The sequence below is a fragment of the Rhamphochromis longiceps genome, linkage group LG3 (genome assembly GCF_057381845.1).
Source record: "Rhamphochromis longiceps isolate RC_006_pf linkage group LG3, R_longiceps_female_GT1.1, whole genome shotgun sequence".
Taxonomy (NCBI): Eukaryota; Metazoa; Chordata; class Actinopteri; order Cichliformes; family Cichlidae; genus Rhamphochromis; species Rhamphochromis longiceps.
Genome location: NC_140559.1, coordinates 35,814,141 through 36,024,272, shown reverse-complemented (window position 1 = coordinate 36,024,272; position 210,132 = coordinate 35,814,141). Strand labels below are relative to the sequence as shown.

The window sequence follows — 210,132 nt, the reverse complement described above, 5'->3', positions numbered from 1 at the left end:
ATTGTGCAAACGTCTTGGGCGACCCCCTATTTCTTATATTTTACTAGGAAAATGTGTGTGAAAGTTGATATTTGGTATGACCACCTTTATTCTTTAGCTCAGCCTGAACTCTTAGGCAATCATTGTTGTAATTTCTTGAAGCAGTCTTCATGAATAGTACTCCAGGCTTCTTCAAGGACATTCAAAACTCTTTGGATGTTGGCTGCCTTTTGTTCTGTTCTTCGTCAAGATGATCCCACAGCCCTTAAGTAATGTCGAAGTCCGAGCTCTTGGGAGGCCAAACCAGGACTGATAGCATTCCATTGTGTATTTTTCTATTCAGGTATGCTTTTACTCCATTAACAGTGTTTTTGAGATCATTGTCATGCTACAAAAATGAAGGTGTTGCCAATCAGATGTTTTCCAGATGGTATTGCACCGATTTTCATTCCAGTTCTTGTGTAATTCGTCATACCTCAGCCTTTTCTCCCTGTTTCCCTTCCGGCTTTTTTACAGCCACCCTTCCAGTGAGACCATTTCTGATGAGAGTTCAGCAAACAGCAGATGGGTCTACTGGAGGGCCAGATGCTTCTCAGCTCAAGAAATGGTTTTCTGTTATGTGTAAATGATTAATAGTTCAGTGTTAACCAAAAGAAAAATCTGAAAAAACATTCCTCCAGACTGAAAATGACCCTATTTTTTGGACAAAAAGCTCCACTTAAAATACTTCAATTTTCTCAAAAATCGACCGTGCGCCTCATGTATGAATTCTGATTGTGCTTACTGACCTTGAACTGATTTTACATGGTACACCAAGATCAGAAATTTGTCAAAAAATGTTTTAGTACGACTTTGGTAAGCTACGAAGCTGCACCACTTGATGGACTGTTGGAGTATTACGGATACTGTAGTCAGGAGCCTCCCAGGTGTAACAATCAAGTTTAACATCCAGGCATCCATGAAAACAGAATTTATGAAATTTAACAGAGTTAGAAGTTAGAAGAAAGTCTGGCTGCTTGGAAGTAAGATATAAAGAATTAGGGACAAGAGATGGCTCAAGACTTTTGTACAATGTTGTACAATGAAATACACTGGTGGGGAAATTATGCCCAAAAGCTCCATACAAATATTTAATATAACTGCTTTTTTATTGTTTTTATTTATCTGTTTCTTACCTTCTTTTTTATGTACCTGTTAGGCATGTTAGATATCACATACTATGTGACTGATACCAAAATGTATTTGGCATGTTTGTTTGTTTTATGAGAAAAGAGACTTTTAAAATTGTAACCTTAGAATCTAACCTTATATAACATAAGCCACTTCAATACCCAAGTTTTGTGCTGTGCTGGTTTGAATTGAATCTTATGTAATGCATTTTTCTTTGACATTATGGAGTAATTTTCGTTGCCGTTTTCTAAACCACTGAGCCAGTGAAGCGGCTTGAAAAAGAAGAACAGCAGGAAGCAGCAGAGATGTGGAGCAGGCCAGAATTGCACGGATATCTTCCTGTCAAACTCGATAGGACTTTCTTTGGGTTCATTTCTGTGTTATGTCAGAGAGAGATAATAACCAGCAGCATTGTTTCTCTGAACCAATGAACCAAACACACATCCACCAATCCAAATAAGATCAGTGTGTGTGTGTATTTGTGTGTGCTGCTTTAGGACTGTATGGGCCACAAGTACCATGTCAGCACATCACAGAAGGCGGCTCGTTCTTAAGCAGAATATTTATTTATTTATTAAAATTACTTAGTTGATGAGAAGTTATGCTGTGCATGCCCATCTTATCCTCTGGGGATGGCTTTAGGGTATCTAATTTCTGACTGCCCCACCTTTAAGGAAAAAAAGACAACACCAACATTCCTTCCTCTTTCATCTTAGATGCAGGAAATGCCGATGATGCCCTGTGATGTGAATCAACAGAGCAGTGGAGCTTAACTAAGGAAGGTCTCCGTTCAAAATTGCCGCGTAAATTTAAAGTTACCAAAGATGTGGTTCTTCTGGAGTCAGTATTCAGTTATTCTTTCCAAAGCTCTTGGGACCCAAATCTGCATGGACCCTTTTCTAGCTGTTTTTGGGCTTCCAGTCAACACTGGTCTAACCGACCCTACACACTTCAAAATATTAGCCTTTACATCACTTTTGGCTAGACGTTGCATCTTACTCCTTTGGAAATCTTCAAAGCCACCTTCAGTTTCTTTTTGGTTTAGAGATGTGATGTCATCTCTTAAATTGCAAAAGATAGGCCTTGTGGCGAAGGGCAAATACAGAGAATTTTATTCTATCTGGGGCCCCTTCGTGGACTATTGCAAGTCATTAAACGCTCTACCAGCTGATTAATATCATGTCTCTTCCCCCCCCCCCCCCCTTTTTTTTTTTTTTTTTTTTTTCTCTTTCCCCCCTTTTGGGGTTTGTGTTTGTTTTGGGTTTCTTATTAGGTTTTGTTTTGTTTGTTTACTTAAGCGTGTGTGTAGGTGTGCCTGTGTGTGTGTTATTGTGTCTGTTCATGTAAGAAAAACTAAAAAATATGTGAGGGGAACAGATTGTGTTGTCATTGTAAACTACTGTACACTTGTCTCTCAATAAAAATATTAAAAAAAAAACAAAAAAAAAACACTTGCTCTCCAAGCAAAAAAAAAAAAAAAAAAAAAAAAAAAAAAAAAAAAAGCTCTTTGGAGGCTCTTAAAGTTGGTAACATCTGCTGCCTATACATGGGTTCAAATGGCTGATGGACATTTTAGGCAAACTGCTGACAGGCGGATGATGAAGCTGTTCCCTGTTGATGCCCCTCATCTTCTCTGCATGCCACATGAGTAAGGTAACCAGGATGGTTCTGTACAGACCACCAGGGTGAAGCAAGGACAGCCACGGTGACACAAAACACTTGAGGGAAACCGCATTAACATCTGAGCTTCATGTTCAATTTACATTGTCTCTGGCTTTGCTTAACGTCCTGCTGATGTTTGAAAGACTATTAGCATAAACCAGAACCATTCAACTCAAGCCGACTTTAGACATTTTTCTTTTCCTGAATCTGAGGAAACCGACATGAAATCAGTCACTCCTAACTCAAGAGGTTTGCTTTATGTGTGTTTTAGTGGGCACAGTAGAAAACTTACCAGACAAAAGAAACCGGTTAAATAACAAAGACGGCTGGTTCATAAAGACGCATAACGAGTAGTGTAAATTCCCCCTGAGACTGTGTGGACAAAGGGACAGTGTGTGCATCCTGGTAAATGAAAGGAAAGCTCAGTTTCATTACCCTGCAGAAGGGCTAAGAATGTGTGTAATTTCAGCATGCTTGGACAGCATGTAGATCCATCAGTGATAACTGGCTCCAAGACTAATAAAGACCTAATCTGAAACTAAGGAAAGCACGTGTTTGACCAGAAGAATGCATTTCAAAGTCAAACATAGACATAAATTATTGCATTGTTGGTGTAGAGTTTCAAGATTGAGCATGAGATTTCACCTGGTGAGGCTACAACCGAACTGAAGCAGGTGGAGGTGGTTTTCATTTTATAATAATAATTGGGACTTAATGATCCTTGATTACCAAGCAGTTCCTGGCTACCTGTCTGACGAGTATTATACTTTCTGTATCCATGAGTCCACTAGAGTCTGCATAGAGCCATGCCATGTAAATTTCATTATCAGATGGTGAACAGAGGATCCGTGCAGCTTTAGGCCTACCTGCTTAACCCTGACCCTGCCCTTTTTTTTTAAACAGACTCATCTGTGGAGAATTTACATTAGAAGCAGACTTCAAAGAAGTATAACAGAAGCAACTACATGTCTGTCGGGTCTCCACCTGTCTGTGTCCAAAACTGAGTATAATTGAACCAATAGTAATACCTAAGTTGTACCAGGAATGTAGAAATTGTAGAAACACTTTGTTTTTGTGCCAATTTTAACCAACAAACTGCTTTTGCCAGTACAGTAACAGGCATACAAGCAGCTCCACAGACCAGACAGACGTTTTGATTAATGGAGACATTGGTCATATTAAACACTTAAATGACTTTTTCTCTGACCTGCTGTGTTTGCATAGGAGTGTTAACAAAAGACCTATTGGTTTTTCTAACCTGCCCCCATCCATAGAGTACCACCCTTCCTGACACACACACAAGCACTGTGCAGTCACCTACTTACTGTTATCTTCATATCAGCATTCTCCTCATACTGGACCCGCTTTCCCTCCATCTTCTCTCTCACACACACACACACACACACACACACACACACACACACACACACACACACACACACACACACACACACACACACACACACACACACACACACACACACACACACACACACATCCATCATAACACTGCAGCATATCAGCAGCGCTGCCGTTCTCTCCATGTCGCCTGTATTATTGCCCAACATACACTCTGTTTTCCTAAGAGCCAGCCAGGAAATGAGTTTTATAAAGCTGGAAAGCAGACATGCACAAACTTATACATGCACACAGACACACACAGAAAATCCCAAACATCCTGAAGAGACTAAGTGGGGCCAGACAAGCGTTCAACCTGACACACACACACACACTTTTTTTGGAAGAACAATACTACTGCTTCAACCCCGCTGCCCTGACTACCGGCCATTGGAAATGGGAATTTCAGAATCAGTGGGAGTGGTGCTATCAGAATACCTTACAGGGCACCTAAACAATGCAGTTATTCCTGCAGCGGAGCAACAAACATTATTAGGCCTTTGATAAGGCCTTTAAAGCAGCCCTCCTTGGCACACAAAGGGTTTGTCACAGGAAGCTGCAGGAAACTACCCACAGAGAATGAGAAAATAAAAAGGTGTGTGCATCAGAGAAAGTGCTTTTTCACACAGAGATTATGTGTTTGATATTTTTATAACTATGAGAACAAACTATATAATCTCACAGGACACTTCATTAGTTACACCTTATTGGTATCAGGTTGGACCGCCTTTTGCCTTCAGAGGTGCTTTCATTAGTCGTGGCTTATTTCAGGAAACATTCCTCTGAGATTTTTTTCCATGTTGGTATGACAGCATCACAGTTGCTGCAGATTTGTCGGCTCCACATCCACGAGGTGAATCCCCTGTTTCTCCACATCCCAAAGTTGCTCTATTGGACGGAGATCTGGTGACTGCGGAGGCCATCTGATTACAGTTTAAGAAAGCAGTTTGAGATGATTTGATCTTTGTGACATGGTGTGTTATCCTGCTGGAAGCAGCCACCATAAGATGTCACGCTGTGGTCATAAAGGGATGGACATGGTCATCTACATTACTCAGCTAAGCTTAAATGATGCTCAGTTCATACTAACAGGCCCAAAGTGTGCCAAGATAATATCGCCCACACAGTATCATCTTGAAACTTTAATCCAAGGCAGGATGGATCCAAATGTTCATGTTGTTTACACCAAATTCCGACCCTACCATCCAAACGTTGCAGCAGGAACAGACAAGGCAACATTTTTCCAATTTTCCATTTTCCAAATTTTGATGAGCCTTTGTGTCACGCCCAACCAGCTGCGGCACACGGCCACCCCTCCCTCAGCCTGGTCCTACTGGAGGTTTCTTCCTGTTAAAATGAATTTTTCCTTCCCACTGTTGCCAAATGCTTGCTCATAGGGGTTGTTTGATTGTTGGGTTTTTCTCTGTATTATTGCAGGGTCTCTACCTTAGAATATAAAGTGCCCTGGGGGCTCAAAGTAGTCTCGCTAGTCTCATCTGACCTCTAAAATCAACAATCAACATTTTCACCCAGAGAACTTCCACTCACTGGATATTTTCTCTGTTTCAGATCATTCTCTGTAAACGTTTGAGATGGCTGAGTGGGAAAATCCCAGCAGATCACCAGTTTGTGAAATATTCAGACCAACAGGTTTGGCACGAACAACCATGCTATCTTGGCTGTGCAAACTTTGCATTGATGAGAGTGTTAAGGGCAACTGAAACAAGAAAGCTTGAGCTCAACCAAAAACAACCAGCTTAGTGTCTTGATGTGTGCTCAATCATCCGGGTAAGGAAATCCTAAAAAGTTGATGAGACTGTAGAAGTCACCTGAATGAGTGATGAAACATTTCTCCCACTGAGAACATCCAAATGAACAGATTTCTGCTTCTTGGGAACCAACTTAGAGACATTAAAATGCTCTGTAACATTTACTTCCTGATAAGGAAGTTGTCAATAGGTAGGTGTCAAACTATTTATGCTCCATGAAGCTGATTTTTTTAAAGAAGCTTTTGAGGAGGACAGGGAGCACCTCAGAATTATGAGCCTGTATGATAATATTTTCAACACAAAAGCATGCCTTACACCTTTAACCCCGGGTTGTGCTGGCAGCTTGTGCAAGTGCTACCATAAAAGTGTGTTATTTTACTGATATTTATGTGCTGAATTAGTCTCTTGCAGCAATGCACGGATCAGATATTTTGTAGCCTCTAGGCTTCTGCTCATAGTTTATCTAATGGAACAGCTGGGTTGAGGTGGCACGAGCCGGCACCTCTTTGTTTTAAAAGCTCGCGGGGAGCAGACTTCTGATCAAAAACACAGGTTAAAGAGGTGAAAAAAAGCTTGATTGAATCCAGAGAAGTGGGAAATGGAAAAGAAATCCTATACGGCCAACACGTACTCTGGAAGTGATCTAAATGTACTGGTGGAACGAGTTTCTGTTCTCTCAGGTAGTTTTACTGAACCCTACACACATAACGTACAGGAATCCTGATCACTGAGGGGCTTGGGTCACGCCATCGTGTGATGACCTCCGTGACAAAGCCAGAACATAGACCTGTGGTTGCAATCATGTTGGTTTTTATCCAGCATGTTGTTCCAGTGTTAAACAGTGTGTCGTAATTTTCCTCTCTGGACACTGGAAGCTAAATTGAGGTCACTGAAAGCAGCAGAGCCAATTTTTGTCCCCAGGCTAAAATATTTTCCATTTTGTGCAAAAATCTAGCCCTTTGTGTAACTTCATGAAACTCACGCCAGACTTTTAACATACTCAACTACAGCTATTCTTCTTCTGTATTTTATTCTGAATCCCAGAGTGTCAGTATTACTTTTTGTTCTACCAACTTAAAGACTGATGTTACCATTATCAAAGCATGAAAACTCATGTCATGTCAACTTCGAGTGCATTCTTTGAAGATGTAGCAAACTCTTTCAGTCTCATTTATTTATAATTCAATATTTCCATCCATCTATTTATTCTCTTCTGCTTATCCTTATCAGGGTTGTGGGGGGCTGGAGAGGCGGGGTACACCCTGGACAGGTCGCCAGTCTGTCGCAGGACTAACATTTACACCAGGGGTGGGCAACTCCAGGCCTCGAGGGCCATTCTGGCATAATTTTGCCTGGATATTTGACTAGTCTTCTTGGCAGAATTGGTAGAGTTCATTTAAATTACTTGTTGTTCTGTTCAGCTTTTTAAGCTTTTAAGAACAAGCGTTACTGAAACTTTAACAATGGCTCCATGTTATCTAAATGTTTGTCGTTACAGTGAGCCAGCATACATACCAGTGCTGTGACATGGAAGAGTTTAAATGGAAAACATCTGTTGTCGAAATCTGTGCTTTTCAAAAAAATTGAAAAACAAAACCAACAGGGAAATGGCTAAAATTCCTCACTTGAGGCTGGCACCAAAGCAATTTAGTCCCCATAGACTGTCATGTTTAAATGCCCAAGTTTACAGCATCAAAAAACATTTTTACAGCATGGAGGAAGAAAACGTTTAAGCCTCTGTGGTTAGTCTCACCCTGCATAACTTCTGTGCAGCGGGCAAAATATTTAAGATCCATCCGTGTGCGCATTGGAAGGGCTTACAGTTAGAAGCATGGCTGATTTTACTGACAGGTATCTTGACAGAGTCTGCCAAGCCTCACCTTTGCTAATGTGAGTCACTCACCAGTCCTGCAGACCTTCCAAGAAGTTTCTTGTTGAAGTTCAGCTAAAGTGAGAAAAAAATCTATTATTTCATTATGTTGCTGTGCACAAATTATTAGAGTCTTCACTCTAGTTCAAATATAACATCTGGCTCCAACAAAACAACATGGCAACAACCATAACGGTGAAACTTGGGCTTCACAATGTGAATTTATGGTGGCTATGTCCACGGGTTAAAGCCCGTTTCTGTGATGCGTTCATGGTGCAGATGCTAAGTTACTTTCGCAGTAACTTTAAGTATCTAGCTAGCTAAATGAATTTGAAAGATTGTTTTCAAAAGAACTATGCAAGTGACAGGTGCCAGACTAGAAATTGAAATATAACTATCATCATTCAGTTTGTTAAATCAGATACTGAAGCTTTACATGATGGTGAAGTTTATAGAGATCCATATGTTGGACTGATAACAACTGGTGGCGATGTTACATCAAGGATAGCAGACATTAATGTAGACATGCATTTAAGTCAGAAATGTTGGATTTACTCAAATATGCTTGCTAGTATAGCATCCAGGGACTAGAGAATCAGCCTTACAACTTTGGAAAAATCTGCCTATGGGCTTATATATTGTCAAATTCAGTAGAGTAAATCCCCAAAGAGCTGGAGCACAGGTCAGCTGATCATAGACTCACACATTTCTATTATTTCAGAGTAATTAGTTTCCTCCTCCCTCACCACTACATCCAGTGTTAGGGTTCCACCACTTGCCAAATCCCACTTCAACCACTGGTTACATTTTCTTGCTCTGTTCATTCAAACAGGCCTAGCAGACATTAAAATAACCTGAAACATGTCAATCATCTACTGTGACAGAATTCTCATCAGGAAAAACTTTATTTTGAAGATGATTAGAAAGGGAATTTCAGAATTACTACATCTGTGCAAAGCACAACGTAATACCTTACGTTTTAGGAAGACAGCACATGCACTGCTTGCTTTATTACTGTAAAATGAGCAGACTGATGACTTTAGCTCGACACAAATGGACTAAATGAGGTTTAAATCAATCTGCCAAATGCTGATGAGTGACCAGTCCTGCCAAGAGTTCCTCATGTCTAAAAATGTGCTTTCGGTGCTTGTTTTTATAAACAGTTACAAGACAGAAATATGGCACAGCTTAATTCTTTTGCATCCTATAAATCTGCAGGTTTAGCTGAATGTTTGGCCGGGGATCAGGATGACATGTTGGCTGTAACATTTTAAATACTGTGACCAGAAAAATACAAGCATCTGCACACTGTAACGCAATCCAGGCCAACACCGTAATAAATATTATACCGTTAGAGAGACGTTGATTTAGCTTTATGGCGATGGTTGTATTAAATTATAGTGCAGCCTGTGCTTTCCATGCCTTCACATTGATTTTGCCTGGTTGAAACAAGCAGCACCGTGTATCAACATGAAAACTGGATGGAAATCGTGTTTAAAATACATCTGTTTGCACTTTTTCTCTACGGAGGGTGTGCCTGCTAAACTCTTAGTAGGCCTCATATGTGAGAAGTGCTGTATTTTACTAAAACAGGTCTCACTGGCGCAGTATTTGTTTCTTACTTTATTTTTTTGATGTGAAGCGGAAATGTTGCAGAATAGATTTGATCAAGATTATGAGCCCATTGAGGTTTTCCACCATAAGCATCTTCAGTTTATTTAGTGCAGGAAATATTGTAATTTATTAAATATATTTGTCATCTCATTGCTCCTCTCTGCTTATTACTCACTGCTGTAGCATCTGTTCGAAAATTATTTCAGACTGTTCTGAAGTTTTCCCAGATTTCAGTTCCACAAACAACCAATGAGCTTTATTTGTGCCACAATCCATCACGCCTGCCACTCAGTTAATGAACAATGCCACTGTGACCAATCCACTCGACCGTGGCACCGCGCTGCCCTTAGCTATTTCTCTTTACAAACATTTTTCATGCTGTAATAATCATACTTTTTGCAATGTGGCTTAAAATCTATGCAATACTTTTTTCTTTGTTTTGCATTGGATATTTTTTCTTGATGTTTTTTCCAGTCTTTTCAATAATGTGAGCCAGATTTACATTGCAGTAACCCCAAGTCAAGTTTATTTTCATACCATACACCATTGTACAGAAACTCTACATGCTCCCCCCACACTTCGCCTGCTCCCGGTCTGGATGTTATTTAGCCTTTCCAAAACACTCTGCAGATGTGTTTTAGTAACCTGAAGTCTCGTGATATTTGATGGATGAGTAGTGGCTACGTGGCTTTTTAACAGCAGTCCCATGTAGTCATATCTATAAAAAAAAAATTTGTTTGTTTTGACTTAGATCATAGAGTAAGACCAAGACCTTATAATATTGACCTTATAATATTATAAAGAGAAACCTCTTAAACAAGCATCTGGCTGTGGAGGACCAAAGCTGCCGAAATTATAATTATACATATACACATATATATATACACATATATATATATATATATATATATACATATATATATACATACATACATATATATATATATATATATATATATATATATATATATATATACATATATATATATATACACATATACACATACATATGTATATATATATATATATATATATATATATATATATATATATATATATATATATATATATATATATATATATATATATATATATATATATATGTATATGTATATATATATATACATACACATATGTATATATATATATATATATATATATATATATATATATATATATATATATATATATATATATATATATATATATATATATATATATATATATAAATAAAAATACTATAAGGATACAAAATGGAAACAAAAACCAAAGAAAAAAAAGGAAAACTATAGATAGACATTAATTAGTGTATGAACAAAGATAAAAATATATATATTTTTAAACTATATATAACCTATGTATTAATTTTTCGGTTTAAAAAAAGAAAGTAAATCGAAAATATTGGTAGATTTACATAAGTTAAAATAGATATATTAATTCTGCTATATAGTACTGTGGAAAAGTCTTGAGCCAACCATAATTTCTTTATATTTTGTTTGGAAAATAGGAAATAGGTACATTAATTAATTGAAATATGTGCAAACGTACATGGAAATATAGTATGAGGCAAAAATAGTTTATATTTTCCTTTGTACATTTCTAGCAATAATTGGTATGACCACCTTTATTCCTTAACATAGCCTGAACTCCTTTAAACTTTTAGCCTTCTTGTAATGTTTTTTAAGCAGTCTTTAGGGATAGTTGTCCAGGCTTCTTTAAGGACATTCAACCTGCGTGCCACATTTCGCAGCCATATAGTGGCCTTCATTTTATGTTAACCCGCTGGCTGGCAGTCTAAGCTAGAAGCGTGCAACAACTACCAATATATTTACAATGACTCTCTAAAGCAAAAGTCAAAACATACAGCTCTGCTGTCACTTCTGACAAAAGTGAAGACAGAAAACTAAACAGCAGTGGCGTTTGTAGGGTTACTGAAGTTGGACTAGCTAATGATGTGCTAGCGTGGTGGCTAACTACACAGCTATGGTTAGCATAATATAAACACAGTGACGCTAGAGGATGAACGCTAACTTTTTTCCACTCAATAAAAGTTAATGTGAGGTTCCCTGATCGCATGGCACGATGCTGTAAACGGACCGGAGAACAACTGAGATAATCCATCCACAATGTGAGGTTAGTCATTAATATACTGCTGCATGGGCTGGGCTGTAGTTACACGATAAGGTTTTAACAACTGAGCTTTAAAATGATTAGCGGTAATAAAAACCGAGAGCGGCCGACAGTGATCACTGACTGTTTTTACAGACAGAACAAAATATAAAGCATTAAAACATGTTAAAAACACAACAGTCTTAATAAACGCAGAGTAGTTTGGACCTGGAAGCAGGTTTCATCAAGTCATCACTTAAAGATTGGATATCCTACCTGCTGTGAATGTTTTAATGCACTACAGTTGTTATTATTACACTTGTCACATCCTGTTTATGACAGTTAAAATAAATAACATTCATATAAGAAATAAAATTGTCTCATGTAAACTGTATGTGGTGGTAAATATACTACTGTGAGTGTTAGGGCGGTACTTCAAGAGCCAAATATTTTGTGAGATGGTACTCACTGTGAAAAGTTTGAGAACCGCTCCGCTAAAGAAAGCAAAATCCTCCGGACAGCACCTCTAAACATCTTAACGTTGTATAATTATTACTTTCTTAAAGGTAGGACTCATGTGCTGACTTTTTCAAAGGGTAGGAGAGCAACCTAAGCTAGGCAGGAGGTCACTTTAGCTATGAATTTACAGTACATGCTTCTTGTTCGACCCCCATCCTCAAAGACTACACACAGTGGTATCCATTGCTAAAATATCTTGGCCTTAGCTTGTTTCTCATGAGAGGTCAGTTTGTGAGTTACACATCTTTTAGCAGGCAACTGTGGGAAACTCCACCTGATAACAGGTGGAGTTTCCCAGGTGTGCCTTGCAGGGCAGCACTGTGGTGCAGATTGGATTGCATACACATAGACACTTAAATCACAAAGGCAGTGATTGATCATAAATATTTGCTTACTTTGTACAGCCCTCAGGAAAACAAACAAGTCATCTTTGCATGCTTCCTTTGTTCCTTCTGCACTGATGAACACAGACCCAGACAGGTAAGGCATAAAAACAGAGAGAGAGAGAGATCTGACACTTTAGGGTGTAGGATGACAACTCAGTTTGGCCTATTACCACATCAAGATGTTTTTGCTGCTTTGTAATGTGCACAGACACAATGGTGAGCCTGGGAACTGGATGACTGATATGACACAAAGAGCAGTAAATGAGGCAAGGAAGCTTATCTTAGAGGAAAGTAACAGAACACAGGAAAGAAAAAGTCAGAGTTATTACGGAAAAAAAGTAGGAAGGAAAGACAATATAAAAGTATAAAGTATAACCTGTGTGTGCGAATGTGTACGTGAGCGTTTTTCAGGTGTGAGAGTGTAGAAGTCATGAGCAGGCAGGTAACCCGAGCCCCATGTGAAGGCTCAGCCGCAGGAACTGAACTCAAGAATACACTGAGTCATTTCTAGCTGGCTACAATACACTCACATTCCCCAACACACACACACACATACACACACAGATGCTAAACACTCATGTGCAAAAAGTGAATCCATATGCAGACGCCTACGCACGCATAAACAAATGCTTCCCCTCCATCTTCATGCCTCTGACTTCCTTCTCACAGAGATTATGTGGCCACAAACGAGCTCTGACTCAACTTCAAAGACGCTGAGTCAAGAGTGACCACATGACACCTTTGACACCCGAGGGCCAACGAGGTCATCTAAGCAAGTGGCGCCTAAAGTGGACGGTGACCTCTGGGGGCAGAGGCATCATACATAACAATGTCAGTAAAGTCACGCCTGCAGGTAATTATACCTTTTCGAGTCAAAGGTGGAGTTATTTGCTTAAGTACCCACGACGGCGTTATTTTGTTTAAATACAAACTGTTGCCTAGCAGTTAAAGTGTTTGCTCGCTTAAGCTTTGGCATGCACTTTTCCAGTGTGTAAGGAAAAACATGTAAAAGAACTCTAAATATAAATATTAGACAGAGTAAGAAAGTGACCAAGATTATTAGCTCTCAGTCTTACGACAGTTTAAAACAGGGATGTCAAACATAAGGCTCAGGAATGAGAAATGGCCTGACAAATCTGTTGAAACGGCAGTTCTTAAAATCTGACATTAAGACTTAATCTCAGGGATTAAATGTGTAGTTAAACAACGTTACGCTAACAGAAAGATGATCTTTACTCATCCAGCCCATTTCATAGCAAAGTTGCCCGAGTATGACCCTCGAAGTAAAATGAGATCAGCATCACTCGTATAAAAGATGGATGTAGTCACTGTGACCTCACCCACTGGTGGAAAAACAGTGATCGCAGGCATTTTAATTGTGATTGCCTGGAGACAGGTTGCCTCCCACCCTTAGAACTGAAGAAGCTTCTCGGATGAGAGGTGAAACATCTTCAAGCAACTCAAAGAAGTCCAGACGCTTTTCTTACCAAGCTCCTTAGACTACGATGACCTGGATGACTGAGAACCTTCACAGACATACTCCCACCAGGTGACCTATAAAATTGTCTTGCGATCAAAAGTGGCGGTCCAGAGGTTGAGGGCGTCACGAGGCAACTCCTAATTTTTCCTTGTAACAAGGAGGATGGTGTGCATTTCTTACTCTAGTATGACCGAACCATTGGCGAAGTCTCGTAACGAGTCCTCAGGTTGACCATTTTTTAAAAATGGATGTGACGAGGATCTAAGTGAGATGGATGTAATCTCACTGGATAACAACCTGTGGTTGACAGATTTGCTGGATAAGGCCTTTTTTTTTACCTTATCAGCGCTGCTCTCTTGTCACAGAGTTTCAGATTTGGCCAAGTATTATGCCCTTTCTGATGAAACACCAGTCTTACTTTCACACTCTATCAATGACCAAAATGAACAAAATTTACTTAGTTTTTAGATATCAAATAAGACAAGTGACTAAGAACACTTTAATTATTACTTTATGTACTTAGCAATCAAGCCAGAAGCCAGTTTTCCCGTAGGCTTCTGTAAGAAACACGTGTTTTTAAAATTACAGACATCGCCCCCTGCTGACCATTAAAAAGAAGGTGGCGTTGCTGTAGCTCCTGCAGGGGTCATATCCTCGCCCTCTTTTCCTGCGCACTCTACTGACCTGTCATAAAAATAAAGGTTAAATGCCTCAGTACATATTATGAAGGACTGAAATCACCAAATAAACACAGAACTTGGTTTTTAAAAAAGTATTTACAGTACTGTGCAAAAGTTTTTGGCAGGTGAGGAAAAAAAGATGCTGTAAACAAAGAATCCTTTGAAAAATGGAAGTGATAATCATTTATTCTCGTCATTCAACAAAATGCAGTGAAAGAACAAAAGTGAAATCTGAATCAATTCAGTATTTGGTGTGACCAGCCTTTGCCTTTAAAGCAGCATCAATCCTTCCAGGTACACTTGCACACAGTTTTTGAAGGAACTTGGCTGGTAGGTTGTCCCAAACATCTTGGAGAACTAACCACAGATCTTCTGTCTCTTCATGTAATCCCAGACACACTCCATGATGCTGAGATCAGGGCTCTGTGGGGGCCATACCGTCACTTCCAGTACTTCTTGTTCTTCTTTACACTGACAATAGTTCTTAATGACTTTGTCTGTATGTTTGGGGTCATTATCCTGCTGCAGAATACATTTGGGGCCAATAAACAATCTTTTATATTTCTGAAAGCATTCTTTGTTTTTCTTTGTTTACAGCATTTTTTTCTCACCTCCCTAAAACTTTTGCACAGTACTATATTTTATCTTCCATCATATTTTTTAATCAATTACTGCTTGATTTATAATTACTGATTGCATTAGTTATATTTGCATTTTTCAATCAATTGCCAGCAGTGAAACCAAAGTGGCACCGCACCCATGCAATTTTAAATCACTGTTCTCCAGGACCTATGTGAGTATTTTCAGGAGAAATTTCTACATTTCTCTTTCAAATCTATGAGGTTGTGTCTGGACTGATTGTAAATAGTTAATGCACATTTCCATTTAAAGTAAAAATGCTTAGATGTTTAAAATGTGCATGTCAATAGAGTTTCAACAGATGTGGTATTTTCAGTGATTTATTGCTGTTTATCACCATAGTATCAAAACTTGATTTAGTTCTAAATTGATGGCAGACTGAATCCATCTTATTGTCATTTTAGCACCAAAGTCACTTTGAAGACAATACGAATGAAGGTGTTGCAGACCTGGTCTCAAGCTTCAGCGCTTGTGATGTCAAAGAAAACATGATCGCATGTTCATTGCACACGGCCGCAGTAATTCGCTCTTTTGCCTACTGGGACCTCATCAAATCGTTGGCAGTTTTGGTCCTCCACAGTTATGACTGAGTGAGATGTATGTCAGTCAGTTTCTATTTGTGACCAAAGAAAGCACAGCCAGGATGGAGTATTCTTAAAAAAAAGTCAGGCACTTTGTTAATAGTACAGTAAAAACGATCAATTTATCTTAAACCATTGTCTAGCCTGTTGCACAAGCTTTTCTGTCCGCCGATCAATAACCAGCCAGTCTCCTGAAGTTATCATATTTTGGGTCTTGTGCCGACACCATAGACCTCTCCCTACCCACTTCACATCATTTATAAGACAGGAGAAGTTGAAAGTGCTTCCACGTGATGTGAAATGTGGCTCAAATGAATAAATATTGATTTAAATTAATGCGGCTTTCCTACTCAGTTACCATCCAACACTATATATGCCTCCAACATCAATCATCCACACCAGCTTATATATGCAGAGGTAAACCAAGCTACAACCATGTATTAGCCAAAATCCTTTAGAAAGGTAATGCATAATTACTCTAAGGGACTCGTGTATTGTCCAAAATGAGTCACTTTTTGCATCTAAGCCATGAAATAATCAGTAACGAGGTCTCCGTGCTTAGAATTAAAGTCTACAGTTCATTTTCTGGTCATTAAATGCCCGTTTCTCTGGTGTGATCCCCTGTATGTGTCTATTCTGCACTATTTTGCAGGCAAATCGAAGCTCATTATCAGTGACCAGCATGTTAAATTAACTGAAATGGTAGGAGCTTCGAACCTGCCGTCTCTCTGGCACCAGCTCATAAAAAGAAATCAAAAAGCAAGCAAGCAGCAAGTTTCTCTTACAGCTCAATTGGAAACAGATGCATCGATACAGATCCGTCCAAATACTGGCAGGGGATGTACCATGCCAGAGTCAGGTGGGACGTGACGTAGATGAACGCTGGTGCTTTTATGTTTCAATCAGGCTGATTTTAGAGTTTAAATCACCATCATCATCATCATCATGGCGATGATCTTGCTTAGGGTAATGATGTTTAAAAGGAAATGGTCAATCACAATCAATAAAGCTGCTGCAGCAGTGGGCCAACCAAAATACAGTGGTAATGAGACACTCATCTCATCCCTGTATATAACAAAAGCATTCATTTAACTAGTTTTAAACACTTATATAAATGTGCTGAGAGCGATTCGATGAGCTGCAGACTCTGATATACACGGAGTGATAAAGGGATCTCAGAGCTCACCACTCCCTGCAGTTATGCTGCTCATAAAACTGGACAGTGATGAGTAAATCATCCTCCCAGATCCTTCTGGTGGATGCAGGTGAGAGCAGGAGAAGCATTCTGTAGGTTACAGCTGTACATTCATCACGGGCATGAAAATCATGGTAATTTTGGGCATTTAAAGATTGATTTGAACTGTTCTTTTTCATTGCCTTTAACAAACAAGAATTGGGTGCAAAAGCTTGAAGTTTTTTTGGATTTTCTATGATCCACACAGCATCAAAAGACTGCATCTTTGTCTCGACTGAGAAAACGTTTCTCCAGAAAGCATTTGGCTTCTCCATGTGGGCAGCTGCAAATTTCAGTCAAGCTGGAAGGTGCCGATTCTCTGTGGACAGCGATGCTGGCGTTCCAGCCTTGAGGGTGTCTCCGGAGATCTTCCTATTTTATGTAAATCTACCTTTCTCCAGCTTAGATCGTCCCGAGTTCCTTGGACTTTTCCACTGTTCTGAATGTTGGTCAGTGACTGCTGTCAAACAAATCCCTTTCATGCTGACAAAGAACTGTCAGTTGTATGTTAAGTTCATTGAAGTGACCATTGCTAAGATTTGGCTCTATATAAATACAACTGAATTTTAATAGGCATTGTCATAGTTAAACACACACTTTAGAACCTGTATCTATATGCATGTACATTTGTACGATCCTGTGTGGACTGGAAAAAATCCCAAATGAATTCTAAGATGTTCACCCAGTGTGTTTTTTTTTTTTAACATTACATTTTTATGCATCTCTGTCTTTGTATTTCTGGAGGCTCAATAAACATCGCTAGCTCACAGGGTTCGTTCCATTTTAAAGTCCCATTAAGTCAACATAACGTACAGGATTTCTAGCAGGTGCTTGTTCCCAGGACACATGATGGTTTCTCTAAACTTTCACCATTACTTTATGTTTTTACTGGCTGCAGAGAGCAGCCTGTGAGAAAAAAGAAAATCAATTCACCATCTAAACAAAGCGCTCAGAGAGGAGGTGAAACTTTACGAGTCCCGGGCCGCCAACATTTACAGGGTAGCACATGAAGTTCAAACTGACCTGCTGAATTTCTAAAGAGTTAAAAATAGCCCAGAATAATATTATTCTCTGGATGGTGATATAACGTCTGAGATAATATGAGCTGCTTCCCCCTCTCCATTCAGACTCGTATGGAGGACCAAAGCTGCCAAAAATTCAAAACAAAGAAAGAAATGAATGAACCTGTAATTAATGTAATATGCCATGAGACACTTGAAATAAACACCAGTTAGCTCATAAAATGGTTTCTGTTAGCCGTTGTTTCCTTTCTATAATTTTGTGCTAAGCAAAATAAAAAAGAATAAGTTTGGAGAAATAAACTGGGTTGGGGGAAATCCGTACTATGACTGGTACGTAGCAGCCAGCCTGCTAATCAAATATACTCGATTAACTGATCAGCAATAAGGGGCATTCAGCCATGTGTTAACACAAAGCAGCGATCTTCTTAGGAGTGAACATTCAGCAAACTCACTCCTGAGATCCTTCACTGTGAAATGCTCTGAGAAAATGTAAAAGAACAAAGAGCCAGACTCCACAGGCCTCAGTTAGTTCATGATTGTCAAATTAGAAAATGCCTGAACAAATATGACTTGTTTGGAAAGGTTGGCAGGAGAAATAATAAATCTGAATAAACCACAACACTTCTGGAACAATGTGATTTGGCCAGATGAGACGTTTGTGGAGTGGAGACGTTTAACCGTAATGAACGGCAACAGGTTTGGCAAAAACGAAACACAGCACATCAGCCGCCAGGCACGCTGGTGGAGGGCTGGTGATTTGGCCTCATTTCGCAGAACCTGTCAAATGTGAGACCGCCTGTCTGACAGCTGAAGCTTGGTTGAAATCAGGTCATCCGACAGGACGATGATCCCAGTCACAGCAGCAAATCTACAACAGAATGGCTGAAAAAGGAAAGGATCAAGGTGCTGCAATGGTCATGTCCAAGTCCAGACCTGGTTAAAATGCTGATAAACAAACCCAAAACAAAACCCTAAAATAAAGAAGAGAGGGCCATGGGATGCATTTAGTCCTGTGAGAACATTTTATAAATTAACACAATTATTTTAAAATGTTGAGGTGGGTTTAATGGCATACAGATTCATTTACGGAGTAATATACTTTGACATCACCGTTAATGCCTAAATTCAGCTTCAAACCTGATTAAACTAAAATTTGAACAATTATCATTTTCCGTTCATTTGAAAATTGTTTGCGTGGTTAGTCATCGGAAGAATTGTGCCTACATGACGTCTTTGAATAGAACAAAGATTCACCTCACTATTGCCTGACAGAAGAAAAAAAAAATCTTATATTTCAGAGGACCAGAGCAGCAGCTGTTTCTCATTTTTGATCAAGATTCTTTGATTAGCTGCAGCTGACATTTTCCACTGGATCAGTTTCAGTTTGGCTTTTTAGGAAAAACTGAGGAAAAAAAAAGTAAATTCAGAGAACTAAAATTCGTGTTCTGATCACCGACGAAAACAAAAACACGTTTCAGTGAGAGATTTGCTCGAATCGGAGCTTAAAAAATATATAAATAAATGAAATAAAGATCAGGTGAGTACGAAATGCAAACAAGACATCAGTCGAAGTGATGAGGAGCTAAAACAAAGAAGACAAAACACAACTTTAATCAGGGGAATAATTTAGTAGAGTGAACAATTTTACATTTACATAAATTAATTCACATCATGATTTTCTTTTAACCCTTCCACAACAGCCTGGAAATGCTCCTCACCTTCTATAAGGAATGACATGGTTTCCGATGACTATATACGCTGTTAACATAACAAAACTGTCTGCATGGCAGGACAGCGCTGCATAGTTCTCAGGCTGGAGCTGTATCACAAAACTCAAACATACGACGAAAAAGAAAAGAAAAAGAAAAGATGTTTCTAGTGGGTTCCCAGGCTGACGTGAAAGTCTTTGTGGAGTGTACGCTTGCTTGTGTGTGTGTGTGTGTGTGTGTGTGTGTGTGTGTGTGTGTGTGTGTGTGTGTGTGTGTGTGTGTGTGTGTGTGTGTGTGTAGTCAATCCTGTTCTCACACTCCTGGATCCTTCACCCTCACGGCTACAGGAAACCTCACAGAGGGAGGGAGGTGTCTGCACATCCATCAGCCCAGCTCAAAGTGCTCTGTCTGGGCTCGCTGTGATGGCCCGGAGGCAGGCACGGAGCTCCCAAAACAGCTCTTCATCTTCCCCAATGTCTTCATTTTCTCCTCCTCCACCCAGTCTCCTCTTGTCAGCACCTATAACAGAGGATTAGCTGTTCCTGCCTCCCCCCCCTTCCTCCCAGGTGTGAGAATCGAGATGGCAAACAGAGGAGAGAGAAGTGGCCTTTGGGGTTCTCTGAAGGTTTCCTCACTGGTTTGAAAATGAGGAAGGAAATGAGAACAGAAAATGTTGGAAGGTGCAGATGTGAAATATTCCATCGACTTACTTCTGTCCTACTTCCCTCATGATATCGGGTCCAGCACTGTCAGTAAAAGGACGAGTCACTGTTTCTGACAGCTTGTTGTTTTCTTGAAATTTTTTCAGTGGTGTGTGTCGTCATTCGAAGAGCCAAAGTTGCCTTCAAGTTACACAGAAAATAAATTCCATTGTTCTCTGGTCAGCTGTGCAAATGAAGCTCAAGCTTCCTTGGCTCTCTCTCGCCAAAGAGGTAAAGGTGCATTTCATGTAAGTCTACAAGCTGGTGTACCCCCCCCCCCCTTCACCCCACTCTACAGAGGGGCGATTTGGTGGGCGAGGATGAAGAGGAAGGACGGAGAAGATCAGTTGAAGAGGATGGAGTCCGGGTCCCTGTTGGCCATCTGCGCCATGTGTTTAAGTATGTCCTTTTTGGTGATGATTCCCAGCAGCCTCCTGAAAACAGAGACAGAAAAGCAGAACAAAATCAGAATCAGAATCAGAATACTTTATTGATCCCTGGGGGAAATTATTTTTTGTTACAGTGCTCCATTTTAAACCAACATTAAGACAAGACAGACAATACGCTAACTAAGAATAGTACAATATATACATATACATACATACATACATACATACATAAGTCACTTATAAATAAATATTTGGAAAAGAAACATGTGTAGTTGTAGCAGTAACCAGTGTGTTAAGTGGATGCGTTGTACAGGGAGATGGCCACAGGCAGGAATGATTTCCTGTGTCGTTCAGTGGTGCTTTTCGGTAATCTCAGTCTCTCACTGAACGAGCTCCTGTGACTGACCAACATGTCATGGAGTGGGTGGGAGGTGTTATCCAACATTGTCTTTATCTTGGACAGCATCCGCCTCTCCGACACCACCTTGAGGGAGTCCAGCTCCATCCCCACAACATTGCTGGCCTTACGGATCAGTTTATTAAGTCTGTTGGCATCTGCGACCCTCAGCCTGCTGTGGATGACTTCAAGTCATTCTTTGATCACCTCGTCATGGAAAACCAGAGAGAGTGACAGAAAGCAGAAACCTTCGCTTAGGCCTGGCCCTCTATCTCGGCACAGTTGATTCAGTTTTATTAAACGGAGCCAGGGCAACTGGCAGAGCACAGCAACATGAAAACACAGAGCAAACAAGTGACTGATCAACAACACGACTCTGCTAACACAAATCTAATTTCCAGTGGTGCTGGTGGTGGGTTGGGGGGGGGGGGGGGGGGGGTCAGAGAAATGGAAGCCGTCCACGACATCCGGCGATTAATTGCGCAACGCTCCGAGGACATTTAATCTGCTGCATATTAGCGACAGATGATTTTCAACAGATGGCATAAGCCATTCCTCTTCTTACAAATTAAACGTTGAGGTGTCCTCACATGCCAGTCACCATCTGCATCTGAAAGGAGCGAACCACCATCAGCTCACGACGCTCGCTCAATTAAAACCGTTGCAGGAAATTGCTGTTTTTGTATGCACGCTGTGATCTGTGATGACGTGAGGCAGCAACGCCCTGAGGAGTCAGAGAAATGGGCTGAACTGGCTGCAAATGGCTCGATGAAAACTAGATTTCTTGGGGCCACACTATGAGAATCTCCACTCACAGCTCGCCCGACTCCTTAGATGTGGCTTCGTCGCCTCCCCCAGCATGAAAATCAGATTAAAGAGTCGCTATTTTGACACATGTTAGTGGTCTGTATGGAGCCCTGAAGCTTAAACTCTTTCCCCCATAAAGACAACATCTGACAACCTCCCCAGTATTCTTAATGAGGTTGTGGATACAAGCGGCAGAAATCATCGTCCTTGGGAAGGTGTCTGCGGTGAGAAGCTCAGTCATTTGGCAGGAATTCAAGTACAGCTGGTAGAGGGATGCAGATGAGGTGGTTTGGGCATCTGACTGGGATGCGTCCTACACCTCAGCAGGGCCTGGACATGCTGGAGAAGATCCCTCAACTGACTAAGGGATAGCTTATGCACCCCTCCAGGACAATCTGGAAATCTCTGCTTTAACTGGCGCCCCTATGACCCACACCCCAATAAGCACCGAAATCACTGTTTACAATATATTATATTTTTTTGTTTATCTGTAATATCCTTGATGCTTTAAGCCTACATTTTACTGTGTTATGGAAAAGACATGCAGAGCTGGAGATCTGACAGCCAAGTAGTTGTTTAGTTTAGTTGTAGTCCGTGCAGTCTCAAAATTCAGACGTCTACAAGAACCCTGAATTACTGTTTTTTGGACTAAAGCATAACAATATTCATCATTACATTCAGATTTTTATCCTGAGTCCCTACTACAGCAGCATTGTAAGATTCTCAGTTCAAATAAAGCCTAAGCTTTGGTGCACAACCTCAGCTTACCCTTACTGAAAGAGGCTGTTTTAGCTCTTCGCCCTTTAAGCCACCTTTTGTCTGATTGGCTGTCCCTAGCAAACAGAAGTATTCCAGAGCAGGTGGGTGGGGCTTCTGTGAGATCACTATACCAACATCATGCAGAGGTAAAAATAGAAAAACATTTGATGGAGACGTTGTGTTTAAAGGGGCTTGAAGCCTGATCTTCTAGCTCCCAGGGATTATTTCTAAATACACTGACCTCATCATTAACATTCACAACTGCAGCTGTATGTGAATTATATCATATTATATTTTTTAGATGAAATATAAATATTTAACAAACAGATAATATTGAAAAGCTTAACAGGTCCACTTTAATGTAAACAACTTCATCCTCTGACCAAAACAAAAAAGCCCAACACAAGCAGCTTTTACATCTTTCTTCCACCCACACAAACATCCCAGCGCTGCTTCTTTAAACATCTGTTCAGAGAAACACATGTGACAGGACTGTCTTTCATTCATAAATGCTCACGTGAAGATGTGAATTTGACAAATGAGAACAAGATCAAAGAAATCTGAGCACAAAAAGAAAAAAAAAAAAAAAATGAAAACAAGGCAAAACCAAGTCTAACGAAAACATTGTGGCAGTGAGGATGTTGTTGTTTTGGCTTGTTTTGCAAAATAAACTTAAGCTGACACATGAAAAACAAAAGCAGATCGAGGTTTTGTTTTTTGTTTTTTTAAATTTCAACACAACAAATACCGAGTCAACCAAAAATGACTTCCACCTAACTAGGCAACCTTGAACTAAACATAGCCTGGGAAAATCCCTTTGTTGCAGGTGAGAGCGATAAAATTAACATCTCGTAGGACCGCAGACACCAGAGTTTGCACTTCATACAGCCTCAAGGTCTGTTTTCTGTGTGCAAACCTTTTTTGTTCCCAGACAATGAGTGATTCATTTCATTTAAAACCTCATCCTGCCCAACCAAGCAGAGCAGACTACAGCTTTCTTTAACCAGTTTCAGTCCTTTCTCCTTCTCACCCCTTTTATGTACCTCTAGTTCCCTCATGTTCCTCTAAGTCCCTGTTTAGCCCAACCCAGAAAAGAAAGAAATTCTACTTTGGGCCCATCTGAGGCCAATGTGTCCTTCAGGAGTCTATGCTTGACAAAGTTACCCACAGGCGGCGAGTCAATCTTAAACCGATCTTTTATAATAAGCTGTTGTGCTGAAGAGCAGCAGCTACATGCCTGAGGGGTTTTTGTTGACAGTTGCTGATTTTCATCTCTTCTGCTCTCAAACTTGGTTTGAATTATTGCTCCACACGTCAGACTCAAGTGGCAGCAGGAAGAAACAGTAAAAAAGGGGGTTTTACACAGGAAGGATAAATTGGTTATACACACTGACAAACAGTGACACTACAAGTATAACGATGTGTTCGGATCAAACCCAAAACAAAGTTTTTGTGTGGTTAGTTATACAGAAAGTACATGCGAAGAATCAAATGGATGCTATGTGAGTAAGAGGTGAATAAGCATCCAAAAATAGTGCAAAAGAAATTGTGTCTCGGGCTGTGTTGTGAAACCTGAGGTTTATTTTTCCTCCCATGCTGCTTAAAATCCCTTGAAAGCACACACCATAACCTAGTGTGTAACTTCATTTAAATGTAAACACAACTCCAATTCCAAGAAAGTATGTATTTACAAATGCACTGCCATCTACTGCATGCTGGTGAACTTGCAGAGTAACACAGACCCACTATACAAAGGTTTAGATGCTGTCGGTGCTGTTGACCCCCCCAAAACAGTTCAGCTTCAGGTGCCACAAACCAGTGGGTGAAGTTACAGTGACATTATCCATCTTAGAAATGACCCATCTTTTGAGACATTTTCAGCTGTTTGACAATCTAGGGTACAAGGTAAGTAAGATGTCACCAAATTTAAACCTATTCATCATGGGCATGAATGCCATGGTAATTTGGGGCTTTGAATTATTTCTTTGAACTTTTATTTTTCCAGGGTGGACTGAATGTACAGCATACACCTTTAATGACTTTAAAAAACGTTGGGTCTTGTTCCAGACCCCGTCAAACTGTTACCTTACCCTCAGATGACAGAAAATAGGTTAAATATTTTGAAACAACCCAGGAACCACCAAAGCTCCAGCCTGCCATGTACTGGAAATTTGACATGAAATTAGAGACAAAGATTGAGGTATTTTGCCACAAAGACGAGAGGTATGTTTGGAGGAGTAAAGGTGAGGCTTTCAAACCTAAAAACAGTGCACCACCTGTCAAGCATGGTGGTGGTAGCATCATGTTCTGGGCTGTTTAATGGCAGCAGCAATAGCACGAAGTGGCTGGAATAATAATGGGGGAGGAATACTGCCAAATTCTTCAACTTCACCTCAAAGCAACAGCTAGATGTTGGACATGGTTGTTCTAACAGTAAATGATCCCAAACACATATCAAAACAGGTGAACATTATACTTCTGGAATGGCCTTTCCTAATCCCTGTCCACATCGATATTGAAAGTGCATTTAATAGCTGAGACCGTGGCAGGAAACCAATTTAAATGAACATTATACCAACTCTACCAAGAAGATTGGTCACATATCCAGTCAGAATTATTGTGGAAGCTTGTTGACAGATAACAAAAGCACCTGGTGGAGGTGCAACTTGCTAAAGGGCATCAACTATATATACTTTTGACCCCGTGTGGATTAGAGAAAATACAAAATACATTCAAATTTGAGCACCCAGTTCTTGTTTTTTAAAGTCATTACAGATGTGACTTGATCCACACTAAAGTAAAAAGTACCTTGAGCGCTTATTTACAATAAATACTAGATCACGAGGTCTAAAAAGACTTGCTTCAAACAGCCTCTTGCACATCAGCTAACTCACGGGGGTTGCAATGACAAATTCTGAGAAGTCCTCTTTAACCTCATTTGCCAACTCGACTGTATTTCAGCTCGTGCTAAGTTGTAACATCAAATTTTATTGTCCCCCAGGTAGCGAAAAAAACATTTTTTTTAAAGTAGCTCAAAGGTCACTTTGCTGATGATTTTAAGGGAAAGAATTTACGCTTGTCTCCATGTTTTTACTGATTTATAGGTAACACTTTGGATCATTTTAAGCCTTTATATTAAAAAAAAACAAAACGCGAATACGGCAGAGAAATAACAGGAACATTGTAGCTCGCTGCATCTTAACCTCTGAGCTGCATGAGATCCTCACCCTCAGAATTTAATTTGAGCAAATACAGTGAATACGTTGCCTGAATTAGTTGGGCTGAGCCAGCCTTCTCTGCTTCAGTGATCCAAACTGATAAACTTGGCATAATTCTTCCCCTGGCAAACCCACATTTCTTTCATATTCTTACATTTATTTTCCTTCCCTCTCACATTTCATATCTTCATTCTTTTTCTACGCCGCTTTTTGATTCGCTCTTTGCAACATTAGGTGGCTCTGTGCCTTGATGGCAGCTCAGGCCAAGGCTAAACACTCGGTCTTCCACAAAAGGAGCGTTACTGTAGAAAACTTGATACAGTGTGCCAAGAGGACAAAGTGAGAAACCACAAGCTGCATGATTACGTGTGTTTGTTTAACCGCCTTTGTTATATACACCGCATGTACTGTAAATTCATAATATACACAGTCCCACTCCTAAAATCCCATGTTTGAACATGTCAGACCTCGATCTAAACAACCGTGCGCGCACGAGAGACGGACCGAAAGAAGAAAAATGAACCCAACTCTGATTAAGTTTATTGTTCTTCTGTTGCTGAATGTAATTCTGCAGACCAACACTATAGTTTTCCATTATGAAGACAGATGTAAGGCCCGACAGACAAAAGAACAGTGTGTTGTTCAGCTAAGTTGGCCTCAGTGGGGCTGGAGGAGGTGTGGTTGATAGTGATGATTTTAGAACAGAGTAAAGTTTTTGCTAAATATCCCTGAGAGCTCACATTTCAAATGAATGACCAAACAGTAGGGCTGAACGATATATCGCATTTGCGATAATATCGCGACATGATCAAGTGCAATTTTCTAACCGCAAAGGCTGCGATTATACTCTGGACATGTCCAAATTCATGGGCTGCATTCTCCTGAGGCCGCATTTGTAGACCGATTACGTCACAGCGACGCGCCGAAGGCTGTCCAAATTACTACCATATCCCAGAATTCATAGCGCGGCCCAGCCAAACTCCAGTTTCCAGCAATGGCGGCCGCTACTAAGTTTTAAAATTACTCATACTAATCTTTCTGGGTCACAAAATAAACTTTTAACATATTTTCAGGCGAGAAAGTAGCTGTGTAAACATCAAATATCTGCTCGGTTTATCAAGATATCCCATATTTGCAAAAGTGCTTCGACGTTTTCAGAGGCGTCTGCTACCCACCAGCTCGACAGCTAGCCGGGAGCTCGAGGGTTACTGATGCGGCCGAGAACGGCACAACTCCCGGCACATCATTTTCAGATCACCGCGGAGTTTCGCTGCTCGGGTTAAACGTAATATATAAGTCACTTAGACAACCTAAAAATGTTATTGTTGGGCTTTTTTCAGTGTTTTGTTTGTTCGTGAGTAAATCGGTTTGGCTGAGATTAAAGTTATTAGATTAGATAAAATAAAACTTTATTAATCCCCCGGGTGGGTTCCTCCTTGGTTTTCACACAGCTGACTAAACGTCAAACAGAAAACTTATTAAACAGAAGTATGAGACAGTCGAGAATTTACACCAGTGTCTGGTTATATTTTAGATAGCAAGAAGCAGACGGCCGAGTTTATTAAACTCCACCGAGACAGCGGTGACGCTAATCAGAACTAGACCGTCCAATTTCACGCCTTTAAACTTTAAAGGCGTGTTTGTGTGTGTGTTTATACAATTGCTATTATGTTTGCACTTTATGTGTAATGTTACTGACTGCAGAGATCAGTAAGATGTGTGTATTTTTTATTTATTAGTTTTATTTATTTAATATTATTTTTTAATTGAATGACTGTCTAGTAGTTCACAGATGTCGAAAAACTGAGTGTGGTAAAGCCACTGATTTTGTTTATGTATATTTCTGCAATCTGCACATTGTACTGACTTTCATTTTAATGTTTACACCAGGGTTCCTTGTCAGCACTTTATGCTCAGATGTTTGTAAGCTAAAAATAAACTATTGTGTATGTTCAAATATACTGTTGTGATTGAAGAAGTTAAATAAAAATGTCAGTCATCAATTCATGCATCACCTCATGTCATCATAACAGAGGTCTGTCTTCCAGGAAAGAACAGTTTAAAATTAATGTAATATAGTATTGGCCATACTATATGATGTATTGCTTGTCTTTGTTTAATAATACAGAAGACAAAGACCTTAAAAAATAATCGCATATCGCATCGCAATCGCAATATTGGGGCAAAAAATCGCAATTAGATTATTTTCCATAATCGTTCAGCCCTACCAAACAGCAGCTTTAGTCCAATTTCTGCGTCGACTTCGTAGCGGCCGAACTGATGCCAGGTTTTCTACAGCTGAGGCCAAGTTTGATTTAAGCTCTTTAAAACATTTTAATGATGCATCTGAACAAAACTAACTAAAAGAGAAGAAAAAGACATCACTTACTCAGGATTACAGGCGCTGGTTGTTTTGTTTGTGGTTAGATCAGAATCAATCAGAATCAGAATACTTTATTGATCCCTGGGGGAAATTATTTTTTGTTACAGTGCTCCATTTTAAACCAACATTAAGACAAGACAGACAATACGCTAACTAAGAATAGTACAATATATACATATATATACATACATACATACATAAGTCACTTATAAATAAATATTTGGAAAAGAAACATGTGTAGCTGTAGCAGCAAACAGTGTGTTAAGTGGATGCGTTGTACAGGGAGATGGCCACAGGCAGGAATGATTTCCTGTGTCGTTCAGTGGTGCTTTTCAGTAATCTCAGTCTCTCACTGAACGAGCTCCTGTGACTGACCAACATGTCATGGAGTGGGTGGGAGGTGTTATCCAACATTGTCTTTATCTTGGACAGCATCCGCCTCTCCGACACCACCTTGAGGGAGTCCAGCTCCATCCCCACAACATTGCTGGCCTTACGGATCAGTTTATTAAGTCTGTTGGCATCTGCGACCCTCAGCCTGCCTCAGATTATAGCGCTCATCAAATATTAAAGCGAATGCAGATCTGAAATGCACGGAGCTAATCCAAGCTGCTGATGCTGTCGTGTTGGAATTGCAACTGCCTGTGAGTAATTGCAAAGTCTGGGAGAGTTCAGAGGGCAGTTAATAAAATCCTTCATCGCATCTCTAATTCTGCAGTCACACTAGGGAAAACAGTGGTTGAATATATTGCAACCATGTGCAATGAACTTGCGATGAAATGGTCGCTTCAAAGGCAGGAACCAAGTCCGGGGCCGCTCACAGTAAGTTGCCATCTTCAAAGTGACAATAAGACGATGCAATCCCAATAAGACCGAGTCAGTCTGCTGCGAGTTTCTTATCAGTTTGCACTTAAATGGATTCAAGCTATAATCTGTTTGTGATAATGCGGCTCTTAACTGTGACAAATCGGTGAAAATCCCAAATCTGTTGCTGTCTAGATACCCAGAAAATCATACTAAGTACTTGCATAAATCCAGCCAAAACCTCACAGACCTGAAACAGCAATTCATCCTAAACATAGACGAAGTTGTTGGAGGACGGTGATTTACTCCGAAATGACAGACAACTCAGCAACCTTCTCTTACATGACCAGCATACAACCAGCTGGCAACCAGTTGAGTCAACTTGCAGACAAATTGCGCTCATCAGTGTAGACCAAGTGTTGCAACCAATCTCTCTGCATTTATAAATCCCTCTGTTAACATGCAAAACTTGGTCAATTTATCAGAGTTATTCCAGCTGCGGCTCCGTTTTTTCTTAGTCACGAAGACGTCACCGTCCCATTTTCACTCTGGTGACCAAGTCACTGGCTTTCACCACCACGATGCAGCATGTGCACAAACAGATTTTGTAGGAATTTTTTGGATGCATGTTGTTCTCTGGGATTTACTTTTAAGAACATGTTCGTAACGACTTACGTAGTTAAATAAAGGTTATCTTGAACTGATGCACCTTGTTGTAGTACAATTTGGTACTACGTGAAAGTACAGCCTAGCCCTAGTGCAGCTGATATCTCTTTGGTACGATACTCAGTTGTCTTGGACATGAAGTCACTTATTTCTTCACATTTTGTCGATGGTTTTAGTTTTTGTTATTTTTCGTATAAACATTTTTTTTTTTTTTTTTTTTTAAATGGCAGAACGGTGGTTACGGTTTCCCCTGTGTTGGTTCTTACTGCATACTCTGTACATGTTAGGTTTATTGGTGAAAGAGGAAACATGTTAGAAAGTTAAAAAATATATATACACATCATCTGCTAAGTTTCCCAATCATACTACAAAAGCCTTGATCACTGCGGGACTACTTTGAAGACGCAGATTTTAAAAAGTGTCACGAGCTACAAAAGAAAATCTTCAATGCGTCCAAATTGATAGCGTGCCATCATCATAATTCCTCCGCTTCCCTGTGTGTTGCTTTTGCAAATATCAAATACCACGTAGGCTTTGTAGCTCTATCCATGACATGTTTTCCATTACGGAGACGTGCATACCAAAGCCCCAAAAGCCATTATATCAGCAGATGTACAAAACACAAAGTCCTCACTGAAGTTCATGGTATGGAGTCAGTGACAGTTCAGAGTTTAAGGCAGAAAAACACCTTGAGAATTTCCACTGTTGTTCCTCACTGCCACACACTCCATTAACCTTCTGTCTCCCCCTCCCTGACTCCTGCGCTCACCTTGATGCATGACCTGACAGAAGAATGACCCCGAGCTCTCCTACACATTCATCTGTCACTCCTTTCATTCCTCCACAAGCGCAATTTCCTCAACATATCTCAGTTTAATGTCTACGGGAGTGGGAGTGTGGTCATTTTGTGTATCTTTGTTAATATTGCTTGAAACTAGAGGGCTTCGCTCATACAATAAGTCATTTTGGAGACTAAATCCAGCGCAGGTTTGCCCTTTGGACACTAAATACTTGATATAAAAACATTAATTACAAAATCAAGTATATGCATGTGTGTGTGTGTTTCTTCTTACCCATTATGTGTGACCAGACACTGGCGTAGCCCCAGTTTTCTGAAAATATCCACAGTGATGTCCATAGGGGTGTGATCAGTAACTGTAAAGGGGCTCAGGTCCATGATGCACCTCAGCCGGAGGGGAGGCGGTGCGTCGGGAGGAAGCAACGGTGTGTGCTCAGTGAAGACCACTTGGGAGGCACTGACGATGCCATCCTGACGTTTGCGGGCATTGTCTGAAAGGAGCAAAGTGGGATTTGTGGAAACCAAATTGCTTTGCATACAAAAAAAACAAAAAACAAAAAAAACAACCCTGTGACTAGATCTTTGTTTACACACGAGCATAATTCATACCTATTGATATGAGCAGATCTCTCCTGAGTACAAATCCCACAAGCCTTTGGGACTCCGAAGAGACAACCACAGGGAAGCCACTAAAGTGCGTGCTCTCCACCAATGACTGCGCATAAACCAAGAAACGAATGTTATTTCTATTATCTCTATTAGGATTCCAAATCTCTTCCCAAGAAACATAGGTGTAATATGTGCAGTCGTACCTCCACCTCCCCCACAGTCATGCCCTCCTGCGTGAGCACAGCCAGCGCGGGGTCCATCCTCCTCGGCCTCATCACGTCCACCGCCAGGCTGCTGTGTTCAAACTCTTCTTTTGGCTCCAGGAACGGGTATCCATTCAGCCTGATGTGAGCCTGCGAAACATCAAGAACATGCAGGTTTTACGTCTCCATTTTTAAAAGGAGGGGGGAAAAAACCTAAACAATAAAACACATGAATCCTAATAAAGACAAAAAGAGCGCAAACTCGCTCTTATTGTACAGCAAAGGGTTGGAGGGGACAGACACTTTTCATTAACGTTTGCAGACACGTCACCTCGTAAATTCCCTCTCTTCCGAAAGCATCTGCCACCCATTTGCTGGTCATGGTTGCAGCCATGAGGGGAACAATGTACTCCAGACCGCCAGTCAGCTCAAACATGATGACTACCAGAGATACTGTCATTCGAGTCACTCCACCTGGAGGCAGATATGAGAATGGAAAAGGTTAGACCACAGGCGAGCAAGATTAATAGGCGATTTAATTCCCGTCTGACTCATTTTATCTTCATCTGCAGGCAAAAAGAAAAAGAGCAATTAGAGAACAGAGGGCACATAAGGTGAGCATATAACAGAGACCGCGCTGCTGTTCATCGAGTTTACAGAGGCATTTAGTGGCACATCTATTTCTCTACCCGAGAGCTCAGACCATTCATCTCCTCTCTGTATGACACTGTTGCCACTAACATCAGCTGGTAAAGTCTGAATCCAATTATCATCATCTTCGACCTCAGATGTGGCCAGAAAGCCAAGGCTACGTTTTCAACTCTGTGCTTTTCTTCAAAACAACTGCCACAAAACAGCTGCATGTCAAAGACTTTATTACGAGTGTTGTATAACCTTTTTTTCCCCTTTCAGAGGATTAAAAACTTTTCTTCCTGTTTTTTTCTACACATTTAAATTATTAACTGATGATTTTTTTGTGATTATGTACCACAAAAATCTAACAAGATTAATTTCATCACTTCAAGAGGTTTTTCCAAAAAACAAGTAAGATTAGTAATCGAGCTGCAGTCAGGGTGGCGCGCGCACTGTTAGCTAATCCAGATGGCTGCCTCACCTTCCAGTGGCGTGAACGCGTCTGAAGTGGGACTACCTCCTGCTGTTTGTGCTAAACGTGAGAAAGGATTACTGCAGCACGCGTCCTGACCTGATTCTCCTCATGTGAAATGTACATAACATCCAGCTGTTACAACAACAGAATGAGTCTCACACGTGTAGAAATTCTGTTTCTTTCCAGCCACTCATGCTGTATATGTAGAAACTATATAACACACAAGTAGTAACCATAGAACCAAAACACAGAACAATAGAGAATCCAAATTTTCAGAGCAGTACTTGGGAATGGTGAGAAGGAAGAACTCCCTTTTCACTCTTTATGTTTTGAAAGCCTACTAGGAAAGACCCTAGAAGCTCTCCTCTGAACCCTCCTAAGACCCAAACTCTTTCATGGCATGCATTTTTAATTTCTCTTTGCTATTTGGGCTGATTGGGACCTGATGAATGTAAAAACAAAGAATTACCAGATTTTTATTTATTTATTTTTTTTAACCTGCTTTTTGTTTCTGAGAAAAGTAAGATCCACATGAGAGGACATTCATTTTAAATTTCAATAGAACAGTGGCGGTATAATGTCCTTCTAAGTGGATATCAGGCCCTTGTAGAGCGAAATTTAGTATTTTGGTCTAGACAGCCCAAATTGCGACGTCCACATATGTGGACTCCAGGTCCTAGGAGGTTAAAGGTTTCTGCCATATTTCAGGCCTGACTAAAGAATAAATGACTGGATTTGCATCAGATATTAGTAAAGGTGGTTTGTGATTATGCAACCCCCCCCCCCCGGGAAAAATCTGTAAAAGTCGCCAAACCACGTCTTTATTTATACGCACTGAGGTGTCAAACATCGTCATTGAGGGTACAGGGAAAGTCATCAAATATTGTTTGAGGGAAAAAGTTAACAGGAAGAAAACTCGAGGAGGAGCATTTTCTATCTAGACACGAGTATTTGGCAGTGTGTTATTACTGTGTAATAACTGAAAGTAGCTACCCTTGTTTTAGTTTTGGCTCTACGAGCCATCTCTATTTGCATTGCTGTACCAGATCATCAGGAATGTATTTAGTGCCAGCATGTATTTTGCCAGCAAAATAAGTAAACGTATAGAGATCCAAGTACTGGCGTATGCTGGGTTTGAATGTTTGCAGCTCAAACAGCTCCACGGAGCAGCTACGATGGCACAATCCCATAATGGTGACTTGTGAACAAGAATAACAGCAGCACATGAGAGTCTGAGGCGGTCAAGAGTGGAGACTCCTGTGTGTAAATGCTGTTGCCCTGTGTTGTGAAAGAGACTTTGAGGAAAATGCAAAGAGACAAACCACAGTGTAGTAAAGGGAATGAAATCTCTGGCTTTCTTAAATCAGATGAGATCTCTTTCACTGCCAGATATTTTATTTATGAGCACTATCATAAAGTGTAGTGTGTGCATATATTACAGAGACATATTTCAGAAACAAGAAACCTCTCTTTAAACTCTGTCCCAGATCTATAAAACACGCGGCTCGCTACCCTCAAACTTTCTTCTTGTGCGAAGAATTAAACATCTGTTTTTAGACTAGACACCTCTCTGTGAAGAGAACGATAACCCATCAGCATCATTTTTCTGTGCTATGTTTAGTTAGACAAAAGAGAAGGGAAAGGGAAAACAATGATAACTGTATCATCATCATCAAGCGTTAAAACAATTTACTGCACATGAAAAGTAATGGCTAATATCAGAAACCTGAAGTGTGTACGACATGTGACATCTATGAACTGAAGAGAAAACTGATTTAATAAACAGCTATAAATCTGTGGTGTATTAAACACCAGATGATGTGTAGTAAACAATCGCTCTGTAAAGCTTTTTCTGTATTTAAATAGGTACTTTTATCTCAATAAAACAAGGTTAAATGTGCCAATGCAGCATTTTTGAACCAGTTTTATTCGAAAATCTTTTTCTAAAAGAATAAATAAGGGAAGTGGCAGATTTTGAATTGAAGAAATTTTTGGATTTGCTTCAGAAAAAAAAGATAATCAGTCATCAGTGTTGAAACACTGATATTTTGTTGACCTGTAGGGTCTCGTTTCACCAGTGCAGGGTTGAGCTACCACTGATGACCAAATGTTTATAACAGTGACTAAAAAGCATTATTACTATTAAAGGCCATGTGCTGAGCTGGCGTGATTCATAAGTATCTGATAGATTCCAGTTTGTTGTAAGCAAGGAGCCTTCCCCGCACACAAATGTTGGCCACGGAGTCCCACAAGGGGCCGATATTTTTTGCGCTACACAAGCCACAAACTTGACTCTGTTCTTCTGGATGGAGCTTTTTCAGCAGGAGAAATGTTTAATTACTCATCCAAGTGAAGTTTGGCCAGCGTTATAAACAGCACAGTTTGGAGGAACTTCAGAATGAACTTTTTGAAGCTTCCTTACCTGGATTATCGAGCAAAAATCAAGACGTGTTTTTCATGCTTCCACTGGGGACTAATATAAGAAAACACTGCACACATTCCCTTTGGTTTTTGATCGACAGACACCCGTCTGCTCCGTCTATCCATTCATACATTCTTAATTATTAACTGTTATATTCTCTCTTCCACAGAGTTGTGTTTTGTCTGTTTTTCCCCATCACAGCAGATGGATTCCAGTCACAGAGCCTGAGATTTCTTCCTGTTTAGAAAAAATGGCCTTCCTTCTTTCCTGCCATTACCTGGTGCCTGCTTATAGTGGATTGTCTGATTGTTTTATGCAAAGGACTTCAAGTATCTTGGGATCTTATTCACGAGTAATGTGACGGAGGAGTGTCAGTTGGACGGGCGGACTGGTGCAATGAACTTGTTTGTCGCGATGAAGAGTGAGCCGAGTCTTTCGTGAAGCTTTCATCTATGCCCCAACCATCACCTATGGTCATGAATTACGGATAATAAGCAAAAGAGAAAACTTGTGAATACAAGTGGCTGAAATTAGTTTCTTCCTTGCTGTGGCTGGGGCCAACTTTAGAGGCAGGGTGAGGAGTTCAGACATCCAGAGGGATCTCAGAGGAGAACCACTACTACTACTTGTTGAAAGGAGCTGGATGAAGCGGATTGAGGCTCTGGTAAGGATGTCTCCTTTGGATGTTTTCAGCGCATGCGTAACTGAGACGAGATCGGGGGGTAAACCCATATCTTGTCTGGTCTGGGAACAACTTGGGATCCCTCAGGAGGAACTGGAAATTTTAGCTTGCTGCCGCTGTGACCCGACTTCAGGAGACAAGTGGAAGGACAATGGATGGATAGACTGAAGGGTGGATTTAAATTAAAATGTAAAGCTCCTTTAAGTGACTGTTTGCAATGTCAGGCACCTCGAATCATTTACAGACCATAATAAACTGGATAGATAAAGTCATACACAAAGATTCATGGAATGGCTTCCTCTGGTGTGGACCAAGGAGTCCTTCAGCCTTCTCACATCCAGCTGCTTTCTATATATCCTAAAACATTTCCATGTCAGACTCAGGATGTTGGTAGAAGAGCATGTTTAGAATATTACTACGAAACAGCCTAAATCTAAACCCAAACAGCCTCTGAGACTTCACCGCCACTCTTGCTTTACGCTTTTCTGTCCAGTATCTTCTGTCACTTCTCAATCCTCCCGACGACACCCTTCTCACCCTCCACCCAACCACACAGTGGTTTAAATCAAGCAAACACTCAGGAAACAGACATCCATGTCTCACCTAAACAAGCGGCAGCTCCAACCATGGCGTAAAGCCCCGGCGTGATGCAGTCTGCCCCCTGAGAGCACCACCCTTTAAAGATAACCGAGTCGTGGTTGTAGTAGGCCAGCTGTTCCATGCCAACGCCGAGCAGCCTGCCAGCTATGGCTCCAACTGCCATGCTGGGAATGAAGAGACCAGAGGGAACCTGCACGGACAGAACCAGTTAAAAATATCCATCCAGACCTCTGTGCATCTAACAGTTCAGTTTGCGTTAGCTTTTAATCCAATAAGTCAAAAAGAGGGCCTTCCCTCCCAGATGCTGGTTATGTTCCCAACTTTTCCCCATCAGAGAACCTCATGATGCACATCACCATCTCAGACAAGATTGTCTCTAATTAAAACATTTCCACAGGCATTTTCAGCCAATTCATTTTAGCTTCGTTACCAAAGGGACTTTTGCGTTTTCTAGAAAACAATATTCATTTCTTTCCTCAGCGAGCCACATGACGGGGATTCACATCGCATATGAATCGCAGAAAACCATTTACAGAATCACTTACTTCATCCATCGAAATTCCCAAATGGGTAACACGAGTGAATGAACGCTGGAAACTTGATCAAATGTGGCTTCAGATATATTAAAGGCAGCTGCCTTTGTAGGCTTTTTACATGCAATGTTACACCACGGGGAGAATAACAATAAATGTCTCATTGATGAGGAGTTCAAAGCGGACCGCTGAGTGTCTCTTCACAAACCTTCATGCCAAATGTAATAACAGTGATCATCATCTTGAAGACCAAGGCCAGGGCCAGCTGCCACAGCGCCGTGTAAAGGCCCGGTCCCGCTGGCCGGTCAGCGAGGCTGTTATCTACACCTGTGTCTGACGTGTTGGCTGGCTGCGAGCACGAGTGAGGAGAAGAAAGATACGCATGGAGACAGAAAGAGGGGGAAAGGAAGCAGCGAGAGAGAAGAACAAGAAATATATATAAAGATATATTAGATAGCTCAGCAAGGTTAAATAATCACGTGAAAAACTGCAGTATCCTGATGCAGCGATTTATCGGCTGACCTGTTTGTAGCCGCACAGCTGAGACGAGTCGAGCAGGGAGCAGTCGTTGAAGAGCTCCGAGATGAGCTCGGATCCGCTCATCCTGGTGTAACTGTTGGGGTAGGCGAGCAAGGCGGTCAGCGCGGCGACCACCAGCACCTCGATGACGGGGTAGTGACCCAGACAAGTGGTTTTACCTGTGAGGTGTGTGGAGAAGTTAATTTATGGGTTGGAGACACAAAGGAAAGAAAAATACGTCACAGATATGTCACCGCTACTCACGAAGCCTGCACCAGGCAATGTTAGCCTTGATGAACAGCGCCCCCCAAAGGCCTCCAAAGATCCCCAGCAGGATGAAAGGGGCCAGCTCCACCAGGTGCCACGGCGTGTGAAACTCCACATAGAAGAGCACCAGGCGGCTGTTCCCAAACGGGTTGATGGAGCGCAGGGTGAAGGCCGCCACCAGAGCGGCGAAGAACGAACGCCACAGAGTCTTCAGGGGGAAGTAGTAGCTCACCTGGAGGAGAGAGAGGCGGACAGAGACATTTATTGATGAGAGAGAGGCAAAGCCGGAGCTCACTACACCTCACCCCAAACCTAAACAAAATAACTACAACTGGACTGAATGGAAAACACAAAGATATAAAAACTAGGCTCAACCAAAAATTGTATTTACAAAACGAACTAAAACAAAATAAGACATTATTCTCCTCGTTTTTAAAGTGTTGTCTTTTTCCAATTTTGCTCAGATTGTCAAAACAACCATCCCAAGAAAACTTTTACTGCTTCTGTTTATGCGAGACTCAAATATCTCACTCATCTTTAAACATCTTTAAACAATAAAAACAAAGCAAGCTCTGGAAACCAAATTAGACACAACTGAATCAAAAATAACAATTTTAAACTAAATGAAATTAAAAACTCTTGGAAAGTCTAATAAGCATAGCAGACTTAAGCAACTCTTTATTTGAGATGGGATCTCTGAGTGGGGCGATAGAAAGAGCCAATAAAAAAAACAGTATGGGCAATTAAACTCCAAGTATTTTTTTAATTAACAAAATGCTCAAGTATTGGCCTTTCCTCTATTTTGTGAGACCAACACTGACCTAATAGTTTTCATTACATTATCTCATATTATAAACTAACCGTGGTTCATCAGTTCAGTGCACGGCCAGGCCGGCTCTATAAAGACACTGGTCATGTTCCCTGTTTTGGGGAAACCCCATGAGGTGATCAAAGTGCCAGTTTCCTTATTCCAGAAACTCTTCAGCATGTTTCTACCCAAGATGGATTTGACAGCTGCCAAAAATGCATTCGCTTCCCAAAGTAAGACTGCAAATAATTTCTCATATTTATTATGTCCCAGCTTGTTGCCAGCGCTGTGCTGTGTTCCAGTACGAAAAAATTACACAGGAAGTGGAAAGCAATTAAAAACCCAATTCAAATCAGGTATTTGTGGAGTAATAAAACAGCCGGCACTGCAGGTGTTGTTCTGACACAGAAATACAGATACAGAGAATCTGCAGACAAATGATAGAAAACAGTGGAAAACGCATCATAAGCTCTACCCACCTCCTCCAGACTGAACAGGACTCCTCCAATAGGAGCTCCAAAAGCCACTGACACGCCCACTGCTGCTGCCGCTGATAACACCTACATGTAGAGACAAGAAAAAAAGGGAGAGACTGTACCAACTGTCTTGCCCAACAAAACAATCAAGTGATCAAGCCCGTCAAACTTGATCACGTGCAGATTAAAGGGATAACGGCAGTACAGGAAAAGCACTGCTGTTCCCATTTATGTGAAAAATTTAAAGCTTCAATCAGAAACTTTGTCTTTTCCATCAATTTAATCTAAACTAGAGAATATGTGAAAAATATATTTCTGCAAAGAGAGTAGATATTCTGGACAGTCACATTATTTTTCTCTCATTGAGAGATCTCCTTAATTCCATTTACCCATCCAAAATTATCAGGTGTGAGTTGCCAGGTTATATAAAAAGCTCCTGTTTTGAGGTCTGCTTCCAATTTAAGACTTGCATGATTAACCAGTGTGGTTTAAAATATCATTTCCAAGTTGGACTTTCATGTAACAGATCAATTTATCTGCATAAATGTAAAAGGTCAACAGCCTTGTACTATTGGTCTTTAGCTATTGCAATATTTTGCTTGTACGGTTTTTTTTCTTGATGACCGTCTTTCCTGTCAAGTTTCCCCAAAAACCCGCAATAACTCCTCCAACAACACCGGCGTCACCCCTGCTTACCTCTCGCCTCTTGGCCTCATTCTTGCGGTACTTGGTGAACAGGTGACAGAGTATATTAGCACAGCAGCAGGCGACGTGGACCAGAGGGCCTTCCTTCCCTAAACTGAGCCCGGAGGAGACGGCTAAGACCAGGGTGATGGTCTTGATGATCAGGGTCCACTTCCCCAGGTAGCCCCGGATGATGAAGCCACTGAGGATGGTTTTAATCTGAGGAAGACGGAGGTGAGAGTGGGTGGGTTTGTTTGCATGTGCAAGGAGAAGATGAGGATATGTTTATGTTAGGGAGGGTTCAGTTTAGATACGCCTGTCTGAGTGTATAACCACAAGAAAGCGAGTGTAAACACAGAAGGAGGGCCCAAGGAGAGAAATGAGGTTTGCGTTTTGATATTTTTCTTTCAAATAAGTGGTTAATCTCTCGTGCGTGGCCCTGCTGACCTTTGAGAAACGAGAGTGTTGGGAGAAAACGATTCAAGTTCCACAAAATTAAACAGTTCTTCAACTGAGAGGAGTAGTGAGCAGGATAATATTTGGATTTGGAGGAAGCTGGTGTATTTTTGTTTTCGTTTTTTTCTAGAATGGACGAATCCAGTGAGAAAATGTTTGGCTTTCCAGAGTGTAAGCAAATCTTTGGCTTTTCACCTCCTCAGAAATGAAGAATGAAAGAAACGGAGCGAACAGGAGAGTAAACAAAGGCAGATGGACGGGAAGAACAGGGAACAGGAGAAGCAGAACTAGTTGACCTGGTGTTTATTAAAATTAAAAAGAAAAACACTCTAAGTACGTGAATATACTAAGTTTCCTACAACTGAACAGGAGCAGCATTAACGAGCAACTCTTCTTTGTTGTTGTTGTTGTTGATGTGTTTATGAATGAAGCGTCTAAGTAATTCTTGTTCTCATGCTGCACCACCCCAACATGACAGCTCCCACTTTAACCACTGAAAAACATTTCATAGGTTTCAAAGACTTTTAGTGGCAAATAAATCAAATTTATGCAAAGAGTCAGTGTTAACAGTTTTGACCCTTCTTCTGTAGTTCGCTTCTCTTCTGGGCCAAATCCTGAGTGATGTCTGCTTAATCAGTGCCTCAAGTCTTCAGCATGGCCTCTTTTTAAAAAGCAGGTGGGCAAGCAGGAGCCCAGTGAGGCTTCTAAGGCTGCAGTGGACTGTCATCAAGATGGGTCAACACTGGAAACACCAACTCCCTGCATAAGTTTGACTTATTTGACTATAAACCACTTTGAAGCTTATGAAATACTCGTACTTGTTCTTCACTAGAACAGAAACGTGAAAAACTAAATTCTGAAACATGAAACTGTAAAGTTATGAAACCCAAAACCAGTGCCGCTGCCAAAACTTTTAGCCATCATGGTAGATTAGGGGTCGGCAACCCTGGGCACGCGAAGGGTTAACTGATGGCACGACCATAGCTGGACTGGCCATCGGGCATTTGCTCGGTGGCCTGATGATTTTTTATTTTATTTTTTATTTTTTTGTAACGGTATAAACAATGAAAGGTGGTGGATTGGTCAGATGCTGGCCGGTGTGTAAAAATAACTTAGTTGTTTGGTGGTGGCTGTGGTGGAGCTTCCTCAGATTCAGTAACATTAGCAAGTGGTGGAGGCCAGCAGGTGGATGAGAGAAAGGGGAGGCAGGAGGAGGAGAGACCTGAGGCAGCTGCCGGTCCGAGTGTCAGGTGAACTGAACTTCAGGTAAGAAGTTATGACCTGCAGTCTGTCTGGGTCAGATGATACAAACCAAGTTTAGGTGGAGTTTATTTTCGTTGTGCTGACTTTTTACAGTCAGTTACAATAACTCATACTGCGTACTAGCTAGCATGACAGAGTTTCTATACAGCTGGGTGGGTGCTATGATGTTACTGATGTTGAACTTTAGTTAGCAGAGTTTCCAACCGTCCCGTAAAAAGACAGAATCGTCCTGCATTCAGAGAAATTATTACGCGTTTCGTGTTGAGCTGAAAAGGAACAGTTTGTCCCGTACTTCAGCTACAATGAAAAAGACACACAGCTGGATTTATTCTGCGTCTTTACGCTGCAGCTGCCTCCTCTTCTTTCATCCTCTCACCCTCTCTCTCCTGTTGCTACTTCAATCATGAAACTGATCAATGATCAGCTGATCGGCTTTTCTCTCTTGTTTATTTATCGCCCACTTTGCGCCAGAAAGAGGAAACCAGCGGATGTCGCGCTAAACAACAGCAGCACGTTTAAGCTTGATCAGCTGTTGTTAGAATTTATTTAATATTACTTTCTAGTATCAGCTGATGTTTGCTGGAGCCACAGCTGTAAAAGCTGCTGGTCATGATGTCGGTTTGTATATCTGGTGAGAGGGAAACATGAAGATGAAACCAGGAGATGTCCTTACTGAATCATCAGAGCTGAGCAGGTGATGGAGAAACAGGTTTAGCTTTTAGGTGACATGGATGAGTTGAAGTTATGAACCGTTTCTGAGAGACAAATAACACCAGGATCCTTTTTTATGTAGCTGACAGCTGGTAACTGTGCAGGGGCGGGTCTAGCAAAGTGTTGCCAGGGGGCAGGTAGGGCATTAACAGGGAAAAGGGGGCACAAAGAAATACTTTCTTATTCTCATTTAAAATGTCTAGCTTTTATTAAATAATTATCTGAAGCTTACAACCAAAGTTTTTATCTGATGTAAAATGTATAGAAATCATTAATATACCAACAAGACTGTACATCACTGTCACAACAGTGTTTGCTTTCATTCAAAGGCTTTATGGCTGTAATACCTGGTGGGCCGGTCTGTAGTCAAAATGCCAGAGGCTGTTTTTTTGTCCCAGTCCATTCCTGGGCACGACACGCAGTGAATTAATCTGAGAGGGTGCATCAAAAAATAAATGGCCAGGCCAGCGGTGCACATCGCAAATCAGCTCGCATAGACACATTAGTTGTGCCGCTTCTTAATGACGGTATCTTAGCTAACAACCCCAACTACCAGATTCAACTTGTAATTGGCTAAAAATAACTTTGCCTACTGGTGAGAGGGACGTTGTTAGCTTTCCACATTCTGACACTTCAAAAGCTTCAGGAGCTGTTCGCTCAGCACAGCATCAGCACGGAGATACACGGATGCATCCGTAGACTCGAGACACAATGCATGTTTGGGACTTTCAGGTGTTTGGACCAATGCTTTATTTTCTGATCAAACCAGAAATCTTTAATGAGCAGCTGGATTTGTCTCGCATTAACTGGCTGAGTTAATGCCAGTTAATGCAACATGGAAGCAGCTGGAATCCACAGCTGTGCGTGTTCATGGAGCTGCATTTTCACCTGCTGGACATCACTACCTGACAAGTTTAACTGTCTTCAGAACATTGCAGAGGCCTTATTGACAGTATTTGACTCCACATATCTGTGTGAGCAGATTTTCTCCTCAGGTAGCCGTCTGAATGCTGGACACTCGGAGACCTGTGTCTCTGAGTGGGAGACCAGAGATCATATTAACATGTGTATCTCTGTATTATCAAACATGCCATACTGGCCCAGTTTATTTTTCTTATCATTGTTGTGAGGAGACTATAAATAGCATTTGTATTTTCTGTTGTACAGTCCATTTGCTGTTATGGATAAAAAGTCTTTTTTTTTTGTTTCAAAATACCTGATAACTATTCGCTGATAGCTGCCAACATCTGCGAACAAATATAATTGTATGAAGTGGTTCTATATAGTGTGTAACTGTTAATATAGAGCGTTATTAAATTTATTGCTAATGCAATCATATGGCACACTGACCTCTGAGGAAATTTTAAATGGCACTCGTCATCAGAAAGGTTGCCGACCCCTGATCATGGATATCAAATCCTCACAATTCTGAGCCAAAGGTTTGAACGGTCTTCATTTTTACATTTATTACAAAATCTAAATTTAAAAAAAATCTTCTGGGATTTTAAAAGAACATTTCAATAGGAAAATCTGATTTCGGAACCAATCCCAAATTATTTTAATGATATTGAATTGACTGCAGTACCTAAAAGGCCCACAAGAGGGCTGGGGACAATACTTAAGGGATTGCTGCCGTCAATGAACCAAAGAAACTGTGTTTGTTCTTTGTTTAAGAAAAAAAGAAAAAGAAAAAACACTGGGTCCAAAACATTTTCTTCTTTTTAAATGTCATTGAAACAGTCAGTTCAAAGTTTGGGTAACAAGCTCCCTCTACCTTTCTGTAATTTTACAAATCTGTGTCAGATTAAGGAGCTGTGGGTGACGGATTTCACTGGTTTATTACAGCAGTGTGGAAAAACAGAGCTGTTATATGGCTTGCTTTTCTTTACATTTATATGTTAAAGATTTATTAAATATGACATTTTTAGGTTACATTTTTAAATTTTTAGAATTTTCTTTATAGTGAAAGAGAAGAGAATCTCCTGAAAGTGTTTTTTGCCTCTATAGTTAATTATCTAACAGTCTTAGTGGTCCAACTATTCCTGATGTCAAAACAGGCTGTAAGTGGCCTATGAACTAAATAAGAGATGAAATAAAAGCAACAACATAAAGTGGGAAAAAAGTGATTTAAACCATTAATATAACGAGTCAGTTAAAAACTGTGATGGTTTACCATTATTGTTTAGAGTGCAGCCTCACCTCTGGTATTCCTGATCCGCATGCGTACGGAGCAAAGGCTCTGACCAGTATGACAGCCAAGAAGGAGAACATCAGAGCCCAAAATATGTACATCAGGTAGTTCATGATGTAGGCAAAGGGACCCTGCAGAGGCACAAATAGCACACACACACACACACACACACACACACACACGAAGTGACAAATGATTTCTGAAAAATGAATAAATAAACACAACATAAATAAACATAACATAAATAACTAAGCAGGGATTCGTTTTGTGGAAATCCTGGAGTCACAGTGGTTTAGATTTTGCACCATGACAGTTTTCAACCAGTAGATGGAGCCATAGCAGCACTGAAGCCTGAGGAACAGTCAACAAATCTCAAACTCAAGGCTTGGGATTACACTTCATTCACACATTTGGAGCCAAGAAAATCCCTCAAAAACAATTCTGAGAATAACAACTGCTACCAACTAGAAATTGCACACATCAAAATCAGCAGAAAGTTTTAAAATCTTCTCCTACCTCTGACTTTCCTGTTATGAGCTCAGCCCAGCTCTGCCACTGTGGACACCGGTCCCTCTCCTGGAACGTGGTCTCGTTAGACAACCAGCAGCAGTGCTCGTGGTTGAACCAGAAGCCTCGGAGACACAACCCTCCCTTCACGTCCGTCATCCAGTGGGCTGAGATGTCGATGCCGCCGGCTAGAGCACCTGAAAAAGTTGAGAAGAAAGACAACAAGAAAGAAAAATCTGTAAGATAAAGACCCTAAAATAATAGAGAGAACCCCCAACAATCAGACAGCTCCCCCTATGAGTAAGCACTCGGTGACAGTGGGAAGGAAAAACTCCCTTTTGACAGGAACAAACCTCTGGCAGAACCAGGCTCAGGGAGGAGCAGCCATCTGCTGTGGCCAGTTGGAGGGTTAGGGGAGGACACGAGAAAGACACACTGTGGAAACACTGGCTTCAGCAGACTCTCCATTTGTTTCAAGTCTAAAACAGATCGTGCTCCTCTTCTTCGGAACAAACGGCCTGAGGAGATGAGGCCAAATCCTTGACTTCCTTTAAAGTTCATCTTAAACTCACTTTATATAGACTTGTATTCTGTCCTCTCAATACAAGTAATGCTGTCTTTTACAGCCTTTTATTGTCTGGTTACCGCCTTAACTTGTCTACGTTATTATTTCTGTTCCCTTGCTTGAGGTCTTAGCAGTAGCAAGGGAACAGAAGTAACAGTGCTCTCCATTTTCACTGAGATAAGCTACAATGATGAGTTTTAAAACGAGTTTTTGAGACAGAACAAATCTGGGCTAGAAGATAAGCCTGGTATTAAAATGTAAGTGAGGAGAATTTTATTTTGACTGATACGTCTCACCCACATGATGGTACAATTTACACAAAATACAGATTATTGAAGTTTCCTCCAGTGAATCATGAGAAAACATAAAATATCCAGGTCCCCATGTCATAGACATTAGTCAAACTTTGCACAGTTTTGTTTTATTAGATACGCTCACGTTATTGCACAGGGCCTGAAGAACGCTGTGCTTTTCCATGGAATCACACAATTTATTGTGATTGCCTGGTTTGCGCCTTACATTTTCCCTTTATTGTTTTAACAATCTCGACTTTTATGGTTGTTTGAATTTAGCCTCCGAGTACTCTGCATAACTCAGAGTTCTGTTTTTATAGGTGCTATATAGATAAAGTTTATTATTTTTATTATGCATATCTGAGTGCGACCAAATGTCAGAGAAGTGGATCAGTGTAATCTGAACAAGTTTACAACCCAAAGGGTCAACAAAAAGATTTTTAACCAACATTGCTAACATTCATTTCCTTTAGATAGGTGCCGCCCCGCATATGTTCAGTGCTGTGCTCGTGCTACGTCGCGGCTCTAAACCCGTTTTCTGTCAACCCATGGGATATAATGTTCAGCTGATGCAGGCAGCAATGAAACAAGAGAAAAAGTCTGAGCAAGTACAAACGCTTTCCATCAAAGTGCTTCAGAAGCCTGAAAGCCTGGGAAGATCAGTTAAATAACTGTGTTTTTAAGAGCAGTGCCCTAAAGTCTGTTGCCACAGCAGATAATCTACCTCCATCTCACCCAATCCCCGCCATCCTTCTGTGTAACACAAACCATCTGCATGTCCTCCTTCACTTCTAATTACTGATCCCCATCTTTAATATCCTTTGTCCAGTATATCCACTATCCTTCATCTGGACAAGCCCAAAGCATCTCAGCCTTGCCTCTTTAACTTTGTCTCCCTACTGCTCAGGACCTGAGGTCCCAAATTCAGCAAAGATATGATAACATTTCAATAACCACTCAGAATTTGAGCTGCTGCACTTAAGAGGGACAATTTATGTGCGAGACACCCAATTCAAAACGGCAGCGTATAAAGAATTTGCATACTTTATGCTGCAGTGTGTTTTTCAATTCACAGCATCTGGAGTTAGTTTGCTTTTCCTTCCTTATGATTGTGTCTACCTGTTATTGAAGACAACTGTGGTAATAAAGCATTAATAAATGTATGTGTAGGGATGAGTGTGTGGAGTACCTGACATGAGTCCCACCAGCAGCATGAGCAGCCACCCTGAGAAGGCATCACTGATGCTGTGCAGCAGGGCCACAGTGGACTGTCTGCTCTTATTGGTGATCTGGATGAACGGAGAAATGAAAGAAATGAGAAAGTGAAAAATTTCTTCCATATCCTAAAACATGACATTAAAGTCATTTGAATGACGCTGAGACCTCTGAAAATATACAGCTGGTCAAGACAAAAAGTGACGAGTTATATTTAAGTACATTTATCTCATGTGCTGCTGTATTGACGGCTCATGTAATAAGGCATGAAGTCCAAGCTACATCTGCACATAACCTCCATCGTCCCTGTTTCTACTCTAAAAAGTGTGGCGATACATAAACAACCCACATAATGCTAAATAAAACAAGCAACAGATCGAGATCAAAGTGATTCACAATCATAAACAAATTTAAAAAATAAATAAATCCAGTCCACAGGTATCAAATGACATTGTAGTGCATTTAATGTAAGTTTAGAAGCCGCAAACTCAAACACAAAGCCTTCTTTAGTTTTCAGTCTAGGACCAGGAACCAATAAGAGCTTTGATCAGAGCACCTCGATGAACCAACACCAAACCCATGGATGCAGGAGTTTGCTAATGTAAGCAGGCATATGAACATATCTGTCAAACAACTTCATGGGGAGAGTGCAAAGATGACAAAATAGATCCCCAATAGCATCACTTAGAGGACTGAGTAAGTAGTTGTTCGGGAGCTTTGTGGACCACTTATAAGTGATCTGAAGATGACTCACTGAGGCAACGAACAGTGACGCACCAAACACGAGGAAACGAAGCAGTAATCATTTGTATTTTTGATTTGGACACCATTTGACGGACCCAGATCTACCAAAAGAAAATTGACCTTGAACTGACGCTTGCTTTGGCACCCAGGGAGTACATTCCTCATCTTGTTATAGGTATGATAGCGAAATTCATCTAACTCCCCCCAAAAACATCCTTCCTCCTTACCTCCCTGTGCCTGTCCCGGTCTTTGCTCTTCTCTCTGACCCAGTCGATGGTGTTGAAGTCTTCATAGGTGCCCACTCCAGGCAGCGGATCCTCCAGGGGGTCAACAAGCCTGCTGGGGCCGTTACCGTTCATACCGGCTGTTCTGCTGGTGCCGTTACTCTCCTCGTAAACTCCTGAAAGCAAGGAACAGAAGGTACATTTGAGACAGAGCAATGAAGTCACATTCAAACACCTGTCGCTTCAGCACTTCCTGCAATGAGGCAATGATGGGACCACAGACTGATGTTTACAGAATATAACCTTTCCGCTTTAGCTGTCACAACATCAGCAGGACTGCAAGACTCAAGACATTTGAAGATTTATTAGAAAGCTTTACTCGTCTAGAATAACCAGTGTTAGCTTCATTTACTGAGCAGAGAAACTCAATTTAAATGCACATCAGTATAGGTCTGCCCTGAGGATGGAGGAAGAGGAAAGACCACAGGTTTATCTCATTAGGAGCACAAATTGCAGTAAATCTAAGAGTAGAAATTCAGGTTTCTGATATACAAGCAGAGAAAAGCTGTTCAGAAACATGTACCATCACCATTGTGCCGAGTTGGTGTAACTTGAAATACACAGACACAAACTATCGCTCAATTCTTTTCCCGGGGACCTTCTGCATTCATTCTGACTCTACATTAGGGCTGGGCCATATTATACCGTTCACGGTAATACCGGTATAATGTTAGGCAACGATAGGAAAATGAAATATCGCGATAGAATGGGAGTAAAACGCGCATGCGCAGTGCCTTTGTTTTCATACGCACATGGCCGATTGTTGAGTGAAACAGATGAACCAGAATTGGTTTGTAAAAATGGTGCAACTTCCGTGATGTGGAACTGGTTTGGTGTTTGTCCGTCAGATACACGACAAAGCACATTTTTTTGCAGAACATGCAAGCGGCCATTGTTATTGTCGTATTTGTCGGACTAAGATGCTCTTAAATCTGGGAGTAATCTGGGTCCTAAACTCCGTGTGCTTCAGGTCAAACAACACTGCAGCATCACTTAGAGTTAAAAACTGTCTAAATTCTTTCATCTTTAATAAAACGATCAGCATTGCTGCTTTACGAGGTGTAACTATAAAGTTTAACTTCCAGGCATCCATGAAAACAAAAGTTATTACATTTAACGGAGTTAGAAGTTAGCGGAAGTTAGCTCGCTAGTTTCGCTAGTTACCTAAGCATGATATAGCATGTTCTGACTGAGAGATTTCTGAAAAAAATCAAACGTACAGCTCTGCTATCACTTGCAACATAAATGAAGACAGGAAACTAAACAGCAGGGACGTTTGTAGGGTTACTGAAGTTGGGCTACCTGGTATATAATGATGTGCTACGTGATCGCTAGCGACACAGCTATGTTAGCATAACATAAACAGTGAAGCTGGAGGACGAACACTAACACTTTTCCACTTATAAAAGTTAACGTGAAGGTTCTTCATGGTTAGAGACAAATGCAATCGCATGGCAGGATACTGTAAACCAGGGGTGCTCAATACGTCGATCGCAAAGGTAGTATTGGTAGATCGCATGGCATTAAAAAAAATAGATGCCAGCCTATCATCCATCCCGTCACTTGATTGATACAGGGAAGCCAGTCAGATGACATCGGATTTTTTTCTGACGCTTAGGTCGCTGCGCATGTGCAAACAGCGGCGCGAAGTGTAGTAAAACTGACAAGCTAGTCAGCGAGTTAACTCCAATTTTTAGCTCTCGGTTTCTTCTAAACCTAAGAAAGGGTTAAAAATGAGTGAGGGAGCTGGACCAAGTAAGAAGACAAAAACGTATCACTTTCATACGGAATGGGAGGAAGACTTTTTTTTCACGATGTCATTTTCGAAGTGCGTTTGCCTCATCTGCCAGGCTGCCATCGCAATGCCAAAGAAGGGAAATGTGGAGCGGCATTTTCGAACTGTTCACGGAAAGTACGACACTACATTCCCGCCGAAAAGCGAGCTAAGAAAGAAAAAGGTGAAGGAACTAAAATCCCAGTTGTCCGGACAGCAGTCATTTTTCACACAACAAACTTCAAAAGCGAAAGCCGCCACCGAAGCATCGTTCCGGGTGAGTCACATCATCGTTAAAAACAAGAAGTCTTTTCAAGATGGAGAGATGGTAAAAGAGGCATTCGTTGAAGCAGCTGACTCATTGTTCCGAGACTTTAAAAATAAGGCAGAAATAACATCTTCGATCAAAGCTCTCCAGCTGTCAAGAAGTACAGTTACACAGCGCTGTGAAGCCATGGCGGAGGATTTAACCCAGCAACTTTGGAAGGACATCGGAGATTGCCAGTGTTTCTCACTGCAGTTGGACGAATCTACGGACGTGAGTGACACAGCCCAGGTGTGCATTTTCATTCGTATGGTGTTTACTGATATCACTGCAAAAGAAGAGCTATTAACAGTCCTGCCCATGAAAGAACAGACGCGAGGAGAGGACATATTTCAGTCGTTCAAAAACTTTATCGAGAAAACCCAGCTCCCAGTGTACAAATTGGTGTCTATTACCACAGATGGAGCACCCGCAATGGTTGGCCGCTTGAATGGATTTATTGCCAAGTGCAGGCAGGACGATGCTTTCCCGGACTTCCTAAATTACCATTGCATAATCCACCAACAAGCGTTATGCGCTAAAATGCTCAACATGAAGGAGATCATGAATGTTGCAACGAAGATCGCCTGTTCTATTCGCGCCAGATCTCTTCAAAGACGGTTATTTCGTGCACATCTGGAGAAGGCTGACTGCGACCACTCTGAGTTGTTGCTACACACTGACGTGAGGTGGCTTAGTCGAGGGAAATTCCTGCAAAGATTTCGAGAGCTCTGTCCGGAGATTAAGGAGTTTTTCCGTGTAGCTGGACAAGCAGAATACATGCAACTTAATGACGGTCAGTGGCTGTTAGACTTGGCATTTTTAACCGATCTGACAAACATGTTGAATGACCTTAATCTACAGCTGCAAGGAAAAGACAAAACAGTGATCAACATGATCAGCTCAGTTAATGCTTTCAAACGAAAGATGCAACATCTCTCTTTAAAGCTGCAGCGCCATGATTTGATAAACTTTCAAAACCTGGCGTCAGAGCTGGAGATGCAGGGGATGGCCTGTTTGCAACTTGACAGTGCACGCTACACAGAGCAGATTGACAATTGTCTGTCAGAGTTTGACAAACGCTTTCAAGACTTTTCTTTGCTCGAGCCAGTCGCTACCTTCATGTGCTATCCTTTTCGGGAAGATGCTGATGTCGATTCACTCGCATCAAAAATTGCAAAACTATTTCACCTGAACTCTTCTGGAGTGGAAGATGAGATTTTGACACTACAAGCCGACATTGAGCTGAAGTCCAGAGATCATGGACAGTTCTGGAACTTACTCACAGAAGTAAAGTACCCCAACATGAGGAAATGTGCTGCCTCTTTGACTGCATTATTCGGCTCCACTTATTTATGTGAGTCATCATTTTCCCACATGAACATCATTAAGTCCAAGTACCGTTCCACCATGACTGATGAACATTTGGAAGTGTGTTTGAGGCTGGCCGTCAGCAGCTACTGTCCGGACTATGCATCCCTGGCTGATTCAATTCAGTGCAAGTCATCAGAGTAAACTCAGGTAATGACAAAAAATTTACATTGTTAATTGTGTTGTGAAATATTGGATATTGCGGTTATGCATGTATATACATTGTAGATATAAAGAATCCTCAATATATTTATAAATAAGTATATGTTTTGGATTTTTGTAGTGGGTAGATCATGTTGACTTGGTCATTTTATAAGTAGCTCACATGCGGAAAAAGTGTGAGCACCCCTGCTGTAAACGGACCAAACTTCAGTCAGGAGAACAACTGAGATAATCCATCCACAATACGAGGTTAGTCATTAATATACTGCAACAACATGGGAATAGAGCAGCTGCCAGAGAATTCAACATTAATGAATCAATGGTACAGAAGTGGAGGAAGCAAGAAGAATGAGTTTAATAAAGTTTGATTTATCTGACTGCTTTGTTTCGCTTAATGTGCCTTATAATCCCGTGCACCTTATGGTCCGAAAAATGCGTACTGCACACTGCAGTTTAATGTTGCAAAGCACCTCTTTTTAACTTCAGTGGATATTATACATGGTTATGCTCAGGACATGTCAGCCCATTTCTACTGGAAATGCCTTTTGGTTAAACTTTCAGCAAGCAATTTGCATTTGCACTGTTACATTTTATAAAGCTTTAATGTACATAAAAACCAGCTTCTTGTTTAAGTGAATATAAATGGAAGGTTGTCTTTTTGCGCTAGTAATGTTGTGGAGTTGTATTTTGTCTCGCATCAATTATATCGTCGGTTATATCGTTATCGCAAATTTTCAAATATATATCGTGATAAATATTTTTGGCCATATCGCCCTGCTCTACTCTACATGTTTATTCACGTAGTCCAACAGAGCAGCTTTGCATGAATAACTGTTCAAAACAATCCTTGTTTGTCTTACACTGTCAGAAATAAGCTTGTTTTTCACACTTTCCACTGTTTCACTAAAGCTTGGTGAGCAGTTAGTGAGTGTTTGCAGACAAGTCAGCATCTTCTAGGCAAATTACAGGCGACCGCTGGCAACCTGCTTTGTGATCAAAGCAACTTCAAGGAGCTTTTTCAGTGCAGCACTGCAAACCTCTTTGCAACTGATTCACTTATCGACATCAAGCAACCTCCAGCTACAACTTGTCAACCAACCAGGGATCACACATTTTCCTCAGTGACATGCGGCTGCTGGGAGGTTGTCAGCTGGTCTCTATGCCTGTGTGACCCTGAAACCTGATTTAATCCTACATTGCAACCTTCTGGATCATTCAAGTCGTAGTATAGTTACATTTCTTGTAAGGAGCATGTCAAGTTACGGCATAAGGTTAAAAGGACTTTCTGGTTACGTCATAAGTTACAATGTAAGATTTCCTGCTAAAGCATAATTCAGGCCTAAATGTAGCAATGTAGCAATTTAAATCAGCTGTGTTGGATCAAAGACAGCTAAAACCCTGGGAGACAGTAAAAATATTACATTTAAAAAACACAAATTTGAAAGTACCACAAAAAATCTTAAGTATTTCACATATATTAAAGTCTTCACAGCATTTAAGCTTAAGAGTGACAGAAATGTCTTTCTTACAGAAATAACACTTGTTTTTCAAAGATGAATGTGTCAACAGCAGCAAAATGAGTTCCTCCTTCTCTCAAGCAAAATCTGACTGCTGTATAAAATAACACACAGACACACATAGGCCTAAATGCTAAGACTGGTAACCCCACTGCTGAGTCTTATTACAAAGCAAAGAAAAAGGGTAAAAAGAAAAAAAACATTGCCCACAAAAGAGCAACAGGAAAAGTGCATTGTAGCCTGCTTCTATGATTTTGATAACACCAATCCTATACAATGCTGTATTGATGAAAGTCTGAGGGAAAGACACACAAGGCTCTGAGATAGAGTTCTGCTTTATTCTCTCAAGCAGCTCCAGAACATAAGAGCCTGAGTACGTGGCAGCGTCGGCGCTACAGGCAATCATATCCAGACAGCAGCAACCAATCAAAAACAGATCCAAACGGAAACAGGAAACAACGCAGGGAGACCTTCAGATTTACGCAGTGAGGAACTGTGTTATTATGAGCCCAAAACAATGGCCTGAGCTGAAATTAAAAGTGTTTTCACTTGAGTATTAATGCAGAGCGCAATATAATTGTAATGACTGGGAAAGCAGAGGAGAGAACTACCCCTGAGAACTAAGGGGGGGAAAACCCACAGTACGCATGAACTTACATTAGTGTTAGGAAGATGGCTCTCCTCAGGTGATCATGAAGTGCAGTGTGGTGAAATTCCAGCTTGTGATTCTGATGTGTGATCAGGAAGCCACGGCTGGTCTGATTTAGGATTACTTCACATTTCTGCGTTTTGTAACACTACAGCAGCAGAATGTTATTATGCGACAACACAAAAGGGACATTCTACACACCCGAGCTGACAGGTTAGACTGGTTTTACAGGGTGAATTAACAGAACTGATCTGTTGATATTTGTATCAGCATGGTTTAGAGGAACACCAGTATGGGTGAGTGAATTAATAAAGGGGAAAAAGAAGGCACAGTTTGTCATGCAGAGGCAAAGTTGTAGCCACAGCTACGTCGTTAAGTATTAACCTGGATTGTTTTGCCCAATCACCAGAAGCCTGGTTTGAGACCCCGTTTGTAAACTTATATAAACTCCTGACAAGAATCCTTCTTGCAGGTGTCAAAATGCCTTGTTCACTGGCACATTTACAGCACTACTGTAGTATGACTGGCAATGGAGGTCTTTATCAGTAGGAAACACTAAAAGCTATGAAAATCCACTTAAAAGTCCAAAATGAAGGCCCTCTGTTACATTATCCAAAGCTGTCCGGTGGGCCGGATTAGAGTCTTTACAAGCCGATTCTGGTCCCCGAGGCTTATGTTTGACAACGCTGATATAGACATCACTGTCTCAAGTTATGCAAAACATCCCTTTCTGCAACGTTAGAGGGCAGCTGAGGGTAATGAAGCCTGTGACATACCTGTGGTAATAATCACTCATCTTTAAAAAAACAACAACAACAACAACAACAAGTTCAAGGTTTATCGTACCCGCCCTCGTGCCATTTATTAGCCATACTGCACACTGTGTGCAGGAACAGGCCGCAGGCCTCCATGACCCTGATAGTGATGGTCTGCTAATGTGAAAACAAAACATAAATAATGTTCTTGGTCATATTGTGCTCAACGCCCTGCTTCCAAGTCCATCTCGGAGTCCTTCACACGATGTGGAAATGCAACATCTGTGTTAAATTGTTTTCCTTTCCTGGCACTGTGATTGGGTGAAAAAAAAAAAATCTCAGAATAAAGAAAACAACTTTGTTGACAGTTCACACTTTCAAAATCATGAAGTGTGTTATGCTTTGTTCTGCTTGTGTTCAGCCTTGGACACAAACTGTGGTGCAAACCAGGGCCTCGCCCTAATCCTCAGATCTCTCCCAGGCTGAAATGTTAACAATTTGTTTCTGTGTGAAGACATTTTGGTTTTGTTCCTTTCTCCATGTGCACTGACAGCACCAACGGTTTTATTCAGATTGTAAAACAAACACTTCTTCCTGCTCAAAGTCCTGAAGAAGAAAAAGCAGCAGAAGCCCCATTAAACACACTCTTACTGCATTTACACCTTATTTCTATTTGCTTTGCAATACGCCTGTGTTGTATTACATTTAGCTTTTTAGATAAGTTATTCAACATACAATAGCTATCATATTTAATTATTTACTGCATTTACTGTATTTTATTTAGATTTCAACAATTTTATATATATTTTTTTATCTTTACTTAATATTTTATTTATATTTTTATTTATTTTTCCTTGAGATCCATATCCATTTTATTTAGATTTGACAGTCATGCTGTTTTATATTCAAATTTTCATCCATCTAAAATGCATTTTTATTATTTAACATTTTATTTACATTTTTATAGATTTTCATATCAATTTCTGTAATGATAAAGTGTTTTATTGCATTTTATTTACATTTTAGTTACCTTATTTTTTGTATTTAATCGAGTGCCTTTGTGCTGTGTAGTTTTTATTTTATTGACATTTTTGTCATTTTGTAGTTTGTGTTATTTTATTGCACTACACATTTACTCTGCTTCGTTTAAGCCATTATTGTACATGTTGTACTTTTGTACGTTTTGGATGCTGTAAAACAGAAACGTCCTAATTTATCCAATCCTATCTTGATCCTGATTACCAAAAACTGACGAAACACGCGATATTCAAACAGACCAAAAGAAGGCATGAAAGTGACAGAGACACCCAATAATACAAACACACTTATTCAGACTGAGTGTAAAAGACCTTAAACAGTCACACACCGAGACATGACCATTGTTTGGACTGCGTCTTGTATCAATTACAGTGACATACACACCAGCACGCCAACCACATGACTCACTGCATGATGGGTCGTAAATGGTCTTAATAATTAAACTCTGGTGCCATAAAGTTCAAGATGTCAGCAGAAAAACAAAGCAAAGCAAAGTCGAGGTTTTAAGATTTAGTGCAAATTTAAACAGTTGGTGTATAAAAGAAGACAGTAGATAAAACACTGAACATGACTGCCGAGTAGTTGCAGTGATTGTGCTGAAACTATTTAACTCTCGGCTCTGTTAAAGCACACTTCTTGTTTATGACAGCGTGAGAGCAGAGTACACTGGCAGTGAAAAGAAAAAGAAAATCTGAGCTGAAAGGAAAACACTCTCAGTGACACAAACTCACCATTCTCAATCAAATCCTCCTCATCCAGCTTCTTAGTCCAGAACTCCCAGTGCATCTCTCCTCAGCCCCCCCTCAAACTCCCAAAGCTTAAAATCCACAATCGGTGCTACGACTCAGACTGAAAACTGCCCACAGTCCCTCCTTTGGACTCCAACAGAGCGCCCCGAAGGCTGTTGAAGGAAGTGAATGACTGGCTAATCTGCCTGGGAAGTCTTTAATGACTTGCTGAGCTGTTTTTAAAGGTTTGTGAGCTGTAGCTGCTTGACGAAGGCAGATTACTGCGTAAAAATGAGATCACGTGTGTTTACAAGATCTTTCACCTCCTGAATGCTGCGGGACCCTGATAGCTGACAGGAAGAAAGGTTGTGTGGTACACAGTGCTGTGAAACAGGGTCAGGCTGTGAGTTACATTTACTCTCCATTCATTCTGTGAACGCAGTCCTCTTGAATATCAATTGCCGAACAGCTCGTGCTCTGATAAGCACTGCTGACCTACAGGCAAAACAAAAGCCGTGAAAGAAATTTGAAATTTAAAAAGCTCTTTTCTACCTCAGACGGGGTGCTTTTAAAAAGGGGGGATAAAAGTCGACTAAACGAACGAATGAATTACTACCAGTTAACACTTTTATAGCCTTAACCGTGGACTTTAACTGCACTTTAACCCTATTAAGAGACGCTGAACTAAAAGCGAGTGATGCCAACAATGCTGTGAACTCAGGAGAATTCAGTTATCTCACTGCTACACACAGCCATCACATTTCTATGAGATACACAGTATTTACAGTAGATATGGTTCAACCACACTGAAAATTCAGGCTTTCTAAAGGTCTTTCCGATTTTTTCTTTGGACATTTGTTTGATTTTTTTACTCATTTGCAGTCCAGTCCAGACCATTGTTGTGTATACACATAACACACTAGGGTTGGGCGATATGTAAAAATTTTCCAGCTGGCCATCATCAGTCCGACAGTCGAGACAGACTTTTTGATGGGCGGAACAATGTAATCATGCACGGACTGATTTGCACGTTTACCACACAGAAGAAGTTCAAACACGGCCGAACAAATCCCCCCCCAAAAAACCCCTGTCAGCGTTAACGGGGCTTAAACGCGGTCATCACGATTAAAATTTTTAAAGCGCTCAACCCATCTGGAACTTTGGATAAACTGCCCGAAATGCATTGACAAAGATGTTTCAGGGATTTTGACTCAGTCTACGCTCCAGATGCGTTAATTGGTAATCGCATTGTCGTGATGATGTCGCGTTAACGCTGACAGCACTAAAAACATGTAAAGTTGCCAAGTTGGGATTTCTTTGGCTTTAAACCAGATGAAAGAGGTAAACCTAAGGATGTAATCAAAGCGGTGTGCCGCTTGTGCAGATGTATAGTGCGAGAAAAGTACTCAAACACGACTAACTTACATGGGCATATACGCGTCCACCATCTGGCTGAGTATGCTAGGCCAGCGGTCCCCAACCCCCGGGCCTCGGACCGGTACGTGAGTCGTTTGGTACCGGGCCGCGAGAGTTGAGGGTCAGGTGTGAAATGTATGGTTTTCAGGGTTTTTAATCGGTTTTCAGCGTCCGTGACACCTTAAAGGCCGGTCCGTGAAAATATTGTCGTGCATAAACTGGTCCGTGGCGCATAAAAGGTTGGGGACCGCTGTGCTAGGCTATCACCAGCTTCTGCAGCTCCATCAACAAGCATTTGGGCGCACTCTGACGAGGGTGCATTTACTCGCAGATGAAAGAGGGTGCTATTAAAAAAGCATTTTTTTTCCCCCTGTTGACAGCTTCTATTAGCTCTATCATTATTAGCAAACTTACTCATGGGCAAATAAATAAATAAATTGCCCTTTTAAAAACTATCGATGATATCGTTGATAGTCGATATATTCCTCCAATCGCCCAACCCTATAACAGACTAGGCAAAAATTATATATTTTAAATAACATCTTTAGCTGACTCTATGAAAAAGTAGCTTGACAGGCAAAAAAAAGCTATTAGCTGAAAACACACCTGTTGCCACTGTTGAATGTCCAGATGTATGTATGTACAGACAAAGTCGAGCTAGACCTTTTTTTGTTTAGATAGGTAAACAGGCTGTTACAGTAGTCAAGTCTTGTAGAGACAAAAGCATGTATTATCATCTCGAGTTCACTTGTTGACCCGATGGATCTATGTTTTGAAATGTTCCTCAAGTGAAAAACGCTCCAATGTCCCTCCAAAGAAAAAGCTTCAGCAAAACGAACACCCAGGTTTCTAACTGGTGCATCCCTGGTGAAAATGGATATATGGTTCACAACCAAATGGAAATGGATATCTCTAAAAAGGTATGCTGACCACTCAGCCACTCTAAAAAAAAACAAAAAAAAAACAAAAGAACAAATGCACACGTTACAAAGACAACCTTCAAAGCACTGAGCCAAACATGTTCCATCGAAGAGCAAAGAAACACACTAGCATCCCGGCTACACATCCATACCAAAAGCCAAAGAAAACATCCAATGCTTCCCAGAAACTGGGTTAACAACACGAAGACTCCACCAGAGCAACACTGCTGGTTTCCAGCAAGGGATGTCATGCTGAGTTCAGCACTCGCTGTGTGTTCGAGTGTGCGTCCTGAGGGAACCAACCAGACTGATCATCACAGCGCACGCACGCACGCGCACACACACACAGAGAGAGAGAAAGAAAAAGGGCTCCGGTAAGGCTCTGAACCTTGAACTCTTCAGGTCTTGTCTCTATGGGAAATGGCGTCTCATGTGACCCCTGTGACGTTTTGATGACTGACAAACAAACTCTGCAACACACTAACATAGTGGGCTGTCATTACTTTACGAAGCTAGAGATCTAAAAGTCATATTTACCAGGTCTGGGGAAAAATAAATCAATTAGGAATATGTGTCTGTGGCTGATTTGATTTTTTTCCTTATATGTAGAAGATCATATTTTGAAAGAACCTTTAAATATGAGGATGTGATGCAATAGTCCTGCTGGAAAATTACTGACAGGCAGCTTTGCAGAAAAGTGGCCCAGACCCAGACATTACAGAAAAGGAGGAACTAACATCAACAAGTCAGCAAAACGTAACTGAAAACTTTGAAGTGGTAAATCTAGGCAGTTACTAATTGACACGATTCTAGGTTGTTGTTGTTTTTTTAAAAACAGAAGACATTTTAATTCAGATTTTATTAAAGGCAATGTTCTTTATTATATGCTTCAAATTGTATGGGGGTGGACCTGAACGTATATGAATGTGCAAGCGGTTACTGCAGTAAAAGGAAGTAAAAGGAAGAATGAGTAAGCTCAGCAAATCTCTGGCTCTGTTCGTGGTTTGAAGAGGACTTTTTACTATTATAGAGGTAAAGCTGTAACAAAGTGGCAGCTGTTTTAACATTTAAGTATCCCCAGATGACCTTTACTTGACCCACTATAGAAAACCTCATCAGGTTTTGTAACTTTCTTGAATGCATTTCTGCTTCATTATGAAAATAAGCGCTTTCATTTGCATAAGTCTTATTTACACATTTACTTACAAAAGGTAATCCCACTCCACGCTTAGTTCACTTATAAAGTAAATCCAAAAGAAAAAACAGAAATTACTTTGGTGAAACTAACGTGAATTTTAAAAAATTCATCAACATAAATAGATTAATACCTACATACATAAATAAACATTTTAAAAAGAACACTAATAATAAAAACAGAAAAACTTAATTTGGCAGGCAAACTAGTGTGCTAATTCATGCAAAAAGTATTTTAAAGTACTTGTTGTATTGTATAATGGTATATTAATTTATTTAATAAACCATTTATTCATTTGGTCCATTTTAGTACTTCATAGTTATCACTGTAACATGTGACAGGCAACCAAGTCCCTGTCAATCATTATAACCTGTTTTCATAGTTATGGTGTGATAAGACAGTTCAGTGCCTGATGCAGCAGGACTGGCAGTCAATTTGAGCTGCAATGAAAGCACTTTGGATAACAACAGCAGCACAAGTGATAAAGCAAAGGAACACAAACCCCAATGAACTGAAGAAACACTGTAAAGAAGAAAGGGCTAACACACAGAAATGGATTACTTTGACATATTGCTGCTAAAGGTACAAACTAACTACACCAGTAGTACTTTTTTTTTTTTTTCCACAGGACCACAAAGAGTCATTTGAAACACTTTTAAAAACTTTAGCTGTCTCTCTGAGCAAAAATAGTGCTTTTCACTTTTCCATCATATCTTTGGAAATCCTTTCAAACTGTTAGAGTTCAGATGCACATTTATTAACTACATGTCTACATAATAAAAGGAGCTGAAGCAACTAGATGCATCATTTCAAGGCTGTAGTTCTTCAATCGTCTCTCCTTTTGTTCCAGTTTTGCTAATACTACAGGAAGCGGTGTCTGAAAAGGGCTGGGAAAATCATCAGAGACCCCAGTCACCCATCACATGGACTCTTCACCCTCCTGCCCTCTGGGAGGCGCTAGAGGAGCCTCCGGACTAAGACCACCAGGTACCGGAACAGCTTCTTCCCCACAGCTGTCAGACTCCTGAACTCTGCCTCCTGACATCTGACCCACGTTAAACTCATGGACTGAACATACACACACACACACACACACACACACACACACACACACACACACACACAGGACAACTGTACCCTCAAACACACAATAATAACATGGACTGAACCACCACTCACAACCACTAGCACTTTATATAGCCTCTTAACTGCACTACTGTATAGTTCTGTGTAAATAATCATACGATCATTTTAATTCTATAACTGTTTACAACTTGCATAGCTCCCATTTCTGTATAGTTCTTTATTTCATACTCTGTATAGTTGGGTTTTTTTCATATTTATATCCTGTTCATAGCCTGTACATACTTATAGTTATAGCATATTCATAACATACTTCATACCGTGTACATATTACATACCGTAATAGACCCATTTCTGTAATATACTCACATATCTATATTATTGCTAATATATATTGTAATATATCTATATCATGGCTAAAAGCACTTCTGGATGGATGTAAACTGCATTTCGTTGCCCTGTACCTGTGCATGTGCAATGACAATAAAGTTGAATTCTATTCTAATACAGCAAAGATAAGGGTCAAGGCGGTGTCAACAGTGGGCAGCTGGCACACCCAAGATATTTTCAGAAACACGTGGGATTATAATTACAGTGGAGAAGGTTATTGTGGATAATCGATATCAATTCACACAATTTTAGAATAAATAAATAAATAAATAAATGAAGAAAAAGGAAAGGAAATGGTAAATAAATGATGGAGGACTAATATCAAAGCCATTATAAGGACATGAAAAACTTTGGTAAAAAAGAAAACAAATTAAATTCCTAGATTTCAACTGTAAGTATATTTAAATGAAAGACAAAATTTCAATATTCTGAAATTATGTGAGATGAAAGGTCCAGCAACACTTATAACACCAGGGAACAACTTTATCAACAGACCAACGCTGTTGAGCTTGTGTCCTTGATCGTGGTCATTACAAAACACCAAACAGTTTGTGTTTAACTTAAAAAAAAAGTATACTCCAGAGAAAAAAATGAAACCAACTAATCACCCATTAACACGCAAATAGGCTGACCAAGCATTCAAGCTGATGATGCTTGAATGCTTGAACCAAAGTTCAACTAAGCTCTTGACTGAACCATTACAGATTTAAAAGGGATGTCACCTTATACATCTTAAAGTGGTTCATTCCCAGATGTGCAAAAAACCACAAACTAGTTCAAATTAGACAACAATCACAGGAAATGTAAAAATGAATTTCTTTACATTACCATTTTTTTCTAGACATAAAAACAAAAATCTAGTGAACCACAGAAACTCATTAACAGATAGATCCTTATTCATACCCGTTAATACACTCTTTAAATGGAATATCCGGAATGCCTCAATAGCTTCCAATGCCTACAAAGAATAAAGGCGAGCTACAATGTTTTTTTTTATTACAATGGCTTGTACCAGGGCTGGTTAAATCATTCCTCTTAATAGAACATCCGTGTTTGTTCATTTGTTCTTTCAGAGGACGGGAGGTTTCTCCTTGATATATTTTGTTGCATGGAGGCTCTATCATGTGGACCAAAATGTTATTTTTGCAGGTAATAAGGACTTTTACATCAATAATCTTGCCATTTGTAGAGTCTTTAAATTATTTTTATTTTTTATTGTATTCCAGCGTGAAATAATGTATTCCGATCAGTAGGTTTGGAATAAAGAGAGGTGGACAGATATTTGTCATTTTTTTGGTTACTCTTAAGTCAAGAAAGTTATTTTTTTAGTACTATGATCAAGAGTATAACAAACCTACACAGTGTCCGTTTAAAAAATTCTACAAACTCCAGTAAATTGGTAACGGATCCCTTTCAAAGTAAAAATTCATCATATTAGACGGTGATTTTGTAGACCTAGTGTGAAGAAAATGTTCCAGTGACTCTAGGCCTGGTTCATGATCAGTGTTTGTATACAAAGATTCAATATCTAAGGTACACATAATTATGAGGGTTAATAGGTGGGAGTTCTTTGAAGCAGAAAATAGGACCTAGTTCAAGTTGTTAATATGAAACTCTACAAAACCTGATATTCTCTCAGTTGCATTTCCAATTCCAGACACAGTAGGTCTCTGCCAGGTGGATGTTCAAGACAGATTTTTTTGTAATATATACAAAAAAGCTCTTAAAGGATGTTCATCAAGTAAAAAAAGTTTTCTCCTTCAGAGAAATGTCACCATAGAAGAAACACAAACTGTTTGGTGCAATGACCTCGGTGAAGGCCACAAGCTGAAACATGTCGGCGTCTTAATGAAGTTGTTCCCTGGTGTTTCTGGAGTTTCCATCTCACCAGTTTATTTTATCTTTCTCCACTCAACTTGGAAGTAGGTGAAGTTGTGGCAGACATCTCTAAAATGTATTAATTTATATTCTCACAGAATTTTTTTTCTCTTATACATTTACATTTTTTTTTTTCTATGTGTGCCTGCACGGTCTAAGCAAATCACGCAATTTGATAAATTCACTTGTTACTGTACTCAGGAGACATGGAGGAAAGCAAAGAGCTGGGAGAAGCAGCAACATGTTCACTTCCATTGGGGGATTAAAGGATTTCAAGGGGAAAGTGTTGTTTCTTTTGATGAACACAGTCTACACTGCCACGAGGACTAAGAAGAGCCATATACCGCAGGGGTGGAGAACTCCAGGCCTCAAGGGCCGTGTCCTGCGTGTTTTAGATATCACCCTGAGTCAAATGATTACAGGCCTCTACAGAACTTCAAGGCATGTTGAGGAGGTTGTGATTTAAATCCGCTGTTTTGGATCAAGGACACATCTAAAACCTGCAGGAAACCGGCCCTTAAGGCCTGGAGTTCCCTACCTATACAGGACATAAAGGACAACCTTCACTGCACAGAAGTGTTTGACAGAAGGTTCAGAACACTTTGATGTCAGTATTTGGACTAGCAGTGCCTCCCCAACCCAAACTTTCCTCTTCAAACACCGCAGGCTAATGAGTCCATGGGAAACAGGTTACACAAGGATATAAACGAGCCTGCTTGGTAACAGGTTCAAGTGCTCGCTAACGACCGGTTAGGAATGACACAAACACTTTCTACTGCCAAGCTTCACCACGGAAAGTAACAAAAAGAAGGAAGTTTGAGCTGAAACATTAAAATGGCAGGAAACATAAAGAAAGACGAGTTGTCATTTATCAGGGTCTGAGAGTGGGACAGTTTAAGTTCAGAGTTGGATCACTCACTCTTAAGGGTAACCCAGTTGTTACCTAACTCATGGTGGATGCCACTGTGTACGAGACACATGGCTTATACACAATTTTCCTTGACCGATAATAACGCTGGTCAAAGCATACATTGTTATTTTATTAGGTTCACACTTACCACAGTAACTCAGTTTAAATTAGCTTTCTTTACGCGAGTTTTCCACTTGGATGATATTAACCCAAGAGTTTTAGCTGATGTTTCCTGAGTTCCCTGGAGCCAGGCACATAATTATATAATTAGTCTGAAACCTGCATGAAACTCAACTTCTGGTTCTCCTTTATTCTACTCTCTCTTTTATGAGCAATGATCTTCTTTCATAAACCATTGTGTAATAAAAAAAAAAAAAAAAAGCTAAAAACAAAAAAGAAAAATATTTCTCTGGCTTCAAAGAGCTGACAGTGAAACACACAGCTCAACAGCAGGAGCAGCAGGCAGTATATCCACTGAGAGCAAATCTTTATCTCATCTGCAGACCTATTGTTGGCACCGTTTTATTGTTCTGCTTAAACTGGTGATGTCACTGTGACATCAGTAGTAACCAGGAAGATTAATAACGCACACTGCTGACACTGCCTTCGCCTTTATTTGCCCTGGCAACAGGTACACTCGGCCAATTTGTCTGAAATTTTATTTTAGGGTATGTCAAGTTGACAACAGAACGATCTGAGCTATATCCGACTCTGCTGTACGGAAGCGAGCTGGAAAAATGTTTGCTGCTTAACCTGCAGGTAGAGTCAGTGATGAGGAAAAGGAAGTGGTAAGGATAAACACGCTCAGGCTCTCAGGGTGGCAGCATGAAAACTACTAAGAGAGTGTCTGTGGGTAAGATACAATGCTCTTCTCTTTAGATGAAGAAAGGAAGGCTCCTTACAGGTCAGTAAGTTCTGGAAGAACACAAATCCCTTGAGGAAGATTCAAACTTCTCAATAGGACAAATTAACCGTAATACACTAGCAGGAGTTTCACAGGATTGTCAATTAATAACAGCAACTATGTTATAACATTGCAAGTGGCAAAAAAAACAAACAAAAAAACAAAAAGCAATAAAAAAAACAAACTAACAAAGCTGTGTAATAAATGACTCCATTCACTCAATTCCTCTGTTGGATCTCAGCTCTAATTGGCCAAATAAGCATGCAGGGAGTGGGGTGATAAGGTCTGATGGTGACAAAGCAAGAATTAAAAAAGAAAAATGTGTCCACTGCATGCTGAAAGCATGACATCATTAGTAACCAGGCAGTCTTGTTTCTGATTAAAGGAATTTGCAAATATCCTCTTTAGTCCATTTAATTTGTGCATTTTGCACTGAGGTCTTATACTCTCTTTAAAAATGTCCTTCCATGCATGTCTACTTTTGCTTATGTTTAGTTGTTTGATTTAATATTTTGTATGTGATTTTTTTCTTAGGACAAAGAGTAATGGGACTGTTATTGTTTAACTTCATGTGACCATTATTTCAGTTAGACTTTGATTTGTGTGAATATTTGAGGTGTGTTTTTAAAAACTATTGTACAACTGAGAACGGCATAAAGTTTTAGCTATTAACAGGCCACCATGTCGGAGGCTTCAGTATCATAGGTCAGCGTTCGTGTTCATTTACTTTTTTGTTCAAACATAAAATAAAATAAAATTTACTGAAATAAAAAGAATAAATAGTGAGGTCAAAGAGGTCCCGTCTCCAAATTAAATCCTCCTCCCTTCACCTGCAACCAGTCATGGCTGATGGCTGCCCCTCTCCGAGCCTGGTTGTGCTGGAGTTTTCTTCCTCTTAAAAGGGAGCTTTTCCTCCCCACTGTTGGAAGGGCTTGCTCATAGAGGGGTGTTTATGTGGTTAGGGCTTTCTCTGTATTATTCTGTGGTCTTTACCTTACTTGCTGTTGTGATTCCATGTAGGGCTGTTCGATGTAACGATATATATCGGATGACGATACAAAAACGTTTCATTTTACGCTATCGTTTGTTTCGTGTTGTTGCAAAATAAACTGTTTACGGCAATATTTTTTCATTGTTTTGATGGTCACTGTAGTGGCTATATTAATTTCTTAAAGTTCTCTCTTTCTCTTATGTTTAATATAACCACACTACTGACGGACAGGCGATTGTTTTTGTGTGTTGTCATTAGCAACAACGACGGTAAAACCATCGTGTGGCTCCACATAAACCTTTCACAATAAATCTCAAGATCCTGTTGAGACTTTTCAAAATAAACTGAATCAAGTGAAAGAGTATGCAGTGCTTACAGATGAGAAGAAACAAAGAGTCATTAGGTGCTAAAAAATAAACCTTAGACTCGAACGTTAGAACAGGCTTTTCCCCACTGTGTAATAAATACTCACAAAGAAAATGCCGGCCGTTACAACTTATGTCTAAAAATGTATAGCTTCATGCATCGGTTAAAACACTCGACTCCAGGTACACGATGCGCAGCTGGAAACACTTCACACGAGGCGAGCTGCCCGAGAGTCACAGAATTTACAGAAAATGTTAAATGTTTATGATTTATATCGCATTTCGACGATAGACGTCTTATATCAGGATATAAGATCTTGGTCATATCGCACAGCCATGCTATACAATTGAATTGAACTGAGTGGAAGCACAGCTCTTTTATTCTGACCTGCTTCACCCTCCAACTCATCCTCTTAAATTGGCAGCAATTCTTAAAAATCAGAATCAGAATCAGAAACTTTATTGTCATTGTCATGAGAACAACGAAATTAAGAATGGTCCCCGATCATTGCATCATCCCTAGCAATATCAAAATATAAATAAAACAATAAAATTCAATAAATAAAATAGATAGAATACTTAAAATACTAATAAGATATAACAGTAAAACATTCACATACATTCCCACACACATAAAAACCCAGACATGATTTTTGCATATTTTCTTAAAGTAACCAAATTATCAAACCTTCCACTGTATTCTCAAACACTGTAAAGCTCTTATCTCAGTTAATTGGCTTATTTACAGCCAGAGGGTGAGCCACACACACACACACACACATATATATATATATATATATTCTTTTTTTTTTTCTGCGGGCGGTTTATCCTTCAAGCTCGGGTCCTCTACCAGAGGCCTGGGAGCTTGAGGGTCCTGCGCAGTATCTTAGCTGTTCCCAGGACTGCGCTCTTCTGGACAGAGATCTCCGATGTTGTTCCCGGGATCTGCTGGAGCCACTCGCCTAGCTTGGGAGTCACCGCACCTAGTGCTCCGATTACCACGGGGACCACCGTTACCTTCACCCTCCACATCCTCTCGAGCTCTTCTCTGAGCCCTTGGTATTTCTCCAGCTTCTCGTGTTCCTTCTTCCTGATATTGCTGTCATTGGGAACCGCTACATCGATCACTACGGCCGTCTTCTTCTGTTTGTCTACCACCACTATGTCCGGTTGGTTAGCCACCACCATTTTGTCCGTCTGTATCTGGAAGTCCCACAGGATCTTAGCTCGGTCATTCTCCACCACCCTTGGGGGCATCTCCCATTTTGACCTCGGGACTTCTAGGTTATACTCGGCACAGATGTTCCTGTACACTATGCCGGCCACTTGGTTATGGCGTTCCATGTATGCCTTGCCTGCTAGCATCTTGCACCCTGCTGTTATGTGCTGGATTGTCTCTGGGGCATCTTTACACAGCCTGCACCTGGGGTCTTGCCTGGTGTGATAGACCCCAGCCTCTATGGATCTTGTGCTCAGAGCTTGTTCTTGTGCTGCCATGATTAGTGCCTCTGTGCTGTCTTTCAGTCCAGCTTTGTCCAGCCACTGGTAGGATTTCTGGATATCAGCCACCTCCTCTATCTGCCGGTGGTACATACCGTGCAGGGGCCTGTCCTTCCATGATGGTTCCTCGTCTCCCTCCTCTTTCTTGGGTTTCTGCTGCCTGAGGTATTCACTGAGCACTCGGTCAGTTGGGGCCATCTTCCCAATGTATTCTTGGATGTTCCTTGTCTCATCCTGGACTGTGGTGCTGACACTCACCAGTCCCCGGCCCCCTTCCTTCCGCTTAGCGTACAGCCTCAGGGTGCTGGACTTGGGGTGAAACCCTCCATGCATGGTCAGGAGCTTTCTTGTCTTTATGTCAGTGGCTTCTATCTCCTCCTTTGGCCAGCCTATTACCCCAGCAGGGTACCTGATCACGGGCAGGGCGTATGTGTTGATGGCCCGGATCTTGTTCTTACCATTCAGCTGACTCCTCAGGACTTGCCTGACCCTCTGCAGGTACTTGGTGGTTGCAGCCTTTCTAGCGGCCTCTTCATGGTTCCCATTTGCCTGCGGGATCCCCAGGTACTTGTAACTGTCCTCTATGTCTGCAATGTTGCCTTCTGGTAGTTCAATCCCCTCAGTTCTGACTACCTTCCCTCTCTTTGTTACCATCCGACTACACTTCTCCAGTCCGAACGACATTCCAATGTCATTGCTGTATAGCCTGGTAGTGTGGATCAGTGAATCGATGTCTCGTTCACTCTTGGCATACAGCTTGATGTCATCCATGTACAGGAGGTGGCTGACAACTGCTCCGTTCCGTAGTCGGTATCCGTAGCCAGTCTTGTTAATGATCTCACTGAGGGGGTTCAGGCCTATGCAGAACAGCAGTGGGGACAGAGCATCTCCTTGGTAGATCCCGCACTTGATGGTAACTTGTGCTATGGGCTTGGAGTTGGCCTCTAGTGTTGTACGCCACATCCCCATTGAGTTCCTGATGAAGGCTCTTAGGGTCCCATTGATCTATCTATATATATATATATATACACACAATAAATCTGTACGTTTCCAGGTAACTGTTTATTCAGGTGACTCACAAAGCATGTGCCATGCGCAGACACACACACACACACAAACTACTGATACCTTATCAGTGTTTGAGAGCACTAACAGACACTAATCACAGAGTACGCAAACACTTCCAGACAGCAGTTTAGCCACATTAGCATCTGCAGTGCAACTTTTTTCGGGGGTAGAAAATAAAATCAGTTGCCAGGCTCTCTAAACTATCAAGTTGCAAAAGGAAGTGTCATTTAATCCTACTACATTCAAACAGCCAGGCTGCTACTGAGTGACAGCCCAATTCCTCACGTACTAGAGTACGTAGAGTCCTGTGTAGACACAGGAAATGTAATGATATCATTGTGCAATCAAAAAGCAAATGACTGTTTATAATATACAAGCAAATGACGGTTTCAGAATTTGAAATGGGCCTGAAACTACAAGTAATTACACACCTATGCACAAACTGTCTACATACAGTAAAAGTCAGTCTTACATTATGTGACAGAAGTCTGCATATTTTCCTGTTAGTTCTGACCATGACGGTTATGATTAATACAAATTTAATTACAAAACTCATGACCTTCTTCTAATTCTGACTAAGACCTCTTTCTTGGCAAACATTCTCCTTCCTGTTATTAGCTGTATAAGAAAAGACTGTCAAAAAGATGTAAACTATGTGTGATCTGTGATAGACATTTGCTAGCTTCAGGTCTATTCCTTTTATCTCCAGCAGGGGACAAAAATACATCAGTTTTTAACCTTGTCCATCACACTTTGATTGTTGTTTTACTTTTAAACTAGCCGTGTAGTCTAATATTAATTAGTAAAACAAGTCACTGGGAGCATGTATAGCACGTAGCGTTTTCAGACAAGCTTACAGCTAAGGTGACTCAATCCCAGAGTCACCTTAGCTGTGAAACAGCAGCAACCGGTTTACACTGCTGTGTTTAACTGCATGCCCCACACTTCATAATTATTATATACATGTTATGTTGATAGTAAAGGTGGAAATCACCGAGATACCCCACAATACACAATCTTTCACTCACGATGCGATATTACTGCAGTTTTTAACATTTTGCCACACACTTCCTGCCTTTGTGTCACTTCAGTTATGTTTTTGCTGCAAAATGAGATGGTTGACTAACCCTGTCACTAAAGTAAGACGGAATCAGTCTGCTATCAGTCTGTGATTGTATGGGTTCAAGCTGGCAATTACATGCAGTCTGTTTCTGATAGTGCAACAATCAACTGTGACAAATCCTCCAAAATCACATATCTGTTGCCGTCTACACAGACAGAAATGCCCTCAGCAACCTCTCCTGTTCTTTAGGAATATAACCAGAACAAAGCGAGGTGAGTGTAGTCTCCCCGAGTTGCGCTCATTGACAAAGACTCTGTGGCGTTTAGAGGTTATACAGCAATTCTTCGCAAACCTCCAACAATCTCTCTGAGTGACTGCAGTCAGTCCAAGTCAGACTGCAACTGCTTGCAGAAAACGTTGCCTCCAATCAGGCAAAATGAGCCCTCTTGTCCCATAATAATTCCAGAGTACTTGAATGTATTTAATAAAATATCAATCTAAAATCACCATGCACACCCGCCCCCCATTTGTCAGAAGAAAGAAGTCGTGCAGGAAACAGGCTGAAAGTGATTCTTGAATTTAAACTCTTTTTTTGTATTTATTTACTTTGAGGGGGACTTTTAATGCCAGAGTTAGCTGAAGCAAGTTACATGACTTGTGCTTTGAAGCTGCCTCACAACTCCCTGATAAGAGTTTAGTTGAAATGGTTTATGAACTTTAAAAAGCTTAGCACTGAAACCAGGCGTTGGAAAGACCAGCAGCAGGAGCCCCACCTGAGCTGAGCGGAGGGACGTCGTCCGTGGTCGAGAAGTCCAGCGTGGCTCCTGCGATGTCCACCATCTCGTCATCATCGTCATCGCTGGGATGTTGAAGGCCGTCAAAGCTCCCGGAGCAGTACCCGGGGTTTTCCATCCCTTCAGAGCCTTTTAATGGGGGAAAGTAGGGGGAAACAAAGAAGAGAGGGAGGGTTAACTTCTACTAGCCCCACGGTAGGTATCCGCTTTTCCGCTTTAGTTACCTCTCTCTCTGTCGGCTGCATGTTTACCACGTAAACTCGTCCAAAAGTTAGACATAGTAGCGCACAGGTAAGAGGTCAAAGACCCCCCCTGCTAACTGTTTTACTGTTGAGACACGGGCACCGACAACAGCTGATCTCTGTCCTCCTCACCCGCTTCATACCAAACAGCGGCTGCAGAGTTAATGACAGCACATCTGTGTTTACGGTGAAGTTTTCGCAACCATTTCCGCTTTTTTTGCACTTCTCTTTCTGCTACATGCCTGCGGCTTCGGGGCTAAAAGCCACAAGAGCAGCGAAAAACACAGCGCGGTCCCAGGAACAGCGGATTAGCCTCTTTCCTCGTGACGAGGACCGAGCTGTCAAACAAGCCGACACGGTGTAACCGTACGGCTAACTTTCATCAGCGCTGCTGCTTTTAACCGAAATGTGCTTTGCGCCTTGCTTCATCAATAATGAAAGAAAAAGCCGAATGAATCCGTACTTTACCTGGGAGGGAAGAAAGCAGTCGTGCGGCTCACTGAAGAAGGAGAAGAAGTCTTGTGACTCGGATTATTTGCCCCACCGTCGTCTTCTTCTGCGGGAGCTGCTTATGTCAACACTATCCTGTGTAAACTTAACTGAGAAAACCCTGCGTCATCCACCGACACCCCAACACTGAGGTTTTGTGACGCAATATGTACATTTAAGAAGGTCTCGGCAAAGTGTCCCCTGCTTGGACACTCACGCTGGTGAAACGTAGCGATAACAACTGTTTGCATTTGTCGTTTTGGCACTTAAAGCGCAAACGGTAAGCCGTCGTCAAGTAAGCGAAAATTAGCTACGTCCACCTTTAAGTCTTTTAATTAAAAAAAAAACGTCGTATAAATTAATTGGCGCTTTTACAGTCCGACACGTTTTAAGATTATACTCGAATATTAAATGCATACATTTTACATTTTTTATTGTTTTTATATGGCGTTAAAGCTTTTATTTTTACGCGACGTCGAAGCCCATGGTTTTTATTTTGAAACCCAAAGGAGGTAGTTTCCGGTTTAAGAGCGCAGCCGCTTTAAGGCTGGCACCGTCGGTGCCAGGAAGAGCAGTCGAGTGAAGAACTGTCGTTTACCCAAATTTGGTTCGCCAATAAGTTCGACAACTCGGTCATCAAAATAACAATAATAATAACTTATATGCAAAGCGTGAGTTTTATATTAAAAATCATCCGACAGTCAGCAAAATTATCCCCCACACTGAGCATCACATGTTGAAACATAAACAGTTTGTGCTGTATTATATCTGGATATTTCTATAATAAGTTATATTTACTACTAGGACTATTTTCCAGTGTATTTAATGAATTACTGTAACTTATCCGTACTGTTCTTACTGCCTTTGAGCAACTGTGACCAATTAATTTCCTCTGGGATTAATAAAATATTCAGATTCTGGTAAATTGTCTTGGGGGAAAACTTCTAATAGATACAATTACAGAGTTTTTTGTGTTTCTTTTTTATGTTATATAATATCGGGAAGAAACTTACAAATGTACATGGAGAAATGTTGTAGAAAAGTTGTTTTTTAAAACGTGCAAGGAAGGAAAGAGTGTCAAGTGTTAAAAGAGCCACATTGTTTTATCAACTCATTAGATCACTGAGTCAATACACAATCTACTGTAGTGAGGAGGTGTAACAGTAACTGATACACAAAAGCTACCATTTCATCCAAATTAGCTTTTTATCTGAATGGGCCTGAGTGAAAGGCAGTTGGGAAGAAATCACTGGTAGAAACAGCTCAGGAAGAGTCAGCCATCTGTCGCAAATGGTTGGGGGGCAAACACAAAGGGAAGAGAAAAAAAGATGGTTTCCAAACTTTTGTCCCCAAAGCACACGCATCATAAAAATATCAGCAACTTATCAGCTCTGCCACTTCCAGCTCGACCTCCTAGTTTTTTGTTAGTGCCACCATCTCCGAACCATAGCAGGTCTCATTACATATATAAAACAAATTCTTCAGTCTTACTGCAGAAAAAAAAAAAACAGAAATGAAATGAAATGAAAAACGATAGAGGCACTTTTGGGTATGACCCCTATTTGCAATATGGCCTCAGCAAGCATATAATTTATTATCAACCTATCAGACACGTTCACGCAGTAAAACATGCACTATTGTTGTCTATGGTTCAGACCATGAGCTTTGTACAATAAATCTCTTGATGCATGCTCAATCATCCAGGTAAGGAAATCCCAAAAAGTGGATTCTGTGTTAGACAAAATATGTCTCAGCTGTTCCAATACTGACATATAAGGAGTATCCCTTAGTGATCCTGTATGTGCCAGGAGTATCAGAACAGTTGAGACGCATTTTTTCTAAACACTGCTTCTCTGTAGCTTTCAAACTCCAAAACATGCTGTGCCAAAAGCTAGTCTACGCAAAGGATCGGGTCCACAAACAGAGTAACATAGTGTACGCTGTTAAGTACCACAAGGATTGTCATGATTTATACATCGGGGAAACCAAACAACCTCTAGCGAAGCTGATGGCACAACACAGAAGAGCTAACTCGTCAGGCCAGGACTCTGCAGTCTGTTTACACCTACAGGCCAGTGGACACTCTTTCAAGGATGAGGATGTACACATCCTGGACAGCGCGGAGTCAAGGAGGCCATTTACGTGAAAAGGGAAAGACCATCTCTGAATCGAAGAGGGGGCCTAAGGGTCCATCTTTCGCCATCATACAATGCTGTGATTGCAGCCATTCCCCAACTCTCTGTGAATGGTACTTATAGCCAATGATTAATGGTCATTGATCAATGATCAATAGTATTTGATCAATTGGCTTTGATCAGTGGTTGTTGATCAATGGTCATGAGAATTTGCATATTAATCAGAAAACTAACCTCACAGCTCATTGTTCGTCAGTGCTGGTTTCAGTCATTGTGCAAAAGTACTGTTTGTAAGGTTGTGGAAACCTGCAGTCAGCTGAGACCGAAGAAGTCACTTGGATGAGTAATGAAACGTTTCTCGTACTGAAAACGCTACGTCCACGTGAACAGAATCAACTTTTGGGATTTGTACAGAAAGTTTCTATTCAGACGAGCTGTTTGGGTTCCAAGTGTCTCTTTAACTCACCTGGTACCAAGTTAATAGCAGTTAATAGTTAAGTAGTTAAATAAATAAAACTCAGGTTCAAAACCTCTGGAATCCTGGTCCAGCTGAAGCCATGAGACAGACAACTTTTGCTCTTGTTTCCCCAAAAAGGTTTATTTCTTTTCTCTCCACACAGGAAAGTGATCAGTTTGACCTCCTCATAAATGCCATCATCCTCACTATCAGTCAGGACCTTAGATGTGTGCTGATAAAGTGCATTAATTATTTTTCCCCCAGTTTGTTTGACTATATTTGAACCCAGAATATAAAACTCACCATTTCTATGTAATGTTTTTAAAATGGACAGAGAGCCCCACCTTGTGGTCTGCTGAAGAAACTACTGGAGCCTTTGTAATGTAGCATTTTTCACCACTTTACAGCACACGTTGCACTAGAGTCTAGGCCAACTGAACTTATGTGAGGTGATCTCAGGGATGCCTTATGTATGCCACTAGAGGTCACCTTTTGAGTTTCTCTGTATGTTATGTTTATGGTAAGTTATTTAAGGTGGACACACACAATTAGCTGCAGGTGTGTTATTGATCGTAAGGAGGCAAACAGTTTGCTGCGCTGCTATGTTAAATCATGGAAATAAAGAATCTAAAGGACAAGATGAGTAAGGCTGGAGTTATTGGACTGTATCAAGTCTAATAAGTTAATTCATACCAGTGACATTGCATCACTCCCACCAACGAACACCTCAGTGGCTTCAAGCCTAGCCTTAGCCTCTACAAAAATAAATGAATACCTCACAAAGGGAACTAGGAAGTGCAAAAGGTAAATGGGAAAAACCCATAGACACATGAATAAACGTAATACAACAAGACTTGATACAAGAGGAAGGAAGACTGAGGGAGGAATTACACTCTAAAGCAAACAAATATAAAAAATTAAACAGAAACCAGAACAAAATATTCAAATAAAGAAAAAAAAGAAAAATCCCAAACTCAGAAATGCTTGTTATAACTGACACAGTAGTACAAAGACCCTGTCTCCAATTTTTTTGAGATGAGTTGTTATGGCCACCACTTCTTATGACAAAATCTCAAAATTGAGCATAGGCATAACTTTGTGCTCAACTTTATTTATCCCTAAGGAAATTATTGCCAGATGGCAAAAATACCACATGGTGACTCTGCTTATTTATTTATATATTCAATCATTTGCATTACTGTATTGACACCAATAAACTATACCTACATGACCTGGTAGAGCTAAACCTTGCTGAGCTAAGTATTTGATGGAGGCTGCAATCTTTGATAATCCATACCTTGGTTCCTCCTGTTGTCTGGCAGCAGCTGAAGAAAGTTTTGAAGCTACAGTGTTCCCTTTTTGAGCAAAGATGTTCATGGCATGGAAATGTACCTGACTTTCTGCATGTCCTGAGAACCTGAAGAGAGCACAGTGAAAACACAGCACCCCTAAAGTGGCACTGTAATGCAACCAAGGAAAAGTTGTGAACCACTTTTGTTTAAAAGACAACACACTTTTAGCTCGCTTCTGCACTACTATAAACTTAGGATCAGGATGTGCAGGCTTTGTGCAGACGATGATGTCTGAAACATCAAATCCTTCTCTGTCTCTGTCATCTGTATTTGACTGGTTCCTGACATGGGGCTCAAGTCCCCGTGGTAAACATGGCAAGAAAACTTGTCACTCTCTCAAATAACTATATCTTAAATGATTGTATTGCACACATTAACAACATTATTGACATTGTTAAATTAAAAAGAAATCTATTAATATATCCTTGCATTCTCACATGTCCATTTGCCTGAGTGTTGCCCTCACCGTATGACCCTCTGTGAGGAAACCACACGAACCAAATACAGATCAGTTCAGTGTTCTGACAGTGTGTGCTTGCGTGCACAATTATTTTGCCGTTTTTTATGTCTGTTACCTGGTCATCCATGCCTCCTGTGCAGCCTTTCTCCGTGCTCTCCCTTTCTTTGGTCATCTGACCCACTGTCACCTCCTCCTTTCTCTTGACCAAGTACTACACCTCCTCTGTCGCCTTCTTCTGTCTCTCCTTTTTAAATTTCTGCACCTCCTCTGTCGCCTGCTCTCTCTCTCCCCATCTCTGCTTCCTTGAGTCCCTCTTTCATCACCTGCCCTGCAAACCTCTTGAACCTGATGTATAAAAAGCTCAGCTAAAAACTGTTTTCCCATTAAAGTGTGTGTGTGCATGAAAATACTTTGTTAATCACTTTGTTTGACTTCATAAATTAAGCCAAGAATAAACATCTATAGTGGGGTTTATAAATCGCACACTAGGGAGGAGTAAGGCTTTATAGAATATGGCTTGTGGATTTAATAATACCTTCCTAATTCTTAATATTGTGTGATGACTATAAAGTGTTATAATCTTAAAACATTCAAATGGAAGCAGTTTGAAAGCTCCCAGAGCAGTCTATGCCAGAAATGTGTTGGCAGCAGTTTTCAGTTATCACTTTACTCATTTTTACAAAACCCCACGTGAGTGATCATACAAAAGTATTAGTAACAATTAGTAACCATTGTATGCATTCAATAAGAAAGAAAGTTCACGAGACCTGGAAAGCATTGGTAACGAGAGCACTTGGGACGTGCAACTACCCCCAAATGGCAAAGGGCTGTAGTCATGGCTTGTGTTGTACAGCTCTCTCCGGGCACGATCAATACGGTTTCTTGAAATGTTTTTTCCAACGTCAACTTTGACCTTGGGTGGTAACAGTGAAGATCAAGGTCAAGAGCTAGGCGGTGACTACCTAGTTTGGCTGCGTACCTAGTTTTGGCTAAGCATTTGGAAGTTTCAACTAGAGCAATAAAGTTTTTAATGCTTTTCACATTCAGTGTGACGTTCACTTTGACCTTAATCCGATTTAAATCAGCTCGAGATGTTATTGGTATTTACCGTCACACAAAATTTGAAAATGATTAAATGATCAATGATTAACCCTGTCATGCATGCATTATGACAACCTCAATTTGAAGTATTTTTATTCATCTTTAGGCATAAAAAAGGAATAAAAATACTTGTGACTGTGAGGTAAGTCTGCAAGAGCTTATCTCCAAACCATAAAGAGCAGAGTAGTTTGGACTTTGTGACTAAGTGAAGTTTGCGATATTAATACTTTTGTTTGTTGTGCCAGTTTTCATTAAAACTGTTCATGTGTGTCTGCTTTGAGTCCTTTGAAAAACAAAATGAACCCAAATTATAGAACAAAGCAGTGTTAAAAGGTGTCTTCTTTCTCTTAAAGTGTGCATAACGAACACAGACAGAATGCTACTAAACACATAACGTCCTTAGAGGAGAAAAGAAAAACTGATGAGGTCAGTTACAGTCTGTTAAGGAGTTGGGTGGAGAATTTGGTTTAAACATTACACAAGATTTTAGTAAATACATGTATCTCTGTTCTCAACAAAAACCACAAAGAGCAACAAGTCTGACTGGATTGTTTGATGAGGCCCTGATACCTTGTAGAAGTGGGCGGAGCTGATCATATTATTTAGATAACGATGGCTCTCCAACAGTTTGCGTGCGCTTTCACTGTGGTGATCATTTCCTTATGCAAACGTAAGAAAAATGTTTTATTTTTTTCAGATATTTTCTCATTGCTCAGGTTATATCAGGGGTGGATGAAGTGTGAGATTAATTAGAGGTACAAATGTGACTATTCTAAATGAAATGTTTCACCTGGATACAAGGAAAGAGTCCATTTAGCATTAAAGGCATTCAGAGTCATGTCTATTATTAAAATGTAATCAAACAAAATCAGCCACTGGACTGTTTCCTTTTCACACTTATTTGATATGAACATTTTGTGCTCTATTCAGTCAGTTTCTCTATTTTATAAAGTGCAGATATTTCATGTTCTATCTTTGTTAGTTTTCTTTGTCATGACAGTTATTTTTTTTCGCAGTTCAGCAAGAGTAACTGCATATGTCACATCTGATCATCCCTCAAACCTGTATTACAAAGAAACGGCACCAATGAGTTTACTTTAACCATCTTCTCTGTTTTCTTATTTGTCTGTTATCAGTATTGATATGATAAATTGTGCATGTACTGTGATAACAAACATTAAACTAAAGTATAACAGTATTAATTAGTCAGTGAGAAAAATTGTGAGCTCAGAATTATTTTAGAAGTTGCAGTGTAGTGAGATCATTTTGTGAGATTGTTTGAATAAATAATTTCATCTATTCGCTTTCTCACAAATGCACGTGTTTGTCTCGGTTTTTCTTTTCAGGTTGTCGTTCAGAGCAGCCCGGTAAGCAGCCAAAGACATTTTTACTATTCAGGTTCTGTGTTTTTGACTTATTTCCTTCTCTCGGCTGCACAGTAATTGGAAAATATACACAGTAAGCATGTCCTTATTTGGTTATGATGGGTTATTTGGTTATACAGTATAAGATAAGATAAGATAACCTTTATTAGTCCCACACGTGGGAAATTTGTTTTGTCACAGCAGAAAGTGGACAGTGCAAAGTTATACAGCAAAAATTAGAGAACACTGGAATACAATGAGAATAATATACTGTACACAACTGCACAGAATGGAATAAAATATACAACATGATAAAACATAGAATAAAAATGCTATATACAACTGAGTAAAAATACAACTTTGTCAGAAAACAGTATTGCACTTAGTCTTATTGCACATGTGTGGGTTTGATCAGCTGCAAAAGTCTTTGTTGTGGAGTCTGACAGCAGTGGGGAGGAAAGACCTGCGGAGTCTCTCCGTCCCACACCGTGGGCTCCGCAGCCTGCCACTGAAGGAGCTGCTCAGTGCTGTCAGTCTCCTCCATGGGGTGGGAGATGTTGTCCAACAGGGATGACAGCTTAGTCACCATTCTCCTGTCACTCACCACCTCCACAGGGTCCAGAGGGCATCCTAGAACAGAGCTGGCCCTGCGGATTGTTTTAAGTGATAATTCAGTGTGAATTCATCTTTTTGTTTTATCCTAACAACATGGATAAGCCTTATAGAAAGACTTTGTTTCTAGACAGGCGCCCTGAAATGCAAATTGCGTGTTTTACAAGCAGATTTTCATGGGTTAGTTAAGCTGAACTTGCGGCTTCCCAAAACATACCCCAAGGTTTGTGCCTATGACGCCGCGTATCTCGAGAAATGGGGGAGATGGAGTCTTTGAGGATGGGTGGGAACAGGCATAAAGGCTGATAAGAGCCAACAAACTCTTTCCTTGGGGTTAAGCCTGACACCTGCGACCACGTTTGATAGTTTGTGTATTTGACCGTCTAAATTTCAAATTGTTTAGACAATATACGCATTGACTTTCGATACCATATTTAAAACATAGACGTGCAATACATTATTTAATTTTGTTTGTCAACCGCTGTGTATTTTGGTTTTCAGTGTGAATTTATACAAACAGGAGATACTTTTGTAAATGCAGGATCATATTTTTTAATGATGCTTTTTAGACACTGATCTGAAAGATAAATGTTTGTGTTAGAAGCAGCTTTGCTGGATTTGTTTTTAACTTGATGAAACATGGTGTGAAACCTTTTTCTTGATTCAGTATTTTTACAGGTTTTAACTGCACTGACTTTCTGTCTTTCTGGAAAATGTAGGCCAACTTGTGAAATGAGAGCGTGCTCCTGTTACGGCTGAGAGGGCCAGGCTGTGGGTGTGGACTCATGCAGACACCGGGGGAGGCAAAACGGGCGTGAACACAGTGCTTTATTTACAGTGCCTAGTTAACGTACAAAGCAGGAAACTATGAATGCTATGAACTGTGGAAGCTATGAACTGAGAACTATGAGGCCAAACTGTGAACATGAAACTCTGAGTGCTATGACTAGGTGCAAGATTTCATGGATGGATCCTGGGAATGGAAAAAGGGGCAGCGGCTTGGATGGAGGTACGCAGTCACTATAATGAGAGGAGACAAGTAGTCAGTGGCAGTCTAGTGAATCACAGCTGCAGGATTAGACTATGGAGGTTAGGGCTTACGCGTTGCAGGTTACAGTGTCATGCAAGGAGGGGGTGTCCAAGGGGTTCCGGGTGAGGAGTGTCCAGAGAGGATCCAGAATATACTTTGAGTGAGGGACTTGGCAGGGAGGCAGGCAGGTGTAGTCCGATGATGGAAAGGAAGCAACCAGATGACAGAACCAGCGTCCAGGCGGAGATGTGAGTAGTTTAGCTCAGGAAGTGCGACTGCCAGGTGGGTCGTGAGTTAGCAGAAGATCTGGCAGAGGTCTGTTGTGAATGCTGGTCTTATATGCTCTGCTGATAAAGCTGATTTTTTATGGATCTTAATGTTTAGAGACAATAGCGAGGCACTGACCTGTGTGTTTCTTTAAACTGTAGATGTTTAATTCTAAGGCTACATATGATTTATGAGTCTGCTTGGCATATGCTGTGTATAAAGGCTCTGGAACTTTGCAAAATGACGTAGAGGCGGCTTTCGCGTGATTAATTGATTACAATTTCAGTTTCTGGGATGTTTTCAGTTTTCCCTCCTGTGTCTATGAACAGTACGGTTGGTGCAAGTTTTTTATTTGTGAAACTGAGCGTGGTTGTGGACAATTCCGACTGCATCGTTTGATTTGAGTTTCGTGTTGGATCCCTCTCTTTAATTGTTAATTCTCTGGAAGCAGTGAAGACCAAAACTAGGACTTATAAGTTTTGCCGTGCCCCAGTGGCCAGTGCGAGGTTGTGCCGCAGATCCCAGCTGAGGGTCCAGCCGGCCGGTGGGAAGACCGGTTGATGTCTGGACGTGCGACTTTGGGTAGCAAAGTTGCTACCCGCACAGAGCGTTTTTGACAGTCGGGCGTTGCTTATGCAAAAGAGAAAAGCAACAATACAGCGTGTTTCTCTGCTCCAAGACATCCGCGGTTCTTTCACACGGTAAGCATGTCTGCGCTTCATAAATGTCTGTCTGCCAGCGTTAATATTCAAACCGTGTTTAAAACGTGATTCATTTGTTTTCCAAAAACATTTTCTCTAAATTTGCAAAGTTACTGATTTAAAAATATATATTTTCAAGTTTTTAGCTGGATATCAAGCATATAGGTCAAATATATCTCAAATATATGATAGAGTTTTGAGCATATTTATATAGCAAAAAAAATCACAATGGCATAACCATGTTAAATAAAAGATGCCCAAGTGTGCACCAATGCACTCTAATGCATGCCTTTGAACTGTATGTTTTTAAGTGCATGAAGTGTACCTCTACCACTATAGCTGAAACCAGTCTGTATCCATAATTTGTGGATCTACTGATTTGTTTTAATGTGGCACCTTTTTTTCCCACAAACTGCAGATGGTGAAATCCTCTTTATTTGATAAAGTGCCCGTAAACTATTCTTGCTCATACTTACTTTGTTCCCCGGCTACTTCTTTACTATGTCAGTAAACCATTTGAACAAGAAAGGTATCGTAGATTTAAAGGCAAAAAACTGGAATGACTTTTATGCAACTGTACATATTAATTCCAACAAAGAGTGAAAATCCAAAAGCTGCAGCAATCCTTTGTATTAATGGTGTGTGTGTGTGTGTGTGTGTGTGTGTGTGTGTGTGTGTGTGTGTGTGTGTGTGTGTGTGTGTGTGTGTGCGTGCGCTCACAGAAGGAAGATCATGGCAGGAGCTTTTTTTGAATGCATTTCCAATCAGCTTCTTTTTTTTTTTTTTTTACAAGAAGTGTAGTTCATACATTGGAATAAATGTATTCTTTTCGATACTTTATAAACACGAAACTAAAGATTTTCAGTTCATGCACATTGTGAAACAAGAAACTAAATATTTGTGTCACAATGATTTCTATAAAATCAGGTTGTTTATGGGGATCATGTGACAAATCTATTGTCGTCACAATTAATGATCAATGGTGATTGAAGAGGAAGCTTGAACCCTAACTCTGGACATTTTCATGACAAGTGACAGCGCAGACATCTGCTAACGAGAGAACATGTTTTTTGTTCACCCCAAATTTGACAGAACCCTCAGACATCCAGAGCTAACTAACTAACAATGTGGAGCAATCTCAGTGTATTTAGCAGCTTTTTTTCCCTAAACACAATCAGGTGACTGAGACAAATGCCTGTAGTCATCAACTTTGGTCAATGTGAACGTTGAAGGAGATTTGTTCCATAGACACCTTACACTAGTGTTTCCTACACTTAATCCAACACTGCTGTGTTCTATTTAAACCCAGATTCCTTTTATAGTTTGCAGTGAAATTTCTTAAACCATTGCTTAACGGGCCAGAAGTACAAGTCACTCTTTACTAACACATTGTAGAAAAGTTTACTGCCAGACAACAAAGCTAACAGTCTCACGCGCTCTTTAGATTTTTACCCTTTTTTCACCAGTATCACAACAGATGACTCCCAAAGTACGGCTCAATAAACAAACAAAGACTCTAAAGTCAGAACAGAAAGAGACAGTTGGAAGATTAATGATTGGGTTTTTATGATGCGTGGTAAACGACACCGTCCTCTTCTTCTTCTCTGTGTTGTGTGTGTGTGTGTGTGTGCCTTAGAAGTCATATTATACATTAGCCATACTTACAAAAAACATTTTGAATTTCATTTAGAACTGAGATTCTAAGTTGTAAGCATTAATCTCAGCCAGGAGTATGTTTCCCCACTTTCATAACGCTAAGGTGTCAAATCCGTGACCCCTAACAGATGGTTTGTTACACACAGGCGACAAGGGCGAGCCACCCTTAACTTACAAAGCCTCACACACTATAGATTTTTAAAGTTCTTGTGTACAATGCTACACAGTAAGAGACACCGTGTGCTCTGTGACATTATAGACTTCTACTTCTGCTTCCATTGGTTTGCATTTTAAACTCCCAACCTTTCAGGCTGTTATGAATGGCTCATATTTCTAACATTTTGTGATGTAAAAGCGAACCACACTTTTCTAGTCACCGACAAAATGGAAACTTTTAGTTTGAAGCCCTGCATTTCTCTGTACTTGGTAGGGATGGGTATTGATAGAGAAGATTTGAAAGAACAGTGAGATCTTAAGAGATCCAGCCTACGGCTGTATGTATGTATGTAGCGACTAGCAGGTGAGGTAGGACTTCATTTTGATGGGCACATCATCACCAGTGTTGGTCAAGTTACTTGAAAAAAGTAATTAGTAACTGATTACATCTTCAAAAAAGTAATCCAATTAATTTACTGATTACTTATTTTCAAAAGTAATTAGTTACTTAGTTACTTTTCAAAAATTGATTGGGGAGATTAAAATTAATAATATATTTTTATGTGTTTCAGCCACAACTCTACTAAAACCTCAGCCAATAATAGGTAGGCCAACCTTTGGACCTCCTAGTTGTCTGTATGATAGCCGCAGTACGTGCACCACATTTGCACACTATCAGAAAGTGCCCTGGTGGAGTGAGGAGCTGTAAAGAGAAGCAGTTTATATTCTAAAAATGTTTTAAACTTATAATCTTACAACACAAAATTAGTATTATTAAATTAGTAAAATTAGTATCTGCAGTAAAGATCTTTTCATACATTCTATACATTGTACTATAGGCAAAGTTGCCTCAATTTTTATAATTTTTTATTAATATTTTGCACATTTGTACATTTCATGGACTCTTCTATTTTGGAGTGTATTTTTTTATGTATCTGTATTATATTATAAAATACACATTAAAAGTGAATCTCTGTCCAAAAAATGCAGTCAGTTTACTTTTTATTCACTATGAGCATCATCCATTATTCTCCCGCAGTAATTAAGGTTAGGATATGTATTATTTTTTTTTATTCCAATCCATTCTTCTTTTGCAGCATTTAAATAACCTTGATCAGATTTGATGGTTTTGTTACAGACTTTCACAAATGTGGGGATTAAATTGTGTTAAAATGTACAAAACAGTGATTTCATGTTTTGTGAAAAGGACTCAGGCACAGAGAGACTGCAGTAGTACAGAGGGCTGGATTTAAATGCAAGTTCATCGGGAAAGTGAAGAAATGGGCAGAATCAGAAAAAGAGCAGAATCTAGATGCATTTCACTGATACGGACCTGAGTGCAGAATCTGTAAAATGACACCCATTTTTATTTTCACTCACTTTCCAGTGAATAGGACAAAAGACCTTAAACCACATGACCTTAGTAGTAGCAAATGCATAAAAATTAGACTTTTATGAAAACGCTGAATACAAATGCAATTTTTTTCTGTTCAGGAATGCAAGTAATTAACTGCAATTGGACAAAATAATAACAATAATAATAATAATAATAATAATGTACTTTAGTTTGTTTGGTCTTTTTTATAAATGGTAATTTTCAGAATTCATTAATAACAATAATTATATTTTAACATTAAGAACATCATTTTAGTTAAATAGCTTGTGTATCTGGTGGATTAACCATTAAACCAATATAAAAAATAATTTTGGGAGTTACCAAAACATTAAACTGGGGCGGTTTTGCTCCTTAAACATACAACTCACGACACTGTACGTTAATATTGTATTTCCTGGCCTCTGCTCCATTCAGCAATTTAGACAGAGCATCAGTATTAATGACACAGAGATCATTTCCCTTCAGGAGAACTCCCCAGATCCCGCAGAGCTGCTGAATGACTCCCCCTCGTCATCAGTCAACCTCCATTTACCCCGAGCCGTATTTCGTCCAACCACATTTGAAGAATGGCCCCACCCCGAGAGGAAAACGCATTTCAGCACCGGACAAGTTGATATAAAGAGAGCTTTTACCCATGAGGGCATAAATCACAGCAGGAGACCCAAAGCTGGTTTAAAATATCATTATTATTATTTATGGTACTTTTTCCTCAGATGAGTGTTTTTGCAGTTATAAAACAGGCCTTTTCAGTAATGTATGTTACAAAAAGAGACAAAAAATGGTTTGTATTAAATCAAAATGACAGATGGAAACATGAACAGAAGAATTATTCTCTTTCTCAGGTCCAATAAGCAACTTTCTGTCCCTCTCCTTTCAAATCAGTACATTTCCAGTCAATTTATAGAGCAGGAATACATTTAATATGTACAAAACATGGGAGTAACACAGTTTTAAGTTTAACTGGACATCTTAAGAAAATGAAATGATAATGGAATAAAATGTAGGTTTGTTCTTTGTTTCAGTTGATCAATAATTAAATGATCAAACAGATTGGACCAAAGCGTTTCAGAGCCGTTTCATTTCCCTTCAGCATCACTTTCCTTAGAAATCTTTGGAATGGGGTTTGCTCTTCTAGTTTTGAATTTGTATTTATTCAGACAGGCAGGTCTGGACTCCTTTCTGAGGTTTAGGCCAGCGGAAAAAGCTTGGAATTGGATTTTGGCAACAAATCCCAAATTACAAGACAGAAGTTGTTTTAAAGTTTAATGGAGGGTTGTAACAATAAACAATTAACTAGAAGTTCTTCTCTCTTTCAGGAAAGCTGAATTCTCTCCATTTTGTCAACAAAAACCACAAAATTCAGTTTTAAAACGGGCTGTATCTGCTCTCTAGATAAAATGTAGATGAGAAAACTGATACTACATATATCAATCTACTTCCAAGAGCGTGTTAGCTTAGCTTATCTTAGCAGAAAGACTTGAAACAAGGGAACACTGCATTTTGTTTGTTTAATGTGTACAAACTGCACTTTAAAGCTCAATATTTAACACATTGTATCTAGGTTGGTTATTTATGGTTTATTTTGTGTTTTTTGTGGTTAACCTAAAAGTTATAACAAAACCAAAACAAGCTAAAACAATTACGTTAAGTAGCTAGGTCTTTACACTTTTGTTCCAGTATCAATTGTGATACTTACCTTATGTTTTTATAATAATTGGTGTTTAACATTTACTTTATGACTCAGTGATTAGATTGGTTTTGTTTAATTTGAGCTGAACTTTAAAACAAGGCTAAAATAAACAACTTAAAACAATTAGCCGCTAAATCCTAAATACCAAGATGCTAGCTCCATTAGCATCAAGAGGTAGAGCTTTAAAACACTGCAGTTTTCACACTTTCAATCCTTTGTTTATGGATCAATAAACAAAATACAATGTGTTAATTATTTAATTTTGCTGGCAGAAAGAGTCGGGCTTGTCATCAATGCTAAACTAAGCTAACTGGCTGCTAGATGTAACCTTATATATACTGAAAGGGTTTGACAGGGTTTGAATCTTCTTATCAAAAATAGCCAAAATTTATACAACATTTGGGACTCGAATACAAATTTTAGGGCAAAAATGGTGGACTTAAAAACATTTTTAAAACTTTACAGTTGCTTGAACAAGCTTATTGGACAGAAAAAATGAAAAAGGATACACAAAGTTTAGTTTAACACAAACCAAACACTGGATTCATCCACTGCCAAAATATACAGTAAACTTCAACTCCTTCCGGTCTTCTTTCTCATCTTTTACAACCTATTCCAGTCATTTCAAATATCAAAACCGCTATATACATTATAAACACGCATCTTCTGTACATAACGGTCACTCCGTGGCAGAACAAGTCAGTGAAGTGTCAAACTCCACACAGTAACACATGTTTACAGCCACAGACATTACAGTAAAAAGAATATAAAGTGATATGACAATATGATGCTTAGATAAAACAGTATATGTGTTGCTGAAGGCTGTAGAAATGACATGTTTAGCTGTTAATAATCCTGCAAATGGCATTTCACAATATTGGCTTTAGTGTGGTTAAGTTAAGCACCAAAAAAATCCTTTAATTCTCTGAACCAGGAGATTTAAATACATTAAAAACAACAACAACAAAGTGAGCAGCGTCTTAGTGACACATTCAACAAGCAAAAATGTCTTTGGCAGCGTGGCGCGATACTGGTTAGAGGACAATAAATGTTACAGTACGTGGTTCATAACGTGAAGCAGAGGGTACAACATTTTCTCACGTGTTCGTTCGGTCCACGAGAAGCCGCTCACTATGAATCTTCACCAGCTGTTTCACTCACAGATCGCCCCCCATTTCCAACACTGAGCATGCTCTGTGCTCTCAGATCGCATATCCTGGAGATTAATTGTTGATATGTTTTGGTATATCTTTAGATTTATCCATCCACTGCAGTCTGTAGTTAATGATAATAACAGTCTTTTTTCCCCCGTCTTTTTTCATTTTGACACCTTGGACTCGTGCCTCTCTCCTGGTCTCTGTTGTTGAGAGACCTCCATTCCTTCTCACCTACTTAGAGCCTTGCAGGGTGCTGATTCAGCTGTTTGTGTTGGACCTGAATTCTCTGCGTACAGGTCTACTAATCCTTAAAAAAGTAGTTCGAGGTGCTAAATGTGAAGCTACATGAAGACTTCAGAAATCTGTGAGGCAGTCAGTTTTAGACAAGGAGACGATTTCGCTATCTGCAGATGGAGCCAGCCCAGTTATTTCCAAGTTAATCAGCTCCTAGCAATGGTTTCATACTTGGTCTCAAAACAAGTGATGCAGTTTTCCTTCAAAATAAGAGCGGAGGTTCACGATGAAAATTGATCAGGATGGCATCCTTTTCTCAGACAGATGAAATCGTAATCACCAAATCTCCTTTTCTTCATATCCAAGTAAAGTCTACAAAAAAACCCTTCCTTCTTCTCCGCTTTCAAGCTTTGTTGTTCCTAATATTGTCCATATCCCATCGACATGCCCATGCCCATTCCCAGCCCCAGCCCCAGTCCCAGGCTCTCCCTCAGCCCCCTCAGCTGCTCTTCTCCCAGTCGGATCTTGTCTTCCAGCTGCCGCTGCTCCACCAGCAAGGCGGCCTTCATCTTCACAAAGTGGCTGCCGAAGGGAAAAACACAAAAAACCCACAGTGAATATTATTAAGATGTTTGGGGTAGAATGTTGAGCTTTGATACTTTGATTTATGGAGTTAACATGCTTTAGTGTCTGTCACATGCTGCCCTTCAACACAAGAAAATGTATTGAGCTCAGCTTATATTTAGTGAAGCAGTCAGATTCCCATGGTTTGCACGAGCTCAGGTGCATGCTCAGAGACAACCCCACTGAAAACCCAGGTCATAACACACATTATGCACATGACCCAGACTTTTTAGAGATATCTGGCTTCCTGGCTTCCCTTGGCGACCTGGATACGGTCTGGCGTGATACTTTAGACCATCTCCACTGGATTTTCAAAGGTCCAGAGAGAACTCACCAGATGCTGCAGGATCTGTGACACTTTCCAGTCTCTAGATGAACCCATTCCAGAGCTCCTGACTACACTCTTACAAAGAAAAGTGAGCTCTCACCAGAACTCTCCACCGGTGGGTTTGTTTATGTTGCCACATTGGGCATATATCCCACCTGTAGTCTCTGTGCTGCTCTGGAGAGAGGCAGCGGGCCAGCACGCGGCTCACAGCCTGCTCTCTGCGGTCTACGTGGTCCTTCAGGTCCTGAGCCTCGGACAGCTGCCTCATGAGCTGACGCTTTTTCTCCAGCAGGGGGAGCTGCAGTGCAGAGAGCGAGGGAGAGGGAGAATAGAGGTATTTTAAAAACAAAGCCCGATGCACTACAAGTCCACTCTGTCTACATCTGCTCTTGTCCTCGTTTCTCTCCACCCTCATCACCCTCACCCTCTCGTGGTGCTCCGTATCAGGGTCCAGTGTGTCCAGCGTGGTCTCCACCCTTAGCAGCCTCCCGGACAGCGACAGCAGCAAGCTCACCACCTTGTCCAGATCGCCGATGAACATGCGGAACTTGTCCACCTCGTTGGGCTTGCACACGGAGACCACCATGCTCTCCACCTGAGAGCAAACAGGAAGAGCAGATTTACTGTAAGTCAGTGACGTGATGGACAGAGCTGATGAAACACAGAGCTGATGCAGTGGATGTGAAACCTTACCCAGCATCAACACGCTTCTTCATTCTGCATCCATAAGATGCTATTAAAAAAATAACTGCCACGAACTTTTCAAATAAACCTGTCTGGTTTTTGTAGCCTCCTATTGGTTAGAAAATCCAACACAATGTGCTAATTTAAGTGAAGAAAAAAACCTAGCAGGCTGAACACTATTAGCTTTAAAGGTCCCCACACTCTTACACTCATATTTGCACTGTTCATTCGTGTTTCTTAAACACTTCCTTAAATGTCTTCTCCTTTAGGGTTTGTCACAGTGGCTCATTTGCCTCCATCAAACCCTATCCTTACCATCCTCCTCTGTCACACCAACCACCTGCACGTCCTCCTTCACTATCCATAAACATTCTCTGTGGCCTTCCTCTTTTCTTAGTATTTAAACTCTACCTCCACTCCCTGCATGCTTACCTATCCACCTGCCTCCGTCTCATTCACACACATGGATTCTGTCTTGCTTCCACTGACTTTTATTCCCCTCCTCTCCAAAGCATACCTCCTCCACTCCAGGATCTCTCCCACCTGTTCACGACTCTCACTACTGATCACAGCGTCGTCTGCAAACATCACAGTCCACAGAGACTCCTGCTTGTCCTCATCAGTCAATAGAAAAAGGGGCTCAGAGCCGATCACTATTATAATCCCAGTCTGTGTGATCGTTGTGTTGGTGTTGTTCCTGGATCATCATAATATGTGTCCAGGATCAACACTGCATCTGACCAATCACACTGTTATGATGTCACAGAAAACAAAAATGCTGATGACGTACACTTAGGAGGAGAGGCTGTCCGGGTCAGGCTCAGGGCGGGGGTTAGGATGCAGTTGTGGTTAAGGATATAGTTTGGTTAACCTTAACCCCTATCACTACAATGTGATTGGTCACTTGCAATGGTGAACCTGGACCAGAATTAGTTTTTTTTTTGTTTTGTTTTTTTATCAGGAACGACACCAACATGAGGATATCAGATCGTGCATATCATCCCACCCCCACCTTGAACCCATCTGTCACTCCTATCGCACACCTCCTCGCTGTCCTCATACATGCACCACCCTCACATACTTCTCTGCCCCTCCTGACTTCCTCATGCAGGACCACAGCTCCTCTCGCTATCATATACTTCTCCATCAACACAAGAAAGCAAACATCACATCTGTAGTACTCTTGAAGCCAGTGAAGGCAAACTGCCGCTCACTGATGAGCACCTCCCTTCTTAACCAAGCTTCAACAGCTCTTTCATCAGCTTCGTCTCTGTGCAGTTACTGCAGCGCTACACATCACACTTCTTCTTAGCACATTAGATCTCTTGTGTTTAACCACACAAGAGCGTTTAACCACTCTTGTGTGTTTAACCACACAAAACCATCTAAAACAAAGCAATAAACAGCTTTGCTTTAAAAAGAAAAAGGTACTTTTCTTTTAATCTGATTGAACAAGAAAAATACAACATGTTAATAAGTGTGTTGTTCTGTGCTGACATAATGACCAGGTGAATGAGTTCGTCCTTACCTCCTCTCCCAGCTGTGCATTGGCTCTGATGTCCTCCTGCAGTCCTCTCTGAGCCTCCCTCAGCACTCCCAGCTTCTTCCGGAGGCTCTCCATCAGCTGTTTCTACACAACAGAGGAAGAACTTAAAGCCCAATAACCAGGAGCGGTCCTCTCCCTTTATCTCCACCACACCCGTTCTTCAAACAGCAGTCGCATGAATTACCTTGTAGGTCAGCTCGTCATCCTTGTCGCGCTCTCTGTTATCTGTGAAGTCCTTCATCTGCGACAGGATCTGAGCCTTGGCCGTTGATGTGCTGTAATAGGACGAACAGCTGGAGCTAGCTCCTGACCGCCTGTGGAGAAGGCACCGGCAGGGGAGTTTATGTTATTCCCACAGTGATAAAAGACAAAAAGAGGTGCAAAACAGACAAAGCTGTAAAAACACGGAGATTACAGGTGCATGTAAAAGAAGTGCAATTAATTACGTGGGTTTAATGAGGCAAGACATTAACGAGCGGCATCTCGGCACAACTCGGCTCCAAAACTGTGAAACATGAAGCCAAATGAGAGGACATTGAAGTTTGTTTTGTTTTTTCAACACTGTGTAATGCTTAGGGGAGTTCTTTTTCAACATAATGGGTTGAAATATTAAAAATAAATCCATGACTTAGAATTTCACAATTACTTTAACTACGTTTTTGGGTAACTTGACCCGCTTCCACCTATACGGCTTTGTCTGGACTACAGGTAAGCTAAAATAAAAGTTTTCAGTGTTAAGTCAAAGAACTTGTCAGGGTCCAATCCAGGCCTTTGGAAAGGATCGTACGATGTTGAAATTAAAGATAAGAAGGGTACTGTGTCCGTTCACAGAGATAACAACCTGCTCCTAAACACATTCGTAACAAAAGGTGCTGTCTTTAATTATCAGTGGGAAGTATGTGGAGGCGAGTCACAAACGTCCGGTTTCTGGGAGTTTACATCAAGGAGGATCTGATCCCAGAAAGCACAGCAGAGACTTTACTTCCCGAGTGTCCTCAGGAGGAAGAACGTCCCTCTGAGACTGTTGGTTTCCTACTTCAACTCTATAGATAGCATTTTAACATACTGCTTCCACATGGGGTTTCCTTGTTGTGTGGTGGCACAGAAAAAGGTCCAGAGGGTTATCAGTGTTATCAAGGGTTAAAATGATTGGAAACTGTGAGGACCTACACAGTTCAGACAGCCTAATATCATAATCAGATCATCACAGATCTCTCCCAGCCCGGTCACCTCCTGTTTAATCTGTGACCATCAGGTGGGGCAGAGCAATTAAAAGGGCAAACAGACTAAAAAAAATGTTTTTATGCTTTCCCCCTTTTTAAATCTGTTTTTAAATCTTATATAGTTTTATATGTTTTTTAGGACTGTTGGTGAGATTGCATTCAAAATTGCTGTACAGTGACAATAAAGACACTTCATTAAAAAAAGTGAAGACAAAAATGAAAAACAAATGTTTCTTTGTTGATTTTTCAGTTTTAAGATTTAAAAAAATGAACCCGTCTGCACTCTATGTGGTGCTAATTACCCACCATGCACCTGTGCCTGCGACTACGAACCATCTGTAAACCTAACAGAGAAGAACCAAGTCTTTTGGAAAGGTTGTGGGAAACAGAATGAGCTTAGTGATGAGAACAGTTAAGTCTTGTACAAATCAAATGGTCTGTGTAACACACACACACACACACACACGCACACACGCACACACACACACACTCTCTTCTCTCATACCTATCCAGGCTGTCTGTGCTGTGCTCTACGGGTTGTGCTTCTCTCCAGCTCTCTGTGCCCGACTCGCCCTCACTGCTCTGGGGGAAGAGCTCCTCCAGGCTCAGCCCCTCTCTGCTGCTGCTCTCCCCACCCTCCAGCTCCTCCTCCAGGGAGCTGCTCTCCACCCTTGTCCTGCCTGACGGAGATGCCTCAGAATCCGGGAGCGTGTCGATGTCCGTCTCCAGGACCGTGACAGGGAGGGCGAAGCACGGGAGCTCGCTTGTGATGGGAATGTCCTCTCCCGGAAGCTCCTCCTCCTGGAAGTCATCGATGTCGGTCTCTAGGGGGATGTCCAGGTCAGCCTCCAGGCTGTGCTCCGGGCTCGGGCTGAGGGTCGTCTCTGATTCGGTTCCCGTTTCAAGGATCTTCTGCTGATCTTCCATCTGGAAGCCTCTGTCCACACGAAGTTGCTCGCAGTCGGTTCGACTGGCATATCTACCGGAAGCCTCGATGACACCTCCGTTTTCTAAAATAGGAGGGGTCGCCGTGTCGCTGTGAACCCTGGGGGCTGAAGCTCTCTCCCACTCGGCTCCAGGTCTCACGCTGGGCTGCTGTTTGTAAGGTTTGACTGTAATTTTGTTGTGGTCTGGGCTGCAGCTGACGTCCGTCGCAGATGAACTACAGAGAAACAAGAGAATTAAAATAATCTGACACATCAGTAAACCAAGCACAGGAATTAGGAGTCTATTAAAATCAGTGATGGGAATAACGGCGTTACAGTTGCACGGAAGTAGCTGTCTACGTAAGTAAACTGGGTGCTACAGCTTTAAGCAGCTGCGCGCTCCCGCGTTCAGCTATCACTTTCTGCTCGACAATCACTTTTTGGAACAACACCTGTAGCTCAGGGGACAAACAAGCGCATGAGTGCTGCTGTTTCACTGAGGAAGAATAAAGTAGTCGTGGTAAGCCAATCACATGACCACTTTAAGATGACAAAAGCAACAAGGTGACATATACCAGTTTTTAAATTGTGTTGAGAGGCCACGTAAAACCAGAGTCATGATAAACAATAAATACGCAGCGTTTTTTCCTCAATAGTTTCGTCACATTTACTGTCCAAGGACAGCGCAGCAAGCACTCTCTGCTTATGAGCAAAAAAAACAACAACAAAAACAGCCCGTTCGTCTTGTTGGACAAATGCACCATGTCGACCAATTAAAAAATGATATGGCAAAGTGACATTTGGTTGTTTAGGAAGAGGGGGAGAGAGAGAGAGAGAGAGAGCAGAAAAAGAGTGGGAGAGCAAGTTTTGAGATGTGAGAGATTTGTGATGTTTAGCGTGTTTGGAGTGTGTAGTTCATGTGTTGTCTTGTGTAGCTAGTGTGTAGTGTTGTGGATAGTTTTGCATTGTGTGTAAGAACAATGAGGCGACTGCTGTCTCCAGGTAGAAACAGGAGTGATACACCTGCTGCTGTCAGACCTGCAGGTATCAGGCTGTGATGTTCTCCTTTATAGTGGACAGAAATATTTGGAGTGGCACAAAAAGTTTGTGGCATCTTATTGAATGCAGAACAGCTGATTGTTCTGTAAATAGTTTGAAATGGTTATTTAAAAAAGTGTTTGTTACAGTAAAAAATGTAAATTTCTACTTGGATTTTATGTTTTTTTGTCTGATTTTAGATCAATGGTGTCAATGCAGTATGTCAACATGAAAACATAACTGTACTTTCACACACGTGAGGTTGTGCTGAAAAGAATGAAACCAAACAAGGCAAAGTAAATAGTTTTTAAAGGTAAAATGTAGAGAGAAAATCAAAAGTAGTCAAAAATGACCAATTATACCCCGGACCCCAGAGGGTTAAAGATGTCTTTAAAGTAACGCAATAGTTACTTTTCGAATCTTGTAACTCAGTTAATTTTTTGAAGAAGTAACTAGTAACTATAATTAATTCCTTTTTCAAAGTAACTTGCCCAACACTGATTAAAATATTAACAGTGACTGATATTAGCCCATCAAATATTGATCTTTACTGGTTTTCTATGCCTGAGAACAGGAATCGATCATCTTCTTGTTTTGTTATGCAAAAGTTTTTTCTTCTCGTTTTTCTGACTTTTCTAAAACAAATAATTCAACATTTAATAAAAAAACAAAGTTATTTATAAACATCAGCATTTTCTCCAGTCTCACCTGCTCACACTGTTCTCCTTTGCTACTGAAGGAGGATGAGGCGGTGGAGGCGGCAGAGGTGATTCAGCCTCCCTTTCTCTATGGGGCGGAGCCACCGGCCTGAATCCCCTCCTGGAGAACATGGGGCTAGGTGGAGCAACGGTAATGAGGCGTTCCTGAAACTGAGGCTGATTCTGATTGGACGGGGCGATTGTGCGTTCCTGGGTTTGACTGCAGCTGCATCTTGGACACCCGCCCTCCACCACTTCCTGCCTCTCTGGAGGAAGACTGAAGGACCTCTGCCTGGAAGTGTCAGGTGGAGGGACGTAGGTGGACGAGTGGGCTGAATAGTGAGCCCCTGGAGAGTTGAAGGAGGCAGGGATGGAGTGAGGAGCAGCAGAAGCAGATGAGGAGGAGAACAGGGTGTGGTGAGACGCTCGCCGGCGGTGGAACTGCTCCCACTTTGGGGGTGGTGGTCTTGGAGGAGGGGGTGTCTTCTTCCTGTTTTGCCTGGAAACACTTGATGCATCTCCACGTCTCATGTTGCCTTCCTCCACCTCACTCAGGGTCTGGCTGGTTGCCATGGAAATTGAAGGGGACCAGCGCTGGCTGCTGTCGAAGCAGAGGTCGTTTTCGGACATGGCTCGACCTCTGAGATAAAGAGGAGCTGGTGGAGGTGCAAAAGCGTAGCCGTTGTGGTCATCGGTGCTGCTGTCTGTGTGTCTGAGGCCCCATCGAGGCTGCTGGAGGTGCTGCTGGTACTGACCGATGTTCTCTGGAGGTCTGGACTCCCGCCTCCAGCTTGGGTAGTCCCTTTTGTTGTGGAGAAAGTAGAGTGACACGAGAAAGGTTATTTTATAAATAAATAGAGAGTGAGCCAAGCTTATAGATAAAGGAAGAGCTCAGAAACATCGTGACACAAATTCCTTGTAACAGAGCTCAGCTGAGGATGAAAGGCTTAGTCAACACTAGCCTAGCTGTTTCTCACATTCACGCCACGTGAATTTTTGGCCTTTGCCTGTGATTTCTATATTTCTAACTTTGACAAAGCCTGAAATTTACAATTTAAAAACTTCTTCGGTTTCTTTTTGTCTAAATTTGAACAAAAACAGTTCAGTTCAAACGCCAAATGACTGCAAAAAACATTTATTATGACAATGTCCAAAGACTGCATGAACTGAGCATCAGAATGATGAAGAAAGGAGATTTAAGTGACTTTGAGTTTGGGATGATTGTTGCTGCTAGACGGGCTGGTCTGAGTATTTCGGGAACAGCTGATTTGTGTGGGATTTTCCCCACACAACCATCTCTGTGGTGTACAGAGAATGGTCTAAAAAGAGAAGATGTCCAGTGAGGAAAACAGTGGGTGGGTGAAGAAGAATGGCCAGATTGCTTCAAGCCGATAGGAAGGTAACAGCAACTCAAGTAACCACTCGTTGCATCCAAGGTACGCAGAACATGGGCTACAGCAGCAGTAGACCACACAGAGTGCCTCTGCTGTCAGCTAAGACCAGGAGACTGGGGCTACAATTCACACGACATTTAGATGGCATGCTGAGGTTTTTCTTTGTATCATTGGTTCAGGTGTCGGTGTAACAGTGTGTGGATACACGCTGGTCCCCTTAGTACCAACTGAGCATCATTTAAACCCCACAGAGTATTGTTGCGGACCGTGTCCATCCCTTAATGACCACAGTGTACCATCTTCTGATGGCTGCTTCTAGCAGGACACCAAATCATGTCTCAAAGCTCACATCATCTCAGCTGGTTTCTTGACCATGACAATGAGTTCACCACACTCAAGTGGCCTCCACAGTCACCAGATCTCAGTCTAACACAGCACCTTTGGGATCTGGTGGAACGGGAGATTCTTCTCATGGATGTGGAGCTGACAAATCTGCAGCAACTGTGTGATGCTGTCATACCAACATGGATCCAAATATCTGAGGAATGTTTCCAGCACCTAGTTCAATCTACACTATGATCAATTAAAGTAGCTGCAAAGGCGAAAGCTGTCCAACACTGTAATAGCAAGGTGTACTTAATAAAGTGTCTAGTGAACGTATATGTATGATTTGACACCAAGATCATGTAAATGGTCAATCTTGTTGACTACACCCTAAGTAATGATGTTTTCCTTTATCAAAGAAGCAAAAATAAAATGAAGTGCTTGCCAGTTATCGACTGCACTTATACAGACTGAAATCGTGAGCCTTGTGCTTGCTTTTATGCATGCTGGCAGGAGGTTCTTACAGTTGCACGTCACAAAACACATGCATCTTTGATCCTCTATTTAAAACTGAAATACAGGAGTTGCTGCGGAGAGAAAACGTGCTTCAAACCTTCAAACTGAACAGAAAAGGTGGTTTAGAGCAGGTTGGGTTGAAAATTTTGTTTTGAATTGGTTCCAAATGCCACGTTTTTCACTAATTCTTCTGATGACATTGTGCTCTATTTGTAAAGTGTGTATACTGTTAAAGTTTTGAAAATGCTTTTGGAAACAGTTTGTTTGCCCCCCAAAATTGAGTCTTCCTGTTAAAATAAACTGCTAAATAAAAACAATCAAAGTTCGAGTAACAAAAGACAAGATGGACATTTCCAGAGGGAGTATTCCTGAAAAAAAGCACATCAGGAACAAAAACACAGAGACAGTGAAAGCGGTTCAATTACAGTAAATGTTTCCTTTGTGCATACCATGCTCACTGAGCTGTTTCGGTCTCAGGTCAAATCCGAGCAGAGGCCCTTTAACGAGCACTATGCGTCCTAAATGCCCCTCCCGCTAACATACATCCAACCACATATCATTATGGTCACATTTGGAGCATGCGTGATTACTCCACACACTTAGAGCTCATTACAGGCAAATCACAGCTGGGCATGACTGAGTGGGATTTCCGCCCGCCAGTGCACAATGGCCCGACCGCACCTAAACGCCTCCGGAGAACCACACAGGGGATGGAGCGAGTGAAAAGAAAGGCCGTGAGCAAATACGTGAAGATAACCAGGTCAGAAAGAAGAAGGGAAAAAAAAAAGGTGCGGGAGAAGAAGGAAGCGGCTCACCTCTCGGTCAGGCTGTACTTCCTGTTGAGCTTGCTTGTTTCCTGCTGCCTGGCAGGATAAGTCTGTGGAGAGATTTAATGGCGGTTAATAACACCAAAGGAATGAAGGAAGGCTTCAATTTGGAGCTGAGTGATGTTCAGCACACGTCCCAGCTGAAGGGAAATTGGTGTGTTACTCCACCCTGCAGTGGTGACGGGGTTTAGAGAGGTGGAGGTAACTTGTGCTGAGTGTGAAGTATTTCTAAGTCTAAAACCAAACTTGATGAACTACAATGAGTCAACTTTTTATTGTTATATAGCTTCAAATGCACTTTTGTTTTTAATATATTCTCCATCTCTACCTTATTTAAGTTGTCTTCTAAAAACGCATTTGTCTGACTTTTAATAATTATATTAACATTTGTTGTGTATTTTTGTGTGATTTAATTGTAAATCTCTTCATCTGTACATTTTCCACTCCGAGTTGTTTGTTGTCTTCCTATTTATAACTTTTCTTTCTTCATCATATCACATGTGCTCGAGTGAGGACTGTTTAGTAAGGCTGCGTTTTGTAATGGAAGGGAAGGCAGCGGGACCTTCATAACACTGAAAACACAGGGTTTACCCTGAAGTCAGTTTGCTGTGAATCATCCTTTGATCACTCCCCCTGGCTGTCTTCTTTGTGGACAGCATTTTTGATGGACTGTTCCTGCTCTCTGCTTGGATTGCGTGCCTCGTTGTCGTTCTGTGTTTGAGTTCTGCTCTTTTTTGCTTTTGCTTTGCATTTGGGTCCTTTTCTCCCTGCACGTAACAGTTTCCTGGGATGCAGTTAAAGAGATTGCTAACCTCATCTTCGCTTTATTGCAGGATGTTTCTGTTTGTAGTACATGCAGCTTTTGTAGATTTGTTTGTTCACTTAAGATTTTATTTAGATAGGATGGATCGCTCCTTTCATCTCCTGCACTGTTGTCTATTTTACAGTAAGAGCCACTATTGCATGTCAGTAAAATAAACATATTTTGCTTCCAAGGAGCTGGACTTATTTTTAAATTGGTCTTGAGCAATCACTCTCCAGGCCTTCTTCAGTTGATCCATCTACTGTTCACTGAAGCCTCATCGGAAATGTCTCAGTGGACCTTCTTAAACAAAACAGGGAGAAACTGAAAACTGAAAATCAGTGGAAACAGGTCTGATGGAGTGATGAATCCATTTTTTTACATTTTTGGTTCAAATCACTGACAATATGTATGGAGGAAGTCAGGAGATGGGTCTACGGCCATCTGTAAAACATGGTAGAGGCTCTGTCATGGTTGGGAGCTGCATTTCAGCTGGTGGTGTTGGAGATCTTGTCAAAATTGATGGAATAATGAAGACAGAAAGTCCCATCAGATTTTGATTCACTATGCAATATCATCTGTAAAGTGTCGGACTGGCAACAACTTCATTATTTTTTACCATGATAATGACCCCAAACACACTGTCAGTGTAGTAAAAGCATACCTGGACAGAAAAACCCAGAAGTGACACACTATCAGTCAGGGATTGGCCTCCCCAGAGACCAAAGCTCAATATACTTGAAGCAGTGTAGGATCATCTCAAGGCAGCCAACATCCAAAGAAGAGCTTTGAGTGTCCTTCAAGAAGCCTGAAGAACTATTCCTGAAGACTACGTAAAGAAGTTAGCTGCCTAAGACAGTTCAGGCTGTGAACTCAAGTGTCAGATGGAATAATATGAAGACATATGAAGGGGTGGCTTAAGACTTTTACACAATTTTCCAGAAGCTTCCAAAATTGTTGTGACTACACAAGGGAAACAGTGAGCGAACTCATTGCACTCTCATCACACGCACGCACGCACGCACACACACACACACACACACACACACACACACACACACACACACACACACACACACACACACACACACACACACACACACACACACACACACACACACACACACACACACACACACACACACACACACAGCTGTGGAGGAATATTTTCTGACTGTCTGTGATGCAAATCAGAACATTCAGATGGTTTTTCTGTTGGCACAGCTGGAAGTGAATTTTACATATTTGGCCGTCACTTGATGTCAGCAGAGCATAAAACCAAAAGATAACAACTAATAACAAGCTCTATTTCACAAGCACTTGGATGGCTCTTTGACTTATTATTAAAAGGGACTTAGCACTATTTATGACACGTTTTGGCCATAACTGTTATACAAGAGAAACATTTTTATACAGGAAGTCTGAAACTGCAGAATAATGCTTAAGCTGTGAAATAAATGTTGTGGAGTAGACCCCATGCCCTCCCTCTGGACACAGAACAACTGATGGCTGCTGTCATTTAACCAGGTTGTTTACATTCGTTATTCTGTAGCTCTGCCACTGTGGTGGATGTAAAAAAGTTTTTGTCCATCTGTCATCGACTCCCACCCAGTCTGCTTCCTGGTGATGCTGTTCGGTTCGTTATCATTCTTTACGTGGCTACCGTGCAGATCTCTCGAAGCTCACGACTCTACTGCTGCCTCAGCCTCGCCCTGTTCCCACCTCGCAGACATCCCTCAGTGGATGCTATGGCTGGTCTTAGTCCAATTTCCTCATCACCTCGTGTATAAAATCATGCCAAAGCTAAAAACAGACTGATAGAAGAATATTAAGCTGGAAACTAGAGATGGCACGATACCACTTTTTTATGTCCGATACCGATATCATAAATTTGGATATCTGCCGATACCGATATGAATCCGATATAGTGTGTTTTAATCAATAAAACTGTTTTTTTAAAATATCTTGCTGCATTTTGTATAAGTTCATACTCAAGTTTAAAACAACAACTACACTAAAGCTATTCTGTTATACCTGTATGCAAAAAATCAGCAATACTGATCAATCTAATAAACTTAAACCTACACCATCCTCCCTATTCTGGTATTTTAAAGAGTACTTAGCGTAAATATTAAGCAACCTAACTAATAGGGTTCCAACTCCCAGCAACAACAAAAATAAATAAATAAAAAATAAGGAACCACCCCTCACGCTCCACCTCATGATGCTTAATCGACGTAATCAACCTTAATTTGATGCAGTGTGAAAAAAAACGCACAGAAATCAATTATTTTTCAAGAAATATTAAATAGATTCAACATCTTTCTTCTACAGAATTGCAGACTGCACAGATGGTACCTTCCCAAAGTAAAAAGTACTATAGCTTACTAGGGTATATATATTAGACTTAATAGTCACTATATACAGTAATTGACTTCTATTCCTTTTACATCAAATTAAAACTTTGGGTGTCAGATAATTACTTATTAAAAGCTAGAAATTTTAAATGAGAATAAGAAAGAAAAGTGTGTCTTTGTGCCCCCTTTTCCCTGTTAATGCCCTATCGGCCCCCCTGGCTAAACTTTGCTAGATCCGCCCCTGCACAGTTACCAGCGTCAGCTACGTAGAAAAAGATCCTCGAGTAGAAAGTAATATTAAATACATTCTAACAACAGCTGATCAAGCTTAAACGTGCTGCTGTTGTTCAGCCGCTGGTTTCCTCTTTCTGGTGCAAAGTGGGCCAAAAACAAACAAGAGAGACGGACTCGCGACAGAAAAGCCGATCAGCTGATCATTAAGCAGTTTCATGATTGAAGTAGCAGCAGGAGAGCGAGAGGCAGTCGCTTGTTAAGCTTAACGCAGGAATGCTTTACAAACATTCAGAGATGGACTTACACACTTGCTTTACTTCTCTCGGGGATAACTTTGTCGGAGATGAAATGCCAGGTTGCTAGCGAAGCTCCAAATGCTATCCAGACCACCGACAGGTCCTGCATGCCACAGCTGCTCTATCACGTGATGCATACTGCTCCGACGTGCTAACGTTCTGAGGTGAGTTACGGCGTGTTGCAAGTTTTGTGAGGTGCTTTCGTGATATTTAATGGATCGGATTACATTTTTTATTTTTCTCCGATATCCGATCCAGTAATTTAGGTGGGAGGTAAAATTAGAAGGAAAAAAAGGAATCTGATTTTGTAAAACATCAATTGAATTTAAAGGCGCAGCCGGCCTCCTTTCACTCAGTGACAGACCACAAATAATAAAAGCGGCTGCAAAGATTTTGGTTTCCGTCCTGTATCCAAAACACACAAACATGACCACACAGACACACACACACACACCTTAATGACAGCATAAACCTCACTTCTCAATACAAAAGGGAACTGTGTGAAATGAGTGAATTTTAAGGCTGACCGTCACACCGACACCTGGATATTAGGGTTTCCCCTTATCACCCATCCAGCACATCTGTTACCACTAAAAAACAATGGACCTTGTCAGCGGCAGAGTTAAACACACGGGGTTATCGCTGTGGCATCTAACCGGCAACCTTTGACTTGAGAAGAATGCCGACACGGAGGAGGCCGAGGTTTACGGCTCCCCGGAGGCCTTGGTGTGGCGTACCCTCACAGAAGTGTCCTGAACCAAACATATGCTGAACTCAAAATACATTTAGTCCAAAACAAATGTCAGTGTGGATTGCTTGGTGTCGAATGATGAGGGCACGAATGTGCAGGAGTTCACAGAAGAAGCAAAAGTTCAGACGAGGGTCTGTGCCCCCCTAAGTCGGATCAATTTGTGGTAAAGATGTAACCCTATGCCGCTATTATCGCTGACACAAGTGTCCCGCCGCTGCTCGCTCTCTCGCTCTCTAGGTTCTGCTGCAACAATCCGCTGAATGAGAATTTCAGACTGTGACCGCATGCAGGATAAGAGGCTCGGCTTCAAACCCACTGTTCAACCGCGGAGCACTTGGACCGAGCGGCCGCTTAGCTCCAACATCCAAGCGAGGCCACTCGATCCCTTTGTGGTGCTGGTTGAAAGGAGCGAGATAGTTTTCGGTCTCCGGTGGTCATCTCAGCTTGGTCCAGCAGAAAAGTTTACTTTTCACTCTCTAAAGAGGTACTAAGTTTCAATGCTGCTGGAACACTGGCTGTGATTCAACTTAGGCAGGCTGCCTCTCAGGATCATCGCCTCAATATGATAACGCAACATTAACACAGAAATGAGTTCATTGGTAATTATGGCGAACAATGGTTTAGCTTGAGCGCCACTTGTGAATGCATAAAAAGGTGTTTTACACAAAAAAGAAAAATAAATTGGCATTCAACCCAACAAAAAAATCATAAAGTCTGACTGACTGAGATAAGTATTTTTAACCATTATTTTAAAGCGAGGTTTAACTTACTCAAGCATAAAATAACAGTTTTGCTTAGTTCAAACGTTAACTAAGGTGCTTTTTTAAGGCCTTAAAAAGCCCTACAAACAAAATCAGCGCTGTAGACTAACCTTTTGCCACGGTTAGGTGCACATGTCATGTGACGGGCAGGAATCTCAAGGTCAAGGTCAGAGGTCAAGTTTTCTGAAAATCATGTGAATGTGGTAATCCCATAAGGAAATTACCCTAGAATCCGGAAAATAATAACATAGGTGTAATTATAAAAAATCTCAGATGAGTTTAAATTTCAGTGACCTTGAGGTCAGAGGTCAAGTTTTTAAAAAAATCTTTGAAGGAGTTTCACTGGCTGCTGCCAGTACTTTTACACATATAAAACCAACACAAAAGAGTTAGTAGAGCAATCAAAAAAGTATTACATATTATTATTGTGCAAAGAAATTAAAAAAAAAAACAACTTCCTGGCTATTCATGAATATTATTGTTATTATTATTGTTGTTATTTTTTATTTTTTTATTTTATTTCCATCTGCTCTTAAATGTTTCACCTGTGATTTTCCTATAGGAAAATTAGATGTTTTATACCTTATTATTACTATTATTATATTACATTATTATATTTTAAACTGTAATCCCACAGAGATCCTTTAACAGAGGCCAAGAATTAAAATATGGAGGTAGAAACTTTGCTGGGGTTTCTTTCTGTTAAAAGGGAGTTTTTCCTTGCCGCTGTAGCCAAGTGCTTGCTCATGGAGGTAATTTAATTGGGGTTTCTTTCTAATATTTTGGAGTCTTCACCTTACAACATAAAGCAACCATTAGTAGTAGGGTTACTGCAGGTGAGGCAGAGGCAAAATATGAAGTGAACAAGTCAATGAGGGTTGTTTCGTTTTTAAAAGGGGACAGTAAACGAATTCTACTTTGCTGATGCTATTGTATAGTCGTATCTGGGGTATTACCATGTTTCCTGCTCACTTAGTTGGGGCAAGGTAAAAAAAATGGAGTAGACCCTTGGAGCATCCCTCTTACCTCTGCAGATGTGTAACTCTGTGCTGAGAATCCCGGGGGCAGAGCTTGTCGGTTCTCTGGTCGCTGGGAAGGGGTGCTGACTGGATAAAAAGCTGATCGTGGGACGTGACTCTGGGTTTGGCTGTGGGAGAATATCTGAGGTTTGGGCTGGAAGTTGTGGAAGTTCTCCTTGTGTTGTTGGAAGTCTTGAGTTTTTACTGTGAAGCCACAGCTACGATAAAACTCCTGATGAGAGGTGAGCTGACAGTCTTCTTCCCTTTCCTTCTCTCTTTCTCTCTCAAGCTCTTTCTCTCTTTGATTTTGGAGTCGCTCTCGTTCTCTCGCTCTCTCCATTTCTTTTTCCCTTTCCAGCTCGAGCTCCCTTTCCCTTTCCCACTGTCGGACCCGCTCCTCTCGCTCTCTCTCCCGCTCCATCTCCCTCATCCTTGCCCTCTCCATTTCCAGTTCCCTCTCTTGTCTTTCCTTTTCCTGCTGCTTCTCCCTTTCTCTTAGCCTCTCCTCTCGCTCCCTCAACCTCTCCTCCCTTTCCCTCGCTTGTTCCCTCTCCTTTTCTTTCCGCCTCTCCCTGCTGTTACTCACAGACTGCCTCCTGGCCTCCACAGTGTTTGAAAGCAGGGAGCTTTCCTGTGGTCCCCCCTGATAGGAATATCTCCTTTGGTTTGGAGGCTCTCCCCCTCTGGTGCTCCGGATAGACCCCAGGGCATTTGAAACAGACACGCCCTTGCTCGTTTGCTCAAAAAACTTCATTCTATCTGCAAACGGAAGGATATCAGAATCCTCGGTTCGAGAACCTGAAGACGAGCGGCCGTATGTTGATGTAGATGATGAGGTGAAAGCACAAACTCCATGACGAGACCCTGTTACTCCTAAAACGCTCTCATTGGAAACTCTGCACTGTCTGTCTTGATCAGGTTCTGGTTGGAGTTTGTGCTCAGGGGTCCAACGCCAACGGCGGGCCTTGCCAGCGGGAGCTGGTTCCTCCACAACTCGGATGCCAACACCAAAACTCGGGGCGCCTGGGTCCAGAATTTGGACAGATCTGGATAAACTATTGTTCTGAGGGTAGGTTAGGGATGGAGACTGAGTCTTTAAGACATCACGGTCTGATTCACTTGAGGTGTTTGATGGTATGACTGGTTCTGAGGTCTGGGAATCTTGGGGAAGAGAAGGAGTGGCAAATGTAGCCTTGGCACCGTCTTCCTGGGCTGGCTGTTCTGCATCTCCCTCCTCATTGATATCTGGATCCTCCTCCTGGACAGTTTCTCTACTACACAGTAACCCTCCTGGACCTCGACTGCGCTGAAGCTGGGCCTTTTTCCTCTGAATCTCATTGCGCAGGTTGGTGGCAAATCTCTCGCTTCGCCGGCGGTTCCTTCGATGGTTCCTGGAAGAGTTGGACTTTTTTGCACTTGCCTCACCTTCTACAACTTCTTGTTTTTTTTCTTCACCTTTTCCTCTGTCCACTGCTCTTTGCTCATCCAGTAAGGTATCCATACTTGCAGCAGCACTAAGAGGCTCAAAGTCCCGCTCAAGCATCTGCTCAGAGCTCAGTCTTTCCTGTGCTGATGATCCTGTGCTCTCCCCTGGCACGCTCACAGAGCGACCCCATGGCACGTGATGCTGATCCGGTGTGAGAGAACCGCCATTCACATTCAGCCTCTCTCTTGAATCTTTGTCATCTCCATCTCCTTCGAAGAACACAGATCCTGGGGTTGAGCATCGGCTACCTCCCCATTTGTTTGACGTGGCATGAAGGTGGTTTTGAGAAGCTTCTTGGTGTTCACTCATTGGCTGAAGTGATGAAGGGGACCACTGGCTGCTGCAGGGAGACAAAGAGGGCTCAGAAGGGTTTGATAGACTGCATGGTTCCACAGAAGGGCTGTCACTGTTAAACTGCAGCAATTGAAGTTGTGTAGCAAGGAGCTTCTCGGCAGCGCTGTGCCTGTGTAGCACAGTAGAGCAGTGCTTGGTCTGAGTGTGGGAGATGCAGGACTGCTCTTGAACCTCGGTGGAGGCTTCTGCAGGCAAGGTGTCAGAATCAGAGTGGAGGTTGGGATTTAAGGAAGTTGTCAGTGGTTCAGAGAGGTTTTCTGAGGTGCTCTCTGAGTTGTAGTCTTTATGAGCACTAGTGTCACATTTTATAAATCTAATATTTTCCGTCTGGATACAGTGTGTATCTAAAGTATCCTTCTCGAAATTCCCACTTTGACCTCCTCCTGGTGCAGGGAAGCCATTATGCATTCCTGATTCAAGATTAAGTGAGAGCTTGTTTTCTTCATAATAAGAAGAAACACCAGAACTTTCAATAGGAGCAGAAGCACAACGTGGGTTGGTGGAATTGGGATGACTCCGGGTTGCCCTAAAACTATCTTTTCTGGTTGGAGGCTGAGGAGGGTTCCTTTTTCTTTCCATTCCTGTTTCTCCATTTCTTAGAATCTCAAAGCCTCCACCCCTCCGTTCCTGCTCATAGCAGCAGGACGAGGGTCTCTCTTTTACCTCGATGGGCCTTGGTCTCGGCCTAGTCAGTGATCTGGACTTTTGTGTGATCAGCGGTGCCTCATCTTTGCCCTCACTAGGTGACTCGCAAAGGGTTGAGGTGTCTCTAACAGGGTAGCCTTGACAAGACAAGAGGTTATCCATTGAGTTGGCTTCACCGGGTCTCAGAGGGACCGTCGCGTAGTCAGATGTGTTTGAGCTGGCGGAGAAGGAGCTGTAGGCAGAGTCTCTCTTATTGTTGAAGAGGGTGGGATCGACTGGTGAATTATGGGAGTCTGAGTATGGCTGCGTGGTGGGTGTAGGTGTGTCCAAGCTCTCCATGGAGCCCAGGGAGCTGCTTCGGTCAGTGGAGGAGTAAGGTCTGGACAGCTGACTCCACTGTATGGACAAATCACTGCAGAGAGATGGAGATGCAGAAGGTCAAACGAAATGTTTCAAAAACAGACACTGGGTGGTGCTTTGGGTTATTTTGCAGACTAAATAAGCAAACAAATGCCAACTTGATCTTTGAACAACACATCAAAAACTATCCAGATTTCTTCCAGAAGGTATTTTTTTTAAAAACAAGGACTTTTCTGTATTCATTTTGAAAAATATCTCTATTCACCAGTTTAAGGTGCTGTCAAGATTATGGCAAAATAACAAGTAAAAATATAACCCTAACCATAAAGCAGTAACACTGCACACAGTCTGATAAAGACAAAAAGAGAAACGCACTCAATGGCCAATTAAAATGCAGCTTTGTTTTAGTTTTAAAAGCAAAATTAACCCTGCGTGTGTAGTCAATATGATCAGTGGTGTATGCAATGGGCCCAGATGTTGCCATTGCTGCTGATTAGATACATGCCACCTCTTCCGCAGTGCCTGCAGAAATGTACACAAAACACGTGCGCCAAAATATCGATGTACGTGTGGGTGGGGTTATAGGGTTAGGGGTGGGGTTAAATCTAGGGCTTGGGGTCATTACCACTGAAGACTTCAGAGGTAGTTTTATTGGTATTATTGAGTTTTGGGGAACTGTTCAACTATTCTTTGATTAGCATAGTTAAACAGCATTATGGATTTAGGGTTAAGCTACTTGCCATTATTAATTATCGAACAATTCACATCCAACACGTAATTGGCGACTCATCTAAAGATTAGGTTGGGATTAACATTCACTCCTGTTTTAGGAATTTTTACTAGATTAAAAACTTTACCCTTTGGGTTTTCCAACACACAAAAATGACCTCATTTACTCTAACCCTGGATGGGTTGACCCTACCAGCTTCATTTAAAGTAGTTTAAAGGTTTTTGCTGGGGAGCTGGACTGTAACAACTGCAGGGAAAGGCGGAGGAAAGTCAATACAGTATCAAAATCAAAGTAAATTTTAATGTTCTCTAAGCAACTTCATGTGGTTTCCAGAACATTATGATGTTACTTCTTGACTGACAAGACAGTTAATGCCTTTAAAAGCTACATATACTAAGTCATCTTTAATTTTCATATACTGTAAGTTTCGATTACCCCGCCCTTCACATCCCATCCATACAACATTTCCACTGAACAGCTGGTGGATCTGTTTTCTATCAGTGGTGAGCTGAAGATCCACGGCAGCCTCATGCATTTTAAAGCCCCTCGGAGGAAGCCTCTTTAGGCAGAGAGGGATTTCCTCCTCATCAACTCACGCTGCCTACAGTCAAAATGTCTAAGTCATTCCTTGATTCCTCTCATCCTTTTTCATCTTCCTCTTTCATTCCTTTCTTCCGATTTTTGTCCTACCCTGTCCCAACTTCTTTACATCAAATGCACAATGTTTACCCCCCCCCCCCCCCCCATATATATATATATAGCTTTTAAAAACCATTTTACTTTTTAATAACTATATATATAGCCAAAAAAGAGAAGCGTCTGTACAATATAATCTATCCTAGCACATTTGATTTAGATAAGAAAAAAAATACTCCCCCAGCTGAATCAAGAGAGAAAAAAAGGCAGATGAGAAACAGATGAGGTATCCCTTCTAGGGCAGACAGACATGCAATAAATGTCATATGTACTGTATATCAAATGTTGCTCAATGGACTCAACTACCCGCCACTCAACCGCAATGTTGGGTTTGAATTTGACCTGTGACCCATGTTACACATCATCCTCTCGAGCTCTTTGGCCCCCCTTGTAGTTTCGACTGTTTATTAGGCCAAAAAATGACCCCGTTTCCCCCAAATGACACAGAGGAAAAAAGAACAAAAGAATTCCCAACCATCTCAACTTCGTGGAGAAAACCACACGAGACAGAATAACAGGGAGCAAAAGGAGAGGTTAGGCAGCAAAGATAGAAAAATACACTTCGTACATATTGTCTTATCAAGCGGGCTTTGAGGGCACCCAGTGTTCATGCGCTTGGTTCAAATCCAGTGCCATAAAGGCTCCAATAAAAACCTGCAGGCATTTTTATTGTGGTATTTCTTTTTCCTGTAAAGAGGAGAGAGTGGTCACTCACCCTTTTGTTATTTCTTTGGTGTCTTATTCAAACAATGGGGAAAGTTGTCAAGGAGACAGAGGAGGGGTTACAGGAGACAGAAATTTCTGAAGGACTTTGATCTCAAACCAACATGGGCAAGACAACCAGCAGACTATCTCCAGGCTGCTGCTTGTGGTATTTATGGTTTACAATTCTTTGCTTCAGAAACTTCAGTTGTAAACTATTCAACCTCAACTTACTCTTTTACGCTAAATACAAGTTTTATGCTCATGTATTCCAATGTTTTGATGATTTGTAGTACGCGTATAGGTCATTTTCCTTTCCATGCTCTTACCAGTAGGCTCTATGTACATGGTGTCTCTCACATTAGACAAGCAATGTTTCTGTGTTTGACAGCTACCGTTTTCCAGTATGGCTGGATAATGTAAGAATTATATGAGCCGACTCTTAAAACTTCACTGGCTTTTGGAACATGAAGAGGAATTTATGTCCTTTATATAATGATCATGGGGTAATAAAGTCAAGACTTTAAAGTCAATAATAAAATTAGTGACCTTTAACTCATTAATATGCTGTATAACAGAAGTTGTTTAGAGCTGCATATCTGGATATGCGGATCCAAACAATGCCTTGAGGGAACTGTGCTACTGTGCCATATAAATAAAATTCAATTGAACTGAATATTTGGTTTGATAGACTTTTACACCAGAAGCCATTTCTGATGCAGGGATCTGTGCCAGCTCCCAGGTTCAAACCAAAGATCTTTCATGTGTTATGTGAAAATGCTATGAAACCACCATTAAGCTGAAGCAGCAAACAACAGCTCTGCAAAATAAAGCAAACATGGAAATGCCAACATTGCAGTTTCTCTAGTGTCCATCCAGACATGTTCAGGCATGTTCGTCAGTCTCAAGCGTTCAGTACTAGAATGACATAAATGGGAGCCCTGGGAGTGGTGCAATATAAGTACATAAATCGCTCAATAAGATCACGGGTGTAAAACAGTGAGATACAATACTCTGACTGGCAGGGTGGAAAGTACGCTTCATTATCTGCATGAGAAAACAGTCTTTGAGGGAAGTGAGCAATGGATGGGAGAGGAGAGGCTTCTGTATAAGTTTGACCTGGGTGACAGAGAGAGGAAGAGAGGAAATGAGACGGGAGCTGGAGAGGAAATGACAGTCACTCCTGCCCAATCAGACGCAATGTGGAACATGTGAGTGTGAGGTTTGACGAAGACGCACCAGCACAAATACACAAACGCACGATGTGAGAGTTACAAAAGGCATACACACTCCTGTGAAAGCTGGAGATATTTTATCCCTACTTTACTTATTGCTTACACATGGTTAGAGCAAAAATAAAACACACACACACACACACACACACACACACACACACACACACACACACACACACACGGACTGTACAAAATGTACTCTCCTTCACACAAACACAGTTTATTGAACGTCTTCCTCTCTTTGTCCACATTTTCTGGGAGTCACACGACATTGTCCAGAGTTATGCCGGGAGCTGCCTCCTCATCCGACTGATGAGATCAGGCGGGAGAACTGTGGGAATAAGAACCCCCCACGCACACTAACACACACGCACACATCATGTGGGACTATTAAAACAGTGGTACGTTAGATCACTGATTGCTATCAAAAGGAGAACAACTGACAAAGACATAAAGGCTATTTTTACTGTGAGTAGCTTGGTGAGATCATACTCTAATACAAAGAGTTTTATTCAACCTGACTATCCGATTCAATTATTTGTCACTGATGTATTACAGTAGCAGAAAAAAAAATCTCATAGCTAGACTCAGAGCGGAAGTAATACTCATTGATTTGGGAAATTTTCAATAAAAAGTAGCACTTTCACTAAGTAATTAGTCATTTACACATGCTGCTTGACAGCTGGCCACCATATTGGATGTGCTGCACCCAGCAGTTGGTGGGGAAAAAATGTGTAGTCCCCAACTGGATGGCAGTGGTTCCTGGGGGTTTCTGGCTCTCGCTGGGTGAAAATTCAAACTATGATCACAGCAATATGTTAGCAATCAAATAGTCACAAGAAGGTCTGCCAACCAGTTGGGTGACACATGTTTTTCCCTAGTGACAGGTGGTTGCCAGGGGGTCACTGACTGGTCTGAAAATCTGTGTGGCTGGGACTTGAGCAATCCCATCGACTGCAATCAACCTCTGGAAACCACTCACAGCCGATCAGGGAACACTAGTTTTTCTCTCTTGGTTGCCTGATGGTCATGGATTAGTCTCTAGGCCTGTGTAAGTGGGACCTTAGTCACTTAATCCCACATTGTCAGCATGAGCACCATGATATCTATATGTCAGAAAACATCACATTGACTTGTCACGTGTCTGCAAAACTACAAAGAATATAGTTTATGTAGAATGGTCTCCCACCTGATATTTTATATGGGCACATGGGCAAAACACTGTCAGAGGGCCAGAAACTCAACAAAAGGCAGCTTCATGTTAATGAATTTGGAGGGGAATGACTAATGAGTCTGGACTGCTGTTTAACTTATTATTCCAATTATGTGCACAAACAAATCTTTTCTGTCATGAGTTTGAACATTGCAAGATCCCAAATGATGGATAAAAAGCTGTCTGTGCTGCATGTTTTAACATCGGGTGGCCAATGGGTGGCCAATGGGTGGCCAGGTATAGTAAATAATTTCCTAGTCTTTTGTTTTATTTTAGAGTTAAACCAGTTTGAAACATTCAAAAGTCTTTTAATGTACTGACATTCCTTAAAAGAATCACTATTTTAAAAAATCATTATTATCTATATTCTTTTATAGACGATGGCATTTATTCTGACTTCAAATATTCAGTTTTAATGATTGCAAAATTGTCATCCTGGAGTCCATATTAAGACATGTTTTATGCTAACCTAAAATGACAGCAAACTGTGATTCTTTTAAAAGAAAAAGGGAATCTGTGGATGTTTTTGGGGCTGGCTGTTTTAAAATGATGCTGTAGATATTGAATTCAGTGAGTTTAAGGTCATTCAGCACCATGTTTCTCATGTTTTAATTTAGCCAGATAAGTTCAACATCAAATCCATGAAAAGTGGGATTTAATTTAGAAGTAATTTTGAATGGAGTCATACAGGACTTTTATGACTTAGTAGTAAAAAAAAGAAACCTGAATACTTCCACAATTTAGAGGTTTAGCAAAGCTGGGCTTAATGACATAATTATCTACTATCTCATGGCTCAATGAGCAATTGCTAGAGTCTGAAGATCTGTAATTGGTACAGATTAATTACACCACATGGCAGGAAGATATGATACTGAAAACACACCAAACTTCCGCCGAGAGGGCGTCTGAGATAAACCCATCAGCAAAACAAGGTTAGCCATTAATGCGTTGCTGTGTGATTTGGATTAGTCGCTGTGAAATTACTTAAACCAATTACTTAAACCAATTTCCACTCCACCCCATTTTAGTGTTATTCTACATCTTTCTTAAAACTTCTTGATTTAAACTGCAACTATTAACTGCAGAAGGCCAAATAACAAAACAAAATCCATCTGAATTTGTTGTTGCATCCCTTTCACTTTTAAAAACCCCGAGGGCTCTGAATGGATTTGCCACCGCAGCAGAAAACATCTTGTCCCCCACGAGCAGACGAACAAAGAGCTGGTCACCAGAGAGATCTGATTGGTTATTGCTTTGGAATGTTTAAATAGAAGCCAAAAATAGACCTGCTTCCTGTGTGGGCCATGTTGACATTAAAACAGTGATGTCACCTGCTTCCTGGCAATTGTTGGCTTTAGGGGCACAGTCAGAGTCACAGGGACCAATTTTTTTTTTTTTTTAAATCCCAGGTGGGGACTTGCAAATAATGGGATCATACTGTATGACTAATATAAAGTATGATGTTTTTGGTGGAGCAGCAAAACCTGATTTGCTGTAATTCAGATGAAGATGCTCATCTTATATTCCCCAGCTTGTAATTACTCTTCCCCTCAGTGAGGAAGCGACAAATTAAAGCCAGGAGAAAAACGAATCCCAAAAGAACCTTAAAATCAGAGATATGGTAAATGGCCTGTATTTATATAGCGCTTTTCTAGTCCCTAAGGACCCCAAAGCGCTTTACATATCCAGTCATCCACCCATTCACACACACATTCACACACTGGTGATGGCAAGCTACATTGTAGCCACAGCCACCCTGGGGCGCACTGACAGAGGCGAGGCTGCCGGACACTGGCGCCACCGGGCCCTCTGACCACCACCAGTAGGCAACGGGTGAAGTGTCTTGCCCAAGGACACAACGACCGAGACTGTCCAAGCCGGGGCTCGAACCGGCAACCTTCCGATTACAAGGCGAACTCCTAACTCTTGAGCCACGATCGCCAGTGAGATATCACTGAGCGCACCATATAAACAACAGCTTTACATGGAGATCCTCTGAAACACACTGCGTCAAGACTACGTCAAAACATCTTGCATAAACCTTATCGGTAAAAGGTCTATTATCATTAATAGTCATTAGGGAAACAAGGTGAATATCTCCGACCTCTTCAGTCGCTTAGGCCCATTTTACACCTGCCATTTTTTGTGTGCGTTGCATGTTGTGCCACTGCACAGTTTGTTTTTCTATTCTTGGCTCCATATGATGTCAAAAAATATGGAGCAATACCCTTTATTTGGTATTCCAACTCTGTAACATGCAACGTCTGTCTGCTCAGGAAACTGAATTTCCCGGAGGAATCCACCCAAGGGATTAATACAGTTTTATCTAATCTATCTAATCTAATCTAAAATACAAAAGCCCCTCCCACTTGCTTTCAACCCTTTCTTTGAGCCAATCAGAAGAAAGTTAGTTTCAAGACAAAGGTGCTAAAACAGCTTATTTCAGCTAGATGATGAACTGAGGCTCTGCACTAAGGCTCACTATAGGATCTATTCCAAACCCGAATCCAATGTTAAAAATATGGAGCTAGAACACAATCGCTCTTGTGTTGTATCTTATATCTGAAAAAACATCTTGACTCCCTCACGGGGCTCAGCTCGGACCCAGCAGACCACTGGGTTTGTGCACCACTGGAAACCCTGAGGCCCATAAACATCACGCTCACAGGCTTCATGCTATAAAGACTTATGTAGTCCAGTGCCAAATGTCACTATCAGCAATATCAGTCAGTATGATGAATGTCTACCTCGACCTTAAGCGATATAGTACACTTCGAAAGTATGTAAATATTGATTAAACCAAGTGATTTATTGCTCAAATCATCTTTCAAGCAAACAAACAAAGCTCCTGCTACTTTCACATTCTACATATGTGAGACATCACTGAAAATAGTAAGGCTTTTACTGCTTTACATAACTGCAAGCTTCAACATTTAATATATTCATTACGATAATTAATTTAATTATGAAAGCAATTCCCTGTAGTGATATAATCATGTAACTGCATTCAAACATAGAAAATCCCCTGTAGAGCACAAACAGAACTTTACATGAGCTCGGAAGATTTCATTGAGTAAAACCCACCTTTCTATGGTGGCTTTTATTGAATGAAACCTAAAGGTTAGAAAAATTGTCAGAAAAAAATTAGGGACCCACCTCTCAGGAAAATGCAAATAAACAGCACCACCTACTTACGAGACACATAAAAACTTTGTTCACACGTTAGCTCACCTGCTGTCAGTCGTGTGCCAGGGTAGTGTGTAAGGGCCGGGGTGGAGCTGCATGGCAGGTGGAGGGGGTGGAGGAGGGGGGAGAGGTGGGGAGTTGGCAGTGGGGAGGCAGGGTGGTGCTGGAGGAGGGGACGGGGGGGGAGGGGGAGGGAAGGGCAGCTCCGACAGCTTTGCCAGGTGCCAGGAGTGAGGCCTGATGAAAGGGACACTACGTCTGTGGAGACAAAAACAAAAACAAAAAAACACAGGTGAGAATCAAGTGTTTAATCAATCAATCAGCTGATCAGAGAGGAAAGTAACGGCCCCGATAGCCAATTTACCGGCAGTTCAATGGTACCTACTGCAGTGTCCCTGTATTACAGGAACACTGCGTTCTTCTACTAAAACACATCCAGAAACATCCTTTAGCACCACTTGCAGGCCAGTTGAATTTAGGGGACTCCTGAGATTTTGGTCAAACATAAAGAAGCGGCTGTGGTGTTGTATTTCCCGCCCGGATGCTTCCAGTGTGTCTGTATAAATGTGAAACATGCTTTTCCCCTGGCAACTAATGTGATTTCCTTGTTTTTAATAGGGCCGGTTTTCCTTTTTCCTACCTACTTCATGTCTATGGGATCTTTTTACCCACCACTTCTAAGCAGGATGTCTGAATATGATTAATATAGGCAAAATGTATAAGATGACATGCTTGTTTGCAACCACAAGCCTAAGTGTCTTGGATCGTAAGAGCTCACATAAAATGTATGCCTACAGCGGCAGCGCCGTGCCAACCTAAATCCTGTGGAAACGGCTTCCTCGCAAGCTGTTTGGACTTCAGCGCTATGTCCATTAAAAACTCATCTAACGTGTACAGTAAGCCCTCCGGTCTGATCTAAAGCCAGGCATTCCAGTGTATCCCAAGATATTCACTAAGTCCCTTGTTCAGACTTCCGATCACATATGCTCGCCAGATTCAGCTCAGCCCCCCTGCAGACAGACTGCAAGATGGGCTGATTGAGCAGAAGAAAAGAGTGAGAAGACTAGGCAGTTATAAATGTTACATTCCTCAAGTTTGAATGGACCTTTATGGTGGTAATCATATCTTTAAGAATAACACTGACTTGGACATACTGTTGCTGGATGGAAATAACATACTCCTAGTTCCTCTATAGAGAACAGGAACTAAGAGGTGTGAGCTTGAATCAAACTGAAGTCAGAAAAGCTGGGAATTTGCTGAGAGACTTCACCCAGTGAGAAACTTACTTTAAAAAAGACAAAAGGTTCAAGTATCTGGTGCAAAAATCTTAGATGTAGAGTATAACAATTAATAAGCTTTAGTAAAAAGGAAGAGTTTTTGGAACCAAAAGGACGCTTTTGGATATTTAAATCAAAGAAAATCTCATAAAATTCAATTTGAAATGATTTTCTTTATTGTATTTTACTTCATTTTGACTTTTTGCCACTGACTTTGACTCGGCTTGTTTGACTTGACATTTTCTTTTACCTACTCATTGAAAAATGCCATCATCAGTCAAATAACAACTCAATTAACCTAAAATTTCACAAAACTGGCTCGCTCCAATTTCAAATACACTTCAACCTTGACTGGCATTTAATCCTTTGACCCGAGAGCTTGACTTGTCCCAAAAGGTTTAAAAGTGAGTTTGAAAACACCCGAAATACCAACTGGATGACATGGTGGATAATTATGACAAAAAAGGGCCAAAGTTTAATTCCCAACAACACTCCAATGAGAGGACTATTAAGGTCATCAAGCACAAAGTACAAAAAATGTAAAATTAGACTATTTTGGAAAAACATAGGGAAGTACAGTTTTGAGAGAAGAATGCAGATCCTGGCACCAAGAGGGAAAGGAAAGGACCATTTTTGCATATTATTGTTTATGATAAAGCAGGGGCAGGAGACCCATTTCCAAAATAAACACTCCAGTTTCCTGATTCTGGCTCCTTAAGAGGGATTTCTATCTGAACCCGCTGATTGTTCAACTCTGCTGACAATGTCCTTAAATTATCCCCTGAGAAAGTTTATGCAGAGCCTGCGTATGTGCGTCTACACTCCTACGTGTATGCTGCACTATGTGTGGGAACTATCTAAACTTGACCAGACAAAATACCATTATTGAACAAAATACAAACATTGACAGACCCCCCCCCCCATTTCTCACTGCCACCTCCTCAGTTTCTCCAAGTTTAGCTTTCCAGAGATTGATTACTGTGAAAAATCAAATGTAGTAATGCCAAAGTCAGATGGAGATAGTGTGCACGACAAAGGGTAAAAAAGAAAGGAAAAATGTGCCGACTCGTAGCTTAAAAGAAAACAGAGCGCTGATCTGCTGTTGTGCAGCAATGCAGGGGACAAGGGAAAAGCTCTCCAAAACCACAAAGCCAATCAGTGCGTTTCCAAAAGGCTGAGAGCAGCAGCCAAGAGGGCAGCAGTGATCAAATTAGGGGATTTACAGCATGAAGAGCTGCACCTCCAACATAGGAATACATAAGTGTTCTTACAAACTTGACTAAAGTGCTGTACAGCTTAAAACAAAACCAAAACAGAAAGTTTCACAGTACGAAAACTTGGATGAATGACTAATAAAGTATTATTAAAAAAATAAATCTCAGCTAATAAAATAATAAACAAACAAAAAAACCACAGAAAACATATGTTTGAATAATTTCTGTAAGTCTCCATGCAGCATAGAAACTGACCGTGAGGCTATTCTACAGCTTTGGAAAAGCCGCCATTAACCTCCTGGCGTCCACACATGTGAACATCACATTTTGGGTTATTTAGACCAAAGTACTCAATTTTGACTACAACGGCCTGATATCCACTTACGAGCACATTATACCGCTACTGTTCTATCGAAATTTTAAATGAATATCCTCATATGTGGCTCTTATTTTTCTTAGAAACAAAAATCAGGTTAAAAAAAAATCTGCAAATTCTTTGTTTTTACATTCATCAGGTTCCAATATGTTCAAATATCACAGAGAAATTAAAAATGCATGCCGTGGAAGAGTTCAGGTCTTAGGAGGTTAAAGCACAGCCTCCTTTACCCTCTAATCCCGATCACAGGGCAATAACAAGTACTTCTTCTGATAATGTTACAGTGGTAGAAAAGGGTCAAAGCTGTTACGAAAATTTTTGGTCAAAGATTATTTAAAATGAAGAAGACTGTGTTTAGTTCAAGTTTCCTAAACCAATTATTAAAACATAGGGTTTAAATTAAAAGCTGTGTTTATGTCAGTTACGAAAAAATGAAACAACTCACAAAGGACTAAAACATTAGTGTTAAATGTACACCGTAGGTCTCTTATAACTGAAAACTCTTAGGAAGCCCTACATCCTAATCTGACATGGACCTCCATAGAAATCTACATGTCGCATCAATGCAGCCAACAATGACCATGATTGGCCAGTTGCATATCCATTGAGTTCCCCTGTTCATTCTCAGATGCTTTCTTGCAGCTTCACAGAATTATGGGTAATCTTGCTCTATTTCCTGGAGGGTTAGTTTCTGAACTATTGGAATGGATGTAAGGGAATGCACAAAAAAAACAGCAGGGAAAATCTAAGGGTATATATATACTGTATATACATGCTACAGCAAGAAACTCACCATAAGAAAAACAGCTACCCAGGAAGTGAACAAAAAGTCCCAGTGAAAGAACCGGTTTCCCTGCTTAAAACTGTTTAATTTTTTGTTATTTGGACTTTTTGGCAAAAAAAAAAAAAGAGGCAAAAACTTTAACCTATTTTACTCAAAACTGTTGAAGATCTGTACTACATTATAGTAACATTATTATAGTAACATCCACAGGGACTCTTTTATTTATGAAAAACAGGAAACACACAAAGGACCCGGCTCTTACTGTCCTTTTAACCACGGTGACTGAAAGATCTGGATCAACGAAACAGGCTTAATAATAAATCCACAGAACTCCCACTTTCCTGTTCCTGACACTGTAACCCAATTGGCTACCTGTCCCCCAACTGGCAACAACAAGCAAAGAGGAATCACATGAAGCACATTTTTCAAATAATTCCCTGGCACACCCTGAACAGCAGCTTGTCCTTGACGTGGAGTCAAAGTTAATGAGATAAGAGATGATAATTGTTCCGTTTTGACCGCAACCAATTGGGAAATTCAATCACGTTGGCTCTACGTAGCGAGCTTCTACTTCAACATGTATTCTCTGGGAGTTATGCAGGTTTTTAGGATCTTAAATAGAAGAGCTGGATGGAATGAGAGAAGTGGCAAGGAGACGAGAAGAAGACACAAGCTGGCGACAGCAGTCAAAGGCCGAGAAATTATAAATTCTCAACTCTGAATGAGCCTCTATTAGAGGATCTGCTGGAATGTCCCACTTAATGGTCAGCAACGGCAACAGCTGACTGATACCACAAAGGTCACAGCGCATAATCTCAGTCACACACACTGTCTCAATACAGTACAGACCGAATGCCAGAAAGGCGGCTGGACAAACAAGTAAGGACTGAAACTGACTGAAGACACTTTGCTTTGGAGACAGGACGGATTCAGTTTCTTTAAAGATTCACAGCGACAAGAAGCTGTGATTTTAAAATGAGCCAGAGGATGCAAATGTCCAGATTATTCCTCGTAAGTTTGAAAATAATGTTGCACAAAGGCTGTCAAACTTACCAGACTCCCCAAGCTGAAGCGTCCACTGTCAAACTGATCGGGTCTCTTCACAGCTTCCCTGACAGCCACAGTTCAAGTTCAAAGACACTCTGCTGCTTTAAGTCCCATACACAACACTCTCTTGCTTTTATGGTCACAATTTGGAAAGAAATTCGTCCTCAAGCCAGCTGAGGTCTGATAAGAGTCGATGTGTGACTTGAAAGTGGAGTTCAAGCCAGAGAGCTTGTTGTCCATCTGAGGAGGTAAAGTAGGTGGCAGGTTCTGACCAGGAGGGAAAAACCAACCGACAAGCCTCATCTCCCCTCTCCCTCCTTTTCCTCTTTACTTCCTCCCTTGCTCCTCTTGCTGGAAGACAAAACATGACTATTACTCCCTCCTGTATTCTGCATTTCTCTCCTTACTTCCCTCCCTCTCCTTGCCTCTCTCTCTCCCATCTCATTCTTTCCCTGCCTCTCTCGCCCCCTCTCAGGCAGGATGTGTGTGTCAGTGAGGGAGGAAGTATTGTGGAGGGCAGATAAAGTAGCGCACGGCTGCTAGAATAATACCCAGAGTTCCACACTGTTATTGTCTGACGGGGGTGTTCAGAGGTACTTCCTCCTTGTGTGTGTGTGTGTGTGTGTGTGTTCGTGCACACGTGTGTTTGCAGAGCATGAAAAAGACATCGAAAGAGTAAAGACAGCAGAGTGCTGGAGAGACATTGGGGGGGGGTTACACTTTGGCAGAGAGATGAGAAAAACAAAATGTGGTGAAGGAAAGGGAACGTAGTAGAGGATGGAGAGGTCTGCAGAATAATTATAGACAAACACAATGAGTGGTGGTGATGGATGGACAGTAGAGAAAACACTGTGCTACTGATAAGAAATATTATCCTTTGCAATTCAAACTTTGTGCGCTAGTGTTGCTCAAAGGACAGAGCAGCGGGCAGGAGGAAAAAAAACTGGTCAAATTCTAGCCTCTGTCTCAATGTTGGCTCCCAGTGATTCACGAAACAGGATTAATGGGGGGGGGGCATTATGATCTCGAAGGTTTAGTTTTGTCTTGTGGTTTGTACCCTTTTCCATTGCAGTGGTGCAATTTTGCCCCTTTGTAAAAGAACAAACTCATTCAATGTTAGTTTCACCTTAAACTGTGATTGCTAAAAGAACTTCTGGGAGAACTACAAGCAGAGAGCCGAGTACAGCTGTCTCAGACACACACTTAGATAAGCTGTAATAAGTTGTACCTAATAAATTTAAAATGTAATTTTTAAGTTACATTTTAATACGAGTATTTACACAGTATGTATAAATGGGTTACAACAACAACAAATGCATTGCAATCATATCTTCATACACTGTTTGTTTTTTTTCATTTAAAGCACATTGGTTTTTAATTTTTAATGTTATATAAATAAAATTTACTTATGATGATTCTTTTTGGAGAGTGGGTTTTGGATATACTAAAAAAACAGAACAAGAAACAAACCTAACTGTTCCCAGTAGGCTTCTAGTAGCTTAAATTATAATCAAGTGTTGTTAGAAGGAAAAAAAGCAACAACCACATAAAAATCCCATCACGGCATTCCCAGTTTAGACTCTAGCTGGGAACTTACCATGCATGTCGTTAATGTACTGCCTTATCGTTCATTTCATGTCAACTCTCAACCATGCACTTCTAGAGGAAAGCATGAAAGACCATTTATACTTAAAATACACAACTGAAAATCCACATAACATGACAGCTGAAATACTTTTAAACTAAAGCTTATGATGATGATACCAAAATTGCTTTTTCAATTAGATTATAAAATGTTGGAAAATCCCGAATTCACAAAAGAAGCCAGAAAAACTTCTGATAGGTTCTTTGAATTGCATAAACAGTCCAAAAACCAGATGTTAAGCAGATGTTAAAATTACAGTGGTTGCCTTTAAGAAGCTGAGGCCAGAAAATGTCTGGATTTTCCTTTCTTTAAAAAAAAAAAAAAAAAAACTAAACTGATTTATCCTCCAACAAGTTTTTTCAGATTAATCTATCAACTGATTACTCAAGTTTCAGGTTCAATGCAGCTTGTGGGTCAGAGTGGACATTTTTTCATTTTAAACCAATTTAGATTTGGGGAGAAAATTTCGCCCAGTTGTTTGAATGAAAACAGTGTTGGATAAGAGAGATGTAGAAAGCTATATTTATGAGGGTTTCATAACTTTTTCTTACAGATACCGTGAGGAAAACTTAACTAACCTGCAGTCAAAACGTAAAACTGTTGGATTGTTTGCTCTGCGCAGCAACAGACCACCAAGGCACGCTTAAAGAAATTATGATCATCCATTGATTCCAGTAACAGGTGAACCAAGCCAAACACCCACGAAGTTTATATAAAGATGATCTTTCAGAGGGTAAACTCAGCCTCAAATCTGCATTCTTCTTGATGACCCATAGGGGGCAACCAGTGTGGCTGCACAATCAAGTCTGACTATATAGATGTCTATGGGGAAATGATTGTGCTTCTCACATGATTTATGACCTCAGTAAACAGTTTCCTTGTGACTTTGCGGTCCCCAGTCACAGCTTCAAGACTTGTTTAACGTGGTATGATGTTGATTTTGAAAATTATGGTCCAATTTAGAGTAAAATCAGGCTTTTTACTGGTTCAGAATAAGTCTTTGGAAGGTGAATACTTTCACTTAAGGTAAGTACTTAAGTTGATTGGTCTACATTTGCTTAGCATAACGAGTCTTCGTTACCTTACTTAGTCACCGTTTTCCTGTTATTTCCAGCCATTTGATAAACAACAATAATGTGCTTTATGCCTGCGTACATTAAACCTCACAGAAGCAAATGGTTAAAATTTCCTTTTGGTGTGAGCACAAAACCTATTTGGTGAGTGCCAAACACTGAGAAACACTGGGTCTATTTTGTGATTGACAAATCTATACCTTTTGAGCATGCAGTATCGCTCACTTTTTATGTTTGATATCCAAAGTCTAAGATGGCACTCAGATCCAGGCTTCAAAAACAGGAACCAGTGGTCACTGTGACTATTTGCACCTTTTATAAAAGAGTCTTTTGTTTTTTTTCTTCAGAGGGTAAATTCACCTTAGCGGTGTCTGGCTAAAAGTGTATCAATGTCACTATCCCCTCAATACTGACCAGACATGAAGCTTGCAGAGCAAACAGCAAGAGGTGAGTGTCCAGCATGAACGGTGTTAAAGTTTAACCAAGCACACAACCGCTGATACTTAATAACATGAGGCCCTCTGTGGGCTTCAAAGGACTTCCTGGAGACGTATATCTCCTGCAGACCCCACGGAAAGCACACTGTGTACATGCATGTGGGGAGATTCCTTACATTCCCTGTCTGCTCCGTCAGGGTCAAGGGTCAACTATGCTAGAAAGCCTTAAACAAGCTCACCTCCTCCCCTCTATCCCCTTTGTGTTCGCATGATAAGAATCTATTTGTTTGCTTAATGGGTCTCTCTTGTGTGTGTCTGCATGCAATCAGACCCTTGTTTGTTTGCCTTGCAGCCCCTCATCACCATTGATTATGGATTTCTGACTGGTACCCGCTCGTAGGCATGCATTTACTGCGTAGACACACACACGCATGCAAACATGCAGGCTAATTCCAAAGGGTTAAACACACACATACACACACAGCTTTCGCATACCAGGTAATCAGTACAGTGAGACTAGGCCCATACCAGAGGCTGATGGCAGGAAGGGTGAAGTCCACTTTAGCCTCTGCAGCACAATGTGCTGTTTGTTACTGGCTGATCCCTTCGATTGTGTGCGTGCTGAGTCTGAAATTAACTTTTTGACTCACAAGATAAAAGCACAGTTAGATTAAAAATAAAACCCCCAGCAAGGATTTTTTTTTACAGCAAATAAGATAATATGTTCAATACAACAGAATACCAATATCTAATTTTACTGGTTAATTCAATTTTTTTAAGTAATCAGTGCCTCCTGTTGTTAGAACTACATTAGAAAATTATTTTAACACAGAAGGAATCAAGATGAGTCTAGTGTCAGAATGTAGATAAGAAGGAGACCTTTCATATGATGCAACTTCGTTTTGACTGGTAACTAGGGCTGCTCGATTATGGCAAAAATGATAATCACGATTATTTTCAGTGAAATTGAGATCTCGATTATTTGACAATATTTATTTAACCCTTTAAGACCTACCATAGAACCAAGTCCGCCAGAGCTTATATTATTTTTTTTACATGCTGTAGTGCCATTTTTGGGAGCATTTCAAGTTGCTATACATCAACACAACTGTTATAGCCCATATTTTAATAATATGTATGCATTAAGTGCATAGTAACTACATTAATTGCAAGAAAGTGCAATAAACTACAAAAAAATTGAAAATCGTTTTTGTTTTTTTTACATATATTTCTACTTGGGGAAATTTAAGAGGCTTATCCCTCAAAACTTTAAATACAAAAAAGTTGCAAAAAATAGTTTCCCACCACAGGAAATTTATTTTGAGTGTCTTCATAGTTTTATTTTGGAGATACAGCAATTTTTATATACTGCAGGAAAAACAAAAAACAATCCTATGATGCAAATTTGCAAAGAAAACAGCAGGTGCATCAAAATAAAATATTTCCAGCAGTGCAATTCGAGTTCTAAGCATCACAGAAACTATTCAGAAAAGTATAGAGTCAAACATGACTTATAAGAACACCAGTATAGGCTTTTAAGGCCTACAAGTAAAAAACTACATTTTCTGCGAAAATGACATCACTTCCTGTTTCGGACAGGAAATGGCGGACATGCGATAGTTCGCGTTGACGTCTTTTTCAATGTGGGAAGTGTTACGAACAGCTGATCGGATCGGCAAAGCGTGTTTCTGGAATGTTATGTTTTTGTTCCTGCAAGCGCTTTTTATGCAATATTTGCAAAGCTTTATGTGGAAGGAAACCGTGACCTAGGACAAGCTGATGGCATAAGATGTAAGTACAACTCCTCCGGTTTCATATGCAAAACAAATTATTGCGCTAGCTTACGCGGTTCCGGTTCTACAGGGATTTAAAGGGTTAACAATAACAATGTATTGAATAATGACTTTAAAAAATAATATAAAATAGTGTGCAAATACTGATAACAGTGCAAATGTTTGCAATATAAAAAATAAATGAAAAATGTAAACATCTAAGTTTAGTGAACTTTGCAGTGTTGCTCTGTGGTGCAGCTATGACACCGTAGCAAAGTTTACACACTGTGTCTACTTGATCCACGAACCCATAATGTTTCCACACCACTGAAGTTTTTTTTTTTACCTGTCTTTTCAACCAACGGCAGTCACTCTCCTCTCCAAATAACTTGTGCTTAGCTTTCCGAGCTTCCCTCGGGTCCTCTTAATTGTTGTGATGCGTGTTCGAAATGCAGAGAGGTGCGCTCGATTTGCCACACGGAGCAGCGCGAGAGTAAAGCACAAGGGAGGGGCTAATAATCGGCTCAGTCATTTTTAATGATCGTTGAAAGCCCAGATCGTAATCGTGATTAAAATTCGATTAATTGAGCAGCCCTACTGGTAACCCATCTCACGTTGTGGTATGAACTTGTAAAGTTTATCCAACATGCACTTCACAAAGTTTTCTCCAGTGAAACTATCAGAAAACAGAAAAAACATCCAAGGTACCGATGTTGGTTTCTGTTACTCTCTGTTAAAGAAATGAAACCACTGCAGTTTCTTATTGAAATCCCGATGTATCCCATGATATATGTACTCAAAACTGGTCATAGAAAAACAAAACTGTGACCCCCTTTAGATTGTGACACTGAGAGGGGTATAAAATTGATTTGACTACAGTTTTAAGCAGAATTTCAAACTGAGCTTAAATGTATTTTTTTTCTGCCGTAAAAGATTCAGATTGTAGCGCTCTCATATACTTGTGAAACTTTGAAGGAGTTAAAAAGCACCAAATTTCAACCCATCGCCATGTACATGATGGTCTGAAACCTAGAAAACATGAAGGTATAAAGGTCATAACAGTGACTGGAATGGAAGCATTTATTAGGTCACCATCCAATGTGAAGGTTTATGCTATAGTGGGCCTCAATTAACAGTACTGATAATTATCAAAACCATTTTATGTTTCTTTAATGGCTAATTCACCAGTAGCTAAAATACAGTCAAAAGTTTAAGACCACTAGAAAAATAGCAAAAAATCATATTTTGCATGGTTGGATCTTAACAAGTAGATCTTCAACATGCAACAAGAAGAAATGGGAGCGAGACAGAACATTTTTTAAGCATGCTACTTATTGAAAACAACACTTAAACTGACAACGCTTAAACAGGCTTAAACAGGCTATGATCAAAAGTTTAAGAGCACACCTCCAAAAAATCCTGTAAACCGGCCCAAAAATTAATCAAAGTTCCAAATATGAACTCAGTATTGAGTAGCTCCACCATTATTGTTGATCACATGCTTGATGCAAGTGATTCCATGAGGTGTGAGAGAGAACATTTCTCCAAGTGGTGAAGACTGCCGTACGAAGGGCATGCACTGTCTGGAACTGTTGTGCACTTTTGTGAACTTACCTTGCCATCCATCCCCAAAGGTTCTCAACTGGATTTAGATCAAGGGAACATGCAGGATGGTTATTCTCCTGGAAGAAGTCCCTTGTCCTGCAGGCATTGTGTACTGTAGCGCTGTCCTGTTGAAAAACCCAGTCGTTACCACACAGATGAGGGCCTAAGTCATTAGAGATGCTCTCTGCAACATCTGGACATAGCCCTCCTGAAGCTCCACTGTTCCACTGAAGGAAAAAGCACCCCAGACCCTCTACTGTGACACGTAGAAAACTTCTCAGGTGGGATCTGCTTTTCATGCAGGTAATGTTTGAAACCATCAGGACCTTCAAGGTAAAAAAAAATTCTCATCAGAGAATAAAACTTTCTTCCTTGGTCCAAACAGTCAGTTCTTTGGCATTCAAGGAGATAAGGCCTTTGAAGCCCTTCAGTCTCAGATGCTGTCTGATGGTTACGTGGTTGCAGTTGGCACCAGTAACGGCCTTAATTTGGGTCGAGGATCATCCAGTGTCTTGACGGACAGCCAATTGGATCCTCCGGCTCAGTGATGGTGAAATTTTTGGGTCTTCCATTTGACTTTTTCGTTCCATAACCCTCAGGATCATTTAAGAAATTCCAAGTGACTGTCTTACTGTGTCCCACCTCAGAAGCGATGGTGTGCTGCGAGACTCTGCTTATGCAGTTCAACAACCCAACCATGTTCAAAAAGGGACATTTTTTTGCCTTTGCCATCAGAATGTCATGACAGTGTGACATCAGCAGTAAATCAGCCTTATTCGGTTTAAGTGTTGTTTTCAATAAATTGCATGCTCAATTTTTTTTTTTTATCTCACTCCCATTTCTTCTTGTTGCATGTTGAAGATCTACTTGGAACCTTGTTAAGATCCACCCATTGCCATTTTTCAAGTGGTCTTAAACTTTTGTTTGGGACTGTACCATTATGTTATCCATGAATGTTCAAATTACCAGTTTCCCAAAAAAAGCATAAACATAGTAAAGACCATTATTTTCTGATTAAGATGCCAAATTACAGTTATTTACATGAATTACTGAACAGAAAATGAGCTTTAAGAGTTGAATGTTGTCCTTGACTAATTTCTGACTTCTTTAGTCCACTGTGCCAACTCAAATTTTGATTTTTTTTTAATGTTCAGAAATATATGAAAATAAATCTGCTTCTGGTAAATAATGACGCAGGCTCAATGCCTTAGCTACATGCAGACTTATCAGTTTTACTGTCATTTTAAGTCCATCCCAATAACAAATGGCTTTGGGTTTTATGTGATTGATGTACATTTAAGTGGTGCAATCCTTAAGTTAAACACCGTTAATTTCAGTTCCTGTGTATATTGCTGAAATGTCTCTGAAATCAGCGTTATGCTACCATTTACTACATTCAACAATCTGGAAAAGTTTAAGCAACATTTTTCTTAAAGAACATCACTGTGGTTTGCAGAGATGGGCAGTAACGCGTTACTTGTAACAAATAACTGTAATCTGATTTTTTTCAAGTAACGAGTAAAGTAAGGGATTACTATTGCAAAAATGGTAATTAGATTACCGCTACTTTCCCATAGGAACGCTGCGTTACTGCGTTACTAAAACCGTGATTTTTTGTGAGAATGTCTCATGACAGTGACGTAAGCAAGTGTGACATTCATGACAACAGCTGTGTGCAGATCAACAATGGATCATATATCGAGTGCGGGAGAGAGTATGAGCGTGCAGCGTTTAAAGCGTGGAAGTACTGACCTTACTTTAAGTTTGATTCCATAAAAAGTGACAAAAACATTAGTGTCCGTTGTGCGTGGGAAGAAAACTTCTTTTTACAGCGAAAAAACCCCTAAACTTCCAAGCAAGCACCGAGTGCACTACGATGTAATGGGAAATTCACAGAGAAACTTGCGGATTCTTCCACTGACCGCTTCGGCTCACCTGCACCAGGGTAAACCTCCGCCTACCCTGCTCCTGCTTTACAGGTGAAAATATGGACTGTCCCACCAGGGGAGAGAAAACTTTAGACTTACTGTATGCTAACGTCAAGGATGCATACAGCTCCTCCTCCCTCCCCCCACTTGGTAGGTCAGATCATAACCTGATTCACCTCACCCCCCGCTATGTGCCAATTGTGAGGAGGGAACCTGTGACCACCAGGACTGTCAGGAGGTGGTCAGAGGAGGCAATAGCGGAACTACAGGGCTGTTTCGAGGTGACCGACTGGGAAACACTCTGTGAGCCTCACGCCGAGGACATCAATGGGCTTACTGAGTGTATCACAGGCTACATAACTTTCTGCACCGACTCCATTGTTCCAGCTCAGACTGTTCATTGTTACCCAAATAACAAGCCGTGGGTGACTAAGGACATCAAAGCCCTCCTCAACAACAAGAAGAGGGCTTTCAGAGGGGGCAACAAAGAGGAGGTGAGGAAGATCCAGGTGTTACTAAAGGACAAGATCAGAGAGGCTAAGGACAATTACAGGAGGAAGCTGGAGTGGAAACTCCAGCAGAACAGCATGAGAGAGGTGTGGAGGGGCATGAAGACCATCACTGGATTCAGGCCAACCAACAGCAGGGGAGCTGAGGGAGGTGAGAATAGAGCCGACGAGTTGAATCTGTTTTTCAATAGATTCGACACCACAGTGTCTGCTCCTACCCCCACAACCTCACCTGCAGTCAGCCTGGAATCCAGAGCCACACCACTGTGCCAGCCTCTCTCTTCACATGTTGCCTCCTGTGAGATTCCTGACACCCCTCCCCCACCCATCACCTTCACTCAATACCAGGTTGAGATGCAAATGAGGAGACTTCACTCAGGCAAGTCTGCTGGACCAGACGGAGTGAGTCCCCTTGTCCTCAAGACCTGTGCCCCCCAGCTGTGTGGAGTCTTTCATAAACTGTTTATGCTGAGTCTGAGTCTGCAGAGGGTCCCGGTGATGTGGAAGACATCATGCCTCGTCCCTGTACCAAAGACGCCTCGTCCCAGTGGCCCCCAGGATTACAGGCCCGTGGCACTGACCTCCCACATCATGAAGACCCTGGAAAGGCTCATCCTGGACCAGCTGCGACCCATAGTAAGACCACATCTGGATCCCCTTCAGTTCGCTTATCAGCCTCGTCTCGGAACAGAGGACGCCATCATCTACCTGCTCAATCGTGTCTACACCCATCTGGACCAGCCGGCGAGCACTGTGAGGGTCATGTTTTTTGACTTTTCCAGTGCTTTCAACACCATCAGGCCGACCCTCCTGGGTGATAAGTTAGCAGCGATGCAGGTGGATGCTTCTCTGGTGTCCTGGATTGTTGATTACCTGACAGGAAGACCACAATATGTACGTCTCCCACAGTGTGTGTCTGACAAGGTGATTAGCAACACAGGGGCACCACAGGGGACTGTCCTCTCCCCCTTCCTCTTCACCCTCTACACCACAGACTTCAGCCACTGCACAGAGACCTGCCATCTTCAGAAGTTTTCTGATGACTCTGCGGTGGTTGGATGCATCAGCAGGGATGATGAGACAGAGTACCGGGCTGTGGTCGACTCCTTTGTCACGTGGTGTGAGCAGAATCATCTGCAGCTCAACGTGGCAAAGACCAAGGAACTGATCGTGGACTTCAGGAAGACCAGGAAACACTTGACCCCTGTTTCAATCCAGGGGGTCAGTGTTGACATTGTGGAGGACTATAAATACCTTGGAGTACACATTGACAATAAACTGGACTGGGCTAAAAACACCACAGCACTTTACAGGAAGGGCCAGAGTCGTCTCTATTTTTTGAGGCGACTGAGGTCCTTCAACATCTGCCAGAAAATGCTGAGGATTTTCTATGAGTCTGTTGTGGCCAGTGCGATCCTCTATGCTGTTGCATGCTGGGGGAGCAGGCTGAGGGTCGCAGATGCCAACAGACTTAATAAACTGATCCGTAAGGCCAGCAATGTTGTGGGGATGGAGCTGGACTCCCTCAAGGTGGTGTCGGAGAGGCGGATGCTGTCCAAGATAAAGACAATGTTGGATAACACCTCCCACCCACTCCATGACATGTTGGTCAGTCACAGGAGCTCGTTCAGTGAGAGACTGAGATTACCGAAAAGCACCACTGAACGACACAGGAAATCATTCCTGCCTGTGGCCATCTCCCTGTACAACGCATCCACTTAACACACTGTTTGCTGCTACACATGTTTCTTTTCCAAATATTTATTTATAAGTGACTTATGTATGTATGTATGTATGTATGTATGTATATATATGTATATATTGTACTATTCTTAGTTAGCGTATTGTCCGTCTTGTCTTAATGTTGGTTTAAAATGGAGCACTGTAACAAAAAATAATTTCCCCCAGGGATCAATAAAGTATTCTGATTCTGATTCTGATAGAGCAAAAGGACCGCTGAGTCTTTGACTTTATTTATTTTCTGCTGTGTTTTACTTGCATCTATGTCAAAGAGTGAGTGTAACAAAAAAATAAATAAATAAATTATGTGCTGGAATGTGCAGAAAATAGGCTTAAATGTTAAACAAATTTCTTACAGTCAGAGAATGTTGCATATAATTAAATTTTTGCTTGATGCATAAAGTTAAAAGATTAAAACTGATAAAACAAGTTTTAAAAAGAGACTTTTCCATTTGATTACATTTTGTATGATGGATTATGTAGAAAAAGTAGAATTGGGCTGAAAGATCTATCGGTTTATTCAGGTTGTAAATCGTGTTTTTAAAAAGTAACTAAGTAACTAAGTAATTAATTACTTTTGAAAATAAGTAATCAGTAAAGTAACGGGATTACTTTTTGGGGGAAGTAATCAGTAATTAGTTACTGATTACTTTTTTCAAGTAACTTGACCAACACTGGTGGTTTGTAACTAAGAAGTAAAAGGTCCTTCCTGCTGATGCACAGTAAAACTTTAAATGACAGATTCTTATGTTATGAAATGTGTTCGAATGGCAGTAACAGCTTAAGATAAGACATATAAGGGAGCGGAAGTTTAAACACTGAATAACTGTCTGGCACTCACACTGTTTAAGTGCCAAAGAGAGTCGAAATGTCAGATGAAGTATAATCTGAAACGTGGTTGAAATGCTGAAAGTTCAGGTAATAAGATCTGAAACTATCAGTAAATACTGAAAGACGCAGCAGTTAATTCAAATGAAAGTGCTGAAAGTAGCTTATATAGTGCTAGCCTAAACCTTAAGAGACAGAAATCACTCTTAGCTGACTTGTTGTATTTATATTTCAAGCAAAGAACAGCGAAGGAAAGAAATCATCAGAAAACAACCATGTGAGGTGTCTTCATACAACCGATTACGTGTATAAAGTTCTTCTGCGTCAAACACATCCTGTTCCAAGTTACAAAATGCATTTCCACTTGTTTTTTTCCCCTCAGACACACTAACTGATGCCACAGAAAATGAGAACATTTCCTGTTTGAATTCAGGTTTTTTACTGTGAATGAAAGGATAAGACTAGTTTTATCACCTCTGATCTTTTCATGACAATTTATCACCTAAACACTTGCACCCTATCAAAATCATTGCTCTGTACATTAGCTTATCTTTAACTTATGGGCAGTTTTTAAACCATTTCCTCATGTGAATGAATGCTCAGGGGATTCAATTAATAACTATTTGAATATATAGATTTGCTTTTTAAACATTAACTTGTATTGCCATGTAATTAACCAATGGAGAAGTACTTTTCAATTTGTCAAAGCATAATGTGCGTTTAAGAGCACGTAGCTTCCAGATCTAAAAGTAAAGCTATTATGGAAGTGAATTAAACCTGCACTGCTTTTAATGGCGACCAGGTGATGGCTCTGGTTCCAAAAGTCCAGCTGTATAGAGATGAATGGGAAAACAGCCTTTAACTCCCATCATTTAAGACCTTAAAAGCTTTTGGTTTCAGTCTCTAGTTTTAAGTCTTCGTGAACAACAGGAAGTTAACTTTGTAAATTATGCTCCCCATTAGAGTCAAGCAGGGTAAAGGAGGGTGTGCATTTAAAAAAATATTCCTCTACAGCAGATTCTTAAGAAAACAGTTTGCTTTGATGACAGACCTTTGGTGCTATCCTGCAAACTGTAACACAATGCCCCATTTGTGCAAATATCCATAGTGGAAAGGAGGAAATGTAAATTAACCGAAATCAGCATCAGATTGTTAAATTTGAGAGTTAATGAGTATGTGAAAAAGCTTTGGCTCTGTAATGTGTTCTGCAGCAGACTAACTTGTGAATGACAGTCAGGCTTATCTTTTCAGTGAGGAGTGTGGCTGCTCTTCTCTACCGCCACACATTACAGCAGCTCCACCGTCACTTTCAAAGCCAACAAGTTTGCACATAATTACTTAAATGCAGGATGCCACAGACACCAGCCCCGGTATGTGCAGATCTAAAATCTGAAATAAGGGGCTTATTTCTGACGTCAGTGTTTAGGCAGAGAGATTAGGAATAGTTGTAGAATTATTTTGTGAGTCTTCTGACACTCTTAGTCAGGTTGAAAGTGTCTTTAAAGGAGAGGAACAACTTGTTTCAGAGGATGAACTGGTGGAGTTACATCATGACCCAGTATAAGATGAATACAGATTATTTTGGACTGATGCAAAGCTTCTCTGATAGCGTGCAAGAATAAAAAAATATGGAGCAGAAAATGAGTAGAAATAAGTCATCTTTAAATTGAATCAAGTGGCGTTTTTAACTGGATTCATTTTATTTACTACTTTATTATTATTATTATTACTTTATTTACATTTTATTTTTACTGAAGTAAAACAGGGATTTTACAAAATAAAAATGAAAACAGTAAATTCACTACATACTACATTATGGCTCATCTGTCACTGCATGTCAATGAGCACCACTCAACCTACTCGAGTCTCAGCTGCCTCAGCTAAAGCCTGAAAGCATCATGTTCACTAGTATGGCTCCTGTACAACCTGAGCTTTCTTACTTCCATTTCTAACCTGTTTCCAATCACAGTGTCTCTCCATCTTTTACCACTACCTCCCTGGCTGTTGATGGACTAAACATAAACTTTAGGAGCTATGGGAAATCACCAAAATTAAAGTTTGGAGCTGAGCTGATCACACTTAAGGTCTTGGTTCATGTGTGTCCACATTGGCCCCTAGGAATTTGTTTTAATTTGAGACGACATTGTCCATCTGTGTATGTGTGTATACATCTGCGTGTGTGTGTGTGTGTCTGTCTGTCTGTTGGGGGGAGTCAAACCAGTGTCATGTATCACAGTTTAATGGGCCAGTTAATAAAAAGCAGGCCGGAGGAGACAGATAAACTGTTGCAGACCACACGCATTTAGGAGAGACTCAACCACATGTTAATGCTGATACAACACAGTGTTAGGGCAGCTAATCACCATTTCCAATATCTCATTAGAGATATTAGAGAAATACCTCATTAGAATATAATCCAAAACATGGGTCTCGGACTGGTTGGAAATTATTTTAAACTGGTTCTCAAATCAGTCAAGATATAGTTCTTACCTGGGCAGGAAAAGTAGGAGAGAGAGCAGTAGCTTGGGGCGTACTGAACCCATGCCACCAAATGAGCCTCATAGCACACTGGCGTCTAAACAGGTTAAAGAGAAAATATTAACATGCTTCTCTGAATCAGGCTTTAAACAGAATATTCAGAGCAGTCTAAGTCCATACTGAACTCTGAATGCTGTCGAAGCAAAGCGGGAGAAGGTATAACGACGTGCTTCAAACAAATGATTAAGTGACGGGCTTCACAACAACCACATTTTGGTTAAATAGGGATTATTTTTAACAGTGGATTACACAAAGCTACTCTGATAGTGATATAACCACCAGCTGCTAGGCCTGCTGGCAGATTGTCACAATTACCTGCAGTTTTCTGCAGGGTGCTACTTTTATAATTGTTTTAATCTGACCATCACTGTCACAAAGACCTTTCAGTTTCAGTCCCAGCTCTGCATGCCACTCTGCTTGTGTAAAGTGGACTCCAACCTAAAAGTTGGTGTCCATCCTGTTAATTTAACATTTTGCAGGAGAGCAGTAACCCTCAGACTAAAGCACATAAACACACGCTCTCTTCTGTTCACAGTGTCGATATTTCATGCTAAACAGTGTCAGATCCAAAATCATTTGCAGTTGGGGCTCTAATCAGACCCAGAGTGTATGTATGTGTGTGTTTATCTGCGTGTGAGGAAGAGGTTTTTGAGGAATGCCAGGAATGTCTATTGTTCAGTTTGGGAAGGAGTGATGGGGGGCAGGCTATTGTGTTTCATGGTTCTTGGCACCGCAGATCTCAGTCTTACACCGGTCTCCAGGGGCCATGTGGTACAAAAAAAAAAAAAAGCAAAACAACGGGATGTGTGTGTGTGAGTGTACTTTTTAACCAGCTATCTGTCTGTGGAAAATTCCCCCTCAGAATCGAGTATGTTTGAGTGTGTGTGTGTGTGTGTGTGTGTCTGGGCCCACAAATCCCTTTGTGACAGAGTCAAACAAGCGTTCACTAACAAGAAAAACAACAAAAGAAACAAAACCGCTCGCCATGTAGAGCGAGATGAGCCGGGCTGTCAGAGGAGAAACTCTCTTCCAGGAAGAATGTTTCAAATGAACACGAACAAACAAAACTGCGAAATAGAGTAGCACTGCTAAAACAGCCGGCCTGTGGACAAAATCAGAGAGATTACAGCAGTGCGAGGCAGGAAGCGAAATGTTTAACTTAAGATTTTGTTTTAATCTGTAAAACATTCAGACAACACTACAACTGATTGAGCTAGACTAAATATACAGGTGAGGCAGGATATCACTGACATTACAGCTAATTTAACTGGGAATGTCCAGGTAATCATGTCCTCTTTTACCCGTCAACACACTTCAATTACAATCCCCCAAAACATTCAAGACTAATAGAGCTTAATACTCACAATTAGAGGCACTTTTGTGAGCTGAAATTTAATTATTTAACCGTACTCTGATGAAGCACATCGATTCTGGTATTAATATTGACGTTTTAAGGAGTTAAATGATCCTGAAGGTTTCATCTGGAAAAATAAACCCACAGCAGAGACAGAGCAGGATATGGGCCAATTGCATTGTATTGCACAACAAAGAACCGTAATGTTTCAACCATACCTGCCAGTGTCGTTGGAAACAGCATTTTTTTGACTAGAGATTGTCAAGGGTCTCTGGACGTACCTGACTGAGGCCTCAGTGAATACAGTTTTGCATTTTTAAAAATATTTGTTTTATTTTTGTTAAGTTTTCAATTCACATTAGTTTCAGTTATTTCAGGTACTTTCCAGAGTAGGTTTGCTAGTTTCAGTTTAGTTTTTATTGTTTAAAAATGTTTAGTTTTAGCTTAGTTTGTACTAGTTTCAATGTTAGATTTAATCTTTTTAAACCTTATACTATAAAGGTATTAGCTGAAGGCTGAAACATAAGAAGTTGAGAGTACAGGCATATTGGGAAAGGTTGATTCACAGTGGAGGCACGCTGTGATAACAAAACTGAAACCAGCAAAGACTAAAATTCTTCTGTACTTTTATTTTATTGTTGTTAGTTAAACACAAAAACGTTGTTTCATTTCTCTATTTTTGTAAAGTTTCTAGTTTTTATTTATTTTTACCAGTTAGGTAGAAAGTTTCACCACATCTACTTTATTAATTTTTCTCTATTACATTTTCCATTAATTTTCTGAGGTTGGAGTATCACCAAGCACTTTGTGCCTCACATATCCTCTGCTCCTCATCATCTTGCAAACTTTTAATGTTTAAAAATGATGCATTTCCTGGAGTTTTTATTCCAAATCGGGATATAGTTTAATCTGCAACAATTTTGTGTCTCATTTTCTGCACGAGTTAGTTTCTAAACCTAAATTTGATAATTCACTCATTTCCCATGTGAGCATTTCTGATGTACATGAAAGTACACCACTGATATGACAAAGGATTCAGTAAGAAACAAACTTGACCTCTGTTTGTGAACCGTTGACGTAAAAAATGATTATTAAAGAAAATAAGAGACACTACGTATAATACAACCACAGTGGAGCCAGCAGATGGCAACCTGGTTTCAGTTGGTTCAAATTAACAAGCACTTATTGAAGCCATTATCTTCTCATAGATGTGAATGAACTGATGTGCAGTGCGGCTGTGGAGAGGCTTAGTCAAATAATAAAATAAAACAATATAATTAAAGGCTCGGCACACTCTACCACTTCTATGCACAGTTAGAGATATTTAGTAATCTATCCATCGACCTATCTAGCTGTCATCAACCTATTCACATACATTTACAACCATTCATAATCTACGGACCTCAACCTATCTACCAGCCCATTAGGGCTGCCACAAACGATTATTTTGATAGTCGACTAGTCACCGGTTATTTTTGCGATTAGTCGACTAATCAGATGATCATCCATTGGAGGTAAAACGTACAGCTTTTTGCACCAGCAGCATCTGCTCTAATATAACTATCATTAGCTTACAGCTTTAAGTGTTTAAGGTATGTGCTAACTAAAAATAAAGACAAGATGATAGTTTATTAAATTTTAATGAAATCTGCAGATTGTTTAGATGAAGTTTAATAAACTCCTTGCTATCTAAAATATAACGGGACAGCGGAGTATATTCTGTATATTATATAATATTATATAAGCTGTCTGCTTGACGTTTATTCAGCTGTGTAAAAACTATAACTTTAAACTCAGCAAAACCGATTTACTCAGGAACAAATAAAATACTAAAAAATGCCAAACAATATCATTTTTAAGTTATCTAAGTGACTTATATATATGTTTAACCTGAGTAGCGAAAGACGGCGGTGGGTTTGAAAACGATTGGCCGGGAGCTCTAGTGAGCCTTGCCCCCGGCTGGTGGGTAACAGACGTCTCCGAAAACGTCGGAGCGCTTTTCAAAATATGTGGTGTCTTGATAAACTGAGCAGATATTTGAGGTTTACACAGCTACATTCTCGCCTGAAAATATGTTAAACGTTTATTTTGTGACCCAGAAAGAATAATAAGAGTAATATTAAAGCTAACTAGATGCCGCCATTTATGTAAACTGAGCTGGGCTGTGCTATGAATTCTGGGACAGAGCTACGTCTTCTTCGGGGTTTAACGGCAGCTGGCATCCTTGTACATGCAGTGCTGCCATCTTCTGCTTCAGTCTGTTATTACACTCTTAAATCCTGCTACTTATTCCTGCGTCTTTTGTGATCTTACAAAGCTTCAAACGACGCGTCGACTATTAAATCAGTCGTCGACGATTTTGATAGTGGACGTAATCGTGGCTAGTCGACTAATCGTGGCAGCCCTACAGCCCATCAATCAATCAATCCATCTAGATCTATTGATCCATATTTCTATCTATTAATTTATATCAACCCACTTATCATATATCATCACCTACCTACTTATCAGTCCATCCACCATCAGTCTAACCGATCCAGCTAACATCTATTCATCCATTCATCTACCTATTTATATCCATATCAATCAATTGATCCCTTCATCTTTCCATTGATCCATGCATCAACTATGTGTCTATTGACAGATCTACCTGTCTATTTGTAAATGGTAAATAGACTGATATACATATGGACTTAGTGCTTTTCTACTCTCTACAACCTGCTATTCACACCCATTCAAACAAGCACTTTCTTCTAGAAGAGTAAGTTATTTACTTACCTTCTAGCTAACATTCACACCTAGATGGAAGCATCTGGTTTAATGCCCAATGCATCTGTGGTCTTGCTCAATTTGGCATGCAGACTGGAGCCAGGGATCAAACCACCAACCTTCCGATCAGTAGATGCGCTGCTCTCCCTCCTGACAGCCACCCCGTTAATCCATCCATCCATTTATTTGTCAGGGACAATGCACACAAACTAAGCTCATATGACCTGATTTAACTACTAGTTAATTTCGTGTTAAATTAATGGCCTAAATCTTGCAGCTTTGCTACATGTCATCTTTTCTCACGTTCCTATCTGAGTCAGGAATCATGTCAAAACATGTCAGCATTTTCTTTCACCTAAATACCGGAGAAGTCCCACAAACCCTGGATTCTTTTCTCCCCCAGCCACTTTCCCTGTTTCCATTCTTTCATCTCCTCTCCCTCCTCCCCACTGCGGCCTTCGGTTAAAAACAAATGTTTGACTAATGTGAAGCGCAGATGAAAGGGTGAGTCGAGATGAAAGGGCTTTGTCATAAAGTCGTGTTTACGCTGTCAAAATCATCAAACGTGATGTCAGGCTCTCTTGTAATTATCATTTTAATTTCCTTACGTATTCTCCTTCTGCCACGTAACTCCAGCCTTTGCCTCGCTGAGTCGGTGGGTATTTCCTGTTGTTCTGTCGTCTCATCTCTATGAGTTTTAGACATTTACCAGATTGCTGACAGAGTATGACAGAGTATTTATAGAGACGTATATAAAAATGAAATTGGGTATGACAGAGCGAGATAACCTTGATCTGTGCGGAGAGACTGAGCAAAAGGTAGGTTAACACAGAGACAGACAGACTCATGCCTGCATCCACACCAATGGCTTTCTAATTAAATTAAACTAACATTCATGTTTGGACTGTGGGAGGAAACCAGAGCACCCAGACCCAACCGAAGCTGCCAAATTACAGACCTGAACCCAAACCGAGGCTTTACTTCTTTGGCTCTTTTTGCTCTACAGTGCATATTAGTCTTCTTCATTATTACAAAATCATAGAGAAAAAGAGCTCTATGTCTCGATACTGAGACCTCCCATATTTCGCTTGATAAAGGGAAACCTGTACGTGGAAAGCAGCAGTAAGACCGGAGCACAGCACAGATAAGCCATCAACTGTATGAAAGGCGGGTCTGAGGGGGAGGTGGTTGCAAAGCTGTCTGCAGAGTAAGTGGGGGAGGCTATATGGGATGAGCTGAGCCACCCGCTGAGCAGCAGAATCTAAATTAAAGTGTTTTAAAAGCAAAAAACACCAAATTTTGCCTTCACCAGCTTGGTTGTTAACCCTGACGTGGAATGAGAGGTTTACGTGTAACTGAAGACACAGCGTGTTCACTGGGTAACAACTAGTCATGTACCATTCATTAGTCACCGAGTATACTTTGGATAATTGTGCTTTTAGACTCTATTAATGAACGTTCCCCATCTTTTTGCAACCAGAGAAGTCGCCCCCTGCTGGGCATGAAAAAGAATGCAGGCTCACTTTTTAGACCAGGCAGACATTTTTACGTTGTGACACTGGTTTATCCAGACTTTGAAGACACAGTACATTTTATCTGTAAACTCACATTTTTTTTACCAAAATACTTTGTTACTGCTGCACATTTATTAAATGATTTTTCCTCTTAAATTCACACAGATACATATTCTTCGTACAGGAATCACTCAAAATAGCTTAAGTGAGATGCAACAAAGAAAGTCAAGCAGTTTGACTCTATAAATACTGATCGCTTCTGTTTCGCACCAGTTAAGATTCATGCTATGTGTAGTTCACTGGCGCCCCCTAAACGGGTTTTTTGGTACTGAAGTTCTAAAGATTTGGTGCTTCCATTTACAGTTGCACACATCAAAATGGTCGAATAAAACTAACATTTTAAATGCTTCTTCCGGGTTCATGTAATTGTTATCATGGCTGGCAAATGTAATATAAACATAGGCGCATGTACACCTGCATGTACAGAGGAGCTTCCTATTCCATCAGTCGCTGTAAATAAACTGTTTGATCTTTGTCCGCTTCCCATTAAAGACGCTGCTTTTCACACAAGTAAACACACAAATCTTGCTAACACATTAGCTGGACAGGAAGCAGGGACGGGAAACTCTGGGAAGAACAGGAAATAATGATCCAAAAGTTGAAGAATGTCCTCCTGCATGCTCCGTGGCTGCCCACCACTGAGGGAAGCCAAAACACACTCACTCACACACACACACACTGCAGCTGAAATTAACAAAAGGTCTCTGAAAACAGGAAGTACTATAGAAGAGACATTTCCAGGTCGGGCCAACAAAACATCCCCAAACTTCACTTCCAGAAATATATTGGAAAAATCATCACTCGCTTAAAAACACCCCAAAATATGTAAAGAGACAAAAATACTCCGAGGCGACAACACTTTGAAAAGGAGGGCAGAGGGCTGGCAAGCGTAGAAACTGAAAACTATTCTTATCAGAGAACACAGACGCTTAAAAAAGTCTCTTATGTTTCATTTATGTAGGAAAATGTGTGAATGAGATGTTCATTTCATTTTTTAAGAGATACAGCAACGCAGCAGAGGAAATGATGTTCCTATAGATGTATGACGCTAACCTTTTATGCAAAACATATTTATGAGTTAGAAAAGAGCTTCAAAATGTCTACTGAAAGCCATCAAAGTCCAGTAAGACAGGTGTACAGAGGCGCAGGTAATTTCCACAGTGGAAGGTGGAACAGGTGGTATTTACAGACTGTTCATAAAAGACAGACATAGTGGAGCCAATGTAGATGTGCTTTAAACATGGATTCTTTTGAATGGCCAGCAGGGGGCGACTCCCCTAGCTGCACAGAGACTTCAGGTTGTACGGAAGTCTGGGAAAATTACTGGCTTCATTCTTGATTTATAATCTCTGTAAAAATGTTTCTAGTGAGTTTATGATCCAAATCGCTCATTACAACATGGAGCTCACTTTGAAAATTATTTTCACATTTATGTAAAATAGATTATAAAGCAAACTGTTTCCATATGGATAGCTAGCGTTGTTATTTACACTGGCATTTCCCTCCTTTGACATATCAAAAGAAGTATATGTCAGTCATATCGAATTCACATGAAGAACTCCCCTATATAATATGTAGCAAATGATCATATCTACATAAGCATGTCTTCATGTATGCTAGTGTGATTTTTATTATAAAGTGTGGCCAATTCTGCGGCTGTTTTGGGGTAATTAAGGACAAAAATGCTCTTTACTGCCCTGTCCTTCATAAAATGATGTTCAAATTTATGTTTTTTTGCTTTTCTGTTAAAAGAAGCATTTTTAAGACAGTGGTTGTCTTAATTAAGAGAAAATACAGCAGCAGTTAACAATAGTGTGGGTCTCTTTCACCCTCAGCTGGCTTGTTAAAGGAGCCATAAAGCATCACTCCTGAAAATAAAAGCTAAAATGGACCCAAACACACTCCCCTTTTCTTACCCTCCACTGAACTGCTGGGCAGGCCAGTAAAATCCTGCGGTTTGCCAGATTTAGCCTGTGGGCCTTCCTTTGGCCTGCTCCTCTTTCAGCAACAGGACAATGTAGTAAGTCTGATCTGAATATGTTTTATTTAAAGAATAAACAATGGTGCTAAGAATGGCGAGAAACAGATAGAAAACAGACTAAATGCAACATCTCTGTAGCAGCCGACAGGCACGAGAGTGAAGTCCTTACTGTAAATGCAATGGAAAGCTGTCAGACACAATACGCCCTTTTGTAAATCATACACAAGCCTCTATTTCAAAGCTTTCCAAGCAGAGTTTAGCAAAAAAGAAAAAAAGAAGTAGTGCAAAAAAAAAGTTGCACAAAAGTACTATTATCAAAATCATCATCTCTCCTCGCCAACTCCACATTTCCTTCCACTGAATTTACATCTCATAATTAAATCCACAGTGTGTACATTTTCCCCACAGGCCCCATCGGCTGAAAAGACCATTTATTCAGAGGCCACTACTGTACAGGGGACCCCCGGTGAGTGACTTCCTGATGTTTCCACAGGCAAACGTGTTGAGCACATAATAATCCACAATATTACTCCCCATGTAAGGCCGTTTAGACCATTTGAGCTTTAATGGAGCTTAGAATAACAGAACGAGTGTGCAGGATAATTTCGCACCTTTATTAAACACATACACATGTGCATACAGATGTAAAAACATAGCAGGGCCCTTAGTTTGGTGGGGAAAAAAAGAAATGAAATGTAAATTAAACGTAGTCTTGCCAAATTTTTACAAAACAAGATGATTGGTTGAAAGATTCCCTTTAGGTTGCCAAGCAAAAAGACAAAACGGGCACAAGCTTCCAGAAGAGGGCGCTGTTCAGGCCTTGTCAGACTATGAGCTTGTAAAGCGCTGATAGGGCTGTGGCTTTATCAACCTGAAACATTTCCTGTGCTTGATGAGGCCCTCATCTTTTTTTGTATGGAGGAAAAGACACAAACTTCAGAAACTATTCAGCTGTCATTCTCAGCCTGTACAGCTTCTTATAAGTACTGCTCATTTTTACAACGTGTCGTTTTCAATGCAAACGACACATACAGTTCGTATACCTCTTTGCAACTGACTGATCTCTAGGCCCATGTGAATGGGGCTACAGCAGCTACTTACAACCATTAGCAGTACTTATTTTTTCCAAAATGACCAGTAGTTACCAAGTAGTTGCCAGCAAGTCTCGAGGTCTGTGTAACTGGGACATAAGCAAGCTAGCTAACCACAGGATTAGCACAATAGCTTCTTATCCAAATATAGTAAATTCTAGCTTCTAAAAACTAACATGTTGTGACCAAAACACTAACATGGAGGATTCAAAATGTGTCCAAAAGTCATTATGTAACGTTGCAGTGGCTACGTCCATGCTTTTGCACTACCTGTAACTCGGGTGGATAAAAACATGTTATAAGCTACTTGCGGTTGCTCCCTTGCTACAAGGGGTCACCACAGCTAGCAGCTCGGCATGTTTCATTTGGCATGCTTTTATACCGAATGACTTTCCTGACGCAACCCCAAAGTGGATTTGTGTCTCCAGCTAGAATAAACCAATAATTGTGCAAACCACTGCACCACCAGAGGCACCAATGGATAAAAAGATGCTAAAATGCCAAATGTGCCACACAAAAAAATAAATAAATAAATGGTAGGCCTTTATATACCTTGGTGACCAGCCGAAGCAACATCTATGTGCAGGAAAACACTGCTGTTCTGCTCTTTTTCTTTTTCTTTTTATAATGAAAGCACACAAAAAAATGGGTGTTGAGTTAACTGAAACTGTAAACTTATGAACTGTGAACTAATCTTCCACATTTTGCAGTTTCAAGTATTCATACAAACACTGTAATGCTACTAAATTAGTCTGATCTGAAACTAATGGCAAAAGAGGGACTTTCTGTTCAGCTAGCCACTTTTTGGCATCACCGAGTCCAAGCCAAAAATATCTGTCCCACCAAACCACAGCATGTCACGCTTTTTACACATTCCCACTAAAGATGTAGTAAGGAACACGAACGTCCATCCATTTACATCTCTGCACCAACAGCCCCTATGTGTTACTAAAAGAGGTGGTAATGAGTTTTGGCTTTTGACTAAGGGCCCTTTTCCACTGTTAAAAGTATACAAGCAGAGCCAAGTGTGCAAATGTGAGCATTTCATCATCCCTGGCCAGCCAGTATGTGTGTGTGTGCAGTACTTTCAGAGGGTTCCTTGTTCCTGTACAGTAATGACTAAAACCAGACTGGCAGGCGGGTGACGTGACTGGCACAGTGTCAGGGTCAAAGTGCAACACAGTCCCACCTAATACAGAGGCTGTGATTGGTCATTAGTGTCAGTAACGTGTCAATCACAGGGGGTTTAATTTATGTGTGGGCGACCAAAATAAGAGCACTCCAGCCAAAAAAACAAATAATACCTCTTTATGGGCACAGACAGAGAAACACGCAGGCTAATGGCACAGAAATGCTGATTCATACAGAGGAGCTTGCACAGATTGAAGGAGGTTATAATACTGAATGTCATCTTTACAAGGCTATGCTGTTTTATGAGTTTTAAGATGAGATGCGCCCACATTTTTAACCACCTGAGCTCCAAACAGTCAGAGAAGAGGGTGAGGGGGGAAATCTTTAACGTTAACTTTAATTAAAGTTCATTCAGTTAGTTAATTCATCCATTTTCTAACCAAAGGCTCCCTATTTCTTGGCCACAGTTTCAGCTGTTCTGGGACATAAAAGTGTTCCCACCAATTAGGAGACCAGCTCTAATAGAGGGTGCAGACTGCATGATACAACTGCAGTGGAGGATGGCCATTGTTAACGACGATTTATAATTCTAACTCATACAAAAACAGAGGTGGACATAAGTTTAGGTGGAACTTTTTTTTCTTTTAGCTGCTGTACATAATTTGCAGAGAAATCCTTCTTAAAGACTCCATGCACTTTGGTTTAATTTGCCATTCTTCACTAATGTATAGTCTATCTCTCAGATATAAAACGGTGAGCTTTTCTGACTATAATTGCTTCCTCAGGCATGGTGACCATTGTAACAGCAAAAATCATGTGCATTCTGAGCACAGACCGCTTTTAGAGGAAGATCATTTCCTCCACCTGCCAATTGCTGCATATTATGCCGTCACCCACACTGTAAACATTATCCTTTCATCTTCCTGCGTTTATCCAGGTCCAACATGCAACAGTCCAACAGATGCCAAGATTAATCTCCAGCCCTTCTGACGGGAGGCCAAGGTGTTTCCCCAAATCAGCCAAGAGATAATGACCTGAAACACCTCACCCATGAAGCACCCTAGTCAGATGCGTGAATCACCCCCAACGGGCTCCTTTCGATGTGGAGGAATACAAGCTTGACTCTGAGCCCCTACCAAATGGCCAATCTCCACATCCTGCCTCTAAGTTCTCATTGCCACAACTTTTATCTGCAATCTCAGTCTTTCAATGATAAATCAAGGGTGGGAACGTAGATGAAATGCTTGCTTTCAGGCTCAGATCTCTTTCTGTCACCAGACTAGACCGATCTGTCCAGTCTCACTCACAATCCACACTGAGCTTGCAGACATACTGTTCATGCAAATTTCATAACAAATAAGAGTAGGATCTGAGCTTTAGATAGAAGGATTACTTCATAGGTTTTGTTCAGTTTAATGACATCTTCATGTGCAAATTTTCCAAGTGTACATTTACTGTTGCAACTTAGTGGATGAAGGCTGAAATCTAACACATGTTTATATATAATAGTTTCTTTTTTTGCAGGGAGAGAAAAGAAAAAGCTTTCCCTGTTTCCATACGCTTTGTTGTTTTTATCAACTTTTGTCTCACACTGGCGTTGATTTTTCCATACTACCTAACTTACTTAAGATGTAAATCCAAGATATTAGTGGTGTTACAACTACTGCTTTGTCTCCTTGGACAGCTTCAGACAGCTGTTTGGCAGCAACGCGCCTTGTTCTGGCCTTGAAACCAGACCAGCCGTCCAGCACCTCGGGGTTTTCTGCTCCTGTTTCTGCAGCAGGCGGATTAATTCTGTTAGGCATGCACACAACAGTATTTACACCCACATGCGTACTACACTGTACATCATATTCAGCAGGCTCAGGCTGACAGATTGACCAGTGGACAGACAGAAATGTCTTTAGGAATGCAACTGGCGATGAGAACTCTCCCAGTGAAACCCACAGTGGGTGCTGGTGTCTGGTATGTGTTGCATGTCTGACTGCTGGGGCTTTCCCAAAGCTGTGTGAGAGCCGACATGTGTCCACACATATGCTAAACACTCAACACTAACAGTCTGATCGGTTACATAGATATGCTGTAGATGTACTGCCAAGTTAGCAGCTTCAGACTTTCTGGATATTTACAGCTTAAATTTAAAACTTTTTAAGATGTTATGGAAAAACATGCAGCTCGTTTCTTCATTTATTTGGCAAAATGTCCGATTTTTGTTGTTTTAATGCAATTCTCAGAGCTCTGGTTGATATTATTAGCTGCTTAATTGGTCTGAGCAGCAATTTAAGATGAAACATATAGGTTTAAGTCTATACAAATAGCCCTTAACCCTTTCCCCTATAAAGATGAGCTCCCCTGTACTCTTAAAGACGAGTTCTGAACCCTCAGTATATCAATAAAGATGTGCTTTGATGACTATTTGAACAGTTTCCAAGGGTTTTCCAAGGATAGCTGCATAGGCAGGGACCACTCTCACTAACCACTAAGTCACACCCGGTCATTTTGTTGTAAAAGCAGGCCTGAAATATGAGAGAGACTACTCACATCGGTAGAGAGAAACAAGGGTTATTCAAAGTAGGCTCAGAGTCAATCAAGCCAACAAAAGTACCAGAATAAATATCCCCAAATCAAATCGCTGATAAGACTGTGACGTGTCCTCACATGGGTCAGAAGTATTAAAGTTAAAAAGGTTTCAAATGAACGTATTCTTAATGACATTTACCAATACAAATGGTAGTATGACTATTACTAATCTGTCAAAATATTTTAGAGTATCAGGCCAGCCATTAACTCAACTCCAGTTACTCATTCTGTGTGCTCTGAACTAATTGCTTGTTATAGAAACAGGTACGGCCTCCCCGAACGACCCCGTAACAGAGCGCCCATTGTTGAAACACTTTATTACACTGATCAACCAGTATTTTGCTGCTGGGAGTCAACTGTACTTTAACAAATTTTACTTGCTGACATCACTTGCGAACTCATTTTCATTACCTGTTTTTTGGTTTGTTTTATTTTTTCCCCCAGTTATGACATGCCAACTGTTGGACAACTTAGGATGGCTGGACAGAAACAGCGACGCCCTTCAGCATTCAAGAAATAAGTCTGGTCTCAAGGAAAGTGACGCCAAGTATAGGTAAGGTTGGTCCTGAATCAGCAGCAATGGGAAGCATTAACACAGGTTATCCCGAATTTTGTTGGCAATCGCAGAGCAGAGAATTATGCTGAGCTTGTGGATAACACAATGAAAACATATCAGCTCAGGAGTGCCAGAATGACACTGAAGACGCACTTACCTCAAGTGTTTTTCCACCAAATCTTGAAGATGTTAGCAGGCAGGACAGATTTGATGTAAGATAGAAAAGTGATGGAGAACTGATATCAGGGAGATTTTGATCCGGGCGTGATTGCGGACTACTGTTGGTTCTTGAGAAAGACAGATGGCTGTGCAGCACAAGCACAAAAGCAAGCATCTAAAAACAGTTGCGAGCACGCTGATCCCTGGTGTGTTTTCAGAATGAACAGATTAAAACTATTTTTGTTAGAAATAATTACAATTCAAATGTAATTACAGTTAAAATTCCTGTCATCGCGTCGATTTATTATACTGATATTCAAAACTGTCAAAACGTCAGTGATAACAAAAACCTGACACGCAAATTCAATTAGATTTCATATCTGAACTCACTGTAAAAGAACTTGATAAATAGCTGAAGTTCACAGTTCAATCAAAGCAGCAATCGGTTGAGTCCAGCTCCTGACAATTTAAATGCCAGAGCTCAGATCTGCTGCTCTTTTCCCCCAGCACTTTTTTAATCCACATTAAGATGCCAACTGGAGTTCAGTTGACGGGCTGAAACTGTTCCCGTCATTAGCTCCAGCTCCAAAGCCAAAACACAAATGATGTTTTTTTGCCCTTTGTGTGTCTGTGTGTTTTTGTGCACAAATTTCTACCCTTTTACTATGTCTCAATAAGGTGCATCCTTGTGTTAATCAATACAGCGTGTTTACACTGCATATTACTCCTAAACAGACCTTTCAAGCTGCTGAGGAGTGTGCACCACTTCAACTTGCAGTTACACTTCTGTGAAGGTGCATGTCAAGCTACAGTGTAGGGTCCAGAGCTGCGCTGGAGCCTGCGCCTTAGACTACACACAACCTCAAACATCCCATGAATCAAACATTAAAGTTCTGAGGAGAAACAATGCGTAGCTGTTTTTAGCAGGAAGCTCTGACAAGCACGCTAGTTGCAAAGTACCTAAATGATAAACAGAAATTTATCTGCTATAGAGCAAGATTGTTCTTTCTGGAAAGGACCATAAACGGTGCTTAAAGAGAGTTGACGTCAGAGTTACAACCATGAAGTGAATGCAAAAGTCCAAGTCAGAGCAAGTGTCAGTTAAAATCTTCTGGATGTGTGCACAGTCCTGTGAGTTTTTGAATAACGGCAATTATGACTTTTAAATAAAGCACTAAGGATATACAACTGCTGGTGTAGATGTCAACAAACGCACACACAAGCAGAGTCACCTATACTCCGCCCTCACTGCTCATCGGTTTCCTTTCAGACACCCTGAAAGTCAAAGGTGACTTCCCGTGAAAAACATCTTAAGTGTGAGAACGCGCCTTTTAGGTGCCGATGAACCGGGGAAAAGGACGGCGACTTCCTCCCTCACCTTCCTTCCCAATGCTGAGAATCAAACTAAACACAATATTAGGGGTCAACAAGTCAAAGAAGACGAATGAGCCAACGTTCACTGTGAAGCCACGAAATTACTTGTTGATGAAGTTTATGTACGAGTGCCGTTTATTTAACTATTATGGTTGTTTTTTTTAAACTATTATTATTTTTTGAAATCTGCAATCTCAGCTTGGGAGCTTGACATGCCTCAAAATAAAAGCAGAGAGGCTGACGGGAATGATGCTGTGAATAGGCCGAATGCTGAATGGCTGAAAAATAAAAGAGAAAGGAAGCGACAACTTTGTTCACCGTGAAGAAAAAGAAGCCGAAAAACAAAAACGAACACAAAGAAGGGCCTCGAAGGGCAATGACAGTGGCTGAAGAGGACATATTAAATGTTTTTAAGCTCGAGTTTCACATCATCTCATTTCTAAGATGAAGAACATTAGCCCCTGCTGCAGAGACCAAACTAAAGGCCCGGCAATATCATAAGCGTGAACCGCATTACTCCTTTGACACTGCCCCCTGGTGATAGTACACTGTTACAGCATGCACACAGCAGTCTGCAAAGCACGTGAATGTGCATTGTACAAGGTTAAAATATCAATACTACAATCTAAATATCAGGAGAACAAATCAATATGCTTTCAGATGTGTGGCTACATGTTGGTGACCTTTTCCTGGATTCTGGCTCCACTGACAGGTGAGAGGTAGGAATTTCAAACATGATACTGATAACCAGGAAAATACTCAATACTCAAAACCATTTTCCGAGAAGACACAAACCAGGGGGTTAGAGGTTCAGGGTTGTATCAGGAAGGACACGCAGTATAAAACGAGCCAAATGAAACATGTGGTACCTGCTGTAATGACCCTTTGTAAATTAACCGCAGCCGAAGCACACTATCTTAACGATACTATAATGTGGCTATCGGGTAACTGATAATAGTTAACCAGTCACAACATTTGGCAACTCCTCCCTGAGCCTGCTTCAGCCACAGCTTTCTTCCTTTTAAAAGGGAGTTTTTCCTTCCCACCGTCTCCAAGTGCTGCTCATAGGGGACAGTCTGACTGTTGGGGGTTTCTCTCTAATATTGTAGGGTCTTTACCTTAAAGGTGAAGTGTACTGACTTCAAAAATATGCACTGACCAGGTTAAGAGTTGTGGTAACTGTTCAGTACTTTAATGATGTTGACATAAACTAGTTAAATCAATTAGTATCTGAGTCTTGATTTATTTTGACAAACCTTACTCAGTAATGACCCTTCAGGTCACCTCCTTGTTGCCAACTGGTGCCTTTTCCTTCCCCTTTCGAGCTTTCTTCCCCAGAAAAGGAGCACCGGGTAAAAAAAATTGACAGTGCTGCTCTGTAACCGATCTCCTGCACTCGTTGGTTTCCCACTGCTCAGCAGCTGCAAACACATGAAGCCCTCGCTCTCAGAACAAAGTAAGAGCCTTTCTGTTTCTTCTGACTTTCTCTCTCAGCACAATCTCACATGTAAATACAGCCAAGAATCACAGCAAAGTCATTATCTTTACCAAAACTGCAGGGGGACTTTGTTGGACGATGTTGCAGTAATAACCTCATTCGTGAGCCCGTTCGCCGAGGTTCTTTGTTAGAGGTAATTACACATTATAATATTATCTCAGCTTGTTCTTGTTCAGTTCCTCTCACCGTTGCAAACTTTTATTTAAATAAATGAACTAAATAAATAAATGAACTCTCACGAATGCTGGTATAGCTGCTTCTGCAGCAGCGCCGAATCCGAGTCTGTGTGAGAGGTATGCGTAGCTTCTGATTTTGTCAAATGACATCTCCACCCACAGCTCTGTCTGCTAACCCTAGCATGAACCTCTCGTGGATCTGTGTAGTTCTCACAGCGTTTACCTCCTGACTGTGAGCTTCAGTATCCTGTAGGATCCCTTAATGAGAATCAGGGCTTCTTGTCTGCTGCCGTAGAGGGGGGATCCGTTTATGTTAATGAGTTCATCACCAACTTTCAGCTTCTTGCAGTGGGCAGCCTTCCCTCCGTCCTCGATCTGCAGACAAAGACACGATTTGGTTGAGATGAAAGAGGACACTTGGAAGGCAAACAGAAGGACATTCAAGAAAAAAAGAAATCATTCTAATAATAAAAAAAGTCACTCAAAGACACATCAGCGCTGCCAGAACGACTCCTTTAAAGCCCATTTTGAAGACATTTTTTGTTAAACTGTCTTTGTCCCCCTGGCAACTTCACCCTAAACAGCATCTCCAAAAACAGCCCGAACCAAACATCCCACAGAAACCCATCACATTCCCCTGTAATAGACTCTGTGTGTGTGTTTGGCACAGAGGTGACTGCGGGTCACACAGTGGTGAAGGCTGTGCCGTTAATGCATTGCTGGGATGTTTCAGGGTGTTTTTTAGGCTGCAGAGAAGTGAGACATTGACGATTGTGCGGTGCAGTGTGGTGAGAGGTTTCAGTTCAGCCATAAATCTCACACACACACACACACGCGCGCGCGCACACACACACACACACACACACACGAAGAGGAAAAAGCATGAAAGAAATAAAAGACAGGAACACACAGACGGACGGGGCAAATGACCTGCTTACTGAGCGGACCACCGGCAGGAAGACAGTCAGGCCAACAATGACAGAAAAATCAGGACGGATCTTTTTTTGTCATTTATTTTGCTGCGGTTTTATTCCCACATTTAGAGAAGTACTGGAACAACATGCTCATGCATCCAAAGAACAAATATGCATGTCACTGCAAATGCACTATAACGCTTCTGCTGGCACCTCGTTTCAGTAGTACTAACACTTCCACATAGGTAGTGTGTCATCAGTGACAGTAGCTCATTGGAAAAGCAGGATGGAAAATGCGCGCTGTTTACCTACACTTAAAAATGCTGCAGCCTGATAGCATCAATAAAACAGTTGTTTCCTCGATCATCAGAAACATTACTGTAAATTCTCTTCAAACATCAAAAAGTATCAAACCATCAAGTTGTCAGAACTTTTCCATCACAAAGTACTTGATCGCGTCTCATGACATCCGTACTACAAACCACATGAGAATGTCTGCTTATTGGCTAGCTGTGAACAAAGAAAATGCAGGAAGTCATTGGTTGATTATATGGTTTACTGCTGCAGTGTGTGTACTCTCCAGGTCTGCAGTACTCTGTGGCATCCCCGATGCAACGCATACCTGCTACTCTGCTCAGACCTGCGACGTACACCTGGTAGTTTAGTCGAGGCTGGACCATGTTCTCTCTATAAACGAACCGCCTTAGAGTTTAGATTCGAAACTTGACAGAGTCCGTGCAGTCGCCGTTGCATCCACACCTGCATGCCTCACAGAAACCGCTGCATTAGAGGGGGAGGAAGTCTTTTAGTGACCAACCATCATGTACAATCCAACGCGCCAGAACAGAATCAGTGGACAAGCTTAAGTGGACAAGCTTTATTTTGAAAGTTCGAACGCTTATCTCATCTTGCATTTTCTCAACCGGATAACTTGTTGGCCAATCTGGTTTGTCATATTTTAGTCCTGCTTATACAACAAAATGACTGGGTGTGCCTCAGAAGTTAGTGAGGGTGGTCTCTGCCTATGCAGCTACACTTGGAAAACCCTTGGAAACTATTCTAAAGGTCATTAAACCACATCTTTATTGACGTATGCTGAGGTGTCAAAAACCATTGTTACAGGTGACGCACAGGCGAGGTCGTCAAGTTTTGGGTTGTGTGTTAATCGGTCAACTCAAACACTTTGTCATCTTTATAAGTATGTTGGCACTGTCATGCATTTTTTCTCTCACTGCCTCTCGAGCTAAAACAGTTTCAAAAATGTACCTTTTTGCAAAAAAACAACAACAAACAAACCAAAAAGCACAAGTGAGGGTGGCAACAGATTTCTGTTCACAAACCACTGTCTTAATTTAAATGTGTTTAAACTAAAGACACTGATACTGGGTAATCTGGGAACACAAAACTTTGTTTCAGAGATAAGTGATAAAATGCTGTTGGTATGTATCTAATAATAATCATTAGATACATACATCCCGGGCCGCCCCCCACCCCCAAATTTCACAACCCTCAAATAGTGACTGAAATCCTTTTTCTCCTTTGGCTTTGTCAGAGGTCACCAGGCAGCTAGAAGCTGGTTTTATTATCCATCACTTTCAGATATCAACCCCAGGTGAATTCCACTATTAACCCAGAATAAATGCTCTTTAAAGATGTCTCTGGGGCAAACGTAAAGGAATATATTCCAGGGTGGAAACAGAGAGCAGACCTGCCCCTTCTTTTATTAATCATTCATTCATTCACTTTTTTGCTTTTACTGCTTCAGAAAAAAAAAAAAATCAAAGGAATCCGTGTCATGGAAACACAGGTCTGATTTCACGGTTTCAGGATTTTACAGACACGCAGCGGGGGACTCGGCCCTGCGAGCCAACTCAAACATAAAGTGAGATCTTTCACATATTAACTCATTCTTTCTGCCGAGCTCTCCTGGGTCTGATGCTGTCATCGACTTCAAAGGTTAAATATTTTCATCCAAACATGAAAAACTTTAAGCAGTTAGTCACATTTGAAAGGGACACTTTTATCACAACTTTGGGTTTTGGTAGCACTCTGTTTCTGTGCTGTTTTAAAACTATTTTAAGAGTCCAATTTAAGAATGATGACTTAGTGACTTAGGGTAAGTCATCAGGTCTTTCTAATATGCATTGGTCTGTGTCCATTTATCATACCTGAGAGGAACAATGCCAGAAAACTGTTTTCTATCAACATCCCTAATTATAGCAAACAGATGACAAAAAACACCTCTCTGGAAAACCCTGCTGGAGCATCTATTAACAGTTGTTGTGGAAGGACCTAAAACAGTAACATCAATGGTGATGAGGGTGGGGTCAGGTCGGCAGATTGAGGTGTTACTCTCTTAAGTCATCATTTTTTCAGGTAAGTGTTATATAGGGTTTTCCAGGTTGGCTGTCAAATTATACTGTGAAAATGTCTTAAGACACTCCTTACTGTTTTGTATTTGCTTCCAAGGACTTGGTCTCAAGCAACAGTGCTCAAGCCTTTTGGCATTGGCTGCCTTTTTTTCCACTCACTTTCAGTCCTTTCCTTGTACCTGACCAGGAATAATTTTATGACTTATTATTTAACTATTAATCATTCAAGGATAACAAAGGGCACCTAACTCAAGAGATGAACCTGTTTAATTCTGCACATAACAGTTAACTTCACAGGAAACCAATTTTAAACTGTATCTTTAGGCATTTTATTATTAGCAGCCTGTCACAAAAACATCAACAGATTGTGACCCATCCTGTAATACCATGCTGAAACTATCTGATTAGTTGCCAAACACACTGCCAGTGCATTAAAGAAACATAACTGGAAAGAAAAACACTGTGAAACATTATCCTCCCCAGAGCCAGGACCTCAACATTACTGAAGCTGTTTGGGATCATCTAAAGCAGTAATTTTCAAACTGTGGTAGGTGTACCACTAGTGGTACTTGAACTCTCTCTGGTGGTGTGCAGGAAGTCTCCATTTTTTAAAGATTAAATAATATACCATTGTGGAGGTATGCAAAGACTACACAAGAGCTTTGAGTCCTCTATGAAGAGCAGCCTTTGCTTATCGCCAGCTGTCGTGGCCACTACGGAGTGCTTGCGGGCTCGTTTCCCTGGGCCTTGAAACTGCAAAGGCAGCACGGCGCTGTTAAGTTGTCACCGTGCTGAGATCCTAGCCACCATCGATGAGTCAGAGGCCCCCAGGAGAATCGGTGGGGGTGCGGGAGATGCCATCAGTAAGTCGGGAACTATCGCCTGGATGCCGAAACTCCTGGTAGCCAGGAGAATCCGATCCGCTTCTTCTGCGAGTGAGCGGTAATCCTTTGCGGCCAGCAACGGGGAGTTGGGTGGGTCATAAGTGTGGTACTTCAAGAGCCATATTTTATGAGGTGGTACTCATTGTGAAAAGTTTGAGAACCACTGATCTAAACGTTGCTAACATCCAAAGAAAAGGTTTGACTGTCCTTTAAGAAACCTGGAGAACTATTGTTGAAGACTACTTAAAGTTACAAGAACGCTGCCTAAGAGAGTCTGGGCTGTGTTGAAGAACAAAGGTATTATTGACTTATTAATAATGACTTTCAAACTGGATAGAAATCTACAAACTCTGCTTGTGCCTTGTTACCTGTATTTCCATGTACGTTTCAATAAATCCATCCATTCCACTTATCCTTCTCAGGGTGGCGGGGGGTGCAGGAGCCTATCCCAGCTGTCATAGGGCGAGTGGCGGGGTACACCCTGGACAGGTCGCCAGTCTGTCACAGGGCCAACACACAGGGACAGACAACCATTTGCGCTCCCGCATTCACACCTATGGGCAATTTAGATTTTTCAATTAACCTTTCCCCACAAAGTGCATGTCTTTGGACTGTGGGAGGAAGCCGGAGTACCCGGGGAAACCCACGCAAACACGGGGAGAACATGCAAACTCCTCACAGAAAGACCAAAGGAAGGGCAAATGATAAACTGACTGGTTCTTATACATCACGTTTCTACTCAGCGTGAGCACTCAAAGCACTTTACACAACATGTCTCAATTAGCCATTCAAACACATTCACGGAAGCATTTTTTTCTATTCACGCACATTTACACTCTGATGGATGCAAGAACTTGGACTTCAGTATCTTGCACTAGGATACTTTGGCACGCAGACTAGAGAAGCCAAAGATGGAGCCACCAACCTTGTGATCAACAGATGACGTACTCTACCTCCCGACCTATAACCACTGAAACTTTTCTTCAGTCCCCAAAAAGCAAACAAACCCTGTGGCACCACTGACAGCTAAAGACGGATGGTTAGTGAAACTGGGTTAGATCATTTATACTAGCCTAACCCTATAAAACTAGGGTTACAGGAAAGTAAGGCACAGGGAAGCTGTAGGATGAATGTTAAACTGTTCTCATTAAAAGCATGTTGAGCATCCCTGACAGACAGGGATAAATATCATTAAATGAAAGGAAGACAGGATTTTGATCTGGATTATTTACAGTGAAAAACTAATCCAGACTTCAGGTACAGACTGACTCTTACCTAGTGTAACATTTTAAAAACATCTGAGCCCTGGGCTGTTAAAAACTCAAGTGTGTTACGCTTGAACCGTGCTAATAAAAAGCTGATTATGAAACATAAATAGTTTATAGAGTTTATGCCACAGCAAAGCACCACTGTAAACAAAAAAATAAAGAGCACAATTAATTAATAAGCGGCTAAAACCACAATAACAGCTTCAGGACATCATTTTGAAGCTGAAGTTTACCTTTGACCCCTACACAGAGGTGAGAACACCAAACATTTTCACAGGGAGCGGTGAAATGTAATGTACATCACACTGAACTGTGTCTACTGAAGCCACTTCCACACACACATTACTGTAAAATACAGAACACACACATGCACGCACACAGACACACGTATGCAAAAAGGCCGCCAGGCTGTGTTGAACCCATGTGACACAGTACTTATGTTCACTTGTTTCTAATGAGTTTTTCATTATGAAAACAAACCAGGGGCAGAAATGGCTGCAGTGCTGGGATGTTTAACGTTGCTTACAATGAGGATCACTGTTATACACACACACACACACACACACACACACACACACACACACACACACACAGTCCAAAGCACAACACGCATGGTTTAGGAACTCAAATACACAGCAATAATATGACCCCTAATTATCCAGCAATGTAATAAATGCTGGACTCTAATGAAATAAACAGTGCTGGTGGAAGATTAAAACACACTCTGGTCGACGCTTGGCTCTGCTAAAACTATCAGTGTGCCGTTAAGCTTCAGGAGTAATCTGTCATTTTCCCATGGATGAAAGAGGAGCGGAGGAATGTAATGAGGAAGGGGGAAACGTAGGATGGGAATATGATGAAGAAGAAGACAAGATTTTTAGAGAAAGCAAGGCAGCATGCGCTGAAAAAGGGAAGGGAAAAGGATTTTTTTAATAAGCCAAAAGGTAAGTGCCTGAAGAAATATAAACAGGAAGAGAGATGAAGATGAGGGGGGAGATATACAAGAGGGTGAAATAGTGTAGACAGATGAAATAAAACAGAAGGGGAACTAAGGAGGAATAAAGTGAGATGTATAGATAGAAAGAGAATAACTGAAAGGAGGTGGATGGAGGGAAGGGGTGGATGAAGAGCAAACAGAAAGGAGATGAAGAGGGAAAAAATCAACTACATGAAAAACAAAAGAAGAAGGAGATCTAATGAGGTTAATGTTTAAAGAGGGTTATAAAGAAGTATCAAAGGAAAGGGAGATGGAAAACAGAGAAGAAGAAGAGAGGAAGCGCAATAGAAAGATGGGAATGAATGGGAAAAACCTGAAGGAATAGCTTAGGGGGAATGGTAGAAAAACACAAAGTAAAGAAGATGCAGGACAGAACAACAAAAGGAGGGAAACTTATGAAGGCTAAAGAGCAGGAGTGAAAAACAGGGCAGGAAGAAAAGATGATTAAGATCAGAACCAAACAAGATGAAGAAGAGAGGAAACAAAAACAAGGAAAAAAAACAGAGGAAGGGGACTTACAAGAGAATAGAGAAAGGACTAAAAGAAGGCTGTGTGTTGGAAGTGGAATAAGGAATTAAGGAGGATGTAATCAAAGGTAACGGTAGAAGGAAGAAGAAAGGTTTGGGTGGAAAGGAGAAAGATTAAGGAAAAAATGAGGAATAAATGAAGGAATAAGGGAGGAGGACTGGAGAAAAAAGAAATGTGGAAGAAGGGAAATGAGAGCCGGATGTAGGATGTAGGAGTATACAGAAATGGGATGATGGGAACTCAGACAAAAAGATGAAAGAAAAAGAAGGAAAAATACACAGATAACAGCAGGATAATTAATAAGGAAGAAACTTAAAAAGAGAATAGGCTATGTAGATAGAGAAGGAGTAAGGGAGGACAGGAGGTATGAGGAAGGTAGGAAGAAGAGGCTGGATGAGCAAAAGGAAGCAGGAGGAAAAGGAACAGGGGAGGGAGGAGACGACCTGAGGGCGGCGTGCTGTAATCTGCCACGCACACCTGTGGGTTTTACATACTAAACCCCAGCACGTGGGTTTGTGGGGCATAATTAGAGAGCGGTATTAAGAGAGTTTATGACGCACAGAGCAGGCAGATGTGTGGGAGGCTGAAGTCATTACTGAAGTCATTACCCAGAACTCGTTTCTTGACATCCTTTTCGTTCTAGGTGCTCCACGTCATCCTGCCAGAGAGCCAACTTTCCACAAAGGTTGACCGACGATCGGTAGCAAAAATTTACAGCACGAAGACGTCGGCTTCAGGATCCGCGTTAATCGAGAGTTCACGAAGGCAAACTCAGGCAACATTCCTGGAGATACAAGGCGCTGGCTTGATAATCTCTAATCAAATGTCAACTTAAATGACAAATTTGGCTTTGACATTGATGCTGCACTTCTTTCTTTGAAGCGGCGCTCTCATTTTGTCTGAGACTGACTCTCAGTCCTTCACAGAAGCTGTAGCAAACGATGAGCTATGAGGAGGGAGGAAAACGAAACTGTAAAATGCAGTTCCTCAAGTGGCCACTTGAGGCACCATAGACTTCAATGTTAAAATGTCCTAATTTCTTGCAGAAATACACATTTATAGTGTGGTCCCCGTTTTGATTTCTTTGGACAGTTTCTCCCTCATAGAAACTGGACAGAAGGTGTTATTGTTTGTTTGTTTGTTTGTTTAAAAACAGAAACCTTGGTGGTTTCTGTTTTGTTCCTGAACATCAGAACCAATTTCCTCTCATTCGAGGGTGACGGTTTGTCACCACTTTGACAAGGTCTAGAAGAAGACCCGCAGCTGAATAACTTTTACTCATGTATAATTGTTTGAAATGATCCAGCGTGCCATCATGCATGTGCCAAACAGTAGAAAAACAACCAAAACAAAGTGAAACAGCTCCAGAGACACACTCTGCACACAAAGGCCAAAACATCTCTCATCTGTCACACCCTGCTCGATAAAGGGTTTTCCCCTCACTTTGTATGTATCTATACGCCTCCTCTCAGCTGTTTCACAGCTCAGCTTCACTCCAGTCTGACCCACATGTCTGCAGTGTGTGTGTGTGTGTGTGTGTACTGCTGTGGGATGTCCAGACAGGGTGAGGTCACTCCAAGCACTGAGGAGTCAGAGAAGAATAGCCTCTCTGTGAGCTGAAACACACACACACGCACGCACACACACAGGTCAGACACACCCTTTTATATTTAGATTCAAGTGGTGACTTCACAGCCTCGAGGTGTGTGTATGTGTGTGTTTATACAGTGGCACAGTGCCCACTGCTGTGCCCTGGAAAAAGACGGAAATCCCCCCACATGCTAGTCACAGGTTGTCATCACTCAGCTATCACCTGACTGCGCTGAACAACAGTCCCTTTATCAAAAACTGGAACGATTAGCTTCAGACTGAAGATCATTAACTGCAAAATTGTTCGTGTGTGTGTGTGTGTGTGTGTGTGTGTGTGTGTGTGTGTGTGTGTGTGTGTGTGTGTGTGTGTGAGAGAGATGATTAACACAGCAAACATGTGCACTTCAATATCAACCAGCAGGAGACACATGTGCATGTGTAAACACATGTATTAGCCGAGTCGTGGAGGCATAACTGGGCTTATTTTGGCCTCATCATGTTAATCATTACGTTTTTTTATGGGGAAGACTTGGTTTAATGTTGCAGGTGGTTACCGTTAAATAGATGTCAACGCAGGGTCCTCTGAAAGCAGGCCTGTGCGCCTACCATGGGCGAGGCGGTGCAGGAACTCGTGCATTTAAACCTCAAATTGCAGAAAGGACGAGACAGAGAAAATGAGCAGCTCTAAGAAAGTTTGTGTGTAAAAGCGAAGATGCTCTGAAAAGGAAAAAAAAACAAGCGCTGGCACGCAGCAGCAGAGTCTGGGAAAAGCTGTGTCATTTCTTTCATTGCTGGCTACAGAAGCGAAAGAAGGAAACCACTCTTCGATTGTTTACACGAAGACGTCCAGAGAGAATAAAACAGGTTTTTTTTTTTTAGGTTTTTTGCTTTTAGGGAGGACTGAGAGCGGTGTGGATGTGTCATATGTTTGAATGACACAGAAGCTGGGTTTTGAGGTGCATGTAACATTCACATGCAAGAACACACACAAGGAGAGGATGAGGGCGCAAACATGAAGCTGAACGAGCCTGATGAAATCCTTTTGCAGTAAACGTTTGTCTTAGTGTGGTGCTGTTGGTCATTGTGTGATTATAATATGCCACTTTTAGAATTTTAACTTAAAGATGGAAAATATTTTGTGACTGAAAACTTTTTTTGCAAGGAGGACAAATAATGATAACAATGAAGTCGCTTTTCCAATTATGTAATGCAATATATTGATAATTGTCTTGTTTATCTGGCATCTAGCCTTAATATAGCCAATAGGCTTAATAGGCCAATTTCATAAAGGAGTTATAAAAATGAAAGAATAGCTGTAAAAACTATGATGATGACAGCAGACCATCTGCCTGGATCTCACCCTATCCTCAGCATCTGTCACACCAACCCTCTGCATGCTCTCGTTCCATGTAGTTTTCCTCTTTTCCTCTTGCCTGGAGCTCAATCTTCAACACCCTTTATCCAATATATCCACTATTCCTCTTCTGCACATGTCCAACCCATCTCAGCCTTTCCTCTCTGACTCCCAATGAAACTCTGAGCAACTTAAACTCTTCCACTTCCAGCACAGCCTCCTGTCTCTAAACCACACATCATACTCACTACCATCTTGTAAAACTTCCCTTTCACTCTTCCTGCTGTCCTTCTGTCACAAATTACCGTGTGCACTGTCTGACGCTTCGGATGGTTGCCAGGTATTTTAACGCATTCACTTTCACTACCTCTACTCTTTGCACTGTTACACCTGTCTCCCTTTCACTCACACACATTTGTTCTCTCTTGCCTCTGCTCACTTTCATTCCTCCTCTCTCCAGTGCATACCTCCAGCTCTTCAGACTATAATCTACCTGCTCCCTACGCTCACTACAGAGCACAATGTCGTCTGCAAACATAGTCATCTGTCAAACTGTCCAACCTGTTTTTTGACATGCTGCCCAAACTCAGCAAATCTCTCCTAGTTGTTACTAGTTGTCTATTCCATTCTGTTTTATTCTATTCTATTCCATTCATGACTGATCACAGCAGAAACTTTGCTTCCTCATGGCAGGAAAGGCGATGATTTAGCTGGTTTCTTGTGAGCATGGAAACACACTCAATGATGCTCAGTGGTGCATCTCCTCCGTGTCAAGGCCCTAAATAGAGCCATCAACATGACAGGTAAACACAAGACCCTCCATGAACCATGCCCCCCCCAATCATGTTTGAGTGGATCCCAAGGACAAAGACCCTGGAAGTGGGTGGGGGGTGTTTGGGACGAGAAACCCCCTCTCAGGACCTCCTGCTGTGCACCAGCTTTGAGCTTCTGCTATTGTTTACTCCTCCATCTCCCAAGCCGAATGCCTGCGGATGCACTGAGGAGTAAATTTGGAAACAGCAGTTTGAAACGTGGAAACATGACTCGGAGGGAGCTGCCAGTTCTTTCTGCAGTTCTGAAGGTAGAGGCCAGTTTCTCCCACATTTCCTGTTATGATAACATTTGAATCCACCTTCTTTTCCACTACTTGGGGCTGCTCACAGCCACAAGTCTGAGTCACTCTGTGTTTGACCTCCGCAATGAGATCAAGAACTGTGAAGAGAATAAGCAAGACGCTACAGACTCCAGAACTCCCAACACTCCCAACACTGCCTTTGAGGTGCACAAGTTGTCATTTGAGCAACCGCACAGGACAAATCCAGGAATTTATTTCATTGCGGGGTTTTTTTTTCATTTGATTCATTTTGGTGTTATGATGTTTCCATTCAAAGCTTTACTACCACTTGACAATGCTTCTTTTTGTTCTTTTGCACTACTGACAACATATATAACAAGTTAAAGATTAAAAACTTAAATATTTATTAGCAATGTTCAACTAAATGCCAGAATTGAAAATTAAACGTTTTTTCATTTAAATGTGACTTTTCAGTCCCCACACTGGAAATCACTGCTCCAAAGAACTGCTCCTCTACCTTTGACAGGCAATAGCTATTCAAGCTGACAATTTGCACCTTTTTAAACAAGTTCAAAATTAGGTGTACAATCATATTATATACTTTTACTATTACTTATTCATACTTTGGGAAAATTCACTGATTTTCATACAGCACTTTTCTTGTCTTACTAACCACTTAAAGCTTTCTTTATCACACATCTGCACCTGTGGCCAACTTAGAATCACCAGTTAACCCAACATGTAAGTCTGATCACTGTTTGCCATGCTGGTTCTTCTAAAACGTAATCTAAAGGTCTTTATAAAGGCCAATACTGATATATCGGTAAACAGCTACGATATCAATGTAGCTGATATATCGTTCAGGTTCTAGTTCATTTTGGAAGGTTTTTGAACTATTTAAAAAAAAGGAAGTTAGAAAAAGTATCTTTAAAGGTGTACCTCTGTTTTTGTATAAAGGACTTTGGTTTTAAATGTGTTACTGCAATTAAATGTACTCACTTAGGTACAAAAATCCAACGGGGGATGATTTTTCCAGTTATAGACAAATGAGGAACTAATTAATCAATAAACAGCTGAAAAACTGAATGATGATGAAAACAACCATGAGCTAACCTTTAGGCAGTGGTGAATAAAGCAGCTTAAGAAACCCACAAACATTTTCTCCTTATCAGCCAAGTAACATCATGAACTTCTACGGTTTTGTTCCCTTTAGGCCCTCTCTTTGTTTCTTTGTCTCTATAAACGTGAAGTGGAACACTGAAGCTTCAGTTACCCTCAAACAGCATCAATAAGCTTGTTCACCATTTACAACTGCCATTAGAGTCAGGAGAACACCAGCTGATGGGTTTTTTAACGACGCAGTGTGAGGAAAATCTATATTTGAATATTTTAACTCGTGGATTAGTGGAATAGAAGAAAATGCATTCGAAAACATGAAAACTCTTATTCTAGGACCCCTCCTTTTCAAGTTGTGACCCCAGAGTGAGTCCCGCAGGTTTAAAGCACTACTAAAAGCATATTTAAGAGTTCTCTTCTTGCGTCCCCAGCATTTCATGTTATGTTCATTTTTTCCCCTCACTCATTCTCATACAGCTGCACACACCCTTCATCAACCTCTGCCCTCCACTCTGAGCCTTGTGAGCTTCTCCTCCCTTCCTCACACCCACACTCACACAAGGCCTCCTTTATCAGGGTGGGGAGGAGGGGAGCTGCAGGGACGGAAAAAAAAAAATAGCTCCCACGCTCACACCGAAAGCGCCAACGGCCACACGTATGTGTGCGTTTGCATGATGTATACGGGAGTCTAGCTCCACTGATCCGTGGTGTTGTCCTTAAATGGCCTTTTTTCCATGGAAGAACCCAAGGGCGCAAACAAGACAATGCCCCCCCAGTCAGGCACGTCCTTTTATGGGTGAGGTTCTACTGATTTGGCCTGTTTAGGAGAGCAGGGAGCCCTGGGTCACTGACACATTTGGATCAAATTCAAAACAAGAGTGAGAAGGTAGCAGAGGAAAGGAAAAACAAGAGAAGAGTGAGAGGAAGGCAACAAGAAAGAGGTAAAAGAAAGGAAAACCAATGCCTTTTTGGGTTATTTTTAAGTCAGTCAAAATCTGAACACTGACTAATCACTGCCATCCTGAATTAAGACTCGAAACCACAGAAACATCCTGCGAGCTCCGTCACATGGATGAACTGCAGCATGTGAGCAAACGCCCTCTCACTTGTGAACATAAGTCGTCTCTCTCTCTGTGCTTCTCTTAGAGGGGAAATGCTTCTTCGAGTCCTGGACAAACTCTGGTTAACTGGCCTGGACCTGACGAAGCCCAGACAGGAAGCGAATCACGCACATCTTTGTTAATCCACTGATTAACAAAGATGTGGCTCATCTTCTCCCTGTTGGGTGTTTTTTGCTCAATCCTCATCCCTGTATTTGCAATCTTGTCTGGAAGGCACTGGCCAATCACCAATCACGGATGATCAGCTGGAAACTGGCCAATCGACTGATGCACCTGAATTTATTTATGTAGACCCCGTGCAACAAAGGAAGTGAAAATCACCTAGGGTTAAGCCAGTGTTTACCCAACAAGAATACATCTTCTAGAAGCAAAGTTTAAAAAGGAAAATAAAAATATAATATTACAATAATATGAAGAGATTAAACATACAATGCAGAGTGAAAACGGTAAGTGCAGCCGTGTGAGTGAGTGAAACTAGAGGATTAAAGCTCTGTGGAAGTGTGTACACTTTAAGCTCTTTGCTCAGGAAGACTGAGCTGCATTAACCAAGGTTTAACTTTAGCTGAAGCCGGAAAGGAAGCCAACAAAAATGCTTACTGAGTAAGTTAGCAGACTTATCAGTGTCACAAGTCTATCATTAAGAAACGGGAGAATCTATTGGATTATATTTGTTATCCCATTAAATTATTGCTTGTGCATGTGAGTGTGAGTGTGTAAGAGAGTTTTAGAAACTGTGATTTCAAACCTGTTGATTTATCATTTACCACAAGTTACCATGGAAACCCCCGCAACAACTGAATCACCTTCAAAACACCAAAAACGAAAATTAACGTTAAACCTCAAGCTTCCTCCATGTGCCAAAGTTCTGTGTCATCCTACGAGGCTCTAATTTCAATTATGGCTTCAGTAGTTTTCCTTTTCGCACTTCAGTCTCTGGAGCAGAGCATGAAGTCCTCCAAAAATCACAGAGAGGCTCATGCTGACCTACTCCAGGCATCTGCAGGCCTGATGAAAGCTAGAGTCGGTGTTGAACCACAAAGGCAGGCTTGAATCCTCACCTTTTTTAGGAAGCAGAAGTGGCCGACAATATAAAATACAGTCATTTCTATAGAGGAAAATCGGGAACTTCCTGTGATTCTTTATCAGTAGGAAAAGCTGTAAAAAATTCAAAAGCTATGCACTCCTTCACATTTTCCAAAGCTGTCCAGTGGACCAGATTGGAGGCTTTGACGGGCCTATTCTAGCTCCTGGGCTTTATGTTTGACACCCCTGCAATACATAATGTTGACAATAGCACTGGGACACCAACACACTGCAGACAGGAGCTGCTCAGCCATGAAGCTCCCAGCGCACAGTTGTTGTGCAGATGTTAATTCCAGAGGAATTTGGCGCTCTGCAGACTTACCGTGACCTGTCACTTCGTAGTAACTTTTCTGCGTAACTTCGCAGAGTTGCTGTGGTTCCTAAACGCTTCCACTTTGGAATAATACCTCTTACAGTTGATTTTGGAGTACCTAGTTTCACAAACTGCCTTGCTGCAACAACGGCAGTGCGCTCGAATTCAATGAGCTCTTTTGAACAGCTCATTCTTTCACTCATTTGTAAAGACCTCTGTGGTCCAGTACGCTGCTCCGTATACGCCACACAACCCACCAAATAACCGCAGTTGCAGCTAAATTGCTTTCACTGTGGAGCACGTTAGTAACAGGTTGTGGAAAACAAAACACTGTGGACTTTCTGCCGTGCCATGAGATGTGTGTCTGTGACATTTATTGAAACCAGTTGGCACATTCCTCCACTTTCATCCAAACATATGTACATGTGATCCGACTTGGTGGCTTCTTCTGTTTGTTTTTAATCCAGAACGTTTTCAGTAATTATTTATAATGTGCCGCAGCCACTTTCTGGTGGGTCTCCCCACTCGTATATTTTTATTAGCTGTACTCCCGCGAGGAGACTAAATATTTTAAATTCAAATTAAAAAAAAAAAAAAAAAGAAAAAAAAAAGAGCAACTCTTCACGTTTGAAGAAATGCCAAGAAGATGTGACTGGACGAAAACACAGTCACCAGCTCAAGCGCCGCGATGGCTTAAAAATGATGAGAAATAAAATACAAAAAGTGGAAAGCGTGCAGGATGTTTAAATGTCATCATCAAGTCCCACGTCTCTGCAGAAGCTTTAACATTCGCGTTATTTCACTTTTTATAAGGGCAAATAGAGGAAAAGCGCATAAATAATGGGGGGAAACTGTATTCTTATGAGTTTTATGAGGCTATAAACAGTTTTCACCCATAAAAGGCTGCACTAAAGAGCTGCTTTAGGATTTAAAGTTTGATGTAGTTTGTTGCATAAATATTTGAACTCTTTTCCTTTAAAAAAAAAAAAAAAAATCACCTAAACCAAAAGGATCACTAAACAAAAGAAAGTGCCAGTGCTGTTAGGTAAACAGGATGACAACAAGAAGAAATGTGCCGCCCATAATGTTTGACTGGCAGGTGACTTCTGGAAATTCCCCCACAAGCATTTACACCAAAGATGCTCTTACCACTTTAAACTCCAGTAAAGCCGTCATAATCTCGCCTAATCTGGGAAAGCAAGCCCCTCATTACAGTCTCCGAGCTGTGAACCACATCAAAGCTCCACGGCCCAACCCGCGATTCCTCAATCTCTGCACTGGATGTGCTTTGTGTGTTTACGAGCACCACAGATAGAGGGTGTATTGTATACGCTTTTACTCCTGTCACATCAAAGCTGCTTCTCTCTCTGGACTGCCCGTCAAGTATTTTTTTATAGAAGTCACAACATGTTGTTTCGCTGACGATCAGATCAAAATCACAAAAGCTTTTGCTTGATCACAGATGAAGAAGCTTTTTGGCATCTTGCAAGTAGAAGAGATTGAGTTCTTATACGTATTAAGTCCCAGCTTATTAGGGAGGAATAATGGTTCTTTTTGTTTGCCTTCATCTGGAAATGAAAACGATCATTAGCTGGCAACGACTTGCTCACAGCAAACCTGTCATCAGGGGATTAAAACAAACCTCAAAAATCAACAAAACAGTCTCGAGCAGTTCATTTAACAGCTGAAGACAGATTTAAAGCATCTCCAATTAACACTTACTGCTTTAAAACCACCAATGGAAAACTATTTGGAAACTTTTTTTGATAGCTAGCCACAGCTCTGTTTATTTGTTTTGAAGGCCAACAACACCTCAGTTTTTCTGTTTTTCCTTAGGAGCACTGACACTCTGTTTCTATCATGGGGTAGCAGCAATGTCTAAGGTGGCACCTAACATGCATGAGTTTACATCATAACTTTTATGTTTGTTGGATATCTGATAAAGCATGAGATGTTCTTACAGGGTAAGAAAAAACACCTTTACAATTTTATTTAAGAACTAAAAAGGTAAGTTTTTGAGTCCTCATCGTCAATGTCAATTTTTTGACATGAGTATTAACTCACCCATCCAAATCATGGAATTCAGGTGTTTCAGTCATAACCATGGCTGCAAGTGTATCACATCCATCTAGCCATGCAGACTGCTTCTACAAACATTTGGAAAAGAATGGATCGCTCTCTGAGCTGAGGGAACTACAGCGTGGTACCGTAATAGGATGCTACCTGCATCAAGAACAGTCGGAAAATTTTTCCACTGCTAAATATTCCACAGTCAGCTGTTAGTGGTATTATGACAAAGTGGAAGCATTGGAAATGACAGTCATGAAGTGGTAGGCTACTTGAAATCACAGAGCAGGGTTAGTGGATGAGGCATACAATGTGCAGAGGTCACCATCTTTCTGCAGAGTCAATCGATCCAGACCTCCAAACTTCACGTAGCCTTCAGATTTGCTCAACAGAAAGCTTAGAGAACTTCATGGAATTGGTTATTTCCTTGTGGAATGTCTTCCCAGAAGAGTTGAAGTTGTTATAGATGCAAAGGGTGGTTTCATATGAGTGTAAAGGCAGACGAGCGAATACTTCTGGCAACCAGATAATCCCCTGGGGACCATCCAATTTGAAATCTTCACTCTCATCAAAATAAAAGTGATGCCATCCTTGAATATGCAAGTGTTGTGTGACCCACCTGCCATGGGATACAAATTTTAATGCAAGGTTAGTAATATTAGGTCAGAATAATGAGCAATATCACAAACTAAGCACCTACTGTTACCAGCAGTTAAAGAATATTTCTGCTGCCCACCTGCAGTACCTCCACAGCCCACCAGGCACATGGCCCACTTTGAAGATCAGTTCTTCAGTTCTGGTGCCACACTTCACAGGTACTTTGTGTTTACTGACAGGTAAGCATCTTCAATGCATACTACTGCCAACCACAGTAAATTGACCAAAGCAATCACAAGAAGGTTTTCAGTTCAGCTCTGTATATCCTTTAGTGATAACTTCATGCTAGCAATCGCTAACAACCTCCACCAGTGGGAATAAACACTTTGCAGGTGGTTACCAGGAGGCAACTAACCAATCTCTAGGACTCTGTGAATTTAAGCGATAGATTTCACTCTGACAGCCAGTAACTGTGAACAACCTCCAGCAACCACTCGCAACAGGTTAGGGAATACATGTTTCCCTGGCAACTGGTGGTTGTCAGATGGTTGCCTACAGGTCTCTAGGCCCGTGTGACCAAGGCCTTAACCAAATGTGGCTTCTAACTTTCTTTTTGAGTACACATTTTACATTCAAATGTTGCAAGCTGGGGATGTTGCAATTATAAATAACAGTTAATCCTCAGCTTATCCAAAATATCAAGTACAGCTGCTGTGGCTGAAAGATGAGTTGAGTGCTAAAGTTAAATATTTTACGTTATTATATGTAATTAAAGGTCCAAAAAAAACTCTTGTCTCAGAGACACAAACCAAACCTTATGTGAGTTTCCCAGAGATGTGTTCAATGACTCATAGAAGTAGATAGTTAGCAAAGTGTATCCCGAAACCTGAAACCTTCAGCTCCTTCCTCTGCAGTTTTCTCCACCTCTATCTTTTGATGTATTATCTCTCCATCCGTCTGTTATTCCATTCATCACCCTACAGCTAAAGGGACTGCAGACGACCCCGGTCTCCCCCTTTTTCCACTTAAATCAACTCTTCTTAGCTGACGTCTTTTTTGACATATTTGTAGGCATGACACATCCTGCCTCTGTCTTTACTCTTCATTCACCCTTTTATCCTCCTTAATCCACCATCTTCCTCCCTTCTTACATTTCTAAGAATCTGTCTGGTCCCAGTTTATCCATCTTTCCTACAATTCACTCCCATATACATCACTTCTTATCATTCTTATCCCCGTCCAACCTTACAATCGGTACATGTGCAAGCTTTACTGTCAAGTGAAATGGCTGAACTCATAATTCTACATCTAAAACCTGCTCTTTGAGGCTCATGGAGGCAGTTAGCTAAGTTTAAATTTTATCTAGAGTTGCAATGATGAGTTAATCAGCAAATAACTCCCTTTTCAAGACAAGTTCCCAAGAGGAATAATTTAAATTTGGGGCGTTTGCACCACCTGTCACACAAAAGGAGACATTAGATGGAGATTTTTCACAGTTATGTAAGGTTGTTTTTACACCACTACATAATTTAAGATGCAGTCTAGTGTAGTCTTTCATCTTTTCCTCTAAAAAATGTATTTATATGACTGGTTGATTTAATTAACATTCAAAAACCACTTTTTCCCACTACAACAACAACAGAACCTGCACTATTTTCTAGTTTTGGTTATTTTAGTCATTAAATTTATCACAGCTGTAGCTTTCGTGTCAGTAGGAGTTGTTTCAGTATTTAGTTTGTCTCCCACAATGGTCCAAATGTTGTCTGAGGCATTTTTGTTTTTAATGTGAAAGATAGACTTGAGACACCACAATCCCTCTCATTTGTCTGTTTGGGACAGTGACAGCGAATATTGATTATCAGCAGCTTTAATCAGCTTTCAGAAACCAGACTCCAACTGAAACCCAGCAGATGAATAAACAATCTGGGCAAAACTCCTCATAAATCCTAACCTAGAGGAATGCAACACACCCACTGTCGCCCTCCTCCCTGCACCCACAGACTTTGGTTCCCTGCTCAGAAGTTCCACTCGTCCCATTTCCAATGAAGATAGAACACGAGGGGAGAAATCCCACTTAACATCCCTCTAAGTAACCCACGTTGCCTGACAAGGACGGAGGAGCAAGACGAAGGGATGAAAGGACTTTTCCTTCAGACGCCACCGATGAGAGACAGGAGGGACGGCGATGGAGGAGCAATCGCACAAAGAGAGTGTTGTGTCATTTTAGACCTCAAACTGGAGTCGCCTCGCCGGGCTAGCTACAAGTATGGACCGCATTGCATGGTGGAATTTGTGTGTGGGGTACATTCTTCGGTTTGGGGCATGGCTACGCTGCAATAAACTGTAAACATATAAACACAGACGCAGAGAAACGCACACAAATTATTCCTGTAACAGCCCTTCTTAATCCGACATAATAGCTCGGAAACTGCTTCTAAGAGTTGAGGAAAATAGCTGCGCTGCGGTCAGTGGAAAATGTTATAGAAAGGAGCCGAAAGCCAAGAACAAGGTGGGATTAAAGGAACGCGGTAATCAAGGCAATCCACTTCAATAAACTGTGAAATGAGGTAAACTGGGACCGCAACCAGAAACAACTGGGACTGCGATCAGAAAGCAGCTGTCCATTAATGTGACCATTGTTTCACTCATTTGTCAATCAAGTGTTTGGTCTATTGAAGATCAGAAAATATCTCTCATCACTTTCAGTGTCTTGGTTTGTCCACAATGACTATAACAGAAAGCAACTAATCGACTAATGAACAAATCCATCAGAGTTTTGTGTGTCAGCGCCAGAAGTACGAGTCGTTTAAGTTTAATTTTTTTTTAATCATTTTTTTACTGTTAAAAGCCAGTTAACTGCTGGATCTGTTAACATGCCACCAGGGTTAGGAAGCGAAATCACCATAACTATCATAAAACATGTTTTTACAGTGGAGTTTTTTTACTGAAGCCTAAAATAAACTAAAAATCAGATTAGTTTAGTAAATAGGTTAGTTAATCAGATTTTGTTAAAAGATAATCAAATGCAACTCGTCACTATAAATATCCTGTTTTGTCCATTTAAAGTAGCAACATTTACAAGGGTTCAGTTTGCAGTAATGAATGGCTAGAATAAGCTAATGGTGTCACTAATATCTCCAGCTTTTAATTTCAGGTCATGTTTCCCAAAATAAACATATTTTAACCCTGGAGAACCCAAGGGGTCAGATCCGGCCCCATTGGTTTACTAGGGAACCCATGGGGTCAAATTTGACCCCATGGGTTCTCCAGGGTTAACCCATGTTACTGAAAAAAACCCAGTAATAATAATAATAATAATAATAATAATAATAATAATAATAATAATAAGTGGGCCTTGAGTTGCCAACACTGGAGGAGCTAAAAACTGGCTTGCCAAAACTTGCTTTAAAAAAACAAAAACAAAAACCTGATGACTGCATGCAGAATATTACATGTTATATTTTGGGACATGGGAAGCTCCAACTGTTAAAATAACTAATGTTGTCTGTGTGACAAACCCCTTTCGTCTGGTCGCTTATTCGCAGGGGATCGTCACAGAGGATAGCACCACATGTTTGATTTGGCAGTTTCGTTTGATGCTAGACGCCCTTCCTGACTGATTTATGTCTCCAAACTGAATCAAACTTTTGCTTGTTCAACGAATGTACTAACCAGTACACAGTGAAGCCAATACACCAACTGCTGTTGCCTTCCTAAACAGCAGTACATACCAGAAATCACATCCGCTTGCTGGTGCTGTTTCAGCCGGTCCTGGACCTCAGTGTGTATGATTGGTTTTTAAGGATATGTCAGTGCAGAAGCTCAGAGAATCTCTGTGCTCTTTAAATCACAACAGATGAGACTTTCTTTGACTTCTTGACTTGATGCTGACGCAGAGGTTTTGTCTGCGTGGTGACCACTATCGCCCGGAAGCAGACTGCAGCATTGGAGTAAATGGTGACATCACCACTTTGAGGGTGACACAGTGGATCTTTTAGCAGAACACCAAAGACAAAAAAACCAAAAAACAAAACAAAACAGGTAAACAGTCTTTACCCCCTATGTGGTCAGCTGATATTTGTCCACTCGTTCAGTGCTGACAGTAATTTAAATTATACATTATTATTAGTGTTTCTACACACAGTTTGCTTTAAACAAATGCCAAACCTACTTTTTCTTTTTTTAAAATCAATCAATTAGAATGTCACCATCCTTACACTTAATTTCAAAGTTCAGCAGCTTCTAACAAGCTAGTCCCAGCCCTTCCCATCTTATGTTTTTCCTATCAGCTGTCTCATTGGCCAGGTCGTTGTTATGGTGATCCTTGATTGTCTCACTTTAGAGTCATTATAGAGTGACTCGAACGAGCAGCAGGTGGACAGCTCTCCACCTACGTGGGCCGGGTCCTCAGAAGGTCGGGTAGGCCGGAAGTAAACGGCTGTGAAATTGGACGGTCTAGCCTTCTGATTAGCGTCACCGCTGTCTCGCTGGAGTTTAATAAACTCGGCCGTCTGCTCCTTGCTATCTAAAATATAACAGGACACTGGCGTAAATTCTCGACCGTCTCACACTTCTGTTCAATCAGTTTTCTGTTTGACATTTATTCAGCTGTGTGAAAAGTTTGGCTGGGCCGCGCTATGAATTCTGGGATATGGTGGACCACGAAGGACACACCCGACCCATCCTTCAAATTCATGGAAAAGGAGGACGCATTTGTCGGCTGCATTCGGAGGAGTCTACGAATTTGGACAGCCTTCGGCGCGTCGCTGTGACGTAATCGGTCTACATATACGTCCTCAGGAGGATGCAGCCCATGAATCTGGACATGACCTATGTCTCTCTCTTTCACCAACAGCACTGCTGTGTCTTCTTCTGTGGGATCCAGATGCCAAGGAAACACATTTGCGTGCACTGTGAGCACGTGACTTGTTTCTGTTTGCTTCAACCTCAGTCTCAGTCTCAGCTCTGATGCTGAATCTCAGCACAGTCAGCTTAACTCCGGGCTCTGCATTATGATTTTATGACTGAACTCTGATAACAGAGCACACTTTAAAAATTTTGTTTTTATTTCTCTGAGCATCCTAAACAAGAACAAAGTCACTAAAATGAGACTGCTGTAGGTAAGCGATAAAGGCTGCAATCACCCTGAGGGTGCGCTGCAACTGGAGAACAGCCTAATTTGCTTGTGCTTCGTCTATTTGCATGTGTTTTCCCCAAACAGAGGAGCGCTGAGCTCTCAGGGCCCTGACAGGAGAGGAGTGAGTGTTACTGTGACTTCCTCATGATTGTAGGCATTCAACTAAAATTCAACTGATTGTTGTCAAAAACTGTTTTCCATCATATCAACATTTCATGTGTAATCTGAGCTAAGAAAAGATGGCTGAGGTGTGTGTGGGTGTGTGTCCTGCCCCTCAAGTGAGGGGCTAAAAGGGGGAATGCCTGACAAAAATAACAAGAATTGCAGCAGCCTCGAAACTGCAATGATATAATTTTGCTCGAGGGCAAGTTTCACTACACAAACAGGGGTTTTCTTCGTGTATCTTTGTGAGCACTGGTCTCATTAGCAGGCCCTTACGTTGGGATCTGTTTTATGATTCAGGTGTAGGTTATTGTTGGGCACTTATTTGTGATGCTTAAGGTAAGGGCTTCATTATGTCAGCACGGATCCTCACATAGCTACAAAGTGTGTGTGTGTGTGTGTGTGTGTGTGTGTGTGTGTGTGTGTGTGTGTGTGTGTGTGTGTGTGTGTGTGCCTCCAGACGTAGCCTAAAAGAAACCACCAAAGGCTCCACAGATCAGAGACAGAAGCATTCCAGCCCCACCCAAACACATGCACACAGCTGTCTACAACTTCACCTACTCACAAGCTACATGTTTCCCTCAACCAACCGTTTATCTCAAACATTTCATGTGTTAACTCCATCTGGATTATTTTCTGTGGTCAGGCCTCACAGTGTGGCTACAAGTCATCTGTGAAACACGATAACCTACAAAGAAAAAAAGGCATGAAAACCGGGGTGTTTATACCAGTTTCTTGCATGAGCTTTCGAGTGAATATCAAGAATTCGTCCCGTAATATCAGAGCGAGCAATGCAGTGCTGAAGTAACTGCATGAGAAAATAAGAGAGGAAACAGAAAGGTGACCTCATGCTGTGTCCTTACTATTGCACCTTAATCATTAGATACACACTTGAAATGTGGCAGTCTGTCGTGAGAGGATGAGAGGTGAAAATGTCTTTATGAAACTTTAAGTCAAGTCGATTCCTTTCCAAGCTCCTAGGACCACTGGGACCTGGATGATAGAGAACCTACACAGACATAACCTTAAACTACAGTTCTTCAAGAGCCTGTGTGCTGATCTCTGCCTTCGTTAACTGCTGAAGCCCAGGCTCTGGCTGCTGGGCTGGAGTCTGAATGCACTCAGCTTTAAAATCACTCAGAGTTCTTGGCTAGCTTTACTTTAGCATGTTGTGTGTGCAGGTGCTTACACAGAGCCAAAGTTATCTCACCTTCTCTCAATCTGATTTTTAAGTTATCATGTCATGTGTACCTTTGGTGGAATGGCACCATCAGTGGCCATGTTATGTTGGAAGAATTGCAGGGAAAGTTACTGAAAGCATGCATTTATATGTAGGAAACTCAACTAATCACAAGAAAAAACTGTTACAGTGTCAAATTAAAACATGTTGTTCATTTTCACTAATTATAGCGTATTTTTTCATAATGTTAAGAGTTTGATTTTAAAATGGTCTGGTTTTGACTCAATTCAGTTTTGTTTTGTCTGAAAAATGGTCCAAAAACTAAGAAGAAAAGCTGAAAACCAACAAAAAATATTCATATCTGATAGGCAGTAAAACGTGGATTTTTTTGGCTCTGCTTTTGCTTCATAAATGAACAAAAAAAGAAAAAAAAACCCTCATAAAGTAAAGTTCAGTACAAGTTGCTGGAAACATGAATACTCCCACATTTTTTCTGCCGCCCTCTCATCAATGCACTCTACTGTGCTGCTGTGCGCTGTTACTGCACAACATATGTTTTTGGTTAGGTAGGACAGTTAGCAAAGCAGGGCAGTGGACAGGAAAAACACACACACAACACACACACACAGAGTAGGTACAATAGCATCTCTATCTGATGGCATCTTTATCTACCCCCCTCTGAGAAGACTGCTACTGGAGGCTACCTTTACTGGAATGCAGGGGGAAAACACACACACACACACACACACACACCAGCTGTTTACAACCTCAAGACAGCTGGCTGCATACCTTTGACCAAATGTCAAAACATTCCTTTGTAAAAATCCCTGAGTTTTCTGTTTCTGTCGTCAGCAAAACAAAAAGCAAAACAAGAAAAATATCAGCTGGGAATCTCAGATTCTTGCTGTTTTGAAACTCATTGTGCTGGAATGCTCCCCACAAGAAATGCAGTTTGATTTCCAGCAGTAGAAGAAGGAGAAAAATCCCTCTTAGCCACAAATCAAAAACATCAAACTCTTTTGGAGGCTCACCCCTTTGTGCCAACATGTACTGATTTACAGTTTGGATTAAGATGAGACGGTCTTAAAGTGCCAAAAACCCTGCAACAATGTGCCATTACCTGCTCTGCTTCAACTGCACTAGATTAACAATTTTAAGCAGACAAAACTGATCATTTAAAGGAGTTTTACCAGTTTATATCCTTATTTATCCTGTGATAAAGCCATTAAATCTAGATCCTGGATCAGTTAAGTGCTTCCCAGATTTCCTTATGATCTCAACTGTTGTGAAAATAGTAGATTAAGTACACTACCGTGCTAATGCCAAACTTTGTTAATTACTCCTGATTAACTTCAAAAGTCATCCAGATCCACAAAAATGTGAGGCATTAGTGCAAAAACAGGCACGAGTTCATGACCAGACAGTAGGGTGATAATCAGATAAAAATAAAGAAACACCCAATGAAATTTTCTCCACTGCAGGAGTCATATCATGGTCTTCGCTGGGTTTGTGAAGACTCCACAAAGCTCTGCATAATTTTACTCTGAGGGAGCCCAACTTAAAAACAGCTCGGTCAGAGTTCAGCCGTTGGAAAACACAGCACCAAAGCTACCTCCTGCTGCCGGTCAGTGCAGCGCTGCTGGTTTCGGTGGTTGCGCGGCCTGGGAGATTGGCCGAGAGTTTGCCGGCTGAGTGAGAGGAGACTGGAGATGGTGATGGGAATGGAGACCCAGCTTTATGCAACACCTGGACCACAATGAAAATGGACCGTAAACAAGCAAGAGTACAGCTCCCAGAACAGTACAGGCTCTTAACTCTTTTCCTAGGCTGACAACTGAAGGAACACCAGACCAATCTGAACATGCAATTTGAATTATTACTCTTTGTTTTGGCGTGCTTCACCCTCAAGTGATAGACTGTGGTCATGTATTACGCCAGCTGCTTATTCACATGATTTGTTCTTAAAATTTTAATCGAGAGTGTTTCCTTCAAACTATTTCTACAATTTTTCGGGTTTTTTGCAGTAATGAGCATGTAAGAGAGAGAGCTCAGGTCGAGCAGTTTGGAGACAAAATTAGGAAGTGTCAGTGGATATTTTTGACAAAGGGTGTTGAAGATGAAGCTGCCAGGCAGGTGAAAAAGAGGAAGACCACGGAGAAACTTATGGATGTAGTGAAGAAGGACATGCAGAGGGTTGGTGTGACAGAGGAAGACAGGGTGAGATGGACCCTGATGGTGCTTAAGTGCTTTGAGGGCTTGTCGACGAAGGTATTTGGGACCAACTGTATCTTGTAAAATATATTTGGACAAGGCTATTGACTTGTAACTGCTAATCTGTTCACTCAGGTCCTTCCTATTTAGTGTTTTCCCAAAATTAACCTGGTTAGGTTGTTGCTTTGAAGGTCCTCAATTTCAGTGATGTCAGTCACAAGTCTCTCGTAGCGTAAGCAACAACTTCAAGTCCTTTTTTATCTTTGTCCACTGGGAGCTGGAGGGTCACTCCAATCAGCACTTGTAATGGCTCAAACCTGGCTGTGCGTTTATGCTTTGCCGAGTCTACACCAGGTGTCCCCAATCCCAGTCCACGAGGGCCGGTGTCCCTGCAGGTTTTAGATCTCACCCTGGGTCAACACACCTGAATCACATGATTAGTTCATTACCAGGCCTCTGGAGAAGTTCAAGACATGTTGCGAAGGTAATTTATCCATTTAAATCAGCTGTGTTGGATCAAGGACACCTAAAACCTGCAGGGACACCGGCCCTCGTGGACTGGGATTGGGGACACCTGGTCTACACACAGTTTTGTAGACCATTATCTACATGTTGTAGCTGTTAAGTGCTACCAGAGGGCGGTGTCACAAACAACCGACCTTGATGTTCGCAGGGCTCCAGAGGCACCAGCAGCTTCAAATATGTGTTTGCTGCTTTGTAATGGCCTTTTAGCAGCTGCTCTCTTAATCTGATGTATTTGTCTGGCAGAAACCTTCCTCATTGTGTCTTTATCCGCACGAACCCATGTGTGCTCTGGCTCAGCCACAGATCTCTTAACATTATGGTGATCATGCTTAAATTTTCGTGAAATATCGAAGGTTTTCATTACGTGTCCAAGGCATTCAACTATTTCACTCTTTTCAGCAGCAGAGAGATCCTTTTTCCCTTCCTATGTTGCTTGAAAATGCTGGTCTGCTTAATAATGTGGAACATCCTTCTTTAGTAGTTTTTCCTTTAATTGGGCTGACCTGGCAACTAATGATCACAGGTGTCCGAGATTGTTTTCAGTGATACAAAGAGTCCCGAGACACAATTCCATCCATGGGTTTAATTGAAAAACAACTTATTTAATCTTTATGACACTTCAACACAATTTGCATAATAATTTGGCACACGGTGTATTTATTTGTCCCTGCATCTCCGCTGCTGCGTCCTGCTGTTACTGTGTTTATATTCAGGCTAGATTCTCCTTCTCTCAGTCTCAGTGCACCTCCTGTTACTTGTCCTCACGCATACGTCACGTGTGGAACTAACCAGAGACAGATGAAGTGAAATAATGTTAATGGCCTTGGTGACAACACATTATGTTCCAGTAAAAGTTTCCAAACTAGCGTTACACCAAGCGTATCGACAGCAGGAGACAGAAAAGCATCATGTCTGCTCTTTTGACCACAGCTTGGTTCGATCTCGGGAGGAGACACAAATCCCTTTGGGGTTGCGTGAGGAAGGGCATCCGGGATAAAACTCACTGCCAAATCAAATATGCAGAGCTACCCACTGTGGTGACCCCTTGTGAATAAGGGAGCAGCTGAAAGCAGCTTTTAGTCTATGATCTGAATCCGGTCTTCAGGTGTTCTTTATAATGACCAAATTCTATTATTAAAAGGTACAACTATTGTACATCTGAGTAAAAGACACCCTCAGTTTTTTTGGAGGAACTGAAGGCCTTTCCCCCCCCTGAGTTGGCTAAAAGAAAGCTTCCATTTATTATCAAGAAATTCAACCTGAATGAGCAGAGTTTGTTTTTTAAACTGCAACCAGTCTGGTTTGACTCATTAAGACAAATTTGTCTGAAAAACGGTCAAAACATTAAGCAGATTACGCTATGAATTCAAAAAAATAGCAAATATTTGTATATGATAGGCAGTAAACAATGAATTTTTGAAATTTTTGCTCTTTTTTTGCTTTATAAATTAACTGAAACATCCTCCTCATGAAGTAAACACCAAAGTAACTAGAAAAATTTGCATTTCCTGCGAAAATGCAGTGTGGATGCTTAAAGCTGAAGCTGTATGCAAAAAGTAGCTGAAAAAGCTGAAAAGTTGCAGAAATTGTAAAAACTTTGCAAAAGCAAAAGAAGTTTGCTAAAATGGAATAACTTAGCAGAACTGCAATATCTTAGAGGAAACATAATACTTGGCAGAAATAGCATAGCAGAATTTAGCAGAAATATTGTAACTTACCAGAAACATGATAACTTCTCAAAAATACAAGAATTTAGGAGAAATAGTATAAGATAACAGAAAGAATATATTTAGCCAAAAATACTTAAACATTACAGAAACACTATGATTTAGAAAAATAGTACAACAGAGCAGAAATATTGTGATTTACCAGAGAAACTGTGATGAACTATGAATATTGTAATTTTAAATTGAGACTATGTTTTAGCACAAATATTATAATTTGGCAGAAATACTATAATTTAGCAGAAATACTATATTAAGCACAAATCCTATAAAAAGCAGAAATGGTATGATTAAGCACAAATACTACATTTAGTAGAAATACTTTGTTTTAGCACAAATCCCATAAAAAGCAGAAATACTGTACTATGATTTAGTAGAAAAACTATAATTAATCAGAAATACTAAATTTAGCAGAAATACTATATTAAGCACAAATACTATGAAAAGCAGAAATAGTATGATTAAGCATAAATACTACATTTAGCAGAAATACTATATTAAGCACAAATCCTATAAAAGCAGAAATAGTATATTAAGCACAAATCTTATAAAATAGCAGAAATAGTATGATTTAGCACAATAGTAATAAGTTAAACAGAAAAATTGGAAAAGCAAAATGGACAGCTGAAAAAATGCTGAACATGCTGAGGGTCCCTCAAATATACTTGTTAAATGACAAAAATCTGCAAAAAAATTTATTACAGCCACACAATCACAAATATGTACACATGAGGAAACACACATGCACAGAGAGACCCACACACAAGATCCAATTCAGTCAACCAGTCTAAATATATTGAATTTAAATCTTAGAATGAGATCATCCCATTAAAAGCCTTTCTCTCTCTCTCTGTCACACACACACACACACACACACACACACACACACACAGGGAGAGAGAAGTAAGTTTCTAGGTCAGCCTGGGAGCTGGTGAATTTGAATCCACCAATCAGAGAGGCTGTGCACTTTTCCCCACCAAAACAGGTGCATCTGTTTACACACGCAGCAGCACAGAGAGAGACACAGGATTTTTGCAGTCTATTTCTCATAGTGACGACTCCCCTCAAACAAATGACCGTAATTTCCTAACCGTAGGGGCTAGAACGGTCATTCTTACACCGTTTTGTTCAGAAGAGATGGGGGAATCTTCAAGTGTTGACAATTTAATATTAAAATATGAATTTTTAGAGATATATGACATGGATGACTTGTTGACTTAGAAGCCACGAATTCCCCAATATGCAAATTTGAATGCCTGAGACCACATATGTGATTGGCTGGCTGGGAAGCCGTGCAGGCCCTGATTTGTGGATTTGAATTCCTCAGCCCTCAGATATGATTGGCTGGCTTAGAAGCCACGAAGGCCCCAATATGCAAATTTGAATGCCTCAGGACACTTATTTGATTGGCTGGGAAACTGTGCAGGCCCTGATTTGAAAATTTGAATGTCTCAGTCCTCACAGAGGATTGGCTGCCTGGGGACCTGGCAGAAATATATAGAAATACTATTATTAAGCATAAATACTACATTTAGTAGAAATACTATGTTTTAGCACAAATATTATAAAAAGCAGAAAAACTATAATTTAGCAGAAATACTATATTAAGCACAAATCCTATAAAAAGCAGAAATACTATAATTTAGAACAAATAGTATAAAAAGCAGAAATACTATAATTTAGCAGAAATACTATGTTAAGCACAAATCCTATAAAAAGCAGAAATACTATAATTTAGCAGAAATACTATGTTAGGCACAAATCCTATAAAAAGCAGAAATACTATAATTTAGCAGAAATACTATATTAGGCATAAATCCTATGAAAAGCAGAAATAGTATGATTTAGCAGAAATACTGTATTTAGCACAAGTACCGAAAAGTACCAGAAATACTATGATTTAGCAGAATAGTAAAAACTTATTGAAACACAAATGCACAGAGGGACACACAAACACAGGCTCTAATCCAGTCAACCAGTCTAACTATGTTCAATTTAAATCCTACAATGACATGCTGTCAAATAAGGGCAGGGTCCTCTCTCTCCCACTAAACACACACACACACACACACACACACACACACACACACACACACACACACACACACACACACACAGGGAGAGAGGACTAAGTTTCTAGGTCAGCCTGGGAGCTGCTGAATTTGAATCCACCAATCAGAGAGGCTGTTTACGTTTTCCCGCCAAAACAGGTGCATCTTTTTACACACGCAGCACAGAGACATAGACCTGCTTCTTTCAGTTTATTTCACATAGTGAGGATTCCCCTCAAACAAATGACCATAATTTCCTAACCATAGGGGCTAGAGCGGTCATTCTTACACCGTTTTGTTCAGAAGAGATGGGGGAATCTTCAAGTGTTGACAATTTATCATTAAAATATGAATTTTTAGAGATATATGACATGGATGACTTGTTGACTTAGAAGCCACGAATTCCCCAATATGCAAATTTGAATACCTGGAGCCCACATACATGATTGGCTGGCTGGGAAGCTGTGCAGGCCCTGATTTGTGGATTTGAATTCCTCAGCCCTCAGATATGATTGGCTGGCTTAGAAGCCATGAAGGCCCCAATATGCAAATTTGAATGCCTCAGGACACATATATGATTGGCTGGGAAGCCGTGCAGGCCCTGATTTGAAAATTTGAATTTCTCAGTCCTCACAGAGGATTGGCTGCCTGGGGACCTGGCAGAAATATATAGAAATACTATGATTAAGCATAAATACTACATTTAGTAGAAATACTATGTTTTAGCACAAATACTATAAAAAGCAGAAATACTATAATTTAGCAGAAATACTATATTAAGCACAAATCCTATAAAAAGCAGAAATAGGATGATTAAGCATAAACACTACATTTAGTAGAAATACTATGTTTGAGCAAAAATCCTATAAAAAGCAGAAATAGTATGATTAAGCATAAATACTACATTTAGTAGAAATACTATGTTTTAGCACAAATAGTATAAAAAGCAGAAATACTGTAATTTAGCAGAAATACTATATTAGGCACAAATCTTATAAAATAGCAGAAATAGTATTATTTAGCACAATAGTAATAAGTTAAACAGAAAAATTGGAAAAGCAAAATGGACAGCTGAAAAAATGCTGAACATGCTGAGGGTCCCTCAAATATACTTGTTAAATGAAAAAAATCAGCAAAAAAATGCACAGGGAGAGAGAAGTAAGTTTCTAGGTCAGCCTGGGAGCTGCTGAATTTGAATCCACCAATCAGAGAGCCTGTGTACTTTTTCCCGCCAAAACATGTGCCTCTTTTTACACACGCAGCACAGAGAGGCACAGGATTATTGCAGCCTATTTCTCATAGTGAGGACTCCCCTCAAACAAATGACCATAATTTCCAAACCGTAGGGGCTAGAGCGGTCATTCTTACACCGTTTTGTTCAGAAGAGATGGGGGAATCTTCCAGTGTTTACAATTTATCATTAAAATATGAATTATTAAAGATATTTGACTTCTAATGCACCATAACTGAGTAGAGCGAAGCAAAAACTGCCTTGACTTGCCCTCAAACAACGCTTTCTAACTCGAAATCTATTTGGAGTATCGATATCATTCTTTCACCGTAAGAGACAGCAGGCTTTGGTGAACAATCATGGAAATTTTCAGGTCTCTGTGGAAATCCAACAAAAAGTTATGACGAGAGAAAAAAGTGGTTCATTTCCACAGTTTGAAATCTGAAGAAATCTGAGCGAAGGACGAATTTCCTACCCTCAAACAAGTCCAACTCATTTCAGAACGGTAATAGGTGAGAAAGAAATTCTTGAATTGTGAGCGTCAGGGGTGTCTGAAGATATTCGGGGACAAGCCTCATGTCTTAACTTTGCTTCGTTAAGGAGATATGACGATTCGAATATGCCTCTCATTACAGAAATCCAGCGGTGATTTTGAACAAGCTCTCCATTCACTTTATATGGAGAGTTTTCTGACCTTGTGTTAGTCTGAGGAGATTTGCAAAAATTCTATAAATCCCACAACAATGATGGTGACATTTTCTGAAAGCCAGCAAAAATACCTACGTTTTGATGTATAATTTGTGGAAGTTGAGTGAAAATTGAGCAAGTAGCAGGAAGTTGTTCGGACATGAAGTGAAAATTGCAAAACCTTCAGTGGCACACTGGAAGCCAAGAGCATAGCAACCATAACAACACATGTATTTTGTGAAAAATCACAATTTTGCAACTCAAAACTTTAAGAGGCATAAAAGTAAAACAGTAAAACATTTGAAAAAGCTGAATCATACCTGAATAGCCCAATAATTTGTGAACATTTTAAAGTTTGAATGGTTGTTCTAGGTGAAAATATGAGGAAGTAGTTAAGTTTCAAAAACAAGCAAATTTTAGCAGAATTGCTGAAGTTTCCCATTCATTTCAATGGGACAAATTAAAGGAAAAAAGCTTAATATTTTAAAAAGTATAATAGTTAAAAATAGCAAAAATCGTAGCAGGAATTAGCAAAAATAACTGAATAGTTTAAAATTTGAACGGTGAAAATCGGCTGAAAATTGTGGAAGTAGTTTAACGGCGAAAAGTGTACGGAAGCAACTAGAATAATAATAATAACTAGAAAAATTTGCATTTCCTGCGAAAATGCAGTGTGGATGCTTAAAGCTGAAGCTGTATGCAAAAAGTAGCTGAAAAAGCTGAAAAGTTGCAGAAATTGTAAAAACTTTGCAGAAGCAAAAGAAGTTTGCTAAAATGGAATAACTTAGCAGAACTGCAATATCTTAGAGGAAACATAATACTTGGCAGAAATACAATAGCATAGCAGAATTTAGCAGAAATATTGTAACTTACCAGAAACATGATAACTTCTCAAAAATACAAGAATTTAGGAGAAATAGTATAAGATAACAGAAAGAATATATTTAGCCAAAAATACTTAAACATTACAGAAACACTATGATTTAGAAAAATAGTACAACAGAGCAGAAATATTGTGATTTACCAGAGACACTGTGATGAACTATGAATATTGTAATTTTAAATTAAGACTGTGTTTTAGCACAAATATTATAATTTGGCAGAAATACTATAATTTAGCACAAATACTATAAAAAGCAGAAATACTATAATTTAGCAGAAATACTATATTAAGCACAAACCCTATAAAAAGCAGAAATACTGTACTATGATTTGGTAGAAAAAACTATAATTAATCAGAAATACTATATTTGGCAGAAATACGGTATTTGGCACAAATCTTATAAAATAGCAGAAATACTGTACTATGATTTAGTAGAAACACTATAATTAATCAGAAATACTAAATTTAGCAGAAATACTATATTAAGCACAAATCCTATAAAAAGCAGAAATGGTATGATTAAGCACAAATACTACATTTAGTAGAAATACTTTGTTTTAGCACAAATCCCATAAAAAGCAGAAATACTGTACTATGATTTAGTAGAAAAACTATAATTAATCAGAAATACTAAATTTAGCAGAAATACTATATTAAGCACAAATACTATGAAAAGCAGAAATAGTATGATTAAGCATAAATACTACATTTAGCAGAAATACTATATTAAGCACAAATCCTATAAAAGCAGAAATAGTATATTAAGCACAAATCTTATAAAATAGCAGAAACAGTATGATTTAGCACAATAGTAATAAGTTAAACAGAAAAATTGGAAAAGCAAAATGGACAGCTGAAAAAATGCTGAACATGCTGAGGGTCCCTCAAATATACTTGTTAAATGACAAAAATCTGCAAAAAAATTTATTACAGCCACACAATCACAAATATGTACACATGAGGAAACACACATGCACAGAGAGACCCACACACAAGATCCAATTCAGTCAACCAGTCTAAATATATTGAATTTAAATCTTAGAATGAGATCATCCCATTAAAAGCCTTTCTCTCTCTCTCTCTCTGTCACACACACACACACACACACACACACACACACACACACACACACACACACACACAGGGAGAGAGAAGTAAGTTTCTAGGTCAGCCTGGGAGCTGCTGAATTTGAATCCACCAATCAGAGAGGCTGTTTATGTTTTCCCGCCAAAACAGGTGCATCTGTTTACACACGCAGCAGCACAGAGAGACACAGGATTTTTGCAGTCTATTTCTCATAGTGACGACTCCCCTCAAACAAATGACCGTAATTTCCTAACCGTAGGGGCTAGAACGGTCATTCTTACACCGTTTTGTTCAGAAGAGATGGGGGAATCTTCAAGTGTTGACAATTTAATATTAAAATATGAATTTTTAGAGATATATGACATGGATGACTTGTTGACTTAGAAGCCACGAATTCCCCAATATGCAAATTTGAATGCCTGAGACCACATATGTGATTGGCTGGCTGGGAAGCCGTGCAGGCCCTGATTTGTGGATTTGAATTCCTCAGCCCTCAGATATGATTGGCTGGCTTAGAAGCCACGAAGGCCCCAATATGCAAATTTGAATGCCTCAGGACACTTATTTGATTGGCTGGGAAACTGTGCAGGCCCTGATTTGAAAATTTGAATTTCTCAGTCCTCACAGAGGATTGGCTGCCTGGGGACCTGGCAGATATATATATATAGAAATACTATGATTAAGCATAAATACTACATTTAGTAGAAATACTATGTTTTAGCACAAATACTATAAAAAGCAGAAATACTATAATTTAGCAGAAATACTATATTAAGCACAAATCCTATAAAAAGCAGAAATACTATATTAGGTACAAATCCTATAAAAAGCAGAAATACTATATCAGGCACAAATCCTATAAAAAGCAGAAATACTATATTAGGCACAAATAGTATAAAAAGCAGAAATACTATAATTTAGCAGAAATACTATGTTTGGCACAAATCCTATAAAAATAATAAATACTATAATTTAGCAGAAATACTATATTAGGCACAAATCTTATGAAAAGCAGAAATAGTATGATTTAGCAGAAATACTGTATTTAGCACAAGTACCGAAAAGTACCAGAAATACTATGATTTAGCAGAATAGTAATAACTTACAAAATTACAAATATGGAGGCATATTGAAACACAAATGCACAGAGGGACACACAAACACAGGCTCTAATCCAGTCAACCAGTCTAACTATATTCAATTTAAATCCTACAATGACATGCTGCCAAATAAGGGCAGGGTCCTCTCTCTCCCACTAAACACACACACACACACCCACACACACACACACACACACACACACACACACACACACACACACACACACACACACACACACACACACACAGGGAGAGAGCTGCCGAATTTAAATCCACCAATCAGAGTGGCTGTTTACGTTTTCCCGCCAAAACAGGTGCATCTTTTTACACACGCAGCAGCACAGAGAGGCACAGGATTATTGCAGCCTATTTCTCATAGTGAGGACTCCCCTCAAACAAATGACCATAATTTCCTAACCGTAGGGGCTAGAGCGGTCATTCTTACACTGTTTTGTTCAGAAGAGATGGGGGAATCTTCCAGTGTTAACAATTTATCATTAAAATGTGAATTTTTAGAGATATATGACATGGATGACTTGTTGACTTAGAAGCCACGAATTCCCCAATATGCAAATATGAATGCCTGAGACCACATATATGATTGGCTGGCTGGGAAGCCGTGCAGGCCCTGATTTGTGGATTTGAATTCCTCAGCCCTCAGATATGATTGGCTGGCTTAGAAGCCATGAAGGCCCCAATATGCAAATTTGAATGCCTCAGGACACATATATGATTGGCTGGGAAGCCGTGCAGGCCCTGATTTGAAAATTTGAATTTCTCAGTCCTCACAGAGGATTGGCTGCCTGGGGACCTGGCAGAAATATATAGAAATACTATGATTAAGCATAAATACTACATTTAGTAGAAATACTATGTTTTAGCACAAATACTATAAAAAGCAGAAATACTATAATTTAGCAGAAATACTATATTAAGCACAAATCCTATAAAAAGCAGAAATAGGATGATTAAGCATAAACACTACATTTAGTAGAAATACTATGTTTGAGCAAAAATCCTATAAAAAGCAGAAATACTATATTAGGCACAAATCCCATAAAAAGCAGAAATAGTATGATTAAGCATAAATACTACATTTAGTAGAAATACTATGTTTTAGCACAAATAGTATAAAAAGCAGAAATATTGTAATTTAGCAGAAATACTATATTAGGCACAAATCTTATAAAATAGCAGAAATAGTATTATTTAGCACAATAGTAATAAGTTAAACAGAAAAATTGGAAAAGCAAAATGGACAGCTGAAAAAATGCTGAACATGCTGAGGGTCCCTCAAATATACTTGTTAAATGAAAAAATCAGCAAAAAAATGCACAGGGAGAGAGAAGTAAGTTTCTAGGTCAGCCTGGGAGCTGCTGAATTTGAATCCACCAATCAGAGAGCCTGTGTACTTTTTCCCGCCAAAACATGTGCCTCTTTTTACACACGCAGCACAGAGAGGCACAGGATTATTGCAGCCTATTTCTCATAGTGAGGACTCCCCTCAAACAAATGACCATAATTTCCAAACCGTAGGGGCTAGAGCGGTCATTCTTACACCGTTTTGTTCAGAAGAGATGGGGGAATCTTCCAGTGTTTACAATTTATCATTAAAATATGAATTATTAAAGATATTTGACTTGTAATGCACCATAACTGAGTAGAGCGAAGCAAAAACTGCCTTGACTTGCCCTCAAACAACGCTTTCTAACTCGAAATCTATTTGGAGTATCGATATCATTCTTTCACCGTAAGAGACAGCAGGCTTTGGTGAACAATCATGGAAATTTTCAGGTCTCTGTGGAAATCCAACAAAAAGTTATGATGAGAGAAAAAAGTGGTTCATTTCCACAGTTTGAAATCTGAAGAAATCTGAGCGAAGGACAAATTTCCTACCCTCAAACAAGTCCAACTCATTTCAGAACGGTAATAGGTGAGAAAGAAATTCTTGAATTGTGAGCGTCAGGGGTGTCTGAAGATATTCGGGGACAAGCCTCATGTCTTAACTTTGCTTCGTTAAGGAGATATGACGATTCGAATATGCCTCTCATTACAGAAATCCAGCGGTGATTTTGAACAAGCTCTCCATTCACTTTATATGGAGAGTTTTCTGACCTTGTGTTAGTCTGAGGAGATTTGCAAAAATTCTATAAATCCCACAACAATGATGGTGACATTTTCTGAAAGCCAGCAAAAATACCTACGTTTTGATGTATAATTTGTGGAAGTTGAGTGAAAATTGAGCAAGTAGCAGGAAGTTGTTCGGACATGAAGTGAAAATTGCAAAACCTTCAGTGGCACACTGGAAGCCAAGAGCATAGCAACCATAACAACACATGTATTTTGTGAAAAATCACAATTTTGCAACTCAAAACTTTAAGAGGCATAAAAGTAAAACAGTAAAAGATTTGAAAAAGCTGAATCATACCTGAATAGCCAAATAATTTGTGAACATTTTAAAATTTGAATGGTTGTTCTAGGTGAAAATATGAGGAAGTAGTTAAGTTTCAAAAACAGGCAAAATTTAGCAGAATTGCAGAAGTTTCCCATTCATTTCAATGGGACAAATTAAAGGAAAAAAGCTTAATATTTTAAAAAGTATAATAGTTAAAAATAGCAAAAATCGTAGCAGGAATTAGCAAAAATAGCTGAATAGTTTAAAGTTTGAACGGTGAAAATAGCACAAAAATTGTGGAAGTAGTTAAACGGCGAAAAGTGTACGGAAGCAACTAGAATAAAGTATAAAGAATAAAGAGAAACAGGAACTCAATAGTGTGGATGCTTAAAGCATCCACACAATAAAGAATAAAGAGAAACAGGAACTCAATAGTGTGGATGCTTAAAGCATCCACACAATTAAATAGCAGCTAGTTAGTAGTAATAGTAGTATTAAATAATGGTAAAGTTCATGTTTCTTCACTATCTACTATAGAAATTTCTGTTTTTATAGAAGTTTTTTTCAAAGAAAAGAGTCAAATTTCAGAAAGACAGTACAAACATTTTTCTGTACAAAGAAAACAAGTTTCTTAAAATTTAAGCTCAAAGAGTCGTGCTGAGAGATTTATTTCTCCAGCAAGATTTCTTTATCACACAGAAAAACAGATGAACTGTTACCCTTCCTTTTGTAACATTCAGATTTCTCAGGCATTAAATGTGTAGTTAATCTTCTTTGCACTGACAGAAAGGAGAGTTTCACTGGTCTGGCTGTATTTGGCCCCTCCTGACTTACACAGTCTGCAATGGAGCACCTGATATAAGGTCAACATTTGGAGGCATTCTGTAAAAATGCTAAATTGCACAATGCAGTCTGAGATCTTTTAGATAGCAAACATGTCGGGTGTGCAAGAGCTTCGGTGGGAAAAACAATCTAAAGCACAGCAGTAAAGTGGGCAACTGGTATCCATCTAAAAATCTCAGCAGAGTTGAAAACATGAGCCATTAAATTTAATTCTGAGCATGACCAATTACCGTGCTGTATGCAAAAAGACTCAATTAGCCACTATAACTTAAAACCGCCCCTCAAACTGTGACCAAAGCAAGATCTTTAAAGCCAAAGATGGATTTCTTTTAGATGTGCAACGATCCCGTTGGAGCGTCGTCTCACGGTCAGCCACCGCAGAGCAGCCTAAAAAAACCTGTTGAGGAGGCACAGAGACAGAAACAGCAGAGAGCTCGCAGTAGATCATAAAACCACACATGAAAGCGAGCTGACAGCGCCGCGGCAGCTGCTCTGTCAAACACAAAAATGAAAGGAACTCATCACTTAGTCTTCCAAAACTACAAAGGACATAACAAATGTCACACAACATACGGGTCTGACAACCAGTAGGGCTTTTAATGAGACGTCACCCTAAAACACACCTGTGTGACTGTAAGTAGGAGTTTCTATCACTCGTACAATAAAATTCATGCTTCTTTGACTGCGTTCTGTGCATTTTTATTCAGTTTAATCTCCGCTAACTGAATTTTATTATTACATTTCTCAGGAAACTATGACGTGTGGTTTGTTTGAAAAACAATATTTAAAAATACCTGAAAAACGAAGCTTGGCATTAAACCGACGCTCTGTCAACATGTTAGAAAGTTTGAAAAAGTGTCTGATGTTGGATTTTTATTGTCAGAAATACGTCGTTTTAATGGATAACCAGTGTGTTTGTCGAAGACTTGGCGGGCCTTCTTGAACTCTCTCTTCTGTGCACCATTGAAGCGCGCCAAGTTAAATCATGTCCGCAGCCAACAGGTGCTAATTTAAGACTTCTTCATGGGCTTTGTATTTATTTTAAAAGTCGAGTGGAAAGATTAAAATAATGAGGTGGTGAAAAGGCTTTTAACCGTTCAAGTTTTTGTTTTCCCTTCCTCTCTGGCACACCGATTCAGCTCACCTAGGGCTGGGCCATATTATACCGTTCACGGTAATACCGGTATAATGTTAGGCAACGATAGGAAAATGAAATATCGCGATAGAATGGGAGTAAAACGCGCATGCGCAGTGCCTTTGTTTTCATACGCACATGGCCGATTGTTGAGTGAAACAGATGAACCAGAATTGGTTTGTAAAAATGGTGCAACTTCAGTGATGTGGAACTGGTTTGGTGTTTGTCCGTCAGATACACGACAAAGCACATTTTTTTGCAGAACATGCAAGCGGCCGTTGTTATTGTCATATTTGTCGGACTAAGATGCTCTTAAATCTGGGAGTAATCTGGGTCCTAAACTCCGTATGCTTCAGGTCAAACAACACTGCAGCATCACTTAGAGTTAAAAACTGTCTAAATTCTTTCATCTTTAATAAAACGATCAGCATTGCTGCTTTACCAGGTGTAACTATAAAGTTTAACTTCCAGGCATCCATGAAAACAAAAGTTATTACATTTAACGGAGTTAGAAGTTAGCAGGAAGCTAGCGGAAGTTAGCTCGCTAGTTTCGCTAGTTACCTAAGCATGATATAGCATGTTCTGACGGAGAGATTTCTGAAAAAAATCAAACGTGCAGCTCTGCTATCACTTCCAACATAAATGAAGACAGGAAACTAAACAGCATTGACGTTTGTAGGGTTACTGAAGTTGGGCTAGCTGGTATATAATGATGTGCTACGTGATCGCTAGCGACACAGCTATGTTAGCATAACATAAACAGTGAAGCTGGAGGACGAACACTAACACTTTTCCACTTATAAAAGTTAACGTGAAGGTTCTTCATGGTTAGAGACAAATGCAATCGCATGGCAGGATGCTGTAAACGGACCAAACTTCAGTCAGGAGAACAACTGAGATAATCCATCCACAATATGAGGTTAGTCATTAATAGACTGCAACAACATGGGAATAGAGCAGCTGCCAGAGAATTCAACATTAATGAATCAATGGTACAGAAGTGGAGGAAGCAAGAAGAATGAGTTTAATAAAGTTTGATTTATCTGACTGCTTTGTTTCGCTTAATGTGCCTTATAATCCTGTGCACCTTATGGTCCGAAAAATGCGTACTGCACACTGCAGTTTAATGTTGCAAAGCACCTCTTTTTAACTTCAGTGGATATTATACATGGTTATGCTCAGGATATGTCAGCCCATTTCTACTGTAAATGCCTTTTGGTTAAACTTTCAGCAAGGAATTTGCATTTGCACTGTTACATTTTTATAAAGCTTTAATGTACATAAAAACCAGCTTCTTGTTTAAGTGAAAATAAATGGAAGGTTGTCTTTTTGCGCTAGTAATGTTGTGGAGTTGTATTTTGTCTCGCATCAATTATATCGTCGGTTATATCGTTATCGCAAATTTTCAAATATATATCGTGATAAATATTTTTGGCCATATCGCCCTGCTCTAAGCTCACCTACCACATGGAGGACGTTTTCCAGCTTCAAACTAAAATACCTCTATTTACTTTGTTCCTATTTTCACTCCTTACTGGAGTATGTTGAGCTTTTTACATGGCATTTTATCACTTATTGAGATTTTATTTAATTTCACCATTTCCCTCTACTTCATTGAGCTATAGCAATAGCCTAGGTGTTTACACATTCACTTGACAAGCAAAAGGTTGCAAGTTTGATTCCAGATAGAGAGACAAACAGGTCTTCTTTGGATGTCATCCAAATCAAAACATGCAAGCCTTTATTGAGCTATAGGCTCTCAAAAATCTGATTTACTTACCAACATAACCAGAAACCATCACCATCAGTGCCCTGGCCCCAATTAAACACATGAAGATGTAGAAACAAACTAATAAAGTGCTTTTGACTCGCCTTTAGGCTTTCCCAGATGCACCGTGACTCATTTTTCCTCACCTCTATTTTCACCAAAGCATGTTTACGTCTCGATTGACCGACTGACTGAAAAGCACTGGTAAGAGGCTCAAAGACCAAGTCGCTGAACGGCTGAGCGAGCAGCAAAGCCAACGAGTGACCGACCAACTTTAAACAAAACCTCAAACTCACCGTGTCATCACACAGCTGATCACTGGCTGAAAGGATACCATAGTATTCCAGTCTGGGAAATCGACACACACACACACACACACACACACTCACACACACACAGACACACACCCACAGAGAGTAGTAATTAGTTATGCTCCTGGTGAAATGTTGACCAAATGGCTTACATCCCTCTGCTGTCTCAGACTGGAGAAGCCAACCCTCCCCCTCCTGCAGCACACACACATTCTTCAAAACACAGACACTGTGAAAAGGGCACCAGGCTGTTCCATAAAGACACGCTGCTGAATGACACTTGTATCCACATTAAAACTTTTCAGGCATAAATCCTGAGAAAAGGAAACTTTTTAAATGTGAGAAGCCTGTAAGAAGATCTGACTGAAACAAACAACGCTTTAATGACCTATTGTTGCCTCACTCGTTTTTCATTAACTGCTTGTTAAATAGAGGTATACTGTTGTAACCGACACACACCCGAGGGATTACCTATCTCATCCGATCTGGGAGCGCCTTGGGAACCCAAGGATAGTGGGGGCAACAGCATTCAGCATAAAAGCAAGCAAACTGAAAGAAGGTGCACCCATGCTTCGCTTTTTGACAACATATATCAAAACAGTGATCAGCCGCCTCTCCACCAAGTTCCTCAACCCAAAGACGAACTCCAACTCCACCATGCTGGACTGTAGCTGACTACTACAACTGAACTCTTGTTCTCCTCCAGTGAGCCTCTGATTGTACAGATAAGACGCCCGCTTCACACGTCACTGAGCCAGCATTTAGCTCTGTGCAGCACGAGTCCCAGCTCTCCACCTGCTTCAGGATCTGGTTGGTGTGACTCTAAAGTGTGCAACAGATTGCCAGAGTTGCACCATGTCATCAATGTATCAACAATGTAATTTCATTAAAATGCCACAGCGACGTTGAGTTCAGCGAAGGTGATCAATAACGTTTAAGCCTCAACAAAATCTAAGTGGCGTTAACAAAAGGAACAAATCACCCCTTCAGAGTTCTTCCAAAGGAAGAAACTAGCAATAAAGATCAAACCAGTTTTCACGTGACGCTGTAAATCTACTTATCTCTGCTCCATTTTAACATGGGAGTCTATGGCGATTTATACACTTTTCAAAGCAGCCTCAAGTGGCCACTGGAAGAATTGCAGTTTTTGTCTTTAGGCATTGGCTTCATTTATCAGCCTGTAACCTGCTGCTTCGTACTGAGGCACAATCACAACACAGGCTGTTATCAATCTTAGTAAGCTGGAATGGGACCTTGACTTAAGATTATTTTGTAAAACAGAAATCTGTAGACAGCGAATAGATAAGATAAAGAAAGTCACAGGCTCACACAGTGCTCATCCCTCTAAATCTGTGGTCCACACAGACACCGTAACGCTCTGTGTGCATGCCCTCCCTGACCCTAAAACACATTCCACACTCACGCCTTTCACACACCTCAGCTTCACCTTCGCTCTGCCTGTCCTTCTCCCCTTTCCTTCAAGGACTTAACACTTAATCATTAAACATCCCAAACACATTTCAGCACCACACTTCCCTGTCCGTCACTCACCTTCCGAGCTGATTTTATTGTGTATCCATCTGTGTGCGAGTGTCAGCTCGCCACCGGACACAAAACAGCCACAGAGCCCAGCTTTGATTTTTATCTCCTTTAGCGGTCTCAGTCACATTTTCCCAGGGGCTATGTTACTGTGTTTCCAGATGACTGAGCCAGGTTTTCCATTCCCCCACTGTGGTCAATCTAGACGCACACCAGCCAACATTTACACCACTACCACTGCTGCTGCTGTGACTTCTCAACAGAGTGGGAAAGAGACCGAGAGAGAGAGCACGAGAGGCACTGGGAGCAGAGGTTGCATGTCCTACTTATGCACGGACCACCCCCAGCAGAACACACAGCAATAACTGCTTGTAGTAATTCAAAGACTCCCTCCTCGGTTCTACCGGCTCACCACCCGTGGCATCAAACTGTGAGACGAGAGGCTGGGAGGAAACCTTGCCCCCACCGAGCGACTTGATCTCGCAGCATGAGGTCACATCAGCTTCTGAAAGCCTGAAGGTAAAACTGCTGTCTTTAGCTTGCTGAACATCTCTTTCAGATAGGTGGCGTTTCTCGGCGATGATGCAGCCCGCCACCATTTATTACACATTTTCGTTCATCTTACTTGACAGCACAAAGTAATAGATTCTGTAGTGCATTAAGAGTCTTCAGAGGGGACACGTGCTTTGGGGGGGAAAAAGGCAACTGTTGTTCTGTGCCTAAGAATAAGCAAATGGATTAAACCTTAGCTGATTAGCTTTCAGTGCACAAACCTTACAGAGTAGCTTTCTACATCTTGGGATGGGAAGGTGGACCGGTGGATTGTCGCAGTGTCAGCAGTAAACCAGACATCATAGCGGACTGCCGCAGCAGTAAGAGAGCTGAGCCAAAAGGCCGTCTTCGTTCCAACCCCAACCAAGGATCATGAAGTCTGAGTATTGACCAAGAGAGTAACGCAGAAAAGTTTCCTCCACATAGGGTGGCTGGGCTAAGCCTTAGAGATGTCCAGAGGGCGTGTCAAAAAGGAGCCAGCTGGTTAGGATGCCTCCTTTTTAGAGGTTTTCTTTTTTCTGGCGACACCCAACTGGGAGGAGATCCTGAGGTAGACCCACTGGAGATATTATATATCGCTTGTCAGGCCTGGGAACGTTTTAGGATCTGCCAGGAGCAACTGGAAAGTTTAGTTGGGTAGAAGGATGTCTGGAATACCCTGCTGCTACTGCGATCTGACTTTGGATGGATGGATGGTTAGATGGGTCACTGTATCAAATCAAATCAAATCACTTTTATTGTCACATCACATGTGCAGGTACATTGGTACAGCACATGTGAGTGAAATTCTTGTGTGCGAGCTTCACAAGCAACAGAGTTGTGCAAAATACAATAACGTAAACAAGCAAAATACAAGAATGGCTACATCTGAAACTAATAAATATATGTACAATATAGAATAGTATATCATACTGCTGCTGCAGGCGAGGCAATAAATTAAAAAAGATAAAATGCCCTTTATTTTGTTTGTTTGCAAAAACATACAAATATCCTCATAAATATCATTGTAACAAACTTCCTTAAAGTATTGTGATTTAGGCTGAGGCTATATCACAAGTTGTGGATGCAGGAACGCAACCAAATACTTTTAGATGCCTTCTTGAATCTGTGCAGACACAACATCACACCGCACCAGTGCAAACTCAAGTAAAAGCATCTTAGAAACCATGTGAGGAACATGCAATGAGCACAGAGAATCACAGGATTTCATTTACAAGGATTCCTACATCCCACAAACAGCCTCACGCTGGATTATTTATGGCCCAGACCAAGTCATCTAAAGTATGACGTCTGTCAACACTTGGGCGTCTTTACCTCACATTAAATGATGTAACAAGAAGATGAACAGTCTCCTTTCATCCAGGATCCCCCCAGGCAGGAACCTTTAACCTCCAGGTTTGAAAGCACAGTGGCATTACATTGTGTGTGTGTGTGTTGGGGTGGGGGGGGGAATCAAAGACAGTGACAGCTGAGAAACATCAACCTGCACCGGATATCTGCTTTAGCCTTGGAGAATCACATGTTTTTTTTCCTTCACAAAAAGAGCAGGACTTTAAACTAAGCTGTGCACAATCACTTCAGTGGAAGGTTCAAACCAGCAACCCGGGGAGCAGCTACACAGACCTGCGACAATAACCACCACAACCGCTGCTCTGTTGGGTCAGGCCTGTTGCAACAGCCACATCCTTATGAAATCCAATTCCTACATCCAATGAGAGTGCAGTGGCATACGAGTAACAAGCCAAGGGTCTAAATCTGTGCAGAAAACTTTACAGAACGCAACGTGCATTTAACACAGTGCAGCATAAGCGACTTTACACATACTTTCAGCCCGTCCAAACAGGGAGTTTTCACACACAAACACACGTATATACGCTGTCAGTTGTTATGGTCACTCACTTTGGTGATGATGAGCGGCTCCCCGTGCTCTAGCCCTCCTTTCAACGTGAACCCCCAAGGCGCGCCCCCGCTCAACTGGACCTGAATGTGGTGGAAGGAGACGAGCTGCTCCACGGTTTCCATCCTTCTCCTTCCGCTCCGTGTATCCGTTATCCCTCTCGTTTTCTTCGTCCTGCTGTCTGTGTTGTTACTGAGGTTAGCGGCGCCGGTGGCGGTAACTCTGCTTCTCCATCACCGCTGTAACATCAACGAGGAACGGATGGATTGGCTGAGGAAGAAGGACGGAGGGAGGGAGTGCAAAAGGGGGAGGGCAGAAAGTTTTCACGCGGGGCTCAAAGTTAGCAACAATTACAGTGAAATGTCGCTTTCTACTTCCGGTTAAAATGTTTAACTTGACCACAAAGTGACTTCTAGTCGAATTTTATAAAGGTAGATTTGTGTTATAACGTATCATAATCATCTTTTGGTAATACCACCTCATATACTTAGCTTTTAACGCGAAAATTTCACATTACATTAGCTTTTATTTTTATATCCACACAACCTATTTCCGGTCTAATATTCACAAAATTCCCACAGCAACAAACTTGGGAAAACTTTTACAACGCGAGGTAGGCGGGGACTTCTCCCACTAGCCAAACGCCTCGATTTGACCGATGGAAAGCTCGGCCAATGAGAGAGCGGCTTTCGGACGTATCTTCCAATACGATGGGCCAAAGAGGCAGAAGTTGTGAGGGCGCCTCCCGCTGTATTGTTAACAGCATCAGGCGGTAAGCAGCAGAACGAGAGGACAGTCCTGGGCTTTTATTTGAAACAGGAGATCCACTGCGAAAACTATCAGCTCATTTTAAGCCGCCATCTCCACATATAATTGCATGATTTAATGCAAGAGAGCTGCTTCACTATAATTTTGCTGTATAACGTAATACTGCAGGCCTCTGAAGAGCAGATTGTAGCCATATCAAAGGAAATCACTCCTAAGACTTGCTTATTATGGACTATGTTAATAAGATTACTACAGATTTATATGTTTTCTGCCTATAAATGTTTGTGGCAGTCATAGAGGATGTGGCTTTCAACCAAGCTGTTTTTTTTTTAAACTGTGTAAAACACTTTTGTTTAGCAAATATTGAGAAAGACAGAAAAAGTACAGACGTCTTTAAGTTCAATTTGTCTTGATTTACTAGCCAAGGAATCCCATAAAGTTGATTTTGTTCGTCTGAATGCAGCGTTTTTAGCAGGAGAAACGTTTAGTCACTCATTCAAGTGACATGCAAAGTTCCTCAATGTGAGAGGAAAGTCATGGGCAGGTGGGTGACATAATAAAGCATATTTTATACCATAATGAAGTGAATATATATATATATATATATATATATATATATATATATATATATATATATATATATATATATATATATATATATATATATATATATATATATATATATATATATATTAATTTATGTGGTCTGGACATTGCTGGAAACATCTGAGATATTTTAATAAAGTTCTATTTATTTTAATAAATATATATTTAATTTAATAAAGTAAATATTTAATCATATGTATTGTTTATTTTATTAATATACATTGTATTTAATGCGTTTTTTATAGTTAAATATGTTTTTTAATAATGTGTTTTAATTAATAACTTTTAAAAAATAACCTTTTCTCTGTTTTAGTGTAGAAAAAGTTGCACATTATAATTTAAAATCTTGTTCCCGTTGAGGCTGAGCTTACTAAAGAAATGGGAAAAGTGTGAATTAGCACTCAGTCCAGATATTGAAAAGCCCTCTTATCTGCAGCTGGAGGAAACTATTTTCAGTCATCAGTCCTTTGAAGTTATGAAAGGAATCTCTGAGTGCAGTTTAAAAACACTTACAGGTTATCCATTGTGTTTCTGCATTATGCTGACAGACACACAGACACTCCTGCTCAATCTCAATAGTTGAAGAGGTAACTTCCAAGTTAGGCTTGTTATGAAAAGATCTTAACTCTGTTCACGGACTTCTATTCCTATCACAACAAAGACTTTCCACCCTCCACCCTGAAGCTCTGCAGACCTACACGACCACCTAATTATGCTGGTTTGCAGGCCAACAATAACATTTAATCACATCCCACATTTTTCTAAATTCTTACCAGTCTTCTTATATAACAGCTGTATTAAGACACAATCAGTCAAGAAAACACCACCAGTCAAAGCTGTGGTGTAAGAACAACACACAGCATGTTGTTTAACATCTTGTTAAAGTGTGTCATGAAAAAATGTCACACATGGACATTGGTATATAGCCTAGGGGAAAATACACCTAACTACACATCTAAAGGTTAAAATTAGCATATTATACATAAACAGTTGTTGTAAATATATTAAACATGTTCCCATGCGTCTTTGGGTGTTAGTTTGAGTCAGATGTATTGAAAATGTCTAACAGATATCATACAAAGCGATGAAAACAGCCAAAGAAGCCAGTAAAAGGCATGAAAAATGTCTGAAATGTTAAGTTAAGTGAAGGGTAAAACTATACTAATGAACTGCATTTAGATACTTTTATTCCTCATTGGCACCATACCCAAACAATAATTGTGCTCTCAAATAATCCCCAAAGTTTCTTACATAAGGTATCACACATGGTGAAAATAACTACACAGCAAAAAAGGGTACATTATCTTTTTTCCTGCAGAAGTTTATGAGATTTTCTGTGTATGGTAAATTGCAAAAATTGAATCTGTGGTCAAAAATATTTTAAAAAAAGAAAAAAATGTATTTACTTTAGAAATAGTACAATGTACAGTATTTTTTCAGGGTTTTCAGTGTACATGCTATCAAAACTGGTAGCTCCAACACATAAAATGTATTATACAGTTATATTATTCTGCAGAGTTTCTGTATTTTAACTTAAAAAGAAACAATTATTTTGGACAAATGCGCTCTTGTCTGATCTCGCAGCCATGCTCCTGTCTCCAGTCTGCTCCCCGTAGCCTGAAGTTTTCCCACTCTCTCCCTGCAGACAGAAATAATTGGACTATAGATAATCACAGCTGTGGAATGCCACCAAATTGCAACGCATTTAACTACATGTGTGTGTGAGTCTCTATCTTTGTGTTTCAATAGAAAGAACAAACGAAGGAGAAGTGATAGAGAATCAAAGAAAACAGAGGCAACAGATGTGGACATGCCCAGACATCCCACCTTTCATCCAGACCACGAGGAGTTTGTTTTGGTCAGATTCCTCTCGGCCTTGTTTTATTCTAAGAAACTCTGAGCTGGAATATTTGGTTTGGTGGTAAGTGCTGCTTTCATGTGAGGTCAAGTTTTTAAAAAACAGAAGGCGCAAGTGGAGATGGTTTATAGTGCGTGTTTCTTTCATTTATTTTGATTCTAGTGGGTTTAGCGTTTGAGGTTCAAACAGAAACAGGATGTTATTATTCAGATTTTCCTCGCTCAGAAGTGTGTAATATCTCTCTCTCTCTCTCTCCATATATCCATCTATCTGAGCTTCCACGTGGTGCTGAGGCAGGTTATTGGCCGTTAGTTGGATGGGACCGGTCCCTTCTGGGGGTCCTTGACAATCAGGACTGTCCGGCCTTCAGTTAACCATTCTGGGGTCATGTCCAAATTCATGGGCTGCATCCTCCTGAGGCCGCATTTGTAGACCGATTATGTCACAGCGACGCGCCGAAGGCTGTCCAAATTCGTAGACTCCTCTGAATGCAGCCGATAAATGCGTCCTTTTCCCCGAATTTGAAGAATGGGTCGGGTGTGTCCTTCGTGGCCCACCATATCCCAGAATTCATAGCGCGGCCCAGCCAAACTCCAGTTTCCAACAATGGCGGCCGCTACTAAGTTTTAAAATTACTCATACTAATCTTTCTGGGTCACAAAATAAACTTTTAACATATTTTCAGGCGAGAAAGCTGTGTAAACTTCAAATATCTGCTCGGTTTATCAAGATATCCCATATTTGCAAAAGTGCTTCGACGTTTTCGGAGACGTCTGCTACCCACCAGCTCGACAGCTAGCCGGGAGCTCGAGGGTTACTGATGCGGCCGAGAACGGCACAACTCCCGGCACATCATTTTCAGATCACCGCAGACTTTCGCTACTCGGGTTAAACGTAATATATAAGTCACTTAGACAACCTAAAAATGTTATTGTTGGGCTTTTTTCAGTGTGTTGTTTGTTCGTGAGTAAATCGGTTTGGTTGAGATTAAAGTTATTAGATTAGATAAAATAAAACTTTATTAATCCCCCGGGTGGGCTCCTCCTTGGTTTTTACACAGCTGACTAAACGTCAAACAGAAAACTGATTAAACAGAAGTATGAGACAGTCGAGAATTTACGCCAGTGTCCTGTTATATTTTAGATAGCAAGGAGCAGACGGCTGAGTTTATTAAACTCCACCGAGACAGCGGTGACGCTAATCAGAAGGCTAGACCGTCCAATTTCCCCAGCCGTTTACTTCTGGCCTACCCGACCTTCTGAGGACCCGGCCCACGTAGACCGCGAAGGCCGGGTCCTCAGGAGGATGCAGCCCATGAATTTGGGTGTCTCTCATCAACTAGCAGCTGGTTCATTTGTGCTGCCAGATGCTCATGGAGTACAGTCAGCTTCTTCAGCCTGTAGGCTTGAACCATATCGGGGCCTGGTGCTGTCCAACTCTTCATACATTGGTTCATTGGTTACTGGACCCTGTTCAGGGAAGTTGCAGTGGTCTGCTCTCAGATCCACTAACCACTGAGCATTGCTGTTATGGATTGTGTCTTTCTCCCATATACACTAAGTGACACTTGTTGCACACTCCCTCAGCATCTTTCATACTCTGACACGTGCCTTTTGCTCTTGTTCAATCTGTATTCAGAAGAACAACAAGCAAGCCACTCTTACCTGTCACTGGACCTTTTTGAGTTTTGGAATTGAAAACAGCGATCTTCACTGGTGGGGAGGTGAAACGACCTGGTAAATATGCTCCCGAAGGCCGTTATGGCGCTACCGGCAGAGGATGACAGCTATGTCAGTGTTAGCACGCTGAACGCTATACTGGAACAGCAACAGGAGTTTTATAAAGATCTGATTCGCCAACAGCAAGATAACTTTAAGATATTTGTACAATTAATCATGGATGAAACTAACAAAAGGTTGGACAGCATTTAGCATTCATGTACATGAATTAAATCCAGCCTGCAATTCACGGATGGGGTTTTCACTGAGCTGCAAACTGAAGAGAAGTGCATTAAAAGCAAGCTAAAAGAGTTTGAATCGGCAGTCTGTAGCATACATGAGGAACGCAAAGAATCAAAAACCAAGATGGATTATTTAGAAAATCAATCGAGGAGGAACAACATTGTGGTGGATGGATTAATAGATAAAAAAGCAGAAACTTGGGAAGGATCAGAGGAGAAAGTCCGACACATGCTGAAGAACAAACTGGGCCTGGACAGTGATAGCATTCAAATTGAACGCGCTCACAGAGTTGGTCCATACAAGGAAAATGAACGATCCAGGCAGATTATGGTCAGATTACAACGATTTAAAGATAGACAATTAATTCTCTCATCTGCCAGAAAGCTGAAAGATACCAGTCTTTACATCAACGAGGATTTTCAGTCCATCAGGAAAAAGAGAAAAGAACTGTTACCACGGCTGAGAGCGGCCAGAGGTGATATTGCCTTCCTGAAATCTGACAAATCAATTGTTAAACCAAGGTCCCAGAACCCCGGAATTAATATTTAGACTTCAGCAATGTTGTCATTTGTAGCTGTTGAGATTAATCGGATTCAATGATTTGCCGTACGTGTCATGGCTGGGGGCAGTCGTGTGGTGTATTGAAAAAAGGATCCAAAATGCAGGGACTGGCTGGGGTGCGAGTGAGTGTTTATTTACAGCGGTGAGAAGGTGACAAAACAGGAAGAGCAGAGCGGGGAGTAAACAAACCTAAACTGGGAAAACTAACGAACAAAACTTAAACCAGACACTCACGGGAGGAGGAGCAAAATGCACAAAGAGAGATGGCAAAGACACGCAGAATGAGTACCGGGTAACATAGAATAATGCAGACTGACATGGAATTAAACAGAGGACACGACAGAGAGCACAGGAAAACACAGGGCTTAAATACACAGGGAGTAATCAGGGAATAGGCCACAGGAGGGAGACACAGCTGGGAGCAATTAGGCTAACGAGACAGGGGAGAGGTAAAACTGAACACACTGACATGAGACATGAACTTTCAGAATAAAACAGGAAACTAACAGACACAGAGAACCAGACCGGACACTGAACTTGACAGGCAGACTCATGAGCAGACACAATAACACCATGGACAGACAGAGAGAACACAGGCAGGCATGAAACAAAACCACTAACACATAGCAAACCTAAACAAAAGACAAAACAGAATAACCGAGAACAAAGAATAATATAAAGAAACACAAAACACCGAGTCCTCAGACTCAGGACCATGACAGTACGTCCTGGATAAATCTCATCTTGTAATGTATGCTGATGATTCCACCATGTTTTATTCAGCCGTATTACAACAAGATTTGCTGAACGTGTCTGACTGGATAAGTAAAAACAACATGATTTTAAACGTGTCTAAATCCAAATCCATGTTAATAGGAAGTAGAGGACGCTTAGTCAACAACCCACAACTAAATCTTTCCATAGCTGGATCGGTATTAGAACAGGTCACCCAGATTAAATTATTTGGTGTTACCATAAATCAGCATCTTTCGTGGTCTCAGCACATAGACTCTGTTATTAAGAAAATGGGACAGGGCATAGCTATAGCTAGGAAATGCTCCTTTTATATTACTTTTTCAATTATGAAAGATGTCATTAATGCACTAGTATTATCTCATCTAGAGTACTGTTCAATCATTTGGTCAGCAGCTAAGAAGACAGATCTGAACAGACTTCAGTTAGTCCAGAATAAGGCAGCCAGATTAGTGTTAAGGTGTTCATGCCATACAAATATCGATAAAATGCATGATAAACTTTCTTGGCTTCCTGTACAAGCTAAATTATACTATGGCTTACTTGTATTTATAAAGAAAGCAATACAGTTAAACACACCACATTTCTTTTTCTGCTCAGTTGCAGTATCCCGATGAAATATATAATCATACTACACGATCTTCAGCAAATCGCAATTTAGTAATTCCTTGAGTTAAAAGCAACTTTTGAAAAACTCTGTTATATTTAGAGCATCTTTTAAGTGGAATAAGTTGCCTTGTGCAATTAGAGAATTGGCTTCTATTCATAATTTCAAAAAACCCTTAAAAGCCTACTTACACAGCTTTTAATTATTGTAAATATTGTAAGAGGGCAATGTCATTTGCAATGGAAATTTGTGTATTTTGTCTCCGTGTTATTGATATTTATATGCTCATATTTTCACAATTGTAAAACCTCACTGTGGATGTAAGAACCAAATTATGTGGATATTTTGCATCCACTTTATTGTGCGATATTTTATTTGATGGTTTGGGCCCCAGGAAGACTAGCAACCACTGTTGTGGAAGGTAATGGGGTTCCTTATAAATAAACAATAAACGCTTCCAGTATTGCTCCGTCTCCAGCCTTGGTGGTGCTGTTCTCATATTGTTCCCCTGCAACTGAGAGTACACCTTGGCTGGTGCTGTGGAGAACAACTGGTTTATTCTCCTGCCTTCTATCTCTCTGGTGTACCTCTTCAAGGTAGGTAGGCTAGGCTAGCCCAGGGTAGGAGTCTTTGGCCGAGGCTATGAGTCTCTCCCTTTGAGATACAGTGAGGAGAGGGGCCCAGAGTACAGCTGCTGATCCTCCACAACTGAAGGAGCCAGTTGAGGTAGTTCAGGCATCTGACTACTAGAACTCCTGGAAGCTCCAATGTGAGGTATTCCTAGCATCCCCTGCCAGGAGGAAGCCCCAGGGCTTGCTGATAAGATTAACATCTCTCGGGTGGCTTGGGAATGTCTCCGTTTCCCTGCAAATGAGCTTGAGGAGGTGGTGGGGTGAGGGAAGTCTGGGTTTCTCTGGTCAGACTGCTGCCTCCGCGAGCTGAACCCAGAAAGAATGTTATGTTTAAACTTGTGCACAGACTGCTTTTGTCTAACAATAACGAGCCTTATTATTTCATTTAGAAAATTCTTACATTCAAAGCTGATTGTGGGTGAATGGCACAACAACAGGCCTCAGGATCTCGTCACAGTATCTCTGTGCATTCAAATTGCCAGCACTAAAATGCACCTGTGTTTGTTTTCCATAACATACGCCTGCCCATACCAGAACCCCCCAATGGGCCACTCAATACTCAACGCTGACATCAGCAACCCACTTACCCACATGACACCACACACGCTGTCAGCCATATGCTCTGAACAGTGAAAACCAGGACTCATCCGTGAACAGAACACCTCTCCAACGTGCCAGATGCCATTGAATGTGAGCATTTGCCCACTCAAGTCAGGTACGACAAACCGCAGTCAGGTCCAGACCTCAATGAGGACAACAAGCATGCAGATGAGCTTCTCTGAGACGGTTTCCTGACAGTTTGTGCACACATTCTTTGGTTATGCAAATCGATTGTTACTGCAGCTGTCCGGGTGTCTGGTCTCAGATGATCCTGGAGGTGAGCATGCTGGTTGTGGAGGTCCTGCGTTGGTGTGTGGTTGTGAGGCCAGTTGGATGTACTGACAAATTCTATGAAATACCTTTGGAGATGGCTTATGGTAACAGCAATGGGCAACAGCTCTGCAGTCAGAGCTGCAGTCAGCATGCCAATTGTACGCTCCTTCAAAAGTTGCAACATCTGTGGCATTGTGACCAAACTGCATGTTTCAGAGTGGCCTTTTATTGTGGGCAGTCTAAGGCACACCTGTCCAATATTCATGCTGTCTCACTGATTTAGAGAGATTTGTGAACAATATTTGAGAGTAATGGGCCTTTTGTGTATGTAGAAAATGTTTCAGATCTTTGAGTTAATGGAAAATGGGAGCAAAAACGAAAGTGTTGCGTTTATATTTTTGTTAAGTGTAATTGGATTCAATAATAATTAAAACAACAGACACAAAACAATTTGATACATGCATCTAATTACAGTGGGGCAAAAAATAATTTAGTCAAGGCAAGGCAAGTTTATTTGTATAGCACAATTCAACAACAAGGTGATTCAAAGTGCTTTACAGAGACATTAGAAACAAGAACAAATAAAAAGCATGATTTAAAATTGATTAAAACAAGCAAATAAACTAACTAACTAATTAACAAACAAACAAACAAACAAACAAACAAAACAGTATATAAAATCAAAACAGATAAAATCAGAACAGTAGATAAAATCAGTAGTTAAAATGTAAGTTTTGAAATTTAAGCTTAAAGTGTGGATTTGGTGCTTTATTCAAATGCAGCTGAGAATAGGTGAGTCTTCAACCTGGATTTAAATAAACTGAGTGTTTCAGCTGATCTGAGGCTTTCTGGGAGTTTGTTCCAGATATAAGGAGCATAAAAGCTGAATGCAGCTTCTCCGTGTCTGGTTCTGACTCTGGGAACTGATAAAAGACCGGATCCAGATGACCTGAGGGATCTGGAAGGTTCATACTGGGTCAGGAGGTCATTGATGTATTTTGGTCCTAAACCATTCAGAGCTTTATAGACCAGCATCAGAACTTTAAAGTCTATCCTCTGACGGACAGGCAGCCAGTGTAAAGACCTCAGAGCTGGACTGATGTGGTCCACTTTTTTGGTCTTAGTGAGGACTCGAGCAGCAGAGTTCTGAATGAGCTGTAGTTGTCTGACTGATTTTTTAGGTAGACCTGTAAAGATGCTGTTACAGTAATCAAGCCTACTAAAGATGAATGCATGGACTAGTTTTTCCAGGTCCTGTTGAGACATCAGATCTTTTATCCTTGATATATTCTTGAGGTGATAGTAAGCTGACTTTGTTATTGTCTTAATGTGTTTTTCTAAGTTTAGGTCTGCATCCATCACTACACCCACATTTCTCGCCTGGTTTGTGGTTTTTAGATGTATAGATTGAAGTTCTCTGGTGACCTGTAATCGTTTTTCTTTGGCGCCAAAGACTATTACCTCAGTTTTGTTTTTGTTTAGCTGGAGAAAATTGTGGCACAACCAGTCATTGATTTCCTCAATGCATTTACCAAGAGCCTGTACAGGGCCTCGGTCTCCTGGTGACATTGTGATATATATTTGTGTGTCATCTGCATAGCTGTGGTAGTTTATTTTGTTGTTGTTTATAATCTGTGCCAGTGGGAGTATGTAAATGTTAAACAGTCAGTCAGCCACCGATTGTGCAAGTTCCCCCACTTAAAATAATGACAGAGGTCAGTAATTTGCACCAGAGGTACACTTCAACTGTGAGAGACAGAATGTGAAAAAAAAATCCATGAATCCACATGGTAGGATTTGTAAAGAATTTATTCGTAAATCAGGGTGGAAAATAAGTATTTGGTCACCTCAAACATGGAAAAACTCTGGCTCTCACAGACCTGTAACGTCTTCTGTAAGACGCTTTTCTGTCCCCACTCGTTACCTGTATGAATGGCACCTGTTTGAACTCATCATCTGTATAAAAGACACCTGTCCACAGCCTCAAACAGTCAGACTCCAAACTCCGCCATGGCCAAGACCAAAGAGCTTTGGAAGGACACCAGGAAAAGTATTGTAGACCTGCACCAGACTGGGAAGAGTGAATCCACAATAGGCAAGCAGCTTGGTGTGAAAAAATCAACTGTGGGAGCAATCATCAGAAAATGGAAGACATACAAGACCACTGATAATCTCCCACGATCTGGGGCTCCACGCAAGATCTCATCCCGTGGGGTCAAAATGATCATGAGAGCGGTGAGCAAAGATCCCAGAACCACACGGGGGGACCTGGTGAATGACCTGCAGAGAGCTGGGACCAAAGTAACAAAGGTCACCATCAGTAACACACTACAACGGCAGGGAATCAAATCCCGCAGTGCCAGACGTGTTCCGCTGCTGAAGCCAGTGCATGTCCAGGCCCGTCTGAAGTTTGCCAGAGAGCACATGGATGATACAGCAGAGGATTGGGAGAATGTCATGTGGTCAGATGAAACCAAAGTAAAACTTTTTGGTATAAACTCAACTCGTCGTGTTTGGAGGAAGAAGAATACTGAGTTGCATCCCAAGAACACCATACCTACTGTGAAGCATGGGGGTGGAAACATCATGCTATGGGGCTGTTTTTCTGCCAAGGGGACAGGACGACTGATCCGTGTTAAGGACAGAATGAATGGGGCCATGTATCGTGAGATTTTGAGCCAAAACCTCCTTCCATCAGTGAGAACTTTGAAGATGAAACGAGGCTGGGTCTTCCAACATGACAATGATCCAAAACACACCGCCCGGGCAACAAAGGAGTAGTTCCGTAAGAAGCATTTGAAAGTCCTGGAGTGGCCTAGCCAGTCTCCAGACCTCAACCCCATAGAAAATCTGTGGTGGGAGTTGAAAGTCCGTGTTGCTCGGCGACAGCCCCAAAACATCACTGCTCTCGAGAAGATCTGCATGGAGGAATGGGCCAAAATACCAGCTACTGTGTGTGCAAACCTGGTAAAGACCTATAGTAAACGTTTGACCTCTGTTATTGCCAACAAAGGTTATGTTACAAAGTATTGAGTTGTATTTTTGTTATTGACCAAATACTTATATTCCACCCTGATTTACGAATAAATTCTTTACAAATCCTACCATGTGGATTCATGGATTTTTTTTTCACATTCTGTCTCTCACAGTTGAAGTGTACCTCTGGTGCAAATTACTGACCTCTGTCATCATTTTAAGTGGGGGAACTTGCACAATCGGTGGCTGACTAAATACTTTTTTGCCCCACTGTATATACCTAAAGGGGATCACATTAAAATGTTTGAAACATATTCAACTTTTAATTTGACACTGAAGCACAACTGGAAGATAAAACACTTTCATTTTCATTTTGTAATATAAAACCTACAAAAACGTAACATGCTCAGTAATTTTCTGTTCACAAACACACACACCCCTGTAGGAACTGCATTTGTAGCTTCACTTTGGCTCCACCTAATGGCACATTTGATACCAGGCTGTGAACATGTTTACATCTGGTCTTAAGTTGTTCATTTCCACACTGCCTCAAGTCTCCAACTGAACAGCTGCAGACTTTTGCACTTCAGTGTTTGTTTCATTTTCAGCCCTTGAATTTGTCTCTTGATCTAATGTCTGACTCTGACTCATCAATATATTTGTGGTAAGCTATGCATTAATCCAGGCGCATGTAAACCTGTTTCAGAGCTACTCATTACATGAAGCAACACCACTCCTACTATGGCCAGAGCCCACCTTTACTTCCCACAAGAAGTATTTTCATAGGTTTTATTTTCAATGTATTCAAAATAATATTTAAATAAACACATGACTAGTGTTTTTTCTTTCTAAATAAGTAAAAATTATTTACTCATTTATTAAATTATCACTATCACAATTCTGACCAATCACAATAGGCTATAACACAACAACTAGTACCTGTTAAATGTGAGCACATCTTGGTGCAGAGGCTGTTCAGTGGAAGATGAAGAAACTTTCCTTTAGGATACTTTATCTGCATTTTACTGCTGCAGTTGCTGCGTTTTGTAATGTTGGCATGATGGTTGACTTCAAGTCTGAACCTGCAGTAATAATTTGTTGTGAGAATTTTAAGTTTACTTTCTCTTTTACATGAACAGAAGAAACAACAATTTCATTAATTCACTGGTGGGGTTTCCCTTTTAAACTATGTTTTAATGTGCCTTTAGGTGGAGCCAAAGTGAAGCTACAAACGGAGTCCCTACAGGGGTGTGTATGTGTTTGTTAGCAGAAAATTACTGACCATGTCTTTCTAGGTTTTATATAGCGAAATGGAAATAAAAGTGTTTTATCCTCTACTTGTGCTTTAATGTCTAATTAAATAGTTGAGTATCTCTTCACATAAAGGTATAATCAACATTTCAATGCAATCTCCTTTAGGTTATTTATTCATTAGTTGTGAGAACAACTGTGAGCACTCAATTATTTGATACCCTTCACATATTTGTCAGCATTCAAGTTTCTATTTTTAACTGCACTGGAAGCCACTGAAGTGATGCCAAAACAGAAATTACATGTGATCAAACATTTGTATGTTTTCCCAGTATGTTCTCATGCAAGTTAGTGAAATTGTCATGTTTTTTTGTATTTGTTATTAAGCACAAAGTAATGCATTTCAGTAGGACATGTATTTTGTTTTATTTGTCTTTATTTTGTTGTATTTTTTGTTGTAGAAAAATCAGGGAGGTGTCACTATGACAAACATTATATTTTTGTAAATTTAATCAAGTAGAGTTTAATGTCCAACTCTAACCAAATAACTTTTATTTGTGTAACCATAAACTAACAAGACATTTAAATCAGCTGTGTTGGATCAAGGACACATCTAACTCCAGGCCTGGAGTTTCACACCTGTGAGCTAAGTAATCTCCAAAAGTTGATTCTGTTCATCTGGACGTAGCGTTTTCAGTGGGAGAAATGTTTCGTCACTCATCCAAGTGACTTCTTCGGTCTCAGCTGACTGCAGGTTTCCCCAATCTTATAAACAGTATTTGCATAATGACAGTGAACATTCCAAAAAACAGTATTATTACTATCATGAATGTGTAAAATATCAAAAATATATAACAACATTATAATATATATAACAATACACGATACCAGCCATTAATCCATTAATTTCCAGTAGTTTTCCCAGTATTTTATTATACCTCCACTTCATCAAATACTTCTTCAACCTTGGAAAAATAACAAAAGTGTTTAAAGAAAAATAAAACTTTGTTTCTCACCACTCCATAAGAGAATAGTCATCACAGCAATACAGTACAAAAACTGATGGAGAGCCATTGTTAACTGCACCTCTGTCATGGTATAATTACATTTAAGTACCTGAAGATTATTCTCAGCTCCACCCAGTGCTCCACCCTTTCACTGTCGCATTAGCTTTCCAAAAAAAAAAGTCAGGCAACTGGTGATGAAGTTTTGCTTGAGCAAGGGGTGAATAGATTATTTTTTAAATTACCCTTATCCTCTGAAAATGTTTGGGTGCTTTTTTGTATTTGCAGGGGATAAAAGCACATCCTTCTCATGATTGCAACAATCAATCAGAATCACTGCTAAAGATATGAGTAATACATACAATATTGTGCTGCAATCAACCTCACCTGATTCTTATCACAGCCACATTCTGTTAATCACTTTAAATTCACGCATCTCAACTTCTCTGTGTTTGCAAGGGTTTGCATTTTAAAACAATAGTCTTTATTCTCTGTTGTACTTGCCTGAAACAATTTTGTTTTGGGGGAAACATTGACAAGAAGCAAAAAAGAAAAACACCAAACAGGTCTAGTAACATTTGTGTCATTACTTTCACTTTCATGTCTGCTACTAAGTACAATTCTGACACTACTTAGTACGGATGGTTCTGAATATGAACAGTGTTGGGAAACTTGTTCCATGTTGCCATTTGCCCACTTTAACAGCATCACTACTGACTTACTTAAACCATTAGACTATGCATTTTCGAGTAACCTTCCTCTTACATTGTTAGTCAAACTGCGCTGTGAAGTTCAAAAATGGCTGTTCTTTCTTTTTTTAACCCATAATATTTGCATTAATGTAGATTTGAAATTGATAACAATGAATCTTAATTTTAAAATTTACATATATAGGCTGAACTACAGGCTTCATTATGAAGGACAAAAGTGACACAGACTTCCCAAAATTTCTACATTACCATTGCATAATTCACCAGCAGGCAATAAATGCAAAAGGTGACTAGTTCTACTCATGTGATGACTCCTGCATGAAGATTATAAATAACATCTGTTTATGAGTCTCAAGTCATAAACAGTGAAGCAAGGGTTTTAGAACAGGTTTTGTGACTTTGATCAACTCAAACCACTTGTGTAATTCATTTGAGATCCTTTCATCCAAGTGGACATAACATGAATTGCTGAGCAGCTAAGTGCAATGTTTAACTTGCATGATGGACAGGAAGAGATTGTTGCATGCTGATGGTCTTTAAGTTAGGACTTCAGACTTCCAGTCTGTACAAAGGTGTATGCCCAGCAGCAATGAAAGTTGCCTGGCTTTTTGGTTCAGCTTATCTTTGTGAATCATGCTTTTCTGACATGAACTTCATGTAGAACAAACACAGAACACATCTTACTGATGTGATGTATATATGTATGCACGAGTGTTAAACTCAAGTATTCTACAAAAAATTAAGAAA

The 210,132-nt window shown here is 40.7% G+C and overlaps 2 protein-coding genes across 10 annotated transcripts; both read right to left on the bottom strand.

The window, feature by feature from the left end:
• Positions 1–19,239: 19,239 nt before the first annotated feature.
• clcn5b (Cl-/H+ antiporter 5b) lies at positions 19,240–72,109 on the bottom strand. 4 transcript variants are annotated; one of them, XM_085395772.1, is made up of 17 exons: positions 70,884–71,057; positions 70,639–70,788; positions 47,828–48,000; positions 46,831–46,930; positions 44,793–44,980; positions 44,285–44,407; positions 39,668–39,874; positions 38,975–39,055; positions 37,685–37,919; positions 37,424–37,599; positions 37,110–37,250; positions 36,372–36,558; positions 31,888–32,030; positions 31,557–31,706; positions 31,354–31,459; positions 31,019–31,235; positions 19,240–20,956 (listed from the first exon to the last, which is right to left on the bottom strand). In XM_085395772.1, the coding sequence occupies exons 1-17, from the start codon at positions 70,936–70,938 to the stop codon at positions 20,866–20,868; spliced, it is 2,523 nt and encodes an 840-aa protein (XP_085251898.1). In that variant the 5' UTR covers positions 70,939–71,057; the 3' UTR covers positions 19,240–20,865. The 4 variants fall into 4 exon arrangements, with proteins under 4 accessions (XP_085251898.1, XP_085251916.1, XP_085251925.1 ...); XM_085395781.1 differs by lacking the exon at positions 70,884–71,057 and adding an exon at positions 71,370–72,109 and having other exon boundaries at positions 19,546–20,956; XM_085395790.1 differs by lacking the exons at positions 70,639–70,788; positions 70,884–71,057 and adding an exon at positions 56,186–56,445 and having other exon boundaries at positions 19,242–20,956.
• Positions 72,110–83,741: 11,632 nt separating this feature from the next.
• shroom4 (shroom family member 4) lies at positions 83,742–195,096 on the bottom strand. Of its 6 annotated transcripts, none has more exons than XM_085395726.1 (13): positions 193,150–193,334; positions 149,353–149,504; positions 125,353–125,468; positions 114,159–114,371; positions 103,514–106,403; positions 97,275–97,336; positions 94,236–95,027; positions 92,069–92,725; positions 90,525–90,654; positions 90,323–90,424; positions 88,535–88,705; positions 88,266–88,408; positions 83,742–87,740 (listed from the first exon to the last, which is right to left on the bottom strand). In XM_085395726.1, the coding sequence occupies exons 3-13, from the start codon at positions 125,358–125,360 to the stop codon at positions 87,578–87,580; spliced, it is 5,331 nt and encodes a 1,776-aa protein (XP_085251852.1). In that variant the 5' UTR covers positions 125,361–125,468; positions 149,353–149,504; positions 193,150–193,334; the 3' UTR covers positions 83,742–87,577. The 6 variants fall into 6 exon arrangements, with proteins under 6 accessions (XP_085251852.1, XP_085251860.1, XP_085251870.1 ...); XM_085395734.1 differs by lacking the exon at positions 193,150–193,334 and adding an exon at positions 192,389–192,616; XM_085395744.1 differs by lacking the exon at positions 193,150–193,334 and adding an exon at positions 190,823–190,926.
• Positions 195,097–210,132: the final 15,036 nt, after the last annotated feature.

Excerpts from the sequence above, each read along its gene's own strand:
- clcn5b (XM_085395772.1), bottom strand. The coding sequence starts at position 70,938 with ATGTCTAACTTTTGGACGAGTTTACGTGGTAAACATGCAGCCGACAGA. Across the intron at positions 44,981-46,830 it reads GCTGGTGGGACTCATGTCAG|GTGCTCTAGCCGGCGGCATC; the intron begins GTACTCCACACA and ends CAACTTTTTCAG. Across the intron at positions 31,460-31,556 it reads TGACTGTGGGGGAGGTGGAG|TCATTGGTGGAGAGCACGCA; the intron begins GTACGACTGCAC and ends GTTTATGCGCAG.
- shroom4 (XM_085395718.1), bottom strand. The coding sequence starts at position 194,950 with ATGGAAACCGTGGAGCAGCTCGTCTCCTTCCACCACATTCAGGTCCAG. Across the intron at positions 106,404-114,158 it reads TGGCACACGACTGACAGCAG|TGATTTGTCCATACAGTGGA; the intron begins GTGAGCTAACGT and ends ATCTCTCTGCAG. Across the intron at positions 88,706-90,322 it reads ATGCACAGCTGGGAGAGGAG|GTGGAGAGCATGGTGGTCTC; the intron begins GTAAGGACGAAC and ends GTTTGCTCTCAG.